Source organism: Moschus berezovskii, chromosome 20 (assembly GCF_049115385.1).
Source record: "Moschus berezovskii isolate FMDL1 chromosome 20, NW_MosBer_1.0, whole genome shotgun sequence".
Taxonomy (NCBI): domain Eukaryota; kingdom Metazoa; phylum Chordata; class Mammalia; order Artiodactyla; family Moschidae; genus Moschus; species Moschus berezovskii.
In genome coordinates, this window is record NC_142479.1 from 29790651 (window position 1) to 30026361 (window position 235711).

General features: G+C 43.2%; 5 protein-coding genes, 1 long non-coding RNA gene and 1 pseudogene across 30 annotated transcripts; 3 read left to right on the top strand and 4 right to left on the bottom strand.

Moving 5' to 3' along the window:
* Positions 1–1040: 1040 nt before the first annotated feature.
* On the bottom strand, positions 1041–25526 carry ZNF207 (zinc finger protein 207). Of its 8 annotated transcripts, none has more exons than XR_016035466.1 (13): positions 25340–25525; positions 23751–23877; positions 19618–19756; positions 18481–18651; positions 18283–18358; positions 17726–17773; positions 16562–16632; positions 15043–15200; positions 13801–13893; positions 12559–12801; positions 11809–11968; positions 8410–11667; positions 1041–4767 (listed from the first exon to the last, which is right to left on the bottom strand). XR_016035466.1 is itself a non-coding variant. In XM_055401269.2 (12 exons), the coding sequence occupies exons 1-12, from the start codon at positions 25378–25380 to the stop codon at positions 11507–11509; spliced, it is 1485 nt and encodes a 494-aa protein (XP_055257244.1). In that variant the 5' UTR covers positions 25381–25525; the 3' UTR covers positions 1041–11506. The 8 variants fall into 8 exon arrangements, 6 of the variants coding, with proteins under 6 accessions (XP_055257244.1, XP_055257234.1, XP_055257249.1 ...); XR_016035465.1 differs by having other exon boundaries at positions 1041–4770; XM_055401269.2 differs by having other exon boundaries at positions 1041–11667; positions 18481–18648.
* A 3053-nt stretch (positions 25527–28579) lies between these two features.
* C20H17orf75 (chromosome 20 C17orf75 homolog) lies at positions 28580–44867 on the top strand. 2 transcript variants are annotated; one of them, XM_055401278.2, is made up of 10 exons: positions 28580–28976; positions 29689–29769; positions 31952–32077; positions 34643–34786; positions 35172–35229; positions 36662–36781; positions 37529–37593; positions 37744–37880; positions 38681–38784; positions 42506–44867. In XM_055401278.2, exons 1-10 carry the CDS (start codon positions 28747–28749, stop codon positions 42719–42721), a joined length of 1281 nt encoding a protein of 426 aa, XP_055257253.2. In that variant the 5' UTR covers positions 28580–28746; the 3' UTR covers positions 42722–44867. The 2 variants fall into 2 exon arrangements, with proteins under 2 accessions (XP_055257253.2, XP_055257254.2); XM_055401279.2 differs by having other exon boundaries at positions 28612–28858.
* A 2217-nt stretch (positions 44868–47084) lies between these two features.
* RHBDL3 (rhomboid like 3) lies at positions 47085–102983 on the bottom strand. Of its 2 annotated transcripts, XM_055401280.2 has the most exons (9): positions 102563–102983; positions 101023–101046; positions 80983–81141; positions 76250–76474; positions 72355–72503; positions 70426–70538; positions 64598–64698; positions 54181–54241; positions 47085–50805 (listed from the first exon to the last, which is right to left on the bottom strand). In XM_055401280.2, the coding sequence occupies exons 1-9, from the start codon at positions 102665–102667 to the stop codon at positions 50534–50536; spliced, it is 1209 nt and encodes a 402-aa protein (XP_055257255.1). In that variant the 5' UTR covers positions 102668–102983; the 3' UTR covers positions 47085–50533. The 2 variants fall into 2 exon arrangements, with proteins under 2 accessions (XP_055257255.1, XP_055257256.1); XM_055401281.2 differs by lacking the exon at positions 101023–101046.
* Positions 83401–99938, top strand: LOC129540208 (uncharacterized). Its single transcript, XR_008682635.1, has 3 exons — positions 83401–83523; positions 83615–83810; positions 99689–99938. It is a non-coding gene; the product is annotated as an uncharacterized LOC129540208 (long non-coding RNA).
* Positions 102984–105719: 2736 nt separating the features above from the next.
* On the bottom strand, positions 105720–197549 carry RHOT1 (ras homolog family member T1). 15 transcript variants are annotated; one of them, XM_055401283.2, is made up of 23 exons: positions 197345–197549; positions 179504–179562; positions 177276–177357; positions 175701–175775; positions 175127–175170; positions 174792–174845; positions 174303–174355; positions 171622–171730; positions 171193–171294; positions 164728–164826; positions 164093–164201; positions 163218–163338; positions 160947–161031; positions 160214–160359; positions 158835–158935; positions 156359–156489; positions 155639–155722; positions 154506–154625; positions 153084–153286; positions 151926–152021; positions 150071–150193; positions 139119–139262; positions 128104–137695 (listed from the first exon to the last, which is right to left on the bottom strand). In XM_055401283.2, exons 1-23 carry the CDS (start codon positions 197418–197420, stop codon positions 137578–137580), a joined length of 2334 nt encoding a protein of 777 aa, XP_055257258.2. In that variant the 5' UTR covers positions 197421–197549; the 3' UTR covers positions 128104–137577. The 15 variants fall into 15 exon arrangements, 13 of the variants coding, with proteins under 13 accessions (XP_055257329.2, XP_055257258.2, XP_055257261.2 ...); XM_055401286.2 differs by having other exon boundaries at positions 179504–179558; positions 197345–197459; XR_008682656.2 differs by having other exon boundaries at positions 137573–137695; positions 139119–139192; positions 197345–197548.
* Positions 177832–178151, top strand: LOC148774660 (large ribosomal subunit protein eL31 pseudogene; annotated as a pseudogene).
* A 15278-nt stretch (positions 197550–212827) lies between the features above and the next one.
* Positions 212828–226256, bottom strand: RNF135 (ring finger protein 135). Of its 2 annotated transcripts, none has more exons than XM_055401376.2 (5): positions 225835–226256; positions 221622–221747; positions 218384–218543; positions 215342–215431; positions 212828–214391 (listed from the first exon to the last, which is right to left on the bottom strand). In XM_055401376.2, exons 1-5 carry the CDS (start codon positions 226189–226191, stop codon positions 213862–213864), a joined length of 1263 nt encoding a protein of 420 aa, XP_055257351.2. In that variant the 5' UTR covers positions 226192–226256; the 3' UTR covers positions 212828–213861. The 2 variants fall into 2 exon arrangements, with proteins under 2 accessions (XP_055257351.2, XP_055257348.2); XM_055401373.2 differs by having other exon boundaries at positions 221604–221747; positions 225835–226255.
* Between the last annotated feature and the right edge of the window lie 9455 nt (positions 226257–235711).

Sequence of the window (235711 nt, forward strand, 5' to 3'; positions counted from 1 at the left end):
AATGCCTTATAGATCCTCAGTATTTCCTAAATGAAAGGTCAGGTATGGGCTAAACCATGTTAACTATCCAACCTTAATTCTTCTGCTTAGGCTCGGCATCATTTAACTTCTTCAGTGATTATCCAGCCATAGCAATTCCTAACTTCAATCATCTTTAGAGTTCTGTTTAGAGCCAGGTTCTCGCCCTGTAATGCCGACCCCACCCCCCACCTTAGAATGGGCTTTTAAAAGTCACACATACTACTCACCAGCTCAAAGTCTTTCAATGACTTCCACCAGACTAAAATTCAAACCATCATCTGTGATTGGCCTACCTACTTCTCCAGTCTCCACAAACACCCTCCCAACCCACCACTCCCACTTCATTTTTTGTTTCTCCAAGAGGCTAAGTTTTCCCATCTGTTTCTGCACCTATTGTTCCTTCTGCCTGTAACACTCACCCAAAACTTTTTTCCAAGGGCTGGCTTCCTAAACCCTAAGCTCCAAGGTCCCTTTGGGGATTTATCTCCTGTCTACCTGTATATAGGAGAGTATCCAAGCATATAACAGGCATTCATAAGCCTTTATTGAAGTTTTAGGTTTTCAATAACTGCCTATACCAAGACCCTAACTCTGCCATTTCCACTGGTCTGGTAGACATGGCTAAGTTTTGTTACAGCAACTTTTGTCACAAGCCTAGGAAAATTATTACCATCACTTCTGAGAAGCTAACTTACTCAAGGTCAAGTTAGCTACTACTAAATGATGGAGATGGATGGTACTGTAAGGTTTAATTTTATGCTTACAGTCTAAACCACTATGCTACTTCTGGCTCCATCTACTTGTTCAACCTAACCACCACCAATTACTCCATACCCACAGTATTAAAATTTATTTACCATTTAAATACTTTCTTCCAATAAACATTCCATATTTAGTAACTGTGGATTCCATTTCCCAAGGCACACCAAAACCTGTTCAGGACAGCTGATGTGTATAATTCATTCTCAGTATAATCTGTTCTGGATAAAACTTAATAAATAGGGCTCAGACAAGTATCATTAATTAAGAAATGAAAAATTTTATTAATCTTTTAAACAACAGACACTCAAATGTTAATGGTCAGTCATTACCTTGGAATAAAGAGACTTGCTTTTAATAATGCAGAAGCAAAAATCCTTCCACCTTTAGATGAAGATCCAACCCAAAACTTGTTTCAGATATGAAAATAAAGCACCATTTTTCAAATAGTAGTTCTGGCTTTTTCAAAGCCTTGCAAACACTTCCAGACAAACTCAAGAGGGGAGGAAAAAAAAACACAAGGCTTTTTGTGAGCTCCAATTATATGGTTCCACACACGAACGAACATCTAGGAACATCTCTCCCATCCAAACCCTACTAGTAGGCTAAAATGTAATATAAACACTATAAATGTGGTCATCCATTTCATTTTTATTATGCTCTAGCTTCCAAGTGGTATGTCAAGATGACAAAACGCACTATTACTTACGCAAGAAAGCTTTAATTTAAAAATACCCACCCACCTCCCCCCGCCCTGCAAATCCCAGTGTTAATTGCTAGTGTCTTTCTTTTTTGATTAGTTTTAAAAGTCAGTAAAAATTCTAAGCTAGTATTTAATTACAACTTTTAAATCAGTAAGTTCATTTACTTACGTTAAAAATTATGCTACCAGTCAAAAGTTGTTTAGCTAGACCATTTAATCATATACCTGGACTAGCATTTATCCTCCTTTGTTTTGTTTAGGTTCTTACCATCACATCCCTTGTATGACTTGCTCTTCTTTACTTCCCTCCTTGCCAGTACAATGCTGGAGTGAAGCCTGGAGACAGAATGGAGGGAACCCACCTATTCTCCCCACCCCTCTGAGATCTTGTACCATATATCACAAAATGCTATATCACTTTGGAAAGAAGCATAGTGTTCAGATGTAAATCACCTTCCCTGCTATAGCAATTCAATGTTTTCACTTGAATCTCCATTTACCCTCTTTTTAGTAAGAGCAGTGGTGTACCAGGGAGGAGATTCCAAAATCTCACCACCTTTCTCTCTTAATTTAAAAAACACTACTTTCCTGAAAATCCACTGTTGCCTTAAGTAACATTTTACTATTATACAATGATTCCCACAATACTCCAGAAAGAGCACAAAGATTTCACTCCCATTTTTGATCAGTTGCCTATTATTTGTCAGATCTAACTGGAGCTAAAAGAACAGAAGCCTTAAAGTAAACAGGGTTTTAAGATGGGGACATTTAAATAATTCTTCCTTGAAGATATTCTTTACCCGCCACTTATTTCTACTCTGAAAAAAGTTTGAAATATGAAATTAGTAAAGCACCGTAAAAATAAAAACAAACGAGACAAAGGAGTAAGGTACCTTTCAATTTAATCAGTGTGCACACACATTTGTAAAAATGCTAGGTACATTAAGTCGCAAAGGATATTCAAGAATTCTTGTTCATGTCTAGATATTACCTTAAACCATGGAAATTTAGCTGTTTATTCAAATATTACATGCATTTAAAGTTACATACTTACCAAATTTTCAGCATCTGCTTTTCCTTGCTAGGAAAGGACAGAGTTCCTTAGAAATATACTTCACTTTAAATCTTAAAGACATCAATTGAGGGTGAACACTTTGTTTAGTGCTTATCTAGAACAATACATCACCATTATCACATACTCAGATATCAATTTTCAGGTTTTAGAAGACTATCACTCTTCATACTACACAGCAAGAGTTGCCTCTTTATTACTGACTTACAAAGATCACAGCAGGAAAAACAATTTGAAAACATCCTTAGCATATATTGACATTAGCTAGGATGTGACTAAAAGCTAAAGGGGAAAAAAAAAATCCATGTGTTACAATGATTAAACAGGGATCAAGTAATTAGAAATATACTCAGGCTAATTTCCACTGGTATTCACAGTCCCAGAAATCAGTATTCCAACCAAAGCTTTTCATGCAAGGTTAGAATGATTTACGAGTATATTTGAAATTTTCAAGCTTCACTCAGAGGCTTCTGTGTAAGCAATTAGTCTGCATGACCATTTTGGGCAAACTTTCCTTAACTCTACTCTCAGTTAACAGCTCAGGAATCGCTGGACAGACAGAAATTCTGGTCTTTAAACTTTATACCTATGTAAAATGGCAATCAAAACCACTGAGAAAAAAATTTTCTGTCAACTACAAAAAAATCTGTAAAAGACTTTTCTTAAATGTTGGTTTTGAGCAAAAATATTTTTCCTATCTCACCAAAAGGAAATAATTTACATGTTAAAAGTTTCTGCAGTTATAGTCTAGTAAGTGAAGGTCAGAAAAAAAGTGAGCCCCAATTATCAGGAACTGTGAGGAAGTCAAATAATCACCTTAACATTCTTGATTCAGATAATAGTTGAAGAACTCAGAAACTCAAAAACTGCCATCAGTGTCCAACTTTAGAAAAACAGTATTATATGGAAGTACAAAAATAGTAAGTACTCACCAGCAAAGCAGCTTTAAAGAGATGGTTTTAAGGAAAACCATTTCCACTGTATCTACACCATTTCTTATACAGATTAAACTGTGAAAGGCAATGAAACTTAAGCCCTTTGGCAATTTTATATATAAAAAACCAAGTGAATATCTTATAAAAAATATTATCAGTTGATAAATTAAGGTCATTAAAACACTTAACTGAAAACATGACTTCCATAGAAACATTGAGATGATCTGTTTTCAGTGGCTCATCACCACCCCAGTTTAATAAGAATAAAAGGTCAGCTAGTTTTATGAACAGACTGTCCCATATTATACAACTTTACACTTAAGGTGAAGAGGAAGCCATAGAGACTGGAGAATGGTTCAGGATTGGGTAAACTAAATTGTACACTTTCTTCTTCTCTCCTCAGTATTTAAAATTTTTATCAACATAAAAGCATAATATTTAAAGCTTAAAGGAAATCTTTGAAGGATGGTTCGACAGTGAATCCTGGTAGAACTAATGAAACTAACAAAAACTTTAATATAACTTTCGTAACAGATATGTCCTCACTGCCTCTCAAAAGGAACACACAAAGAAACCTGTCTAGATTTCTTGATAGTCAGTGTTCATTTGGTAATTAAAATATTACTTAGTTCAAAATAAAACGAACCCACAATGGTGGTGCATCAACAGGTTATAGTGTACAAAAAAGATGAACAAAATCAGTTCTTAATTACAGCAAAAGTTGCTAAAAACATGTAAGATCAAAAAAGGTATTAAAAAACGTTTTCTAGCTTATGATTGCACGCCATTTATCACTGCTAGAGGTGAGGAAACGTGACTTTTTGTCTGTTAATTCATACTGTAGAAAGTTAAAAAAGTATGAGTTCCACCACAGGAGTGGCTGAAGCAGGAGACCCTGAAGCCAAACACCTGCACTCTATATACCAACATGAGCATACAGCCAATTGAAACTTCCACTGTCTTCTTCCTACGTACAATTTATCTATTTAGGTTCAATCATAACCAGGTAATAAAGGAGCAGTATTACACCTTTATTACAACTAACGTGAGCAAACCTAGAGCTACTTTGGCCCAAATATTGTGTGTGAAAGTGTCCAATGGACCTCTATTAGTCATACTCACATTTAATAACTGCACAGCTTTCTTCCTTGTGTGGGTTATATGGATATGTTTGAAAAAAATAGGAACATCAGGTACTTACAGATTAAACTAACCTGTACTGGCAGGGCTGTGGGATTTTTCTTCTCTACCAGTAAGTAGCAAATGCTGAAATTCTGCTGCTAGTTAACAAAAACACAAATTGTATTAAACTGAGGAGTTCAATTCAGTTTAAAAAGTCAATGCGCATAAAATTTCCTCAGAGTCTGACATTAATACAGTTAAAATTTTTTTTTCCCTAAGTCTTAAAAAATTACCTTATGTTGGCTATTAAATTTAGAGTGATCTTATGAGAATGAGTTAGTAATACTGTATATCTCTTGGATACATCTCAATTTTAATAAACTATTTTGGTATGTGTACTATAAAAACACGGGTTACTCTAAAAGGGTAAACTTGAGTATTTTAAGATTCAACTTTTAAAATACTTGACTTCATTTCCTTATACTGAAGATTTTCAATTTTAAGAACCTGGGCAGAAAAGTAAATTCTACTGCTTCTCCTACAAGCTAATAACTAAAAGGGAAGGCTCTGTTCAACAACTAAAATGTCTCATTTTTCTAACTCAAACTTCCAGAAACTTTCGTAACTCTTTCCTTGGTCCACTTGTGTACTTAAGCAGCCCTGTTTTATTAATCGAAACTGGGAAATGATGCAGCAAATCGTTTATTTTCATCTTTGATCACAACTATTTATGAATAAAATGTTAACAAGCTACATTATAATAAATGATTTAGTGAAACCTTTCATAATGAATGTAAACCAAGGCCAGAATGCTGTCACTTTTCGTTACATTTATGGTTCTTAAAAAGTCTAACAACACTATACAATAGCTTCTCCCAAATAATCACTACTGGTCTGTGTGTAGTAAGCTGGGTAAACAACATTCTTCATTTTTATCCAACTTGGGCATCAGTGAATTTCATTGCCAGTTCCTTATACTTGAACAAAAACTGAACATACAATTAAACCAAAACAAAACATACAATTATTAACCATAATAATGGTTAAAAAACAAAACCCAGACACAGTAAGAATGCCAAAAGGCCTGGAAAATTCCAATAAAGGACTTCACCCTTTTTATACACAAAGCATTATAAAAACCCCTGACCCAATACAGCACATTACTGAAGCTGTGCTGTATCACAACTTTACATAGCACTACAATATTTGGAATTAATGGCTGGGATCCAAGTAATCAATTGTTAGAACAGTTTACTCACATGTATTTTCTCTACAGTTGACAAAAATTACAATACACAAACATATTTTCATAATAAAGCTGGTGATTATTTGCCTCCTGAAGAATCTAACTATGAATCAGTCTTCATTTACAATACTATGTTCAATTTGTGTCAAATAGAAATAAATAATTCAAACTAGCTTCAGTGAAGATTGACTTTGGGTCTCCAATTTCTACCTTAAAATGACTTCTATATCCTGACTAGTATAATTTCCCCTGAGAATACATGAGATTAATTAAGTTTAAAGAGAGAGGGTTCAATAATTTCAAACTAGTGAGAGTTTCAAACTATTCTTTTTTGAGTTCGGAAGAAAATGAAAGGCTTTTATGGCCAAATTACTGTGCAAAAGTGTATAAAACCTAGGTCAGGAAAAACAATGCCTATAAAAAGGCAATTCTTCTCCAAGCCTTACTGAAGTATCTAGTTTCTTTTAAAAACTGTATTTTCCAACACAAGTAAAAACATGAAAACACTTGGAAATATTGGAGATATTTTAACCACAAAATTGTGAATATCCAATATGTGCAGAACACTATAGGTAGCTTATTTTGCCAAGAAATCACACAGAAATGTTCGATGATTTATATGCTATAAAAACAAATGGTTATTTATTAAAATGATTCAGATAACAGAAAATAAAATATTGAGAAAAAAGGTTAAGAGGAGTAACCTACACTAATATTCAAATCATGAGGATTGCAAGCAGAAGTATAACTGGGATGTTTACTTACAAAACTCTGCCTTATAGTCAATAGTCTTATAATGAATCCTTTCTTTTAGAAGACTTCCATAAAAGAGTAAGAGAGAACCAGTTTCATTTTGGAATAACATACAAAAGTTATTCAATATGGTAGATAAATACCACCTTAAAAAAAAAGACATACCTGATTTACACAAATTTTAGGTTACATGTTTCCTACTTTGAAAAAAATCTCATAACCAACACAAGTGTCAGTTTAAACAAAATTTTATCTCAGAAAGTGACTTCAACATTTCCTTTCTGTAATTTACCAAGTTTTACCAGTGGACATGATAGACACCTGAAAGTTAAGTAATTCTTAAAATTGTTATTTGTCTGAATCACAGAACTACAGAGCTCAAAGAACGAACCTACATCTTACCACCTTCAATAAATTATGTCACCCTTAGAAAATCCCTCCCACCCCAGCACTCAAATATTTAAGAGTATATTTCAATTATAATTATTTCAATGATCACTATTAGAATTGGGACAAGCAACTTCACTCTTGAATATTTCAATATATTGGGGCAATGGTGGCTGTAACAGAAAGCACCTCCAACTAAGGAGTCTTAAAAGGTGCAATTATTGAGCAGGGAGTAAAATATTCCAACAGAATTTTTTTGTGGTGACACATTCTTTTTCCAAACATTGTTATCTTCTTTCCATGATTCAGTTACAGAGAAAAAGCATATGTTCTAGTTACAGACGTGAAAATTTGGAATTCATTGAATGTGTATTTCTTTACACTTCCAAGAATTAAAACCACATAGAAACACAAGCCTGAGTTTGCTAATACGTTAACTGTTATTGTTCAGAGGAAAATGCTATCTGCATTGAACGATGGCTTTAACACAGGAAGGAACAAAAGTAATCCAAGTTAAGGTTTGGGCCTCTCTTCCAGTTCCCCCTTTACTTGCCCCCTACAACATATACACATAAATACTTTTCTTAACCAAATAAAAGCAATTTTTGGTTGGAAACATACATAGATGCTTTTCCTGTGTGCATATTGCATCAAATATTGCTCAGTAAAGATAAAAATGAAACTCAAAATAATCATTCCAAAATCACACTTCAATATACTAACTTTACTATGTGATACAATTTCAGTTTGACTGCTTGAAAATAATCCACCCATACTGTAAGTCGTAATACTCAAACCTTTTTTATACCAAATGTGTAGTGTATACGCATACATACCACACATACAAACCATCTTCCCACTTTTCACAGGGCTCTACATTAACATTTGCTCTAATGTGGTGAGATTTATATATATTAAAAATCACAAGCATTTCCAGATGGCCTTTCAACCTTCAATGCATAACTTTGGTATTAAAAAAAGCAGATTTCACTATCCAGGGGCATGTCTAATGATTAAACTTATCCTTGAGGTTAAATTTAATAGTTTGAGGAGAAAATAACCAGTCAGATTTTCCTAAAAAGTGAAAGGAAAAATTTGAATGAAACATATCAGGCCTCCAAATCAAGAATGTCATATTTTGTCAATTTACTAAAGTTCAATATAAGTAATACCAGCTTTACTGAGGCTGTTAAGTATTATGTAACACAAATTACATATCAAATATATTATTAACACCACAGTCAAACGTGAATATTAATATAGAGCCTTCTCTGCCAAAAGAGTATAAAAACCCTAAATTTAATTAAATTTAGGGGCCTTCACCAAACTTGCTGCAAGTTTGGGGACATGAATATCCAACAGCCATAAAGCTGTGAAAGCCCCTATAAGGAATAAAATAAATCCCACTTGCCTCAGACTGAACAGGGCAACACTGAGACTCAGCCTCAGCCTGTCCTATGGCAGGGCTATAGGAAGAAGAAAATTTTAATTTTAGAAAAACATTACCCAATTAATTTAAAAGACATGCATTAAAAAAAAATCCCAATGATCAAGCAAGCATAGGAAAAAAGGAGTAGCTCTTTAAAAAAAAAATCTATTGTCCACTGTAATTCCATTCTGAGTCCATACTTTTATTGGGACTCTCCCCCACCCCCACAAATAACTAAATTTAATTAAACTGAGTTTAAGTTCAATTATGTAACTTGATCAGTGGAATAGGAGGGCTCAAAGAATATTTACCCCATTTCTAATTGGTAAATGTGTGAGAGATTGCTAAGACAGTAAGCATTCAAGTCAAATGATATTCCAGCAGTCACTCAAAAGTTGATCCTCACCTGCTGGCCTTGTTACTGTCATACAGCAGTAAAAGCTACATGATAGAAACTAGTGCCAGACAAAAATGGTGGTTCTTTTTTTATCAAGTGGTGACAATGGATGTATGCTAGAGGCCAAAGCTGGCGGTCTCATTAATCTCACAACCTCCTAAATTATGTTAATCACAATGCCTGCTTGTACATAACTGGGTCCCCAAAGCTGTCTTCTGTGAGGGCAGATGAAGTTTACTTAAACTGAACTCCATCCATTATTTAAGAAAGTTAAGTCAAAGAGTTAAAATTACTTCAACATAATTTGTTCCACTCATTACTGAACCATAATATGGACCCCAGAAGCAGTTAGGTAAAAGGTATGTTCTAGAAGCTTATTATGCTCTGATGCATGCACAAATTACACATTAAATATACCAAATGGGCACCATCTGAGCCATATACATAGAAACAAAGAGATGATGTGCCTAAGTGCTGTGCATAACATTCTAAAGTAACTTCTAATTAGAATTCTACCCCTTATTCAAAAGTAGTAGTGTTTTCTCCTTATGGATCTCAGAAAGCAACCTCAATTTATTGGTTCTCTTTGCATTAAATGCAAATGAAGCTTTGCAAAATTTTTGAAACATTACTAACTCATTTTTACCCTCTTCCTGCCTCCTCTGCCCCATTGCTATCATTCATTCCTGGTTTGTTGATAACTCTGTACATGAAATGCTTGGGAGACATTTGGTTTGGGAAAACATTTCCTATTTAATAATTCTAAATTTAAATTATGCCATCTTGACCTTAAAGATTCTCAACACAGGTCTTTCTTTGGCATTATGATATACGTACTGCCATATCTAAAAAGTATATGATAATTCCAAAGCTATCTAGGTAGAAGGTGCTTGTTAAGAAAAGGGGTAGAGAAAGAAATGCTTTCCTGGTGATAAATAGCACAGGAACTATACCACCACTGGAGCAAAACAAATGGCACTCAGCTTTGTAATACTTAGTGTTTTCTTTAAATCAATGACTTTACTTGTCACTTATATACAGACTCTTTTATGATAATTAAAACATCCTTTAGTATTTTGTTACATAGTTAAGCTTTTTTTCCTTAAACAGAACTTCAGATTCTGTCTGATACCTACACCTCCACATAAGGTTATAGAGAAACCTGATTTTCTTAGCTGTCTTAACTTTATATCGAGGAAAACTAAACTTGAGTTCATAATATTAATTAATTATACTTTGTACAGGTCATTTAATACTTAAATAATCATAAAAGTATTCTACAAAAGATTTAAAAATAGATGACAAAAAGTGGTCAACAAGCTATTATGAGACTTGCAACACAAGATACTGAATAACAGCAGTTATCTCTACAGAAAAGTTCTCCATAGAACAGTATTAACATGCAAATTTCCAAGGATGAAAAGGTTAACAGCAAAAAGCCATTTAGGCTTAATAACAGAAGGCAGCCATTTAATTAAAGAAATAATGAAATCTTCCAGGAACATAATAAAAAATTTCAAATTCATCTGTTAACCATCTTAACAGAGGCACATTTAGATTCTCAATAATTACACTTAGAATACATACCAGTCATTAACAGCACAAAAGGCTATAACTGCATGCACCTAAGCTTCTAGAATTTTGCACCTGAAAAGCTTCTGAGGTCCACTCAGTACCGCAGTTTCAAATATAATCAAAAGGAAATGAATGGGTCTGGCACTAGGCTCTAAACATCAGCAGCAGGAAGAAGGGAATATTAGGATTTACATTTTAAGTCTTTATGATATCTAACATGTACTGACACCAAGGGGGTAGAAAGGTGACACATATAAAGATTTCATACTCATATAATGACCCATATATATATATCTCTAAGTTTTCTGTCAACTGAAGGATTAACATACAATTCCACATATACTGTCCAGTTAAAAACATGCAACTAACGTACAACCTACAATTCAATGACAGAATCCAATGATATATCAAAATTGCATTGGTAACTACGAATTTTATTATGTGGACATCTACTCTGGCATGCATTTGTACAAACCTTTCAGGCAGTGGTCCACAGCTGGGTTATGAATAAAAAGGCATAAATTTTTCTCTCATTTTATTACAATGAAGTTTAACAGTACAGAAAAGTCACATGACCTTGGAGGGTCAGATTTCTTAAACCCTGCAACATGAGGAACTCTAAATACATTAAATATTGTTACACATTCAGACTTCCAATGTACAGGTACTTGGAGACAGTTACAGCCCTCACCAAGCTAGGTTGGGGACATGAAGTCCAACAGCATCTGAAATGCTGTGAAGGCATAACTTTACAAATAGCAATGTAAGCTTACAGAACTTGCCTTTATTAAGGTGGTATGTTCATGTAATTCCAGCGCCTTCACAATATAACGAACCAAATTTACTATACTTCACTTCTAAAAACCTAGATGAAACATGAAAAAGAAGCCATACAGTATAAATTGCAACTTCAGGAAAAGTTCCTGCTTTATTATTCCAAATAAATTTTCCCATGTAAAATAAATGTCCAATAGTTCCTGGTATGTGGGAAGATAATGTTTTTGTTAAAGTCACAATGACGCCTTATTGACGGAAGCTTGGCTATATAAACAGCACAAGTTGAGAAAAGGTTTAATCTCCAAACCTATTAGACTGGATGAAGTAACATCAGTAACGGCCACCTTGCGACATTACAGGAGGTCTCATTCCCATCGGAGGTCGAGGAGGCCCACCTTGGTAAGGGGGCACCATTGGAGGTCCTTGCCCATACGGTGGCATAGCACCAGGAAGGTAACCTGGCATGCCTTGATGATGACCACCATACTGACCTAAAAAAGACATTTAAAACACAAAAAAATAGATTCAGTCTGTGTACCGTACTTTTAAATGTAATGTATTTTGCATATAAATTTGTTTTATGTGTATACTCAGAAAAGCCACTAATAAAAAAACGTAAAAAAGAGGAATACCATGAGGTGGCATTGGGGGTCTCATTCCTTGTTGCTGTGGGATGCCTGGCTGCGGTGGCATCATACCTCCAATTGGTCCAACAGGTGGATTACCAATGGGAGCCTGTCCTGGTCGAGGAAGATTACGTTGATATTTAGGTAACTGTGCTCTTCTCTCTTCCTAGGAATAAAAACATGTGAGATGTGAAACACATGAACACAGAGAGTTGTTAAGCATAAAGGCAAGTATCTAAAGTCTCTATAGTCATTTTTAAATGTACTTTAACATTCCAATTACTTTCACAATACAAATCAATCCAACTACTTAAAACCTTGATGCCTTAAAAGAATATCACCTATTTTTTATATTTGAAGTATGTTATGTTTGAACAACTTTCCAGGAATTAGAAATTGCTTCAGCAAGAAACTGTGTAATGAAGGTGTATGTACAGTAAGCAATCTGCAGATTTTATCTCACACTTAAGTGCTTCTTCAATTCATTTACAAGTTGATGCCCAACTAAACTAATTTTTAAGAGTAAGAACCCAACTCACTACCTTCTTTTAGACATAGTGTAAGGGGAGGGGGAATGGGTCTAAGATCAAAATATGCAATATTTACTTTGTTTTGTGAAGTTAGAATGGTAAAATCACTTGGCATTCAATCAGATCGTAAGACCATTGGTACACAAATTAAAACTTTTTCAAATGAAAAAGTTGCTACAATAGTACTCATTCAAACTCTGCTAGTAAAAAACTGTAAACAACTTACCAGTGATATATCCTCATCTGGATGGATCAACTTACTGGTTGCACTGGTTGTGGTAAGTGTAGCAGGCTTACTTGTTATGGAAGCTGCTGGTTTAGCTGCAGTGCTATTTGTTGTACTAGTGGTTGAAGCTGTAGACTGTGTATATGCAGGGAATGTAGGCTTTGGTGGTTCTGTAGTTGTTGCAGGGGTACTATTTAAGGGCTTGAAATCTGTACCAACAGGTCCCTGGACAGCTGCCTGAGCCTGTAAAACAATCTTTCATCAATAAAACCTCAAAACTGAATGTATCTACTACCAATTTAACTTAAAAACAATACACTAACATTCAATAAGGAACAAAATTTTAAATGAAAACTAAGTTAACATCATGATTAATCCACAAAATTTAAGATAACATGTAATACTGAAAGATGCTGAATCAAAGCACATCTAAGAAACGGCAGGGGAAACAAGAAACAAGACTTCTTATGTAATTTCTCAGACAGCATGTCTCCTCACCAAAAATTACTTAATTTACGAAGCTTTGTATTGTTCCTAATTGATGAAATACTGTATTGTATCATGAAATAGCATATGTTCAATTTTCATTACTCTAAATTATTTTTTAAAAATTGATCTACCAAACAAAAAAATAAAAGTCAAATTATAGAATACAAAAAAATGTTTGCATAAATTTCAGTTACTAAGTCTACCATAAACAATTATCAATGGTGACACATTAAAGATATGGCCTTCAGAAGTACTCTTTATATAGTAATACAATGTCCGCTCAATTTAACGTCTGTATGATTATGATGGACAAAAGGGTTCAATAGAGCTTTTAAGTATAAAGTTACCAGTAATAAACTTGCTACTTTCTGTAACACTATGCATCTGAAACATGTAAACTAGGCCAATTTCTGGAACCAAATGCAGAGTACTAAATTTCCTTACGTTATATGTGATGCATTAAACAGCATAAAACAAAATAGCTTAATCATGCATCAAGCTAACCATTGGCCAGTATAATGCACTTACTGCTTACATGCTTTTAACCCTTTAGAGCCATAGGAGTTTGGGGTACATTTTTTTCTATTAGTATGTGGTTCAAATTTTCAAATACCATTGATTTATAAGTCATTAATTATATTTTAAAAAAATTAAATAATATATTTTTGGAAAAAGATTTAGTTTTAAAGTAGGGTCCAAAGGGTTAAGTTATAAAGCCATTTTAACAACTTTAAACTGCAACTTCCTGCGTACTTGTGCTGTGCTAGGAAACAGAGCTTTAGAAGATGCAGACAGACTTTCTGAATTGGATGAAGCTGTACTTGAGCTTGTTACAGGTGTCCCCATCTGTAGCATAAAAGAAAGGAAACAATGAAAAGTCTCCATACAAATGGGTGAAAATAAGCCACGTGGTAGACTTTTTTTTCCAGTATAGACTGCATTTCTGTAAATGCAAAATACAATGCAATCAAAACTGTTTTATATAGAGAGGTAGGCAGTTAATGCATTTACAATAAACAGAGTGACAGTATGAGCTTCAAAAAAACTTTAATTCTATATCAATAAATCTAATTAACCAGTTTTTTCTTCTACCTAAACCTAAGGTGTTCTGCACTATGGTATTTCAAAACTGATACCTTAAACTGAGAATTATGATACATTACTTCCATTCTCTCAGTAACAATATTGGCCAAAAGTTTAATAACATCTCTCAAAAAGATGATCACCCCCAACCTCAAAAACATAAGTTAATATACTTTAAAAGGCACTTAAAAAGTAATGCTTGTTAATTTAGCAACTACAAACAGGAAAAAGTTGAAAAAAGAAAACATCTAATGGATCATTTTAAGGTGAACAATAAAGAACGTAACATGCATCCTGATCTTTTGAATTCTGAATGAATTAAATACACCTGCCTAATTCAGAGTGAAACTGGGTTAACAACCATTACATACATACTACATATAATCTTTTGCTTCTGAGTTCTGGGGAGGGGTAAAAAAAGACAAGTAGGAAATACCAGTGTGACTAGGTCAAAATCCATTAAATGATGCCCTTCCTAGAACAGTGCAACATTGTTTAACAATTCTAGATTAAAGGAAGAGCCCAAATATAATTTGCCAGGGTTTTAGGATTTTACACTTTTGTCTTTGGTTTCATTCTACCCAGAGCTCATTATGTAAAAGAGTTCGGAACATTTTTATTTAAGCTCTCAGAAATTAAATTTTCATTTCTAATAAAATGAAGAGTAACCAGCATTAACTACTATGAAAAAACAACCATACAACACTATTCTCTGGTTTCACTTAATCTTTTATGAGAAAATCAATGTGTGCAAACACAGGAGAGAATAGGTCACTCCTTAGTACAGTTAATAAATTATACTAAAAAGATTAGGAAATACTTAAATAACCTATGACAAACTGAAGGATTTCAGTAAACTGCACTTTGCCTTTAAATATTAATGCACTCCTTTTTTCAAGAATTTCACCTTACCTGTCCCGCACTGGGGAAAAGAGGCTTAGTAACTGGAGGCTGCGGAGCTGGAACTGTTGCTGTTGGTGCAGGTGGTCTGTTAAGAATACCTGGAGCTGAAACAGCCTGTGCTTGAGTCATTGGAGGAATTCCAGGACGTGGAACAGGAGGGGGCATACCTGCAGAGAATTAAAAAAATTCGTAGCCAATTAAAAAAAAAACAAAACAAAACCCTATACTGTAAAATTACTAACTCTTGACTGCTGAACTCAAAGAGGCCCAGAGAACCTAGGCATTTGCCACTTGGAACAATTCTGCCTCCAACTTTCTATATGACTTTGTTTCTCTTTAAAATTTTTAGATGGTTAAGATACCACGAGAAAACCTGTATACGGGCAGAGCAACAATTAGGCCTATTGATATTACTAATGCAATAAAATTTTCAAACATATAGAAATTATTTCAATCATCTAATAGATGTTTCCACAACTCTAATGCAAACTGCAGTAAAAACTATTAATAGGTCATATACCCATAAAAATTATTCCACAAACGAAGTTACTCCTTTAAATACTTTAATACATATATTTTCCTAATGCACCGCTAGCTGTTCTTTCAAGTGCGTCAAAGTAACTCAAAACTTTTACTGACTTCCCATTAGCAAATGAATACAGGTTATTTTTCTTTATTCTTTTAAAGGTCTAAAGTTATCTCAGATCATAATGTAAGTGAAGTTGTTGCCTAAAAATTAATGGTTGTACTAGCTATGATTCAAATTTTGCTGCTGCTTTATTTTTCCTGTTCCTTTTATACTATCACTTGAGTACATGTGAATCTGTGACGTGACAGATTGCAAATCAAACATGCTAAGATTAAAAAACTAGGCAACAGATCGAGAGTCTCATGAAAACCTCTGGGGCACACTTATTTCCTGGGCTAACCAAATCCCATCCCCTCACATTATAGACTAAAAAGTCAAGATATTTTATTAATTTGCAGGATTCCTTGTAACCAGGGGGTCCATTAGACCTTTTCCTGGCAAATGATATCTAAGAGGCTAAAAGAGCTTCTAGGAAAGTTACTTTGCCATAAAGTAAAAGAAATAGAAGCATCCTTTCTTGCCTGAGTCATCTTGGAACTACTGAGTAACATGTCTGAGGAACAAAAGCTAAGGTTGACAAAACAGCAAATTTAAGAAAGTATGAGTTCTTGTTATCACCATAGTCACCAAATCTACCACTTAGGGTTGGATTTTTCTGTTACTTGCTAAGGGTCTCCATTACTTGTCTAAAATGTTCCTAATACATAACCACTCTTAAGTCACAAGCTCAGTGACTCATTCTGGTTGCTTTGATGACTACTATTTAAAAAACAAAACAAAAATAAAAAGCACATTTCTCACAGTAATTTTAAAAGGAGTTACTAACCTATAGAAAATTTAATTTCACATTGTACCAACACTCATAAATCTGTTACTCAAAATACTTAAGAATAAAACATGCCTATCATATTAAAAAGGAAATTGTCTAACATTTCATACCTGGTGGCATACCAGGCATCAGAGGTGGTATTCCCGGTCCAGGTGGCATCATTCCACCCATTGGCATCATTCTATTAGAAAGCAAATTTCAAGAGACAACTAAAGTTAATTAACAGCGTAAAACACTAGAAAATATTCTAGCAAAAAGCCTGAAACAACAATAAAGACTTGAATTTGACCTCTAATATTGAAATCTATCAAAGTGAAAGAAACAACACGCTAAAAACAATCCTATCAAAATAAATCCCCTAAAACCCAGCAAACTCTCTGGTTTACCAATAGAATGGGGGGAAAAAAATTCAGTGTCTGTTAAAAGAACATTTTAATACATTTAAAGTTATTGAGAACAAATATTTTACTCTTCTTAAAAACAAGAGGCCTTATCTAAAATGTGTAACTGGAAAACAAATCACTTTGTCTCACTTGGAATATATCCACAGAATATAAATTAAAAGACAAAAACAAAACCAAAATACCTTCCCCCTTAAAAAGAACCCTCCATTTTAGAGCTGTCAGATTTTTTTCAAAAAGAAAAAACACTAAGTGTATTCTGTGGAGTGAAGATTTCTTTTTCTGGGAATGCGCACACATAAACTACCATCAAAATGAAAGATAACCAAAACTAAACTCACAGTCTCTACTTTTTATGTAGAAAGTTCTTAATACTAAACCAGGACTTAAAAACATAACCCATATTTATTTTCCTTTCCTTAGAAGAGCTCACCTTCAAATATCAGTGTCCAATTCACTTAAAAAATTACAAGTTCTGTGAATTTTTGATTTAGGATTCTTAAAGAGAATAACTTCTATATATAGGTTTTATTAAAGAAAATTCAATTACTTTCCATAATAGAGCATGTAATTTCACATAAGAACATACTCTTTCTTAAATATCAACCCCCTCTACTAAGTCTCATAACTTTCAGCAGTTTGGGGAAAACAGCTGCACAATTAGAAAATGATTTATGTGGGTCTATTACTATTTCCTCAGATGTTTTTTAGTTCCCTCCTTTTAAGAGATCTGTGTCAGTTTGCAAATTTTAGAAGTTTTAGTGAGGAAGGTTAGAAAAGTTTTGAAGTCAACTGAATAGATACCATTAAACACACAAAAAAAATGACATTATGATTATACCTCCTGAATTACATTATGAATGAGATGCTTACATGTTTTCACCGCAAAATGACTGGGTGTATTTTCTCTGATGATGCAATCTGTGAAAATGTATGACAAAATCAAAATCTAACTGTGATTTTCAAAATACAGTGGGAAAGTGTATTGTATACCTTTCACATCCAACAATATTTTTAAGTAAAAGTGATGAGCACGGGCACCTCATATTCATTTTATTCTTGAAGATTTGACAAATCATTTACAGAGTTTGCTTCTGTCACAACTACAAAGTGTCATGGACAGTTCTGAATCTCAAAAACTCAAATCTACAACCAACTACTTTAATTACATCAGATGCAATTAAAGCAGATGGCTGCCTACATTTATCCTAAAACCCAAAAATATATCCTCTCCAGAAGTAAATTTATACTCCTTAAATTTATTAGTAGATTTCTTTATTAGATAAGTTTAATAATTAATAGAGCCCATACCTTTTAGAAGCAAAAAAACCAAAAAAATCCCACAAAGTAACATTTAATTGATGTAAACACCCAAGCGAAAGATCACTACTAGGTACCAGCTCACAAGTCAATTAAAAGAGTTTTCTTACCCAGGTGGCATTCCTGGCATAACTGGTGGCATTCCTGGCATCAGAGGAGGAACACCTGGCATTAATGGAGGTATGCCTATAAATAAGAATTTTCACCAAAAAGAAAACACAAAAAGTTAAGAGGGAAAAATTAAACACTTTTAGTCTGTATCAATGAAGACCTGAGAATGTTAAATTGTAAGAGGCCTTAGGTGCTACCTGGAGGCATTCCTGGTGCTCCTGGAACCGGTGGTAGTCCTGGTTGTGCCATTGGGGGGATATATCCTTGCTGAGGCTGAACAGGCTGTGGCTGAAATGAAGTCGAAGCCGCAGAGTCATCATCATCGTACTCATCAGAATCATCTTGCTGCTTCTTTTTTTGACTCTCTGCTAAGAAAGGTTCAATTAATTTTTCTCATAGAGTAAAAAAAAGAAAAAGAAAGCAAGTTTAAGACATTCAACATTTAAAAACTTTATTTCAGTGCAACTAGCTCTTGAGATTTTTTTGTGCAAAAAAAATTCGGCCAACAGTGTTCTTTACTCTTCGAATGGTTTTCGATCTGTATTAAGCAAGAAGGTTAACATCTTCTCCCTATTCTATGGCAGGCAAAAATCATTTTCCTAAATCAGCTATACTTTACAAAACAAGCTTCCTATTTCACTCCAAAAGGTAAATTATGACAAAGCAGTCTGACCTCCCTGTAACACTTCTCAAAATAAAACATTTCTTAGGTAATTAAGAAGATTCTATCATTTGGATAGGAAAGGGCTGCAAATACCAACTCAAATATAATACTAAAAATTTACAATTTTCAATTTACAAATTTATAAATTTATAAATTTACAATTTACAAATTTCATAAATCTAAACATGGTACCTTCATTTTTAAAGGCCTTAACACTTGCTAAATCTACCTGGAATTCAGTTATGAGCAAAAAAATAATGTATGAAATTATCCAAACAGTACTATGTATACAAAATAAAATCTATTAATTTCAAACATAAGAAAAAAAACCCTCAAAATTGTGGAATTCTGAATAGATCTAATGTGCTGTGCTATGCTTAGTCGCTATTTGCGACCCCATGGACTGTAGCCTGCTAGGCTCCTCTGTCCATGGGGATTCTCCACATAAGAATACTGGAGTGGTTGCCATGCCCTCCTCCAGGGGATCTTCCCAACCCAGGGACCAAACCCAGGTCTCCTGCATCGCAGGCAGATTCTTCGCTGTCTGAGCCACCAGGGAAGCCCAAATAGATCTAATACCAACCATTAAATTTATACTTGAAAATAGTAAAAATACTCCCATTAGTGAAGCTTTATTAAGAATTTATTAAGCATATATCTCAGTATTTACCTTGTGTTTTTTGTTCAAGAAGTCGTCTTCTTTCATCCATATCCTTTTCTGGAATACCTTCCATACCATATATTTCCAACTCTATGTCTGTTCTCCCAGGTATTGCATTTGGTACTGCATCTATTGTCTCTTTATGCACCTAAAATTAAAAAACAAACAAATCCACACAAACAAAACGCAAGCCTACCATTAGCCTCATGAAAGTCTTTTTTAAAAAGGAATTTTAAATTACTCATAGACCATTTAGTATAAAGGTTAAGAATAACTGGTTATACAGTGAGACTGAATTCAACCCCCCAGCTTTTGAGAGTTTGGGCAAATCATTCGACCTAAGCCTCAGTTTACTTCACCTAATTTAGTACCTAACTTCTCAGGTTATTTTTAAGATTTTAAAAAAAAAAAAAAACCTGTATATAAAAAACACTTGGCAATGTGTAGTTTATAATCTTGTTTGAATTATTAGTAATGAAGTAACAGTACTACTCAAATCAGGGAAGTTTTAAGTCTGACTTAAGTAATGCTTATGAAGCCTTATTAGACTATCAGAATAAAGTAAAATTTCCAATGATGTACTTGACAAGCTAGTAATTACAAACTATAAAAATGCCATTTACAATTAGTATTACCCACAACTAATGAGTCACCTAAGGAGCTTAACACTGCCACAGCAGAGAACCTATCACTGTCTCTAAATGTATTTGGTTGATCACAAAAAGAAGTTCTTAAGATGTGTTATTGCCTAACACTGAGAATTCAGGACGTTTTTTCACTGTATGGTCTTTGCTAGATCAAACATTTCTAACCCTCAGTGAGTAACTTCTGCCAATATGGTAAAACCCTGGTCAGTGGTTCCTTCAGCAAAATGTTCTAACTTAGGTTAAAGGAAGTCAAAGTAGTTTGCCTAGACCATTGGCTTCAACTGGAAGCTTATCAGAAATGCAAATTCTCAGGGCACATCTAAGTCCTACTGAATCAGAAGTACAACCATGAATCTAAGCCTTCAAGGTGATTCCTTTGCACGTTCAAGTTTGAGAACCACTTTTATAGGGTAAGGGTAATGACTTCGATACAGCTGTCCAAGTAACACATTTACACATTTTTATTTTCCTTTAAGACTCTTTTACAGACAGAAGAAAGGTAAAGAAAACTGTCTTTACTTCCTAGAGGAGTATCTCAAAGATTTTAAAAACTGAAATGCAAATCAAATTTAGAAGTTATCTTATTATGATTAAAAGATCCATGAATAAAGCTACTCAATAAATGATGTAATCATTTCCCCCCAAGTTTTTTAGAATGTTACTTTTCTTGATGATGAACATGAGGTCACCTCTATGTTCTTTAAAGAAATATAGCTACAACCACAGACACAGTAACTAGTTTTCATTACGCTTCTAAGTGATGAGGGGAAAAAGCATCTTTTATCTATAAAAACTGGAGCATGTGTCTGATTTAACTGCCATGCCTATGTCACAGGCTGCTACAAGAATATATAAATAGAAAATTTCAATTAAAGACATTACTAAAAGTTTATCAACTAATCTCCTTCCAGCTTTCATTACATTTCTTTGCTCTTCTCTTATGGTACAACTCCCTGAAACAGTGCCTCTCTCTTCCCTCTCATTTTCTCTTGCCAGCACTCCAATCAGCCTTTCATCTTGTTCATCCTAGAAAAGCACTCCTGGCAAGTAATCAATGACCTCTACTTTGATCAAACCAATCTTCGTCCTGTGCTTTCTTGACCTACCACTAGCTTTGCTTTAACTATTTCCTTAAAACACCTCAGTTGGCTTCCAGGGCACTAGTCTCTTGGTTTTCCTACCTTTTAAATCTTGACTGGTTTATTTTAATCATCTGACCTCTAAATGCTGGGAGACACCCAAAGTGGAGTCCTTGCACCTCTTTTCTGTCTATACTCCCTAAGGACATCTAGTATCATGGCTTAAAATAGCCATCCTTATAGTGTATCCTCCCATTCTTCTTTTTCAGCTCCAACTTCTCTAAACTGTAGACCTGTAGATTCAACTGTTTATATGCCATCTCCATCTGGATATTCAATAAGACCTTCTCAACACTAAAATACTCAAAATTAACATAAGATGATCTAGTATTCTCACCTCTAAGCCTATTCTTGCCACAGCTTTCTACACATCAGTGGTCATCCCTTGGTATTGAGGAGGAACTAGTTCCAGGACTATCCGCCTCATACCAAGGATGCTCAAGTCCCTTACATAAAATGGCACAGTACAGTCACCCTCCAGTATCCGTGGATTTCTGTATTCAAGGGTTCAATCAACAGACTCCCAACTGTGGTTGGCTGAATCCACAGTGCTACCAAAATACTAAGGACCAATTGACTACCACTGTATTCAACTCACTTTTCACACTGCTCAAGCCAAAAACCTTCAGATCATCCTCCACCCCCTCACTTTCTCCCGTTCCACATCTAACCCATCAACAAATTCTTATCTGTCCCCATCACCTCTTGCCTCCAATACTCCTAAAGCGGACTTACTGCACTCTACAGTCTACTCTCAACCTTACAGCGAAAATGACCCAAAGTACACCAAAGCATGTTACACTTTAATTAAAACCTCCCATTTCATTCAGACTTAAAGAAATACAGCAGCCAACAAGATCTCCTATATAAAGTAGCACATTGCTGCTCTTCCCTCAATATAGGATAATACTCCCCATGTAACAGTTTTTCATTTGCTGTTCCCTGCAATCTCTCCCTCACCCTCTTGGATCTCTGTTCAGATGTCAGCTTGTCATTCAGGCCTTTACTCTCTTATGGCCCTCCGCTACTCCCCTCTACCTAGTTTTAGTTCTCTATCATGTATCAGCATAAGACTAAGTAAACATTTATAGGTTGTTTTTTTCCTCCACAATGCTAATCTAAACTTCACAAAAATGACTATCTTATTCACTGCTATATATATGGGGTTTCAAACATTGTACAATGCTGTCTCACATAAATGGTAAAGTCCTACATCTGTACTATACAAGTCATCCACCAGTCACATGTGACTAAGCAATGGAAATGTGGCTATAATGCGACTGAGGATTTCAACTTTTCATTTTTTAATTTCTTTTTAAATTGTCACGGGTAACTAGTGACTGGGTTTCCCTCACGGCTCAGCAGCAAAGAATCTGCCTGCAATGAAGGTGGCAACCTACCCCAGCATTTCTGCCTGAGAAATTGCAAGGATGGAGGAGCCTGGCAGGCTACAGTCCACGGAGTCAAAGAGAGTCAGACAGGATTTAGCGACTAACAACCAGTGATTGCCACAATGGAAAACTGTGGATGTAGCAGGCGATTATATTTCTGAATGGATTTTAAATTACTGATTGGCTTGATAGAAGTGAGAAAGATCTACAAAACCTCATTTTTAAGCTTTGGGAAGCAATAATCTTGTTTTAATTTACCTCCCTGCCTCCTACCAACAGTAATTTCCAATGGGGATTCCTTCATCTCACGCCTCTCTAGGGTCCAATTACGCAAAAATCCAGGCAATTCTATGACTGGCAAAGTAGAAGAAATGTTGAATAAAACACATCTTCAAAAATAAAACTAGATCTTCAGCAGTATACATTATAAATGTAGTTTCATTTCATTAGAAATAAAAAAAACCTAAGTTTTAAATGAAACACAATGCTACCCTTCCATGGAATAAAGGGTGGAACTAAACTTAGCCCCAGGCAGGCAACAGATTTTAACAAATCCTTCAATGGCAGAGTAACGGCAGTTAATTACATACTAATTCTTACAGGAGTAGAACTGGTCAGATTGACTACAAAATTTAAATCAATGATCTTTGTTTTCTTGCCCAAGTATTGAGGAAATATTTTGTGATTTCAGCTTGTCATGTATCTAACCTAGGATTAAAATATCAATAACTTAAAAGGTAAACACTAATAAAAATTCTTTAAACATAGAAAATCAATCGTTTATCTTCTCCATGGCTAAACAACCTTTTTTTTTTTTTTTAAATTAACTGGTCATCTTATCCAATCATTTGAAATGAACAAAAACAAAAAAAACACCCTTGGGTTTCAAAAAGAAATTCAAGGTTTTCCCTCCATGTTGTTTCCAAACTACAAGAGAGTAAAATTAAGAGAAGAAAACTCCTTACCTGCATGCAATGAATAGCTAAGCCAGGTCCTGTATACAATTTCTTATGACATATATGGCATTTAAAATGCTTTGCTTTTTGGTGCTGTATAAGGATCTTCTCATCATCAAAATCTCTATTACAATACCTGGTCACTATTGTTAAGGTACAAAAATATAACACAATAACATTACTTATAGAAAACAAATATGCAATTCAAGAGAACACTATTTACCACCTAACATTAAAAATGGGGAACAGCTAAAATCAAAACTGCTGCTGCTGCTGCTGCTAAGTCACTTCAGTCGTGTCCGACTCTGTGTGACCCCATAGACAAAAACTACTTTGTATAAACTCTGCTTTTAGCATTATATAACTAGAAATAAACCTGCCACTAATTTTGTAATTTTCAATGTCCCGGAAGCCCACAATCTCTCTTCACCAACCCTAAACACATGTCCGTAGGCAATATAGTTTGGCAAATTTCAGCGTCTACCAGATTTATGCGCAATTAACTTTTGTTCAATCTCTCAACATTTACAAACGTACGTTGTTAATTGCAAGGGATCAATGTTTATTAAAAAAAAAGTTTATATCGACAGAATTTCAGGGATTAAGTAGAACATAAAAATAATCAGATTAAGAATTTACACTTATAATTTAACACTAATTTGGAATCTGAAAATAAGTTCACTGCGAGTAAAAGTAACCATTTCCTATAAAAATCGATAAAGTTCCCTGCAATTTCGAATTTATGTTGCCAAAGGTTTCAGTTAAACTCACAGAAGAGTTATGTTACCGAGAATTAACTAGATTTTCCTAAAAGCACTTTAACAAAACTTGTAACCATTTTTCAACTATTACAAAAATAAATTCAGTTCTGTAGCAAAGCCTTTTTAGGTATTTAAGACAATAAATAAAAACAACTAGAACGTAGTTTATAAACGTTTCCGGGGAAAAAAAAAAAAGACGCCACGTTTTATTCCTAAGATGCATTTTTTCACTCGTAGAAAGCTAGGTAGAAAGATAAGTAACCCCACCCTGTTACTTCTCGAAGATTAAGGCGCCAGAGGGCGAGACGCGCAGGCTAGCTCTCTCCCCTACCCCCGCAATAAAAAGGAGGGAAGTGGGGGGGGGGGTGTCGAAAGAAATCAGCGTTGACTAACAGAAGCCTTTACGAAACCACTGATTCTACCAAAAAAAAAGTGGGTGACAGACTCCGGAAGCTCTCTCCTAATCCTCCAGAGTCAATCAGCGTATTATACTCGTCCCTTTGTTGAATCGTCACCAAAACAACGGAGTGTGGCAGAAGAGTCTTCAGAGGACTCTGTCCTTGGTGATGGGGTCCAAGCCGCCTCAGGGGGTCAACGCTCGCACCAAAGCAAGAACCTCCTGAGTTACTAAGTCCCACGACCAACAATTGCCAGAGCCTCTCGCCCCAAGGCCCCTACTTTCTGACAAGTCTTCCCAAATTCAAGTCCAACCACCAAACCACCGACCTCGAGGCCTAGATCCCACTCTCCGCCATAGGCCGAAGCCAGGCCTCTCCTACCCAGTCACCACTAACCGGCGCCCCCGCTTGGCCCCGACTTCAAACCGACAAAGGATACCAGCACCACGGCTTCAGCTGCTTCTTCTTCTTGCGACCCATAACTGCGCTCTACCGACAAAAAGAGATGAAAACAAACAGGAAAAAACGACGTGAAGAATAGCTCACTCTTCCGACCCAACCGCCACCACCGCGTCCCACAGGAAACATCCACAAAATGGCCGACGCCTTCGCTCGCTGCTCTGTCTCCCGTTAGGCTCTGCGGCCGGAGGCGGTGCCAAGCAGGGCGGGTCACGTGACGCAGGCCTCCGCCCAAGTGGGTGGAGGCTCGCGGCCGCGCCGGGCTGCCGGCCATCTTGTCCGTGCTTGCCATCTCGGCTTTCGCGAGCGCGAGAGTTCCTCAGAGCTTATTTTTCTTTGTAAAGGACATGGTGACCTAGGTACGCCGAGACGCTTGCGAATTGGCGGGGTGCGCAGGGGGTGGAAAAGAGGAAAAGATTACCCAGCGTAATTCAGGGTAAATTGCAAATAAAGGATAACTGAGACAGCGGTCAGTTTTTCGTTTTGTTTCATTGCCCTGATTACTCTTTGAAGTAAGCGGTGGACGTTTTTCTACTACTGAATCAAAGAAGTCGTAGTCTCAGCCTTGTAACTCACGTTGGTGATGGGTGCGTAATCTACGCAGCGTGGGCACTGAGGTGATGGAAATAGGAGGTGTTGCGGGGTTTCTTGAGCCTTGGCGGTCATCAAGGTATCAAAGAAGGTTGCTGGAAGGGTGAATGGGAGCAAGCGAGGTGGAGGAGAGGGTATCTCCCTAAGACTGCAAAAAATGCAAGTCTTTGAGCCTGAGCACCTGAAAAAAAAGCTAGAGGTAGTAAGGTTGGAGCTGGTAATGAAGGGGCTGACGGCAAGAGATGATGCTGGGGAGGCTGGCAAAGATGACTTCTTGAGATTCTCGAGCAGTCTGAGAAGTTGCGTTTTATGCTGAAGTCCCTGGGTAGCAAACTTAAGAGTTTTGAGGACAGTTAGAGAATAACACAAATAGTATAGTTGCTTTAGAGGCAAGGTGCTTGGGATCGCTTTCTACCGCCTATTTGCATGACTTTGGGCAAGTCACTTACAGCACAGTTTGTCACAGAGAAATAACTAGTAATGTAAATTACATGTTCCTATTAAAATGAAAAAATAATAGCGGATATCCATGAAGCATTTTTGTGCCAGACAAGGTGTAAGTTTTACAGACTTATCTCAACAAACCTGTGATGTAGGTGCCATTGTTATCACCTGGTTAATACAGATGAAAAAAAAAAGCGCTTAAAGGAGTTGTAAGGAATTCCCTCGTCGTCCAGTGGTGAATGGACCCTTAAGATCCTACATGGCATAAATAAATAAATAGAATTATCTTATTTTTTGTTTTAGGAAGAATGAATAAAATGCTTTTCTGCAACTAATGTCCTACTTCAGATCAGTTTGATTTCTTATCCAGGTTACTGTCACGTTCTCTGACATGCTTCTCAGTCTCCAATCCACTGTTCTCACTATTGAGCCAAATTGTTTTATAAAACTCAACTCTAACTCAGCTCCATACTCTGTGACTGTAAATTACTTCAACTCCCCCACCCCACCCACATTTTTTTCTGGCTGCACCATGCCTCTTGGAGTGAAAGCATGGACTGCTAACCACAAAAAGGGAATTTTTTTGTAAGACTCAGAGTTAGGCATAGAAGAAAAACAATATGAAGAGATATAGAAGACCACCACCGTAAGTCAGGGAGAGAAACTTGGAACAGACTCTTTCCCCACAGCTCTCCAAAGGAACCAACCCAGCTGACAGCTTGACTTTGGACTTAAAACTCTAGAACTGTGGGACTATAAATTCTGTTGTTTAGGGAATTCCTTGGTGTTCCAGTGGTTATGGCTCAGCACTTTTACTGTCGGGACCCCAAGGTGTACAGCCCCCCAAAAAATAAATTTTGTTATTTAAACCACTCAGCCTTGGTACTTTAACTGGAACCCTAGAAAACTGAAACATATAGAAAATTCTAAGGAATACATTTTTAAAAAATCTAGAGCTAATAAGAGTTCAGCAAAGTTCACAATACAATATCAATATACAATATAATATTGTAAGGCAATTATCCTTCAATTAAAAAATAAAATTTTAAAACAAAGGTCAATATACAAGAATCAATTGTACTTCTATACACAAGCAACAGCAATCTGAAAATGAATTTAAGAAAATTCCATTTATAATAGCATCAAAAAGAACAAAAATTTAACAAAAGTTCAGAACTTATACTCCGAAAAACCAAAATATTGTTGTAAGAAATTAAAGAACTAAAGAAGTGAAAACAAAAAAATCCCCTGAGATTAACTGTCCAAATAAATGGCTTTAAGACATAATTTTAGGTCAAGTCATCTTCAATTTTGTGGTCTTGAGTTCTGGAGTCAGTGGGTTTGAAAGCCACTCTGCCACTTATTAGGGATTCCCAAGTGTCCAGTAGTAAAAAATCTGCCTGCCAGTATAGGAGATGCAAGAGATGTGAGTTCCATCCCTGGGTCAGGAAGATCCCCTGGAATAGAATATGACAACTATTCCAGTGTTCTTGCCTAGAAAAGTCCATGGACAGAGGAGCCTGGCGGGCAACAGTCCACAGGGTGGCAAAGCGTGGGACATGATTGAGCACTGCCACTTACAACCTTATTTTACAGTGGCCAAGTCAAGTAATTCTAGCCTTGGCTTACACTTCTGTCAAATGGGATAATAATAATATCTACCTCATGGGTTTGTGAGAATTAAATGAATAAATATTTGTAAAGCACTTAGAAAAGTCCTCACAGAAAATGCTCAATAAATGTTAGCTACCATTTTTCAATATAAAGTTATGGGGTGTAGGTGTACTTTATTATTTTTAATATGGTGATAAGGTAAAACGTGCAAGAAAAAGATGCCCAGGTGTTACAAAAATCTTTTCTTTTTTTCTGACGTGACAAAATCTTAAAACTAGTTCAGCAGTTTTTGAGCCGCGTAGGGCACGGGCTAGGACAGAGGATATAGCAGTGAACAAGATGACATTCTAGTAGGAGAGACAGGAAACAAATACATCTTGTGGGGTGATAATTGGGATGAAGAACCAAGCAATAGAAGGGGATAGGATAGAGACTGATGCGACAGCAGTGGAGGTGCCAGGGGGATGTCTTGCATAGGCAGTTAAGAAGTTGTCTCTGAGGAAGTGACGTTTCTGCACAGACCTGAATGATGTGAGAAAAAGAAGACAGAAAAATCAGAGGGCATTCCAGCTTTCTCGACTGAGAGCCCGGCAAACGAGCGGAACGCAGATGCGCGAGGGCCGGGAGCCGGACGAGCCCGGCCACAGAGGACTGTACGACACCGGGGGAGCGGTTTGGCGGGGACGCAGGGCCGCTCAGAGGCCGCCGTGATGCTCCCCTCTTTGCAGGAGTCGCTGGATGGGGATGAAAAGGAGCTGGAGAGCAGCGAAGAGGGCGGCTCCGCCGAGGAGCGGAGACTCGACCCGCCGCCCAGCAGCCACTACTGTCTCTACAGCTACCGCGGAAGCAGGTGCAGCGCCCGGCCGCCCTTGTGGCCCCGCCCCGGCCCCGCCGCCCGGCCCCGCAGCCCACTCCGGGCTCCGCAGCTTGGCGGCTCCCAAACGCCGTCTTCTCCCCTCCCAGCCAAGGTCTCTGGCCCTCAGGGCCCTCCTCGCCTCACGCCATACTTCCCGGCCCCCAGTCCTGGACGTTTGCGCCTGGTCTTCCCATGCCTCAGCGCTGTGTCCTTGACATCTTCTCAACCCCTTCCTGCCTGTCACCTCTGCCTTTTGTTTAGCGCAGTGCCTCGCACGCTCAATAAAGTCAATCCTCATCCCCCTGTCCTTCCTGTCATTGTCTCCCCGCTTTCCTCCGTCCCCGCCCCGCTTCCCTACCCCCACCCTCTGGTTACCGTCTGTCCTTGCTGCCTCTTTTCCCTCCGCCCCAGCCGACTTCCGCGGCTCTTTTGGCCCTGCAAAGTCTGTTTTTGTTTTTGTTTGGGCTGCTTGTGGGATCTTGGTTCCCCCCGCAGTGAAAGTGCCGAGTCCTATGTGGACCGCCCGGGAATTCCCTGTAAAGTGTGTATTTAAGAGAAAATTTCCTTGACATTTCTAGATATTTAATTTAGGCTTTCCCCTACCCATTAAGTGGCCTGGAGAGAGAAGGGCCTCCTGTCAGCGCTGTCTTGCGGGTTTTCCCTGTTATTGAAGCTAGGTGGAGGAGGATGGAGTTCAAGCATTTCTACTTTGCAGAGTTTTAGTGGTCTGTTTGCCCCCTTCCTTGCTTGCTGTGGGAGGGAGGGCATACTCCGCTTGACTTAGAGCCCATAGTTCATAACTGGATTGGTTTTGTGGCGAGCAGATTGGCACAGCAGCGAGCGGACAGCGATGATGGAAGCCCAGGTGGCACAAATACAGAAACTCCCTCTGGTGATGATTTCAGGTAAAAACCGTGTATGTGCTTTTCTCTTAAGAGCATCTCTGGCATGCAGATGTCAGTGGGTACCTTATCCGCCCTCAGCTTTCCCTGAATGAAACCATCAAGCCCCCTTCACCCCTAGGAACCTCATCTTATTTTCCTTTATTCATTTATTCAAGGCTGAAGCAGATTCACATATCCTGGTGATTAGCACCATATTGATTAGCCAGACAGTTATTCTGAGCTTCTTGATTGGAACTCCAGTAAATATTCAACATCATATGAGTATCAAAAAATTTAAAATCCTCCTCTCCCTACCTCCCCGCCATTGAATACCCTTTCATAGCTCTGCTGCTGCATACTGCAATGTAAACTCCAAGCCAGCAGTGATTGCTGTCTCTTTTGTTCATTGATGTCTCCGTACCTAGAACCTTGAGTGATAGGTACTTGGCATAGGGTCGTTGTTTAATATATATTTACTAAAGGAAGGAATGAATGAACCTCAACACTTGATGCAAAGTAGGGTATAGTACAAAAATATTATGTTCACCGAGAGGCTGGGTGATGGATGATTTAAGAAATTTTTCAAGTGCTGTAACAGTATTGTGGTTATAAATACATATATATATATTTTAAATCCTCATTTATTTAGGGATATGTAATGAGAAGTTTAGGGATGAAATAATATGATGCCTGGAACTTGCTTCAAAATAAGTCTGGGACTTGAGAACAAACTTATGTTTCGCCAGAGGAGAAGGATTGGGGGAAGGGATAATTAGGACATGTAATCACTGCTATATTTAACATGTTTAACCGACAAGGACCTACTGTAGAGCACGTGGAACTCTGTTTATGTGGCAGCCTGGACAGGAGGGGAGTTTGGGGGACAATGGATACATGTATGTGTATGGCTGAATCCCTTTGCTGTTAACCTGAAGCTGTCACAATGTTGTTTGTTAATTGGCTGTACCCCAATTCAAAATAAAAAGTTTAAAAACAAAAAAGTCCAAAATAAGTCTGGGAGGTGGAGGGTATGGACAACATGGGAGTACAGATGAAAACAAAATTTTTTATAATTTTTATTAGAATATAATTGACTTACAGTGTTGTGTTAGTTTCAGGTGTACAGCGAAGTTATGCATGTACATAAATCCACTCTTTTTTAGATTCTTTTCCCATATAGGCCGTTACAGAGTATTGAGTTCCCAGGGCTATATGTAGGTCCTGGTTAGTTATCTATTTTATATATAGTAGAGTGTATATATCAATCCCAGTCTCCCAGTTTATTCCTTCCTTCCCCCATAAGCTGATAATGGTCAAAACTGGGTGGTAGGTACATGCAGCTTCGTTACACTATTCTTTCTGCCTTACAGTGTTTGAAATTTTCCTTAATATGGAACCAAAGATGTGAGGCGTATTGGGTTCATATTCTCTGTTGGGAAGTTTGGTGATGGAAAATCTTCTTACATATTCAAATTATAGTTTCTGTTTGTATTCTAATCTCAACCAAACTGAAATGTGTGTGTTTGGGTCATAAATAATCACTGAGCTGGTGTGTTTATTCTTGGGCAGTGGGTAGTTGGAGGTTTGAGGAAAGAAGCGGAGGCATGACATAGTGATGCAGAAGAGTGAGTGAGCCAGGAAATGGTATGAGAGCTGGGCAACGGTAAGGGCCCGCTGCTGGCTGGTGGTCATTAATTGAAAATGAGACTAGCCACTGTGGTGGGGGGTTTGTCCAGCCACATTCAGCTGCATAGGTGCAGGTGCAGACTAGGGAGAGAACTGGACTAACGAGGGCTGAAGGTTTGCTAAGCAAATACCAGGAGGTGAAAACAAAGGGGTTGAATGAGAATGTATGTGGGGTGGTGATCGTAATGATTGACCATGGAATTTAAGCTGGGTTAGGAGAAGGGAGGTGAGGATGAGAAACTTGAGGTTACTGTGAAAAAGAGGTAAGGTCAGTGGGTTTGAGGGGGTCCCAGTGGAGTCATAATACTAAAGAGAAGGAGCTAGAATGGTAGGACTACTTTAAGCGGATGAGGCAGATCGTATTTGGTGACATACATCCCTAGAAGGCTCACCAACAGGAATCAAATAGAAAGCTCTGCCAAGTCCTTAGTGAGGGCTTTTAGCAGTGTCCTGCCTGACTTACAGAGTATAAACGCAGAGTCCACTGCTAAGGAATGTGTGTCTTTCATTTGTCAAGCCTCTCCTTGGTGGATACTAATCTACCGTCTGAAGAGGAGCCAGAGCTACGCAGTTTCATTGCAAAGCGTCTTTCTAAGGGAGCAGTCTTTGAAGGGCTGGGTAATGTTGCAGCTATAGAGCTGAGGTAAGTGTAAAATGTGCTGTGTCCTGAGATTTTATTTCTGAGCTAAATATGGGAAGCGATAAGAAACTCCAAAAGATTAACTCTGGCTAGACCTGCGAAGTTCATCTCTGTTTCCTGGCAGCTGAGCCCTGGGCCTCACACAAACACACACACACACACACACACACTTTTGGGGAATGGAATTAACTGAATGGTAGAGACCCTTCCAGAAGCAGAAGATATTAAAAAGAGGTGGCAAGAATACACAGAAGAACTGTACAAAAAAGATCTTCACGACCAAGATGGTCACGATAACGTGATCACTGACCTAGAGCCAGACATCTTGGAATGTGAAGTCAAGTGGGCCTTAGAAAGCATCACTACGAACAAAGCTAGTGGAGGTGATGGAATTCCAGTTGAGCTATTTCAAATCCTGAAAGATGATGCTGTGAAAGTGCTGCACTCAATATGCCAGCAAATTTGGAAAACTCAGCAGTGGCCACAGGACTGGAAAAGGTCAGTCTTCATTCTAATCCCAAAGAAAGGCAATGCCAAAGAATGCTCAAACTACCGCACAATTGCACTCATCTCACACGCTAGTAAAGTCATGCTCAAAATTCTCCAAGCCAGGCTTCAGCAACATGTGAACCGTGAACTCCCAGATGTTCAAGCAGGTTTGAGAAAAGGCAGAGGCACCAGAGATCAAATTGCCAACATCCGCTGGATCATGGAGAAAGCAAGAGAGTTCCAGAAAAACATCTATTTCTGCTTCATTGACTATGCCAAAGCTTTTGACTGTGTCGATCACAATAAACTGTGGAAAATTCTGAAAGAGATGGGCATACCAGACCACCTTACCTGCCTCTTGAGAAACCTGTATGCAGATCAGGAAACAACAGTCAGAACTGGACATGGAACAACAGACTGGTTCCAAATAGGAAAAGGAGTACGTCAAGGCTGTATATTGTCACCTTGCTTAGTTAACTTCTATGCAGAGTACATCATGAGGAACGCTGGGCTGGAAGAAGCACAAGCTGAAATCAAGATTGCTGGGAGAAATATCAATAACCTCAGATATGCAGATGACACCACCCTTATGGCAGAAAGTGAAGAGGAACTCAAAAGCCTCTTGATGAAAGGGAAAGAGGGGAGTGAAAAGGTTGGCTTGAAGCTCAACATTCAGAAAACAAAGATCATGGCATCTGGTCCCATCACTTCATGGGAAATAGATGGAAAAACAGTGGAAACAGTGTCAGACTTTGATTTTTTGGGCTCCAAAATCACCGCGGATGCTGATTGCAGCCATGAAATTAAAAGACGCCTACTCCTTGGAAGGAAAGTTATGACCAACCTTGATAGTATATTAAAAAGCAGAGACTTTGCCAACAAAGGTCCGTCTAGTCAAGGCTATGGTTTTTCCCATGGTCATCTATGGATGTGAGAGTTGGACTGTGAAGAAAGCTGATCGCTGAAGAATTGATGCTTTTGAACTGTGGTGTTGGAGAAGACTCTTGAGAGTCCCTTGGACTGCAAGGAGATCCAACCAGTCCATTCTAAGGGAGATCAATCCTGGGTGTTCATTGGAAGGACTGATGCTAAAGCTGAAACTGCAATACTTTGGCCACCTCATGCGACGAGTTGACTCACTGGAAAAGACTCTGATGCTGGGAAGGATTGGGGGCGGGAGGAGAAGGGGACGACAGAGAATGAGATGGCTGGATGGCATCACCGACTCGATGGACATGAGTTTGAGTGAACTCCGGGAGTTTGTGATGGATAGGGAGGCCTGGCGTGCTGTGATTCATGGGGTCGCGGAGAGTCGGACACGACTGAGTGACTGCATTGAACTGAAGAGACCCTTCCTCCTAAAGGTACATATGTAGTCTTGTACTTGGGAGAAATGAGCTCATTACCAAAACTGAAATTGTACACTGAACAGTTATAAAGGGCTTTCACAAGCTTCAAAGCCATTCTCCTTACAAACGGGTGATAAAGCAAATACTCTTACTTCCTATTTCAGATGAGGAAATAAACTCAGAGAAGTTAAGGTCCTAAAGCCAGTCACACTGATGGAATTCAGGCTTAAATATAGGTGTCCTTGGTTGAATTCCAGCCATCTTTCCATTACACCCCTTGATTGTAGTTCACTTCAGACCATGATATTAGCATCAAGTCCCTTCAGGAGTATGAGGCCACATCCCAAAGGTAAGACCACAGGGTCAACACTTCACATCTTCCTGGAGCTTCAGTGATTCATGTATTTATGGGAGGGAAAACACAGATAAACCATGTCAACATGGGTAAACTGTGAACAAAAGTGGAATTCGTATGAATTTTTCACATAAGACAGAAGAATTCAAAGAAATTCTGTGTTTGTTAGGTGCTGCTTTAGCTAAAGCCTGTTATGATGTATGTTCCCTTTCATTTGTTGTTATCAGTAAACCAAGGAGAAGTCTGGGAAGCTCTGAGCTACAGAGCAGTCTAACGATATTCCCAGATCAGGATGACAAGGGCCCAAAGGAGCCTACAAAACTACATGCATGAGTTATCAAAAGAATGTATTTTAGCTTTTTCTTTCTTTTCTAGAATTCCAGGTTACCGAGTCGGTTGTTATTACTGCCTTTTCCAACAAGAAAACTTGCTTCCCCACACAGCATCAACGGACTCTGAGCAGAAGTCTTCAGAGTATGTGGTCTGTTTTTTAGGAGGGTCTGAAAAAGGACTTGAGCTATATCCTTTCTTTGGTCTTTGAGGATATCAGGAAGGAAATGCTGGCAGGCAAGTAGAGGATCATCACTACCAACCTCCAAAAAGCCTTTCTACCTCTTATGCATTAACTTCAATTTCATACCTTCATATTACCAGTTTGTCTTCACTTGTTTTATCATGAATTTATCTATTTTTGTCCACTTGGCTTGTGTGATCTTGGTTCTCCAACCAGGGATTGAAACTTAGCACTCAGGTGGTAAGAGCATGGAGTACTAACCACTGGTCTGCCAAGAAATTCCCATATCGTGGCTTGTTTTAACCAACAGATATTTAAGATTTTCCTGTTATCCACTGAGAGATAAAACCCTGTCTTGATTCATCCTTTATCACTTCCTTAAGAACATACTTTCAGGCTTGAATTGGACAAATACATTCAAGGGCTGAAAAATAACATGAACTGTGAGGTAAGGCAATTGTATTAATATTTTTAAAGACCCAAATGACTAACATTATGTGACTGCTGTTCTTATCAAATCATCCAGGTGGGCACAGACACTTAAATTCTGAAAATGTGCTACTTTGTGGGCTAGTAGAAAGGTACTTGTTAAGAGGAGCAGGGGACACAGTCCTCTAAGTTTCACAAGACTGCTTGTGATGTTTTGTATCTATGAAAAATTCAGTCCATTAAATTCAAAGGTATATGGTAACATGCCAAGCGAGGAAGATCCTGCTTTCCTGATTTCTAGACATATAAGATTTATACTCTGGGCAGAACTAATGGCCTATGAAGCTGCTGGCACCAGAGACCTGCTGTACAACGGGATGACTGTCCTTGAACTCAACCTCAAAGATGTTTAGAAACATCCCTTTTTTCATTAATCGATCTTTTGTGAATTAGATACATCCATATCGATTCCTTTATCCCTACCTTTTAAATACTGTGCATTTGGTTTGTGGGAGTTAAGTCATAACTCATAAATTTTCTACCCATTACAGGTGGTAATAATTCCTTTTGCTTGTCGTGCCTGTGCTTACAAGGCAGTACAGAGGGGACTGATAGCATCAGAGTAAGCCAGGGATACAAGTGAGTCTAGGGTAGCTGCTCTCCCAGGATGGGGTGCTCCCACCAGTCCCTAGGGAGCAGCAGAGCCAAGGAAGCTGGATGAGCTCCTGGCAGTGTGTCTGACCACACTGGAGTGGGCTTGAGCACTTTGATGTGTTCACCTATGGCCTTCCCTGTTCACTTTCAAGTGTTAATGAGCTGTCTGCGTTCCTTCAGTCATTCAACAGGCACTTTATAAGCTCATCCATGGATGTTTCAGAAACTGTACCAGATGCTTGGGGAGATGAGGATTTTTTTTTCCTCCCCTTAAATGAAAGAAGTTTTATTCAGTACTTTTTGGAGATAAGGATTATTAAGAGAGTATCTCCAGGAGTTCACAGCACAGTGGGAGGAGATGGACATGTAAATGCCCTAACTCCTTTCAGTGAAGAAATAGCATAGAACACTATTAAGTCAGTTTCTTCATTTTATATGATGCATGTCTTGGTGTGTTTTTTTTTAATTCAGTACTGAATTAATCCCCTCTCAAGCCCAACAAAGTTATATCACAATTCCTTTTTTTGCTTTTTGGCTGTACCTCTCTGCTTGTGGGATCTTAGTTCCCGAACCAGGGATTGAACCCAGGTGCCTGGCAGTGAAGGGCAGAGTCCTAACCACTGAACTGCCAGGAAGTTCCTACAATTCCTTTTATTTTAATTGGTGACATTAGCTTAAAAAAGAAGGTGTTGGTTCCCATTTATTTTCACTGTCAAGAGTATCATGAAGAAAATGTTAAGTCCATCAATTAAGGTGAAGGCTTAGATCAAAGCAAATGACATTCTCTCTTAATCTAGGAAAGCGGTGGGGAGAACCACATCCAGTCTTACCTGAGCAGCTGGTTTGCAGATGTTGTTTGCCCCATCCAAAGGGTGGTCCATCTCTTTCAGGAGAAGCTCACCTTTCTGCTACATGCTGTAAGTATTGCCCAAATGAAAGTATTTCCTTCATTGAGGATCACTTTGGCAGAGTTTGGTTTATTTAAAGACATACTTATTTTCTCTGAACATTACTTATTGGTTCCACCTGCCCTCTGAATATTCATTCAGACTATGCTTGCAGTAAGGATACACTGCAGTCTATTTACACAGATTCAGAAAGTTACACTACGAAGGTAGAGTTGCAAATACTATCTTCTAATACAATAAAACATTTTAATATGTTTTTCTTTTTCATTTTGGCTGTGCCATACGACTTATAGAAACTTCCCTAACCAGGGATTGAACCCGGGCCACAGTGGTCAAAGTGTTGAATCCTAAACACTAGACTACCAGGGAATTCTCTGATATAATTACTTTTTAAAGTGATGAGGGAGAGATGTGATTTCTAAAACAATTTGAGAAGGAAAACAGAAATCCAAAGTAATTTTTAACTATATAAAAATGTCCAAATAAAATATTCACTAAAATATCTGGACAGTGGGGAAGGCTTGGGTAAGTGGCCAGGTTTTTCATTTTTCATGTGGTGGGTGGATGCAGCTGAGGCTGGACAGCCCCTCAAGCCCAGGTAGTAAGGCTAGGTTCCCAACCATCAGTGAGCAGCTGAACACAGTTCTGAAGAGCTCTGGGGCGGTGGTTATTGGGGGAGGCGACATTTAGTCACTAGCTGCTCTGCAAGGAAAATTGGCATACGTGTATCAACTGGGCGTTATTTTTCTCTCATAGGCTCTGAGTTATACTCCTGTTGAGGTTAAAGGATCAGATGAAAAAACAGAGAGAGACATTCACAGGTAAAGAACAGTTTTGCAAATAGAGCACCTTTTCCACAGCCAGTCTGATATTTCTGTTTTTAAATCCCCCACCACACAATGCAGAATGAATTTGCTTTCTCCCTCCCATCCTATAATATAGTTTGTGGAAAAAGATTGTGTGTGTGGCAGGTTTCTGAGCGTGGCTAGTCTCCAAGGCCTTATTCACGAAGGCACCATGACATCCTTGTGCATGGCCATGACGGAGGAGCAGCATAAGTCTGTGATCATCGACTGCAGCAGCTCCCAGCCTCAGTTCCACAATGCAGGTGAGCCACAACCCTGGGAACAGCCTTGTCAATCACTGTTTTCACACTGAGAACAAATGACGCAAAGTTATCCTCCCTGCCTTGTGCAGTTTTACATGTTTATCCCCAAATCGCCAAAAACAATAGGATTTCTAGAAACATGGAAATCATGACATGCCTAGCAATTCTCCTCCAAGGTATATAGAGAAACTCTTATGTATGTACACAAGGAGACAAATACAAGACGTTCATAAGGGCACTGTTTACAATAGTAAAGAACTGAAAGCAACTCAAGTGTCTGTCAACAGAATGGATAAGCTGGTTTACTCATACAATGGAATACTATACAGCCGTGACAATGAGTGAACTAGCATCCAAACATACTATATAGTGAAAGAGCCATTAAAGAAAAGTACAGTTTTAACATACGCAAGTTTTTTAATACTATATAGGGCTTAGAGATAAAGTATGTGGCAAAAGTTTAAAGAAAGACATGGGCATGATAATCCTTTCTGATGGGAAAATAGGGGGATGCAACTAGGAAGATGCATGTGGGAGCTTCGACCATTTTGGTATTTCTTAGCCAGGTGGTGAGTTGAGGTTTTTTCAGACCAATGTAGAAGTCTTAAATAATTCATTATGTGTTTTCATAAATGAGGAAAGAATATTGTGATGTATACAAATATTGAATCCTTGTGCTGTGCACTTGAAACTAGTATAATGTTATATGGTTCAATTATACCTCAATTTAAAAAAGAAAATAGAAAGGAATAAACGTCTTGTGATTTTACTTTTATTCATTTTTCTAAAATATTTTATAGGGAGCAACCGGTTTTGTGAGGATTGGATGCAGGCTTTTATGAATGGTGCTGAAGGAGGTAACCCTTTTCTTTTTCGACAAGTCCTGGAGAACTTTAAACTAAAGGTAACTAATTGGCTGTGTGCCAAGTGCCACATATAATCTTTGTCATAAAGTTTAGTTAGTACCAGTGACCAGGAAACAAATCTGCTTCACAGCTATGATGTCTGTTAACTAGGACACTTTCAAAACTATAATCCTCAATTTCCGTTTATACCAATAGCATTGAAAGTGCCAGTTTCCCCAAACCTAGACACCACTGGGTATCTAAACTTTTCGTCTTTGCTAGCCTGATAGGTGATAATGGTATATCACTATTTTTAGTTGTATATAAAAATTTCAATTTATTTCAACCAAAACCAAAACAGTTCACCCATTTCTCCCACTCCCTATCTGCTGCCTCTGTACTCTGAGTCCATGAGTTGTTTTTTATGTATTTATATAAAAATATGACTATATTTGGATTCCACATGTAAAAGAGATCATGTGGTATTTGTCTTTCTCTGTGAAATCTGTTTCACTTAGCATGAAGCCCTTATTGCAGATCTCATTCTTCTTTTTACTGGCTGACTGGTGTTTCCTTGTATGTATGTACCACAGTTTCTTTGTCCATTCACCCATGAATTGACACTTGGGTTGTTTCCATGTCTTGACTGTTGTTGGTGATGCTTCAGGAAACATGGCACTGCAGATATCTTTCTGAGTAGGTGCTTTGGTTTTCTTCAGAGATGCCCAAAAGGAGCATTGCTGGATGGTATTTTTTTCATTTGGATTATTACCTTAATGTATATTCCCAAAAGTGGGATTACCACGTCAAGGGTTTGAATGCTTTGGTTTCTATTACAAATTGCCAACTTGCACTTCAAAAAAATAGGAACAAATTACAGAATGTTCAGCAATGTGTATGGGTTTTCTATGCAGAACCTAATATAACAGTTTTTTATCAGTCTTATTTATTTTTATTACTTTAATATTGGCACTCCCTAGCTATTCAAATGTCTTTAATTATTATTCAGGCCGAACATTTTTTCATGTTCGTTTACTATTAGCAAATAAACAGAAAGACATTTGATGGAGCAAATGTATCCACTATGATATAGTGACATCATAAATTTTTGTAAAGGGAATACTAATGAAAGGTATCACCTGTCATTCTTTATGTATAAACAGTGTCTTTATATTTTTTGATGAATTGTCAAGAAAAGTCCAAGTCTTAACCATCAGTTCAGTTCAGTTCAGTTCAGTCGCTCAGTCGTGTCCGACTCTCCGCGACCCCATGAATCACAGCACGCCAGGCCTCCCTGTCCATCACCAACTCCCGGAGTTCACTCAAACTCATGTCCACAGAGTCGGTGATGCCATCCAGCCATCTCATTCTCCGTCGTCCCCTTCTCCTCCCGCCCCCAACCTTTCCCAGCATCAGAGTCTTTTCCAGTGAGTCAACTCGTTGCATGAGGTGGCCAAAGTATTGCAGTTTCAGCTTTAGCATCAGTCCCTCCAATGAACATCCAGGATTGATCTCCTTTAGAATGGACTGGTTGGATCTCCTTGCAGTCCAAGGGACTCTCAAGAGTCTTCTCCAACACCACAGTTCAAAAGCATCGATTCTTCGGCGATCAGCTTTCTTTACAGTCCAACTCTCACATCCATACATGACCACGGGAAAAACCATTGCCTTGACTAGACGGACCTTGGTTGGCAAAGTAATGTCTCTGCTTTTTAATATACTATCAAGGTTGGTCATAACTTGCCTTCCAAGGAGTAAGCGTCTTTTAATTTCATGGCTGCAATCAGCATCTGCAGTGATTTTGGAGCCCAAAAAAATAAAGTCTGACACTGTTTCCACTGTTTTTCCATTTATTTCCCATGAAGTGATGGGACCAGATGCCATGATCTTTGTTTTCTGAATGTTGAGCTTCAAGCCAACCTTTTCACTCTCCTCTTTCACTTTCATCAAGAGGCTTTTGAGTTCCTCTTCACTTTCTGCCATAAGGGTAGTGTCATCTGCATATCTGAGGTTATTGATATTTCTCCCAGCAATCTTGATTCCAACTTGTGCTTCTTCCAGCCCAGCATTCCTCATGATGTACTCTGCATAGAAGTTAAATAAGCAAGGTGACAATATACAACCTTGACGTACACCTTTTCCTATTTGGAACCAGTCTGTTGTTCCATGTCCAGTTCTAACTGTTGCTTCCTGACCTGCATACAGGTTTCTCAAGAGGCAGGTCAGGTGGTCTGGTATGCCCATCTCTTTCAGAATGTTCCACAGTTTATTGTGATCGACACAGTCAAAGGCTTTGGCATAGTCAATGAAGCAGAAATAGATATTTTTCTGGAACTCTCTTGCTTTCTCCATGATCCAGCGGATGTTGGCAATTTGATCTCTGGTGCCTCTGCCTTTTCTAAAACCTGCTTGAACATCTGGGAGTTCACGGTTTACATACTGCTGAAGCCTGGCTTAGAGAATTTTGAGCATGACTTTACTAGCGTGTGAGATGAGTGCAATTGTGCGGTAGTTTGAGCATTCTTTGGCATTGCCTTTCTTTGGGATTGGAATGAAGACTGACCTCTTCCAGTCCTGTGGCCACTGCTGAGTTTTCCAAATCTGCTGGCATATTGAGTGCAGCACTTTCACAGCATCATCTTTCAAGACTTGAAATAGCTGAACTGGAATTCCATCACCTCCACTAGCTTTGTTCGTAGTGATGCTTTCTAAGGCCCACTTGACTTCACATTCCAAGATGTCTGGCTCTAGGTCAGTGATCATGTTATTGTGACTATCTTGGTCGTGAAGATCTATTTTGTACAGTTCTTCTGTGTATTCCTGCCACCTCTTCTTAATATCTTCTGCTTCTGTTAGGTCCATACCATTTCTGTCCTTTATTGAGCCCATCTTTGCATGAAATGTTCCCTTGGGATCTCTAATTTTCTTGAAGAGGTCTCTTGTTTTTCCTATTCTGTTGTTTTCCTCTATTTCTTTGCATTGATCACTGAGGAAGTCTTTCTTATCTCTCCTTGCTATTCTTTGGAACTCTGCATTCATATGCTTATATCTTTCCTTTTCTCCTTCGCTTTTCGCCTCTCTTCTTTTCACAGCTATTTGTAAGGCCTCCTCAGACAGCCATTTCGCTCTTCTGCATTTCTTTTCCATGGGGTTGGTCTTGGTCTCTGTCTCCTGTACAATGTCACAAACCTCCGTCCAGAGTTCATCAGGCACTCTATCAATCAGATCTAGTCCCTTAAATCTATTTCTAACTTCCACTGTATAATCATAAGGGATTTGACTGAGGTCATATCTGAATGGTCGAGTGTGTTTTTGCACTGTAAGCCTTATTCATAATAATTAAAATAATGTTCTAATTTTTGAAAAACAAACAAGAGCTAGAATCTTCAGAAGGCATTCATTTATATTTTTCAGTGGCCTCTGTGTATGTATCATTACATTTCCAATAAACTGAATTGAATGCTTGCTTATATTTTAGGGACATCAGTTTTATAATTTATGGCATATCTTAGTTGGGAAGCACAAAAAATGTAGTTCCATACCTAAAGGTTCATAATTTTGTTGGGGAGGCATGTTGTCACCTTATTTAGGAGATTTGTATTTTTACTTTATGTAAAAGATTTTGTTCTATCAAGGGCAAAGCATATTAGCAATTAAAATATTTGAAATAAAAGGCAAACTTTTCATTAACATATAGTTGAGTTCTCAGCTGGATAGATCTTTTTCAAGCTTCATTATTATCTCAGTGAACACATACTTAACTGGGTAATCTTTTTCTAGGCCATACAGGACACAAATAATTTGAAGAGATTTATCCGGCAGGCAGAAATGAATCATTATGCTTTGTTTAAATGTTACATGTTCCTAAAAAATTGTGGTAGTGGAGATATCCTTTTGAAGATTGTTAAAGTGGAACACGAAGAAATGCCCGAAGCCAAAAATGTGGTAGCTGTCCTCGAGGAATTTATGAAAGAAGCTCCTGCCCAGAGTTTTTGATGACGTATTTGGAGATGATTGTATTGTGAAGTCATGGAAGCAGTGGTGTTTAAAACTGTGGTAGTTTTATAACTGTCATAGGATTGCTATTTCAGATTATTTGAAAACACATTCTAGATTTTTTCATTTTGTATTTTCAAGATTAAACCTAATTAGATGTATAAATCTGAGGGACGTCTTCACAGTCATAGACAGACATATGTTAGAACTGTGAAATTTTTACATTGCTGGTCCCATAAGTTCTAGCTTCAGGGAATTGTTGCTTAAAACCTTCAGAGGTGATTTTGCGGCTTCTCTGAGGAGTTTGCTGCAGTATTTAGCAACTTTCCCTCCCAGAAAAATCATACTACTTTTCAAGGTACTGTTGTTGTTGTTTAGTCACTAACTCACGTCTGACTCTTTTGGTGATGCCATGGACTGCAACCCGCCAGGCTCCTCTGTCCATGGGATTTCCCAGGCAAGGATACTGAAGTGGGTTGCCATTTCCTTCTCCAGGGGATCTTCTCAACCCAGGGATCGAACCCTCGTCTCCTGCTTTGGCAGGCAGATTCTTTACCACTGAGCCACAGGGAATCCCTCAATGTACTATAGCTTCTTTCAAAAAACTTATTCCTAGTTTTAGGACAGATTAACACCATGCCACCATTTCAAAGACAGATCTCTGCATCCTGTGGGTGCTTGATGGATTTTTTTTGTCCGATTGATAAAGGCATGGATGATGAAGGCAGCTTTTATGTCAATAAGCAAATAAATCATGAGTGTGTAAGGAATTAAGTGAACTTTAAAAATAGGTGCACTAGCTTCAACATAAGACATTATCTCTGATGGAAAGCTACTGCAGAAGTGGCTCCATCACTTTTCTTCATTCTTTTGTTCACAGGTATTTGCCAAGAGCCTATAATTTCTTTTTTTCTTTTATACGAAAATGCTGGAGATTTAAATGAAGTGTTAAAAAAGAAAGAAAGTACATCATTTTTACAAGCAAACGTAAAATAACTCACAGAGATTCTTCACATTGTTTTTAGTTTTCTGTACATGTGTTACAAGCCTTATATTGTTTTACTCTAAGTCAACTGAAAGAGGCCTGCATTAGAGCCATTTATAATTCCCATGGAAGCCAATTGTAGCTACACACACGACTGCAGTTTGTTCTGCATAGCTCTTTAATAAATCCATTTGATAATGGTTTTTGTTTGGAAGATCAGAAGTCTTCTGTTCTCACTGCTCTCAGGATGCTCAGAGGAACAGAAGCCCATAAAACTCCTCTCCTAAACTCATCTAAATTCACATTAAGTGCTGAGTTTTAACTTTCAAGATGACTGACAATGGCCTTCTGCTTTCTCTTCTACAGAAATCTAAAGACATGACTCACTGAGCCATTTCTTTTCTTAAATGAGAAATACAGTTCAGGATCCTCATAAAGGCTTTCATATAGTTTTAAACTTTAATAACTTGGATTGTAGTCAGTGTAGAAAAAAATCCAAGTACCATCTTTTTTATAGCATTCAGAATGACTATGGGAAACAAGCAATTTTATGGCACAACCCTTGAATCTGACTTTTTCTAAGGTAGGGTTGCCCACTTGGAAATCAGTTTTTTAAATAATTAGGACATCAGCATTTTGAGTCTGGAAAATATGTTTTTCATTTTCAAATTCACATATCATTCAAGAGTCCATGTTGTAAATAGCATTTAAAAGCAAATATATTACCTGCTTCAAGTCATTTATGGATAGAGTCAAGGCGTAATTACATATTCTTTATATGTACTTTTATATATATTTTTGGTAATGTAGGCTCATGACATCACAGTTATATACAATACAGTCTTATTTTAAAAGTGTGTGATAAACTGTATATCACTGCTGTAGACAAGAAAAATAGTGACATGGAGCTGACTGTCTTGTGGGCCATGAGAAGAAACTCAGCGCTCATGACCAAGAACATGTATTATATTCAAATTTTAATAAGCTAATATATTAACTTTCAAAGTTTTAAACAGCATTTGTTCAAGTGTGGAATACATTGTGTATTATTTGTGTGCTATACACACAGGAAATGTATATTTGTCATGGATCAAAAATGGTCTCAATTTACCTGTAATTATATTTATAATAATAATAATAAAACTTAGCTTCTCAGCAACACAGTCATTTTTATTCTATGAGCTCAATTCTCCAGCCTGACATTTTTATTAATTCACAACAAGTTTTGGGGGAAATTAAACTTGTTAGGCTAAGGAATTTGTTGAAAAAAATCAAATCGCCTGCAACCTGCAGGAGACATTAAGCAGAGTATATGAGCAATTTCCATCACAGTGTTTTATTCATCATCCAGTACGCTTACACCTGTCTAATTCAATGGCCCAAGTCAATTCTTTTCACTCTCATTCATTATTAACCATGACAGAATGCCTGTGCTTTACCAGAGGATTACTTACACCAAATGCCAGGAAAGCCTGCAAGCGTCTCAGAAATAAGATTCAGTTACCAGGACTACGTTTCTCCTAACCATGTGTCTTCTGTGTCATGGAAACCCCACTGGCTTCAACGAAGTCTTTCCACTTGGAGGCCTAAGAGGGCAGCTCCAGTCCTATACCCACTAAACTTCTTAAATGTGCCTCACAGACTTCATACCACTCTAAGTTGGCGTAAATGCTAGATTTCGGAAGTCAGGGCTGGTGGGGCGGTGATAGGGAGCTGCAATGACTGATAGCTGTGAGTTTTCTTATGAACTATCTCTGGGAGGGCTGACAAAGTGGAGATCCTGTTAAGTGAACACTAAGTAAATATGCCAAGGTTCGTGACTGCGATCAGATGGCCCCAGGTCCATGGCAACGCAACTGGATCTTTAAACAAACGTCCTGATGCTTCTACAAACTTAAGTGTCCTTAAAGTTCTATACAAACACTGAGGGCTGAGCACATGAACTTCGGAACCAGGCCGTCTTGGCTGTGATCCTGCTGGCAAGTTACTGAACTTCTCTAAGCCTACCCTTCATGTCTAGATATGGGTATACTTATACCCAGTTCAAGTAGCTGTGCAGTTAAATAAGACTGAAAGTGCCTCTCCCAGTGCCCTGGCACATAGTAGGTACCCACTAAGTGGTCTGTATAATTACCCTATTATCGGTAACTTTTAAGTATAGGAAGAATGAGAAGCTGGTGGAAGGGAGGAAGCAAGAGTGAAGAGCGGAGTGGTAGGAGGCCGGAGGCAAAGCTGGTTTAACGACTGCCGGCTGCCAGCGAGCTTACCTTTGGGAACTGAGTCCTGGGACCACGGCTGCTGACAGGACTCTGCTCCCCACACTCCAGATAGATCCTAGGTCTTGAGCCTGAACCATGCTCTAAAATTTGTTCTGGGATGACTTCTGCCATCCAGAAAGCATTTAGAAATATTTGTAAATGATACACAAGAAACTGATGTGAAAACATGATTGGAAACAACTCCCATACCCTGAATTTTAACAGGGTAGTTTAATCCTCCACTGAAAGCTGTGAATGGCGAAACTATATACACTGCCATTAGCTTAGAGAAACTGGTGAGAATGGTGTCTCAGGCTGCACCCACTCAAAGCCCACTTGATCATTAAACATACCAAGCACCAGACTACCTTTAACATTTGCACTCCTTTTGTTTTCCTCTTCTGTAAGTGAACTGTTCATGCTCTTTTACCCCAAGGACATTCCTATTCCTTTTTTAGGATCAGGGTGCTGACAGCCCTTAGAAAGACCTCGGGACTTGCTGGGTGGTCCAGTGGTTAAGACTCCATGCTTCCAAAGCAGAGGGCATGGGTTCAATCCCTAGTCGGGGAACTAAGATCCCACATGGCAAAAAAAAAAAAGACCTAAAGACTAAGCTACTAGGGTAATGAAGGAAGTATCTAGGATATTTTGAAGAAGATTCATCCAATAATAATAGAATATTAAGCTGTCATCGGGGTACAGTGCAAGAGTGGAAGGGGAAAGCCAGGCACCCACCAGGATGGCTGGCACAGAGGTTCATGACCTGAAACCCTAGATGAGTTTCCTTATTCACAGCTCTTTCCCTCTAAATTATACATAGAATCGTCCATCTGTGCATTTTATGGGAAGAAAAATCATAGCTTTCATCAACCACTCAAATTAACTGTATTCAAGAAAGGTTAAGAACTACCAAGCTAAAAAGACCAATGCCGAGCACGGATGCCCCATCCGTAGGGCATACATCATAGACCCACCCCCACCGTTGTCCATTCTCCCTGCCTCCCCAACCCAAACCCAGACCGAGATGAAACAGGCTCCAATGCCAGCCCTTCCCGAGTAACCAGTGAAACTGGTGAGAATAACTGTATAACCAATGACTTAAAGAAAAAAAAATCTTTAATGGAATCTGTGCTCAAATAATATGTTACAACAAAAATATACAGAATGTACACGATACAAAAATATTTGGAAACAAACACTGCAGCTTGTGGTTTGTTTTGTTTCCACCTACTCCAGTCCTGGGGGGGACGACAGGTGTTGGGCTGGGCAGTTTTTTAAGGCAGAGGAATATTGGAGCTTTCCGGCCAGCACTGGGAACATGAATGATGCCAGGAAAGGGTTTTCCACTGCACCCAGGTATCGGCATTATTTGCAAACGAAACTGAACGCTGCAGGGAGATCTGGGCTTGGTGAGCGCCGACTCCCCTAGTCCTCTGGGCAAGAATGGTTCTCATGGAAATTGAGAACCCTATGAGCTGGCAAAAGCGCCTCATCTGGGAGCTTTTCCTAATAAAAAGCTAATGATGAATGGTGTCATTAAAATGACATTTCTCCTTGGAAGGTCTGTTTTCCCTTCCCCAGTTTCTGTGATTTCTCTTGCATGTAAGGAGGGGGTGAGTGCAGGGCTGCTGTTTGGGGAACCTTCCGTTTTCAGTCTCTGAAGCCTGTGGATAAAAAGCTGACTGGCTTCCACAGCCTAAAGATTCTCTTCACCTTCTGCTTCTCAGCACCTGGTCAGGTGGCCATACTGGAGGAGGAGGGAACGTGGGAACAGAGGGGCCTGCCGGGGAGGAAGCCAGACCCCCAAAAGTAAACCTTTCTTACCAGACAGCTGTCTGCCAGCCCTGGGCTGGAGACCTGGGGCGTCTGAAGTGACTCCTTCCACCACTGCGTGGTCCTGCTCGGACGCAGGGGTCGGGAGAGGTGGCGGAGGTGGGCACTGAGCACAGCAAAGAACTTCAAGGTTGCTGCGGACCAGGAGCAGCTGGGGCTGGCGGCGCGGGGTGTAGAGAAAGAGCCCTTAGTGCATCCCAGGCCTCGCAGGGCAAGACTCCACACCTCCGCCTTATGCAGCCCTTCTCAGCAACAAGCTTCCATCTGAAGCCCTGAGGAACTGGGTGCTTCCCTGACGGGCTTTCTAGACTCCTCCGGTTCAGTCTTCCCACCTGAGAGAGGAAGCCCCGCCCAGACCACACCAGATAAAGGCAGAAGTGTCTCTGTTTCCTCCCCCACATCTCAGAGCGCTCAGGTGCCAGGGCAGAGGCAATGCCCTGCCTCCCAGCAGAGCACAAGTAGCCTCTGTTGCTCCCAGAAGGGACAGCATCACTCAGGGTTAGCAGCGGTGGCAGCCCACGACGGAGTCCCTCCCCGCCCGGCCTTGCCCACGTCTTCTCGGCCTCCTTTCCAGCTCAGAGTCTCCTCTCCTAAGAAGCTCACTCTTCTGACCACACCTGGCCCTCAGAAGGGTGGGGATGGCTGGCAGAGACAGACTGGCACGGCTCAGCCAAAGACCAGACCCAAGCCCCCAGGGTGTCCCTAGCACAGCCGTGACACAAGTACAGCATGATCTCAGAAGCCATACGTGGGGACCAGCACAATCGTTGGGCCAAGACAGTGAAGGGCTTGGTGTGGCCCGGGGGTGAGTAAGGGTGTCCCGGGAGAGGAAGATCCTGCCCATTTATAGGTGATCACAGTGGCCCAAGACCCCCAAACACCTGGCCTGGCTGACTCTGGACCTTAGCATATGTAAGGGCTCTGACAGGCTTGTGGCAGCCCCATTCCTGCAGGAACACAGCCCCCTGGGCTGTCAGTGTTGGGAATTCCCAGGGCAGCATAAAGAGACACAGTTCGTCAAAGGCCATCCTCCCCACACCCTCCCCTCGGGGTGGGCACCAGCTCCTGCAGGGGATGGCTGCCTCAGCCCTCTTCTGCCACTTGTTTTGGGGTAGGGGCGCAGATCTGACCATCTCCACAGCATCCAAGGGCAGTCCTCTTCGCCTGCGATATTCCCCCAAGCACCCACCGATTCTTCTCCAGGAAGTTTCCTGTCTGAATTGGAGTCCCTGTGCCCCCCAACTTCAAAAGGGCACTTGGCCCCAACATTCCTGCTCCAGCCTGTCCTACACCCCCAAAGCTCCCTCCCTCCTAAGGGAGACACAACAGAATCTTTTCAGACAGGAAGGCTCTTCTAGACAGGAGTCAGAGCAGAACATGGCAAAGAGGAGGGAAACTCAGCATCCTCAAGATCTCTGGAAGGGCCAGAGGTCTCCCTCCACCGCAGCACATCTCCCGCTGGTCAGGGATTCTCAGGGAGGCACCCGGGAGGAACGGGGATGGGGAAGAAGAGGGTGAGAGTTCCCTCTCTCCCAGTGCCCTCCTTCCTCTCAGGCGGACTCCCCCACAGCCCCCGCCCTGTGCAGGCTTCCTCTGCAGCCTCTAGCTGGCCTCGCATCGTCTTTCCCATCCCACGTGTATCTGCTCACCAAACCATGTATGTGCGCGCACACACATGCACACACACACATACATGTACACACGGACCAGAACACTGGCTCTGTAAGCAGAGGACAGGCACACTGGGGGCTGTGGGCAGTGGAAGGGGAGGAAAAGACCGTGAACAAAAGGGGATGGATGTCCGGACAGCGGTGTGAGACGTCAACACCTGGGAGAAGTCCGCAGCTGATCCCCTTCCCGTCCCCCCCGCCGCTGGTGGGGGGGGGGAGGGGCGATGAGGAGGGCAGTGAAAGTTGCTCAGTCCTGTAGCCCGCCAGGCTCCTCCGTCCATGGGATTCTCCAGGCAAGAATACTGGAGTGGGTTGCCATTCCCTTCTCCAGGGTATCTTCCAGACCCAGGGATCAAACCTGGGTCTCCCGCACGGCAGGCAGATTTTTTTAATCATCCGAGCCACTGGGGAAGCCCTGAACAAAGTTATTGCCTCCCTCTCAGGCTATGGGATCTCCCTCTGCTCTCTCCAGGCCTGAGAGTGAGCCTCACTGGTGGGCACCCCAGTGCCCACTGACAGGCATGGGAGGGCATCTTGGGTCCCCCCAGCCCAGACCAAAGCTGACCATCATCCACCACCAGGCCCGCTTCCACTCCAGAGCTCCATACCCAGTAGCTATGGAGGTAACACATCCTGGCCCACAGTGACCTCTGGGCTGGACAGGGCCTGCCTGGCTACTACAGCCGCGGGCCTTCCTTACACTCTTAGGTACCTCTGGGTTGTGGATGAAGGAGAAGGCTGCTGCCCAGTCTGTGATCCTGAACACATGGGACACGCCCAGCCTGAGGGGAGGGCCACTCTCACCTCACCCCATGCCTTCGCCCTGGCCCCAGGTCCTCAGAACAGTCTAGAAAAACTACAGAAGCCACATCCAATTCCTCCAACTGGTGCCTTCAGAAAAAGGCCTCCACTGTCTGTTCAGATCTGAACACCCATGTTACATCAGCCCAGCATCTCTTGGCCTCTACTCTCTGGCCTCACAGAGCTGGTGATGAGAAAAAGAATACAGCTGCTCCTGGCTGATGCTGCTTCTCCCTCCTCTCCTGGACAAAGGTCCTTCAGGCCTTTACGGGGGCGGCGGCAGCTTCAAGTCCAGCAGGGTGTAGGCAAAGATGTTCCAGAAGACAGCGAACAGCACAAAGACGGTGTACATGGCCACAAAAATCCACCACAGCGACTGGTCCTGCAGCCTCTGCTCGTAGTTCCTCAGGACCACCACACCCAGGGTGATGCCCACAGCCACGCCACCCAAGTGCGCCACGAAGCTCGGGTGAGGGCAGGGAGGGTAAGCTGACGGGTGGAACCGCAGCCACACGGCCCGTCCAAACTCCATGCTCACTGCAAGGGGAGGAAGCACAGACAGGTCACCGGAGGGCACGGGACGGGAGCTGAACGAGAGGTCTTGCACTCCAGCCAGCCACCCAGTCATCCAGCCACTAATCTTTCACTACCCAACAGGCCAAGCCCTGTTAGCTGTGCACACTGGAAATAGAATCATGAAGACGGCAGACACAGGACTGTTCTCCCAGGGCTTACAGAACCTGGCGATCAACCAGCATACAATTACATACGTAAAATAATCCGGTAAAAGGCCAGAGTACTGGAGTGGGTAGCCTTTCTCTTCTCCAGGGGATCTTCCCAACCCAGGAATCTAACTGGGGTCTCCTGCATTGCAGGCAGATGCTTTACCAACTGAGCTATCAGGGAAGCCCAAAAGAAACCTTATGGGAAGAAAAAAATTGGTGATTTAAAATCAAGGCTGTGTTTCAGGAAAGGGATTCTTTAGTTTGGAGAATCAGGCCAAATCTTCCGAAAGAAGGGACATTTGAATATCAAGAGAAGACCTAGAACTTCCCTGGTGGTCCAGTGGTTAAAACTTCACCTTTCAAGGAAGGGAGTTAAGAGCCCACAGGCCTCGTGGCCAAAAATTCAAAAACACAAAATACTGTAACAAATTCAATAAAGACTTTAGAAATAGTCTGTATCAAGAAAAAAATCTTAAAAAAAAAAGAGAGAGAAGACCTTAAGAAGAGTGCTTCAGGCCGAGGGGACAGCTCTGTGCAGAAGCCCAAAGGGCTTGCACCCCTGCAGGCATGAATCCTGGAGGCTCAGTCTCCCCATCTGTGTAACGTCTCAGACTCTACATACCAGGCTACACTGCTGGGACTCTCAGTATGTGCGAGCCCTTTACAGTCTCCTAAGTGTCTTCATGTACTATCTCTAAACCCTGGAGAACCCTCAGAACTGGTGCTTTTGTGGTTGAAAGGAAGCGATGAAGGGAGAGAAGGGCAAAGAAGGAACGGAAATAAATAATCTCAGCAAGGTGTTAGAATGTAATCTTAACAGAGTCTAAAATGCCCCCATCCCACTCTCCAATCCATCCTTCTTGTGCAAACTCGGCTTGGCCAATTCAACGGGGATGTACTCTCTTGAAGGGATAAGTGCCATTTTATTACCTATCACCCAAAAAACCTTGTTAGGTTACCATTTAATTAACCAGGGTGCCTCTCTCCACCCTAACCTCCCCAGAGATGCCAGCACCTCCAAGGATGTTCATTCCCCGGGGAATTGCCTAAGCTTCTAGGCCTGGACCCTGCAACCCCAGGGATGGCCAATAGATGGCGGAAAAGGAGTGGCGAGGGACACACATCCTTCCCTCCTCCTGCCTCCCCAGGTCCCAGGGCATCTTCCTGCCTTTGCCTTGCAGGCCCTGCACTCCACAAGTGAGGCTGGAGTGACATTGGTCTCAGTTCCAAAATAGCATTTTAGTTTTTATAACGCTTGTAGTTAGATTATTTTATTTAAAAAATTTTATTTTCTGTGGACCATCTTTTTAAGTCTTTATTGAGTTTGTTACAATTCTGTTTTATGTTCTGTTTTCTCTTTTTTTTTTCGCCAGGAGACATGGAGGATCTTAGCTCCCCAACCAGGGATGTAACCTGCAGCCCCTGCACTGGAAGGAGAAGTCTTAACCACTGGTCCACCAGGTAAGTCCCCAGGTTGTATTCTTTTAAACAGTAAGACTCATGACTCTGCTCCTTTTTTTACAAACAGAGAAATTCAGTCTAAGCAGATGAGGAAGCTATGCTCCCCCTAGCTCCTAGCCCACTGCCTCCCATAGCCTCCCCCCACCTCCCGCCGCCCCCAGACCCTGATTCAAAGATTCTGGAAGGTCCTTTCTGGGATTAGAAACCCTCCAACCCCATCCAGGAAACAGAGACCAGAAGACCCTGAAAACCATGGGGTACAAAGGATGTGGAAGTGGATTTAAGTGGAGCCCACCCGGGCCCCTTATCTGTTCCATATCTGTTCTGGCTCAGTTCTTCCTCTTCCCCACAAACCAAGTGGCTGACCCAGACAGAGATAGGCTCGGAGCTCCTGCCCAGCCTGGCGAAAGTGCAGGGCATTAAAGATGGCACAGGCTCACTCTGAATTCTGCCTCTACCATCTGTAGGGGGGTGACCTCCATGTTCTGAGCCTATAAATTAAGCCTAAAAACAATCCGCTCTTCATAGCCATGTTCTGGGGACTGAATGAGAGTTTGTGTGTCCCTCTTCTGTTCAGACTCATCTCTTTCCATCTCAGAATGAACCTCCTGGCCTCTGGTCTCAGCCCCCGCACATACCTCTCCCTCCACACTACAGTCTGATGAGTCACTGAAAACTCAAAACTGTCAACATCTCCCTCGTTTAAAGTCCCCCACTGGCCTCCCTGTGCATCCGAGGATGAAGCCCAATTTTTCTCTTTGCATTTAAATCCCTCCACGGTCTGACTCCAGTGATCTCTGACACAATCACACACAGTGCTAAGCCTCATGGGTCAGTTCTGTTAACCAGCTCGCCAGCCATTACACTTCACTCTTCTGCATCTTTGCTTCTGCTGCACCTGAAGTGGCCCCTTGCATCCTGTCTACCTGGTGAACACCTGTCTTGTCTTTCACACTCAAAATGCCCTTTGCAGGCAGACTGACTTCTCTCAACAAAGGCCCTCATCACACTTGTTCACAAGGGTTCGTGGATTCGCTATAGCTTGTGAACCTGCTGAACTGCAAGTTTTAGAGTGTGTGCAGGTATGCGTGTGTGCGTGCCCATGGGAGCTTGCTCACATGTGCCTTTTTCTGGAAAGCAATCTTGAGTTTCCAACAGGAGACCTCAAAGGATCGACTCCGTGACCCAAAAGGTTCAGAAATTACTTTTCTCACAAGGATAAAAATTTTTTTCAATTTCTTTAATTCTGCATCTATACGAGATGATGGATGTTCGCTAAGCTGATGGTACTAACCATTTCATGATGTATATAAGTCAAATCGTCAGGCTGTACACCTGAAACTCATGCAGGATTGTGTGTCAATTTTATCTCAATAAAACTGGAAGGAAAAACATTTTTAAATAAAAATACTGAAACCAGAAATTTTTTTAAACCAAAAGAAATAAAAGTCAAAAAAGGTTATTTTTCTTGATCTGACCATTGAGCTAGAGACTTATCCCACGTGGACTTTCCTCTCTGCACAGTCTCTGTCTATGGAAGTAGAAGGTCAGGGAGCAGCACTGTAGGTCAGACCCCCCTGTAACACCCCCATTTCCTTCCACATTGTGGACATGACTCCCTTCTCTTTTTGACCACAAGTCCCTAAAGAGCAGCGACTGTGCCATCTCTACATCCCCCAGGACTGGTAAAGGGCCCCCTTCCCCAGCCAGCCCTATTAGAACTTACTACAGATCAAGGCCACAGCCATCCGCAGCAGCTTGAATTGACACTTCATGCCTGACCAGTTCTAGGGGAAAAAAAAAAAGAGAGAGTTTCATTAGTTCCTGATCAGAACACTTCTCTGCAGAGGTAACCAGCCTAGGAAAAGCTGACATTTAAAAAAGTCATCTCTGGGAATTCCCTGGTGGTTCAGTGGTTAGGATTCCGCACTTTCACGGCCAAGGGCTTGGGTTTGTTCCCTGATCGGGAAACTAAGATCCCACAAGCTGTAGAGCAAGGCCAAAAATAAATTTAAAAATAAAATTGGTGGGGTTTTCCTGGTGGCCCAGTGGTTAAGAATCTATGCTCTCATTGCAGGGGGCCAGCGTTCACCCCCTGGTCAGGGAACTAGATCCCGCATGGTACAACTAAGAGTTTGCATGCCACAACTAAAGATCCCATATGCGGCAACTAAGACCCGGCACAGTCAAACAAATAAATGTAAAAATAAATAGTTTTAAAAATTAAAAAAAGAAAATTTTTAAGCAGAGGAAATGCTAAAAGAGTTGGAGTATAATAAAAATAAAGATGGAGTTTAAAAAGAAATCATCTCTATTAAATCCTGAATGAGGTGGTTGTGGTGCAGTCCCAGATCACACCAGCACGGCTTTGAGATTTCAGGGGTTGGTAGGTTTGTTACTGTCCTAAAAGCTCTGGAGCTGCGCCAACACAGGAAGAGAATCTAGATCCTGGGAGACGCGAGTCCCTGTCTCCACGACACAGACAGATATCTGAATGTTGCCCCAGCGGCTAGGTCTCGTGGTTACAAAGCGATGCAGGCCAGCAAAGCAAGCCAAGTCAAAACAGAACCATCAGGATGATAGGAGAACTCAAAATCCTGCACCTGAGAAACAATGAAGAGAAGACTTGGGGGAGGTCAAGTTCACTGCAGTCAGCTATCAAGTGAGTCAACACGAGCAAAAGGCATATTCACTGTAACCTGCAGGCAGAGACAACGGATAAAACTTCAGAGAGAGACTTTTCTCTTTAAGCTCAGGATAAGCTTCCATTTCCAATCAGCTGAGCTTTCCAAAGATGGAGAGATCCATGGGATGGTGAGTTTCCCATCACAGAGGGGTCCACATGGGGGCTTCGCATCACTCAGAGCGGGTGCTCGAGAGAATCAAGCATTGGAGACGGGGTGGGCCAGATGGCCTTCAGACAAATCCCTCTTTCCCCTGAGAATCTCTGAACACACTGAACCTCCAAAGCAGATAATCAGAGCACAATTATTCACCTTACAAAAGGACTGTTCACTTTACAAAAGACTTCGCCACAGGGTTCCTTTGAGGGGCACTCCTGCAGTGCTTTCAAAGCTCCATTCCATTTACCCAGAAGCAGAAAGGAGCCCGGAATCTCCCTGGAAAACATCAATCTTGGGGGAGGAGGCAAGTGGGGATGCCCCGGCTTCTGTTTCCTCCCACCCACCTCCCCTGCCTTTGCTTCCTGGCCCAGACCCAGCTCAAGGACACATCTTGAACTCCCCTGAAATAGGGGGACCCATGCATGAAATCTGACAGGGCTCCTGAACACTGGCACGGCCAGCAATGTCTATGGAAGCTTCAGTGGACCAAGTGGAATGGAGGGACACTGTCCCAAAGACAGAAATCCTGCCACATTCAGCTCTTTGCCCTCCGCCTCCCTCTTCCCCATTATTCCTCAGTGATCAACATGTCCTTCCTCACAAAAAGTAAGGTGACGGACTTCCCTAGTAGTCCAGTGGCTAAGACTCTGAGCTCCCAATGCAGGTGGCCCACATTTGATCCCTAGTCAGGGAACTAGATCCCACATGCCACAACTAAAGATCCCACATGCTGCAACCAAAAAAAAAAAAAAGGTGAGGTGAGTGATACATGGTCCTTCTTCAGGTGGGAAAGTCTGATCTCTGCTTGCTGACACGTTCTGTACTAAGAAGCAGATGGCAGGACAAGGCTGACTCCTGCTGGGGTTTGCCCACAGGGGACTCTCACTGGGGGACAGGGAACAGAACAGGAGTTGGTGCCTTCCATTGGATCTGGCAACCCAGTCCGAGCTGGCTCAGTTGGCTGAAGGTGGGTTGCCCCTCGGCTCCTCTCCAAGAGGAAGCCTTAGGATGGGAGGGACCTTGGGAATCACCTGATGGGCCATCTCCTCCCAAAGGGACACCCCTGCCAAGAAGGCCCTGTGACGGGGAGCTCCCCACCTCCTGGGGCAGCCCGGGGAAGGGGTCACAATCACAGCAAAGTTCTTCCTGCCACTGTCCAGCCAGGCTCTGCCTCCCTGTGATGTCCACCCACGGGTCTTCATTCTCTCTTAAAAGTGACACCCACATTCACAGCAGTGTAATTCACAACAGCCAAAAAAGTGGAAGCAAATCAAGGGTCCATGGAGAGATGAACACAGAAATAGAAGGTGGGCTAGCCACACAGTGGAATATTACTCAGCCTTCAAAAGGAAACAAGTGAAGACTCATGCCAAACTTGAATGAACCTTGAAGATATTATGCTGCTAAGTGAATGTACTTTTGGTCTGGCAGGATCACCACTGGGATTACTCAGAATTCCTTTTTTCTCGGGTCCCTGTTTATAAATTTGAGGTAACAGTACGTATCTCATTGCCCACCTCATGGTTTGTTACAAAGGGGAAATGCATTATGTGTGTAAAGAACACAGACTGGAGGGCGCTAAGAGCCATCTGTCTAAATATCTAGACCCGAGGCAAAGACAGTGAGTTTGCCTTGCAGAATGGTTTTAAAACTTCGGAATCTCTACTAAGTGAAATAAGTCACAGAAAGACCAATACTGTATGATATCATTTACACGTGGAATCTAAAAAACATAACAAACTAGTGAATAGAACATAAAAGAAGTAGACTCACAGATGTAGAAAACAAACTAGTGGTAACCAGCGGGAGGGGCAAGATTGGGGTAGGAGAGTGGAAGGTACAATCTACTGGGGGTAGGACAGGCTCAGGGATGTTTCGTTTAATACAGGCAATATAGGCAATATTTTGTAATAACTGTAAATGGAAAGTAACCTTTTAAAATTGTACAAAAATGGAATTCCCAGTCGTTAAGAAGTATGCAAGTCATGTCTATGTGCTGTCAAGTCTGACTCTTTGCAACTCCATGGACGTTCACCCACCAGGCTCCTCTGTCCATGGGATTCTCTAGGCAAGAATACTGGAGTGGGTTGCCACTCCCGCAGGCAGTGAGTCCATCTGACTCCAGGATCCTCCTCCAGGGGATCTTCCTGACCCAGGGATTGAAACTGCATCTCCTGCACTGGCAGGCAGATTCTTTACCACTGCGCTACCTGGGAAGACAAGGGTTAAGAATTCTCCTGCCAATGCAGTGGACACAAGTTCGATCCCTGGGTTGGGACTATCCCACATGGTACAGGGCAACTAAGCCCGTGTGCCGTTAACTACTGAAGCCTGTGCGCCTAAAGCCCAAGATCCACAGTAAGAGAAGCCACCACAATGGGAAGCCCTCGCACCACAACTAGAGAAAGCCTGTGTGCAGCAACAAAGACCCAGCACAGCACCAAACAAAATAAATGAATTAATTGTAAAAATTGTATTAAAAAAAAAATCTTTAAAGAAAAAAAAATCCTGCGGAATCTCAATGACCTTGGATGAGGCCAGGGAACTCCAGTCTTCCCACATGGGTGCCCTGCCCCCACCACCCCACCCCCAGGGCGGCCTTATCCACCAAACCTGCCTGGCCCCAGAAGATACTGGAGTCTGCCAAGCTGACCCAGTCACACCCTCTCATCTGCACTTGAGAGTCAAGGAGGGCTAGGGCAAGGTCACATAGTGAGCTAAGGTCAAGCTTGACAAGGTTCCCAGTCCAGGGTTCTGTTCGCTCACACTTCCGAGGCAAGGTTATGTTCTGTCTGTCTGTGCTGTCTGTCCCTACCGGCTGCCCCCAGCTGCCCCCCGAAGCTGAGTGAACAGTCAGTAAGTGACCAGCCTCCCAGCAGCTAAGGGGTTAAACTAGAAAGTCACTCCTTTGCACCAGCTGCCTCATCTCCCACCCCTTCCCCATTATTCTCTCCAATAAAATAAGCACAGTGAAACAACAGGAGAAGGGAAAAAAACCCTCACACAGCGCCAGCACTGCTGCTGCTATAAATGTTGAAAAGCCTGCAGGCACCTGGGGAATATAAACTTTTTTCAGGTCCTTTAATTTCATTCTCTCCCAGAGCCTTGCAGGGTGAGATGGTAACCCACCAACAGCAAACAAGATCGGAACCAGTCCTCTCAGCATCGTGCTCATCCAACCAGCTAAGAGCTCACAGGCTAAAACCCAGGCGGGAGGTTCTTTTCCCAGACTGCTTTACATATACCCAGTGGAAACAACTTCTTGTCAAATCACTTCACGAAAACCCAACACAGGAAACAAGAAAGCATGACACAGATAAAATTAGATGTCATTAAGTAAAAATCCTACAGCAGGCTTTTTATTTAATAAACTGAACCTTGTAACACAGCAACCTTCTGCAACTTTCAGACAACAATCTCTCCTGTGCTTTGACAGTATGGTTCAATTTGTGAAAATCTAGATCTCAAAACGTTCTAGAAAAACATCTATTGAATGGGGCAAAGTATAAGAAAATATCTTGTATACTTAAAAATGAAAGTCTGCTCTATGGACTGCAGCAAGAAGCAATTAATAAATTATTCAATTATGTGTGTCTTTAACTTCTAGAATTTCAAATAAGAAGTCCTGATTGCAGGTCTTTAATGCCATCCAGATCATTTGTTGAAATATTTTCTAGATTTAATCCCTTGATGTAAACAAGCTTTTTGAAACTCAAAGCTTTTTTTTTTTTTAATGAAAAATAGGACACGCTTTCATTTCAGGCAGACTCTTTCACTTAAGTACAGTCCTGAGAACAGAAGGGTTCGACATTTCTCTGTTATGTATCTGAAGCATAAAGTACACATTTTCAGATTATTCCCTGTGCAGACATCCAGTGGAATTTGTAAAGAATATGTATAAAAAATATATATAGGAATAAAACTATCATGTGACCCAACAATCCCACAACTGGGCAAACACCCTGAGAAAACCATAACTGAAAAAGACACATGTTACCCCCATGTTCATTGAAGTGCTATTTACAATAGCTAGGACATGGAAGCAACCTAGATATGCACTGACAAATGAGTGGACAAAGAAGCTGTGGTACGTACACACAATGGAATATTACTCACCCATAAAAAGGAACACATTTGAGTCAGTGCTAATGAGGTAGATGAACCTACAGCCTATCACACAGAGTAAAATAAGTCAGAAAGAGAAAAACAAATATCGCATATTAATGCATATACACAGAATCTAGCTCAGTTGGTGAAGAATCCACCTGCAAGGCAGGAGACCCAGGTTCCATTCCTGGGTCTGGAAGATTCCCTGGAGAAGGACATGGCAACCCATTCCAGTATTCTTGCCTGGAGAATTCCACGGACACAGCAGCCTAGCAGGCTCCAGTCTATGGTGTGGCAAGAGCCGGACATGACTGAGCGACTAAGCACACAACACACACACAGAACCTAGGAAGACGGTACTGATGAACCTATTTGCAGGGCAGCAATGGAGACGCAGACACAGAGAATAGATTTATGGACACCGGGGCAGGGCTGGGATGAATCGAGAGAGAAGCACGGAGACATATACACTACCATATGTCAAACAGACAGTGGGAATGTGCTGTGTGACTCAGGGAACTCAAGCCAGGGCTCTGTGACAACCTAGAGGGGTGGACAGTGGGAGGTGGTAGGGAGGTTCAAGAGGGAGGGGACATATGTATACTTATGGCTGATTCACGGTGACATATGGCAGGAATTAACACAATATTGTAAAGTAATTATCCTTCAATTAAAAAATAAAGAAAAATAATAAATTTAAATCAAAAGAGCTCAAATAAAACTATGATGATACTCATCCTCAAAATTATTTTTTACCTTTATAAAAAGTTTCAGGCTGAATAAAGGAACAAATTGTTAAAAAGAAAAAAAAATATAAACACTTTTGAACTGTGGTGTTGGAGAAGACTCTTGAGAGTCCCTTGGACTGCAAGGAGATCCAACCAGTCCATCCTAAAGGAGATCAGTCCTGGGTGTTCACTGGAAGGACTGATGTTGAAGCTGACACTCCAATACTTTGGCCACCTGATGCAAAGAGCGGACTCATTTGAAAAGACCCCGATGTTGGGAAAGATTGAGGGCAGGAGGACAAGGGGACGACAGAGGATGAGATGGTTGGATGGCATCACTGACTCAATGGACATGAGTTTGGGTGAACTCTGGGAGTTGGTGATGGACAGGGAGGCCTGGCGTGCTGCAGTTCATGGGGTCACAAAGAGTCGGACATGACTGAGCAACTGAACTAATATAAACACACATATACCTACAGGATCTCCCAGTATGATGATCTGCCACATAAACAACATTTTCACATGCATTTTTTTCATGTCTTTCTCACAACTACTTTGTGAAGAAAGGATGACAGATGAGAGAACAGAATCCCTAAGGAGTTAAGGAACTCACAGCATAATAGATGGTAATACCAGACCTCAAATCCACATTTCCTGACAGGTGCATGCTCTTTCTCCTGCTCCAGTGAGGTGCTTTATTGGGTATATACACACAGACCAAATCTTCATTTTGGAGTTAAAGATCAACAGTCTAAATGTATGTGCTCAGTCGCTCAGTCATGTCTGACTCTGCAGCCTCATTGACAGTAGCCCGCCAGACGACTCTGTCCATGGGACTCTCCAGGCAAGATTACTGGAGCAGGTTGCCATTTCCTACTCCAGGGGATCTTCCCGACCCAGGGATCAAACCCATGTCTCTTGAGTCTCCTGCATTGGCAGGCAGATTCTTTACCACTAGTGCCACCTGAGAAGCCCCCTAAACGTATATACACTGCTGCTGCTGCTAAATCACTTCAGTCGTGTCCGACTCTGTGTGACCCTATAGACGGAAGCCCACCAGGCTCCCCCGTCCCTGGGGTTCTCCAGGCAAGAACACTGGAGTGGATTGCCATTTCCTTCTCCAATGTGTGAAAGTGAAAAGTGAAAGTGAAGTCGCTCAGTCATGTCTGACCCTTAGCGACCCCACGGACTGCAGCCTACCAGGCTCCTCCATCCACGGGATTTTCCAGGCAAGAGTACTGGAGTGGCTTGCCATTGCCTTCTCCGGTATATACACTACTATATACAAAATAATCAACAAGGACCTAGCGTGCAGCACAGGGAACTCTACTCAGTATTCTGTAATAACCTATACAGGGAAAGAACTGAAGAATAGATATATGTATATGCATAAGCAAATCACTTTGCCAAACACCTGAAACTAACACAACGCGTAAATCAACTATTTGTTATTCAGCTGCTCAGTCGTGTCCGACTCTTTGCGACCCCGTGGACTGCAGCACGCCAGGCTTCCCTGTCCTTCACCGTCTCCCAGAGCTTGCTGAAACTCATGTCCATTGAGTCAGTGATGCCATCCACCATCTCATCCTCTGTCGTCTCCTTCTCCTGCCTTCTATCTTTCCCAGCATCAGGGTCTTTTCCAAGGAGTCGGCTCTTCGCATCAGGTGCCCAAAGTATCAGAGCTTCAGCTTTAGCATCAGTCCTTCCAATGAATATTCAGGGTTGATTTCCTTTACGATTGACTGGTTGGATCTCCTTTGCAGTCCAAGGGACTCTCAAGAGTCTTCAGCACCACAGTTTGAAAGCACCAGTATAAAATAAAAATAAAGAAAAAAAAAAGAACTCTCCTCTTACGTTTGCTAACATTCTGGGGAGAAAAAAATCCGTCATCTATTAGGCTTGAACCACATGAAACTGCCAAGGTTGAAATGCTTCTGACCCACAGAAATACCAATTTCACTTGGCTTGTCCTAATGCGTCTCCGAATTGCTGGGCGCTGAGCTAGTTTGCGTAAAGGTAGCCTCTTGATGACAAGAAACTGACCTTTCTAAGAAGGAAGCGAGTGAAACGAGCATTCTTCGCTGTCCCATAAGCAGCACACAGCTTTTTAAAGGAGGGCTACCAAATGTCACGCTCCAGGGGACCCCAAAGCTCCCCGTTGGCCAGAGAAAGCCATGTCCTTCTGGAAGAGCACTGGGCTCTTAGATGGGACGGCTCAGCTGCACCACCGCTGGCTACTTGCAGAAAGAAGTACAAACTGGAAGAAAAGTGCTCTCAAACACCCGCTCCTCAACCCCACGCCCCACCCTGGGCCCTGGGTCTGCTCTCACCGTGGGAACTTCTGGGAACACCAGAGCCACTTCCCAGGTGGTGGCGAGGGATGGAAACAGGGCATCGTTATGAAGTCCTGCTTGCCTCTCCTTTCTCAGCTGTGCTGGTTCATGTCCTTCCACACGGACACATCTTGGGGGGAACAGCTGGGGGAGGGCGGCATTTCCTCCCCCTGCAGAAAGGAATTGGGGCAGGGGGAGGGGGGCGTGGCGGAAGCAAAATTCAGAGGCAAAGCTGTGTCTGGGGAAAGCCCATTTAAAGGCGGCCCCGGGCTCCCAGGTGCTCGGCAGACCGCGGCACGCACCCTGTGTGTAAACACACTTACCGCCCCCAACCCCCCCACACCCTCACATGGGCTTCCCAGCCTCTGCGGCAGTTCTCTTCCTCTCTCAGCGTACGCATGGGACTTCGGTGCAAAGAGAGGGAATGGTGTTGAGGAACGGGACAGATGACAGCAGCAATGATAAGCAAGAAGTGGAGGAGAGCTCCCGGTGGTCCAGTGGTTAAGACTCCATTGCAGGGGGCGTGGATTTGATTCCTGATCCAGGAACCCAGATCCCACATGCCCGGCAGCGCGGGCAAAATAAAGAAGACCTGGGGGAATTGAGGAACTTTACGAACATCTGCCATGTGGGTGAAGACAGTGATGGGGGAGGGAACTGAGAACAAGAGGATCCCAAAGAAAAGACATTCCTTTCCTGGACACAGTCCCTGCTCCCCTAACCCCGGGTTCTTCCTTCCTTCCTGCCCCCAGATTCAGTGGGTACCCTCTGCCATGCATCCAGCCCTATTCCAGGCACTGGGGAAAAGGTAGGTAAGACCTGGGCTGTGCCTGTACGGGGGGCATCAGGCAGAGTGAACCAAGCACTGCCAACGACTCCTCTTTCAGCCTCCAAACTTCAGACCGCTTCCCAAACAAGGAAGCTGTCTTCCCTGGCCTCCTCTAAGACTATCAGATGGCTTTCAATTTCTTGCCTTGAAGGTCCTGTCTCTACTCTGAGTCCACCCCAGCCTCTTCCGTGAGGGGTCAGGAATGAAGCTAACACTTACACCAAGTGGTTATTTTCACTGTCTCTCATTCGTCCCACCCCATCCCATTTCACAGATGTAGAAACTGAGGCACAAAGCACTGAAATCATTTGCTCAAGGTCACTCTTCAGGAAGTAGACAGCTGCCATTCAGATCTAAGCTGAATAACAGCCCCTGCTGTTAGCTAGTTCACTAGATTGCCTTTTAGGAAAAGGCGAGGAAGAACATGAGAAACGGGATGATGGTGTCCAGACACTGTGACGGGCTGGTGGAGGAGAGTGACACTTAAATGGTTGCCAGGAGATGTGGGTTAAAGACCCCATTTTTGTCACCAATTTGATTGTGACTTTGGACAAATCACTTAACCTGTCAGGGCCTTCTTTCCTATTTGAGAATTTTGGTGAGATCATCTCTAAGGTCCCTTTACTTCTTTTTTTATAATTTTATTTATTTTTGGCTGTGCGGGGTCGTCACTGCTTCAAGGGCTTGTCTCTGGCTGTGGTGAGAAGAGGTTACTCTGTAACTGCGGTGTGACGGTTTCTCATTGTGGTGGCTCCTCCTGTTGCAGAGCGGGGGCTCCAGGGTATGAGGGCTTCAGGAGCACGGCACATGGGCTCAGTAGTTGAGGCACACGGGCTCAGTTGCTCCGTGACATCTGGGATCTTCCCAGATCAGAGATCAAACCTGTGTCTCCTGCACTGGCAGGCAGATTCTTTACCCACTGAGCCACCAGGGCCTCTAAGGCCCTTTACTTTTACCAAACTATGGGAAACAAGTTACAATGTTGATGGGTGCTAGTGGTCAAGAATTTTCACTTTTTAAAGCCACCAAATAGCAAAGAGTTGGAATAGGGAGACAGGCAAAGCCAGGCTGGATAAAACTGGAATCATATACAGAAGGGACCCACTGGAAGTGGTCCAGCAGAGGGTGAGGAAGTGTCCTTGAATTTGGCTACTGGCCAAGGCCACCTGGGGCTTTCCAAGCCCAGGCTGGAGCCCAGAAGAGAATCTAAAACCCAGCTCTGGTAGATTAACATCCAGGCCCAGTGACGGTGGGGGAAGGGTGGGGTGGGCCAAGAAAGGACTTTGGGGACAGGGGTGCTCACCATGACGATGTTGGCCAGATGGGCAGAGACGAGCGCATACACCCCTCCAGAGGAGCCCACCACTGGTGCGGTCATGTCAGCCACAGACACCGCCAAGGACCCTGGTGCAGAGAGAGAGACAGAGAATTCAAGGATGCTGGAGTCGCTCCCCAACCCCAGTCCCAGGCACTGGGATGCTACAGCCTCAGGGCTGAGACTCCAGAGTGAAAGCTCCATCGCCCTGGAGCTTCCTGAAAGATTTAGCTACTACGGAAAGGACCATTTGGTTCAAACTTCTTTTACAACTGGGAAGCAAAGCCTCAAGGAGAGAAGTGACTTGTCCATAGTAGAGCTCCAACCCAGATCATCTGCCTGGCGATCTGGCCTCAACTGGGTGCTATCTCAGGGTTCTGAGCTATGACAAGAAAATGGTAGCAGTAGTTTTGCAGAAACTGCCACCCTTATGGGGCGCTATGTGTCAGACACCTGCCAAACATTTTGTGTGACCCTCAAGCCCACTCACTGAGGCAGATGCTAATAGCCTCATTGCAGAGGTGAGGAGGCTGAGGCCCCAGTCACCTAGTAGGAATAGCTGGAGCCAGGACATGAGTCCAGGTCTGCCTGACACAAAACCCATGTACTCTTGGCCCCTCCAGCAGCCAGCCACTCCCTAAACTGTCAACCTCCACCCTCTACCCTCACTCTTTCTCCTCAACAGCACCCAGAACCCTGCCATGCATCACCTCCAACTGAGGGAAACTACAACAGGCCAGCAGGATCTCTAGAAATGGGCATCTTTGGAGGAAAAATGTTCTTGAGAAGTCCCGGGGAAAAGAGAAAGATGATGTCATACCCCCTGGGGGAAAGGAACCATACAGACTCTTGGTCTGGAAGAGAGAAACTTTGGTCCTGGGAGGGAAGCTGGGCAGAGAAGAGATGGGCAATGCATTGTTCTGGTCTCATTTAAGTGTGATCAATGCTTTGGCTTCCAGGGAAGGACACAGGAGACTAAAAATAACTGGGAGTTAGAACCCAGGGCTCAGAGGATGAGAGGTGGCTGGCGGGGTGAGTGTGCAGAAATCACCACTGGAAAATGCCCGCAGGCTCCTGAGCCAATTAGTCCTTGCCTGGGTGGAGAAAGGAGGGCGAGGCAGAAGGCCAAGTTCTGCAGGCCCTACGGGGTGGAGGGTCCAGCTCCTAAGGAAGAGGCTGGGGCCTGCCTGGGAACCAGGGTACCTGACACCCTGGGCCTGGAGGGGTAGCAGCAACGTCATCTGCCTTCTCCCATCGCTTGCCGCCCCCACCCGAGATCACTCTCTAGGCTCCGGGCTCACTGAGATCCTACCAGGAAGAGATTCCCCACAACAGATTCTTTGTCTCCAGGGGGATGTCATCTCTCAAGGAAAACACAAACTGTCATGAACTAAGAACACCCGAGTCCTTCTCCCCTCCCAGAGCAACTATAAATCTTTCCTCTCCCCTTTCATGCTTCCCCTTCGGCTTTAATTAGGTATTGATCTATTGTCAGATAACTTTTTTTTTTTTTTAACTGCTGAGCCAGGGGGTCAACCCTATATAACAGGAGGGGGAAAAAAAATCCCAGGGTGGCCTGCAGGCAGGCAGAGATCTGCATGACAAAGGATTCCCACGCTCCCAGCTGGGGCTGGTGGAGAAGGCTGCCTTGCAGGGCTGGGCAGGGCTGGCGGCCCAAGCCGCTTCTCGTTAATTACTGTCTGGACAGAGGAAGCTCCCAGGCTGGCCTCTTTCCTCCGCGTGAGTCCCTACAGACAGACCCAGCTTCTGTTCCTTCAGCCTCCCGGGTGGGATCCACCAGGGCAGGGAGGCGGCAGGGTCCAGCCTTCATGCACCGACCTTTCCCTCACTCTATTCAAGGACGGGAGTCCTGACCCCAGGCAGGGCCACAGGTTAGTCTGGATGGTAGCAGGATGGTCAACTGGGGGCGGGACTGGCTACGTGTGTGACCTTGGACACAGTCCCTGAATTCTTTGGGCTTCAGTTTTCATATCTGTGAAATGAGGAGGTTAGTTCTAAGGCTGTCCAATGTTTGAGCAGTGAGACTCTCTTTTCAAAGAAACCTGACCCACACCCCTATCCCACGGAGCAGAAGGCAGACAGTCACTCAGGCTGAATGGGGGTGAGACATGGGCAGTAAAGTTTGCCGTTCACTGGAGGGGACCTCCAGGGTTCCTTCCAGATCTGAAATACAATAATCCAAGCCTTGGCCTAAGATCCAGGGTCTGGGGTTTGAATGCTGATTTTAGAATCTAGAAGGTAATGATCTGGACCCACTTGCCCTCCATTTGTGGCAGAAAGACTTTCCCTAAATGACTGCGAATTAGTCCTAGATTATGGGCTTCCCTGGTGGCTCAGATGGTAAAGAATCTGCTTACAATGCAGGAGGCCTGGGTTCGATCCCTGGGTCAGGAAGATCCCTTGGAGAAGGGAATAGCTACCCACTCCAGTATTCCTGCCTGGAGAGAATTCCATGGTCAGAGAAGTCTGGTGGAAGAGAATTCTATGGACGGAGGAGTCTGGTGGGCTACAGTCCATTGGGGTCACAAAGAGTCACACTGGACTGCGTGTCTAACACTTTCATTTTCAGAGGGACTGGGAGAAGTCAAGTAGAAATGTGGGCTGGTATGCATATCAACAGAGTAAAGCAATTCCAGGGCAGGAAGCCAGTGCCAGGGAGGATTCCTGACAAACCTAAGGGATGACAGTTCAATAAATGTCCAGAGTGAACCCACAGAGGTCAGGAAGGCAGAAGACAGAGAAGCAAGCCACAGTGACAAGCCACACCTCTGCACAGCAGCAAACCAAAGGACCAGTGCTAGTCAGGGCTATGAATTTCCACCCCCCGAAACCCTGGGTCCGTGCCAGCACAGTGATGAATTGGCGACTTTGCCATAACGCACAGCTGTGATAATTTTAGCCTGGAAAATTTAAAGCAGGTGTCCTCCAGCATCCCCCTTGGTTGCTAAAGTAAAGCAAATCCAAATAAAAATTGCCAGAACACCTACCCTTAAGCAGTATAACTTTATTTATGTATGCACTCTTTTATTTAGTGCTTGCCATGTGCCAAACCCTGTGCTAGGCTCTGAGGGTGCACCCATGGCTTCCGATCTACAGAATTTATAATCAAAGTTGGGCTATTTTGATTTTTTTGGCTGAACCACATGGCTTGCGGGATCTTAGTTCTCTGAGCAGGGATTCATCCCATGTCCCCTGCAGTGGAAGCTAAGAGTCCTAACCACTGGATTGCCGAGGGAGCCCCAAGACTGGGTGTTAAAGTATTTAAATTCAGCCCTATAATCATTAGCGGAAGTGAGATACATCTTGGCTTCAAGCATTGGCTAGAGGCACAGGTCTGGGGACATTTCTACTCCAGTTCTAGGATTTCTTGGCTGAGCAAATAGGGTGATTCCACTTCTTTGAACTGCCTATAAAATGGGGGTGTCAGTAGCCACTTCAGAGGAATGTGATGAGGAGATAACACACGTGAACCCTTTATCACATGCCTGGACCATCAGACATGCTGAGCCGAGATTAGTTATAATTGTTACAAAATGCAATGGCCTTGGATTTGGAATATTTTTATTGGGCAGGAATTAGAGAACAGGGCTTAGTATCTATGAAGACTGCCCCTCCTTGGAGGACTTCCCTGGTGGTCCAGTGGTTGAGACTTCGCCTTCCAGGTGTGGGCTCAATCCCTGGTCTGGGAGCTACGATCCCATATGCCTCACAGCCAAAACACCAAAACCCAGAACAGAAGCAATACTGCAACAAATTCAATGAAGACTTTAAAAATGGTCCACGTCAAGAAATCTTTAAAATGAAAAAAAATGACCTCCCTTGGTTTCCGATAAATTCCATGCACGAAGGATAAATCTTGCCTCTGGTTCTCGTAACGCTAAGGTCATGTTAGAGCATAGCCTTTGGGGTCAGACAGTCTGATTGGAGCCCAGCTCCACCACTTATAACTGTATCTTCTTAAGCAAATCACTTTGCTTCGCCAACCCTTGGCTTCTGTATCTGTAACAGGTGAAGAGTAATAGTACCTGCCTCAGGGGGTTGTTGCGGGGATTAAATACAGCCTGCACAGGACAGGCACTTGGCTATCTGGTCAGAGCCAGCTTGTCTGAACAGGTACCCCCCTCTGAAGAGGGATGCATACACAGACCAGAGGAGGAGGACAGGATGCAGGCAGATCAATCAGCTCAACCCTGGAGATCAATGACATGACATGTGGTGACCAGAATGCTCTCTGCTCTGAATCAATGACTCAAATAGGACAGTGCATGTCCTTTGCTTTGCAGTACAGCCCCACACCCTCAGGTTCAGCTGGCAAGCCCCCTTCTGCACTGGTGTCCCTGGGAAGTAATACCTGCACTGCCTCCCCGCTGGGCGTCACCTGGTTTGGACGAGGCCTGAGTCATCTTGAATCTGTGTTGTCTTCTGGGTTACTCCGACACGCCCACTTAATTGACTACTAACTGCGAGTGTTACGAGCACTTCCCTGTTCCTCGCCATTAACCATCTGGGTCTCTGAGTAGGTAGGTTTGGAAAACGTGGCTCTGAATCCCCAGATGTCGACACTCAGGGGTGTGTGGGTGGCTGAGGAAGTCTGGCATACAGAGATGCTCATCAGACCTTTGTTCAAGGATGCAGAAGGTGCTGGATTCTGGGAGAGGCTGGCGTGGGCGCTGTCCAAGGTGGCCAAGTTTTCAACCTCAGCCCAGCAGTGAAGGAGAACAGCGCTGGGCCAACCTCCCAGGCTGAGGGTTTACAAACTAGCAGACCAGCCTCTCCTGGGATGGACGGGTGGGTGGGTGGGGTGGGAGCCTTCCCTCTTTGATTCCGGAAGCCCTCCCACTCACTCCCGGGGTCCCTGCCTGCCCACTGTTTACAAGGCCGACGCTGCCCTGCTCTCCTGATGACAGCTTTAACGCCACTCAGAAAGGATTAAGATCTTACTTAAACACACACGCAAAGCTCCCTTGGGCACCGCTGTCAAGGTGAACAGCTGAAGCAGCAAACCTTGTAAAGAAAAAAGCCAGCAATAAAGTTGGAGACACCACCTGGGAGATTCCTCTGTTCAAAAGCCCAGTTGGTGCAGACTTCTGCAGAAATCTCCTCACCTCACCCCAGTCGATCTCCCCTCCTACTGCGGCAGGGGACCAGGACCTGGGACACTGTCCTCAAGGCCACAGTGAGTCAGCCAGGGCCCAGACTCCTCCAGCTGGCACAAGTGCTCACCACCTCTTGGGCCAGACTCTCTCCTGCTTGCAGTGGGTCAATCAAGGGCCAGCCCAGGCAGAGGCAAGACCGCCCTTTGGGTTCAGGTGGCCCCCCGCACTCTGGGATCTCACTACCCTTGCTTTATTTCATTCTTCACCTCGCCCCGCCCTCCTCACATCCGGCAGGCAGATCTCATTTTTTGTTGTTCAGTCACTAAGTCGTGTTCGACCCTCTGCGGCAGATCTCATTAGCTCCCTCTTAAAGCTGAACGGGCGCCAAGAGAAGGTAAGGAATTTCCCCAGGTCCACACAGCTACGACATGGTAGTGAAAGACTGAAACCTCGGTCAGTCTGCCGGCTCCAAATCACATACCCTCCACCCGCTTTGCCATCACATACCTCCCTCTCTGGGTGGCATCCCCGTCCAGTCTCCCTGGGGAGGTGGGGAGAGGTACCCGGAGGAGAACCCTAGCAGTCGGGAGCCTGGGTGATGAGCGTCCGCTGGAAGCCTGGGGCCTGCCTGATGGCATAGGGTCTCATCAGCCACCCTGGGGAGGTTCACCCCTATGGACTCTGGGCCCACCTGCCTACCTGCCACGACACCGGCCACGTAGACAAGCCCGATGCGGGCTGCTCCATGCACCATCTCCAGAGGTACCCCCACCAGGAGCTGGAGCACCACGTTGAGCCCCAGGTGTTCTATCCTGTACAGAGAGAGCAGTCATCCACTCAGCACGTCAAGAGGCTGGGGATCCAGCAGCGGACAAGACCCTATGGCTGGGAGCGCCCTGCTGGCCTAGTAGCTAAGAATCCACCAGTCAGTGCAGGGGACATGGGCTTGATCCCTGGTCTGGGAAGATCCCCACATGCTGCCGGGCAGCTAAGCCCATGTGTCATAACTACTGAAGCCTGTGCTCCTAAAGCCCACACTCCATCCCAAGAGAAGCCACTGTAGTGAGAAGTCCACATGCAGCAATGAAGACCCAGTGCAGCAATAAATGCTTTTTTGAAAATAACTTAGTAAGTCAAAGTTATTCCCCCATCTACCTCTTGGCTCATGAGGATACCCAAGCATGAAGGGCCTCCCTCACTCTCCTCCTCAGCCCTGAAGTCAAAACCGGGACATGGCAGGCCAGGCTGCCACCCCCTTAGACTCAGAGTAGAGACATTCATCAGCGACCATCAGAGAAGTCTCTTCACCCCAAAGCAGCCTCCCCAGCAGGTGCAGCCAGTTAGGGGAGGCTCTGTGGCCCCTTTAGAAGCTCAGCAGGAGCAGAGGTTCACAGTGGAGCTTCCTTGTGGCCACTGTGGGTCATTCTCCCAAGGAAAGAACCATGAGGGGCCCGGGTGATCTTCTTCCTATTGGCATCCCCATTGCCTGACGGACAGGCACCCTCAGGGCTTTTCCACACTTTCCCTCCACTTCTCTAGAGTCTGTAGAAGACACTGCAAAGGTCTGGGGTCCGGGGACTCTGACTTTCCAACTCCACGTTTCCACTATGTACAAACTGTCTCCAGCCAAGATTGTGAATTCAAGAGACTTGGACCTGGGTGGTCACCTGGTCAGCTAGGAGGTCTTTATCATGGGGTAAGATGCACCCATGAGAACTGGTGGCACTACAGGTCCCAAAAGAGGTCACATGGTTCTGTAAACAGAAACTGTAATATTTCCAGAGTTCCTTAAGAAGACTCATGTCACCACATAGGTAGACCTCCTTTCAACACATTGGTGCTTTATTTCACTTATAGGGGCACTCACACATAGTTTACAGACAATGAACCTGGTGGCTGACCACATTTCCCTCTTTGCTTTGGCCACCAGGAAGCTCAGAATAAATTTGTAACCTGCTTACAGGAAATATATAGAATCACAGGCTGTGTATGTGTGTGCTGATCTCACTTTGCTTTCCCTTTCCCATACACTTTTTTTTTAAACCGTACAATTTATATATATATATAATATATATATATAATTTTATTTATTTTTGGCTGCACTGGGTCCTCATTGCTTTGCACAGGTTTTCTCTATTTTCAGCAAGAGGGAGCTACTCTTTGTTGACGTGCGCAGGCTTCTCATTGCAGTAGCTTCTCTTGTGGCAAAGCACAGGCTCTAGGTACATGGGCTTCAGTAGCTGCAGCATGCAGGGCTCAGTAGGTGTGGTGCATGGGCTTAGTTGCTTCATGGCATGTGGAATCTTCCCCACAGGAGATAAAACTCCCTGCACTGGCAGGTGGATTCATACCCACTGAGCCTCCAGGGAAGTCCCCTAAACTGTATAGTTTTAATGGCGTGTTCATGGATATGCACAAACATCACCACCACCAACTAAAACATTTTCATCTCCCATACACTCCTAATAATTTACACATACAGTTTGGTATCAGATAAGTTTTAAGAAGCCATCTCAAATCCTGTGTCCAGGTAGACAAAAATAAAAAAATAAACTTTAATCCAGGCTCTCTGGACCAGTTATTTTTCTGCAAGGATTCTTGAGAGAGTGAAAGAACACCAGTACTTACCCCGCATGCATGAATATGTATGTCAGGTAACGCCAAGCCTGTGCTCGGAGCTGTGGATGGTAAACCAGTGAGTTCTTCAGGTATCGTGGGTGGGTTACCTGCAGTACAAATTGGCCCAGCGACACCCCATTATAAAGGAAAAAGGCAACCTGGAGGAGAGCAGAGAGTACAGAGAGGCTGTTACTAGGCAGGAAACTGCCCAGGAAGCCCTCCTGTGCTTATCACTATGTGGAATCCCCAGGGAAGCTGCCATCTGTCCTTCTCACAGCCCTGGACGAGCACCCAAGCTAGCCCTCCACCTCCCTCTCCACTTCTGCTCATTTTGTGTTCAGTGTTCACAAAATGGTCTCAAGGTCTCTGCCCACATTTCCTCGGTGCTAAGCAGAAAGGGTTTGGAGGATTTTAAACTTTAATTCCAGTAATAACTCACATACCCACTTGGGGGCTGAGGCAATGCCATGTAAGTTGATTTAAAAAAAAAAAAACTGTGGCAAAAGCCATGTAACATAAAATTTACCGTCTTAACCATTTTAAGTGTAGAGTTCAGGGGTATTAAATACATTCATAATGGGCAACCATCACCACTATCCATTCACAGGATTCTTTTCATCTTGTAAAAGTGATGAAAGAAACTCTATATCCATGAAACATTAATTTCCATTCCCTGCCCCCCAGACCCTGGTAACCACCATTCCGCTTTCCATCTCTATGAATGGGACTACTCCAGGGACTGTGTGGAAGTGGAATTACACAGCCCTTGTCTTTTGTGACTGGTTTATTTCACTCAGCATAATGTCATCAAGACACATCCGTGTTGTAACATATGTCAAAATCTCCTTCCCAATATTCTACTGTATGGAGCTACCAAATTTTGTTTATCCATTCATCTGTCGATGGATGCTTGGGTTGCTTTCACCTTTTAGCTTTCGTGAACAATGCTGCTATGAACGTGGGTGTGTAAATATCTGAGTCCCTACTTTCAGTTCTCCTGGGTATACACCCAGAAGTGGAGCTGCACGATCGTATGATAATTCTGATTTAATTTTCTGAGGAACTGCCATACTGTTTCCCACAATGGCTATACCACTTTACATTCCCCCCAACAGTACACAACACTTTCAATTTCTCTGAATTCTCAGCAACACCTCACATAAGTTAATTTGTGAAGATGACTGAAGCATACTTGTTTAAGCCCTAAAAGAGTGTTTAACTATTTCTCCCTGGAACTCTTTCTACAATGCATAATTCATGTCCCTAGGTTCTTAATTTTAAGGATGCCTCAGGTATTGATCTGGGCTATATAGGAGCAATGTCTTCTCCAGCAATGGATGGGGGTTTCACTCCTGTACTAAATGATCCCAAATTCTTGTGTTTCTTTGTGACTCAGGTTTGCTTGCACATTTTCTTTTGTCCTCTCTTGTCACGCCTAGGGTGTCGGCAAGTTGTTAACCAGTTGCCACAACCAGGTTCTTACTTCCTCTTGTTGTCAGGGAGGAGGCCCTCTTCCAGTAGCTTCCCATTATGTTCACTGTTATGGAACCAGAAAGTTAGGTTACTGGAAGTAGATGTAAAACAAAAGGCTTGGGCTTTGGTATAAGGACTCTGAAACAGTTATTTCATCATCTTCCAGTTTCTTCTAGATTGGCGGTTCGAGTTTACACAGCTGAGGTTTTGGAAAATCAGAAACCAGTCTGGACAAAAGATCTGGCTCCTCTGAATGACCTTGGGCAAATTATTTTAATTCACTGGTCGTCCGTTTCTCTGGGGCTTCCCAGGTGGCACAGCGGGAAAGGATCCCCCTGTAATGCAGGGGATGTGGGTTTGATCCCTGGGTTGGGAAGATCCCCTGAAGTAGGAAATGGCAACCCACTCCAGTATTCTTGCCTGGAAAATTCCATGGATGGAGGAGCCTGGCAGGCTACAGTCCATGGGGTTGCAAAGAGTCAGACTGAGCACACTCGAGGTTTTCCCACTTGGAAATGGGAATACTCACGTCTACATTTCCATGGTGACTGTGAGGTTTAAAAATGATAAACCATAAAATATTTTTTTAAAAGGTGGGCTTCCCTGGTGGTCCAGTGGTTAAGAATCCACCATGCAATGGAGGGGACCTGGTTCTATCCCGGTCGGGGAATTAAGATCCCACACGCCGTGGGCAACTAAGCCTGTGACTGCAACTGAGACCCAGTCTCTCTCTGCATGCTCAGTCGTGTCCAACTCCCTGCGACCCCGTGGACTGTGTAGCCTGCCAGGCTCCTCTGTCCACGGGATTCAGCATGGATTCCCCAAGCTAGAATGGGATGCTCCAAGCTGAACACTACTGTGGGTTGCCATTTCCTACTCCAGGGGAGCTTTCTGTTCAGGGATCGAACCCACGTCTCATGTTTCCTGCATAGGCAGGCACGTTCTTTACCACTAGTGCAACCTGGGAAGCCCTAAGACCCGACATGGCCAAAATAAATAAATGTTCTGGTTTTTTTAAAAAGATAAAGTACACGAAGAGCCAGCCCTGTGAGCAGCATCAGCTGAGGGAAGGCAGCTGTAATTAGCTTGGGGTTAAGCCCTCTTGGGCTGAGCCTGGGAATGGCTCAGGGCTCCAGGCAGCTGGACTCCCTGGGAGCCGAATCTGTTCACCTAACACCATGCGTGCGGATGGCCTGGCAGCAAACACAGCTTGCAAGCCAACTTGTTATTATTGGTCCTCAAATAGAAGTTAATAAATAGACCAACACAGTAAGCACTTGGAGAATAAGTCCAAGAATATCTCGGAAAAATCGCAACTTCAACATGTACTTGGAGGAAGCCAGAACAACAAACCAGGGAGCTCTGGTCTGCAGTCCAGATATTCTGATTTAAGAAAGGAAGAAGCAGGACGCCATGAGGCTTAATGATCCTGCAGTTTGATTCGGCAGGAATTTTACAAGAACATACGCAGGGGTGGTAATTAGGCCCCTAGATCTGGAAGAGAAATGGTGGAGATTATAAAATGCCAAAAGGAAGTCAAGCATCAGTTTGAGAGCTGGCGCTGGCCGGGGGGCGGCGGGGGTGGGGGGCCGCAGGTTCTGGGGCTGAAGAGCCGGAAGAATTCAGAGTCCCTCATACAGGAGTGCTGTTTCAGAAAGTGGTACTTTGGATCGTGCTGCATAAGATGAGGCTTTTAGAATTACAATAGGTAAGGATGATTCCCTAAGGGGAGAATGTTCCTGCAAAATATGTGAAGCCCACATTTACTTGTTCATAAACACCCCTTCCCACATATACTGATGTAATGCTTTTGTGTTCAGAAAGCACCACCACCAATTCTCTGGCTCTAAACAGAGGAGTCGCGTGGGAGAAGGAGGGCAAGTCTGGTTATTCCTACTTTCCAGGTGGAAGATGGAGTCCAGGGGGAACAAATGACCCATCCACGAGGCTCACTCCAACTAACAGAAGTTGCTTTAATGAGTTCGCCTGGTGAAATGCCCCCAATCAAAGACCTTCTGACACTGTTCTTGTTGCTGTTGATTTGGGCGGGCGGGGGGGACGGTCATACAGGGGTTTTGCTGCAGTGCATATGACTTCAAGTCATGATCTTTGTAATACCTCTGTGGCCGAGGGGTTATAACAACACTTGCACGGCCTGTACCAGGGCCTGACCTGCCGTGACAACTGCCATTTGATCCTCAACCATCACTTTTCAGTGGTGAAGGTGCTGCCCTTCCCCTTGTGATCTCACATATCCTCCTGGAACTTCCCTGGTGGGTCTAATTGCTAGGATTCTATGCTTCCACTGCAGGGGGTGCGGGTTCGATCCTTGCTTGGGGAACTAAGATCCCACATGTCACACGGTGCAGGGGGAAAAAAAAATTATACCCTTTTGACCCTCCAGCAGCCCCTTTGCCACCCCCATCCTTGCCTCTAGCAGTGTGACCGTGATCATGAACCAGGGCGGGGGGCAGCAGGTATAACTGTCGTAGTACCACTTCCGGTCAATTTCCCGGGGCAGGGTCTCGTAGGCCACGTGACGGATGAGTCTCTGGGAGAGGTTCAGCCCCTTCTCCTCCAGCAGGGCCTTGCTGCAGAGCCTGCGGTTCCCCTGCAGGATGGCCTGGCGAAAACTGTTGGACCGCTTGTTGCTCATCTACATGGGAAACAGGGTGGGGGAGGGGGTCAGAACCAGGGTCTCAGGGGAGCCCCATCCCATTTCCCAGCCAGCCAGTTCCTTATACCACCCAGGCCTGAGGCCACCTTCCTCTTTCTTCTGTAATAGTTTGCAAGGACTTAAATGTAAGTTAACAAGAAGCAATGTTCACCAAGCTCTTCTCTGTCAGGGGCTGTTCTAAGCACATCACAGCTCAGCTCATTTGATGCAACTAGTCTACCTGCTAGATCAAGACCATGAATATACCCATCCCACCAGATGAGGAGCCCAAAGCGTAGAGAGTTCTAAGAATCCATCAAGTCCAAACCCAGTAAGGCTTTAGAGCCTGGATTCGTACCTACAATATCTCCTCCCACCCACCAGCCTGTCATACCTCACAATTTCCTGAACAACTATTAAGCATCAGGTGTTGCCAGACACAGGAATACAGAGGTGTCGAAGGCTGATAAATGAAAGTGAAGAAAGTGTGCAGGTGTTAGTCACTCAGTCGTGTCCAATTTTTTGGGGCTGCGTGAACTGGAGCCCACCAGGCTCCTCTGTCCATGGGATTCTCCAGGCAAGAATACTGGAGTGGGTAGCCATTCCCTTCTCCAGGAGATCTTCCCAACCAGGGATGGAACCCGGATCTCCTGCATTGCAGGCAGATTCTTTATTGTCTGAGCCACCTAAGTAACCAGCAATCATGGTTCATAGTGAAGCCTGCTGTGGGAGCACACAGGAGGGAGGCCCAACCTGGTCCCAAGGTGGTCAGGGAGGACTTCCTGGAGGAGGTGGTATGAGTGAGAACTACAGGACAAATAGGAGTCAGCATCCCTGGCCCCTGGAACCAGAACCCAAAGCTGTGCTTGTGGAAGGTCATCAGTCCTGAGTGACCCCAAGGAAACTGTGATACTCAGGGAGTCCCAGGACAGGCTCCTCCCCCACAGAGCCCTGGCAACCTGACTCCCAGAGGCAGACCTGCTGATTTTCAGCCTCCCAGACCTCCACTACCTCTCACACACTCTCCCCGACCACACTCTAGACCCTCCATACAGGGAAACATTCTAGAGACACAAATCTCCCAACCAGAGTCCACAGTGCTGCCCAGGGGCTGCTCCATGGTCACTGGGTAGGGATTATCAATGTATTTATGGGACTGTGGGCCCAGCAGTGGACATCAGGCTAAACCCGAAGGCAGGAGTCCAGACAGGGCTGCAGAGGGGAACCGCCAGACAAAGGCATAGGGGTCTGAAGCCCCGTAGGGGGCAGGGTGGGAAGGGTCTGGGTTCAGACCAGGCCAGGACAAATGAGTCTCCATCAGCAGTGCCCATCCCCTCTCCTGGGTTCCGCACACACCTTCTGCAAAATCTGGCTGAAGGCTCCCCTCTCTAGCAGGCCTTCCTGGATGAACCCCTTCCAACGATTCCCTATTCCCATCCCCTCCAGGCCTGCAAAGCTTGGGCCTGATTCTCAGTGGTTTGGCAGCTCTATAAATTCAGGCAGGGCTTAGGGCTCTGCGTTCGCTGAAAGCCCAAGACAAGACCATGTGACCAGGTTAGTTTGTAGCCATCCTCTCCCCCTCTTCAGGTGTGTACATGCACTCACAAACACATAGCTGCAAGACTCATGGTGGGAAGGCGCTCAGCATGAGCACGGGAGAAGCAGTGTGTGCACACACACATACTCCCCGTTCGCCTTTGCCCTGATGTGCTTAGAACTGTGCTGGGCACAGCAGCAGCCATGGCCTCTGACCTCACAGAGCTTACAGGAGAGACAGAGGTGCAAACAGCAGCAAAAGATGACGTCTCCTTTGTTATCGGTGCACTGTGTTATCCCTGTGATATAAAGGTGGAGATGGGAGCTTGGAGAGCAATTTTCCTTGCAAAGTAATTTTCTCAAGGACCCATAGTTAGTAAATCATGGAGTCAGGATTCAGATTCAGATCCGCCTGACTCTGGGGCCCATGCTGCCCCATATGGTGCTTTTATGCCAGTTAGATAAGGGAGCCTCTTCTTCCAGGTGGATGCACCCTTTCCAGGCCTTGCTGAACAAAGCCCAGGCCACATTTCAGTCCTCATTCATCTCTCTGACTGGCATCCTCATACAGTCCACAACCTGTACACCCATACATGACAACCCTGACCACTCAAGCTGTAATGCAATGTGGTCTGTGTTAGAAGAGAGGCTTGCGCGAAGCACTGTGAGGGCTCAGGATAAGGTTAGTTCATTCTGCCTGGGTTGGCGTGGGAAAAGGCTCACAAAGGATGCCAAGGAGTTAACCTGGTGGAAGAACATTAAGAGGCAACAAAAACTTTCAAACATTTCATCTTATTTAATCCTTGCCACCACCCTGAAGAGTTTTCCAGGTGGCTTGGTGGTAAAGAACCTGCCTGCCAAGGCAGGAGATGCAGGTTTGATCCCTGAGTCAAGAAGATCAACTGGAAAAGGAAATGGCAACCCACTCCAGTATTCTTGCCTGGGGAATCCCATGGACAGAGAAGCCTGGCGGACTACAGTCCATGGGGTCGCAAAGAATCGGACGTGACTTAGCGACTAAACATCACCACCACCCTGAAAAAGGTATCCCTTGGCTTCATTTTACAAATGGGCTCAGAGAATCTTTCCCACTGAGTGGCAAAGGCAGAGCATTAAGCAGGACCCAGGTCCGCCTGACTCCAGCCCCCAAGCTCTCTGCCCTTCCCGGAACCTCCCTCCCGGTGAGCCCCTTTAGGGGCTCCTCCCCTTCAGCCCTCCAGGGCAGCCTTGCTCACAGGAATCCAGGCTCTGGCTAGCCATTCCAGCTCAGAACTCGAACAGAGAAATCTTGATGGCAACAAGCAACCTGCTGTTGCAAATTCACACAAAAGATTTCCTGAACCCCCAGCTGGAGAGAAGCCACTCACTGGCCCTGCCATGCCCTCACTCTGCCCCAGGCTGAGCAGAGCATGCGCCGAACATGCTAGTGCTGGGGCTGCTGAGTAGCCATGAGCTCGAACCTGTGGCCTGATCTTTGCTGGCTCTGCTGGGTTCCCAGCCATGTAACTCACCTCCATGACCCATCCTGTGAACCCCAAATGTCCCCAACTTCCCTGCTTAATTGAGCTCTGCCTCCCACCCTCTGAAAGGTCTGCTCCCTGGGTCCAGTCTGAATAGCAGATTACTTCATCCCTAAAAGCCTTTCAGCTAACCGCTGCCATCTGCTAATCTCTGGATGAAGGAAGGTCCTCAATCAAAACACCACCAAAGCCCACGCATCAGAGAGCGGACATTGCACGACGGCAGGTCCTGACTCCCCCATCACTGATGCCTCTGAATTCCAGAAGCCTGGTGTTCATGAACTGACTATTCCAACCAGTCATTTAGTTCATGGGTGACAAGAAGAGAGGCGACCATTCCACCAAAGGGAAACCGCGTGGAATCTCCCAGTCTTGTGTTCATCCTGCTAGTTCATGCAGCTTCTGCTCATATCCCATCCACCCACGGTGGGGTACTTCCTGCTCAACCCCACTGAACCCCATTTCAATCCTGTCACTGTAGCCCCAAAACAGCCTCAGTGAGGAGGAAGTCCTGACTCCAAGACACCAGACCACTGGACAGCATTCGTGGGCCTCCTGTCTCCAGCCCCTCCAATCACCCAGGACCACTGCCAGCAGGTCTGAAGAGCTTCAGCCTTCACCCACGTGCCCCGTTGCTCCTGAAAGGCCTGGCCTGATCCTCCCAACATCCACTCCCCAGCTCTTCTCCTGCCAACGATGACTTCCCACTTCCAGCCCTTCATTTCCATGGAAGTGATTCTCCTCCGAGCCCCCAGGGTGGGCACTGATTGGTTTGAGTCAATCACCACATCCCACTGATTCAATCTAGGCCAATGGGAGGAAGGAAATCCCAGGCCTCATGCAGGAGCTCCCATAAAAAGAGCTCCTCTGCTCTCCTTCGGGGTGAGATCTGAGGGTGTGAGGGCTAGAACAGCTGCAGCCACTTTGCTGCTGCCATAGTCGGGTCTGGAATGGCCAGGGGGTCTTTTGAGAAGTGCTGATGCTATGGAAGAAGAGAAGGCAATGGCAACCCATTCCAGTACTCTTGCCTGGAAAATCCCATGGACGGAGGAGCCTGGCAGGCTGCAGTCCATGGGGTCACGAAGAGTCGGACACGACTGAGCGACTTCACTTTCATTTTTCACTTTCATGCTTTGGAGAAGGAAATGGCAACCCACTCCAGTGTTCTTGCCTGGAGAGTCCCAGGGACGGGGGAGCCTGGTTGGCTGCCATCTATGGGGTCGCACAGAGTCGGACACGACTGAAGTGACTTAGCAGTAGCAGATGCTATGGAAAACAGAACCCAGAGATAAACAGAAACCTGGTTCTTGGTGACTTTCTTTCATCTGCTGAAGCCTGGAGTTTTTCAATGCTGAAGACCCACCAATCCCAGTCATTAATTATCCAAAAGAGCCCTCTAAGCCACACCCCCAAACAGGCCACTCCCAGTGGTGAGGGACCCAGAGTGCTCACCAGGTTGACAAAATCCTGGTAGCATATCTGCCCGCTGGCATGGCTGTCGGCAAGAGCCAGGAGTACTTCCCTCTTGTGTGGGTCCAGCTTGGAACTGTGGCTGTCCAGGAGGCTCCGGAACTTGCCTGTACTGATGAAGCCTGTGTTCCCAGGGTCAAACTGAGGGAGAAGCACACAGGGCAGTAGGGTCAGCAGGGCTCCATCCCCCGCTCTGCAGGCCCCAGGTGCTTCATCACTGCCACCGTTCGTGGCTTCCGTCCTCAACCCGCTGCTGACAGAGGACCAGAGGGCATCTGGACTTTTCTCAAGGCCCCCAGGGGAAACATCCAAATAGGGCAGACAACCACAAACAACCTCAGAAGGCCCTGGAGACCTCTGAGATCGCCCAGTCCAACCACCTGGTGCATGGAAACAGGGCACGGAGGCTCAGAGAGGTGACTCTCTGCCCCACTTCTGACCCAGGACAAGTGGAAAGTGGGAACGAAAAGGTGATGCGCAGAGGAGGAAATCTGGAGCCCGGGTTGGAGGCGCTGAGCGGGTGAAGGCGAGAGGCCCTGGGCAGAGGGGAGCACAGTCTGGAAGGCCCCTCCGCATCTGCCTGCCAGCCCCTCTCAAGCCAGACCACGTGCACCCCACACCCGACACACAGGGCACCCCAAAGACCCCGTGCTCCGAACATCTCGTTGGATTTTTAATGCTGCCCTTTTGCCCCTTGTCTCCCTGGGAGACTCGGATTCACCCTTCCAACTCCTCAGATGTCCTGTGTCCAGCCAGCCTTCCCCCAACACACGATCTGCTTCCCTGGAACCTCCAACAGCCCTCCAGCCTCCACCCCACTATCTATTTTCAACTCCTCTCTGGATACTGGTTCCTTGAAGGTTGGCATCACAACTTATCCCCAGGGCTCAGCACAGAGGCTGGCATAGTTCCACACTCACTGAAGATCTGTTGGGTGAATAAGTGGATGTTTGGGTAAAAAGATGGGTAGTCATTTTCCAAGGAACAGCTCAGGGGTTCTATTAGAAAAGGGACTGGGACTTCCCTGGCGGACCAGTGGTTTAAGACTCTGTGCTTACACTGCAGGGGGTGCAGGTTCAATCCCTGGTAGGGGAACTAATATCCAGCGTGCCACTCAGAGTGGCCAAGAGAGAAGAAAAGGAAAAGAGAAGGGGCTTATTCGTCTCCCCCAGAGAAGCCCGTGACCTTCAGGTCCCCCTTTCACTATCCCTTCTCTTTCCCCACAGAACGCTCCCAGTGTCCCCAGTCAGCACACACTCACTGGCTTTACAGACACCCAGAGCAGTTCCTGATCACAAACTGCCTCCCCACATGAACTTACTGCACTTGGAGGTGCTGCTGCGGGTTGCTTCGATTTTAACAGGCAAACAGGGACTTCACCGGTGGTCCAGTGGCTAAGACTGTGCTCCCAATATAGGGGACCCCAGGTTCAACCCCTGACCAGGGAACTAGATGCTACAGGCTGCAACTAAAGAACCCACAGAATGCAACTTAGACCCAGCAGAGCCAAATAAATAAATGAAATACATATATTTTTAAAAAGGCATTTAAAAAATGAGCAAACAGACATTTCGGACATCTGCACGTGCACCACAGGGAGCCCGGCAAAGCAAACCCACTTTTCCGCCTTTCCTGGATAAGGTCAGCGAAGACTATTTTTGGAAAGGCTGATTCTGTGTGCAGCCGCCCTAAGACAACCCAGGAGATGTGACTCCTTCAATCCTCCCCAGAACTCAATGAGGGGGCACATCTCGAAGGAGGCCTATTGAAAAGTCTGCACTTGTTCCCCACCCTCCACCCAAAATAACGGATTTCAGGGATGACACCTCTTTGGGTCCCATCAAGGAGTGCTGCAGGAAACTCACCTCCACCCTGCTCCAGAAAGATCTCTAGGAGTAAAAACACCTACTATTTGCTGAGTGTTTTTATGGGGCTAAATACCATTCCAAGCATCTCATGGATGACTTATTTAACCTCCTACCACAACCTTATGAGTACGTCATATAATTATATTCATATTGAAACAAGAGGGAAGGGGACAGGGCACAGCCTTTAAGAGAATGACATAGCCGAACGACATGACATAAATTTATCAGAACTAAATGACTGTGAGATGGTCGACATTCAGCCTTGAGCCTTGACCTCGACCTCGAGCCTCAGTATATGCTGAGCAAGCTAAGTGACACGCCCACAGGCACCATGACAGCTCCAAGGCTGACTATCAAAGACCAAAAAGTGGATGGTGGCCCAGTTCCCAGCAATCTCCACCGCTTCCCCCAAATAGTTGGACTAATCCTCCCACGCGTTAGCCTGTGAAATTAGCCATCCCATAAAAAGTAACCCCGCCCTATTTCGAGGCCACTCTTGCCTTCTGAGATGGCCCGCACTCTGCCTGTGGATCATGTTTCTCTCTAAATAAATCCACTTCTTACCTATCAGTTGGTCTCTCACTGAATTCTTTCTGTGATGAGACATCAAGAGCCTGAGCTTCATGAAGTCCTGAAACCAGGTGTGGGATCTCAGGTAAAAGCCTGGGTGGGTTCGAGTCCAGGGAGGTAGGTTTGAGTCCCCTAGGACCTGGGCTCGAGTCCCAGTCTGAGTTACATGGTTTCAGTCCCACAGATGAGGAAGTGAAGACTCAGGAAGATGAGTGCTGAGGGGTTAAGTGACATGCCTGCAAGCCACAGAGCCCAAGACCCCAGAATTCCAGGCCCGGACAGCCCGGCACTTCCATCACCACTGGCTGCCGCCACCCGTCAGCCTTCAGAGTCTACTCTGCTGCTCAGAAGCCAAATGTAAGGATCAAAGAGGTGAGTGCAAAGCCCAGAAAGGAGGGGCTCCAGGAGCCTCCAGGGTCCACTCTAAACAGATTTTTAAAGCAGGAAAGCGCTCACACAGCAACAGCTCTGATTTCCTTACAGCTCAGACAGGGAATGATGCCTGTGGTGGCAAAGTGGCAATGGCAGCAGCTGGGGTGGGGTCTCCCGCTCCACCTGGGCCCCACAGGCTGGCACAGGGCGACAGGGACTCACAGCCTGGCCCTGCCTGGTTCCCTGTGGCCCTCGTCCTGGATGGGCTGATAAGGGTTGGGGGGGTTCCAAGCAGGGAGTGTTCAGAAGCAGCCCGGAATCCTGGGAACATTCACCCTTCCCCGCCCCTCCCCTGGTGAGCACAGCAGAGGGCGTCTCCTGCATCAGCCTAGGGTGGGGACGGGGGAGAGACAATCCCTCCCCGGGGGCCCATCCAAGGCTCTCCGGAGGGATGGGGTAAAGGGGCTGGGATCAGGCAAGGGCCCCTCTCCTTCATTCCGGCTGCAGACAAAGAACCACCTGCTCCCCTGGTCTCCCACCCCCCCATCCCGGGGCTCCCTGCTGTCGCCTAGTGACAGGGGCTGCCCTGTGGCTCCTGCCCCCAGCCCCCAACCCCGCCCCCGCCAGTCCTGCCCCCAGCACACTACAGTGAAGGAGCTGGAAGCTGGCCGAGCTTCCCCTTCTCTGCCAAAACTCTACCTTTCATGCCAGGGCCAGACAGGCCAGACAATGCGAGGTCATGGCTACCCTAATAACGAGGCCTCAGGGATGAAGGAGGGTGACTGGGGGGAGGCAGAGGCAGGGAGGGGGCCAGCTGCCTGGGCCCCACGGGAATGGACACAGGACACCTTCCAACCACCACCCCCGACACCTCGGAAGAGGAGGGCAAGAGCACAGGCTGACAGAGGGCACGGATAGGGGCAGGGGGAGCCGGGGAACAAAGGGGGCGAGTGAGGGGAGACAGAAGGAAGCAGAGAGGGCTCATGCAGAAGGCGGAGAAGGTGGGCACCACTGCCCGGGAGGACGCCGAGAGCTTCGAAAGGAGGCTGCAATGAACAAGGCAAAATCCCATTCCTGCCTAGGCCACGGAGCAGTTTGCATAATTTCAGTAATCATCTCGACCCATAATTGCCTCGGCCTCACTTATCAAGCAGAGCGAGCCTCCCCGCAGGGGCAGTGGGCTGAAGCAAACGCAGGGCTGGGCTCTCCAGCGTCCAGGGTCGTCCAGACTGTGTCCAGCTCCACTTGCCTCATTCAAAGGAAGGGAGGGCAGCTGTGTTACGGAGGCTTGGCCGACCCTCCTGGACACGACTCCCACCCAGGGCCTCCTCAAGGGCAGCAATGGGGACAGGATCACACGCGCACCGTGGTTTGGAGCTTCGGGCAAGACAAACCCTATACATGTAGTTTCCAGGACTTCCTTGGCGGTCCAGCGGTTATGACTCCTCGCAGCCAATGCAAGGGGCGGGATCCCTGGTCGGGGAACTAAGATCCCAAGAAGGCATGGCCAAACAAAACACAGCAACAAACGGAGGCAATTTCATTTCCTCATCAGTAATGTTGGAGAAGGAAATGGCAACCCACTCCAGTACACCTGCCTAGAAAATACCATGGACGGAGGAGCCTGGTGTCCATGGGGTTGCGAAGAGTTGGACACGACTGAGCGACTTCACTTTCACTTTTTCATCAATAATGTACCGAACAGGGCTCCCTGGTGGCTCAATGGTAAAGAATCCGCCTGCCAGTGTAGGAGAGGCAGGTTCAAACCCAGGGTCGGGAAGATACCCTGGAGGAAGAAATGGTAACCCACCCCAGTGTTCTTGCTTCATTCAAATTCTGGGAAATCCCATGGACAGAGGAGCATGAGGGGCTACGGTCCATGGGGTCACAAAAGAGTCAGACATGCCAGAGTGACTGAGCACACACGCAATGTACTGAAGGCCCCAAAACTGCGGGTCCTGGGTGCTCCAAGCCCAGATTCACCCGCTTTGGACCGGGCGGGGCGCTCTCAGGGTGAGGTCCAGGCTGGGTGGGTTTGAGACAGCCTGTCTGGGGCTGGTCTGAGGGTGGCAGGGCTGTGAACAGGCCCCACCCTGGGAGTCAGAAGCCGGGAGCAAACTCGCGGCTGCCTCCTGGATAGGTCCAGCTCTGGAGGTGGGTGAAGGGGAAGCCAAACCCACATTCGGCCTGTGTGGGAGCTGCTGGGGCAGAAAGAGAGGAAAACAGAATGAGGAGTGATCCTCCAGCAGCTCCCGCCCACCTGCCTGGGCCTTGAAAAGAGCTGCGAGACTAGGGTGGTGGGGCGCTTAATCCCAGAATGCCCAGGCCCCTGGCCCCTTAATCCTCTGGGTTGCCGGTTTCTCCCCCACCTGGGGCCCCACGCATGCTCGGCCGTATGTACATATATATCCCTGTCTCCTGCCCTGGGCCCTCTCCTGGCTTACTTACAACCTCAGCTGTGAAAAATGTTAGTGGCTCAGTCATGTCCGACTCTTTGCGACCCCATGGGCTGTAGCACGCCAGGCTCCTCTGTCCATGGAATTTTCCAGGCAAGAATACTGGAGTGGGTTGCCATAGGGGATCTTCCTGACCCAGGGATTGAACCTGCGTCTCCCGTATTGTGGGCCGATTCTTTACCATCTCAGCCACCGTGGAAGCCAACTGTGGAAAGGACCCACCATATTCTCTCTGAATCATCACCACCTAGGCCTCCTCCCCTCCTCTGGGGCGAGGAGCTGGGGAAGAGTTCTGGAAAGAACCCCACCCTCAGCTGCTGTGCCTTCTTGGGCAGAGCATTAGCCACACTGCCTGGATTTTTCTATCCATCATGTGGCAGGAACTCTCCCCTCTTGGAGGGAAGTAAGGGGTCTGTCCCCAGTCCTGCACACATAATCACACCATATGCAGATGACGGCCGGGGAAAGAAAAATTCACAACCCATTCAGTGCGTGGAGCAGCTGATCTACAGTTCTGCATCCTTGCTCGGTCAAAGGGTTGATGGTAAATTTGGACTCAGGATGAGGCAGCTACATGGTAGAGGCGGGGGTGGGAGGGCGGGGGTTGAGGTCTGTGCTGCACAAGGGACCTGGTGATACTAGGGAGACAGGCAGCAGATCAGGAGATTGTTAGCTCACGGTCCAGGGGAGCTGAAAGGAACCTCAGTGGTTTTCAAGCTGCTCTGCAGAGTTCTAGGAGTTGGGGGGATCTCTGAGGTCCAGAGAGGTTGGGGAAGGGTTTGCTGAACAGCTCCCTCTGCCTCCTCAGCCAGAGAGGCCCCATCTGAGTTTGTTTCCAGTTTTTTGTTTCTTTTTATTAGTTGCACTGTGCAGCTTGCCGGATCTTAGTTCCCCAGCCAGGGATCAAACCCATGCCCTCTGCCTCGGGAACTTGGAGTCTTAACCACTAGACCACCAGGGAAGTTCCTGAGTTGTTTTCTCTGTTGGTCTCCTGCAGACTCCCTGGTCGCACAGCAAAGCAGTAGTAGCTGCACATGCAGTGCCTGACAAGTATCAGGCGCTACCACGTGGAAACCTCAGGTCATCCCATGTCCTGGTTTGTCTGCGACAGTCCTGGTTTACGCCTATTGTCTCAGCATGTTCCAGAAAGAACTGTGTGAGCAGGAAATGGAGATGACAAAATGATTTATTTACTTATTACAGCTTATTCATTTGGCCGCGTCACGTCTTCGTTATGGCACATAGGAAACTCACTGCTGTCTGCTGGCTCTCCAGCTGTAGGGGTGCACACGGGGTTAGTTGCCCCAAGGCCTGTGGGATCTTAGTTCCTTGACCAGGGATCAAACCTGCATCCCCTGCATTGGCAGGTGGATTCTTAACCACTGGACCACCAGGGAAGTCCCTCAGCATGTTTATTAACAGTGCCCCTTTCACTCTCAAAATGGTCCCAGGTTGGATAATAAATTATGTGGTTCCCCCCATTTAAACCTTACAACAGTCCTACGAAGGAGGTGCTATTTTATACAGGAGAAAAATGAGGCATCCAGAACAGAGCTGCCCAGGTTTGAAGAGCTGGTAACTGGGCAGGTGGACTCACATCCAGGTGGAGGGGCCAGAGCCTACACTCTCCCAGTTTCAGATGCTGTGGCACCCTGAAGGGTTTGAGAGACCCCAATTCAGTCTTCTTATTCATTCATTCAACAAATACTTGCCAAGGATCAACTGTGCGTAGAGTATCATGCTTGTATTATGGGAAACAGGTGCAGAGAGCAAAAGGAACTAGTTCAAGGTCACAGAGCAAGTCAGTGGTCAAGATGGAAATAGTTCAGGGTTCCTTCATGGGGGCTGGCTGGTGCAGCTTTGCTCTTCCTTGTTTTTCTCTGTCCTGTTCTGTCATTTGAAATATAACTGGCTCAGTGTTTCCCAGTGTGTGTTTCATGAAACACCAGGCCCAAGATGGTGCATATAATAAGAGTGTTGTGGTCCTATAAGTTTGGGAAACGCTTGGGACTTCCCTGGCGGTCCAATGGTTAAGACTCCATGCTTTCAAAGTAGGGGCAGGGAGTGGGCACAGGTTTGCTCCTAGTCAGGGAACTAAGGAGCTTCCCAGGTGGCGTTAGTGGTAAAGAACTTGCCTCCCAAGGCAGGAGATGGAAGAGACGCAGGCTGATCTCTGGGTTGGGAAGATCCCTGAAGGAGGGCACAGCAACCCACTCCAGTACTTTTGCCTGGAGAATCCCATGGACAGAGGAGCCTGGCAGGCTACAGTCCACAGGGTCGTAAAGAGTTGATCACGACTGAAGCCACTTAGCATGCCACACACACACAGGGAACTAAGAGGCCACATGCCGTGCAAGGGTGGCCAAAAAATAAAATAAAAAAATTATGGGAAACCCTTTTGGAAGGGCACAATGCATGAAACCATATAAACAGTTTTTCAAGATCTTATAAGTGGGGAAATCTGTCTGAATTGTTCAGCCCAGCATTTTCTAAACTTATTGGATCTTTGATCATAATATTTTTTCACAGCAACACTCCATGCAACACATTTTGGGGAAAATGCATGAATCCATAATAGAGTTGGTTTTCCCTTCTATGAAACCAGGCCCCTTTGTCGGTGGTTTCGAACCAGTCTTTTACCCCACCTCATGAATGGCAGGCCCTCGAGGCAGTTGTCCGGTGTCCTCCAGGAAAGTTAGAAATCTCCCAGATCCTGGCCCCAGGCAGAGGGCTGAGGAGGGTGCCAGACCCTGGGAGAGAGAGGAGGAAGTGATGGGCCTGATGGGCCGCTGAGCTGAGATCTGCCTGCTCAGCACCCAGGACAGCGGCGCCACTGCCTGCCCTGCCGCAGGCCCGAGAGCCCGGCCAAGCTTCAGCAGCAGCAAGGCATAGGAGAGAGGAAGGAATATGTCTACTGGATGGCTCATTTTTATGTGTGATACAGGCTCCTCTGTCCATGGGATTCTCCAGGCAAGAATGCCAGAGAAGGCTGCCATGCCCTCCTCCAGGGAATCTTCCCGACCCAGGGATGGAACACTTGTCTCTAACGTCTCTTGCACTGGCAGGCGGGCTCTTTACCACTAGCATCACCTGGGAAGCCCCACTTGGAGAGCCATCCTGGTACAGACCTCTCAGACACAGAAGGTTAGGACCTAGAATCTAAGGAAGGCTTCCATCTCGGGCCCCACTGTCCCCTGTTTACCGAGACAAAAGGATCCCTGGGAAAGGACCACACAGAGTGGACTGGGGCAGGGGAGGGTGCAGACAGCCACCCCTCCCCGCTCAGGGGGTTATCACAGCTCCTCTACTGGCTCCTTGCACCATTACCCGGCTTCTGGGCTGAGCAGAATTAACGAGGCTGCCCTGGGGTTTTGGGCTCAGCAGAGTTGTCCCCACTCAGCAGCTACAGCCCACCAGGGAACTCTGGTCCATTCATGGATATTTACAGCTCCATAAATTAGGTCCAGGCCTGCAGCTGCCAAGGTCAGGAGGCGAGGTTATGGGAGTAGCAGCTTTCCCTAGCACTTCTGCCTTGCAAATGAGGATGCTAATTCGCCCCATAGAGAAAACCACCTCACACCATCCCCTCTGTCTTTCCCCCGCCCCTGGACCTGAAATACTTATTTTCACAATAATTTCATGGTTTTGTTTTTTACCTGGGTGCCCCATACAGCTTGTGGGATTTTAGTTCCCCGACTAGGGACTGAACCTGGGCCCTAGGCGGTGAAAGAGGAGTCCTAACCACGCTAACCATTCCTAATCAGGGAATTCCTCTGATCACTTTTATTCTCACATCAATCCTAGAGTATAAGTGTGATTAGTCCCATTTAACAGATATGGAAACTGAGGCACACCAAGATGAACGATATGCCCAGAGGCACTTCAGTGAGTAGAACAGGGTATCCCTCCTGCCTGCTTTAAAGCAGCTGAAGCTAGGAGTGGATTTATGAAGACCTCAAGTCTCCCTGGGAAGGAGAGACCAGTTTTTAAAAGCCTGGTTCTGACCTCTCTTGCCCTCCAGTCTCCCCACCTGGAGGCATGAGGGGCCCTTGTGCTCCCCTGGGGTCTGGCCAGGCATCTGACAGCTAGTGAACCTTCCACAATTCTAGAATTCCCAGTTTTATTATTTCTGTTCTTCCAGCTGCCAGCCCAGGGCTCCATCCCTCCCAAGGGGCTTCTCCCAGAAGCTCTAGGCCAGACTCCTGAACATCACCCCCCATTAGTCAAAGAGCTGATCCCCTAGATCTGAGGCTGGCAGGCTGATTAGGAGGCTGGAACACCATTCCCTCAAGCAGAGAAGCTGAGGATGTCCTGGCCTGGATCCAGGCTGAGCTGCTGGGCAGTTGGTCTATTTCCAGAAAACTGCCTGGCTCTCTCTCTCAGTACCTGGGCCATGAGGGGAAGACGAGCTCTCAGACCTCCCCCGGGGTGCAGAAAGCTGGGGTCAGGTGGGCGCCTAGGCGTGGGGGCCACCTCTTCCCTCCAGGCCCTGCCCATCTCCACCCTGAAAGAGAGCCTCCTGGAGGACCCTGCTTCTCCCCTTCAGGAGCCCCCTCCCCACAGAAGGCCTTGAAGGTGAACAGGCCCTGAGGGGGCAGCTGGGGACTGGGACTCAGGCTGGCCCCTTGGGTCCCAGAAGCAGACATAATGCCTGTGCTGACTCATCGAGGCCTGGCTGTCACGGCTGCCAGGGGACTGAGGCCAAGTCACAGCCGTAAACGCAGGGGGGCTGCTGGCAGAGAGAGGTGGGAGTGAGTTCGGGTGGGGAGGGGGGTCTTATATTTTCCCCACCCCACCCGCTTCAGCCTAAACCCACTTCCTCCTGCTGTTTCTCTTGGAAACCACCAAGCAGTCCTGGTGGATGCAGGGAGGAGGGAAGTGGGATGCAGACCTCTGACCAGGAGCAGGGTGGGCAGGATGCAGGGTCACCAGGCTCCTTCACCTTCTGTGGCCCTCAGCCCTGATTCTGAAGCCACCCAGGAGCCGTGTGTACACACACACAAACCCCTCTGCAGAGGGTACTCATTTGCTTTGTGTCTTGGGCCCCGCCCCCCCGCCCCCACCCCGGGCCTCAGCTTCCTCCTCTGTAAAGAGGGGATTGCACCACTCACCTTCCAGGGTTATTAAGAGAGCAAAATGAGATGGCCTGTGTGAACACAGCAGATGCTCAGTGTTTGCTCTCTCAAAGAAATACTTTCCAACTCAAACCTGTACCGTCCTTTTAAAAAAGGTGATGGGAGACTTCCCTGGTGGTCCAGGGGTTAAGACCATGCTTCTTACTGCAGGGCACTTGTGTTTGATCCCTGGTTGGGGAACTAAGATTTTGCCTGCCATGTGGCGTGGCCAAAAAAAATAAAAAGATGTAAATAAAAAAAGCTGGTGGAGGACTTCCCTGGTGGTCCAGGGGTTGAGAATCCACCTGCCAATGCAGGGGACATGGATTGGATCCCTGGTCTGAGAAGATTCCACATGCCAAGATGCAACTAAGCCCACGTGCCGCAACTATTGAGACCGCTCTAGAGTCCGTGTTCTGCAACAAGAGAATCTCTTGCAATGAGAAGCCCGAGCACCACGACTAGAGAAAGCCCGCGCACAGCAACGAAGACCTGGTGCAGTCATGAATAAATAAAGTTTCAAAATAAATAAATGAAAAAGCCAGTGGAACAAGGCTGGCCAAGTTGTCCACATCTCGAGACGCTCATCAGCTCATTTCTGTAACACAAAGCAGAGCCCTGTGCCCAGGCTCACCAGGAACTGTCAAATGGGAACCCTGGGGAGAGGAGGCCTGCCCTGGGCTCTGATCACCTGGTACCTAAAGCCTCGCCCTCGCCATGGACTATCCCACAGCCAGTGAGAGGAGGGAAAATGTTTGGACGTCCACCCCCTCACCCCCACCCCCGGCAGTCTCTATCCAAAACCTTCTCTCCTCTCTGTGGAAGGTTCAGAGGGAACACGGTTTCCCAGCTCCTGCCCTGAAGAAGAAGTCAGCTTGATAAGCTGGAAGGAACCCCTGAATGGGGATCTGGACACTTTGATCCAAGACCCTAGAACTATTACCCAGACGTCATTTTGAAAATGGTGTCAATTTCTTCAAATTCCAGTAACACGGTAACAACCACGTGTGTTTATCAGGGGCTCACTAATACCGCCACGTGCTGTGCACCCAGCATCTCATCAGGCTGTGAAAGAGCCCTGAGGGCAGGCAGCTGACAGATGAGAAAACTGAGGCTTGGAGACGTCATCCAGCTGGCCCCCTGTCACGTAGCAAGCAAGGAGGAGCAGAACTGGGACTCAAGCCAGACTCCGTGTCCTCGCCTGTCACTTGGGGTGCTGAGGAAGCGGCCGGCAATCTGCACGGCCCGGTGGCAAGAACACAGGTCAGAGAGACAGAAAGCAGAGCTGGGCTCTGTCTCAGTCTGATACTCCAGCACCAAGTGACCTCCGAAGGTCACAGACTTCTGTTTCCTCACTTGCAAAATGAGCAGACTGGACAAGATGCTTCCATCGACCTCCTGATAAACCGAGGTCCTCGAGGTGGCCACAGCCCCAGAGGGGCCGACCGGGGCGAGGTGGCCCATAGCCAGGGCCGGCGCCTGGAGAGGACATCAGAGCCAGAGACGGCATGGGCAGGGATGTAGCTGGACCTGTTCACTCCCACGTGTGTGTGCCTGTTCCGTGTCAGGCAGGCAGCCGGGCAGCACACCACCTCAGCTCCCTCAGCCTCACTGCTCAACTGCTATCCGGTGCCTTTCTGGGAGTCAGGGACAAAAGGGTTAACGCAGCATGCCCGCTGGGCTCCCTGGGGACAGGGGAGGGGAGCAGCCTTTGTGATGGAGCAGAGTCCACAGACTCTAGGGACCTGGGCACCACCTGATAAGGAGCTGGAGGTACAGAGCCCAGGCAAGGCAACCCCTCTCTGCTGGCTAATCCTGTGTCCCCGGGGCGCCACTAAGGCCCCCGAGTCTGGGGCACGTGTTTTCTCCGCGGCTCCTCACTAATCCATACAGCAGTCTCATCTGCACCTCTTTTCAGCTCCCAGAACTATCTTAAGCCAGCCAGCAGGACTGTAAATGAGGTAGGCTTTAGGGTCTGGCTCAGGGAAGACCCCAGGCTGGGGGCAAGGGGACTGGGGAGAGGAGATACTTGGGGAAAGCAAGCAGAAAACTCCTCTGAGCACACAAGTGTCTCTGTCTCCAGGAGTTGGAGCTGGGAAGGAGGTGGTCTAGAGGCAGAGACCTTCCCTTATGGAGGCATGGATCTCAGAAATGACCCCGGGCTTAGTCTAGCAAATTCTGATTCCCCATCAAAATACAGCTGTCAAAGGTATACTAGGGCTTAAGACTTCAGGTTTCCACCGCAGGGGGCGTGGGTTCAATCGCTGGTCAGGGAACTAAGATCGTGCATGCCACTCAGCATAGCCAAAAACAAAACAGGAAAACCCAAACAAACAAAAACACCAACCAAAAATGTCCACTGGGTATCAGACATTATTAAGAGAGTTTCCACTTCCATTTAACTGCCACAATCGTCCCTGGACCTAAAGATTATCCTCTCCATTTTAGAGATAAAGAAATTGAGGCTCAGAGAGCTAATGTCACTTGACCCCAATCAGAGTCAGTAGGGTGTGAACCCAGGACTATCTGTCCCACATACAGGGGGGCAGCCCACCCAAGCAGCCTCCTGTTGTGGTTGTAACATGTTTATAATTTTGGAGGGAGAGTCAAGATTTGTCTGCTTCCCTTCTGGGAGATTAGCAAAGTTAGAGGTCTCTTCTTGGAGACTGAAAAATGCATGCTCCCAGTGTGAAGGGGAAAACGGGAAACATGATCAAGTTCCTTCTAATTCTCCCTTTTCCTTCTCACGTGCTTGAGCATGGAAAGCAACTGTCCTCTGTTGACTTAACAGAACTCTGCTCCAAACCGTTTTGCTCATTAAACATTTGGAGATCTTGGAGGCACTGTACGTGTGAATGTGGCAATGGTTTTCCAACCCCAGAACCTTTTATGAGTTAGCAGACTCCAGTCCGATGTCTGCCACGGACCTGCTGCTTGACCTGGGGTCCTTGAGGGTACCTCCCTGGAGTCCAGGAAGGACTGGGAGACAATCAAAGCATAACCTGAAAAAGAGACGCTTGGAGGAAACCTATGGAAGAAATGTAAAGCGATAACTAATGGGTACTTTACCTGGGCAAAACTGTAAATATCAGGGGAATAGATCAGAAATAAAAAATAAACCCTACCACATATATTAATAAAAACTTACCAAATGATAAAATTTATCAATATATAAAGGAAGGTTTTCTTAATAAGTGATGCTGGTGTAATTGGATAGGAATTAGATCTGGAGGGAGTAAAGGGTTACAGGATTTTTTTTTAATCAGAGAAAAAGTAGGAAATAGAAGCACCTATTTATGAGATCCTAAGAATACACAGAAGAACTGTACAAAAAAGATCTTCACGACCAAGATAGTCACGATAATGTGATCACTGATCTAGAGCCAGATATCTTGGAATGTGAAGTCAAGTGGGCCTTAGAAAGCATCACTACGAACAAAGCTAGTGGAGGTGATGGAATTCCAGTTCAGCTATTTCAAATCTTGAAAGACGATCCTGTGAAAGTGCTGCACTCAATATGCCAGCAGATTTGGAAAACTCAGCAGTGGCCACAGGACTGGAAAAGGTCAGTCTTCTTTCCAATCCCAAAGAAAGGCAATGCCAAAGAATGCTCAAACTACCGCACAATTGCACTCATCTCACACGCTAGTAAAGTCATGCTCAAAATTCTCCAAGCCAGGCTTCAGCAATATGTGAACCGTGAACTTCCAGATGTTCAAGCTGGGTTTAGAAAAGGCAGAGGCACCAGAGATCAAATCATCAACATCCGCTGGATCATGGAGAAAGCAAGAGAGTTTCAGAAAAACATCTATTTCTGCTTCATTGACTATGCCAAAGCCTTTGACTGTGTGGATCACAATAAACTATGGAAAATTCTGAAAGAGATGGGAATACCAGACCACCTGACCTGTCTCTTGAGAAACCTATATGCAGATCAGGAAGCAACAGTCAGAACTGTACATGGAACAACCGACTGGTTCCAAATTGGAAAAGGAGTGCGTCAAGGCTGTATATTGTCACCTTGATTATTTAACTTCTATGCAGAGTACATCATGAGGAACGCTGGGCTGGAAGAAGCAGAAGCTGGAATCAAGATTGCCGGGAGAAATATCAATAACCTCAGATATGCAGATGACACTACCCTTATGGCAGAAAGTGAAGAGGAACTCAAAAGTCTCTTGAGGAAAGAGGAGAGTGAAAAGGTTGGCTTGAAGCTCAACATTCAGAAAACAAAGATCATGGCATCTGATCCCATCACTTCATGGGAAATAGATGGAAAAACACTGGAAACAGTGTCAGACTTTAATTTTTTGGGCTCCAAAATCACTGCGGATGCTGATTGCAGCCATGAAATTAAAAGATGCTTACTCCTTGGAAGGAAAGTTATGACCAACCTTGATAATATATTAAAAAGCAGAGACATTACTTTGCCAACAAAGGTCCATCTAGTCAAGGCTATGGTTTTTCCCGTGGTCATGTATGGATGTGAGAGTTGGACTGTGAAGAAAGCTGATCGCCGAAGATTTGATGCTTTTGAGCTGTGGTGTTGGAGAAGACTCTTGAGAGTCCCTTGTACTGCAAGGAGATCCAACCAGTCCATTCTAAAGGAGATCAATCCTGGGTGTTCATTGGAAGGACTGATGCTAAAGCTGAAACTGCAATACTTTGGCCACCTCATGCGACGAGTTGACTCACTGGAAAAGACTCTGATGCTGGGAAAGGTTGGGGGTGGGAGGAGAAGGGGACGGCAGAGAATGGCTGGATGGCATCACCGACTCTGTGGACATGAGTTTGAGTGAACTCCGGGAGTTGGTGATGGACAGGGAGGCTTGGCGTGCTATAATTCGTGGGGTCGCAGAGAGTCGGACACGACTGAGCGACTGAACTGAACTGAAGTGAATGGCAGAAAGCAAAGAGGAACTAAAGAGCCTCTTAATGAAGGTGAAAGAGGAGAGTGAAAAAGCTGCCTTAAAACTCAACAGTCAAAAAACTAAGATCATGGTATCCAATCCCATCACTTCATGGCAAATAGATGGGGAAAAATAGAAATAGTAAGAGACTTTATTTTCTTGGGCTCCAAAATCACTGCCGATGGTGACCGCAGCCATGAAATTAAAAGACGCTTCCTCCTTGGAAGAAAAGCTACAACAAACCTAGACAGCATATTAAAAAGCAGAGACGTCACTTTGCCGACAAAGGTCCATATAGTCAAAGCTACGGCTTTTCCAGTAGTCATGTATGGGTGTGAAAGCTGAACCATAATGAAGGCTGAGCAACAAAGAACTGATGCTTTCAAACTGTGGTGCTATTTGAATCAGTTCTAATGAGGTGGATGAAACTGGAGCCTGTTATACAGAGTGAAGTAAGTCAGAAAGAAAAACACCAACACAGTATATTAACGCATATATATGGAATTTAGAAAGATGGTAACGATGACCCTATATGCGAGACAGCAAATGTAAAGAACAGACTACTGGAATCTGGGAGAAGGCAAGGGTGGGATGATCTGAGAGAATAGCACTGAAACATGTATATTATCATATGTGAAACAGATCGCCAGTCCAGGTTTGATGCATGAGACAGGGTGCTCAGGGCTGGTGCACTGGGATGATCTTGAGGGGTGGGATGGGGAGGTGGTTCAGGATAGGGGGCACATGTACACCCATGGCTGATTAATGTCAATGTATGGCAAAGACCACTACAATACTGTAAAGTAATTAGCCTCCAATTAAAACAAATTAATTAAAAAAAAAAAACTGTAGTGCTGGAGAAGACTCTGAGAGTCCCTTGGAGAGCAAGGAGATCAAACCAGTCATCCTAAAGGAAATCAACCCTGAATATTCATTGGAAGGACTGATGCTGAAGGTAAAGCTCCAATACTTTGGCCACCTGATGTGAAGAGCCAACTCACTGGAAAAGACCCTGATGCTGGGAAAGACAGAAGGCAGGAGGAAAAGGGGACGACAGAGGATGAGATGGTTGGATGGCATCACCAACTCAATGGATGTGAGTTTGAGCAAACTCCAGGAGATAGTGAAGGACAGGGAAGCCTGGTGTGCTGCAGTCCATGGAGTTGCAAAGAGTCAGACACAACTGAGCAACAGAAATAATTTATGAGACCTGAAGAGGGATGGAAAGTGTCTCAGCTCTGAGGCAACGTAAGGAATCATGAAGGAAAAGCCCAACAGAGTGAACTGCAGAAAAAGAAGACTTTTTTACCATTATTTTACACCATAACATCAGGTTAATATTTAAACTTTAAGATCCAGTATTTGGGAAAACCACTCCGATTCCAAGGCTATGAAAAGATCATTTCCTCAATGAGAAGTTCAAACAGGAAACAAACACCTGGAATATCTGGGGGTTGAAGTGATGATCTTCAGGCTTCCTACCTGTTATAACTTCTGGGATCCACAGGGAAATATAGGGAAGGGGATGAAGTTGGGTGGCATGTTGCACTCCTGCTTGAACAGACCAGACAAACACCCAGGATGCCAGTGGGGTCCATCTGGGTAAACTTCCATGGGGCTGGGGTCACCTGTTTTCTTCACCTCCAACTCCCAGAAGGCATTCTGGTGGAGGGGTGTCCCGATAGGCTCAAAAGGCCAAGGTCATGGTATAGCCCTCAGCTCCAATCAGCACCATGTTGGGTCAAAGTCACCAGCTCCAATCAGCACCATGTTGGGTCAAAGTCACTCTACATGCTGAAGAACCAAACAGCACAGAAAGACCGCTCCAAAGCCATCCCTAACACTGGAAAAAGGTCCCAGCAGATCCCAGTTTGAAACCAGGTGATCGCTGGTATCCCCATGACCCAGGAAAGGAAGGTGGACTGACTGGGGCCAGCCTCCCCATCCCATGACCTCAGAAAGGTGAATTCCAGGCCCATATTAGCCGGCAGGGATTCTGACAAGTGCCAGGAGAATCCCAACCCATTCAGCACAGGTTGACCCATCAGGGCTATTCCTGTAAGAAATTGTGGGGAGGCTGCCTATAACCCCCAGCCAAATATTCCTTCCTGAGTGCACCAAGTTCACCATCACCAAATCCTGCCTTTAAGTAGGCCCAGAAGAAGAGTCAAAAAGGATAAGACACCCCCCCCCCCCGCCCCAGCTCTCCTGGGGCCCTTCTGAAGTTGTACAACCATTTATGAAGCCTCACACCTGCTCTGCATTCAGCCCTATCAGGGGGATGGTCTAAGGGGAGCTGCACAAAGGAGGGGGAACAGACACAGAGGGATGGGTCTCTGCCAGAGGTCAGGGGGCCCCCTGCTCACGGGCAGCTCTCCTCAAACACAAAGCACCAATAGGAAGGAAGACAACAGAAACGGGCTTCCAAAGCCGTGTGAGGGCTGGGGAGTGAACATAAGGTAGAACTTATAGCGAGTAAAAAAACTGTCCAGCGTAATAAGCTTGGGGAGTTTCCTTCCTAGAAGTGTGTCTGTCCAGAGTGGTTTCTGGGTGGGCCTTCCCAGAAATGGGGGGATGAGCTCATGACACTAGGGATCTCCCTCCAGTGGGAAAAATTGGATTTCGTAGACCACCCACTGGTATCAGGTGCGATGCATTTTCTCTGCTCCCTCAAGTTCCAAATCCTTCCTCCTAAAAATTTCCCTCCATTCGGCCAAATCGTTTGTTTCACAGTGTAAAAACACAGGCAGGGACTGGCAAAGGAAATTAATCAAATGAGAAAGACACAGACAGAGGGGAAAGAAGAAAGATACACTTTGTTCTAGGTTTCGATTCTAAATCTGGCAGGAGGTGTGAAGGGTTGGCAGCCTGCTGGTCGTGGCATTGGTGGCAGCAGGCGGCTCCCTCCTGCCTCAGGCGTCAGGCCAGCAGTTGCTGTGCTCTTAGGAGCCCGAAGGGGAGTCAGTCTACCCCAGTGGGACCGGAGCGGTGGGAAGCTCCCTACGTCACAGTCAGGCCTTGTGTTAAGATGACAGCCCCAAATCTCCACTCCAGGCCCACCCTGTCTTTCAAGCTGAATTCCATGTTTTTTCTTTTTAAAGATTTTTTTGATGTAGACCATTTTTAAAGTCTGTATTGAATTGGTTACAATGTTGCTTCTGTTTTATGTTTTGATTTTTTTGGGCGCGGAGGCATGTGGGATCTTCGCTCCCTCATCAGGAATAGAACCTCCCCCCAACAATGGAAGGCGAAGTCTTAACCACTGGACCGCCGGGGAAGTCCCCTGAATTCCATGTTTTCAGTCCCACTCGGCATCTGCATTTAGCTGACTCAAATTGAACTGGTCTGAAATCAAAGTTGTCAGTTTTATAAACCCTTACTTTTCCTTCTCCTCTCAGGTTCGGAACCTCGATGCTGTACATGTGGTCTGCCTCATCTATTTGGATCTATCTTTGATCTTCATTGCAGCATGCAGGATCTTTAGTTGCAGCATGGACCTCTTAGTTGTGGCATGTGGGACCTAGTTTCCCAACTAGGGATCAAACCCAGGTCCCTTCCATCGGGAGGGCAGAGTCCTAGCCACTGGACCACCAGGGAAGTCCCAAATCTACATTTAGAAGCTCAAAGTAATACATGTGGTTCACCTCATCTATTCCAGTCTAATAAGATCTTCCAGTTCTCCCATCACCGTATGCTTCTTCCTTTGCATTCCCACTTTTCCAAGTCAAGGTGCTTGTCTTCACGCATTACTGCAGGCTCCTAGCCAGCTTCCCATCTCTACCCCACTCTCACACAGCATCTTCCCAAAGTACGCCCTGGATCTTGTAACAAACTTGTTAAAAATACTTTGAAAGGCTTCCCCTGCATTCAACAGGATGAGGTCTGGTGCAGGCTACTTTTTCAGCTTTATCTGCCTCTCTAACCTAACACCTTCCCTCTGACCCAACCAGACTGGTGTCTTAAAGTCACACACACTTCATGGCATAATCGTCTTCAGCCCAGGGCACCACGCTCACTGTTCCCGCACACCTGGGCAGCTTGTGAAACAGGGAGGAAGAAGGAAACACACAACAGAATGCAAAAGCAGTTCCCAGCAAAGAAGAGAACCACTTCCCTGCTGAACGTCAAGTGTCGGTCTCCCTGTTTCAAAGCCAATGCGGGGCACTTCCAACTCCACCTCCCACACTTCGACTTGAGGTGTTGCAAACAATCACATCCTGTTTTCCGTCTATAGCTTCCCCATCCCTGAGGCAAAATCAAGAGTGGTCAGCTTTCAAACAGGGCTCATATTTGAGTCACCCACCAAGGATGGCAGAGATCTGACCTCAGAGGCGGCCGTGGATCTGTGATGGTGGAGGGAAAAAAATAAGGGGGGGATGTTCACCTAAGCCTTTCCCCCACCTCCCCAGCCCAAACAGGCAATCCCCTGGCACACAGAGAACATACATCTAGGGCTTTCAATGCGTATTGTCGGATTTCTCCCTGGTATAAAGCTGGTTCCCGTGAAGTGGCGTTGGGAGGAGGAGGCAGGGAAGGATCTCTTAAGGGAGCCCCCCCCCAACTTCCTCCTGAAACCTGGAGAGCAGTACCATTCAGACCCAGAGCTGCCTTAGGCCACACCCCCACCTCCACGTCACCGTCTCAGGAGTGCGGAGCTGGGGAAGCCCGCGCAGGCAAGGAGACTGCGGGGAGGGCTGGCAGGAAGGGAGGGGGCATTTAACTGCTCACCTACCTGATCAAACAGGACTTTCCAGTGCTGGTAGAGAAGGAGCCACGCAGGAGAGGAAGAAGGGGAGAGAAAGAAAGAAACACACTTATCACCAAGGCCTCTGCAGCCCCCTGCTGTTTCTGACCTCGCCTCCCAGCTGCCAGCCCAGGCTCAGGGACCCGAGGCCAGGGACCCCTGGGAAGAGTTTCCCAAATGAGTTTACTCCTAGCAAAGGTGGGAGAACTCGGACTGGGGAGGGAGAGCATCCCTCATTCTGGGACACGAGCAGAGCGAGGGTGATTCTCAACATTTCCTAAAAAAAAAAAGCGTGCCATTCTGTCCAAGGGCCTCTAATAACTTCTGCCGCTTAGCTCCTATCTCGGTGGTACTCCTAGGCTGGGAATGCATGCCCGGATGCAGCTCCTGCAATTCCATCAGACCGGCTGCAGCAGTCTCCACCTGCTGGGGGTCAAGGACCCCCTATCCGGAAAACACATCCGGGCATAAGCACTAAGGTTTGGCCGCGACTTTGGGAGGAGGGGATTCCCGCATGCTCGGAAACCCACCCCTGCCTCTTTGCAGGCTGAGCCTAAGTGAGGAGCCCCTAAGAGTCAGCCAAAGCGATGGGACCAGAAGCAACAGAGGGGGTTTAAGCACAAGAGCCAGAGGGGATACAACCCAATTCAGACTTCCCCGCTGAGGCTGGGTAGACTGGCGGGTGGCGGAGGGGGGAGGTGCCGGGCTTCACTTCCCGGTCCCCACCCTGAGAGGTCAGGTGCAGGGCGGAACGTCTGCCCAGTTTTTCACCTCTGCGGAGCAGGTTAACCTGGGGAGGGAGAAGCTTAAGAAACTCCAGTTCCCAGGACTCCCCGGTGCCGGCTTTGCCCATGGCTCCCAGGACCGGAGGGAGGGGGGGAGACTCCGGCAGCAGATGGCAGGGAAGCCCTGTGGGGCAGCCCCTCCCTATCCTCGCCCAGGGACCGTCGCTGGCACCGACTTGGTCTGGGACTCCTAAGCCCCCCTCTGGGAGCGAAAGCACTCCTCCTGTCCGTCCTCCAGCCGGGCTCGGGGCCAGGGGCCAGCTAGAATTTCGATCAGGGTCTTGGACTGGGCAGGTGCCAGGCCGGGGCTCATCAGCGAGAGGAGAAGGGGTCGCCAGGGCGGTTGCGCCGCCGGCTTCCGGGGACTCTGCGGCGCCCGCTCCTTCCCCGGCTCCGAGAGCCCGCAGGTCGCGAGTGGGAGGGGAGGGGAGCCACTGCTGTGACGCGGCCGCCTCTGCGGGAAAACGCCGTGTCCCGGGCACTGCACCAGCCGCGGGGAGGGGGCTCGGCGGCCGGCGGATCCCCGGCGCTGCGCTCCGCCGGGAAGCCCCGGGAGCCCGAGCAGGGGATGGCGCGCGCGCGTTTTGGGGAGACCGCTTCCCTCCGCCCCCTCCAGCCCTTGGGGACCCGGCCAATCCGGGGCGCTCCCGCGTCACCTTGAAACCTCCCAGTTACCCCGCGGGGGGCGAGTCGGGGCCCCCGCCCCCCAGAAAGTTTGCCCGGGCGGGGGAGGGGGCACTCACGTCCTCAGCGGGCGGCCGCTCCTCGGCCTCGGGTTCCAGCTCCTCGATGCGCTCCGCCTCGGCGCAGGCGGCCACCGCGGGGCCCGGGCTGGGGTGCTCGCCCATGCCGGGGCGGCGTCCGGGGCCCGGCGCGGCTGCGGGGCTCGTCCCGGGGCGCCTGGCTAACTTTGCGCCGCGGCGGCCGCGCCGCTCTGGGCTGCCTGTGCGCGCCGCGCCGCCTCCGCCTCCGCCCCCATGGTCCCGGCCCCCGCGCCGCCGCCTCGCGACCCCGGGACGCCAGGCCCTCCGCCGCAAACTTCTAGGCGCCCGCGGCCCCGCCGGCCTCCACCTCCACCCCGGCCCCAACGCCCGACTCCGAGGCGAGGGCGCCCTTGGGCCGGCCCCGGCCCCGCGGCTCCCCGCGCGCTCCCTCCTCGCTTCCCGCGGCCCCCGCTCTGCGCCCGAGTCTCCTCCTCCCCGCGGACTCCTCGGGGGCGGTGCGCAGGCGGGGGCGGGGCTGCTCCCGGGACCGCCGCCCCCCACCCGCCACCCCCGGGCGCCGCCGCCCGGGCCAAGTCGGTCAGAGCGCCGCGGCCCGGGGAGAAGGAGGGCTGCGGCGGGCTTGGCGGGGAAGTGGCTGCACGGCCCGGGCGGGGGTGGGGCTGCTCGGGCCCGGGCCCCATCACCAGCTGCCTCCAGCCCGGCTCCCTGCGGGACCGGGTGGGGTGAGGGATGGGGCGTGCAGTGTCTACTTGCCGAGATCCACCGGGCTAACTTGACTTGGAGGCAGCAGACGCGTGAAGGTGGCAGGGGCGAGGTTCTCACTAAGTTGGCAATGTCGGGGTTAACTGGGAGTGAAATGGGGGCAGGATGCTAGGAAGACAGGATCCCCGCCCCCACCGCCACCCTTCCCTCACTTCGGACCCGGATCCTGGGAGGTCCAGGTAGGCTCCGGTAGGGAGAAATCAGGGGAATCCCGGACCCCAAACCCTGAAATCTTGCCCTCCACACACCCAGAGCTATGGGACAGTGTCCTGGCTTCACGGAACCAGGTTGATGAAGGTAGGACCAGACAAGATGGGAGGTAAAGAAACTACAGCAAGTAGGAATCAAGTTAGAGCCAGAGGAGTAAGGGATCTTCTAAAGAAAAAAATTGGTGCTGTTTGCTTGCAGGAAAGACCTCCCAGGAGAGGCAGTCTCCCTTAAGCAGAGGCTCTGTCTCTGAACGGTGCCAGTGGCCGGCTGGGACAGGTGCCCTGCTCTCCCAGGGCCTCAGGGAGTCGTTTCTGGTAATCCCCAGTCAGCCCCCAGCCCACACCAGAGGTGCCTCCTTCCACTCCTCTTCTCCACCCACTCACCCACTGGCCTTTACTCCTCTCTCTCCCTCTCGGAAATGGATGCTCTTTTCCAGCACTACAAGTTGCAATTAATGTGCTCATCTTCATAAAGCAAACACATAACCCCAGGATCCAACCTGTGACCATCTCAGCCGCCAGTAACTGCTCCCCCTAAACCCAGAGAAGGAAATTAACTCCATTCTAATTAGGTGAGTTTGCTACAGACACCGATTTTCATCTCTGGTTTCAGAAAGTGTGATCGTTCCAACTATTTTTGTTTCTCACCACCCTCCCCCCATCCCTACTCTACTAACAAGTCAAGATCCTGCCAAGATTTCCTTGTAAATAAAACTGTCTGCATAGGATGTGATTTTGGAAACAGCTTTCAGGGGACAGGAGAGAGGCCGATGGACTCCTTTGTGGAAAGAAGCCCAAAGGACAAAGGGCAGCTGGGGGCCCTGAGGTCAGTGGCACTGCCCCCACCGCCCCCACTGCTATCATTTACAGGATCTGCCTGGGTGCTGGCTGTCTTACACTTAGATCTCCCGGGCTGGAGAAGTGGCCAGGAAATGGGCAGTTCCAGGGAAGAGTGGACGCGAAGAGCTCAGAGAGGGCTTGGTTTCTGGGCAGCCTCTGACCTCAGCTGCCCTTTGGATTCTGCCTTTTCTTCAGCCCAGCTCTTATCAACCCATCCAATTCTGTCATCCCCTCCAGCAGAAGGGACCTCAGCAGGCTCCATTCAGTTCCCTGAACCTTTGTTGGGCCGGAGACAGAACTAAGTGCCGGAGACAGAACTTTGGGAAGAGAGGTAGATAGGATCCAGACCCAGACCTCCAGAAGCTGTTTAATTGGGTGTGACAGCCAGGGAAGACCAAGGGGTACAGAAACCCAAACAAAGGAGGGGGTTCCTGTGGGTCCAAGAGGGCTTCCCAAAGGATATGCCCCAAAACGGAGCAAAGTGGGAAAGCTGGAGGGGAGACCTTCCAGGTGGAGGGAATGGCATGGACAGAGGCTGGGCTTGAGCAGCAGTATGGTTTGGAAAAGAAACTACAATCAATTTGGCATGGCTGGAAATTAGAGCAAGGAACTCAACGTAGAGAACCCAGACTGGGAGACTTCCTTGGTGGTTCAGTGGTTAAGATTTTGCCTCCCAATGCAAGGGGTAGGAGGTGCAATCCCTGATGGGGAGTTGAAGATCCCACAAGCCTCAAGGCCAAAAGGAAAAAGACCATAAAACAGAAGCAATATTGTAACAAATTCAAGAAAGACTTTTAAAATGGTCCACATCAAAAAAAAAAAAGTCTTAAAAAAAAAAAAAGAACCCAGCCTGGAGCAGAGGGTTTGAAGGTTTAAAGGGCTGTGAGGAGTTTCCTGAGAAAGGGACTTGGACTTTGCCCTAAGGGCAATGGGGGTGGCCAGCAAAGGATTGTGAGCAGGGAAGTAATACTTGAAAAGATCCCTCCAGGGAATTCCCTGGTGGTCCAGTGGTTAGGACTCCACACTTTGACTGCCTTTGGATCCCTGGTCCAAAAAAAAAAAAAAAAAATGTGTCCAGGAGGCTGGCCTCCCTAACCCTAAGCATAGGGAGATGGGAGGTGACATCCAAGGACTCAATGGACATGAGTTTGAGTAAACCTCTGGGAGTTGATGAAGGACAGGGAATCCTGGTGTGCTGCAGTCCATGGGCTTGCAAAGAGTCGGCCACAGATGAGCAACTGAACAACGATCCAAGGAAGCAGTCATGAGGGCAGCACCACGTAAAGTGGAGAAGGGCACTCCAGGAAGTATTGAGAAGGGGATGCTGTTCCTCCGTCAGGCTTAGGGACATCGCACCCCACTCTGGCAGTGTTCCCAAGTCTCCTAGGGAAGAATTCCTGAACTCCACCAGGACTCTCGCTTCAGGAGACCGCTCCCCTGTCCCTGCCCGGTCCCCGCTGGAAGGAGCGCCACCATCTGGACTTGGAGACCAGCTGTGACATCTGGCAGCTCCTATGAACCTGAGGCCACACGCACCTTTTGCTCTCAGCATTGCCTCTGCCTCACCAGCCAGCCCGTGGCACTCCTCAGCCCCAGGGGAATGTGCAGCTGGGGCCAGCCCACCCCCCAGCAGACAGTGGGACGTGGACCTTGGGTCCCAAGGCCTAGAACTCCTGGGGGATAGGAGTGGCCAGGCTCTCTGATAGCCCTTGTCCCACTCTGAGATGACCTGAGGACCAGCACATTCTGAGCCCTAATGGGGACAGAGGAGAGAAAGGGCACGGTGACCACCCACTTTCACTGGATGCTGCAAGGCCAGGCACTCAGGTTCATGGGCCCTGCTCAAGGGCCCTGAGTCTGCCTGGAGATGACAGTCAGTAGAGGTTGACTGGCATTTACACTCTGCTCTTCACTGTTTAAGACCTCAATACCCGTGACCTCCTCTGAAGTTCCCCAATGGCTCAGTGGGTAAAGAATCTGCCTGCAACGCAGGAGACACAGGAGGCGCAGGTTCGATCCCTGGGATGGGAAGATTCCCCTGAAGAAGAAAATGGCAGCCTACTCCAGTATTCTGGCCTGGAAAATCCCATGGACAGAGGAGCCTGGTGGACTGCAGTCCGTGGGGTCGCGAAGAGTCGGGCACGACTGAGGGACTAAGCACACAACAGCCAGACACTAAGTCAGTGCTGAACAGGATAAGAGCCTGGGAGAGAGCGGTTCAAACCCTGAAGCGTCAAACTCAACTCAGAGGGGCAGGATGAGCTATGGAGGTGAAACTTGACAGAGGGGGCAGCTTTGCAGTAGAGTGTGGAAGGGTTTGGAAGGGTTTCTCGGGGGACAGAACCAAAGCAGTAAAAGCAGAGAGACAGGAAAGCCCCTGACTGACTTGGGAACAACTCAGTGGGTAAGCACAAACTGGGTATGACCAGATGGGTGAGAAGTCGTGTCGAGAAAGTCTTTGAGTGCCAGTCTGAGGAGCCTGGACCTTGCTTAATGGGCGATGGAAGAAGTAAGTGGTGGCGGCTTCTAACTGGAGCGGCATTTTAGGAAGATTAAGTTGGCAGCAGCCCAGGAGAGCAATTCAACTAACACATTGCAAGTGTCCATTCTTTGCCAGACCCTGGCCGAGGTGCTGAGAATACAAAGAGAATAAGACCCAGACCCTGGCCTCCTGGGAGAAAATTAGATAATCCTCTAATTACAGCCCAGTGGGATAAGGGAGGAAGAGCTGTCTGGGGGACTGAGGGTGTAAGATGTACCCCGCCCCAGAGAGGGAGAGGCGGTTCTTTAAGGAACTGATGTTCTGACGGGCGGGGAGCACCCGCACACTGGGCCTGCTACTGGAGAAGCAGGAAAGCCGGGGAGAGGGAAGGAGGGTGGTGAGGGGGGCCCAGGGGTTTGTCTGTGGACACCGTGAGCTAATGAGAAGACAGGGAAGAAACATTCAGGGCTGTAATTACCGCTCAAAACAAATGGCAGCGCCGAGGAGGGTAAACGGAGGTGACGACTTCTCCAGAACCTCGCAGCTTAGACCTCCTCTGCAATAGCAGTTTCCTATCCTGATGTCTCCCTCAGTCAGGCCCACACCCCTCAAGGCACTTTTTCTCCCCAAAGCAAACCTAAAACTGACCCTCACGGTCCCCGTTGCATGCATCCAGCTCCATCTTCTGAGAAACCTGCAAACAGCCCGGAGCTGCTTGAGATGAAGACATGAGTTATTTTTGACTGAGATCCAAGCCCCGGCCCTGAATTCTTTTGTCTTCCCGGAATCCCCCAGTCACGTTTGAAGTCTGCAAGTCCGAACAGCGGGTGCGGCTCAGGGAGGAGACCGACACTTGGAATCCAACCCTCCTCCGTCCGTCCCCAGTTCCAACATTCTTCCATTATTGCCCGCTGTCTCCGAGATCAAACGCAACAAGGCTGCTAAACGGACTTTTTTTTCCTTCTCGCCTTTGTCTCTTCCCCTCTCACTCCAGGGCCCCCAATTTTCCAGGGAACTTAAATCACTGAGAGACGTCTAGGTCCATAGACACCAGATCCTTTCAAAGAGAGGTGTGGGCACCCAAAAGGGAAAAGCTCAGAAAAGCACAGGGGATACTTGCCCAGTTCCAAGATTTAGCCAATTGCACGTGCAGGGAAGGGCTTCCCAGGTGGCTCAGTGATAAAGAATCTGCAATACAGGAGCGGCAGGAGATGTGGATTTGATCCCTGGGTCGGGAAGATCTCCTGGAGGAGGGCATGGCAACCCACTCCAGTATTCTTGTCTGGAGAATCCCATGGACAGAGGAGCCTGGCGAGCTACAGTCTGGGGGTTGCAAAGAGTTGGACTTGACTGAAATGGCTTAGCATGCACGTACATGCAGGGAAACTCTCCGCTGCTCTTCTGAGTCTCCTCTTCCTTCTCTGCCATTTCCTTGGGGGTAGGCTGTCCCCAGGGTCCCATTTCTGGGTTCTCTTTGGGCCGTCAATGCTCCGTGTGACCTCTGGTTACGCCACAGGTAGGCCCTGTGTCCTCAGCAAACAGCACCTTCAAGTTCAGTCGTGTGCTCTCTGATGGATGCTTTCTCCTTCAGAATTCTTTACTCAACCCTCCAAGCCCAGGTGAAAGCACTGCTTCCTCTGGATCACTTGCATTACATTATCTAAGTTTTGCCTTCCTTGTACCCAAATACATATTCCTTGAAGGAGAGATTATGGCTTATTCCAGGTCACACCCATCACAATACACAACACTGCACACGGTAGGAGCCGAACACATGTCTCTTTAATGAAAAACAGAGCATGTCTCTTGATGTGACATGGGGTCTAATTACACAGTTACTAGTCTCAGCCCTTGATAAGAAACAAGTTTTATGTTTTACAGAAAAGATTTCTCTGCATAATAAAAATACAATTGTATCTCTGCTGCCTTTATTTCAAAGCACTTACATATTCGTCATTTCATTTCATCCTCAAAAAGCCGGCCTTTTTGAGGTGGCAGAACAGATACAAAGCAGGGACAGTTAAGATTCCCTGGACCCAGAGGGGGTTTGATTCTCCATTCCTCTCATCACATTTCTTTTTCTTTTTTTAAATGAACATGAGGCTTTCTGGGGTTCTCTGTTGCTGCGTGGGCTCTTCTCTAGTTGTGGCGAGAAGGGGCTACTCTCCAGTTGCGGTGTGAAGGCTTCTCATTGTGGTGGCTTCCCTTGATGCGGAGCACGGGCTCTAGGGCACGCCGGCTTCAGCAGCTGCAGCATGTGGGCTCAGCGGCTGTGGCTCCCGGGCTCTAGAGCATGGGTTCAGTAGTTGTGGTGCATGCGCTCAGCTGCTCCATGGCATGTGTAATCTTCCCAGACAAGGGATCGAACCCATGTCTCCTGCATTAGCAGGTGGATTCTTTACCACCGAGCCACCAGGGAAGCCCCCAGATTTCTGATTTTAAGAGTGAAAGATGGACTTTCCTGGCAATCCAGTGGCTAATACTCCATGCTCCCATTGCAAGGGGCTGGGGTTTGATTCTTGGTCAGGGAACTAAGATCCTGCGAGCTGCACCACATGGCCAAAAAAAAAAGAGTTAAATGCACAAGTCCTGAAAACAACCTGCAGTGACCTTCTCCCAGGGCAAGTAGGTGGGGCTTGTCCAGCTGTAGGCTGGTAGAAATCAGAACATTGGGAGGGTCTCTGGCTGTGAAGCAAAAGCCATTGGACTGTTTTCTGCTTTGTTGCTGTTAAGCTGTGTGTGTGGTGTGCCCAGGAGGGGGAATGGTTTGCTGTCACTCTACGTTGCACAGAGCCAGATGGGAGCTCGTGCAGAGTGAAAGGGACAGAGTCTGGAGGCAATCTGCCACAAAGCCTGTGGTAAATTTCCTGCTTGAGCATCTACTCCATGAGGACAAGCACTTGGTTCTGTTTGCTGACAGCAGAATCTTTGACTTCTAAAATGATTCCTGGCACCTGGAAGGTTCACAGCAAGCACCTGCTCAAATAGATGGGGGGAAAGTGGAAGGAGTGACAGATTTAATTTTCTTGGGCTCCAAAATCACTGGGGACAGTGATGGCAGCCATGAAATTAAAAGACGCTTGCTCCTTGGAAGAAAAGCTATGACAAACCTAGACAGCATATTAAAAAGCAAAGACATCACTTTGCCGACAAAGGTCAGTCTAGTGAAAACTATGACTATTTCCAGTCGTCATATATGGATGTGAGAACTGGACTATAAAGAAGGCTGAGCGCTGAAGAATTGATGCTTTCCAACTGTGATGCTGGAGAAGACTCTTTGAGAGTCTCTTGGACAGCAAAGAGATCAAACCAGTCAATCCTAAAGGAACTCAACCCTGAATATTCACTGGAAGGACTGATGCTGAAGCTGAAGCTCCAATCCTTGGGCCACCTGATGAGAAGAGCCGACTCGTTGGAAAAGACCCTGATGCTGGGAAAGATTGAGGGCAGGAGGAGAAGGGGGCGAGGCTGGATGGCATCACTGACTCAGTGGACATGAATTTAGGCAAACTGCGGGAGACAGTGAAGGACAGGGAAGCCTGGTGCGCTGCAGTCCATGGGGTTGCAGAGTCCGACACGACTGAGTGACTGAACGACAACAACCTGTTCAATGAACAAACCTCTCCCTATTTCTCCTTCTGCGGGCCTGGGGAGGGTTCCCAGATGTCAGAATTCCTAGGAATGCAGCCCAGGGTTTGGCCTCAGAAGACTTCCTCAGCCTCCTTCAGGGAGAACGTCGGTGAGTCCAGCATCTGCTCTGGTGAAGGATGCCTTGGGGTCCTTTCTGATGATGAGGATGCAGCAGCAGCAGCCGACCATCCTGGAGCTCCAGATCCAGGATGGCCAGGGGCAACCAGCGCAAGGGAGACTGAACAGAAACATGGCAGCGGTGGCAACAGCAGCAGCAGCAGGAATGCCAAGCACAGGAGTGAGACAGTGGGCACGCAAATCTGCTTCCTCCATCTCTCAGCCACTCCGCCCAAGTGAGGCTGTGTGAGAACTTCTCAGTACACATTGTAAATACCATCTGTCACACTGCCTGCCCAGACGCGGCCTTCCTCCCTGGAAGGGAGTCATGCTTTATTATTTATGCAGCATGCACCCTACTTAAGTGCCGTGTCACTGAGAGAGGGGAAAGAAAAGCCCAAAAGAGTCCAGGACTCCGGGGATCCGTCCCTCAGATAGCAGCTGGTCAGGGGGGCTTGGCCATTATTTTTCTGGAGTGCGAGGTTCGCTCCAGGTCTCCTGGGGATTAAGAGGTCTGCGTCCTCGCCCTAGTTCTGCCACCGGCTTGCTGTGCGACCTTGGGCAAAGCAGCTCAACCCCATGGGCCTCCGTCTTCTCATCTGTAAATGCAGAGGTCAGACTAGATGACTTGTGACATCTCCTCTGGCTCTGAAATTCAATTGTTTTCATTCTAATCCTTCATCCTCCTGCTGCTGGCTCAGAAGCCTGATCATTTCTGGTCAGCCCTTCTACCCAGTCTGGAGAGGACAAATGCACATCAGGATGGGACTCCTCAGCACCTGCGAGCGGGCCCAGGAGTCCGCAGGCCTGGGTTCATGTCCAAGCTCTGCCCACTATGTAGACAGGTGACCCTGGGGAAGGCACAGGTTCCTAACCTCAGTTCTGTCTTTTGCAAACCATGTGGGTGGGACTAGGGGATTTCAGTAGGAAAATCTTGCAATTCTGCAATGTCTGGTCTTCCCCTCCAAAACACTGCCAATGAGCATTTTTACAGGCTGAGGCTCCAGACACAGAGATGAATTAGACCCTCACTGAGGTCTAAGTCAGGTGGAGGAGACATGCTAAAAAGCTAGAGAAAAAAAAAAAAACAGTACAACACAATGGGTACTGGGTAGAGATGTATGCAAAGCATGTGGCGGCAGAAAGGAGGTCCTAGTAAGTGATGCCAGAGCTGAATCTTAAGAGACCACCAAGTAGGAGTTGGCCAGGTGGATGAAGCTTGATGCGTTCAAGACAGAGGGAACTGCATGTACTGAGGCAGGAAGGTGTGAATCTGCATAGAAACTGCCCGCTCGTTGTTAGGGTGATGGAGACATTCTGGGAGTTTCTGCACTGACTGCTTCCTCTCCCACCCCTTTGGAACAATCCAGCACTCCCCGAATGAGGCTGAGGGGGGCTTATGGTTGATGACTCCGCTTGGCCCCCCTGTCCATAAAGCATCGTCACCAAGGAGATGAGAGACTCACAAGGCTCCCCTTCCATCTCCTGCCTTTCTCTATTCTCTAAATTAGAATCGGGAAAGCAGGCTGGAAATAGGGGGCTGGCTTGCGAGTGGCTCCAAGGTGACCCATAATTCTCCAGCCTTGTACACCATCAGGCTGGGTCAGGGGAGGGACATGGCTTTGTGCAAAATGGGGACCCAGCGGCTGGCTGGTGCGGGCAGTCTGTCTGGGTTTGCTGGGCAGCCTCCCACGTGCGGCCGGAGCACGTGATCTGTCCTACAGCTGTGGCGGCCTGTTGTGGCTCCTCAGGGAGTGGGCCGAGTCCTCTGCAGAGAGATGGAGTTAACCTGTCCCTTCTCCGTGAAGGACGTCCTACAACGGAAATGTGCTTGTCCTCTCAGCTGCTCAAGCTGGTGGCTGCGGCGGAGGCAGCTCCGGTCTGCAGCTTGTATGCCGCAGCTTGTATGCCTGCTCTGCATACTCCCAAATACACAAGAACAGCAGAGAGGAGACACGCAGGCGTCCGAGACATCCGTTAGCTGTGAACAGCCTCATAGGCTGCGAGCCATGGGGTTAACCAGGCTCGGGAAAAGCCAGTGAAGCGCCAACAAGCATTCTACTGGCGTGGTTCACTGCAACAATTTATATCCAAGAGGAAGGGGCTGCAAGCCAGGGAAATACCAGAACCGCTGAAGGAGCGGGCACATTTGCCAGATGGTTCCTGGGGCACAGTTGTATCTGCAGAGGAACGGTCTGCGGTGGGAGGTCCTTTCACGGGAGAGCAGAGGCGCAGGCTGATGGCTCATTCATTATCCCAGGGCTCCTCTGGAGGAGGCTGGTGGTTGGAGCACACCCACGCTCGTCCTCGCTTCCCAGAACCTTGAGGCTCTGACTGCCTGAGGTTGAGGTGGCCAGGGGAATCGGGCCTCTCCAAGCACTCCAAGCTCTGTGTCTTTAGATGCCCGCCACCTGTATCTTCCTTCCCAGTTTAAGCCCGTCAGTCCATCTTCCCAACTGCCAGCTGTCACTCTCTCCTTAATGTAACTGCATTTAGTCAATTACACAGCTGGGGCTCCTATGCTGTGAGTTTGGCTGTGCCTCCAGGACTGAACTGTGAGGTAATGGGGAAGAGGCTGGGAGTGGGTTTGAAATTATTTGCTACATTAGCACCGAATTTGCCAGAGCTTGTTGTTTTCCCCTGATAACACATGTGTCTCCTTTGTCCTCCTCCGTGGAACTAGATTGCAAAAAGTAGGGGCTATGTCTGTCTTGGCTTTGCTACATATTCCAAGTGGATGGATGGGTCAAAGCCTGAATCCCAAAGATACCCCTGAGGGCCTTGGTTGCAGGGTAGCAGGGGGAGGGTGAGTGGGCAATCCATACAAAGGCATCCTGACAGCGAAGCCCAGTGGTACCTTTTGACTAGTGGTCTGTGACCTGCCCCTGCATAAGGACAGCAGCAGAGTCTGTGTGTCATGAGGCTGACCACTTATCAGGGTACCTATAAGAGTCCATGCTACAGCAGGACCTCCACAAGGAAAGGATGCCTTTAGAATCACCTCATTTTCTCTACCTCTGAGAACGATGCCCTTTGACATGGCATCCAGGGGGTTAGTGGAAAACACATCTTTATTCATACAGACTTCCATTTGCATCTAGCAAGATAACCTCCAGCAGGTTAGTTCATTTAGGCTCAATGAGCCTTAGTTTCTGTGGATTTGAATGAGGCTAATATGATGCAGGGCTTCCTTCCCAGGAGGTGCTAGTGGTAAAGAATCCACCTGCCAACGCAGGAGACTCAAGAGATGTGGGTTTGATCCGTGGGTTGGGAAGATCCCATGGAGTAGGAAATGGCAACCCACTCCAGTATTCTTGCATGGGAAATCCCCTGGACAGAGGAGCCCGACAGGCTCCATGGGGTCGCAAGAAGTTGGAAATGACTGACTGAGCACACACACACATACACACATGACACAACTTGCCACATGTAGTAAGAAGGAAGAGACAGTGCCTGGCACAGAGTACCTCTCAACTGGCACCCTCTTTCTCCTGGATACTTAATACAAGGTGTTGAATACATGAATAATTATTTCAGAGATTAATACACTTTAACATCTTTCCTGATCCCTTCACATTCTGAAAAGCCCATATATTGCCTTTTTTTTTCCCCAAACCAAGGAAACAAATTTGCAGTTTACAGCACTGGGGTCTAAAGTGTTATCCAAAAGATGGAGAAGTATCTGAGTTTATTTTTAAAAGAAAATACAAAGAAACTAGCTTGGGAAACAGTGCCACAAGATTTTATGTTTGACCTCTTTCTCCCCTCGACCCAGGAGGCACACAGTTGGTGCCTAATAATTGCACACCAAAGGCTTGGCCTTCTGAGGCTTGGGAGTTGCAAGACTGGCTGGGAACCACATGAAGTCCTAGAGCCACAGTGTCCTCTAGTGGGGAAAAGTAGCCACAGCACCCCACAGAGCCAACAGAGCTGCACAAAGTCCCAGGCTGGCAGTTCCCTAAAGGGCTCTGGGATAGGCTCCAGGGTGCAGCCACCAAGACTTGCAGGGCTGTCTTCATGACTGGGAAATACAAACAAATGAACAACGCATATTCCAGGAAATGCTTTTCTGATTGTATTACTCAGAGACAGCCATACTCGTTCCTTAAAATGACTAGGCATTAGTCAGTGAGTGGGGTCTAGACAATGATTCCAGGCTGCTAGCAACACAAAAAGAAACCAGTCACTGGCTTCCTCGGATGGAAGCACATGGTACCTCCTCTGAAGGATGTTTCCAATAGAACTAAACCTGAGTCTGACCTAGTCTCTAGATCTAACCACCAATTCACAGGAAACATATTGATAGTTAACAAATAAACTTACAGAGGAATATGTTGAAACCACCACAGGGATGTGGTTAGAAGAAATTCAGACCATGGAAAACTCTCCAGGACAAATGACCTCGTTTCTTCAGCAATAAATTGCAAAGCAGAGAGGGAAAGGGCTGAATCTTTTTTTGGATCCCGATTTAAACAGAATGGGGAGAAAAACTTCTTTAAACAACTGGGGAAATCTGAACTCTGCATTTTAATCTTGAAAAGTTGTTTATTTTTTTAAAGTGTGAAAATGGTATTATGTTTTTTTTTAAAGATTCCCTATCATTGAGAGGTACACACCAAAACATTTTCAGATGAAATGATGCACTGTCGGAGATTTGTTCAAAAGAATTTCAGAGTGGGTGGGGGAACAGATGAAATAACACTGGTTGAGCTGATGATTGTTGAAGGTGGCTGATGGGTTCGTGAGGGTTCATTATGCTGTCTGCTTTGTTTCTGTTTTTATTTGAACATTTTCATAATTAAAGGTAAAAAAAAAATGCCTACTGGAAATTCTACTTAATTCTCAAGAGAACCTGCCCATGGCTCCTTTAAAGCTTTATTCTCTGACTCTACGAGAAAACACAGACTTCCCTGGTGGCTCAGATGGTAGAGTCCGCTTGCAATGCGGGAGACCTGGTTTCAGTCCCTGGGTCGGGAAGAGCCCCTGGAGGAGGAAGTGGCAACCCACTCCAGTATTCTTGCCTGGAGAATCCCATGGATATAGGAACCTGGCGGGCTCCAGTCCATGGGGTCGCAGAGTCGGACACAACTGAAGACTAAGCATAGCACATGAGAAAACCAGAGCCCACTGTTTGACAACTTCTATAGGATAGGGTGTTAGGGATTTCTTTCACCTGGAACACTTGAGAAATACCATCAGAATCAGATGAACTGCTGTGCTTTACAGCTGTACCATTTGAAAGAGCTTCTGTTATTTTTTTTTAATAATTTTATGTATTTGTTTTTGGTTGTGCTGGCTTTCTCTAGTTGCAGCGAGCAGGGACTGCTCCTTGTTACGGTGCATGGGCCTCTCTTGTGCTGGGGGGCATGGGCTCCAGGCGCACGGGCTTCAGCAGATGCGGCATGTGGGCTCAGCAGTTGCAGCACGTGCACATGGCTTAGCTGTTCTGCGCCATGTGGGAACTTCCTGGACCAGGGATTGAACCCATGCCCCCTGCACTAGCAGGCAGATTCTTATCCACTGAGCCACAAGGGCAGTCCTGTTCTTTTATTTACTCCTGGATAACAGGGTGGGAAGAGGCCGAGAACCAGTGGATACATCTTCTAAGGGACTGCTGACAGCGCTCTGATACGGGGGTAGGGGTTGGTCCCATGCCCTCTACAGTCTCTAGATGACCTGCACAACCCTCTCTCCTCACCGATAACTCTTGGCCCAAAACTCCCCCCAAGAAGGCAGTGGGCATCAGAGCACTGGTGAGTGGACAGGTGGACTCAGCAAACTCCGGCCTCCTTCTTAACCCTCACGCTCTCCTCTGCCGCTGGCTTACATAAACACAGCTGTATCAGCAGCCCGCCAGCTGCCAACTCTCCTAGAAGATATTCGGCATTTTTCCTCTTCTGGCTAAAAATAAGTGCCAGGCTCTCCTGAGCATCTGCAGGTGCTGTGCTCACTCTGTCATGCTGGGGTTTTCTTAAGGTGCTCTAATTCAGAAATGTGGAGCTGCCTGTGCCAAGCCCAAGCCAGAAACTCTGTTCCTTCTTTTGGGATGTGGTCCTAAGCAAAAATTAGAGCGGAAAGGCGCTTAAGAGGGCTTCCCTGGTGACTCAGATGGTAAAGAATCTGCCTGCAATGCAGAAGACCCAGATTTGATTCCTGGGTTGGGAAGATCCCCTGGAGAAGGGAATGGCAACCCGCTCCAGTATTCTTGCCTGGAGAATCCCATGGACAGAGGAGCCTGGTGGGCTACAGTCCATGGGGTCACAAAGAGTTGGACATGACTGAGCGACTAACACACACACATGAAGCCACTGCCAATGGGTAGTAACCTCAATCAAGGCATCTGACAGGGGACACTGGTTCAAGCCCCAGTCTTGCTACTCAGCTGGATCCATAACAGGTTACCCACATTCCTTTAGCTGAAGCTCTGTTGTATTTTTAATGAGGATGATGATAATACTATATATACCTCTTGGATATGAGAACTAAATATGTGAAAAGGACTTTGGAAACAGCTCTATAAAATGTGCTAATTTCCCCTCCTTTTTATTATACTCTCCCACCCACCCCTTTGCGCTAACAGGCTTTCTTTATGTATTCACTAAACAAATATCTGAGTGTTTGCTATGTGCCAGGCACTGTGCAAGAAGCTGAGGATAAAGCCGTGAACAAAACAGAAAACAAATGCTGCCCTCACAGAGTTTACAGTGTTGGGGAAACAACTAACAAAATTAATTATATTAAAAAAGTATAGTATGAAGAGTGGTGATAAGCGTAATAGAGAAAGATAAAGCAAGAATTCAGGATAGAACTACCATATGATCAAGCAGTCCCCCTCCTGGGCACATATCCAGAAAAAATAAAAACTTTAATTCTAAAAGATACATGCATCTCAGCACTCACAGCAGCAATATTTACAATGGAACCAAGACATGGAAACAACCTAAGTGTCCATTGATAGATGAATGTATAAGGAAGTTGTGGTATTTATATATGCAATGGACTATTACTCAGTCATAAAAAGAATGAACAATTGCCATTTGCAGCAACATGGGTGGAACTAGAGAAGACTGTTCAATAGGAAAAGGATAGTGTTTCCAACAAATGGTGCTGAAATAACTGAATATCCACATGCAAAGCAGATATTCAGTGTATATCAACTCACATAACATAAAAATTAACTCAAAATGGACCAAAGGTTTGAATGTATATAAGAGCTAAAACTCTTAGAAGAAAACATAGGTATAAATATTGGTCACTTTGGGTTAGGCAACAGTTTCTTTGATATGTTACCAAAAGCACAAACACAACAAACACATAAGTAAATTAGACTTCTTCAAAATTAAAAACTTATGTGTTTCAAAGGTCTCTACTAAGAAAATGAAAAGACAGAATGAGAAAATAAACACTTACAACTTAATAATAAAAAGATAACAATTTTTAAATAGGCAAAGAACTAAGACATTTTTCTAAAAAGGACATACTAATAACCGATAAGCCCATGAAAAGATGCTCAGCATCACTAGTCATTAGAGAAATGCAAATCAAAACCACAGTGACATACCAGAAGACATGGGAGAAACTTTCAGGCAATGCTATTATAAAGGGAACAGAAGGTGGGGGATGAGAAGATAATTTTTTTAAATGGCAGAAGTAACAATATATTTGTATAAGAACATCCAGGGGAAGGTGACTCTCTAACACCCAGAGAACATCCAATGGTTAGAGCTCTGAGTTCTTACTGCGGAGGGCCTGGGTTCAGTCCCTGGTTAGGGAACTAAGATCCATGAGCCAAAACAAACAAATCCAGAAGAAAGGAAAAAAAAAAAAGTTGATGATGGTGGGGGGTGGGGAGAGAGAGACAAAGAGAGAAAAAGAATTGCTGGAGGATGCAGGTGAGAGGAGCTGGAAGCTAGTGCTGAAGTAATGGGGCTGCCGTGTGGACAGTTTACCTGTAGTAACAGCCGAGAAAGGACAACGGACACATACAAAATGCTGACATATATGGTGTGGGAGCTACGGAGGTTCTCTTCCAAGTGCCTTCCTTCAGAGAACTCAGTCTGTTTTCCTTGACCATCGTGCTTATAGCCTCCTATCTCAACTCACACCTTCAATGAAAGCAAACTAGCTTCAAAGAAAATTAGCAAGCCAACAAGCAAACCAATCCCCAGAAATTATCTGCCCTGGTACCGTTCATGCCACTCAAACTGGTCATTCTTTTACCCTGAATTCTTGCAACAATGTTATTTATTTCTGTTATTTTAATCTATTTTTAAATTAAATTTTATTATTGAAGAGTAATAGTTGCACAAAAGAAAATCCAAAAGTTCAGAAGCCAATCTCTCTTACCTCAAGGACAGTTTATTGTATATCTTCTAAGAGATAATCTACATATGTGAGACCATATGTGTGTATATTTGCATATGTCTCCCTCACTGCTTTTTTAAACCACAAATGGTAACTAGACTTTCTGTTCTGCATCTTGCTGTTTTCACTGAATATGCATCTTGGAGATTGCCTCATATCAGTAGAGACAGCATTGCCTCATTCTTTTACATAACTACTATGATGTGATGGTTTTAAAAAATGTTCACACGTCTTTGATAGTCCTACTTTCAAGAAGTGGAGCTTCAGGAACTTCGCTGGTGGTCCAGTGGCTAAAACTCTGCACTCCCAATGCAGGGGGATTGAATTCAACCCCTAGTCAGGGAATTAGATCCCACAGGCTGCAAGGAAAAAGATCCTGCACACCACAGTGCAGACTGAAGAGCCCGTATGCCATAACTAAGACCTGGTGCAGCCAAATAAACAATCAAATATTTTTCAAAAAACAAGAATTCGAGCTTCTACTGTAAGGGCATGCACGCATGATCAGTTGCTTCAGTCGTGTCTGACTCTTTGCAACCTATGGACTGTAGCCGTCAGACTTTTCTGTCCATGGGAATTGTTCAGGCAAGAATACTAGAATAGGTTGCCATGCCCTTCTCCAAGGGATCTTCCCGACCCAGGGATCAAACCTAAGTCTCCTGCATCAAAGGCAGATTCTTTACCACTGAGCCACCAGGGAAGCCCCTATTGCAAGGGACTCAGGTTCAATCTCCGGTTGGGGAATTAAGATCCCACATATTTTTCAGTGAGGCCAAACAAAACAAAACAAAATAAAAGGTGGGGTTTGAATCTCTTCCCCTTAAGTTTGGGCTGGACTGAGTAACTCCTAATAAACAGAATATGGCAGAAGCAATGTGCAACTTCCAAGACAAGGTCATGAAAGAGTGCAGGTTCCCCCTTGCTCTCTAGTTCCTGACTCACTTGCTCCGTGGTGAAGCGAGCTGCCTGCGGTGTCACTCAAGCAGCCCTATGGGAAGAGGCCCGAGTGGTAAGGAACTGAGCCTTCCAGCCAATAGCCCTGTGAGCCAGCCATCTTGGAAAGGGGTCCTCAGGCCCGAGTCAAGCCTTCAGATGACAGCAACCTAATTACAGACTCTGAACCACAAGCGCCTGACTAAACCGCTCCTAAATGTCTGACCCACAAAAACAGTGAGGTAACGAATATACTAATTTAAGACAAGCAGGTCCTGTCTCTTCCATCAACATATTTCAATCTGAAAATCCCTTGTTGGCCATAAAGCCTGTCATGAATGTAAAGTTACTGAATATAATCCTCTCTTGTCCCGTTGGCTGTCCCTGCCTCCCTAACGACCATCAGCATGTACACCTGAACTTGATCAAACCAGGCTGCTCTGCGGTAAATCAGTGTGGCAGGTGGGACTTTGGACTAAGTCTGTGCTGGCCGCTCTCATGTGTTCTCAGGTGATGATTTTCCCCAGAGAAGCTGGTATTTTCATCAGGGCTCCTACCAGCAATTTTCTGGGTTAGTGTGAGAGCCATATAATTTTAAGTTTTTTGAAATGTTTCCACTTAGTTCAGAAAGTGAAGTCTAAGAAACAGATCTGACTTTCTGGGCTTTCCAGTCTCTGCTCCTGCCCTGGGCAGACCTCCCTGCAGTGTAGAGAGAATCTGTCAACTGTACTCTGAAGAGGAGGAAGAAAAAAAAAAAAAAGGATCTAGTCTTTTCCCCGGAGTGGGAAAGCAGCTAATAGCATTCAGATATTTTGAGATGAAACTGTTACCATGGGAATGTTTCCATATCTCTCCCTTAATAATGATGGGTAGAAACAATGAACAGAACAGCTCTCAGAATTCTAGAAATAAAGGAAACAAGGAAAGGAAAATGAAGCTAGAAGAACAGATTCCCAAGAAAAGATTGATGAGTTCAGTCAAAACTCTGCCCTGGGTGCATTCGAGGAGAATGGGGGATGGGGAGTTCACAGTTCAGCCTTTTTTCTCCCAGTATCACGGTTCCCATATAGGCTGGAGAGGTGTAATCTGGAGGTGGATGGGGGTGATTCTTCAGTACTGCTGGTAAGGGGGCTAAGTTGCTCTTTCCTTCTAGGGCTTTGTAGGCGGGGGAGGGGGAGGGAGTGGGGAAGGAAAACGAGACCTAACAAATCCTGATGCTTCTAACGTCTCCATTTCTGATCTGGCAAGAGGTCAAAGGGCTTTGATGATCCCCCCCATCCCCAGGGCCTCAGACTGGACCCTGAAGGCAGAAGCATGCTCGTGCACGGACGTTCTCAACTTGCAACCCAGAATGTCCTATGCTGTACTGCCCTCTACAAGGAATCAGAAGTTATTTCTCAACCAAGAAGGGCCCACTACCCTTGCCCTCCACCTCAAATTACCCACTGCTCGAAGCACATATAGGGGTGCTGCCAGCTGGGCTCCTCTCTCTCCAGGACCTTGAGAAATCAAAGGACAGATGACTCACTGATGAGCAAGAGAGGTTATCTTCGGGGACAGGCATTTTACCCTTGTCTGCTAGAACCCCATACCCTCTCTCAGAAGGATTTGTTGCCCTTTGTTGTTTCTGTTTTTTGAGAAGAGGCACCCTAACAGACCCATCCTATCAACGAGATGAATGAGAACCCAACCCGTGAGCTGGGGAATTTAGGAATTCATATTGATAAGTGCATAAAGATACATGCAGGCTTCCCAAGTAGCTCAGATGGTAAAGAATCTGCCTGCAATGAGGGAGACCTGGGTTCGAGAAGATCCCTGAAGAAGGAAATGGCTACACACTCCAGTATTCTTGCCTGGAGAAATCCACGGACAGCAGAGCCTGGTGGGCTACAGTCCAAGGGGTCGCAAAGAGTCAGACACGACTGAGTGACTGACAGACACACACAAAGATAAATGCAGATTGGGTGCCTTCTTTTTTTAAAAAAAATTATTTTTACTTATTTACTTGGCTGTGTGGTCAGGTCTTATCTGTGGCATGCAAGATCTTCACTGCAGTATGTGGGATCTTTTGTTGTGGCAAGTCGGCTTAGTTGTCCCATGGCATGTGGGATCAAACCCGGACCCCTGTGGAAGCTCACAGTCTTAACCACTGGACCGCTGGGGAAGTCCCTGGATGTCCTCTTAATGTAAGCACATTTAAAACATCACACAAAGAGGAAAGAAATAGATACTGCCTCACCAAGTACTCCGACACATGCGGACTGACCTAAGGTCAGGAGGAATGATGATCTGTCAATTCTCCCAGGCCAATGTTTGTTTGAAATATCGAAATCTGGATTGTCCTTTTCTCTTTTGGCTGTGTGGCTTGTGGGATCTTATTTTTCTGGCCAGGGATTCAACCTGCACCCTCGGCAGCAAAAGCTCAAAGTCCTAACCACTGGACAGCGAGGGAATTCCCTCCATTTTGTTCTTGAGAGCTTTAGATCAAATATACCGTAAGCAGCACTTGAGTTGTCCCTTGGAGGCAGTAGGAGCTGGTCAATCCTTATTGGAATGCAGTGTAAAGACCAGATGCCTTATTGGGCTGGGTCCTCCCTCTCCAAACCACCACCCCATGAAGCAACACATACCATTCTCCCTGTTTTGCACACCTTCCAGAACTACATGTTTTCTGTTCCAGAATGTATGATTCACAAAGAGAAAATCCGTTGAAAAATTCGATTTAGCAAAAATATAAGCTCAGCAGAGTGGAGCAGGGAGCTCTAAAAGCAGGTAGCTCCACTGGCACAGAGAAGTCAGCCAGGAGACCTTCCGACAAGTTCCCTTGCCCACTCCCACCTTTTGTGGCCTTGGGAGCTCCACCGTCCTGGCCACGTGAGGGGCTTTTCCTGGCAGATGGCATGCCTCTCTTAATTCTTTTTCACTGACTGCTGGGCAGGCAGAGCTTCTTTATTTTGGTTTTAAAGGCCATTTTTCATAAATAATAACTCACTCCTCAAACGTGGGTCCTAAAATGTGGTAGAATCTTGAGTGCAATGTTAAGATGATACAACTGCACCAGGCTTAAAACTTGGTCCATGTTTCGGCTGACACTGACACTTAACAGGTAACTACAGCTTTCCTGTTGTTTGAGATGAACACCTATTCTGTTTCAAGTACATTATTATTTTTTAAATATTTATTTATTTGGCTGTATCGGGTCTTAGTTATGGCATGAGAGCTCAGTTGCCCTGTAGTATGTGGGATCTTAGTTCCCCAACCAGGAATCGAACCCATGTCCCCTGTATTGGAAGGTGGGTTTTTAACTACTGAATCACCAGGGACATCTCAAGTGCATTATCACACAGGGTATTTTTCAACTCAGCTGCTACCTTGGTATTTTTTAATAGAAGTATGTGTCAAAAATGCTTTACATACCATACTGAAAGGAAATTCTTTCAAAGAGGTGATTGCTGATCTCCAGGCCCAGAAGTAGGAGACACACAGGAACTTGAATTCCTTTAGCCCAAGTGAAACTAACTAAATACTTATGTGTGAACTGTTCAAGGTCCACATTGAACATGGCCTCCATAAAGCTGCTTGGGAGCTCCTCAACTTGAGAAAATTCCCCCTTTGCTTGAATCCCCATTGAACTCGATTTTATCTCTTACAGTTATTATTTTTCTATGCGTAAATGCAGACATTTACATATTAACTCTTGGAAGATAAAAATTTATCTCACCATATTTTATCTTTAGTTCTCACAATACCCAGCCCAGCACTTTATACACAGAAGCCTCCAGATATACATTTCTGAATGAATGAATGGAATCCCTCCTGACAGTGCAGCAGTAGGAGGGAAATCATTGAGTTCATGCTAAGGACAGCTGACCAGATGGCTTGAAGGAAAGCCCCCCCACACACACATCCCATGCTCAACTTTGAAGCCTATGACCACTGGACCTGAATTACCTGAATCTCTGCTGCTCAGTGTCTGATTCTGCTAAGGCCCCTCCCCACAGTGTCTCAGCTATCAGAGCCGTCTCAGCAGAAAATATTTGGCTTTCCCTTTAGTTTGATTCCCTCACTCAGTCCAATAAGCTGCACTGACTTCCACAGAGTTTTAAGGCAAGTAGCCTGCAATTCATTTGTTCGTCTGCTCATTCAAACAAAATATTTATTAAAATACTTAGGGCAACTGTGCCAAGTATTGTTAGAGGCTCTGAGTATACAAATGGTGATTAAAACATCTTGGCATCAATCCTGCTGATGAGCTTTTGGATCTGACTCCAAAAGCAAAGGCAAAATGAACAAGTGGAACTACATCAAGCTAAAAGGCTTCTGCACAGTAGAGGAAATTATCAACAAGATGAAAAGGCAACCTACTGAACAGGAGAAAATATCTGCAAGTCACATATTTGATAAGGAATTAATAACCAAAATACATAAAGAGCTCATGAAACTCAACTGCAAAACAACAATCTGAAAAGGATTAAAAATGGGCAGAAGATCTACATAGACATTTTTCCAAGGAAGACATACAGGTGGCCAACAGGTAACCTGGGAAGATGCTCAACATCACTAATCAGTTCAGTTCAGTTCAGTCGCTCAGTCGTGTCCGACTCTCCGTGACCCGATGAATCACAGCACACCAGGCCTCCCTGTCCATCACCAACTCCCGGAGTACACTCAAATAGGGAAATAAAAATAAAAATCACAATGTGCTATCATTTCACACCTGTTGGAATATAAAAAACACAAGAAATAAATGTTGGCAAGGATATAGCAAAAAGAGAATCCTTGTGCACTGTTGGTGGAAATATAAACTGGTGCAGCCACTACAGAAAACAGTAAGGAGGGTCCCCAAAAAATTAAAAATAGAATTACCTACAATCCAGCAATTCAACTTCTGGATATTTATCTGAAGAAAACAAAAGCACTAACTTGAAAAGAATATGAACCCCCATGTTCATTACATCGTTACTTAACAATAGTCAGATATGGAAACAATCCAAGTGTCCATCAATGGATGAATGGATAAAGACGATGTGGTATATATATACACACAATGGAATATTATTCAGCAATAAAAAAAGGATGAACTCTTGCCATTTGTGACAAACATGGATAGACCTTGAGGGAATTAAGCTAAGCAAAAATAAGTCAAGAGAAAGACAAATATCATACAATTTTACTTTTATGTGGACTCTCAAAATCTGCCCCCACCCAAGCTCAGACTGGTACTGGGGGCTGAGGGTGGGTGAAATGAGTGAAGGCGTCAGAAGGTATAAACATCCAGTTATAAAATAAACAAGTCACGGGGAAGGTCCAGCACAGTGACTATAGTTAGTGATACTGTGCTGCACAATTGAAAGTTGCTAAGTAAACAGATCTTAAAAGTCCTCATTACAAGAAAAATAATTTGTCTCTATGTATAAGATGGATGTTAACTAGACTTATTGTAATGATCATTTCACAATATAGGCAGATAGTGAATCATGCTGCGCACCTGAAACTAATATAACGTCAGTTATATCTCAACTTTAAAACAGACAGACATGGCCCTACACTCACAAAGTTTATACGCAAGCACGGGAAGATATTCAACAAATGAAGGAATACACATGAGGCAAAAAAAGGATGAAACACAGATGGTGAGGTGCTAAGAATTCGGGGTGATGTTTCTGTGAATTTTTTTTTTAAGATTAGATGGTCTGGAAAGATTCCTCTCTGGGGAGGTGACATTTCAACTGAGATGTGAATGACAAAGAATGAGGCAGCTTGGCAAAAATCAGAGAAGAGCATTCCAGGCAGAGAACAGTCAGTGTCCAGGCTCTGAAGCAGGTACACAATAGGTTGAGAAACAAAAGGGAAGGCCAGGAAGCAGGCAAGGAGCACCTCAGGTAGACTTTATAAGGGCAAGGAGTCTAGGCTTTATTTAAGTGTGATGAGGAGACCCTGAAAGATAGTCATGGCAACATGAGAGAACAGATTTTAAAAGGGAAGGATGGGAGTGGGAGACCAATAGTTAACTTGCATTTAGTCCAAGTGGGAAGTCACGGAGGCCCAGACTTAGGTGGTCGTAGTGGAACTGGAGATAAGTGGACACTTACGTAGTTTGGAAGTAGAGCCCACGGGACTTGGTGATGGATTGCAGGGGTGGGGAGAGCAGAAGATAACTTCCAGAGCTTTGCCCTGAGAAACAGTGTAGATGGCAGTGTACTCTGGTAAAATGGGAAAACTGGGAAGGGAATGGTGAGTGCTGGATATCTAGGGCTCTATTTAAGGAGACATCCAAGAGGAAACAATAGGCATCAAACAAAATAGAAGTGTGGATTTCTGGAATGAGGTCAAGGCTGATAAAACTGATTTGGGAGTTACCAGAGGACTGGATTTAAAGCCAAGGTGCTGCTGGTAGCAATGAGCTATACCTACTTCCAGGATCTTGGTTTCTAATAAAATAATAAAAGGACCAGTGTTTCTTAGAGAAATAGTTGAGTCAGGACTAGGACAGGGAAAGGACAGAGGATGCCTGGGAAGTCCATAAGTACAAAAGCTGCCTGGAGCCTCTCTTGTGGAGCCAGAAAGACTGGAGGGCTCAGAAAATAATGGGCACGTGCTGAACCGGCACATGAACCAAGATGAAGGCACCGCTGTTGGCCAAACCTGAGGTAAGAACAACAAGCAGCACTGAGCAACCAAGTAAATGACAGCAATGGATTATGATCCAAGAACAGAGTAAATATACACTAGCCCATAAATCACTGAATAAAGGTACTGTTTCCCCTTACGTAACAATTCCCATTAGTAAATGTAGAAGAAATGACAGAAGTGAAAAATTTGGCAAAAATCACAGTAGTAGCCATTCTCGGCAAAATCGGTAATAGTCAAAATCACAATGAAGGCACCACTTCACTCTCACTAGAATGGTTACAACAACAATCAGTTCAGTTCAGTTCAGTTCAGTCGCTCAGTCGTGTCCGACTCTCCGCGACCCCATGAACCACAGCACGCCAGGCCTCCCTGTCCATCACCAACTCCCGGAGTTCACTCAAACTCATGTCCATCGAGTCGGTGATGCCATCCAGCCACCTCATTCTCTGTCGTCCCCATCTCCTCTTACCCCCAATCGCTCCCAGCATCAGAGTCTTTTCCAGTGAGTCAACTCATCGCATGAGGTGGCCAAAGTATTGGAGTTTCAGCTTTAGCATCAGTCCTTCCAACGAACACCCAGGATTGATCTCCTCTAGAATGGACTGGTTGGATCTCCTTGCAGTCCAAGGGACTCTCAAGAGTCTTCTCCAACACCACAGTTCAAAAGCATCAATTCCTCGGCGATCAGCTTTCTTCACAGTCCAACTCTCACATCCATACATGACCACAGGAAAAACCATAGCCTTGACTATACGGACCTTGGTTGGCAAAGTAATATCTCTGCTCTTTAATATGCTATCTAGGCTGGTCATAACTTTCCTTCCAAGGAGCAAGCGTCTTTTAATTTCATGGCTGCAATCAGCATCCGCAGTGATTTTGGAGCCCCCCAAAATAAAGTCTGACACTGTTTCCACTGTTTTTCCATCTATTCCCCAAGAAGTGATGGGACCAGATGCCATGATCTTCGTTTTCTGAATGTTGAGCTTCAAGCCAACCTTTTCACTCTCCTCTTTCACTTTCATCAAGAGGCACTTTGAGTTCCTCTTCACTTTCTGCCATAAGGGTGGTGTCATCTGCATATCTGAGGTTATTGATATTTCTCAAGGCAATCTTGATTCCAGCTTGTGCTTCTTCCAGCCCAGCATTCCTCATGATGTACTCTGCATATAAGTTATATAAGCAGGGTGACAATATACAACCTTGACGTACTCCTTTTCCTATTATAGCAAAGAGATAATAACAAGGGTCTCAGCAAGGATGTGGAGAAGCAAGAACCCTCACACTGCTGCTACATGTAAAACGGTGTAGCCACTTTGGAAAAAAGTTTGGCAGTTCCTCAAAGACAGAGTTACCAAATGGTCCTGCAATTCCACTCCCGGGTATACACCCAACGGAAATCAAAGCATATGTCCACACAAAAACTTGTATGCAAATCTTCATAGAAGCATCATTCATACTAGTCACAAACTAGAAACAATGAAAATGACCATGAACTGATGAATAAACAAAATGTGGTACAGGCATATCTTGTTTTACTGCACTTCACAGACCACTGTGGTTTTTACTGTGTTGTTTTTTTTTTTAACAAATTGAAGGTTCGTGATACCCCAGTGTTGAGAAGCTCTATTGGTGCTAGTTTTCCCAAAACCATTTGCTTTACTACGTGTTTGTGTGTCCCATTCGGGTAATTCCTGCAGTATTTCAAACTTCATTATCATCGTATTTGTTATAGTGATCTGTGACCAGTGATCTTAGATGTTACTATTTTAATTGTTTTGGGGCACAATGAACCGCATCCCTGCAAGACAGCAAACATAATCGAAAAATGTTGTGTACGTTCCACCTGTTCCACTGAACAACTGCCCCCACCTCTCCCTCTCTTCAGGCCTCGCAACTCCCCAAGACACTACTATAGTGAAATAAGGCCAATTAATAACCCTACCTTGACCTCTAGGAAAAGTCACACGTCTCTCACTTTAAATCAAAAGCTAGACATGATTAAACTTAACAGGGAAGGCATGTCAAAAGCTGAGAGAGATTGAAAGCTAGGCCTTTCTCGCCAGTTAGCCAAGCTGTGAGCGCAGAGAAGTTCTTGAAGGAAATGAAAAGCGCTACTCCGGTGAACACATGAGTGGTAAGAAAGCAAAACCATCTTATTGCTGCTGTGGAGGAAGTTTAAGTGGTCTGGGTAGAAGATCAAACCAGCCAAACATTCCCTTAAGCCGAAGCCCAATCCACAGCAAGGCCCTTGCTGCTGGTGCGTCACTTCAGTCGTTTCCGACTCTGTGTGACCCCATAGACGGAAGCCCACCAGGCTCCCCCGTCCCTGGGATTCTCCAGGCAAGAACACTGGAGTGGGTTGCCATTTCCTTCTCCAATGTGTGAAAGTGAAAAGTGAAAGTGAAGTCACTCAGTCGTGTCCGACCCTTAGCGACCCCACGGACTGCAGCCCACCAGGCTCCTCCATCCATGGGATTTTCCAGGCAAGAGTACTGGAGTGGCTTGCCATTGCCCTTACTCTCTTCAATTCTATGAAGGCTAAGAGAGGTATGGAAGCTACAGAAGAAAAATTTGAAGCCAGCAGAAGTTGGCTCATGAGGTTTAAGGAAAGAAGTCCTCTCCATAACATAAAGGTGCAAGATGAAGCAGCAAGTGCTGATGTAGAAGCTGGGCAGAAGATCTACCTCAGATAATTAATGGAGGTGGCTACACAGAACAACAGGTGTTTAATGTCAGCTAAACAGTATTTTGGAAGATGCCATCTAGGACTTTCCTAGTAGAGAGTAATCAATGCCTGGCTTCAAAGCATCAAAAGGGCAAGTTAACTCTCACTAGGGCCTAATGCAGCTGGTGACTCAGAATGAGACTCATGTTTTCATGCCTGCTAACGCAACATGGTGGCTCAGAGGTTAAAGCATCTGCCTCCAATGCGGGAGACCCGGGTTCGATCCCTGGGTCGGGAAGATCCCCTGGAGAAGGAAACGGTAACCCACTCCAGTATTCTTGCCTGGAGAATCCCATGGACGGAGAAGCCTGGTAGGCTACAGTCCACGGGGTCGCAAAGAGTCGGACACAACTGAGCGATGGGACGGGACGGAACACAACATCCACTCTGCAGCCCATGGATCAACGAGTATCTCAACTTTCAAGGCTTAATACTTAAGAAATCCATTTTGTAAGGTGATAGCTGCCATTGAGAGTGATTCCTCTGATGGATCTGGGCAAATAAATTGAAAATCTTCTGGAAATAATTCAACATTCTAAGAACATTCATGATAAATGGGGAAGGGTCAAATATCAACATTAAAAGAAATTTAGAAGTTTATTCCAATTCACGGGTGACTTTGAGGGTTCAAGACTTCAGTGGAGGAAGTAACCGCAGATGTGGTGGAAACATCAAGAGAATTAGAGTTAGAAGTGGAGCCTGAATATGTGCCTGAATTGCTGCAATCCCATGATATAACTTTCATGGGTGAGAAGGTGCCTCTCATGGATGAGCAAAGAAAGTGGTTTCTTGAGACGATGCTATGAAGACTTGATGTGATGACAAAGGATTCAGAATATTACATAAACTTGGTTGATAAAGTAGTAACAGGGTTTAAGAGAATTGACTCCATTTTGAAAAAAGTCCTACAGTGGGTAAAGTGCTGTTAAACAGTATCCCGTATTATCAAGAAATCACTTGTGAAAGGAAGAGTCAACTGATGTTGCAAACTTCATTGTTATCTTGTTAAGAAATTGCCACAGCCACCCCAACCTTCAGCAACCACCACCCTACTCAGTCTGCCACCGTCAGCACTGAGGCAAGAAGGCTCAGAGGGTGGTGAGAAATTAAGGTATGCACACTGTTCTTTTAAGACATAATGCTATTACACATTTAATAAACTACAATATAGTGTAAACAGAACTTTTTACATGCACTGGGAAAACAAAAAGTAAAGTGACTCACTTTACTGCAACATTTGCTTTACTTGGGGGTTTGATACCAGACTTGCAATACTGCTGAGGCCAATATGGCTAAGGAATATTACTGCATAGCCATACAATGAAATATGATCCCGCTTCCACTCCAGAGAAGGCAGCAATGACACATGGCGCAATGTGGATAACCTTGAAAGCATGCTACAGGAAAAGAAGCCGGACTTCCCTGATGGCGCAACGGATAAGAATCTGCCCGCCAATGCAGGGGACACGCGTTCAATCGCTCGTCCCAGGAAGACCTCAGACACTGTGAGGAGCAACGAAGACCGCGGGCCACAACTGCTGAGCCCACACTCTAGAGCCCTCGAGCCACAGCTACTGAGCCGACGGACTACAACTACGGAAGCCCACGCGCTATGAGCCTGCACCTGTGGTCTGCCAGAAGAGAAGCCACTGCAATGAGAAGCCCAAACACTGCAACGAAGAGTAGGCCCCACTTGCCACAACTAGAGAAAAGCCTGATTTAGACAAAAGCAATGAAGACCCAGCTCAGCCAAAAAAAAAAGCCAGGCACAAAAAGACCACATATTGTAGACTCTATTTATATGAAATGCTCAGAATAGGCAAACCCTATTATCATTTTTGCAACTTTTAACGTTTCAAATTACTTCAAAATAAAAAGTTAAAAAATAAAATAAAATCAGGGATCTTGATGAGATCACCGAGAGACAGCAGAGATAGAAAGGATGAGGAAACTCAGGACAGAACCTTGGGGTGTGCTAACACTTTTAAAAGGGTGAACACAGGTTGAACAGCAAGAGACTGAGAAAGCCGTCAGCCAAATAGGAAAATCAGCTATTTGCACCACCTGCCAAGACAATAGGGGTGAGGGACATATTACTGGCCCCAATACCCCAGACAGCTTAATCAAGACATTTGTCAGATACATGTAGCAAAAAAATCTGGCTGCCACCCAAGCCTCGGCAGCTCACCCAGATGCAATGGCAGCCCTGCTCAAGTGCAGGGGGCGGGGCAGAAGCTTGCCCCCAGGTGCTGTCTGCTATGGGGACAAAGATCTATTTTCCGGGGGAGGAAGAAGGTGAAATGCCACCAGGGATGGAGCTCAGTGAATGTGCGCAATGACCCTAATCTTCATTTTAGAGACAGGAGAGAGGACCAGAAAAGTCAAGGGGTTTGCACGATTAATGAGGCAGAGCTGGCATTCCAACTCTTAGCTCTTCAGTCCATGCTTTTCTATTCCTCTTCCAGCAACCTAGTGAACTGTCAGTAGCACTAAGAGATTAGTCTCTGGGGCTGCTAGTCAAGTGTATCCACAAGGGCTGCAGTGACTGAGTAAAGCTGTTTCTCAAGAAAAGGTTGAATAAATCAAGAAAATTAGACACAAGCAGATTGGCATGTATCCCCCTGGGTACTTTAAGGTTAGGCAGGAGCAGTGGTAAATAATCTGCCTTCCAATATAGGAGGCACAAGAGACGCAGGTTCCACTCCTAGGTTGGGAAGAGCCCCTGGCATAGGAAATGGCAACCCACTCCAGTATTCTAGACTGGGAAAGCCCATGGACAGAGGAGTCTGGCAGGCTATGGTCCATGGGGTCGCAGAGTCAGATACGACTTTGCGACTATAACCACCACCACCAGGAAATGAAGACACACACAGTCCCTGATGCTCTTCTAGATGGCATACAGAACAAGCTGGGATAAAAGACGCTGGAATTACAGAAATCCCAGACGCAGACTGGAGAAGCAGAGATAGAAACAGTTAATGACAAAACTTCTGTTTCCCCTCAATTAAAGTCCCTGTTCCAAGGTACTTTTCCATTAATAAATAAAAAGCAAAACAGTAATTTTTTCAACATTAACAATTTTAGAACAATTAAACAAAAACCATAAAGACTGCTTTTAAAAGAGCAGTTACATCCTTACCTTCCCTCAATTATCTACACCTGAAATAAACCTAACCACCAAGCCTGCACTCCTCTAAACAGACATCATCAATTACCTGGTGACAGCTACCAGAAGGGAAGGCAAAATGCCTCCGAGGAACTGAAAAGCGTCCAGAAAATTTCCTTTGCCAACTTTAACCCTTCTTGGTGATAGAAATGTCAAACTCCTTATTGGTTTCCTTGCTTTCTTTCTCTGTCTCTTTTTGCTGTGTTGGCCTGTCTTTTTAAACTGAACATACAGCCTATTTACTAAATGTACAAAGTCAGGGCAAGTGTTAAGGCTGGTTCCTCCAGTGGAAGGAGGGCTGAACTGGGAGTCAGGACATCTGGGTTCCAGCCCTGCTCAAGTATACACTAATAGTGCGGCTTTGTGCTTAGTTTATGCAATGAAAGTATGGAGTTGGACAGATGATCTTTGTGGTCTATTTAAGCACTGAAATTCTGACTTTACAATCTAAAGCAGTACGAAGCATTATGACACTGTCACGCATACAAGGGATAATCCCAGATAACTAGAGGTAAAACTAAACATTCTTGTGGGACTCTTTCAGCTTCAACATACGTCAATAAGGTAACTGGACAAAGGGAAAGCACACACTGATATAGTACCAAGAGAACAGCTCCAGGTGTGCTTACAGGAGGTGGATACTCCATTTACGAGCACAATGCTGCCCTCTGAGGTTGGTGCCAGCTCATCCCGGGTACCATGTCCGAGTGAACAGTATCTTCAGTAAGAAGGGAACCAAACACTTAAAACATGACTAAAGTCATTTTAAGCCCTTCCGAGTACTGTACCTTTCTGAACTCCAAAACAATCAGATAAATTTTTTTAACCTGCTATGTGTTTACTACTAGTATCTTCATCAATCACACCAAGGAGTTGGTCATATCTGGCCCACAGCATGTTTTTCTACAGCCTGGGAGCTAAGAATAGTTTCTACATTTTTAAGTGGTTACAATAATCAAAGTAAGAATGCTTTCTGACAAATGAAAATTATAAAAAATTCAAATTTCAGGGCCTATAAATAAAGTTTTATTGGAACACAGTCATGCTCATTTACGCTATTTTCTACGGGTGCTTTTTTGCTATGACATAGTTGAGCAGCCGCAAATATTTATTCTCTGACCTTTTACAGAAAAAGTTTGTGACCCCTAAATTACACCACATCCTACATACCAATATCATTTGAATAACAGATACTTCCAAGGGTTATTTGATTATAAAAGACCTATATGTGAAGAATGAGCAGGAAATACTGAACGAGGAAAAGTGTTTTCATAGAACTTGGATTTTTCAATGTATGAGGATGATACTAGCAATGCCTCCTTGTGTGTGTGCACCCGACAGGCAGCTTTCAGCCGCTTAGTTCCACTGTCCGGGTTTCTGCAGCTCCCTATGTTACAGGAGAAAGGAAAATCCACAGAGCAGAGCACCATCACTGGAAAATACACCCAGGAACCAGAATGGCACCACGAACTTAGGAAATGTTTCCAAATGAATCAAAATCTCACTTTCCAGTAAGGTGTTCGTACCTTCTCAAACAAAAATAACTGGGACAAAGGGTGTGGCAAGTGTGAGCATGCCACAGGAGGCCAGTGAACACAGTTTTTGAATGTGGGATGCACTAGAGAGATCTGAAACACATTAGCTGTGATACTCACAGATCAGAGACTTCCACAGAGCTGACTGCCAAACAGGTTAACAGACATTCGCTCTCACTGATGGAGCCTTTTGATAAACAGGGTTTAAAAAATAAGTATCACTTGCAAGATGAGAGGTTTTAACAAATGGGTTACTGGGACTATGAAACTGGGGATCAAGGTTTTTGGTTCAGACTACCAGCATGGTGCATTCTCGTATTATTAATAGAAACATTAAATAAATTTAGAGTCTTGCCATAGGGTGTTTCTTAAAAAGCATGTAGTCCAGAATCAGCTTCCTAAGAACACATGGACTCAAAAATGTGACGACGATGCCAAATAGATAAATGTGCTAATGAAAATTAGGTCACGTACCCATTTTTAAGATGTGCACATATATCTTAAAGGCACTTTTCACAGGAAGCTCGGTTTGGTGCCCTGTGATGACCTGGATAGGGGGCATGGGGGGTGGGGATGGGAGGTGGGTCCAAGAGGGAGGGGATGTATGTATAGTATAGACATAACTGATTCACTTCATTTTACAGAAGGAACAAAGACAAACTGTAAGGCAATTATACTCCAATAAAACAAAATAAGAGCTTCCCAAGTAGCGTTAGTGGTAAAGAGCCCATCTGCCAATGCAGGAGACGAAAGAGACACAGGTTTGATCATTGGGTCGGGAAGATACCCTGGAGAAGGGCATGGCAACCCACTCTAGGGTTCTTGCCTAGAGAACCCCACAGACAGAAGAGCCTGGTGAGCTACAGTCCACGGGGTCGCAAGGAGTCAAACATGACAGAAGTGACTTAGCATGCAGGCATGCAAAAGAAAAGAAAATAAAGACACCTTTACATGGACATTTACTAGTACAGTTCAGACAGAAGAAGCATCAAAATTAACACCAGTTGCATTCTGAGGGTCTGTTTAGGAAAGGTTTCCACTCTGTATCATTTGAGCACTTACCTCTGTTTCCCCTCTGCTAGTCACTATCCAGTTGCCTCCTCTCCCTAGGACCGGCTCAGCAGGATGCCTCCTCTGCGGTGCCTTCCCCTACAGGTGATGGGCCGATCTGCACAAATACCTACAGCCTTCCTATCTCTTCTTTCACAGACCACTTCAGAATGGTGACATGCTCCCCAAACTCCTAACATCAGGGCCCACTCCCACCATAGCACTGGGAGCTGTAACAATGTGGGACATGGCCCATTTTTTTGGTCAAATGAGAAAGAGAAAGAACAGATGGATGGCAAGAAGCAACAGAACGGGATGTGCTCATTAAGGCTAAGTTACTACATCACGACAGGGACTACAAACCTTCAAAGTGACGTTCCTTCACAGGACTGCCTCAAAAATTCATTAAAACGCTGTAGCAAACAGTTTCAGAACTGTCCTTTTAAAAGAGAATGCCATTGGCACAAAGTGAAAGATTTCCTTTCAACCCTCAAATTCCTATAGCGATCATCTGAGTATACTGCAAAAGCCAGAAGAAGCCTTTTGCTGTATTCATTCACACATTTTCCTACATTAACTAGTCCCTAACATGGATATGAAAGAAGGAAAAAGATCCGCATGAGCCTGGAAGTTAAAGAGAAGGCAGTGTTTCCTTTGCAAACCAACCCACCCCCACCTGAACTGAGAGGAGAGGAAGGCTGCTGTCAAGAGCAGGTAAAGAAACAGGGCAGCTGCCAATCTGCCTTCTTGACAACCAGACACTTCAAACGAAAAGACTGAGAGAAAAATCTCAACATATAAATACACTACTTTTCACCTTTTTGGCAAACTACCTTCTTTCCTCTGTTTCTCACAAACACAACAATCTACAAAGCATATTCATGTAAAATAACATTTCAGTTGGAACAAGGAAGAACTTGGAAGGAAAGAATTAATCGAATTGGAAGCTGTATAACTGAAATTTATTTGGTAAAGGAGGAATTCTCAGGAAATAATGAAAATTAGGAGTCACCAGACTTTTCTTTGTTCAATTCTCCTTTTCCTCAGATTCAGAATGAAAATGTGAGGGAGGGAGATGGGGAAGTGTGCAGGTGAGCATGGCACATAATATTTTACAGACTTATAACTAGTAAATTATATTGCTACTAGCTGCTCAAGGAATGTGATCTTTGTAGAAAACACTCCTCAGAATGCCAAAGGGGGAAAAAAATCCATGTCTAAAGGAGAAAATAAACACGTAAATCATAGTAGTAAAACTACATCAGTTAGTTATGTGTAGGGAAAAACAACTGCCCTTTCCTAAGAATAGATTTTCCACAACTTTAAAATAGATTTCCTCCTAATAAGTCTTCTTTCCCAATAAGTATTGTCTTTCTGTATAAAAAATAATTTGCAAGATAAGAAAAACAGAAACCAGAAGAATTTCATTTTATCTGTACAGAAATAATTACTTTTTTTTTTCTCCCTTTTTTGGCCATACTGTGTGGTTTGTGGGATCTTATTTCCCTGGCCAGGAATTGAACCCCAGGCCACAACAGTGATAGTGCCGAGTCCGAACCACTGGACCACTGGGGAAATTCCCAGAAATATTTACTTTCATGAGACAAAAAACTCAAGAGCACAGTACACAGCAGTTATTTATTTAAATACTTGAAAAGGTCAATGATGGAAAAAATAGGTTTATCATGAGAGTTTATATTCATCAGAGTTATTTTACCATTTAAAAAAGTGCTGCTTCTAGGTTATCCTAGCCAGATATAGAACAATTCATGACACATGCAGCTACTGTAATATACTATAATAGACACAGCCATTATAGAACAATTTACACTTTGGGAGGAAATTCAGTAGTAGTACTGGTGACCGTTTATTTAAACTAAAAACATTGATAATATACAAATCTGTTTTCTCTTTTGATTGAAAGGGCTATAAAATTCAACATACTGACAAAGGAAGCGATATAATCACACGAGTGACACCTCTGCTAAGTGCCTTTAGCTTTCTCCTTCCTTAGAGGAGAGCCTCACATTCAACTACACAATTTTCAGACTGCACGATGACTTCAAGGCTGGCCTACCATAAGGGACAGGACTGAAAGAAAGTCATGTTTTTTAAAAATGGAGAGAAAATGGCAAATTGTGCCTTGTGTACTCAAAGTACCCAAAGATCATTCTGAGTAAATGTGAAATAAATAAATGATTGATTAGTAAAATACAATCTCAGAGCTGACTTAAATCCAGGAGAGTGAGCCAGCTAAGCACTAACAATACCATGTCAAAATGTCCAGAAACATCTTTTCTAAAACTCAGTCTGGGAGACCGTATCTTGCCTGAATATGTACATTATTTACAAAATATTCCCTTTTGGCCTCTGAAAGTTAGCCATTTTAGTTTGGCTGTTAAGCTGTTTCTTTACATATGCTAGCCAATACTGCAGTTATAACTATCATTAAAATACTCTTATGCATGAATTACAAATATTAATAAAGTAACTCTGCAATGTATAAATATCTCAATATTTCTAGCGGAATTTAAAGCATTCAGAATGTACATTTGTTTTTGGTAGGGCCAGTATTTTTTTTTTTAAATCATCGCTGTTTCAGTAATGCTTTGTACATGGCAAAGCCCAAAACTGCAAAAACAGTAGCACCAAAGCTTGCTCGAAGCCAAAACGTGGAGCTCTTGAGGTCAGCTTGTGTCACGTGCCTGTAGTCAAAAAATATAATTAATGTTTAAAACACGATTAGTATGAAAAAAACAGTTATGTGGACAGTCTATTTTTATGGAAGTATTAGCACACTTGTCAGACTAATTGCATACAGTAATGGTCACCAAAAGCATTTGTCAATAAGGCCGTATGTACACTGCTTAGGTAGTCACTGTCTTTAGACATACTGTAGACATTTGGGAGTAAACAACATCTAAAATGGTACAAATTTTCTTCACAAGAGAAATGGAGAACTTAAACAAATCAATCTGCCACTTTTTAATACCAGCATGGTCCTTCAAAATGAGAGGTAAGACTGAAACCACACAATTTTGAGAGTCAATTTCATGAAATCTCCTGTCCCCAGGAACCAAAAGCTATCTTGTAAGCAGTTAAGTGACAAGTGACAATACTTTTCTAATAGCAATGCTTAAAATCAACTTGAGAAACACTGAGTCCCATAAAAATTTACCAAAAAAAATCCCAAAAGGGAAGGGGGAAGATTTACCAGTTTGCATTAATTTGGTTACTGCTGATTAAAGAAAGAAGAAAAAACAAACAAACCAAACTCTGGTATTAGTCAGACAGGCAGTGACAATGGTACCAACCAAACGACATAATGTAACATGATGGACTGAAAGGTAAATGACACAAAAGAAGCCATATTATGCATGACAAGAACAGGGACAGCCTGTACCACAAACTGAGTTTGTGAGCATGCTCAGTTAATAACACTGCCAAGCACCCTCAAGGGTCTCAAGTATGACAGCTTACCATAAAGAAGATTAAGCTTTAAAGAAAAAGTTGGAACATTTCATTCAAGTGTCACTGAAGGTTTAGTTAAGTGAACACAATTGAGGTGATATAGAAAACTTACAGGATTAAGAGTTCAGAGAAAACTGTCTAGGTTATTTTACAACTGAACTAATAAACAAACAGATTTGAAGCAAGAGTCAGACATCATTAAAAGACCAAGACACTGACACAAGCAAAAGAGTTAAGAGCCAAGAATATATAAACTGTACAAAACTACTTTGCCTCAGTAATAGTCAAGAGTGAACAATCAGATTAGTTTTCACACGATGCAATCTGTACACCCCTAAGAAGCAAGGCTGTAATACAAGCAGAGTGCTCCATGCCTTATCACCACAGAGAAACAACACATAGCACTCCAACTCCTTATCCTCCCCAGTTTCTATTGGAAAAAAATCACTCCTTACATAATTATCATTTTACAAAGCAAAGTGATAACACAGATTCATGCCACCTTGCAAGTTAGTTCTTCCAACAGGCAGTGTTTTATTAAAAAGAAAAAAAAAAAAGAGTTAGGGAAGAAAATACTTAGGTTTTTTAGTTTTTTCTCATTTTTCCAATAGGAAAAACTCCAACAGAGCCAACCCCACTGGTTGTGGGAAATGTTACCTGGCTTCAAGAAAAAGTGGACCGTGAGATGACTCCATGAAGATGGAATCTTCTACAGAGCTGACGGCGTGCACCTGGTGAGTAATACTGCCTTCGTCGTCTGCTAACAGCATGGCACCCCACTCAGCTACCTGGGCTCTTAACCTTTTATACACATGCACACAGTTTGCAGTTCACAGCACAGCTCACAAAAGAAGGGGACTGAAAGCAATGTCTCTTGATTAAACATCCCACACATAAACTGAGTTGACACCCTATTATATGAAGCATCTCACGATTTCTATATTTAAAATGAATTTATCCTCTAGAATACTGCCAAACTTGAAAAAAAATCTAGCTATATATACTCTTTTAAAACACTCATATACCATGCAGGGAAACCTAAGGCTGTTATATACCTTCTCTATGTATCCCTCAGAGGCTGGTCTTGGTATATCTGAAAGACTTAAGAGAAGCCCTTGAAACTAATATTACAAACAGTACTTGACAATATTCAGTGACTAGAAGTACTTACTCAAAATGAGGCTAACAACTATTAGTCATGAAGTTGAGAGATGCTTCTAATTTCTGATTACTAAAAACTACAAACATATATCTGTAAAAAAAAAAAAAACAAAATAGTAAAACATCCCAAACTCTGACTGTCATGGTCCTATGACGAGAGTTTCAAAGTCTACAACTCCAAGTCAGCAGAGACAGAGAGGACTGAAAATGAGAACACGGGCTCACAGCGTATCAGAGCTCTGCCCTGGCTTTGGTCTCTCTGTGATCTGCATGCGTCTTCACTAACAGAAAATATTTTTACACTTACTTTTTTTTTTTACACTTAATTATCAAGTAAGTGTAAAACGGGGTTAGGATTAATGTTAGCTATAGTGACAGTAAAATCAGTGAAAATAATTTCTTATAAATATTCTTCAAGTATGGAATCTGTTAACACAGCTTAACTCTCTTTGCTGTTGCTGTGATTGTGTGGTTTTTTTTTTCCCCCTACACTGCGTGGCATATGGGATCTTAGTTCCCCAACCAGGGATCGAACCCACAACCCCTGCAGTGGAAGCAAAGGAATCTTTTTTTTTTCCTATGGATAGGGCAAGGGAGTCTTAACCACTGAACCAATCCTTTTGTTGTATTTTGAGAAGTAGTACCATTCATGAAATAATATACTCTGCCTGACTTTATTGCTTAGCTTTCTGCTGCATTTCCAGATAGTAATTATTACTTTTCCCTAAGCTATAGTATAGCCTTCAATAGGCAAAACAGTGCTTCATATTTATAGATGAGAAACAATACAGATACATGTTCAATATACAGCTTGTTTAAATCTCAAGGCAACCATTAACTCATAAAGTGTATTTCAATGATTCCACTGATGTTTCAGTAGTCGTTTAAGATACTTTTAGACATGGAAAACTACTTTTTAGACAGAAAGCTACTTAGAGAATTATTTTACGCTTTTAGTATATGCATTTAAAAGCTACATTAACCAGGCTCTATAAGGAAAACACATTTATAATGGATGGCACATTTGCATTGCCTGCCTAACGACACCTGAATAGACAAGAGTGTGATCTTAATTGTACCCCATAAGTGTGAAGAACTGAGCCATGCTTGTCATTTCAGGTCTCAAGCAGAAGCAGAGTAATAGTTTCAAAAAGCTGCTTCCTAATTCATGTCTAAACTCAAGCAAAAAGCAATTCTTTCACAATTCTTTCCAAATGACTCATATAAAATAGAATAAATTATAATGTCTTATTGTATATTTTTTCTTAAGTTTTTCAGGCTATTAAAAAAGTAATATAAGCACATTATATGAGAAAATGAAAGTAGGAAGGAAAAAATCACTTAGAGTCACCTAAGGCAACTAATTAAAATTTGTGGTATTTCCTTTTAGACGTTTTTTAATGTATTTCTTACATAGCTGCAAACACAATGCGTATAATTTCTATATTTTATATCCTTTAAATATATTACATAAGGTCTTTTCCATGAATTATAGAAACATCCTTTTAAATAGCTGCATTATATTTTTATTGGTGGTTATCTCCATTTACAGATACCTGTAACTAAAGTGATAAACACTACTTTACATAACATTTTTCACTACATTTAAAAGTTTCCTTAACACAGACTTCCCCAAAATGAAAATTACAGGGTCAAAAATGTGTGTGTGTAAAAAGGTTCTTTTTTTCCAATCTACTGATATACCAGAATCACACATTTCCCTATTGTATGTGGAATAAAATAATTTAGGTTCAGCAGTATCTCTTTTTACAACATAAGAAATAATGACTAAGTGGTAAAATATAACCTTAATCAATCATATAAAGCTTGCTAGAACTTTTGAGTTCTTAGGCAGAGAATCCCTGTGTCCTGAATGCTGGCTTTCTGGCTTAAAATTGCTCTGGGCCCATACATCAATCAGATAACAAGCGCTCTTTGACCCAAGTGTGGGAGCAAACCAACAAGTTTGGACCTGGGTATTATTAAGGCTGCTACTTAATAAGGCAGAAAGAAGGAAATGTTTCCAAAATTCAGGCAATAAAGAGGTAAATTAAAAACTGTGTGAAGGTTGCAGAAGGTGCGTAACAACGGACCAAAATTCCTATGTACCTATACACAGAATGCCTTAAAGAAGGCATACAACATGCTCTGATTAACTCTGCAATTTACAGTAAATATAAGAACATTAACTAAAATCTTTATGGGGTTCAGTGTATTTAACCAATAATAAAGGGAATGTTATCAATTGCAATGTTCAGAATCATAAAATAATCAAATCCTTTATAAAGGGCTCAACAGAACTAAACCTATTCCAGCTATTCCCAAATAGGTATTTTTAATTTTGTTCTCTATAATGTGTTACAAGACTTTATATATGAGGTATAAAAACTATACAGGCATACCTCAGAGGTATTATGAGTTCAGTTCCAGAACACTGTAATAAAGTGAATATTGCAATAAAGTGAGTCAGATGAACTGTTTGGTTTCCCAGTGGATAGAAAAATTATGTCTATGCTATACTGTGGTCTATTAAGTGTGCAATTGCATTATTACTAAAAAAACAACCATACACATACGTAATTTAAAAATACTATAAATACCGCTAAAAAATGCTAACGATCACCTGAAAATGTAGTTACCACAAACCTTCAATTTGTAAAAACCACAATATCTTTGAAGCACAATAAAATAACGTATGCCTGTACTGCAGAAACCTAAATGTCTGCAAAAATTAGAATTTGAGGGAGGTGGAGAATTCAGAAAGGTCCAGCTATCAATTAATCTAGCCTTAGATTACAGGTTATTATGCAGAGGAAAGCAAAGCTCAATAGTACATACTCAAAAGCAGTGAAGTTAAGAGACTTTGGAAGAGTAGCTTCTGCCCAGTCACTTTTAACAGTCCTCCCATACAACTTCTCAGAAATAAATTTGAATTTCCTATTTTTTATTCTTCTATCTCACCACTTCACCCTTCTCAAACACAACTCCGAGGTGTGCAAAGGCACTAAAAATGAATGGTCTCCTAGTTTTATAATTCTTTCCATACATGTATCTCAGGTATGAATTTTTAAGTTAATACTCTGAAACAGTCTATGCAACTGTAATGCATGTAACCTAAAGTTAACTAGGGTTCACAGATATCATACATAGCTTTTTCCTATTTGTAATTACATATCTCAAATTGAAAATTATACTGAGGTCATCGAAACTATAGTTAAATCTTTTGTTTTTAAACTTAAAAAAAATATATATCTCTGGATCTTCCTGCTTTTCCTCCTCTCCCTGCTTTATGTTTCTTCCTGGTGAAGTATTTTTTTATATTTATCTCTAACAATAATGCCATTATTGATAATTATAGTTTTAATAATGACAATTCTCCTAATTGAACAATTCATACCTAGTAGGTATGAAATATTTTAATATTTCTCAAAATAGGTTAAGAAATCAAAATATAGTGTTCAACGAAGATAAACCGCAACACAAATCATAAGGAAGCTGTTAACTGAGCATGCCTAAACAGTAACAAACTTAGGAAAAGGACACAGGTGTGCAATGTTAAGAAACGCTTCACCAAGCATTAGAGGAATAAAAACTCACAGATGACTGTAAATACATGGGAAATAAATAATGTTTATATGTTAACTACTGATAAAGGTCGGAATAAGCAAACTCCACTCTGTCGTGTCCTTTAAAATACTAATCAAATGGCAAAAAAAATTTTAAATTATAAGCGGCAGCAGCTTATGTGGCAAGAATCTATAACACAACTCTGGTGCAATTTTAAATGTATGACCATGTATATGTATTCAAATTCAAAGAAAAGCCTTGTAAGGACCTTTCATATAAATATAAAAGTTTCATATGAAATTAAAACACAGGATGCACCTCCTTAAAATACAGTATTTTACTGTAACATAGTATCTTATGGACTCTTTATGTTCCCAGTGGAATTTCTGTAACATTAAGATTTCTAGGAAACCATCCTCTTTATAAGGCAATCCTGTGAAAGGCAGCTCATTTTGGTGTGACAACTGTAAAACACCTTTCTTCAAAAATAGAGTTCCTATATTAAGTAACATGACTTTAAGCAATGTGGCGGAACTTAGGTGATTAGCAAAGTAATAAGGGCAAATGAAGTAAGTCATTAATGAATTGATTAAAATAAATGTCTCATGTATCCAATTTTTAAAAATACATTAAAAAGCAGAGTAAAAAAATACATGGGTATGACCGTCCATCATACTCAGTGTGGAGCTACACACTTGGTTGTTAAAGTAATATACTGTTACCAAACTTAGGAAGTAATAGGAACAATTAATCTCTACAAAGAAATAAGAGAACCAAAATATGTATCAAAGAAAACTATACCAAAATGATAAACTGTAAAATAAGCAATATGATTAAACTACAGGTTAGGAAAAATGGGAGGACTAGACACTGAAACACAGCTGGGAAAAGGATCAAGAGGAGTTAAAAAATGACTAGGTGGCACAGACAAACAAATCAAAGTGAACATCTAAAGAAAGGGACAAACTAAAGTGCTGGCTAGAGTACCCTGGTGCACTAGAGTACCCTGCGCACTAGAGTACCCTACACACTAGAGTATCCTGGTACACTAGAGCACACTGCATACTAGAGTACCCTGCACACTAGAGTACCCTGGTACACTACAGTACCCTGCACACTAGAGTATCCTGGTACACTGGAGTACACTGCACACTAGAGTGCCCTGGTGCACTAGAGTACCCTGCACACTAGAGTAGAGTACCCTGGTACACTAGAGTACACTGCACACTAGAGTATCCTGGTACACTGGAGTACACTGCGCACTAGAGTACCCTGGTGAACTAGAGTAGAGTAGAGTACCCTGGTACACTAGAGCACACTGAGTACTAGAGTACCCTGGTACACTAGAGTACCTTGGGCACTAGAGTATCCTGGTACACTGGAGTACACTGCACACTAGGGTACCCTGCACACTAGAGTACCCTGGTACACTAGAATACAGTGCGCACTAGAGTACCCTGGTACACTAGAGTACCCTGCGCACTAGAGTATCCTGGTACACTGAAGTACTCTGCACATCAGAGTACCCTGGCACACTGGAGTACACTGCACACTAGAGTACCCTGGTGAACTAGAGTAGAGTACCCTGCACACTAGAGTAGAGTACCCTGGTACACTAGAGTACACTGTGCACTAGAGTACCCTGGTGCACTAGAGTACCCTGCGTACTAGAGCACCCTGTTACACTAGAGTACCCTGCGCACTAGAGTATCCTGGTACACTGGAGTACACTGCGCACTAGAGTACCCTGGTGAACCAGAGTAGAGTACCCTGCGCACTAAAGTACCCTGGTACACTAGAGTACCCTGCGCACTAGAATATCCTGTTACACTAGAGTACCCTGCACACTAGAGTAGAGTACCCTGGTACACTAGAGTACACTGTGCACTAAAGTACCCTGGTGCACTAGAGTACACTGCGTACTAGAGTATCCTGGTACAGTGGAGTACACTGCGCACTAGAGTACCCTGGTACACTAGAGTACCCTGCACACTAAAGTACCCTGGTACATTAGAGTACACTGCACACTAGAGTACCCCAGTACACTAGAGTACCCTGCACACTAGAGTATCCTGGTACACTAGAGTACAGAGCACTAGAGTACACTGTGTACTAGAGTACCCTGCACACTACAGTACACTGCGCACTAAAGTACCCTGGTATACTAGAGTACCCTGCGCACTAGAATATCCTGTTACACTAGAGTACCCTGCACACTAGAGTACACTGGTGCACTAGAGTACGCTGCACACTAGAGTACACTGGTACACTAGAGTACACTGCGCACTAGAGTACACTGGGGCACTAGAGTAGAGCAACATCCTCATGCAAAGCAAAAGTGTGCTGAAATTAGAACAATAAATGCTTAATAGACTAAAACCCTGGGGAGTTCAAACCAATAAGCCAGTCCACTCCTATATAGTTCATTTTAATACCTTTAGATTTAAGAGGTATTTATAACTAAAATATAATCACAAGGTATTTTTCTCCAATAACGTGATTTGCACGGCTTGATATGAAAGCATTGCCAAAGACTGAAATCATCTGGTCACATATGAATCACCCTCCAAATGTATTTAAATTCAAACAATTCCAGCTATTGATAAATTGTTCTCAAGAAAAACATAAACCTATCCAGACCTAAAGGCTGAGACCATAATTATCCAAAAACAAAGTCACAAATCAGATATGTAGTTAAACACTCCTCATACATGTTGAAACCAATGTTCATTCAATTAAAGTTGAAAGAAAAAAACTTTGTATTACTACATTCTACTTGAAATATGTCGTGATAATTAGCTTAAAAAAAACAAAAACAAAAAAAGACAATTTTTTCTGGTCAAGGACTGGGGAAACACTGACAATTTCACAAATGTTGGAACTGCTAAAACTGCCTAAGTGTAAATTAATTAATTTGACATAGATCCTCTCAGATCAGGTTTTGTTAGCATAAGGCACTAAGGTCACTGAAAATACGATCAGAGTTTAAAAAATTTTAACATAATATTTGGAAAGGTATTTAAATACATGCCTAGATCTTCATATTTGTATGATATTTTGCCCCAGCTCACAGCAGGATCCTATCTAATGCAGGTACTTAAGCACTTGAATGAATAAATCAAAGTGGTCGGAGAATGACATAAGGGGAGAATGTGGGCCCAAACACGTATTATCTGGAAATAATTTCTATTTTGGTGATCAACATTTTTATGAGCACATTAAAACAATGTACTAACTTGAGAACAGCATGCATATACCAATATTTGTCTATTAATTTCTTTGCAGACATTTAACAAAATTTTTGGCTTAAAGGAAAAATTTTAAATTGCTCATTTACACTTCTAAATCAAATGCTAGGCACAAAAGATTTCTAAAACCAAAGACCTAAGACTTATGGGGTAAGAAATCCTCCCTATTGAATGAAAGTAAAAAATTCTTATATGACTTTTATTCAATTACTAAATCTCTATTTCCATTTATGTAATATTAAGATATATCTGGCACAGCAAACCAATGGTGAAAAAAGTGGTTCCACAGAAAGTGGTTCCATTCTCACTCCACCAATAAGATTACTTTTTCAAGTTTTTAAAGAGAAAGGAGTAAAACTGTATGTGGGGGGTGTTTGTAAAAGACATTTTCATTCCTTAGGTGTACATATTTTTTTTTGGCCTGCATTTTCACAACTCTAGGCTTTGTCTTAAGACTGAAGTTACAAACTGGTGGCTGGCAAACATGTCTTCTTTGTTCTGATTAATACTTTCAATTTTTAAAATTTCATTGCTTTCATTTAAACAGCAGGAATTTTCACATAAAAATCCTTACACCTGATGTCAGAGAATCAGAACTCCTGGCAACACCACACTTGGACAATGACCAAGAGCTGGAGCTGAGACAAGGCTGCCTCTTTCAGACAGGACCTTTCATTGTCCCCACCTCTCTGACTTTTCCTTGGCCACCTTCTTTCATTAACATTATCCATCCAGGCCCTGTAGGCATTTCCATTTTTGGCTTTCACCCTCGCCTACCTCATCTAACAATCCTTTTGTGAATTAGAAGAAACTTCAATAAGGAACTCATAAATTTCCACTGGACTTCTAGAAAATAAATTAGTAAAATACCTACCAGGGAAGAGGAAGGAGTTCTTTGAAAAGTACATGGGTTCCCCTCCTCATCTTTTTCAATCTTTCCCTTCTTGATTACCAGATGTCAGTGATGTATGCTGACATTACCATTAAATTATTTCTAGTTTATAAGTAGGCATGACAAAATGTACTGATTCTTCTTCAAGGATCACTATACAGAGCAATTTATGATGAGCAATTTCATCCATTAATGCATACCCAACCTCTTTCACTGGAAAGCTGACTAAACCAACCTAAAACTAAAATTGTCACTGAAGATGCAGACAACAAATCAACCTGCAATTATGTATGATCGAGAGCTTCTAGAAGGAAATAGATGGGTTAATGATCAGCAATTATTAGGAGCCAGGGTAAGTTCATCAAGAATAAGACACCAAATAGATGTCACTTTCTATTTATAAAATTAACACATTGGTAGATCAGAGGAATGTGGTAGAAATTATAATGATTTCAAAAGAGTTCTCCATGAAATTTCCTGTAAGATAACAAAGTAAAACATGGGCTGGAAAATAAAATATTTTTAATTGGCAGAATAATCTTTCCCCCAAAATTCTGAATCTGTGTCACTGGGAAGAGTTCTCTAGTAGAGCACTAAAGGGTTTGCTTGCTTGAGCAACCTCACTCTCTAACCACTGGGTATTCAATATTACTTTTTATCACTAACTTGAAAGATAAAAAACATAGCTACCAAATTTGCAAATAACACAATGCTGAGAAAGATATATAATGGGACAAATGACAGAAACAATGTCTGAAATGACTGAGCTAGAACAAATGGACCGAAAAGAATATGACATTTAATAAAGATATATGTGTATCTGCAGTTAGATTCAGAGAGCCAACTAAAAATGTCAAAGACACAATTAGAGGGAGGGGACACTGCTTTAATAGGACTTCACATGAAAAAAATCTGATTTCAATTAACCCCAAGATTAATACACATCCACAGTGGGTTGGGGCTTCTACACAGTTTGTTCATGCAGTAAACATGACTGCCCACCGTTATGGAAAGTCAGATTACATTTGAAGCACCATTCTCCATTCTCAGGGGCACTTGTTAAGAGGTACTCTGAACACCTAAGGGGCTTTGAGATGAGGGAAACGAGAAATGATGAAGTCACTAAACCGACTAAGAAACAGCTTAAAGAAATGGGGATGTTCTACCTGGAGAAGAGAAAATTAGGGGAGACATGATGGCCGTCTTCAAATGTCTGAAGGATTGCTATGTTGAAGAGGGAGTAGAATAGTCGTATGTTGTTCTAAAGGGCAGAACTAAAACTAAAGGAGAGAAAGTTAAAGGGCAATCATTTTAGTCAAAAAAAAAAAAGCAAAAGCAAAAACCTTCTCCAATGAGGAAAGCCATCAGCAGATAAACAATACTCTCTCAAGAAGGCTCTCAGGAAGTCAGTCTAAGGGGAGGTTAGGCCAGAAGAATCCAAGAATCTCTTCCAACTCTACTATTTTTGACTCCACAGCTCCTGAATGTTGTTTGGTTTGAACTAGCCTTGCCTTTTCTCAGATAGCCATCATGAGAGAATCTGTGTTACTCTTTATAAGGTGCCATTCAAAAGACAAGAGACAGAACTTCACCACCGAATGAGAGTGGTGATCCCTTCAAAGCAATCACCTGAGACAGCTGCATTCTTATTCCAGAGCTGACAGTGCTCACTTAAACTCTTGTAAGATGCCTGCAGAGTCTGTTTCTGACTCATACAAGATACAGCCTGTTTAGTAGCCACTGCTGGTGAACACAAACCAGCCTACTCATTTGGTACAGTTCTGGCCCTCAGTGGGAGTCCAACAGTAACTCAAACAAGATTCATTTCTAACCAAAATCTACTTAGCGTGATCATCTGTCTTAATTAAGCCCTGTTCCCAATGACATCTGGATGATTTCAAAAACCTAATTCATCCATGGATACATAAAAATTTGATATTAGATACAAATTAATATTACATTCATTAGGCTCTTAAATGCTCACAAAATGTAAAATCAATTTGAACAAAGGCAGCATGACCGGAATAAGAACAAAACTTCCAAGTTTATTGCTTTGACGGAATGTATACAACCTATTTTGTTGTTGTTGTTGCTCTTTTTTAAAAGCGTATTATGTTCTAGGCAAACTTCATGTGTTGGGTTCAGTTATAAAGACCTCAAAAACTAGCACTATAGATCTTTTTCCTTTTCCATATTCCTTTGAATCCTTAAAGGTGGCTATTGTCTTCTTTTCAAATAAATATCCAAGGTACTTAAAAAGTAAAAAAAAAAAACAACTATAATTTAAACAACAGAAAAGTTTTTCAAACCCAAGACACTGTTCACATTAGTAGGTTTTATAAGTCATACTATTTGAATGCAAGCTGAATACATTATAACATTTGGGATCAATGTCTCCTTTCCTCACTAAAGTCCTAATCTATTTCTACAACTCTCAGCCAAAAGATTTTCAATCTCCCTATACATTTATATCCTCTAATTTAAAAAATACTTTAACTTTCTGAATTAAAAAGGCTAAAACCTTACTTTATAGTCCCTTAAATATATCTATTAATTTTTAAACATTGAGGATGATTCCAGAACTAAACATTGTCACCACAGTGAGAATTTTAGTGGAAGTTAGTTGGGCATCAGTTGGCTTGTTGTCTCGGTAGTGAGTATCTATGTAATAAATAGTCATCCACTTTTCTCCTTTTGTATTTTAACAGAATGCCTGGTACCCAGTAAATAAAGTTAAGAACCTGTTAAGAACTGCAGTGAAGATTTTGTTCTTTACAGATTGCAGCAAGTCTGAGTTGAGGAAGCTCTGACAGATGCAAAAGGTGCACCTGTTGCAGGTGCACATACAGCGTAACCGGGCATGGCTGCGAAAACACACAGAAGGACAGCAGTTGAGTTCTTACTCACAAACACGGCACAAGTCAGAGTGTGCCAACCTTAAAAAAAAAAAGACTTAGGCATAAGCAACACTAAGGAAAAGGACAGTGTGGGGCATGCTAAAGTTGTGCAGAATTCCACATTTACAAAAAAATATCATCAACAGCAATAGCTCCCTCCTCCCTCCCTATAGAAAATCTGAGGAAAATCAGCTAACACGTTTGCTTTTTTTTGGAGGGGGGATAGAATTATTAGTACAAGGGTTTTAGTGGAATAAATATGCACAGCAATAGATGACACCCTCATCTAAATCAATAAAAGAAAAACTGAATAAGCCATAGCATCCACCGAAAGGTCAGAGTTGGCTAGCATTGAAATAACCACCCCCTCCTCCTCCCTCAGGATACACACATGCCTGAAAACCAGGAAGGAGAATAGTGATAAATACACAAAAGAGTCAAAAGACGAGTATGTATATTCAACCTGAGGAGATAATGAACATCGTCTTTAATCCATCAAGCACCATAGCTCCCCAAGGAAATCAAAGTGCTTCATGTATTTCTACTTGAACCCAAAATATGGGGTTAATTTTCATCTGCTACCAGCAGCTAAGTATCTGCTAACATAGCAGCTAAGTATGATAACATGAAACTCTGGGTAAAGGTGTAAAAATCAACAATTAGATATGAAATTTAGATACGAAATTTAGGGAGGCTTTCTGACTCCTTTCTGGTTGAGTGAGTTGCACTAATTGGTACAGGCACATGGAGCCATTTCACCTCCACTTTAAAAACCAAAGTAGGGGGTCTCCAATGACTGCTCAGTGGTCAGAGCCACTCAGACATACAAGGCCATCACACCACCCCTCAAGAGGTACTGGCACAGAACCCACTCAGAAGAGCGCCACCTGGTGAATCCATTACATCCTTTTCTGTAACACCTGAACATTTTTTAGAGGCTTCTCTAAAGGAGAAGTCCTTCTCAAAGGACTGGCCCAAACTGACTTGGCTTAGCTTGTGAGATCTGATGAGACCACAGCACACGGTGGCATGGTTGTGGAGATTAGCAGCATCCCAATAATGCCTAATTCTCAACATGAAGAAAAACAAGAATTAATTTTTCAAAAGACTCTTATAGGCTCGAGATACTCCATTTTAAAATCTGACTTGTGATGATGAACATAGCACTGGTACTAAGTCACTGCCAGCTGTCATACTGGAATCCATCTGTTATTTTATAATTGAAATCTGACTCTTCAACATACACAGGCTCCGTCCACCAAAAAGGAGGGATGCAAAGTATGCTTAGCAACAGGGAGATGCTTCATGAGAAGTAGTTTCAGATTAACCATATAAACAAGGGTCCATGTATGTACATTTATCATATACACACGTGCACACACACACACACACACTCTCACAAACACTGCAGTAAAATTTTAAATATGCAGATCTAAAAACAAAGCTGCAATTATTTACAAGATTAAGATAGTGCATTTACATAGTAAAAAAAAAAAGACGCCATAGTATACAGTTAGGCAGTAAGACTGACCAAGCAGTGCGTTTCTGGATAATTACTAATTATGGTGAAAGAGATCTGGTCATCTGCAAGAAAATGTCAACAAAATCCCACATAAGCCATAAAGAAAAAGTAACTTACAAAGGAAGCCATAAAGAAAAAGTAACTTACAAAGGAAGCCATAAAGAAAAAGTAACTTACAAAGCAGTTTTTAGAAAGACCCAGATTTTTCTCAAATTCTCTATTCTATCAGTGTTGCCCATGTCTCGGCAGAGTCTGTCTTTGTAATGATCCTCTCTGTAGATAACATACATTAGAGTTTTAAAGCAAAGGTAAAACAGAAATAAGGTTTTGCTTATCTAATAGTAATAGGAATGACTTCTCTTCCAATACAAATAGAATTTCAAGGGTTTGCTGCATTTTTTTAAAGTATTAGTTAATGGAATACCAATAAAGTTAACTCTGCTTTGAAAAATTTGTACAAATTAACACTCTTTTTGAAAAACCTCAGCTTCTAGCAATTTTTGAGTATTACTCTGTTATACTGCATTTTTCATAAGAAAAAATAACTTGGAGAGTAACATAATAATAAATAAAATCAACTATGAAGTTCTGAGAAACGCACTGCCTGAAAAACTACCTTGTCACAGAACGGAATTTATACGAACACAGTACTTGAGGAGAACGCCATTAAGAGCCATGCAATTTTAAGGCAGTTAGTAAACTACAAAGATGACCACAGTTATGTGCTTGTGCATATGCATGTATAGATATACAATAAATGTACATAAAATTTGTGGCTCATAACACTTAATGTGAAACATTTATATACAGGTTATTCCAACTACAACTGCTTTTAACAGCACTAAAAAAAGATGTTATATCTTGAATTCAAACATACCCATAATTTAAACAAAGATTCATAAATGATTTCAGAATCCTTCACATACTCAAAGTCAACTGATCAGCAGAAAAAAATATATAAAAATGAAATTTTTGTTCATATGAAAATGCTTTATTAGCATGATGTCAATCCCACTTTATGGCAGTAACACTAATTTTTTTAATGCTGGGGAGGGGCTGAGTTTTTACTGTACTATCCTATTAAGATAGTTACAGCCTGCTCAAAAATATTCAAATATTGTCAGATTATATATACTTTATATAATTATATTTATACAATTTTATTCTGTTATTCAAACTAAACTTGCATTTACTCAAACCTGTCCCTTCTCATTACAAAGTCTCTGTTGCTGAACAACTTCTATGTGACAGAGATTCCACCCTCATGGCTAACAACGACATGCAATGTTACCACGAACCATGCAACAGGAAAATGACGGCAGAGCAAGTACTTACGGGTACATGGCCATCGTTGTCAATTTAACAAAGATATCTTTACTGGGTGCATCAGCAGTATTGCAAGTGAAGGCTTGTGGTGGAGGCATTTTGTGTTTCCTGCAGAAATCAGTAGGTGAAATACTATACTCCTGTTTAACTTCATGCAGGTCTGACTTTGCAGCTATGATTAAGCAAGGTATTCTGCTGTCCATAAAGTGTTGCTATAGAATAAAAAGTGAAATCAAAATCTGATGACAAGCTCAAAAATTACTAAATTTCATTCAACAGGCACTGAAATTTTCCTCTAGATAGGCAAATCATCAACAGTTTCAGGGAGAAAGTGAATGAAGAGGCAAGGACTGGCAGTTGTCTAGGTCAGTGACATAAGACGACCAGGGCCACTTTTCTAATGCAGATAACAATACACACCTATAACAATTCTTCAAATTCACTATAATTAAAAAAAAACTTTTTTAAGATCTAATACTTTGAAATAGAAAGAAATCCATCTAAATTCTTCTATCCTAAAACACACTATTTTCATTTTTTTTTATATTACCTCTAGTACTTAGGGCTTTCCTGGTAGCCCAGGACAGTAAAGAATTTGCCTGCAATGCAGGAAACCTGGGTTCGATTCTTAGACTGGGAAGATTCCCTGGAGAAGGGCATGGCTACCCACTCCAGTATTCTTGCCTGGAGAATTCTATGGATAGAGGAGCCTGTTGGGCTACAGTCCATGGGGTCACAAACAGGCACGACTAAACAATTAACACTTTCACTTTCTAGTCCTTAAGCACATGCATACACACACACACACACACACACAGACACAGATATTTACATAGTGGCAGTCATGCTGGATATTACTATTGGAAAATACTGAATTTTCCATGTTTTCAGAATTCAAAACCATTATTTTTAATGACTATACAAAGTTCACAGGATCATTTTATCTCAATTTGGTAAACTACCCTCCTATTGTTAGATATGTGGATTATTTCCAGGTTTTTGCTATTAAAAATAATCATAGAGGAAATTCCTTTGTACATATAGTTTTTTTACTCTTATTGAATCTTGTTGACAATCTCAAAGTAACTTACAACTTTTGAAGCCTCATGTTTATCTCCTTGCTCTATTAGTCTTCTTGGTATAATTGGCAATATGTATACCGCGTGCATTCCTAAGAACTTTCACTAACGCAGAGGTTCTTAACCAAGGACGTACATCAGAATCACTCGTGGAAAAAAGTATTTTTTAAAATACAGATGTCTGGGACTGTACCACCTCAGAATGAAACCAGAACCTTTAGGGACAGGATGTATGTATCTTTAAAAGCTCCACAGATAATTTTCTTGCATTTCCTTGGTTAGAAAACACATTACAATTCCATTAAACTCCTTACAAAGTTAAACTTAGTTATGGGCCAAAATTGAAACAAACCTTAAAAATCCTGGCACAGTATTCAAAGGATTTAGGGTTACTGACATCATATACCAGGCACACAACATCACAAAGGATCTCAGCCTCAGTCAAAAATTCCGATTCTGAGATATCATGCAACTTGGAAAAAGAAAAAGACAATGAGAAACATAAGTACCATAACACTGATGCAAAATTAAAGTCATGACGTTTTATTACTTGCTTAACTTGACTTCTTAATTTAAGAATACTAGTTAAGCATAATTTTTCAGACTCATTAGAAGTAAGACACAGAGATAAACAAGTAGCTTTCTGATTTTTGTAGATGAAAAATGGTGATTAAGGTCCTACAGAAACTAACATTTAGTGAGTGACTAAAGTGTGCTGGACAGGCCCTTTACATGCATTCTCTTCCTACTAAAGATAACAAACAGGTTACAGAGATTAGGTCAACTTCCAAAGATAACTCAAACCAAAATCTGAATTCAGATGATTCCCAAAGGGAAGCCCAGGTGGCGCAGTGGTAAAGAATCAGCCTGCCAAGCAGGAGACCTGGGTTCACCCCTGGGTTGGGAAGATGCCCTGGAGAAGGAAATGATAACCCACTCCAGTATTCTTGCCTGGAAATTCCATGGACAGAGAAGCCTGATGGGCTACAGTCCATGGGGTGGCAGAGTTGGATATGACTGGGCACATACATACGATTCCCAAGTCTTTTTTCTTTCTACCACACTACTCTTCCTCCCCACCAATCAAAAACACAAAGCAAAGGATGGTACATTAAGGTTATCACTGACCACAGATAAACTACCACACACCTGCACTAAAGTCTTCAAACTAATTTCTAGTCAACAGTAAAGGATGTAATTTTTAAAAATATAAATGAAAGAAAGAGCGAAGTGCATTGAATTTTTTTTTTTTTTACTTTTTTATGGTGGTATTAAGCACACAAGTAGATAAATTTTTACTTGTATCTACACCCATGTAATCACCACACAGATTTAAGAGAATTAAAATTAAATCTAATGACTAAGTCAGGTAGAAAAATAAAATCACACGAAAGCCATTAAATTAAATTCAGTTATGTTCTCAAAGAGTCATTTTAAAAATGTACCCAATAATTAATCATCTTTATATGCCAGAAAATTTCTTACCAACAAATATTTCTCTTGTCCATAGACATAAACAGTGTTAATCGCATAGTACGATTTATGATCATCACGAATATTCTTCTGCCTCTGAAAACAACCAAAAATCTCAGTATTTACAGTAAGAAATCACAGTAACTAGTTTTCATCAGCACATGTACTTTGTGTATACGTGTGGGTGTGTTACCAAAAAAAGGACATTCTTCCCTATGCTATATATTATTTATCAGTACAAAGAGCATATTGATTTTGTTTCTTAGTTCTTAGACTCTAAAATAAGAGATGCTTTTGTTCTGCAGAAAGGGAAAGCAGTAGCTGACAAGGAAGTAAACTGTATTCACTGAGCCACCTGCTGGCAATTCTCATTACACTATGATTTGGCCTGCTATTTCACCTGAAAATATGTCAACCTCTTTACTCAAGGCAGTAGTCACAATCAGATATCAGCAATGTAGAATGCTACATTTACTTCATACCAAGCCCTGTGTCTGATACTTTCATATGTGTATTTATTTAATCTCCATCTAAATGTTAAAAAAAAAACCACCAAATGATGGCTAACACCAGTGAAGCAAAGATAAAGCTAGTTCAAAGAGATTACTGTTACATTTTAGTTGTACTTTACTATTATACATCATCTAAAAAGGTTAATGGTTATGAAAAAATTATGTAAACACATGACTATAAAAATCTACTGAGTAAAGTTCTAACTTTCTGAGCTCTCACCATTAAGTTTCTTCCAAGAAGAGCCTGAAGAACTCCACTTTTCCCACAGTTTTTCATCCCAATTACATTACATCGGAACACGTTTCTTTGAGTTTGTTTTTTCTGAAGGTCTATCTTTTTATCTCTTGTTACTAAAAAGGAAAATAAAAAGCTAATTATGTACCATGTACACTCACTGAGCCTTCACTTCACCTTCTGCAAAATATGATACTGCTATTTATTATTTTTATGAAATTTTATTTATAAAATGATCAATAAACAAGCTATATGATAGCCAACTTCTATGTAAAATGAAGTACAGAAGATAATACAGAAGGGCCTCTTTAGTGAAAAAGGTGCATTTCTGAAAGTCAGTTGTAAATTTTTAGTAACCACATACTTATTTTATCATAAAATAAGTAGTACCTTTACATAAGAAAACAATATCCCAAAAATGAACGAAAATTACAATGAATGTAGCACACACTACATCCCATTTTTTTTTCTATTACTGTCGTAACAAATCATAAACTGAAAGACGCCACCTCAAAACTTTACTCTCTTGGGTCTATAAAGAGAAAGGTGATAGGCACTCTAGATTTCCAAGGTAAATCTGTAGAAGAGGCAGTGCTGAAAACAATCCTGTATCAGCAGAGCAACAGGCATCCTTCTTGAGGGAAAGAGACCTCTTTAAGCTGCATCCAAAGATTTGATTACAGAAAAGCTCACCAGACACTATTTATAGTAGCAAAAAACTGAAAATGATAAAAAACACAAAATTATGGAATAGTTCAGTAAGTTATAGACTATCCATATGATGATACGTTATATAATATTAAAGATATATAAAGGACACTTATCGATAATAGAAATATGTCCACAATATTTTGTTGAGTGAAAGAACCTCTTGTTGGCTAATTAGTTCCTTATTTTTTGGTGCTGAAGTTCAGTTCAGTTCAGTTCAGTCGCTCAGTCGTGTCTGACTCTGCGCGACCCCATGAATCACAGCACGCCAGGCCTCCCTGTCCATCACCAACTCCCGGAGTTCACTCAAACTCATGTCCACAGAGTCGGTGATGACATCCAGCCATCTCATTCTCTGTCGTCCCCGTCTCCTCCCGCCCCCAACCTTTCCCAGCATCAGAGTCTTTTCCAGTGAGTCAACTCGTCGCATGAGGTGGCCAAAGTATTGGAGTTTCAGCTTTGGCATCAGTCCTTCCAATGAACACCCAGGATTGATATCCTTTAGAATTGTGCTGAAGTAAATACTGTCTAATTGGTTAAGTATTTTAAAGGGTACTAGCTCTGTCAATTTCACATAGGCTGTCTTCTTGTAACAGGGCTTCCTGTAAGATACGTGCTATTTTATCCCACCAATCAGGATATAAAAACTTCTTGAAATGATCAGTTCCTTAATTTATTATTTCATATTCAGTTCAGTCACTCAGTCATGTCTGACTCTTTGCGACCCCACAAATCACAGCACGCCAGGCCTCCCTGTCCATCACCAACTCCCGGAGTTCACTCAAACTCATGTCCATAGAGCCGGTGATGCCATCCAGCCATCTCATTCTCTGTCGTCCCCTTCTCCTCCTGCCCCCACAATCCCTCCCAGCATCAGAGTCTTTTCCAGTGAGTCAACTCTTCACATGAGTATTGGAGTTTCAGCTTTAGCATCAGTCCTTCCAATGAACACCCAGGACTGATCTCCTTTAGAATGGACTGGTTGGATCTCCCTACAGTCCAAAGGACTCTCAAGAGTCTTCTCCAACACCACCGTTCAAAAGCATCAACTCTTCGGCGATCAGCTTTCTTCACAGTCCAACTCTCACATCCATACGTGACCACGGGAAAAACCAAAGCCTTGACTAGATGGACCTTTGTTGACAAAGTAATATCTTTGTTTTTAATATGCTATCTAGGTTGGTCACAACTTTCCTTCCAAGGAGTAAGTGTCTTTTAATTTCATGGCTGCAATCAGCATCCGCAGTGATTTTGGAGCCCAAAAAAATAAAAGTCCGACACTGTTTCCACATCTATTTCCCATGTCTATATATTTTTTTAAGTGGAGCACACTGTTTGGCAAGAATGCCTGTTTGACATTACAAGATCGGTAAAAGATTTATTAATGTGGTAAAAGGTTATAAAACTGAGATGTACAATCAGTTCAATATCAGGATCATGCATTAATACCCATTGTTTTTAATGTTTAAAGAAAATTAAATCACAAGATGGACTGTAAATACTTTTAATGTCTTCCCCAATTTTCATCCATGAAGTACCCTCAGCGGTAGACTAGAAGTAAAACCTTTACAAGATCTTTCTTTCTTGATAAATAAGAAATCAAGCATTTCAATTCAAAAGAGATTATCAAATCATGGGCAAGCAAGAGTATAAACAGGGAGATTAATGAAGATACATTTACTTTCACTCTTTTTACATATGAAACTGGAACCCTGGAAAAAAACAACTAATTAAAGAGTCTTTACACACTTACCTGTGATGGCTGAAGCCTGAGATTCTTGTTCAGTCAATATTGAATAACCTAGATAACCCAAATACTCCAGGCACCGCTGTACATCTAAATAGGTCGTGAGCCTAGGAAAAAGTTGAAAATGCGAGAAGTTTCTAAAAGAATATCTATTTTAAAAAATCACAACAGCTCAAATAGCTTGTTTAACACCAGACCCAGATAATTTTTGTCAGACTGCTTTAATTTCCCATGTGCCCAACCATGGCTCTTCCTATAGTGACATTCTTAGGGCAGAGGAGAAAGAGGAGAATGCAACGGAAGGGGTGGAGGAGGCTCCTGTATCCACCCCATCGGCCTGGAAAGAGCAAAGCCACACAGATGAGCCGTGAGCACCAAGAGCGCCCAGTGCTTTAGGCGAGATCAATGGCACAGACACTGTATGTGATCTGCTTCCCAAGTTACACACTGTACTGCAAATACTGGCTACTTAAGGATTTAATTTTGAAAGGGTTTGTAGAGGGTGCAAAACTAAAAGGTTGAAAGGCGCTTGAAATTTAGTTAGCCTTTCTTATGAGTTGAAAAAAAAGAACAGATCCTGTGTTGAGAAAGTTATTCTCACCAAGGTTAAAGTATTAAATCATTATGCACAAGCAGAGGTTTTTCCTATCGCTCCTAGACAATATAGGTCAACTTTGCTGTATCTAGACTGTAGACACCCTCACTAAGCCAAAGAGTGCATTCAAAGCAAACAACAATCCCTTAAAGTGTCTTCCACGTCAAGTAAAATATGCTCTCCCGCCATTCCAAAAAATATGAGTTTCCCAGGTGGTGCTAATGGTTAAGAACCCACCTGCCAATGCAGGAGATATAAGTGACTCAGGTTTGATCAGGAAGATTCCCTAAAGGAAGGCATGGCAACCCACTCCAGTATTCTTGCCTGGAGAAGCCCATGAACAGAGGAGCCTGGCAGGCTACAGTCCATAGGGTCACAAAGAGAAGGACATGACTAAAGTGACTTAGCACACACATATTCCAAAAATAAAATTGTGCAATAACAGTGATGATTCCTATTCCCTTAATCAAAAAAGTATTAAAACACAGCATGGCAAATCAACTATACTCCAATAAAATTGTTTTTAAAGTATTAATGTTTAGTTCCATTTTGATATTACTATTTCCCTGTACATAATCCAAAAGCAAGCACATCCCTTCCTGATAAACTTATAAACATCTATAGTTCATCTCAGAGATAGCAGGGGCACCATATTAAAAAATTTTGGTCACAGGCAGCTAAGATTGAAGCATTTCATAAGATCTGACAAAGTCACAAAAGAACACATGTAATGCACCACAATTTCAAAGCAGCTGTAACTCTAGAGGAAAGAAGTGAGCTCTATACTCACGTCCACTGGGAAAGGAATCCCTGGTAGGTTATCCAGCCTTTTTCATTTGTACAAACTGTGTTATTCACATCTGGCCCCCAAGGTATGTAAGGGAAAACTTTAAACAAATCTTTAAGCTCATCAGGTGACAAAGCACAGTCTCTATCCTGAAGATACACAAGGAAGTATACATAATGTTTAGATATCTAAGAGAATAATTCCCAAACACAAGAGCCTCCTAATCTTGTAAAGCTATGCTTCCAAAAACTAACCCATAAAAATAAATTTTACATTTTATCAAGAAAACTCCTTGCATGTATGTACAGAAACCTATGCAAGAATCTATCAGAAACTAGACTTTTTCATCTTGAGAAAATAATAAAGTAAATAAGAAAAAGTATTTTTGCTAGTTTTAAGAGCTTTTGAATAATTTTTGGCTATGTGACATGAGTGGGGCTAGTGGTAAAGAATACATCTGCCGATGCAGGAGGCATAAGAGTCGTGAGTTTGATCCCTAGGTCAGGAAGATCCCCTGGAGAAGGAAACGGCAAACCATTCCTGTATTCTTGCCTAGAGAACCCCTTGGACAGAGAAGTCTAGTGGGCTAGAGTCCATAGGGTGGCAAAAAGCCGCACATGACTGAAGCGACTTAGCACACATGACGTGAGCACCCAATACCTCAGGGAATAGAGCTATGTTATTCACAGGAAAACATTTTATCATATATCACAGAAAACTGCAGCTGAAAGCTTACCAAATCATGCTTATCAAAAGTACTTTGGAGAAACAAATATGCGTGATGATTTAATTCAGTAGTGCAATCAGGAGGTATTTTTAGCCTGTTGATGAATAAAATAGTAAAATAAATCATTAATCAAATATTAAAATTTAATTTGAGAAATGAATATGAAATTGCAACAAGTTCTTTTTGTAAGATGAAAGCACTTACAGATTATGTTTGCTGCAGCCATTTAGACTTTCCCAGGGGAAGTCACTGCATTGCTATGGGAATCCTCAGAAGAGCCATAACAGTGCTCCTTCCAAGGTGACATATACACTTTCTTAACTGTCTGAAGGGCAGGTTGTATTAAAAAATGTACAGACAATACTGATTAAACTGTAATCAGTTTCTAGTAGTTTCTCCTACAAACCAACTGTAAGTCAAAACTATGAGCTTTATACAGTATCAACATTATAATGAGCTAAAAATGATGTGAAGAGATGTTATTTCTGCCTGACTTGATTTTTGACCCACCCTAAATTTGAATCAATAAACATTTATCAAATGCATCGAGATACTGGGGACATGAAAACATGACAGGCTCCCTACCTCTAAGGAACCACATTTCTAGCTGGAGACAGAACACAAGTAGATAATCTCACTATCTCAACAGAAAGAGGCAACCGCTGAGTGGGCAAACTACAGATGCTAGGGGAGTTCTTGAGAAAGCAGACACCTTGATCTGGGGATGGGAAGGTGTCAGCACTGCTGAGAGACACTGTCACTGAACTGAGACTTGAAGGATAACAGACATGAATTGGGTTGGAGGGAGAAGGAGGAAGAGTAAAAATACAATGGGCAGAAGCCCAGGGTGGGAAATAATATCTGATTTGCGGACTAGAAGTAGTTTAGTATTCACTTCTGGAGTGAAGGCAGCGAGTGAGTTGGAGCAGAACAGATCAGGAATGACTTTCTATAACCCGGTTAAGAAGCCTGGGCTTCATCCTGTCTTGAAGGCAAAGTGACAAGGCAAAATCTGTGTTATGTATCTATCATGATTAATTCTCGCCACAATGTGAAGGACAGGAGTAGAGTTTAATAAGGAGACTCAAGATGTGGCCCTAAAGGGGCTATTTTACAAAAAATTAAAGGTAGAGCGCACAAAGAAATTAAAGGAGATTTTAGTGTAAGTCACAAAGCCATAAAAGATGGGAGTTTCCTTACTGTCGTACTTTACCAAGCAATAAGCAACTTTCTATGTTCTGTAGAATTTATCTACCCACATAAATGGCACAGAAAAGAAAGCTTGATAAAAAGGTCTTGAGACAAATGCATTCATTCCATACATATTTATTGAAAAATCTGGGAAATTACTTGAGCCAAGTTTGAATAACTTTGACAAGGGAAGTTTCTAGTTAGAACTGATTAATGGACCAGGAATCCAACCAGAAAGTATTCTGCTTCCTCAGTGATGGGGAAGGAAAAAATAACAGTTTTCCTGAACCCTTACATGGAGAGCTAGCAGTACCATGCTAAAATTTTAAAAAAGGAGAACATGAAGATACTGTGCTATTGAAAGAATGAAGAAAAAAAAGCAAAAGGCTCAAAGGCCTGATCCTGGGAAGTCACCTCCCTGAGAAGCCTACTTCCCTTAGCTACAGGAGACATCCTACAGTAAGACAGTCTCCTATTTCAGGATGATGCTAGGTTCACTGCTAAACAAACAGAACTTAAACACACCACTATTTAAAGGAAAATAACCACAGAGAGACTGGTTACTGAGAAAAAGTACTTTATCCTGAACTGAGAACAGGCTATAAAACTCAGGGAGGACAAAGATTGAAGAAAAGAAAAATGCTAACCAATGTATTTTTGACTCCTTTGATTCTAAAAACAAGTTCATCAAGCTTCTCTTATCTCCTTCCTCAATAAAACAAATTTTAAAAGATAACTTTATTCTCCATAAGAAGAAGAGCAAGAGGCTGAGCCATGCTATAAATCAGTGGCTCTTAAGTGGGGATCATCTCACTCCCACGGGCACATTTCTGGCTGTCACGACTAGGGGAAGAGGTGTTGTTGGCATCTAAGGATGTGCTAATAAACATCCTGTAACGCACAGAACAGGCTCTACAATAATGAATTATATGGTCCAAAATATCAACAGTGCTGAGGTTTAGAAACTTTGCTATAAACGGCTCTGTAAATCTAAATCATCCCCAAGTAGCTCAAAGCCTACTACCTAGGTACTAAATAAAACTTTAAAATACTGGCAAGTGAAATCAATTAGAAGCCAAAGGTACATACAAGGGGAATAAATATTCGGGTGTCAAATCCAGATCGTCATCATAACCAAATCGTCGAAGCACAGTCCAAGTAGTTTCATGTCTCCCTCTCTGAATAAAAAGTGTGTGTAAAAAAAGAAAACCTGAAATAAAATAAATTAGTAAATACAGCTGATATGAAAATGGGTACAGGGTCACATGGGAGACAAGCATGTAACACACAATGGCAAGAGCTAGACTCACGAATATATGTGTACTAGCTGTGCATACTGAAGGTCAGATCAAACCAAGTTCACGAGTATCTCAAAGAGCTGATTTCAGAATCATTTCACATATACACCCAGGTCAGCAAAAGGTGGTACTGGATGAAAGGGCCAAAAACACATCCCAAGGTGTATACTGACATTCACCAACTTATACGATAAAAAACAAATGAAATCACTTTCGACATCTGTGTGCTTATTTCTATAACGAGAAAATTGGTTTCTGATTTCACTGTGGCTCTATAACATATTTACTTGGTACTTGGAACATTCAGTACTTGGTAAATTTGATTGGGAGACAAAATGTCTTCCTTAAAAATAATTTCTATTTAGAGGAGGCTTATGAGTAATAAGAATTTTAAGATAAATTTGTTTCAGAATTCTTTTATCTCCAGAGGGAACTCTGCACCCTTAAAATCCAATAAATTTCCCTACCTCTAATTTATACTGACAGTGGAGGCAATTATCCCCACCGACGGCCTGCCTCTTCCAACTCTGAAATACCCAGGTTAGATTTTTAGTCACACCAGTAAAGACAGACATTTCCCTAAACATATAGACAGCACTATAGACTGTTGCCTGCCACCCAATTTTTTAAAACTTTGAAAGGGGGAAAAAAGCACCTTCCACCCACCTTTCAGTGTCAATCCACTGTCAGCCACACCATCACTTATATGTTTTCTGACCACATTTTTGACATCTTCCAGAGCTTGAGGGGCTAAGGGAGTGTTGAAACAAATTCTCTGGCAAAAGACATAAAAATAAAGTTAAAAACAAATCAGCATTAAAGTCACAAATAATACAAATATTAATCCACAGTGCAACATTAAATCAAAGAGTTGCAACCAAAGCAAACAAATTCTGAATTAGGACAGCCTCTACTTTATATTAAGTAAAGCATGTCAGACCAAGAAGGGCATGTTTTCCCTACCTTCCCCATCGGGTTCCTAAAACACAGAGCTCTTTGTGTAACTATGTTATACAAAACCGAGAAGGAAAAATAATTCAGAATTCAGACTTCAAGTCATTCTTAATACACCCATTGTACACTGTGAAATGACACTCTCTCAGAGTCCCCTCAACTCCTAAGCAAAAGAGATTTTTTCCCCATAGGTAAAGATTAAATAGCCTAATGTGAAAGAGAGATTTTACATGAAAGAGATGCATGTTTATCAAAATACGATTGGTCATGCCAATAAATTTTTTATAGCTTTTCTCAGGAAAAAAAAAAATCAAGATATACAAATATCTGAAATAAGAGAAAGCTACCTGAAAGAAGTTGAGTTCAGCATCATTGAGTGTACCATCGTTATCTTGATCGGATATTTTGAATATACGAGTAAGGGCTTTTATACAGGCTGGTTTCATCTGTAAATCATTGAGGAAAAATAAATTGTTTTAATGCAAATAGTTGGGATTTTAAAATATGATTGTCATAAATATACTGAGAATTCTGAATGTTTTCACTGTCAAACACATAACATCAAATATAAACGACATGAAAAATTAACTAAAGCAAAGCCATTTTTATCCTCAAGCCACTGTAAGTAAATGAGACAATATTTACTTGGACCAATATCTGGAATAGTTAAACTCTCCCTTCATGATCACATACCTCTGAAGATGAGCAAAAGAGAGATCCATCTTTAGAAAAAGTCATTCTTCCAGTCATTTAGAAGAAATGCCCTCTCTCATTCCATGAGCTGACTTATAAAACTATAACAAAGGCTTTTCTCTCTCAACTTCTCTGATTTTTGACCTTCTGGCAGCAAAATGGCAAGCCACTCCAGTACTCTTGCCTAGAAAATCCCATGGATGGAGGAGCCTGGTAGGCTGCAGTCCGTGGGGTCGCTAAGGGTCGGACACGACTGAGCGACTTCACTTTCACTTTTCACTTTCACACATTGGAGAAGGAAATGGCAACCCACTCCAGTGTTCTTGCCTGCAGAATCCCAGGGACGGGGGAGCCTGGTGGGCTGCCGTCTATGGGGTCACACAGAGTCGGACACGACTGAAGTGACTTAGCAGCAGCAGCAGTAAAATAGGACTAAATGTTTCAATCTGTAACTTGTGTTTATGTGTGTATGTACTGAAGATGGGATATAAAATGTACTTCTTACCAAGAAGATGACAAAACAGCACTGGTTGATGTGCAAAAGTTCTTTTTTTTTAACTACTTGCCTATTGTAAGAATTATATTTTTTAAAAAAAGAACCTTGCCTTTTGTGACTCTGTAAAACTTTTATAAGAAAAGCTGCTGGAAATATATTTTGACAATTTTTATTTTAGGATATATAATGGATAGAACAAATATTTGACTAGTTAAAATAAGGCCAACGTGCTTCTAATTTGTATAATTGCTATAGGAAAATCATGGTCAACAATTCTGAGAAAAGAAAACTTTTAGGGAGATTTTTGAACACTGCAAATGTGGAGGGAGATATCTGATGGACATCTGAGTGAGAGAAATGAGATGGTGAGGTGAGAAAATGAACACTTGTTGGTTTATTTACTCCTATGATACGGCTATCCAAAGCAAGCAGTAATGATGAGTTTTGGTCACACTATCACAACAAACCTAAATGCATAAAATAATTTCTTTTAGAAATAGTAAGGAACAGTTATCTTCCAAAATATGCACAATTCCTCCTTCTTTTTTTTTTTGGTTTAAACAGGGGCTCTAGGAGAGCAATCTGATAGAGTAATAAAGAGCTGAAATCTAAGATATAAAGAGATTAGAAAGAACTAAGAAAAAGAAGTCAAACATTTAGGGAGCATGGTTAGGGATGTCTTTATAAAAAAGTGCTAAATGGACTATAACCTATCACATCCATAATCATGAATAACGTTTTTTTAACATTTTAATTTTGTATTGGGGTATAGCCAATTAACAATTTTGCTGTTGTTTCAGGAGAACAGCAAAGGAACTAAGCCATACACATACATGTAGTGGATAACTCTTTAAGTAAAAAAAGTTATTGCTTCTGTAAATATGATCCTAATATTAGATATTCAAGATTACTAAGGATGACATTATATTTTATTTTCTCTTCTTTTAAAAATCTGTTGCATAATAATCTAGATGTTTCAAAAAGGAGCAATAGGTAGAATGATGCAAAAACCAGAATCTAAAAATAACTTTTTATTTGCAAGTGTTTTTCCCTTGTATCATAAAATGCTATGCTAAAAAAAATAACTGAAGAAAAATAAACAGTGATGCATTTTTCATTAAAGCTTGAAATCCATCAGAAGCTAAAGTGCTCTAAGGTACTGGCTCAATATGATATTTAAATATTAACCATCTTAAAATACAACACAAAAAAATGACTACTTCTTAAACACATTAAAAATTCAGTTCAGTTCAGTTCAGTTCAGTCGCTCAGTCGTGTCCGACTCTCCGCGACCCCATGAATCACAGCACGTCAGGTCTCAATAAAACTTAAAAATGTGTTGTTTAGTTGCTAAGTCACGTCCAACTCTTTTGTGACCCCATGGACGGTAGCCCACCAGGTTCCTCTGTTCGTGAGATTTTCCAGGCAAGAATACTGGGTATCTTCCTGACCCAGGGATTGACCCATGTCTCTTTAATTGACAGGAGGATTCTTTACCATGGAGCCACAAGGCAAGTCCCATCCCTCTTCAAAAGAGACAAATTTCACAGTAATAAAAACAAACTCACTTTGCATGTAAGTAATCTAATCCTCACACAGATCTGTTTCATTATTAGGTAAGCAGAGGACTCCATGGGTCATAGAGAGTCCATCAACCACTGGAAACATATTTCCAGTTCAGGCTTTAATTATCTTGATTTGACCTACCTACCTCAAATCTATGTTAAAAGCTTATGAATGTTATCTAAATAAAAGATTCTATTGTAAGTTTAGACTCAAGGCTTCTACTTGTATAAATCAAGGCATATAGTCTCTAAAAGTTACAGATTCTACCTTAGGCAGGTCTGCCCAAGAAATGACTAACAGATGGTAGTTAAGTGTTTATTAAGGAAGGGAGGATTAGCAGATTAGCAGAACTAATAATAGGCCTAAGAAAAAAGGAGCAATTAGAGAACTGAGAAGAAACTAACAGAGGGGATTCAATGTACTGCCAGGCTAAGCTCAGAGGTAAATCTCTATAGAATGAGACTGCCTACTGGACCGCTAGGAAAGTTCCAGAATCTGTATTTTTAACAAGTATTTTAACCTAGTGACTATTATGAGGTGAATTTCGGAAACACTGAATTAAGGGCAAGTTAGAAAGAAACATTTCAATTAAGAATATAAACTAGGATTAAGGAAGACTAAATCAGGGTCAGATTAAGGGATAACTCAGATTAGTATTTATACCAGAGGTCAGCACTTTTATGGTAAAGCAACTAATAAAGACATAATAATAATGTCTAACAATAAATAAAGACATAACAAATAAAAACACAGCAAATACGTTAGGCACTGGGGGCCAATAGGCAAAATCAAGGATATCATGTAGGTACTCATACAGCAAGAGATAACCAAATTTCCACAAAGTTTTTATTAATTTAAAATATAATAATAACTGAGTATACCTTTGCTCTATAGGTCTACTAATATTACAGAGGATAGAGTTCTTCTTGGAGGGATAACAATTGGCTTAGTTGGGGTTCAAAGTCAGTGTTCCCTAACTTGTAATAAACTATAATGGAATATCAGTTCAGTTCAGTCGCTCAGTCGTCTGACTCTTTGCAACCCCATGGATTATATAATGGAATATAATCTGCAAAAAATCCTACAAAAACAAAAATGACCACTATGATACACACCCAAAACTAACCCAGCATTGCAAATCAACTATACTTTAATTAAAAAGAAAAAGCTAGCTTTCCCTATCATGAAAATCAATTGCAGATAGTCAGCTATTAATCCTGATCTGTAATGAGATTTCACGTATTTCATCTCTGAAAATGTCTTTTTGCTCAAATAAACAATCCCAATAATGACACTGATCCATAAACATATAACTTTCTTTGAGCACATTCATCACTTGGAAGGCATTTATAGAACTCTATTTGATTCTTTTTGTGATATTTGCCTGTTAACATGTCATTACACTGCAGATTAATCAGTTCCAAATGAAGGTTGGGTGGAAGCTCCTCAACTGCATGGTCAAACGGATTAGGAAATAAAAAAACTTCCTTTGCGTGTGCATCGAGGTCCAAAAAAAACTGATGCTGGAATTATAGCTCAAAAAATATATCTGTTTTGCCATCTGAAGATCCACTTTTTTTCTCGTCTTGTTTTGGCATATGTATGTACTGGTAATAAAAAAATAAAATGCTACTCTACAGGGGTACATGTGGCACATGAGATGCTGCTGCCAAGTCTGAAGTATGTCAGTGCAGTTCGCAGGGCGTCGAGCAGTGGTGTGTTGACAGTTACCACAGACAAGCTCTGCTGCAACCACATGACTGCCTTCACAGCAGCAAAGCACAGACAGATGTCAGAGAAAACGTGGCTGTGCTGCAATAAAACTTACCTATGAATGATGAAATCTGAAGGCCATATAAATTTTCCCATATCTCAAAACATTATTCATTTTGAATTTTTCCCCAATCATTAAAAAATGAAAAATGTATCTTAGCTCACAGGCTATATAAAAGCAGGTGGCAGTGGAGAGATGAATGGAAAAAGTAGCTGTGGTACACATATATAACGGAATATTACTCAGCCATAAAAAGCAACGCTAATGACTGACTCATTAGAGTCAGTTCTAATGAGGTGGATAAACCTAGAGTCTATCATATAGAGTAAAGGAAGTCAGAAAGAGAAAAACAAGGATCATATACTAACACATATATATGTAATCTAGAAAGATGGTACTGATGAAATTATTTGCAGAGCAGCAATGGAGACACAGACATACAGAACAGACTTATGGACATGGTGGCAGGGAGGAAAGGGTGGGATGTATGAAGAGAATACAATGGAAACGTACATTACCATATGTAAAATAGATAGCCAATGGGAATTTGCTGTATGACTCAGGGAACTCAAACCGGGGCTCTGTAGCAACCTAGAGGGGTGGGATGGGGCGGGAGGTTCAAAAGGAAGGGGACATATATACATCTATGGCTGATTCATGCTGATGCTTGGCAGAAACCAACATAATTCTGTAAATCAATTATACTTCAATTAAAAAATAAAAAAAAAAAGCAGGTGGCAGGCCAAATGTGGCCCATGGGTCAGTTCTCCAACCATTCACCTATACTATAAATTTTTCCTGAAAAGATTTTTTTCAGCTTTTTTCCCCCAGCAAACTTCTATTCCTTAAAAACTCAACAACAAAAGAAACAAATAACTCAATTAAAAGATGGATAAAATACTTAAATAGACCTTTCTCCAAAGGAGATACACAAATGGCCAATAAACACATGAAATGATGTTCAATATCATTAGCCATCACGGAAATGCAATTCAAACAACGTAAGATACCACTCACATCTACCAGGATGACTACAAACAAACAAAGGCCAGGGGGAGGATAATAGGTGCCGGCAAAGATGTGGAGAAATTGGGACTTTAATTTTAGTGGTTCCTCAATATGAGTAAAACATAGAATTACCATGTGACCGAGCAATTGCACTGCTAAACAGACATTCAAAACAGGGGTTCAAACTTGTGTGTGAACGTTCTTAGCAGTATTCACAACAGCCAAAAGGTGGAAGCAACCCAATTCTCTACCAACAGTTGAATGGATAAACAAAATATGCTATATCCATACAATGAAGTGTCATTTGACCATAAAAGGGAATGAAGTACTAGTGATACTACAACATGGATGTATCTTCAAAACATTACACTTCGTGAAAGAAGCCAGACACAGAAGACCACACGTTGTAGGATTCCACTCATATGAAATGCCCAGAGAGGCAAATTCAGAGAGACAGAGAGTAGACTAGTGGTTGCCAAAAACTAGGGGAAGGGGCAGGAGGGAATGGGAGCTATTGCGAATGGGTACAGGGTTTCTCTGGGGGTGATGAAATGCTCTGAAATCAGACAGTGATGATGAACACACAACTTTGTGAGTACACTAAAAATCACTGAAAAGAACAAAAAAGTGAACTTCATGATATGTGAGTTATATTCCAATTTAAAATTTAATTTTAAAAGTCTATGGTGATTGGCAGTGAAAAGAACCAGAACATGTGAAATTCCTTAAGTTTATTGACTTAAATAATTTTGCCTGTTACACATAATTACAAAAAAAAAACCTTTACACTTTGGAAGAAAACAAGTCTATGGTAAAAATATCCTTACATTTTAGATATTTCATTAAGGAATTACTGTGTTTCTAAGCTATGGAACAAAAGGGAGTATTCCAATTGTATTATATATCGTATCCATGTCAAATAGTTATACAAGTTTTTCACTTGTATGTTACTAAGTTTGTGGATTTTACAGTAGCAAAGCAAACAGACCATTAGTTAAGTCTTTGGACTTTTTGTTGTTACAGTTTCCAATTCTTCTGTTTGCTTTAATTACATTTCTTAAAGTAGTATTTGACTTGGCATATTATTCTGAGCATTAAATGTGATTGTCTTTGAAGAAAAGTACCTAGGAAATATAACAGTTTAGTAAGTAATAAATTTAAATTTCAGCAGTTTAGATGAATACGTAAGAGTTACTAACAGTCAGTATACTAATGGAGTTGCTACCTACACATCCCAATCCTTACTAACACGGTCTGAAGGGATGGAGGATTTACCTCTTTCTCCTCTGGGCAGTACAGGGGCCCTGTAGGATGAAGAACTGCTTTCTGTGCATAATAGAAGAGCTCTGATATGTTCTTCAGATTTTTTGCTGAACACTGAAAAGAAAATTTTAAATGTTTCACTTGGAAAGCAATTCAGAGAGAGAGCTAAAACATTAAAAATTTAAAAAAAAATTTTTTTAATCATCAAGATTCCTTGAAGAAACTTAAAAAAATCCATTTTTTTTTTTTAGTGGATATCACCATATGATAGACTACAAAGAGCCCAGAGGCCAATTCCAAGTTCTCTGTTTTATTTGGTTTATGTGACTTCCCAAACAGGAAATTTATTCCACCCCACAGCTTCCCCCATCTCCTATTCTGAACCTCAATTTAGTTAGAATTCACCAACCGTAAATTTCAAAATAAAATGAGAAGGCATACCTCCACACAGGTTTCTATTTCTGTGTACTGGTTCATAATAGGAAGGATGGTCTCCATACTACTATATTCCACCAGGTCAGATTTGTTCCCAACCAATATCAAAGGCAGCCTGAAATAAACAGGGTACACAGTAATAAGGAAGGCAAAAGGCATGAGATTTTATTTTAATGTACACTGTAACCTGGTAAAGGACAATGATAAAGTAATTGAAGAGGGCGAACTATACACGGTAATCAGGGAACAATTCCTCTGACAAAGTGGCATTTGAGGCAAGGAGTGAAGGATGAGGTGGAACCTGTCAGGTGAAAAGCCTGGAAAGAGCTGGCTGGGATGAAGCGACAGCATGTGGAAAAGCCCCAAACTGAAGAAACATCCCCATGAGTCCAGGTAACAGAATAATGCCAGAGCGGCCGAGGAGTACTGGTCAAAGGGGAAGACATACGAAGCGGAGCTGGAGAGAAGAGCAAAGGCCAGATGCCAAAGGACTTTACAGCTAGAGAAAAGAGAGTGTGTTTTAAGTGTTAAATGACATGATCTGATAGACATTTTTAAATGCAGTCATTTGTTATCTTTTAGAGATACATATTGAAATAGTTAAGAGTATGATATGATATCTGATTTGTTCAAAATGATCCCAAAGGAAGGGGTAATAAATGAAACAACACTAGCCATGAGTTGTTATCGTTGAAGCTGGATGATACAGAGGGATTCATTATACTATTCTCTCTACTTTTCAATATATTTGATTTTTTTTCAATAATAAAAAAGTTCTTTTAATGTGGTATCCTGGATTAGGGTAGTGAACACAGAGAAGAAATTTTCAGATTTGAGATATATTTTTGAAGTAGAACAGATAGGAGCAATGGTAAATTAGATATGGAGACTGAAGGAAAATAGAAATCAAGAAAAGTACAAAGATTTTTTATGGCTGGACAAAAGGAGTAATTTTTTTTCCCATTTTTAAAGTTTTAATTGAATTTGTTACAATACATTGCTTCTGTTTTGTTTTGGTCCTTTGGCCCAGAGGCAGGTGGGATCCCTGTTCCCCGTACTAGAAGGCAAAGTCCCAACCACTGGGCTGCCAGGGAAGTCCCCAAAATGAACAGATCTTTTGAGACAGAAAAGATTGAGAAATCTGGGGGGGGGGGGGGGGGCAGCGGGGAATAGGCAAGAAATAAGGAATTTTATTTTCAATAAATTAAATCTGAAAGGCCTATCAGAAATCTGAATGGGGATTACCAAGGAGAACTAGCCCAGTGGAGAACAATTATTTGTACAACCCACAAGAGAGCTTAAAGAGAAGGCAAACCATCTAGCTGGGACTCTAGATTGTAAAAGAAACACTTGCAGGCATTTATTTAACCACCTAGTGTGGTTATTACATGTAAAAGGACTGGCCCACTACATAACCCAAACATAGATTGTTAATAGAGCCAGGAGAGTTCCCAAAAATGCACTGCTTTACAACCAAAGGTGTGCTCAGAATAATTTATGGATCTTAAAAAAAGAAAACATACAAGTCCAAGCCCTACTCCAAACGTACTAATCCTAAAACTCAAACAGTAGAGCAAAGGCATCTATATTGTTGTAAGGTACCTCAGGTGACAGTGATGGGCACATCTGACTAAGGACCACTGTGATAATGGTCCACAGAAGTCCTAGATACGAACGTATGTGTGACAAATATAAACTTAAGGTATGAGGCCCAGGAAAGAAGGTACTGGGAAAATGTGAAGTCCATACATTAATGAAATAGACCACCTTGGAACAAATCAACCATAAGAGAAATAAATATGCTCCTACGATTCAGGGAAGGGTAAAGGTACACCCACACCTGAGAAAGCTCAATTAGCTCTCCCAAACACTGAAGGCCACTTTCAGATGGTACACTAAAAGGGGCATGAGACTAGCCAGCTAGTTTCTAGAGAGCAGTTTAGGAAGCTGTCACGGTAGAGTCAATTTTAAAAATTCAGTTGTTCAAGCTAGTGCTTCATAGATCCTGGCAAAACTGACTTCTCGGAAGAGTCCTCCAAACAGTTCAAGAAATAAGCAAGAAAATCAAGTGTCAGGAGCATAGAGGCATTGTTTCCTCCAAGGCAGTCCAATCCAATACAACCTCTGTGATGACAAAAATGAACTTTATTTGTACTTTCCATTACCCTAACCTCTAGCCACAAGTGCCTATCAAGCACTTGAAATGTGGCTGCATCCAAGGCACCAATTTTTTAGTTTTATTTTACTTAAATTGCCACAACTGACTAGAAGCTACTTCACTGGACAGTATAGCTCTAGAGAGCTCCTTTCAGCTCAGTCAGGAAGTCATTACAAAGTGACTTTAAAACAGTGATAATGACTGTGTTCTTACATATTTCACATGGTTAACATTCAATGATTGCGGTTAATGCCAGTCCTCAAAAGGGCATCTCAAGAAAGAGGGCACATTACAGTTTCAGAGCTCTATTTCCTGCTTTGCTCTCAAATATGTATGCAACCTCAAGTAATTCCTCTCTGATAAAGGTGTGTGTGTGTACAAACAGACCTATCAGATAAAGCACGTATGGCAAACCGTTAACTAGTAGATCTAAGTGAATAGTTTACAGATGTTCATTGCACTATTTCTTGTGACTTATCTCTAAGTTTGTAATTTTTCAATATACAAAGTTTCAGAGAGAAAAAAGTACCTGCTGTCTTTGTCTGTTCTTTCATTTATGAGAGGAATCCATCGACTTGTTACCTAAAATGAAAATTAACAGGTGTTAAGGCCTAATGGCGGAGAAGGCAATGGCAAGCCACTCCAGTACTATTGCCTGGAAAATCCCATGGATGGAGGAGCCTGGTAGGCTGCAGTCCATGGGGTCGCTAAGGGTCGGACACGACTGAGCGACTTCACTTTCACTTTTCACTTTCACACATTGGAGAAGGGAATGGCAACCCACTCCAGTGTTCTTGCATGGAGAATCCCAGGAACAGGGGAGCCTGGTGGGCTTCTGTCTATGGGGTCACACAGAGTCGGACACGACTGAAGTGACTTAGCAGCAGCAAGGCCTAATGGGGATCTCCCTTGAAAAATACTCCACCCTAGGACTCCTAAAATTCTAAATTGAGGATCAATTTTAAAAGTGCCCCCACTGAAATTTAACAAAGTATAGTGAAAATTCACATATTCATACCTTATCAATGGAATGCTTGTTGTTAACAGCATAAACTATGCAGATGACATTAGCCTATAAGAAAAATTAACAAATTGATGGTATTTTAAAATAATACAAATGTAGCATTTAATTACCAGCTAGCTAATATATTTCAGTCAAACAAAGAAAAAAATTTGAAAATTAAAAAACTTAGCATGCCTCTAAAAGCAAAAGGATTTACAGCAAAAATACATACTGAAAGTCAGCAGTGACAATAAAGAACTGAAAAAGCCCTCTCTGTGAGAGAAGGAAATGCCAGACACAGGATCGTCATTGTTCTCCCACAAACAAACCTAGAATTATTTTTAACTCACCTGTGATATTTCTTGATGAAGCTGTTCATCACTCTGTTCTGCTTCTACAAATGACAAAGTCAATTTTTTATCATATTTTAAACACTTTCATAAAAATGAATGAACAACCAAGCTAAAATCCATCTGACATCCACCTAACATCCCTCAAAACCTCCCTCACCTCTGTCATTTACAAGATGTACTGCCAGACAAGTGGCAAAGAAAAGGGAAAGCCAGAGAAAGGAAAGAGTGGAACTATGATAAGGAAGCTGGCTGGCACTGAGAGACAAGTCTACAAGAAGATAAGTCAGGCAGGGAAGAGCAGAAGGCATTGTGCGATAAATCTGGGCCAGCATCTGATCCAAAGCTGAGAAGGGACTGGCAAAAGAGATCAGAAACTCAAGCTAGAAGACTGGGTACTAAAGAGTCAGAAGCCCAGACAAAAAGCCTATACACACAGGGTCAAAAAGCCAGGTGAGAGTCTGGGAAATACAAGCTTAAGATCTAGAAAGCCGATAGAAGTAATCTTAACCAGGCCACAGAGGCAAAACCAGATCATGATAATGAAAAGTCAAGAATTCCCTCACTCGCCCACCTCTCTGGCTAGAACTGGTCTCATGGAAGGATATGCCTATGATCCCACAGGTGAAGGGGACGGTATGATACATAGCTAGGAGAGAGATAGGAGAGGGAAGTAAACAAACAGCAAAACAATTACTGATATATGAGATCACTTTAGGTAACTGCTTCCCCTCAAAATGTTATTTCTGGCACATAAACTAATGTTACGAATGAGTATGATGGTATCTCAATTAATGCTAAATAACTGGCCGTATTTCAAATATCTTCTCATAAGCTGAATAATCAAGCAGTTAAAGCTTCAATTGTAATACTGAAGTCAATCTAAACATGTAGCTACACACATTGAAAAAGAATAATTCTATACACAGAGCTAGTTATGAGACTGTAGCAGGGAGCATCCATTCCCCTCAGCTTCTAGTACTGTCCAATAGAAATGTGATATAAACCATACATGGAATTTTAAATTTTCTGGTAGTCACCTTAAACAAAGTAAAAAGAAAACAGGTAAAATGACTTTTTAATTTAACCCAAAGTATCAAAAGTACTAAAATTTCAACATGTAATCAACAGAAAATTTATGAGATACTGAACTTTATTTCATACTGTCTGCTAAGTCCACTAATATTTTATACTTAGAGCACATTTCAATTTAGACTAGACACATTTCAAGTGTTCAACAGTCACATGTACTAGACTGTACAGTTCTGGTGTTTCGTTTTTAGAATGGATGGGATACCAGCTCAGCAAAACAAAACATTACCAATGTGGTTATACACATTTTTAAAAATAGATATCATTTTTCAGAGCAGTTTTAGGTTCACAGCAAAACTGAGTAGAAGGCACCGAGTTTTCCCATATACCTCCTGATTTCATATACAGTTTCCCCCATTATCAACAGCCTGCATCGGTGACACGTTACAACTGACCCTTCCTTTCCAAAAGAAGTTCCAGAACAAAGCAAAATAATTTAATGATTAAAAAGTAAGTAGTATTGTGCAGAAAAACTTTACATTATTAAAAACAATATAATGTGCTTCCATTATCATTTAATGTAAGCAATCTGTTTTAACATTTTTTTTTTAGGACAAACTCTGACAAAAACAAACTTAAACTCAACAAATTTTCACATGAGAACTCTTTCTACATCACCATGCCTGAATGCCTGATAACAAAATAACACAGAACTCTCTGCAAATATGCTAATTCAAGGAGAGTTACAATTTATCTGGTCATTTGCCATCCCCCTTTCCCTTTCATTATTATGGAATCCAACTTAGTAAATTAGGGACAGAGAACTGCAAGGTGGAGACTTTTTGTGGGATGTGGGGTGAGACAAGAGTAAATAATCATTTACTGTGAGAGAAAAAGACACCCCTTCTAAAACATTTTTTAAGGCTTAGGGCATCATCGACTCGATGGACATGAGTTTGAGTGAACTCCGGGAGTTGGTGATGGACAGGGAGGCCTGGCGTGCTGTGATTCATGGGGTCGCAAAGAGACGGACACGACTGAGCGACTGAACTGAACTGAAGTATCTTTTTAAGGACTTTGAAATTTACAGCTTCACCTGCAAGAAGACATTTACTACCTGAGTAATCTACAATGTGCGTTGGAACTCTCTCAGGGGTAACATCAGCTGGAATGGTGATTTCTTCTGCCCGGGGAGGAACCTTCATTTGCAAACAAATATAAAAGAAGGAAAAACCTTTGAATATCAGCAATCAAACTTTTTAGTAGATTATGTAAATTCAAGCATAATTAGCCCTTTCACCCATGCTTACCTTTACAGGTATTTATTATAATTTTAAATGTTTATTTTTGTGCTTTACCATAGATGCAAATACATACTAAAGCTATATGATAAAACACTAAAAAAAATAAAATAAAAGCACATTTATACCTGTGTGGGCACAGGACATATTAAGGACACTTCAGCTCCCAAAACAATAAATTAATTTAGTGTTTCAAAATTAGATTTCTAAAATGTAGTTTTCATTCTATTTTGTTGAAGGCTTAAGATATTCTGCAAGTGAAGACCTATCCTCAAGGGACTGCCCTGGCGGTTCAGTGGTTAAGATTCTGGGCCGCTGTCCTTTCCAAATATGATCCGGCAGGCTGGTACCCGCACAAAGAAAGATAGCTAGAAGAAGGGCTGATCCACCATCATTGAGGTGGTGACCAGGAGAATACACTATCAACATTCACAAGTGCATCCATGGAGTGGGTTTCAAGAAGTGTGCCGTTCAGGCACTCAAAGAAATCCAGGAATTGGCCATGAAGGAGATGAGAACCCCAGATGTTCGCACTGACACGGCTCAACAGAGCTGTCTGGGCCAAAGGGATAAGGAATGTCCCATACTGGTATGCAGCTGTCCAGAAAATGATGAGACTCACCAAACTTGGGCTACCTATGTGCCTGTCACAACTTTCAAAAATCTAGACACTTAATGTGGATGAGAACTAACTGCTGATTGTCCAATAAAGTTAATGAACCGAAAAAAAAAAAAAAAAAAAAGATTCTGCACTCCCAATGTAGGAGGTACGGGTTTCATCCCTGGTCAGGGAACTAAGATTCTGCATGCCACTCAGCGCAGCCAAAAAAAAAAAAAGAAATATTCAAATAAATTAATAAACTATCAAAATTTTAGAAGATAACTGTTTGGCTATATAAACCTTAAGTATAATAACTCCATTATTTAAAAAAACTCCTTATCCACACCCAAAAGGACTATGATAAAATAACAATTCTAAACTAAGTTAAAATATCACAAAGACTTTTCAGGTATTATACTCTAAGTGATCATAATTAATGTTGCTGATTTCACAAACCACATATGAAAATACACTCCATTTTACAAATTATGATTTATTTAACTATCTTATTTAAGAGAAAAAAAGTGAAAGAAACAATGGTCACATGACAATTGTAATTACTGAAATAACTACTATATAATACATTAAATTGCTCTCTGAACCATGAAATTGCACAGATATTCCTAATTAAACAATAGTAAATAAATGATAAATGCAAACCATGGCGCTAGTAATACCTATTATATGAAGAAAGAAAATAAAATGAAATAATCTTTATCTCATTTGCATTGATCCCATTCCTCATAACAATATCTTTACATAATGCTTTAGGCAACTGTTCACCATACTGGATCTTCCAACATGTAAATAAATACATTGCCAGCAATAACAAAACCACCATGCTTTTGGTGGTATTTTAGTAAGTTTATCTTACTTGAGACACACAACAATTCTTCAAGGTGGACAAAGGTGGAATGAATTAGATTTTTTATTTGTAAAATGATGTAGGTAGATAATTTTTGAGATTTTCAAACATGTGTATCAGTATCCTAGTGGCTCTAATGATGTCTCAAAGATTGGGGAGAGTTAGACAGAAGGCAAGTGGGGAGCCAGACATTTCATCCTTACTTCAATTAAAGGAATATTCATCTGTTGTATATTTGGGGCTTATAAAAACATTTTATTTTTAAGACAGAATTACACAGCTTAGATGATCCCTAATATCCCTTTCAACTCCCATTTTACAGATGAGACAATTAAGGCAGAGAGATGACAAACGTCCTAGCCAAGGTCAAAAGTAAGAAACACAAAGGCCTTATGTGAACTCAGAACTGGTTTGACTCTTTCTCCTATATTTCAGAGATGTCTTGTAAAAACATGAGCCTTTCTAAAAGTCATTAACTATCAGAAAGGAAACACATGCCAAAAAAACCCTAAAATGTATTTCATTTAACTCAATTTTGACAAAAATTTTAAATGTAGGAAAGAAATCACAATACCTACCTCTTCTGGGAATTCTTCACTGACTAGAGACATAATCAGTGACGTCTTCCCAACTCTAGCTGTGAAAAGGAAAAAGTATTACTTTAATAAAGTATTCAGATTCTAGAAAGCTCAAATTTAGCAACCACACAGCAAAGTACTGTTATTTGTTACCTAAAATCAGAGGATCAGAGGCATCTAAATTACCAATTTTCAGTACATCTTTTTTTTTTCTGCTTAGAAAAGTTACACAGGTTCACTGTTTAGAACAAAAAAATTACTAAAATATATACTATGAACGTAAAAATCTACCACAGTATCCCCCATAAACTGTTTAATATGTGTAGTCTCCCAGATCTTCCCACACTCGTATTAACATATTATAATAATTTACCACAGTAGAATCAGAGTATTTATACTATTTTACAACTTTTATCACTTAATTATGTATTGGGGCAGTATTCCATGACAATATTTAAAAATCTCCCGGAAGAGGGAAGAGAAAGTTATTATTTAATAAATACAGTTTTTGTTGGTAATGAAGAAGAAGTTTTAAATGTAGAAAGTGGTGATGGTTACACAACATTGCAAACATATTTAATGCCCTTGAACAGAATATTTACTAAATGTAAAAATGTTATGTTTTTTGTATACTTTATCACAATTTTTAAAAGAAGTAATAATAAATGCATTTTATATTAACATTTAAAAAGCTTCCTACATTATTTTTTGATAAGTGTATAAGAATCCAGTGTGAGATGTGTCATTATTTATTAATGTAATCTCCTAATGATGAACAGTGCTGCAATGTTAATTTCTACAGGATAAGCTCCTAGAAGTGGAACTCAAGTTAGCACACATGATCTTTTTGTTTTTAATAGACATTGTTATATTACTTATATTGTTATGTCAAAAAAGAATAATTTACATCCTTACCAATAGAAGATCAGAGTGTCTATTTCTTCATATCTTTACATCCTTTCTGTTTTAGGGTATCATATTTAAAGGGTTAGTAAGAGCAAAGAAACTTTCCTGTTACATGTTCTAACCTAGCAGGTTTTTTAATGTACAAACTTAAATTCTTAATTTTCTTTGTGAAACCTGACTTTCATTCCCATCATTTTCTGATCATGTGATTACTATTATTAGACATTCAAATACTTATCAACTAAAATCTTTTTGTGATTCTAGAGGAAAACAGTCCACCTGCCTGTTGATCTCTGCTGTGATAGCAAACTATAGTTTTCAAAAGTCTAAATATAAAAGAGCCAGAAAATGTTAAAGTCAAGGAAAGTCACATTCCTTTGCTAAATAAGTGACTAAAAGAAAGTGTGACTAAAATTACAAGTCAAGTCTGTGGAAAAATGATGACTGGCTGGAAGGGAGAGTACTGGTCAAAACAAATCAGAGGGCGTGCTGCAAGCAAGCGGCTGCAGCTGATAGAGGGCAGTCCAGATGCTTAACAGGCATCCTCTGGCTCTGACTCTTCAATCCTTTCAATCTGCACCTGTGAGAAGGCTTGGGCCTTCTTCAAGGGGCTGACAATAAGGTAACATTTCCCTGAGTCAGAGAATCTGGAGTCCATCATCAGAGAACTGCTACGAGCCAGGTACTGAAGTCAACTTATCCAGCTCCCCACAGCAATTTCAGATGAAGAGCCTGGGACCCAGCCATAGTGATTTTCTCATGGTCTCACTAGAAGACTAGTTACAGACCTAGGAAAATAACCCATTTTAACGTGTTAGTAACACAGAAAATCGGTGAAGGCAATGGCAAGCCACTCCATGGAAAATCCCATGGATGGAGAAGCCTGGTAGGCTGCAGTCCATGCGGTCACTCAGTCGGACACAACTGAGCAACCTCACTTTCACTTTTCACTTTCACGCATTGGAGAAGGAAATGGCAACCCACTCCAGTGTTCTTGCCTGGAGAATCCCAGGGACGGGGTAGCCTGGTGGGCCGCCGTCTATGGGATCGCACAGAGTCGGAAACGACTGAAGCGACTTAGCAGCAGCAGCAGCAGCAACACAGAAAATGCATGACGATCCCAAAAGTCAGCGAGCACCGCATACACAACTACTACTTAAGTTAATTAAAATAATTCACTGATTCACTGGTGACTAATCCAGCAGCTCTGGCTCTTTTTATTTTTAGAAAATTCCAGATGTACAGAAAAATTGCAAAAATAATTAAAAGGAGTCATGTCTATCCTTTAACCAAATTCCCCACATATTAGCATTTAACCATGTTTGCATCATTATTCTCTCTATATAATTTTTTAAAAAACATTTGATGGAGAAGGAAATGACAACCCACTCCAGTGTTCTTGCCTGGAGAATCCCAGGGATCGGGGCGCCTGGTGGGCTGCTGTCTCTGGGGTTGCAGAGTTGGACACAACTGAAGTGACTTAACAGCAGCAGCAGCAGCAGTAGTCAAAATATTGTTCATCTTTTTTATTGTAAGTCTGTTTTTTATTTCCAAATGTATGGATATTTTCTGGCTGCCTTTCTTATTATTTTCTTGTTTTTATTATGATAAGGAACCATATGTTATATCAACTCTCTGAAATTTATTTTGACTTGCTTTAGGTCAATTTTTATGAATATGTTGCTTTGAGAAGAATGTGAATTTTCTATTTCTTATTAGTACAGTGTTCTATACTATTCATTCAGTGACATGTTCACTTCAATAAAATGAATGTTCATTCAGTGAAAAAAAAAAAAACATTTGAGAGTAAATCACAAACATGATGCCCCTTTATCCTGAAGCACTCTAGTATGTATTTCCTAGAAACAGTATCATTGGAGTGGGGTGCCATTTCCTTCTCCAGGAGATCTTCCCGACCCAGGGATCGAACCCGGGTCTCCCACATTGTAGACAGACGCTTTACCATCTGAGCCACCAGTGAAGTCTTATTCTCTTACATAACCACAGTTAAATCAAGTCATGTCAAGATCAGGAAATTAACACCCCAAAGAGTGCTATTCTGTAAACTATAAACCTTATTCATGTCTCACTATTATCCGTTACAGAAAAGAAAAATCTTTTCTGTCCAGAATCAAATATTCCATTTGATTTGGTTGTCATATCTCTTTAGTCTCCTTTAATCTGGACGCTTTCCTCCATCTTTAGCTTTCATGACCTTCACATTTCTGAAGACTGCAAGTCATTTATTCTGTAATACCTCTCTCATCTGGGTCTGTGTGATGCTATCCCACGATTGATTTCAGGCTCCGCTTTTTGGCAGAACATGAGAGAAGTGTTGTGCCCTTCTTGGTGTGCCGTAACAGAAAGGAGATAATGTCAATTTATCCCATTACTGTGATGTTCACTGTCATCACTTGGAGGAGGTGGTGTTAGGTTTCTTCAGTAAAGTTATTTTTTTCTAATTAAAAAATATCTTATGAGGAGGTACTTTGAGACTATGTAAATTTTCTGGTTCTCATCAAACTTTTGCCTATGAGGTTTAGCAGCAATTCAAGTTTCTTGCCTAAAACAAGTATTGCTATCGTGATGGTGATTTTTTATTTCTATCTATTCTCCTATATTACTTTGCATTCTCCTGTAAGAAAAAACTTTCCCTTCTGTTTCTTATGAGTGTGGTCTCATGGATTATTTATTATATTATTCTATGGGTTATAATCCATTACAGTCATTATCTGGAGGCTCAAATTGTTTCATTTTAAAACATGGCAGTTAGGCCAGTATATATCACCATGAACAGTATTATTTTTTCTTTCCTTTTTTTATTATTAAAAAATGGAAACATTTCAGAATTAGTGACAACAGTGTAATCGGGTGTATGAACCCATCACCCAACCTCATCTCCTTTCCATACTGTCTTGTCCTTTCCCATGAATTATTTTGAAGCAAGTCTCAAATACATATCATATTCACCATGTACAATATGATTTTATAAATATGTATAACTTGGGGTACTAGAAAAAGTCAACACTTTCAGGGAGATAATAATACCATCTCTTCAAGGTTCCAGTAAGAATTAAACAACATCATATATGTGAAAGTGCTTAGCAAAGCACCTGACCTATCACCGTCTCTCAATAAATAAAGGTTTTAACTTTCCTTCTTAAAAAACAAAAGTCACTTTGGCGCTAAAAACTGTCACATTCTAAATTTACAGATGGCAACTGAAATTAACTTTGACATGTTAAATGCATTCCTGCATCCCTTCTATGCATTTCTTGAGCACTTCTACACTCGAGGCACTATTCCAAGTCAGGGGGATACTACTGATCAAGGCATTACATTTTCCCTACCTTCATATTCTTGGAGATTATATTCCAATGGATTTATGAGATTTTTTCACCAACAAGGAAGACTCTTTCTACACATCAGGATAAAAAGCTAAAAGAAAAAAAAAGCGTAACCATCTTTGCCTAACCCTTTCTCTGTACTGATCATTCAAGTTCTGTCAAACTTCCTCTGACATTTTTAATATTCATTCCTTCCTCTCTGTTCCCAGTTTCCCCTAAATATAGCACTTTTACCAAAACACTTCCTAGTTCACAACTTTCTACCCCCTTCTCCAGTCCTCTCATTAATATATCAGTAATGCAAATAAGTCCATCCTTTTTGCATATTCTTTACATCTCCTAACTCACCTGATCAAAAGCCATTCCTGACTCTCAATTACCTACCTCATCAAAGTGTTGCTATTCTACTGGCCTTTGAAAATCATACATAATTTAACCCCAGATCATCTATCTGTCTTTCCTGCTAGTGCTCATACATGATTTACTCAAATAAGGCCATTCTGTTCTGTGTAAGCACAAACAAGCCATGATAAATCCTGGCCCCCCTCACATGGTTTTCATCTAAAAATACCAACAACAGTTAGAACTGGACATGGAACAACAGACTGGTTCCAAATAGGAAAAGAAGTACGTCAAGGCTGTATACTGTCACCCTGCTTACTTAATGTATATGCAGAGTACATCATGAGGAACACTGGGCTGGAAGAAGCACAAGCTGGAATCAAGACTGCCGGGAGAAATATCAATAACCTCAGATATGCAGATGACACCACCCTTATGGCAGAAAGCGAAGAACTAAAGAGCCTCTTGATGAAAGTGAAAGAGGAGAGTGAAAAAGTTGGCTTAAAGCTCAACATTCAGAAAACTAAGATCATGGCATCCGGTCCCATCACTTCATGGCAAATAGATGGGGAAACAATGGAAACAGTGGCAGACTTTATTTTGGGGGGCTCCAAAATCCTGCAGATAGTGACTGCGGCCATGAAATTAAAAGACACTTACTCCTTGGAAGGAAAGTTATGACCAACCCAGACAGCATATTAAAAAGCAGAGACATTACTTTGCCAACAAAGGTCTGTCTAGTCAAGGCTATGGTTTTTCCAGTGGTCACGTATGGAGTTGGACTATAAGGAAAGCTGAGCACCGAAGAATTGATGCTTTTGAACTATGGTGTTAGAGAAGACTCTTGAGAGTCCCTTGGACTGCAAGGAGATCAAACCAGTCCATCCTAAAGGAGATCAGTCCTGGATGTTCATGGGAAGGACTGATGCTGAAGCTGAAACTCTAATACTTTGGCCATCTGAGTGAAGAACTGACTCATTTGAAAAGACCCTAATGCTGGGAAAGATTGAAGGCAGGAGAAGGGGACGACAGAGGATGAGATGGTTGGATGGCATCACCAACTCAATGGACATGGGTTTGGGCAAACTGGGAGTTGGTGATGGACAGGGAGGCCTGGCATACTGCAGTCCAAGGGGTCGCAGAGTCGGGCACAACTGAGCAACTAAACTGAACTGAAAGACACCTCAAATTCTACCTCACAATTTGTGGGATCTGACATCCCGGTGCTAGTGAAGCATTCCCCCTCCTCCTCTGAACTACTCCTAACCCAATTCACAGACTGTTATGAATAGAAAGTATTAATACACACTTAACATCTATGAGCCTGCATTAACACAGTAACCAGATATTTGAAAACAATGAATGGAATTTTCTAATTTTATACTGAAAAGGAGAGAAGAACCTGTAGCACATCAACCAGACTGAGGTACATAACTTGATTTCACCTTGCCCCAAACACAATGGTATTGCTGTAGCTTCAGCATTGCTATACGGGAAATCAGGCCTACCCTTGGGAGCTCTTGGAACTCTCCCATTCAAAGCTTTTCTTAAGAGTAACTGAAGAGTTGTGAATAGGAAACTGCTGAGGCAATAAGAAAATAATTCTAAAGTTACTTTGCTCAACTTGTTTTTAGTAAAAAAAAATAATGTTGAAATTATAACTATTTTTCATCCATTTATTTTTGGCTGCATTGGGTCTTCACTGCGGCACATGGGCTTTCTCTAGTTGCATTGTGTGGACTTCTCTGCAGTGGTTTCTCGTGTTGCGAAGCACAGGCTCTAGGGCTTCAGCAGTTGTGGCTCCCAGGTTCCAGAGCACAGGCTCAGCAATTGTGGTGCACGGGCTTAGCTGCCCCACAACGTATGGAATCTTCCCAGACCAGGGATCGAACCCATGTCTCCTGCATTGGCAGGTGGTTCTTAACCATTGGCCCACCAGCAAAATTCCAAAATCACAACTAGCAAAGGAGGATGTGATACAATAAAGAATACATCTGCTCTTTATGCCTAGTTCCTGGCACAGCTTCAAAATCCCTTGGAATTTCCTGAGTGAAAGGAGTGTCCTTTGTTATAGTCTCTTTCAACCATGCTTCAATTTATCTTAATGAGGTGACTTATTAAAAGGGGAAGGGAGGGCCTAGACAGCTTTCAGCATAGGGGTCAGCTGCCAGAAAAAACCACCATGTGATGTGTGATGAGGGGGCTGGAACTTTCAGCCCCACCCCAGAACCTCTGGGGAAGTGGGGGTGGGGTGCTGGAGACTGAGTTCAATGAAGGGGCTTCCTAATGAAGCCCTATATGAAAACTCTGGACATATCAAAGCTCTGAGGATCTTCCTGGCTGGCGAACACACTGATGGACCATGAAGGTGGCACACCCTGACTCCATAGCAACAGAAGTTCCTGAGCTTAGGACCCTTCCAGACCTTCCCCCAGGGACCTCTTCATCTGGCTGTTCATCTGTGTAATCTTAAGCACTGCACTCTCCTGAGTTCTGTGAGTCATTCTAGTGAATTACTGAACCCAAGGGGTTGTGGGAAGCCCCTAATTGTAGTCAGCCAGAAAGAAGTGTGGATAGTCTGGGACCCCACTGGCAGATAGAAACTAAAAAGTACAGGATCTTGTTGGGATCTTGCCCCTTAATTTGTAGGATCTGACGCTAATCCAGGGTAGTTAGTGTCAAAATTGAATTCAACTGTAGGACACCCAGGTAGTTTCAGAAAATTGTCAGAATGTCAACAGCATGATGGTTTTGTATTTCTAAAAAAAAGGATGGCTCAAAAAACTGAGAAACACTGTTAACAGAATTTCTATCCAAGAGGACAAGTTCCACTCAGATTTAGCTGTGCCCTGCCTGAACCAAAATAGGAAAAACACTAGAAGAACACAGAGTATTATGCTTCTAATGACCCATCTTTCTTCTGCAGACTCCTAACCAGTTTATTTGATAAGTATTTACCTAGTTGTCTTCTAAGAAGGTTTAGTCTTAGATACTGTGGGGGATAATATGGAAAATGTATGAAACAACAGATAAAACTGCCATAAAATAAGTATGGATCGAGTGCTATGTTCAATCATTCTGTTTTAAAAAGGGAAGGGGAGATAAGGAAGAGCAGGAAGAAAAGTGAGTATTTTCTCCTCCCAGAAGTCTCTCTAAATGTAGCAGGAAATCAAAAAGCTCATAAAAGAAGCTCCCTAGAAGGGAAAAAAAAAAAAAAGAATCAGTAAAGACATCTAAGCAACCTTCCAGCACATCACCTGTGGTCTCCGGAAGGATCTCCTAGACCTCCTTGGCAAAAACCTGACGTGTCCTACCAGCTAATGAGTACCTCCAGAAAGACTAAGAAACAAGTGTTGCACTATCACCCACAGGAAACTCCACAAGGGCAGGGAACATGTTTTCTTTGCTCACTGGTGAATCTGTAGCTCCTAGCAAACGCACTTAGTAAAATGGAGCATAGTGGCTAAGAGCACATATTTGAATTTCAAGAAAGTGGTTGGTTACCTTTGAGGGAAAGGGAGGGAAACACAACGAGGAGGGGGCTTCAACTGATCGGTAATGTTTTATTTATTAAGCCAGGTGATGGGTATTTGTTATATGAATCTTTTTACATTTTATACAAACATTTCACCAAAAAAAGAAAAAAAGAATATAGGCTTTGGAATGAGATAGAATTGGACTGCAATCTCGGTGTCAGCGCTTATAAGCTGTGTTTCCTCAGGCGAGCCACGAAGCCTCACTTTGTTCGTCTATACTGAACAGCTTTACAGAAGTAGTTAATTAAGATGACAGATGCACAATGCTTGGAACAATACCTGCACACATTAAATACGCAAAACGGTAGTAGTTGTGTTGAGGAGGAGTTTGAATTAAAGGAGTTAAGCAAGCACTGGAGCAGGATTTTGGAACCGTTTTGCCATTAACAGCATGACCCTGAGTTGTCACTGACTCTCTCTGGGCCTCCATTTTCCCATCAGTTAAAAAAAAAATGGATTAGAGGCTATTAATGTTGTAGCACAGCCAGAAAACAGGCCTATAACATACAAAAGTGCACATTACATTAATGGTAACTTATCGTGCAGTATCCTCAAAATGGCAGGCAGATCCCCAAACTGCATCTGTTACCTGTTTTAACTGTGTATGGGACAGTGATCTGACAAAAACATTCATCTATCTGTAAGAACACAGAGGGACGCATGAAGCCAATATGCGGTCCAAGAATTTCTAGTACTTGATGACTTACATTCAGCATCTCATAACTTAAATGACTCCTTTCATCACGACCTTGTTTAGGTTCCAGCAACTCCAAACCTTCAGCCAGCTCAAGTTAGTACTCATCTCCACATTTACAGTATCCAACCTAATTCCACATGATTATTCACAATGGAGGTAAAATCGAGCTGACCCTTGAACAACACAGGTATGAACTGTGCGGATCCACCTTGATAGACTTTTCAATAGCAAATACCACAGTATTATACAATCTGCAGATTTGCGATCTGGAATCACAGACTCAGAGGAACACAGTAAACAGAGGGCTGGTTACATGCAGATTTTCAACTGCACAGAGGGTCGGTGCCCCTAACCCCTGTATTGTTCAAAGGTCAACTGGATACCACTTAGCGACTAAACAACAACAAAAGGTTATCTTAAAATGAGCCAAGCCACCCTCTTCTTACTCCAGATATTTACAATACCTGTGACCTTTGAACTTCGGGCCCTCTCTGGCCCCAAGAGAGATGCCTGCTTTTTCCCTGGTTTCCTAAACCCCACAACTACTGCCAGCACAGAGGTCCCCAGAAACTCTTCCATTCTGAAGAACTCTCCTGGGTATCGTAGACAGATGACGCTTGAACAACTGGGGTTAAGAGATGCTGACACATGCACAGCTGAAAATCCTAGTATAACTTAGAGTCGACCTTCTGCATCAGCAATTCTTCTGTATCCTCATCCCTGGATTCAACCAGCTATGGACTGTGGAGTACTGTAGCCTCTACTATTGAAAAAGATCCTCAGATAAGTGCATCTGTGCAGTTCCAACCTGCGCTGTTCAAAGGTCAGCTGTACAGGTCTATAATGTTATCCTTGATCTACTATGTTAGGAATGGGAAAAAAATGAATCAGATCCTCAATAACTCAGATACTCCTTGGTCACGAAAACAAGTGCCACTCTTGGGTCTTCAGAAGTCTGCCTACGTCCTGATTCTTTTCATAATCCCCTTTTTAGAATTATTGGGTTGGCCAAAAAGTTGGTTTGGATTTTCCCATAAGGTTGTACAGAAAAACCCAAATGAACTTTTTTGGCCAACTCATTATCTTTAAAAAATTTTATTTGTATCCTACCATTCTAAGGCCCTCACCAGTTTCAGAAGAAACCTACCCTTGAATCCTCAACTCAAAATGTTAAACAAAATGTTCAAAATTATGTCGATTAACAATATCAAAATGCCTAGTAGTTTATAAAACAGCTAAGGGCTCATTTCTCCTTAATCACCATCACTCAGGTTCCCTAAGCAAAATGCAGGTCTTCACAGGTGTTCCGTGTTACCTTTAAAGTTCCCCTCAATCATAACCTTTAAAGTGCATCCATTCTTGTCATTCTTCTTAGAACAACCCTTTAGTCATAGTCCCTTTCTGCTTTCCCCAAGGACCCTTTGTATCTCCAGTGATATTTTCAGAAGAGAAAGATCACTATTTTGAAGAAAATCAGAATTTTTCACAGCTCAGCTCTTCAGGGCAGTTCTGGCTCTCTGCTGCGACTCCTGTCAAAGCACAGACCTGCCACCATGTCTGTTCCAACAGGGCAGGCCTCAGAGGCAGGAAAGGAAACAGCTTGAGGGAGAGGAGGCCTTGGAAAGACAGCAACAATTTAAAAACTTTACTTATGCTTGATCATACAGACTTAGGAGAGCAGTACCAGAGAGTAGGAATAAATTTCCGATACCAAAGCAGGAATAAATTTGTATCGATACTATCTTTCAGACTGTGATATTCTGTTTACTCATTCATATTCTGCCTCATCTGTTGAGGAATCCGAGGCACTATAGCACTCACTACAGTAAAACAATCCTATCTAGTTCCTGAAGTAATTGTCTAATAAAAGATCTTTACAAAAAAAAATCAAAGAACATGAATCTCTTCCACATAAAAATCCAAGGGTGAGTTCCTTTTTTAAAACAAGTTCAAAATAACAGCGAGAGAGAGAGTACACTGAATTGGGAAGACAATAAGCAGGCATGTTTTCACTAGTGTCATTTTGGGTTTCCATTTGGAGGAGCAGTGAGATGATAGCTGCTTTAACTAATGAAGGGTTACACAGATATGATTTAGTTTCAGAATGCTTTGGAGAATCTAAACTAGGGCTGTTTTGGTTCTCTTAAGGTCTTCCCACCTAACCTTGAGTGAAACTATCAAAGAAATAATAAAGCAGCAGGTTTAAAGTTAAAACAGGCCACTTTCAAGCTAATTTTAATTGAGAAATAAATGAATGCCTTGAAGAGAAGGGAAAATATTTTAGATTATTAGAAATTTAAAGCTATTTAAACAAGCCTATGATCAAAAAAGTCCCTTATGGGAATTCCCTGGGGGGTCCAGTGGTTAGGACTCCATGCTTTCACTGCTAAGGGTGCCGGTTCAATCCCTGGTCAAGGCCAAAAAAACACAAAGTCCCTATGACAATGTCAGATGAGTATAAGCACTATGTAGTTTTAACTACTCCGAAAAATAAAAATTATTTCCATAAAGGAACAATATCCCAAGCTCTTCTCTGTTACTGTATCAATTAAAATTTATATTTACTATAAATACAATATATAATAAATATTTTATATAGTACAATTTTATAACAATAACTATAATTAAATTTAATAATTATATACAATATAAGTATTGATATGGAGGACAAAAAATTATCCTTTGTTAGCCAGACATCTGACGGTCTCTACTTCCTCTATTTTGCCTGACAAATATTAAAGTGATCTACGAAAATTACAAGCATGGCCACAATTATTCCCAAGGACAGAAGGCCTTCTGATTCAGTTCAACACAACATGCTACAGTTCAGCCTGAAACTCCATGCTTCTAAGTAGGTCATCCATGGGAAGCATAATTCATCACTACAGAGTAAATTATCTAGATTTATCCAGGCTAAAAATTTCTTTGTCTTTTCATCAAAGCTTTTGAACATCCAGTTCTAAATGACAGCAAATTCTTAATATTCATGAAGCGGAAATAACATTCTCTGGTTCCAATTATCATCCTATCAGCCATTTTGGGAAATTTTTCTTGATAACAAACACCCCATGCTTCAAGTACCAAAGGGATCTACTCATTTTTATCTGCTTCTTTATTAAGAAGCCTTGTTGGCTCTTCCTAAGTTATTGTAATAGAATACAAAGGGAGGAGAGTGACGATGAAGTTGTATTTTAAACTGCAAAATGTTAGCATTTGGGGAAATAGCTGAGCACTGTTCCAAAAGAAAATTTCATCGACCATATGCAGACAATGTCAGCTGCAGAAGGACAAATGCTGTGGTCTATCCCTCTCTTTCAAACTCCACCAACACTAGTGCCCAACTGGCACCAGGAGAGCAGAAAAGACAGCAGAAAACAAGTCTCAGTACACGAATAAGAAGGATATAGAAGAGACTCTATATATAAACAAAACAGATGATGTATTCGGTTGGTGCAAAAGTAATTGCGGTTTTGCACTGTAGAATTCTGCCATTTGATACTGGAATATATTCTTAAATGTGGTTATGTTATACACCATTTTAATGCACATTTCTCGCTTTATGAGTTCCTGCTAATGACTAATTACTTGCTGTTTATTTTATATTTATTTTAGACTAGGGAAATAATGTTAGACAAAAAGCGATTTCCTTATTCAAGTTCAAAATGGGTCGTAAAACAGTGGAGACAACTCACAACATCAACACATTTGGCCCAGAAGCTGATAACGAACATACAGCGCAGTGGTGGTTCAAGAAGATTTGCAAAAGAAATGAGAGCCTTGAAGATGAGAGCAGTGGCCAGCCATCAAAAGTTGACAACAACCAACTGAGAACACCATCAAAGCAGATCCTTTTACGACTACATGAGAAGCTGCTGAAGAACTCAACATGGACCAATCTATGGTCATTCTGCATTTGAAGCAAATTGGAAAGGCGAAAAAACTCAGTAAGTGGGTACCCCATGAGCTGACCACAAATCAAAAAAATTGTCATTTTGAAGTGTTATCTTCTCTTATTCTACACAACAAACCATTTCTTAATCAGATTGTGACATGCAACAAAAAGTGGATTGTATATAACAACCTGCGATGACCAGCTCAGTGGCTGGACCAAGCAGCAGCTCCAAAGCATTCCACAAAGCCAAAGTTGCACCAAGAAAAGGTCACAGTCACTGTTTGGTGGTCAGCTGCCCATCTGATCCACTATAGCTTTCTGGATCCCTGCAAAACCATTACAATGGAGAAGTATGCTCAGCAAACCAATGAGATGCACCGAAAACTGCAACACCTGCAACCAGCACTGGTCAACTGAAAGGGTCCAATTCTTCATGACAACACCTGACTGCATGTCGCACAACCAATGCTTTAAAAGTTGAACGAACTGGGCTATGAAGTTTTGCCTTCTCTACTATATTCACCTGACCTCTCGCCAATCTACTACCTCTTTTTCAAGGACAACTTTTTGCAGGGAAAACACTTTCACAACCAGCAGGAGGCAGAAAATGCTTTCCAAGAGTTTGTTGAATCCCGAATCATGGATTTTTATGCTTCAGGAATAAATCAACTTATTTCTCATTGGCAAAAATGTGTTGATTGTAATGGTTCCTATTTTGATTAATAAAGATGTGGTTGAGCCTAGCTATAATGATTTAAAATTCACTGTCTGAAACCCCAATTACATTTGCACCAACCTAGTAGACTGGACTTTCTGTGACCAATCACCCAAATGAAAGTAGGTACCATACTGCGTTGAGTATCTATCACCCAGACACAGTATAATTAAAACTGGAGCAGTTTAATCTTTAAATGTCATTCTAACAATGAACAGAATGAAGAGCAATGTGGTTTTAAAAAGGATCACTGAAAGTCTTTCTCTAAAATAAATACTAGCTTATTCCTGAAGTATCTTTGACTCTTAAATCTAAAGAATCTTTCTCTAACTCCTTCAAACCTCTAAATGGCCTCTGCTGGCTCAAGGAGAAGCTGACCTCTTTTGGCAAGAACTACAATTCCTGGCAGCCAAGACATGAACTAGACATGGCATTGCCAGAACACAGGAATCTCTCCCAATAAAATAAAGCTAAGAACATGGAACAAGAGACTGGATGAATGCTGCCCATTCAAATGCTAACAATAACCACAGCAGATATGATTTTAAGAAAGGAGAATGATCACATTTTTGTGACTAAAAGGAGTGGTTTAGGAAACAAAGTCTAAATAAACTAGCTTGAACTCTTTCATTCTTTCAACAACTGAGTGCTACTTTTTGCCAGGCCTATTCTAGACCCCAGGGAAATGGCAATAAACAAGACAAATCCATGGTCTTTATGAAGCTTACCTTCCAGCCCAAGCAACAACAGCAACAACAAAAAGTGAACACTTATGCAAGGGAAAAGGGTTAACGCCTGGGTCAGAGCCTTCCTGTAGAGAAAGCAAACTGAAGGAGAGAGTGGTACAAGAGCAAAGCAAGGGCCAGATTGTGAAAGACTCCGTTAGGCCTGCTTTAAAAAGTTTAATGGCCTTCACTCTAAGTAGAAATCATCAGAGAATTTTTAACCTGGGTAACAGGATCTGAGATATTTTTTAAAGATGACTCTTGTCTGCTACACGAAGAATGGACGAAATTAGAAGCAGGGACACCAGTTAAGGAGATGTTACAAAAGCCTAGACCAGAGCCAACCAAAGTGTGAGCTAGTCTGGCAGAGGTTTTGATGATAAACTAAGCAGTTAGACAAGAAAGAGCTACCAGATATATTTAAAAAGAGGACAACAGTTCCACTTTCTTAATTAATTTGACCAGAAGACCAATATATCTCAGTTTAATTTAAAACAAGGCCACTAAAACTAAGACTATCCTGTGTACTTTTAATGAAGATACATGATTTGGATAAAAGGTTAATAAGGCTCATTCCTCATACTATAACAAGGACATTTGTTAAGCATACTAATGCAAATCTACCTAAATGCAAATTCTGGCCAATGAAATTGATTATGAAAAGTTAGAACATGAAAAACTAAGCTTTGTGTGGTTGCATTTTTAAAGGCTGTTTAAAGAATGGTATTTGACTTTTAATTTGGCCTGAACAGTATTCAATATGCTCAATAATTAAGGTAAACAAGATACTTAAAAATATTTTGGCTTTCTTTGCAAATGAACACTTTAATATTTATAGACAGACTAGCTTTTCTGATCTAAGCAGTCAATAGGCATTAAGCAACTAGTTAGTGTTAAAACCTTGTTGGCTCAGAGTCCAAATTCTGGATGAGCCAAGAAAAGATCCATTTCACCTCCAGAGTACAGTACAGGTTAAGCCAACTGACTGCTGAAACCACTCACAAGTATTTAGGAGCCTCAGTGAATGACACTGCTGTGTGGTGCAGGGACTGACACTAACAGCAATAAAATGTACTCAAGTGATAGAGAAACAATAACCAGAGAGACAATGTTCCTTTTTCTTATCCTAGTTCCCTTAGTTAACCATCTTAAATACAATACTTTGGCCACCTGATGCGAAGAAATGACTCATTGGAAAAGACCCTGATGCTGGGAAAGACTGAAGGCAGGAGGAGAAGGGGACAACAGAGGATGAGATGGCTGGACGGAATCTCTGATTCAATGGGCATGAGTTTGAGCAAGCTCCGGGAGTTGGTGATGGACAGGGAAGCCTGGCATGCTGCAGTCCATGGGGTCGCAAAGAGTAGAACACAACTGAGTGACTGAACTGAACCATCTTAAAAATACAACAGAATTATTATTTCTGATAAATCTGTGTATCGAACCAGTGTTAAAACAGTCCTGGGACTTCCCTCGTGGTCCAGTGGCTAAGACACCATACTTCCAATGCAGGGGGCATGGGCTTGATCCCTGATCAGGGAACTAAGATCCCACATGCTGCACAGTGGGGCCAAAAAATAAAATAGACTTGGTCACACTGTTTATCTAACATTTACAGCTAGGCTAAGCAGTTGTCAAGTTACATTAAATCTCAAAAAGCAATGTTTCAATCATTTCCCCCCAGGATACAAGCCTTTAATGTAACTAACTGAAATTACATATTTCAAATAAGCATAACTCTTTCTAGTATTCTTAAATGTGGGGGAAAATCATGTATATATGATATCTGGTCTAAAGCTTTTGGTACTATTCTCTTTAAGAAAAATATCTTCCTCAGAAATGAAGGCTTTATTCTTGCCTGGTAAATCCCATGGATAGAGGAGCCTGGCGGGCTACAGTCGGGTTGCAAAAGTCGGACACAATTTAGTAACTAAATCACTGCCATAACATAACACTGTTAACATCTTAACTTAAATGTCCTAAGGCTGACCATGTATCTTACATAGCATTTCCATTTAGATACTTTACAGACTAAGAATTACATGTAATTGCTAAATTCAATACTAAAACCAAAAGAGAAATTTCTGCTTTAAAAAAAAAAAAATTCTTTCAAGCAGCAGTTTTTTTCAGCCCATCATCTACTCACTCCTTTCCCTATCTTGCTCCAAATGCATCAGCATGAATCATCCTCCTGAACTTTGTCAAGGAAGTCCATGCAAAACACAGACTGAGATACATATGTGGTTTAAATTAAAACTAAAATTCACAGCTGCAAACCAAAAAGTAAACTGTGTCTGGCTAAGCTTACTTCTAAATTTTGATTCTAAAGGAAAATTTCTATTGATTCAATAGCAAGTGAACAAGGATTTTAATGAACAGCAAAGAACACTGCAGAAGAGAGTAAAAGTATGTTAGTTTTCTTCCTTAGAGAGCATCACAGTGACCTGGAGGAGCTACTCTAGAATGGAACAGGAGTTTAGAAAAGAAAGTTTCAAAGCAAGCAATGGTAGAGCCTTAACTGGTTTTTTCACTGTTGTGTGTGACTCTTTGTGACCCCATGGACTATAGCCTGCTAGGCTCCTCTGTCCATGGGATTTCCCAGGCAAGAATACTGGAGTGGGTTGCCATTTCCTAGGGATTGAACCCGTGTCTCCTGCTTGGCAGGTGTATTCTTTACCACTGAGACACCTGGGAAAACCAAAGCATTACCAAATGTACTTCAAAACAAACAATTCAATCCTCCCCAGCCCGCTTTTTTATTTTAGTCCTACCAATTGAGTCAAGTACCTTGCACAACAGATATCAAGCAGCCCCTGCTGTTCTATCCCCAAGTCAGTGAACAGACATGCTTCCTTTACTACATCTTCAAAAGTGAAATCTATGAATCTCAGGGTTGGGGGGGGTGTCACGTATGTTGGTCTATTTGGGTCTCATGTGTGCCCGTCATTTTAAAATTAACTACCAAGTTTGATTCTATTGTATTCTATTACAATAATGTTTTAAAAGATGAGGGCAACTAGACTTCAGGGTTACAATAATTCTCTCCACAGATGGACCCTCCTCAGATAAGCATGCCTTGAACACTTGCATAACTTGAACCTGAGAGTACGTTTTTGAGGAAAATAAACGGTGATTCCAATGCAAAGAGCAAAGATCGTTTTAAAAAATGCTCCGCGTCTTACAATGTCTAGAGGGAGGGAGACCGCGAGCGCAAAAGCAGGCAGAGACACCTGACCTTGCCCACAAGTCGCCCAGTCCTGCAGCCCTCCCCTGGCTTCCCCGGGAGAGCCGGTTCATGCCTTTCCAACTGGCCGCCGGTCTGCCTGCCTGTCCAGCACCTGCCTGGCGGGGACAGAGGAATCTCCGCGGACGACGAGAGGGCTTGAGAGGAGGCGGCCTCGGAAACGGGGAGGCCCGGGAGGAAAGGATTCCAAGTGGGAAAGGAGGCGAGGACCTTCGGACGAATGAGGCCGGGTGGTCAGGGCTAAGGGAGACGCGGCTGGGGGGTGGAACACGACGGTGGGACCGGGGAGGGAGGTCTCAGGAGGGCCCGGGGGAGGCGAGAGGTCGAGGGCCGCAGCCCAAAGAGAAGAGCCGAGGAGCTGCGAGGCACAGGGCGCGGAGGGGAGGGCAGCGGGGCGGCAGGGGCCGCGGCCAGCCCCCCGGCGCGCGCGGACTCACGTTCTCCCACCAGCAGGATCCGCACGTCTTTCTTCATGTCGGCGGCTCGCAGGGGCCGGCCTCGGCCCGCAGGCATGGAGCGGACTCCTCTCGCCGGGAGCGCCCAGCCCGCCGCGCCGCTCTCCCCGCCCCGCCGGCGCCGCCTGCCAGCCTCCCCCCGCAGCCCCTCCCGAGCCTCGGCTGCCCGGGCCGGCCGCGCCGCCTCCTCAGCAGCCTCCCCGCTCGAGAGCCGGGCAGGCGCCGGCTCCGCCTCCTCCGGCTCCGCCGCGGCGGCGGGGAGGACGGGGCGCCGCGAGGGACAAGCGGTTTCGGAACGCGAACGCTCTCCGTCCCGCAGCGGCACCCGAGCTGTGCCGTGCGCCGCAGCGCATCGCCCGGGAGTCTCACCCACCCTCATCGGGGAACACCGGTCGGGATAAGCTTTGGACCCGGAATCTGAGTGTCAGAGTCGCTAGTCTTGACCCCATTTCTTTTGCCGAACAGGGGCAGAATTCCTCGCTCAAGGTCAGATAGCTAGAACTTGGCAGTGTGACTCGGGGCGGGAATATTCTCACCAGAATAACTATAAGCTCCAGGTGAGCAGCGACCTGTCTACCTGGTTTTCAGCAGTATTCCCCCACCTTACTGGCCAAAGCCCTCAGAAAGTGCTTGATTGACTCCCAGGATCGAGCCCTTTCCATTACCCAAAGTCCACCATCCTAGCTGCTTTTTACCTGTGATGTTTATAAAATATGATTCTAAATAATGAGGTTAGTTTCTACGCTTTCAGTGTAAACAGCTTCATTTCTTTGTAACCAAACTAAATGTTTTTCCTCTCTGTGTATGGTTTACTTTCGGCAGGGTCTTCTGATACTTCTCTTTACATAGGTTTGCCCAGCACCGTACTGGGCATATAGGTGGCACTGAATAATAAACTCTTACTGATTTGTCTAACATTGCCTTAATTTCTTCTGACTTTCTCCATCCGGAGGAATTTGTTGCCATATGTCTAATCCTTAAACAAAGCTTGGAATACAATGGGAGATGAGCTAGAGAGGTGTCTAGAATAAATGAAGAAACACTAAGGCATGATATTCCTTTTTTTCCTATGGTAAATATTACAAAATGATTTTTTGTTTTTTTTGGCCATGGTATGCTGGCATGCAGGATTGTAATTCCCGGATCAGTGATCAAACCCATGCCCCCTACAGTGGAAGAGTGGAATCTTAACCATTGGACGGCCAGGGAAGTCCCTGAAAATGAATTTTTTAAAGGAAATGACGTGTACATTATACCAACCCTCTTTTCTCCTGAGAGAAGCCTTGTGGTCTGGTGCAGCAGTTAAGACCATGCTGGCAAACTGCATGGGTTTGTACCCAGAGCCCATCACCTGATAGTTATGTGATCTTGAGTAAGTTCTTTTACTTCTCCAAGACTGCCCCTTCTTCTATAACATGTCAATAATGATAATAGTACCTACTTCCTTGGGTGGTTGTGAAGAATAAAGATAATACATGTCAAGTGTTTACCAGACTCACAGTACTTGCTCTGTAATCTCGAGATCATTACTGTCATAAAGCTCACTGAAAAGTTGAAATCCGTAGGTTTTGAGGCAAATTCATTGTTATGTTTACAACAATATTTCACTGTCTTATTTATATGATATCCCTAAGGAGCATAGGGGTGGGAGCCCTTCCAAAAATCACTCTGTGATTTAAGGAGGAAGACAGGAAAGACACAATCTCTGCTCACTGGGAGGTAATAAGTCATATTCCAGGATGGAGGCAAATAAGATGAACTTCACAAGGCCTGATGGCCTGCTGTTTCAGAGGAAAGTATTCCTCAGAATTTTTAGTACAGTAAGTCCTCTACATGTGAACCTTCAAGTTGAGAACTTTCAAAGATGGGAACAAGTGTTCACACTGAATAGAGTCCCAACGCAGTAAATGACAGGGGGACTTTTCTTTATTTAAGTAGGCACTGTTAGTTTCTGAGTCACTGGACCCAAAAGTAGAACAGTACACAAATGTTACAACATCCATTCAGAATGCAATCCAGTGCTACCGTGTCATCTAAGATGAAAAATAAAAGACCTACTACCCAGATGTCACTGGATCGTATTTTTCAAGAGGGTACATGCAATTGCATCCAGCAAAGAACCAGAACCTGTGCCATCAAGGTCAGGCGTGAGTGAAATTGCAGCTTGCCCTCCATCTCCTATTGCTGATGGTCCTTCAGCTCTACCATCTCCCATCTCCTCTCTGTCCTCCAGTCCTTAACTCATCTTGCCTATTCACTGGCAAGGACTAATGGTTTGGTATAAAAGAATAACAACAGTCCCTAATTAGTGGGAGTGGGGAGTCTGACAAGCCAGAGTGTACCTCTCAAGCAATGTAAGTTTCCTTTTTACCATCCCTTCCCATCTCCCAATCAGCTATACTTCTGAAGCTTTGGCCTCCTGCCTTGCCTTGAACTTTATGCCCTTCTCCTATGTTAACAGACATTCATCAGGGGCCACTCAGAAGTTCTCTTGCAAACAGCATAGCTCAGTGATTAAAATCAGGGACTCTGGAATCTGCCTGCCTAAGTCTGAACCTCAGCTTTACCAATTCCTAGCTGTGCATTGTCAGGCAAATTGCTTAAGCTCCTCTAAGCCTCATCTGCCAGATGGAAATAACACTTCATGAGATTGTTACAAAGATTAAATGAGTGAATATAATAGGAAAATGCTTCAAAGAATGTCTGGAACATGGTCTGTAATTTACACAAATGCTGAATAAATAAAATAACTCGTGAGAGAAATGACTTCTATAAAACTTTCTGAGCCTGAGGACTGAGCCACACCATGACACACACTGCAGCAAAATAGAAGTCAGAGAATGGAGTTGTTGGCAGTGGAATTTACAGCTGGGATATTATAGATTGATGACTGGATATTAAGCAGATTGGATAAAGCCAAGAGGACAGATTGGTATCTAGAAGGCACTGGTGGAATTTTCCTGTGGAATGCTGGGAAGCAGTTCTACCTTCACAAGACAAACTTCTTGGCTCCTCAACTGTGAAGGGGACACTGGAAAGTCTGAACAAAGTACTTACCCCAAGAGATAAGAGGCTCCATCTTTCATACCTATCAAAGAAGGAACTTGCAACATAGCCTTTCTCTGAGATTCAGGACAGTGGAACGCCCCAGGGCTACTGGGCAGGCCTGCTGGATAGAAGATAAAGTGTGTGTTAAATGACGGACACTGGGTGGAACAAGAGGCTGGTCTCTGATGGGTGAGTTAGACACAGTCCTGGGCAGGAAGCCAAATAAGGTGGGTTGGCATTGGTCCCACTCTTCAGATCCATCTATCTTTGGTCTCTCAAATTAAACCCAAAGTGGCATCCGTCTTCACTCTCGTCTCCTGTCTCTTCCAGGAAGACTTCCTCTTTTCCTGCCAAGTTGCTTTGGCAGAGCAGAAAACTCTAATGACTCGATAACAGAGTAAATTTTTTATCTTACCTTTGAATGCACTTGTTCTTGACTCACTGGTCAAACATCTATGTCCTCTGCATAGTCACATGGATTGGTCTCCAGAGGACGTGGATTCTATTTGTTTAATTTGGCCAAAAGAGACATCATTCAGCACCATTACTTTAAAAAGATATTTGATTATAATTAACCATACTAAGGGGACATTTTTCCAGACAAGAGCCTCATCTGGTAATGAGGCTGCATCCAGTTTTCTTTTGAATTTTCTCAAGCTTTCAGATAATATTGTAAAAACACTCTTGATTAAGAGATAATTGATATTGAGAAGACTCTCAGACCTTCTTGCCCCCAGGTGGCCTGACTTCCCTCATGTCAAGGTTAAGAGCATGAGCTCTGGAGTCTACATTTCATCTCCAGTACTTGGCTACCTGTGCAATATTAGACAAGCTACATAACCTCTCTGAAAAACCCCATCAGCAAAATTAGTTCATAGAGCTCTTTGAGAATTAAATAATGCAATAAAACATTTATCACATTACTTAATATATGGAACATGTTCATATATCATCCTTAACAACTGCATTTTTAAATATTTACTTATTTTTTTAGAGTACAGGGATTTTTAAAATAATTTTACATATGTGTTTATTTTTGGCTGTGCTGGGTGTGTGTTGCTGCTCGGGCTTTTCTCTAGTTGCAGTGAGCAGTGGCTACTCTTCATTGCATTGTGAAGGCTTCTTACTACAGTGGCTTTTCTTTTTGCAGAGCACGGGCTTGAGGGCATGCGAGTATGTGGGCTCAATGGTTAGGGTTCCTGGGCTCTAGAGCACAGGCCCAACAGTTATGGTGCTTGGGCTGAGTTGCTCTGCTGACTGTGGGATCTTCCCGGACCAGGGATTGAACCCATGTCTACTGCATTGGCAGGTGGATTCTTTACCACTAAGCTACCAAGGAAGCTCAGCAACTGCATTTTTAAATTTGGGATTCATTTGCTGATTTGCCTTATCTTTCCAAGGGCAAATTGATTAGCCTGACTGCCCAAATCGTAAACTCTGAATGACAAAAATGCACTTAATATAGTTTTTAATTACTGCAGAGACATTAAAGTTTGTGCTGACTTGTTATCTGTGCCAACCAGAGATTCTCAAAAAAAATTTAGGCCACAAGCCATTTCCACAAAACAAAAAATTCTGTACAATAGTAAAATTATAATTTGCTCATCTCTGCAAAGAAATTACCACAAGTAAATATGTTCCAAGCAAATAATCTAAAAGAAGAAATATATATCTACATATTATGCATGCACACTAAGTCACTTCAGTCATGTCCGACTCTTTGAGGTCCTCTGTCTGTGGGATTCTCCAGGCAAGAATATTGAACCGGGTTGCCATTTCCTCCTCTAGGTGATTTTTCCGATCCGGGGACTGAACCCCCATCTCTTGCGTCTCCTGCATTGGCAGGCAGATTCTTTACCACTGCGCCACCTGGGAAGTCATCGTTTGGTGTGTGTGTGGCTGTGTTAGTCGCTCAATCATGTCTGAGTCTTTGCGACCCCGTGGACTGTAGCCTCCGTCCATGGGATCCTCCAGTGGGTTGCCATGCCCTCCTCCAGGGCATCTTCCTGACTCAGGGATGGAAACCGCATCTCATATCTCCTGCATTGGCTGGTCGGTTCTTTACCACTAGCTCCACCTGGGAAGCCCATCTACACATACCTATTCTATTTATAGCATCATAACACAATAGTAGAAAGTGGAAAATATACAATTGTGAAGAATAGCTAAATTAAGTATGATATAAAATTACTAGGGCTTCCCTGGTGGCTCAGAGGTTAGAGCGTCTGCTTCTAATATGGGAGACCTGGGTTCAATCCCTGGGTTGGGAAGATCCCCTGGAGAAGGAAATGGTAACCCACTCCAGTATTCTTGCCTGGAGAATCCCATGGACGGAGAAGCCTGGTAGGCTACTGTCCACGGGGTTGCAAAGAGTCGGACACGACTGAGCGACTTTATAAAATTACTGGAAATTTTGCAGTCATTAAAACTAATAGCATCTTAATTCATCGACTTAAAAAATAATGGTAATATATAGTGGGACTATATGTAACTTTGCTCTATATTTTTCAAGTCTCCTGTAAATGTGTTATCATATTTTCATATTTAAGAAAAAATTTTTAATGGCAAAAAAGGAAAAACTAATGTCTATCAAAGACATGGAAAAGTATTCACAAAATAAGTTAAAAAATAGGAATACAAAACCGTTTATACAATTACAACTATTTAAAAACTAAGTATAACATGTATTTCTGTAACCTTTACCCTCCACACCTTCGAACTTTTGCAGGCATGCACAGGTATTATTGGGTAATTAAAAACTAATCGATGGAACTTCCCTGGTGGCACAGTAAATAAGAATCTGCCTGCCACTGCAGAGCACACGGGCTCATTCCATGTTCCGGGAAGACCCCACATGCTGTAGAGCAACTAGCCCAGTGCTTTTCTGAGCCTGCGCCCTATAGCCACAACTGCTGAGCCCGTGTGCCACAATTACTAAAGCCTGCATGCTCTGGACGGAGAAGGCAATGGCACCCTCCAGTCTTCTTGCCTGGAAAATCCCATGGACGGAGGAGCCTGGTAGGCTGCAGTCCATGGGGTCGCTAAGAGTCAGACATGATTGAGGGACTTCCCTTTCACATTTCACTTTCATGCATTGGAGAAGGAAATGGCAACCCACTCCAGTGTTCTTGCCTGGAGAATCCCAGGGACGGGGGAGCCTGTTGGCTGCCGTCTATGGGGTCGCACAGAGTCGGACACGACTGAAGCGACTTAGCAGCAGCAGCATGCTCTGGAGCCACACACTGAAACTACTGAGTGCCCGTGCTGCAGCTGCTGAAGCCAGGGCGCCTATAGCCCATGTTCCGCAGCAAGAGAAGCCACCGCAATGAGAAGCCCATGCACCACAACAAAGAACAGTCGCTGCTCACTGCAGCCAGAGAAAGTCCACGTACAGCAGTGAAGACCTAGTGCAACTACAAAAAAAAAAAAAAAAAATGATGTACACAAAAGATGAGAGTACAAAGGAAAGAGAAAACGTGCTAAAGATTAGGAATTCATTTTTAGTACAATCGTCTCTTGTAAAATGTCAACATTAATAACATCTTTTATATAAAAGTAATAGAAATATTTGGAAAAATAGCAGTGCTTTAAGGTGAAACATTATTGTAGGATATCAGGGCTTCCCAGGTGACGCTAGTGGTATAGACCCTGCTTGTCAATGCAGAAGACATTCTGTTCTGTTCTGTTCAGTCACTCAGTCGTGTCCGACTCTTTGCGACCCCATGGACTGTAGCCTACCAGGCTTCTCCGTCCATGGGATTCTCCAGGCAAGAATACTGGAGTGGGTTACCATTTCCTTCTCCAGGGGATCTTCCCGACCCAGGGATCGAACCCGGGTCTCCCGCATTGGAGGCAGACGCTTTAACCTCTGAGCCACCAGGGAAGCCCCGCAGAAGACATTAAGAGACGCAAGTTGGATCCCTAGGTCGGGAAGATCCCCTGAAGAAAGAAATGATAATCCACTCCATCATTCTTGCCTGGAGAATCCTATGAACAGAGGAGTCTGGCAGGCTATGGTCCATAGATTCTTAAAAAGTCAGACGCAACTTAGCATGCACAAAATGTAGGATATCATGTTTATAAAATGATTTAACAAATGTTTATTGCTTCCACCATGTGCACTGCTCTATACTAGGTTCTAAGGAAGCAGTAATGTGGTGGGCAAGTTGTGGATGAGAAGTCTGGGCATTCATCTTTCTCTTCTTTCTCATCATCTCTCCTCCAAATCATTTTCCCATCAGCCCAAACTGCCTTTTTGAAAACTTTTCATGACAGGTAGCATCTCCTAATCTAAGTCTCTTTCTACCTCCTCTCTCCCCATCCCACCCCTAGCCAAAACCAGCACTACTTGTGTGACTGTCCCACTTCTAGTAATCCACTCCCCCTGCCTGGCTGTGTTCACAGACAGCCTCCAAGGCAACATAATGCGATAACCCAGAAAAACTGCAAATATCCGCATAAAACTCCTAGGAAAATGACCATGATTTTAACCTGAGTGGCCTTCCTGTACCTTTGTCTATAATTAGTGCGTCAGTTTTGATCTGAGCTAAATTCGGTATACACGCACACATCACCATGTTAGACACAGTGACAGTGAGAGACTCCAGTCCCTTTGGTTGAAACCAGATCCACTCTGGGTAAACAGTTTTCAACTCTGGCCAAGGGGATGAGAGAGAGACTCCAGGCCAAGAAAACTGCAATTGCAAAAGTATATGATGTGACACAGAGGAGGAAGCTGGGCAGGAGGTTGTATCTGGCGAGATAACAGGAAATGGGGGCTACAGGTAGGTGAGAGCAGAGACAGGAAGCAGAACTTTCTATTTTAGGACCCTTTTGTGAAGAAACTGATCACCGAAGAATTGTTGCTTTTGAACTGTGATGCTGGAGAAGACTCTTGAGAGTCCCTTGGACTGCAAGGAGATCCAACCAGTCCATTCTAAAGGAGATCTGTCCTGGGTGTTCATTGGAAGGACTGATGCTAAAGCTGAAACTCCAATACTTTGGCCACCTCATGTGAAGAGTTGACTCATTGGAAAAGACTCTGATGGTGGGAGGGATTGGGGGCAGGAGGAGAAGGGGATGACAGAGAATGAGATGGCTGGATGGCATCACCGACTCGATGGACATGAGTGTGAGTGAACTCCGAGAGCTGGTGATGGACAGGGAGGTCTGGCGTGCTGTGATTCATGGGGTCGCAAAGAGTCAGACACGACTGAGCGACTGAACTGAACTGAAGAAGCACCCAGGAGTTTTAAGCAGGGGAGTGATATGATCTAACTTGCATTTCAGAAAGTTCACATTAGAATGAGAATAGATGGGGAGAGGGCTCCTGACTAGAGATGTAGCAACTCGAATTAAAATAATCTCGGAGAGAAGGGATGAGAGTCTGAACCAGAGCGCAGATGCAGAGGGAAGAGTTGGGGGGCAGAGAGTTGAGATGCCTTGAGAAGGCAAAAGCTAAGGTCAGAACTTGGTGACTAATTGTAGGGAAGGTACTAATTGTACCAGGAAAATCTCCCGTGGCAACGCCCAGACATTGAGTCCTGGAGATGTCACTGACCAAAGCCATAAGTTTTCTGCCCCCGTGGTTAAAGGTGAAAATTTTCACTAAGCACAGTCTTCCATATTATATGCACCAGGCCAATCTCAGAATCACCTGGTAGAATAAGAGGTGAATAAGGGGTGCAGGGACAGCAGAAACTGTAAGTCTTGTGGGCAGAAACCTTTCTTTTCTCTATTATCTTTCCATCCTGATTAAGTCAAGATGAAAATCTCAGTAAATCTGTAATACCTGATAATCTCCTCTTGAGCCAGAGAGAAAGAGAGAGAACACTTCAGTTCAGAAACTTGAGACAAAGGTTCCAAGCTAGTTATAGCATTTTGTTTTCCTTGAAACATACATTTACGCTTATCTCTGTTTCAAACATATGATTCTGCTTTCCGTTTATATCAACTCTTTAAAGCTTCCTTTTGAAACCCATGTACCTGAAGAGGGAAAAATGAATTGGTTTAGGAAAGATATTAAGTAAAAATGGTACAGGAGATTTGAAGATGTAACAAAAATCATGGCATTTGAAAGGCTGAACCTTAAGAAACCTTGTCCTTAAAAAGCCTATGGCTGGTTAGGAAGAAAAAATTCACAAATCTTCAGCATAACCTAAGTATTTATAATTAAGGAAGAAAACTTCAGTCGTCTGGAAGGAATCAGTGTTTAGGGTTTTGAGCAATTATGAATAAGGATGAATTTGGGGCTAACGGGTCAGCAAAGTAGGGGTGATGGAGCTGAGCAGACACCAGGGAAGATTCTCTCTTTCCTGTCAAAATCCCCAGGTGCCCCCGAGGAAGGGACTTCTCCCTCCAGCAGAGCAGAGGAGCCTGAGAGGTCTCCCAAAGAGCAGCATTGTTTCAGTTTGTGATTTGTCTCTATAACCTGTTGGAAATAAAGTCTTCAAATTAAACTTTCCTGGGGCTTCCACAGTGGTTTAGTGGTAAAGAATCCACCTGCCAATGCTGGAGACACAGGTTTGATCCCTGATACGAAAAGATCCCACATGCCCCAGGGCAGCTAAGTCCCTGAGCCACTGTCAGGCGAGTGTATGTTCCCCGGTTCTTTGTCTCGTCACAGCAAAGATTTGGAGTGACGGACATTAAAGCCCCCTCGGCGTGTCACAGCTCTCGGGTCTTGGACAGACCGTGTTATAGCTCTCAGGTCTTGAATGGACCGTGTTATAGCTCTTAGACAAATCAGTGTTACAGCTCAGTGTTACAGCTCTATTTTATTTAGAAGATAGCAGGAAAATCCATCTTCAAGGCGTGAGGGCACTTCGATCCAAAGACGTGAACAGAAGAGCGACCCATTGTGAGGGAGAGAGAGAGAGCTAGCTTTGGCTCCTCTTTTTATATGCTTTTTTCCCCCCTGGGCCTGCCCTATGTAAATTGGGCCAGCCAGGAGTGTTGTTTGTTTTACCTGAGGTCCTCACTCCGGTCCTCGGACCTTCCTTTGTTCTATTTTTGCGGGCTTTTCCCTTCCTTGTCTTTTGGCCACCGCCATTTTGGACTCCTTTTCCCTATTCTACCTACCTAACAGCCACAAATACTGAACCTGTGCTCTAGAGCCCGGGAGCCTCAACTCCTGAACCCACGTGCCACAACTACTGAAGCCCGCATGCTCTACAGCCTGTGCTCAGCAACAAGAGAAGGGATTGCAATGAGCAGCCGCACACCACAGCTAGAGAGTCTTCCCCACCCCTGCTTGTGGCAACTAGAGAAAAGCCCATGCAGCAATAAAGACCCAGCACAGTCAAAAATAAATAAATTTTTTTTAAGAATTAAACTTTTCCAGAAAAAAAGAAAAGTACCCGAGGGAGGAAAAACAAGAGACAGATAGATATAACTGTATTAGGAGCTGTCGTGAGCCTTAAGAAGGTGGTGCCTTCCTCCTTAGTAAATGGTTCTTCCAGGAACCGGAAATTCTGCTGTGCTCTGCTTTGTCGCTCAGTCGTCAGTCTTGTCTGACTCTTTGTGACCCCCTAGACTGCAGTCCTCCAGTCTCCTCTGCCCATGGGGATTCTCCAGGCAGGAATACTGGAATGGGTTGCCATGCCCTCCTCCAGAGGATCTTCCCAACCCAGGGATCGAACCCAGGTCTCCTTCATTCCAGGCAGATCCTTTACTGTCTGAGCCACCATGTCAACAACCACTTAGATGTTTGAGAGAAACATCTCCAGATGGGGTGAGCGGCTGCCTTCAGAGCCCCTGACGGGAAGTCTTTCCGGCTTGGTCCTTGGGGGGAGGCTCCCCCACATGGTGCAGACCCGAGTGAGAGGTCCTTCATCCACTGGCATTTCAACTCCAGTTCTTCTTCTGGGTAGGATTTTCAGTTTTGTTTGAGAAAATGGTGCTGTTGATATTTTTCACACTGCATGGGAAAGGATATGCTGACAGAAAACTCGAGGCAAGGGACTTCCCTGGTGATCCAGTGACCAGGATTCGGAGCTCCCAATGCAGAGGGTCCTGGGTTTGATCCCTGGTCAGGAAACTGGGAGCTTCCCTGATAGCTCAATGGTAAAGAATCTGCCTGCAATGCAGCAGCCTCAGGAAACATGGGTTTGATCCCCTGGAGGAGGGCATGGCAATCCACTCCAGCATTCTTGCCGGAGAATCCCATGGATAGAGGAACCTGGTGTGCTACAGTCCATGGGGTTGCAAAGAGTCAGACAAGACCGAATCTACTGAACACACACACGAGGAACTGGATCTCTCATGCTGCAACTAAGAACTCACACAGCCAAATAAATATTTAAAAAGAAAGAAAGCTTGAAAGAAAAGCAAAGAATCAAAAAATGATAACCTTCATTTCCACCTTTATAATTCTTGTGCTCTGGCTGCAGTTTAGGGAAGTCATGTGACCAAAGAATTAAACCCCACTCTAACAAAGGCCCCATTGTCCATACCACCTGAGAGGATGGTATTTAACCAAACGACTTCAATAGGCTAAAATCCTGGCCTTTAGATTCTAAGTTTTAAAAGGCAAACATCAGGGACTTCCCTGGTGGTCCAGTGGCTTGGACTCCATGCTCCCAACACAGGGGCCTGGGTTCCTAGTCAGGGAACTGGGTCCCTCATGCTGCAAGTAGAACATCCCACACACCACAACTAAGACCCAGCACGGCCAAATAAAAATAATAAAGTAAAATAAAATACTGTTTTTAAAAAATGAAAGGCAAACATCAAGGTGACTCTGGGTGAGCCGATAAAGGCTCCACAAAGCAGGAAGTGAGAACAGAGAGGCTTTTAATGGTCATCTGGCACAAAGAGAGAGGCCCTGGCCCTGCTTAGGAGCTCAAGGCCACTACACTGAGACCTGACACCAACGACCAGGGAAGAAAGGGCATCTCGTGGCTTCAGTGCTGTATCTTATCAAAGTGGACAGCCAGGTCTGGGTCTCAGCCAGGATCTTATCAAAGGATGTTAAGCTTTGAGACTTGGAGAGTGGGAACACTGGCCCGGCTCTCAGATCTGCCATGCTCAGCTGACTGATCCTGCCCAAACCCCTAAGTTGATCCAGGCCCCCACTCCCCTCTCTCAAGTGTTATCAAAAAGTGATAATACTCATGACACAGGGTAGTTTATGAGGCTCAGAGAGCAAATGAGTAGATCATGGGGGAAGAATTCTGGTGCTCCTGTTTCCAAGAACATGTGAGGAAATGAGGTGTGAATCTAAAGATGCTGGAGACCAAGGTGCTCTGCAGTGCTTAGTCGCTCAGTCGTGTCCGACTCTTTGCGACCCCATGGACTGTAGCCTGCCAGACTCCTCTGTCCATGGAGATTCTCCAAGAATACTGGAGTGGGTTGGCATGCCTTCCTCCAGGGTATCTTCCCAACCCAGGGACTGAACCAAGGTCTCCCACATTGCAGGAGAATTCTTTACCATCTGAGCCACCAGCGAAGCCCAAGAATACTGGAGTGGGTAGCCTGTCCCTTCTCCAGGGGATCTTCCTGACCCAGGAATCAAACTGGGCTCTCCTGCATCAGGCAGATTCTTTACCAGTTGAGCTACCAGAGAAGCCCGAGACCAACATAGGTGATGTGAAAGTACAGTTCTGAGACTTCCCTAGCAGTCCAATGGCTAAGACTCTGCACTTCCAATGCAGGGGGCACAGGTTCAGTCCCAGGTCAGAGAACTAAGGTCCCGCATGGTGTGACCAAAAAAAGAGAAAGAAAATATAGTTCTGTCATTGTTGCCGTGTTTATAACTACCCTGGCATTCTTCCAACGTCTTCACCTGTAACTTTAATTCTTTTGCAACCTTTGAGGAACAGAAGGAAGGGCCAATAATAATGAGTTCCATTTTACAGGGGAAAGACGAAGAGGCGAAATGCACTGTCAAAGGTCGCCTGGCTGGTTTGTGTGGCAAGACTTTCTGTTCAACCCAGTCCAACAGAGCTGGATTCCACCTCTCCAGCAGGTGCTTATGCAACCTGGGGGCCTACAGATGGATTGTAAGGCGAAGGAAGGGAGGGGAAGGCTGTAGATCAGGTGACTTCAAAGACATAGCGACCATTAATAGGTATGAGGGTTCTCTAGATGGGGAGTGATGAAAATGTTCTAAAATTAGATTATGGTAATGGTTTCACAACTCTAAATATACTAAAACACATTGATTTGTACACTTTAAATGGTGAATTTTATAGTACATAAATTATATCTCAACAAAGCTGTTAAGATATATCAGGGTTTTTGTTTTTGTTTTTCTTTTGAGTTTATGCTAAAGATGCATGTTTGGGTGCTAAAACTCTAAAGAAGTGCAAGCAAGTGATTACTGTAAAAGTCAAGATGCCTTTCAGGTGGAGAGAGGGTTTTGTACCTGGAATGGGGAAAGAGCCTCTAGGGTCAGTAGCAGGGTTTTATGTCTTGACCTGAAGTGTAAAGGCTGCTTAATAATAATAATAATGATTATTCCTTATGCTGCACATGTGTTTTGTGTAGTTTTCTCTATCCATTCTGTTATGGGATAAAATGATTCTAAAAAAATGGGGGAAATCAAGTATGAGATGATACCATGTGCTGGCCAGACTGTAAGGACTGCCCCCACTTCCTGGTATTCGTGTTCTTCTGAATCCTCACCCCTAAATGTGGGCAGGGCCCGTGACTTGCTTCTAATCAACAGAATAAGGCAAAGGAGAAGGGATGTGTTGGTTATATGTCCATGTGGTTACATTCAGTTCAGTTCAGTCACTCAGTCGTGTCTGACTCTCTGCAATCCCATGAATCACAGCACGCCAGGCCTCCCTGTCCATCACCAACTCCCGGAGTTCACTCAAACTCATATCCATAGAGTCGGTGATGCCATCCAGCCATCTCATTCTCTGTCGTCCCCTTCTCCTCCCGCCCCCAACCTTTCCCAGCATCAGAGTCTTTTCCAGTGAGTCATAAGATTTAATGTCGGGACTGACCTGGTGGTCCTAAGGTTAAGAATTCACCTGCCAACTCGGACACTGGTTCGATCCCTGGCCGGGAAGATCCCACAATTCATGAGGCAACTCAGCCCATGAACCACAACTACTGAGCCTGTGCTGGAGAGCCCGTGCTCCACAATCAGAGAAGCCACTGCATGAGCAGCCTGTGGACCGCAACTAGAGAAGACCACACGCGGCAATGAAGACCCAGCGCAGCCAAAACTAAATAAATTAAAAAACGTTTTTACCACACATCAACAAGAATTAGCCACAGGTATAGAGATTGCAGCCATGAAATTAAAAGACGCTTGCTCCTTGGAAGGAAAGTTATGACTGACCTAGATAGTATATTGAAGAGCAGAGACATTACTTTGCCAACAAAGGTCCGTCTAGTCAAGGCTATGGTTTTTCCAGTGGTCACGTATGGATGTGAGAGTTGGACTGTGAAGAAAGCTGAGCGCCGAAGAATTGATGCTTTTGAACTGTGGTGCTGGAGAAGACTCTCGAGAGTCCCTTGGACCGCAAGGAGATCCAACCAGTCCATTATGAAGGAGATCGATCCTGGGTGTTCATTGGAAGGACTGATGCTAAAGCTGAAACTGCAATACTTTGGCCACCTCATGTGACGAGTTGACTCACTGGAAAAGACTCTGATGCTGGCAAGGATTGGGGGCGTGAGGAGAAGGGGACGATAGAGAATGAGATGGCTGGATGGCATCACCGACTTGATGGACATGAGTTTGGGTGAACTCCGGGAGTTGGTGATGGACAGGGAGGCCTGGCGTGCTGTGATTCATGGGGTCGCAAAGAGTCGGTCATGACTGAGCGACTGAACTGACTGAACTGATAGAGATGCCCCTCCCTCTTGAAGGTATGGCAGAAACCGAACCAAAGCAGTTACTCTTCCATTAAAAATGAACAACTTTTTTTTTTCATCGTTTTTAAGAATTTATTTTTTAATTGAAGGATAATTGCTTTATAGAATTTTGTTGTTAAAAATGAACAATTTTTTAAAAAATTAAAGATAAAGTTTTTAAAAGAGTGAATGTCCATCTTTTGGGAGACTTGATCTCCCTCGTTGGCTTTGATGAAGTAAGCAGCTATGTTGCAGAGGCCCACTGGGTAAGAAACTGGAGTCCTCAGTCTGACAGCCCACAAGGTACTGAATGCTGCTGACAACCACATGATCTTGGAAGCAAGTCTTTCCCCAGGGGAGCCTCCAGGTCACCGGCCCCAGTTCACACTCTGACTGCAACTTTCAAGACTCCAGAACAGAAGCCTCGGCTAAGCCGTACCCTGACCCTGGCCCACAGAAGCTTTGAGGTTATAGATGTGTGTTGTTTGAAGCCACTGAGTGTGTGCTTGGTAGCATGCCCCTTGCGGGTGGGGAGGAGGTCCCCTAAATCAATATCACTGTCAGTGATGCACTAGAAGGACTCACAGGATTCAGCAAAGCTGCTATGCTTGTGATTACAGTTTATTACAACGAAAGGACACAGGTTAAAACCAGGAACAGAAAAAGGCACATAAGAGAGGGGTTGGGAGACCCCACCCTCCTCTCAGTGGAGTTACAGGGCCATTGCTTAATTCTCCCAGCATGATGCGCGACAATGCACATGGAATACTGCCAACGAGGGAAGCACATCCCAGACTCGGTGTCCAAGGCCTTGATCGGCCCACGGCAGGCAGAGTCCCCGGTGGCTCAGACGATCAAGAGTCTGCCTGCGATGAGGGAGATCTGGGTTCAATCCCTAGGTAGGGAAGATTCCCTGGAGAAGGAAATGGCAACCCACTCCAGCATTCTTGCCTGGAAAATCCCATGGATGGAGGAGCCTGACAGGCTACAGTCCATGGGGTCGCAAAGAGTCAGACACGACTGAGTCGCTTTATTTTGTAGGCAGAATCACTGCTCATATGGCTGATCTTAGTTTCCAGCTCCTCCACAGATCAAGCTGATACTGTGTGGCCCAAGGGCCTCAGATAAAGACAATCTTATCAGGCAGGATATTCCAAGGGCTTAGATGTTATCTCCTACTCAAGAGCCTGTCCTTTCGCAAATTAGCCAAGAACAGTTACATTGCATCCCTCAACTTTGAAAGTTCATTCCTTTTTTGTTTGCAATTTCTTTATTTTTAAAAATTATTTTTGGCCGGGCAGCGTCTTGGTTGCTGTGTGCAGGCTTTCTCTAGTTGCGGTGAGCGGGAGTTACTCTTCCTTGGGGTGTGTGGGCTTCTCCCTGTGGTGGCTTCTCTTGTTGCCAAGCATGGGCTCCACGGCTCCAGGCTCAGTAGATGTGGCGCACTGGCTTAGTTGCTCTGTGGCATGCGGGATTTTTCAGAACCAGGGATTGAACCCGTGTCCCCTGCATTGGCAGGTGTGATTCCTAACCGTCTGAACCACCAGGGAAGTGCTGGAAGTGGGATTCTTAAGTTGCCACCCTGCTAAAAGTCAGAGAAACCAGGAAATTGATGTGTTTTAACACCCAGGGAATGTTTACACATTGACTTGCCTTATAGTCAGAGAATTTCCAGGGTATAAGCCATACAGCCAGAAGGCAGGGTGTAGAGGGAAAGAGACAGAGACCCAGCACTCAAACAGAGGCTTCGCCTGATCTGCCTTGGAATAGAAGGCAAGTTTTCCCTCCTCAAGGTCCAGCCAGATGCCCACCACACTAGGTCTGTCTGAGCCAAGGACAGTTTCCTTGACCATACACCACGCAGAGAGCTCGCTGGTCCCTTTCCACTCTACACACCAGGAGTCCATGGTCCTTCCCAGGATCTGGTCACGCTTCATCCCCCGCGAAGCCACCCCGACTGCCCAGTGGCTACAACGCTGAGTGTCCACTTCCCAGTAATGCTGCCCAGAAGAGAGGGCCTGGGAACATAAGGCCTGGCTGGAGGCAAACCTCTCAGGACTCCAGGGATACAGCATTGGGAAGTCGGACACAGTCACTGTCCGGCGATCCATGGACACCTTTAGATTACAGGAGAGGCTCCCAAGCTCAAAGGTTGGACTGATGGCCCCTGGGGGAAAAAACCAGAACACGACCAGTCAGCTCTGATGGTTCATGCTACGAGGTCCTCAAATAGCGAAAAGCAGCTGTGTATCTTTGAATGCAATACAGTTTTTCTTCTACTAGCATTACGGTTGGAAAGTCAACTTACAGTGGAACCTTGTTATGCATACCCCTGATGCTGTTCTAGTGACAATACTCCCCTCTCCCACCTTCATTTCTACTTACCCATTAGCCTTCTTTCAGGAAGCTGTCTGTGAAGCCCACCCCACAACAGTCACCTCTTGTTTTTCCCCTAATGCTTTACCTGATTGCTAGTGATACTTAGTATTTTCTACCTGTAGTAGAGTGATGGATGACCATGGCTATTTACATCTCTCTGGTCACTAAGCTTCCTGATTAAGGCTCATGTCTTATTCCATACTGTTTTCCACTAAGGGAGTAGTAAATAGTTGCTAATGCTCGGCATTCCTACTGAAACTCATATTTACACAGGTTTCTTCACTTACCCTGATGACAGTCCCACAAGGAAGTAACTACTACTATCTGCATCTTACAGATGAGGGAACTGAGGCTCTGAGAGGTCACATGACTTCTCCAAGATCAGACAGCTAGTGAGTGGAGCAGTTGGCTCCTGGATCCGTGCCCTCAAGGATTATTCCAGACTGGGGCAGTGATGGTAGTTTAGCCCAGGTTGGGGTATTGGCAGTTGGCTGTAAGTGGTGGCTCTGGCATGGATGCCCAAAGGTTGCCAGGGTTCTGAAAGCTCACAGGTCTGGCTCAGCCTGGAATTTGGGAGTCTTCAACCCCTTTTGCCTTTGTCATCAGCTCCCCATGGGAAGGGGCCAAGTGTAGAGGAACTAGCCAAGGGTCTCACAGCAGAGAGATGGACACAACATGCTCTTACAGCTCCTTGCTCCACCAAGTCAAACCCAAGTTGTAGGCAGATCATATACTTACATCGAGCAAACGAGGAAGCCTTCTTGGGTGCAAAGCGGCTCTGGTCAGGCAGTGGGCATGAGGAAGAAGATGGAACTTCTGGGAGTTCAACTATGGAATCAAAAATATTAGGAGAGGGAAACAGTCCCATCAAAAAAAAAAAATGCACATAGAAGATATCCAAACATCATGATCAACAGACACAGCTTGTCTTTCTCATTGTCAGCATTTGATCAGGCAGTACATCCAGCTTAGGCGTATCGGGTCCCATGTTCTTACTGTGGACTTTTTTCCCCCACTGAGTCCTAAGCTTGTTGCTGGCAGCGATTTTATTCATCTTTGCATTCTAAGCATATGCCCAGTGACAGGTACATAAGAAGTATTTCATGCGTATTTATCAAATAAATTAACTAATATGGTTCCAGGAGATCACAGCACCCTCACCCCCAGAATCTCCATGACCTCAGGTCAATGCTTTAAACCGTTATTAAACTGGGAAACATGAATTGATGTGAGACTCATCACAACTGCTGATACCTATTTCCTCTCAATATAGTGAAGTTTTGTTTTCATTTTATTGAAGTATAGTTGATTGAGTGTTGTGTTAATTTCTACTATACAACAAAGTGGTTCATGTATGCATATATATATTCTTCATATTCTTTCCATTATGATTCATCACTGGCTACTGAATATAATTCCCTGCACTATACAGCAGGGCCTTGTTGTTTATCCATCCTGTATATAATAGTTATACCTGCTAATCCCAAGGCTTGTCAGGTGGCTCAGTGGTAAAGAATCCACCTGCCAATGCAGGAGCCTCAGGAGATGAGGCTTCAATCCCTGGATTAGGAAGATCACCTAGAGGAGGAAATGGCAACCCCTTTCAGTATTCTTGCCAGGTCAATCCCATGGACAGAGGAACCTGGCAGGGTACAATCCATGGGGTTGCAAAGAGCCAGACATGACTGAGTGACTGAGCATGAGCTAACCCCAAACTGTACTGAATTTTATTATTACCTTAAAGCTACTGTGTGCTTACAATGACCATAGTAAGTGGCAGAAGGGAAAGTAAGGGAAATACTAGGATATGGACTATGAAGGTGAAATCTTCCCCGTTTGTATCCTGAAGTGACAGCAGCATAAACTGAACCTCAGAGTCGGATGATGTAAACTTATGGTGTAGACAGACACAGTACAGTCCTGTAAATGTATTTTCTCTTCTTTATGCTTTTCTTAATAACATTTTCTTTTATTCTAACCGACTTTACTGTAAGAATATAGTGCATAGTACACAAAACATACGAAGTATGTGTTAATCAACTGTTCATGCTGTAGTATGGCTTCCAGTCAATAGTAGGCTACTGGTAGTTAAGTTTTGGGGCAGTGGAAAGTTACATTCAGATTTTCGGCTTTATGGTGTTTGGTGCCCCTAATCTTCACGGGTTCAAGGGGCAACCGCACTCCTCAATAATTAAATTTGTATTACAAATAATCACCCATACTGGGTAAGCCCAAAATGGTTATCAAAATTGTAGTGTGCATTAAAATTTCCTGCAAAGTTGGTAAAAATACAAATCCTTGGTACTTAGTCCCAGAGATGCTAGCTCAATAGTTTGGCAATGGGGAATGGATTCTGAATTTTCATTTTTTAAGGGTGAGAAGATTTTTAATTAATACTATGAAGTGAGCATAATATTGATATCAAAATCAGAAAAAAACACATAAGAAAAAAAACAGCAACAATATAGGCTAACAAACTGGAGATTATCTGCATTCTCTCTAGTGTTATAGAGAGTCCTGGGCCATGCCTCGAGAAACACTGTGCTGTTTAGGCTGCGTGATTTCCATGGCAGTTCATGGTCTATTTACATAGGGTCAAAGGAAATCATTGTGAGGAGGCAGCCACATTGCTTAGCAGCTGTTAACATGCTGACTTGAACAACAGCTAATCTATTGTCTTAAAAACAATCTTGTGAGAACTTCAGGGAATGATGTTTCAGGAAATATTCAGATCCTATGTTTTAAAGCTGCCCTGGACTGGCCCAAACAATCAAAATCAAAACACCTGAAACAGGGACTTCCCTGGAGGTCCACAACGACAACTGGCAGTCCCATGGTTAAAACTCTGAGTTTCCAGTGCAGGGATTGCAAGTTCTATCCCAGGTCAGGGAAACTAAGACTCCATGTGCCTTGAACCCAAAATAATAATAAAAAAAAAGACTCTTTTTTCCCCTACAGCGGAATGAGCTTTAAAAAAAAACCAAAAACTGCCAAGATAATAAAAATTGTACTCGCTAAGACATACTTCAGTTTTCTAAGTTAAATTTTTTTAAAAACTATTTTATTTCGGAAGTTGCAGTGAATGGGGGCTACTCCCTCACTGCGGTCCCAAGGCTTCTCATCGTGGTGACTTCTCCTGTTGCACAGCATGGGTTCCAGGGCGTGCGGGCATCGCTTGTTATGGTTCTCAGGCTCTAAAGCAGAAGCTAAGTAGTTGAATTGCACAGGCTTAGTTGCTTTTCAGCATGTGGGATCTTAGTTCCCCGACCTGGGATTGAACCAGTCTCCCCTGCACTGGCAGGTGGATTCTTACCCACTGCGCCACCAGCAAAGTTCTGTTATAATCTACACTGTTACTACTTAACATGTTAACACACCCACCAGAGATTATAGTTGAATAGAATTTATCAAGAACTGTATACAAAGTTGCATTCTTCATTAATAAGAGATTTACTAGTGAAAAATTAAAAAGCCGCCTATGTCTGAATCTCAAGTAGAATAACACAAGTGTGCAGTGACCTAGCAAAATCAGGTCTAGGTTCTGGATTTGTAAGTCTTAGAAAATGAGTTTCTGTCTATTAAGAGGCTGTGTTACATCACACCTCCAGTCAGGTCCAAAAACACATCCAGCCACAAAAATAGCTCAGCCCACTCCTTCCTCATTCACATCCCAGGGAACACGCAGCTGGGCTCAGAGATCCTGTTCCCTCAAAAAGAAGCCACGGGACACGGGCCCAGCTTCCATAATCAAACCTCCTCTACCAGAGAACACCAACTCACCCTGGATTTGTTCTTCAAGGGTCCCTTTCTGCGTGAAGTTTTCTCGTAATTTTTCTTGGATCTCTTCTAGGTCATGGAGAATCTCTTTCATTTTTCGCTCAGGTGAGCTGGAACTCAGTTTGGGAGAAGCCAAGGAAAGGTCCACCCCTTCCAACAAATTCTATTAATGAATAAGAACAGAATGAAAGAAAAGGGAGGGAAAAGGAGGGGGAAGGGAGAGGGAAGGAAGGAAGAAAACCTAAGGAAGGCATCAAATATATCCCAGTCCTGCCAACCATCATAGTTTTCTACTTACCTCCCAACAGGTTTTTCAAAATATAATTAGGCCCTCAAAATACGTTTGAAAACAATCTGGAATACATTATTACGGCAATAATATTAGAGAATAGCAATTTCTGGGCGATGGGGTTATGGATGGGTTGTGGTTCTTAAACTGCTATGTATTTTCTAGTATTCTGTACAACAGATACAGAATTCTTAGCTCATACCCCAAAAACGTTTTAAAATTTTAGGCCCATCTTATAGGGGCTTTACAAAATAAATAATACAGGTAGCCACTAAGATAAGCCACAGAGGCTGAAATAGCCTTCCCCCGACTGCTATCATCTTATCGTAATAGCTCTTCCCCTGGGCCAAGACAGTCATGTTGCCTGCATCCAGTCTCTGGGGCCTCCAACACACACTCTCTGATTTTCTTCACCTTCAGGCCCTGTTTTTCCCCAGCACAGCCTCTCATCTGCTCACCACCTTCCTACCTCCAGCACTTGACTTTCCTTCCCAACTTAGGAAAATCCATTTCCCATTTTTTTCATCAGTCATAAGAGGAGTAGGTACCACCTCTTGCGTATTTTCCATTGCTCACCTCTAACTGCATAACAACATTCCAAGATAGGTTTATTACCCCCATCTTGCAAAAGAAGGTTAGGGCTGTGTGTGTGTGTGTTTGTGCTCAGTCGTGTCCGACCCCATGGACTGTAACCCATCAGCCTCCTCTATCCATGGAATTTTCTAGGAAAGAATACTGGAGTTGGTCACCATTTCCAGGGTTAGGGTTAGTTAACTAAATTGCCACAGTTAATTTGATTGTCCCACATTTTCACATTGCTTAAGCACATTTTCAAACAAGATATTTAAAAAACACTCTCCCCATTAAACCAATGAGGAGCAGGCCACAGATCATTTGTTGTTGTTTTACAGATAGGAGCCTGAGACTCAGAAAGATGCAATGACTGGCCCAAGGTCATAACACTAGTGAGTAACCACATCAGAACTGGCAGACTCTCAGACTCTCCACCCCACCACGCCGCATCCCTGAGGATCCATCATCCACTCATTCTAATACTCTGGGCATTTACTGAGCACTTACTATGTCCCCAGCACTGTGCCGGGCCTGGGAAAACAAAAGCGAACAAAAGAACAAACGTCATCAAGGTCTCTGCCCTCCTAGAGCTTAGAGTCCAGTGCCAGCAAGAGGAATGAAGGACACTAATAACTTATGGTATCCATCACTAGCAAGTCACAAGTGTGACGACTGCTGCAAATGAAAGGTACATGGAATCACATACATGAGAGCCTCTAGTAAGGGGACTTGACTTGTTCAAGGAAATCAGTGAAGGCTTCTTCAAGGAAGTGATAATCTAGTTGAGGGCTGAAGGATGAGCAGGCATGACCTACGTGACAGGGGAAAAGAAGAACATTCCATGGTATGGGTCCCGTGATGAGAAGTGTGACACTATAGTGGGGACAGAACGGAGTGATTTAGGAGGCTTTGGTAGAAATCCAGATCAGAGATGGTCATAGGGTTAAGTAAATAGGTTCAAGAGATGTTTAGCCAGATGATGGAGGAGGGCAACATGATCCTCAGGTTTCTGACTTGGACACTTGGAATGGTTACAGGGTCAGCTGCTCAGATGGGGTACCCAGAGGAGAGACAGCTCAGGACGGATTAAGTGTGATGTGCCTCTGAGATGCCAACAGGAAAAGATGAGAAGGAAGACACTAGATCAGAGGAGGGTCCAGGCTGAAGCTACGTTTGTGCACGGGGTGGGTAATGAAAGCCACAGGTGTGGACAGGGCCATCTGAGGGAAAGAGACAGTGACCTAAACTCAGCCCTGAGGAATCCCAGCATTTCACTGCTTAGCAGAGGAGAGTAAACCTGCGAAACAGACAGAAAAGGAGCAGCCAGAGAGACATGGGAAAAAACTGGAAGACTCGTATCTCAGAGCTAAGGGGAAAGAAAGCTTCAAGAATGAAGTTGTGAAAAGAAGCAGACTCACTCATATATAGAAAACAAATCTGTGGTGAGCAATAGCTAGTGGAATTTGCACAGGGAGCTCAGCTCGGTGCTCTCTAATGACCTAGAGGGGTGGGATGGGAGTGGGATGAGAGGGAGGCTCAGGAGAGAGGGGGGAATATATGTATTCGTGTAGCTGACTCACTGTGTGGTACAGCAGAAACTAACACAACACTGTAAAGCAATTGTACTCCAATAATAAAATTTTTTAAAAAAGAAAAAAGGGGGAAGAAAAAGATCTTTTATCTCTGGTCGTGGCAGAACAGGTTTCAAAAAAACATTTTCCTTTAAATATATTAGTTATTACACAGTGCTTTGTAAAGGTATACATATATACTAAATATATATAAATATTAAAAAAAAACAAATTAGCGGGGAGAGAGGTGAGAGAGGCAACATGGGGGCACAGGAGTGAGCGGTAAAAACTACTGGGTGTGAGACAGGCTACAACGATGTGTTGTACAACACTGGGAACATAGCTGATATTTTCTAACAACTGTAAATGAAGTGTAACTTTTATTTATTTTTTATTTTTGAAGTGTAACTTTTAAAAATCATACAGAACTTTTTAAAAATTACAAAAAAAAATGATGTTGTGTTCAACTATGTCATAGGTGGCTGAAAGGCCAGTGAGAATAAAAGCTAGAAGTTCTGCAGGATTTGCATAGAGGTCACTGGTGATCTTTGGAGAGTAAGCTGGTTACGTGGAGTGATAAGGATGAATGCAAGCCTACTTGAAGCCTTCATACCTCACCTCAAACATTCCAAAGTCCCAATTGTCTACCAATTGTGAAGAGCAAGGTGAAAGACTGGGATATAGCACATCCTTCAAGGGCACACATATTCATCTTGCTTCCCAGCGGTTCCAGGGAGTTGTCCCTAGCTCCACCCCCTGGCACATCCTTTCTTCTCGCAGATGAGCCTACCATAGCCAGAATGCTCACTTCTTTATCTGGTCCAGATTCTGGGAGGTGTCTCGGACTCTGAAGGTTTCTGACAGTATCTATAAGCCGTTCCACCAGCTTTGCCAGCTCCCGGTCAACTTCTGTGATGCTGTTCGGTGCCTCCACCTTAAAAGAGCAAAGCAGAACACAAAGCTGGACCCAGGAACCAGCTCTAGACAGAGGGAGCCATAAACAGGGGATAAAGGAAGCGGGCAAGGAAGTGACAAAAATGTCCAGAGGAAAAGGAGGTAAAGTCCTCGGACTTCCCGCATTCCCGCCCCCCTACTGATCGTCCGGTGGCCCTAACAGGGAAGCAGAGTTCATCCATGGGATGGGGCCAGGGGAGTGGGGGCTGGGAGTGAGGCATGAAGGGAAGACCGGGGTCATTTTGAACTGGGGAAGTCAGCGGGGAAGCCGGGTGGGAGCCTGGAGATTTGGTGCAGGTGGCAGCTGGTAAGCTGAGTGGAAGGCATTTGGCTCAGGCTTCAGCTCCACGCTCACCTGACTCATCCTGTGTCTTCACCACTCCTTTCAAAAATTAAAGCAACCACCCGAGTTCCCTTTAACAGTGAAAAGCATCTGCTATGAAAGCATCGTGGAGATTCTAGATTGCTGTACAGATGCAAGCTCTTTTTGTTTACTGGTGTCCTTCACGTTTAAAGAAACATTCAGATGAGAATGCTAAACAACTCTGCTTCCAGAGCTTCATCTGGGCAGCTGCCTGGCTGAGAGTGGGAGGAAGTTTGGCCACCAACATATTCTGGCAACAACCTCAAGACCTGGTGACCGTCATCAGAGGCCAGCGGGGCCCAGAACTCACTGGAGAAATCTGAATTACCTCCCAAAGGGGTCCTACATAGAACCACGGAAATACAAGATTTTCATCATTCTACTCTAAATAAATCAGAGTTTTTAATAACTTTGGGGGGACAGCTTTCACTTTTTAAATTATTCTGGAACCTCAAAAACCGGAACTAACTTTTCATCTCTAAGAAGCACTGATGTCCCTCAAAATAGCATGTTTTAGAAGCCATATGCAGACTAATTTGCAGAGGAAGGTGGCTGACCACTGGTAACATTGTTTGCTCTTGTATGTCCAGGTCTCACTCCTAAACATTCTGGCAGCTGGAATTCTGGAGCGGAGGAGCCCTTATCTAGACACCTGAGCAAATTAAAAACTTTTATAAATAACTGTTGGTGCTTTTTCTATCCATAAAACTGCACACTTATTGTGATGAATTTAGAAAATGCACAGAATTGAAAGAAGAAACATTTTAAATCATCCAATATCCTACCATCCATAGACAATTGTAATCTGAAAGCCAATGCAAAGTATATTCAGTCACTATACTAACAAATAGTTTTAAGGACCTGAGGGATAATGCTGTATTTATTCATCTGTGGCCACACCGCTTGGCTTATAGGGTCTCAGTTCCCTGACCAGGGATAGAATCCGGGCCATGGCAGTGAAAGCGCTGAATCCTAACCACTAGACCACCAGGGAACTTCCAATGCTGTATTTATTACCAAAATGAAGAAAACAGCTTTAATTATAAGGGGAAAAAAAAGGAAGCAACTAATGTGTCCATTAAAAGGTGAATAGACAAACTGTGGGACATGTATGCAATGGAATATTATTTGGCAATAAAAAGAAATGAGCAGTCAAGCCACAAACGTTAATTACGTTTAGTGAAAGAAACTAGTCTGAGAAAGCTGGATACAGCATGATTCCAATGGTATGACATTCTGGAAAAGCCAAAGAGATAGCAAAAAATCAGTCGTTGCCAGGGGTTGGCGGGGGGTGAGGGGATACACAAAGGTGGGGTTTAGGGGGTTTTCAAGGCAGTGCAACTGCAGATACCTGACTTCGTGCATTTGTCAAAATCCATAGAATGGTACAAACAGGGAGCGAACTGCAACTATGGATTTTAGTAAATGACAATTTATCAATATTGGTTCACAGGACTCCCCTGGTGGTGCAGTGGTTAAGAATCCGCCTGCCAATGCAGGGGATTGACCCCTGGTCCGGGAAGATTCCACATGCCACGGGGCAAGCAAGCCTGTGCACCACAGCCCCCGAGCCCCCGAGCCCCCGAGCCCCCGAGCCCCAGAGCCCCTGCTCCACAGCAAGAGAAGCCACTACAACGAGAAGCCCACGCACCGAAACTAGAGCGTAGCCCCCACTCAACACAACTAGAGAAAGCCCATGGGCAGCAAGGAAGACCCAGTGCAGCCAAAAAATAAAGAAAAATTTAAAATACTGGTTCAAAAATTGTAACAAAGGAACCAAACTAATGCAAGAGAGTAATAATAAGGAAAACTTTGAGGGGAATAAGGGAACTTTCTGCAACATCTGCTCAATTTTCTACAAATCTAGAACTGCTCTAAAAAGTTAAGTCTACTAATTATTTGTGGGGGAAAAAAAAAAGAGGAGTACATAGCTCCAAGCTTTCTGACCCTCCATCACTCCCTAGCCTGCCCCAACACATCACACAGAGAAGGATCACAAAACAAGCAGGAACTGTCAGAACCAACTTTTTGAGGCAGAACTCTGGCAATCACTGACCCAAAAAACACAACCTGGCAGTAGGAAGCTTCGTGACATTCTGACCTGCACTCACCTCATCCCCTTCCTGGCTCAGTGGCAGTACTGAAAATTTCCAGCATGAAACTCTGGTCCTGGTTCCCAAAGGCACAAAAGAGATCTTATTCACAAACCATTGCATATGTCTGTTCTAACCAGGCTCGGGGCTGTCTGAAGGAATGACACAGGGTGCTCACTCATCTTTGTTTCACCTAACTTGGAGCTCAGCCCAGAGAGGTGGTGGGCATTAGTCAGAAATGCCGCAAGAGGAGTCAAACTTGCAGGTGTCTGGGGCAAAAGATCATGGTGTAAACTGACAATATCCTAAATCCTGGTGGCTAACAGACTAGGAGCAAATAAACCTAAGTCCCTGGAGCAAAAGTTGAGGAAAATTGGAACCCTTCTACTTTGTTAATAGGAATGCAAAACATTGTTGTTATGTGGAATGCAGTTTGGCTGTTCCTCAGTTAGCTAAACACAGAATTGTCATGTGAGCCAACAATTCTGCTCCTACCTGAAAGAACTGAAAATAGGAACTCGGATATCTGTACACCAATGTTCACGGCAATGTTACTTATGATAACCAAAAGGTGGAAACAATCCAAATGTCCATCAATGTTTGAATGGATTTTAAAAAAAAGTGATATAATCAAATAAGGGAATTATTATTCAGCCACAAAAAAGGGAATGAAGTTCGGACTTCCCTGGTGACCCAGTGGATATGAATCCGCCGGCCAATTTAGGGGACAGGGGTTCGATCCCTGGTCTGGGAAGATTCCCCCTACCTCAAAGCAACTAAGCTCCTGCCCAACAACTTCTGGGCCTGAGAGCCGCAACTACTGAAGCCTGCATGCCCTAGAGCCAGTGCTCAGCAACAAGAAAGCCACCGCAATGAGAAGCCTTCACACCACATATAGACAGTAGCCCCCACTCACAACTAGAAAGCCTGAGAATAGCAATGAAGATCCAATGCAACCGAAAATAAACAAACGAATGAATAGTTAAAAAAAAAAAGGAATGAATTTCAGATATATGCTACAACACAAATGAATCTTGAAAATGGTATAGCAACTCAAAGAAGCCAAGGCTAGAAACAAAGCGGCAAATACTACCTGATTCCACTTGTATGAAATATATAGAGCAGGCCAAGTCATAGAGACAGAAAGTAGATGAGAAGGTAGCACGGGCTGGAGGGAAGGGAGAAGTCATTGCTTCATGGGTACAGAATTACTGTTTGTGGTGATGAAAAAGTTTCGGAACTAGCTAGTGTTGATCACTGCATAGCAATGTAAACATAATGCCACTGAACTGTACATTTAAAAATGGTTAAATGGCAAAGTTTATGTTATATAATGTAAACATATTTTAGCACAATTAAAAATTGTCAGAGAGATAGGCTGCAGAAAGACTGGAAATAAGTGGAAACAGTCCAGGGTAGATAGCACTTAAGCAGATCTGGATGCTTTTCTCCTGCTTCTTCATATTTCTCTGAACTTTCCAAAGAACGGGCTCTGTGTACAGCCTGAGAAAACTAAAGAGAAAGTAGAAACAATCCGGAAGAGAGGAAGCGCCCTGAGGGTACCGGGGTGAGCGGAGGGCAGGGGGCAGCCGCGGGTCCCGCCGCCCTACCCGCAGCTGCGCCGTGGGGCGCGCGGCCCCGGGCGCTGGGCGAGGTGCCGCGCCCGGCTCCGGGCCGGGGTGCGGGCTCGCGGCCTCCAGCTCTCGCGCCGCCCGCCTGTACTTGTCGGCCAGGTCCTCCAGCACCGTGTTCTTCCGCAGCTGCGGCGGCCCGGGGGCGCCCTCGCGGCAGGTGGGGCAGAACCGGCCGCGGCTCGCGTTCCACAGGTCCACCAGGCAGTCGCGGCAGAAGGTGTGGCCGCAGGGCAGCGTGGCGGGCCAGGCCAGCAGATCGTGACAGATGATGCAGCCCAAGTCGTCCTCCGCCAGCCACACGGGAATGGCCCGGCCCGCGGCCAGGCCCGCCATGGTCCCCAGGCCGCCCCCGCTCGCCGGCGCGGGCGCGGAAGTCGGGGCCACGTGGGGACCGCCCGGCCCGGGCTGGGCCTTCGCCGGCTCCTCCCTCGCTCTCTGCCTGTCCGCTCCTCCTTCGCTGCCGCACAGGCTCACCTTCCTTTCCTTCTTCCAGCCCTACTGCGAGCTCACTGGGAAATCAGCCAGCCCCAAGCCGCTAGAAACATGCCGATGCCATAAACAGAAAGGAATTTGAGTCCGGCTGTAGTGACCCAAAGCCTGTTGTACAGAGTGATGTAAGTCAGAAAGAGAAAAACAAATATTGTATATTAGCGCACACGCCAGCCAATCCTAAAGGAAATCGACCCTGAATTTTCATTGGAAGTACTGAAGCTGAAGCTCCAATACTTTGGCCACCTGATGCGAAGAGCTGACTCATTGGAAAAGACCCTAATGCTGGGAAAGAGTGAAGGCAGGCGGAGAAGGGGACGACAGAGGATGGTTGGATGGTTTCATGGACTCAATGGACATGAGTTTGAACAAACTCCGGGAGATGGTGAAGGACCAGGAGGCCTGGCCTGCTGCAGTCCATGGGATCACAAAGAGTTGGACACAACTGAACAACAAAAAACAACAGCACACACACACACACATATATAGAATCTAAAAAAAAAAAAATGGTACCGTTGAACCTATTTTCAGGGCAGGAATAGAGACACGGGCATAAAGAATGGACTTGTGGACACAGCGAGAGGAGATGAAGGGGAAATTGAGAGAGTAGCGTTGACATATATACATTCATGCTAGTGCTCAGTGACTTGAGTCATTTCCGACTGTTTGTGACTCCATGAACTGTAAGCCACAAGGCTCCTCTGTCCATGCGCTTTTTTTAGGCAATGCTACTGGAGTGGGTTGCCATGTCCTCCTTCAGGGGATCTTCCCCACCCAGGGATGGAACCTGCTGTCTCCTGCATTGCAGGCGGATTCTTTACTGCTGAACCACCAAGGAAGCCCCATATATACACTACTATGTGTGAAGCATATAGCTAGTGGAAGCTGCTGTATAGCACAGGGAGCTTGGCCCAGTGCTCTGTGATGTGAGGGAGGCTCAAGAGGGAGGGGAATATATGTATACTTTAAAGCTGATTCTTGTTGCACAGCGGAAAGCAACACAGTATTGTAAAGCAACTATCCTCCAATTAAAATCGAGAGAAAAGCCAGCTCAACTATAAAATTTTTTGAAAAGAAAGGAAGAAATGTGCTGATATCCCCAAATTTTCTTTAGTTTTTATGTTCTCCAACCCCCATTAAATTGCGACCTGGACAACTCTCTGGAAAAGAAAAAGGAGAGGATCCAAGAACTGTTTTCTGAGATGCGCCCACTAGGTGTCATTCAGCTACTCCATCAAGCAGTGAGGGATTGAAGAATACTGGGTGCAGGTAGCTGGCAAGTGCTTTAAAGTCTGATTTCTTTGTCTAGGGTGGAAACCTGGCATGGGTAGATTTTAAAACCTAACCCAGATGATTCTGGGGCTTCTCAGGTGGCACTAGTGGTAAAGAATTCACCTGCCAATACAGGAGATGCAAGAGACACTGGTTTGATCCTGTATTCTTGCCTGGAACACTCCCATGGGACAGAGGAACCTGGTGGACTACAGGCCATGGGGCTGCAAAGAGTTGGACACAACTGAGCACACACACACAGATGATTCTAACCTGTAGCCAAAGTTAAGTGACCCTTAGATTTTTTAAATTGTTATTGCAATGCAGAATTGTGCCACTCTTTCCTTACTGCTCCCTGCTGGCTGAAAGGACATTACCTGCTAGACTTCAGGATGAAAATAACTAAAGTCTGTTTTCTTGAGGGAGCACACCTGGCCCTGGTGGGGCTTTCTCTCCCTCCTCTCTTATTCTAGTCCTATTTGCATGACAAACCCATAACATATAAGAGTTGGAAGACAAAGTCCCCAAGAGGCAAATGAACTTACAGGCTTACACAGTAATACCTGAATGGCAGAGACCAGGACCTTTATCTCTGTTTTCTGTTGAAATGAACTAAAATTGTCCCATATTTTATTTCACCCCATATTGCCTGGGATCAAAATAGGTACCAGATAATATAAATTTGTGGCTACTTCCAATACTGGAAATGACAAGAAATACTCTTTAGCACTGCTTATCAAAGTCTGCACTATCTATATGTGAAAAAAATAGCATAGTGATCCACCACCAGACATTATTTTTAATAACCTCCAGCTGACAACTTGATTAGATTTTCCTTTATTTATTTTGTTGAAAGCAAAGAATTTGAAACCACCTGTGTTGCAAAAGTTATTGGAATTAGCCACTTCCTCATTTTCTGGGAGGTAGGCTAAAAAGACTTTGAAAAAAGTGTGAAAGTCGCTGAGTTGTGTCCAGCTCTTTGCAATCCCATGGACTGTAGCCCACCAAGCTTCTCTGTCCACGGAATTCTCCAGGCAAGACTAGTGGAGTGGGTTGCCATTCCCTTCTCCAGGGGATCTTCCTGATCCAGGAATTGAACCCAGATCAGACACTATCAGATCAGACACTATCAATTATACCAGTTACTCTTTTACTTAGAGGCACTTTGTTTAACTTGATATACTCAGAAACGCCTAGGAGAATTAGAATATTGTTCATTATATAGGCCTTTGTTAATCTAATTTTTTGGAAAGATACTTGTATCTTAAATGCTTTAAATATATTTCCTTTGAAAGTCTGGAGCTGCGAATTTAGCTCATTCAGTACAGGTAAAATATATGCCACACAATCTAATTGGCTGTGCCGGTTCTCATAGTTAAACCAGTTGGTCAAGTCAAACTCATCTTCTATCAGAGAGTCTGACATCATTGTTAAATTCAAGTGGATATGTTAATATACATCCCTGTGATGCTGAGCTCTAATGCTAAGTCAGATGGAAAAGGACAAGGGTCTTGAGTTTGTATGCAACTGCCATTAATATATTCTATCAGGGCTCCTTTCTTTGTTTTGTTGTCACTTCAGGGACAAAGCATATTTTGTCAGGGGAAACGTCAGTAAACTGCTAACCTAAAATAATAAAACATCCAGTTATTTTACCAGCAAAAGGGGTTTATTTGGGAGCAGCAAAGAATTGCAATTCAGGACAGGGAACTATGGTGAACCACGTACAACTCCAGTTATGCAAAGGACAGGAAATTCTTTTATTATAGAGAAGGAGGGGAAGTTGGGATAGACTTCTAGAAACAAAAGATCCATTGGAGGAGTTTGAAGTACAGTGGCTTTTTATTGGCTGAGCTGTTGCCAGGCAAGGGAAAAAATCTTTCTGCCCCCTGCTGGCAGAAATAAAGCAGTGTCATTTCTTGCTGGCGATGCAAGGTACATCTCTTCCTATACCGGTCTGTATTGATGTGGAGTTGTATGTACCTGGAAAGCTTCCCGCTTCTGGCCTCCTGACTCCAGGTTAGTTTTCCCTTAATTAATTTTCACCAAACATACATCACTCATATTTCCACTCTATATGAATGCAAAATACCCAAATATTAGCCAAATACCCTATTTTTAATGCCAAACTTTGTCACCAACAAAAATCTGCATTAATTGAAGGAAATCACAAACCCTGACTTCGATGCCTTGATTTAAAGACTTCACTGGCACTGTTAAAAGAATGAAAAGCTACGGACTGGAGGAAAATATTTGCAAATCCTATATCTCTAAGGACTTGTATCCAGAATCCAGAAAAAAAAATATCAAAATAATAAGAAAATGAACCATTTAATATCACATTTGCATTGACAAAACTATTTCATCTTCTGAGGATAATTGCTTTAACTTTAAAGAAAAGCATATTAGTTTGAAAACTGTCTTTTCAAGTTGAATAAATTTGCGAACTCTAGTGTAAACTAGTATTATTTTAAAGGGAGACTAACCAGTCCATTCTGAAGGAGATCAATCCTGGGTGTTCATTGGAAGGACTGATGCCAAAGCTGAAACTCCAATACTTTGGCCACCTCATGCAATGAGTTGACTCACTGGAAAAGACTCTGATGCTGGGAAAAGTTGGGGGCGGGAGGAGAAGGGGATGACAGAGAATGAGATGGCTGGATGGCATCACCAACTCTGTGGACATGAGTTTGAGTGAACTCCGGGAGTTGGTGATGGACAGGGAGGCCTGGCGTGCTGTGATTCATGGGGTCGTGGAGAGTCGGATACGACTGAGCGACTGAACTGAACTGAACTGAACATAAATTTAAGAGCAAGTTGAGTATGAGTAAATTGTCCTGCAAATTCCTCTTTCAGCTTTTTTGGACAATTTACCTTACTACCGGTTATAATTAAAGTGTTCTGTATATTGATTCATGTTAGAAAAGTGTATAAAATTGTTATTACTACCAACATTGTTATTACTACCAAATTGTTATTGCTACCTACTGAATAGCACATGAAACTCGGCTTGATGTTATGGGGTAACATGGATGTAAGGGGAGTTTGGGGGAGAAGGAAACATGTATATGTGTAGCTGAGGCCCTTTGCTGTTCACCTGAAACTATCACAATATTGTTAATTGGCTATGCCCCAATACAAAACAGAAAGTGTTTTTAAAATTGTTATTACTGATTTGTATTATTAAATGTTTTCATCTCAACATAAATTCTTGTAACTGCTTAGCTAAGTCACATATTAACCTTTTCTTAGAGCTTCAAAATGCTCATTCATATGCAGTGTGACATCAGTGAGAAAACATAATCACACTGCCTTAGGCCTTTGATTATTGCCTATTTTGCAAGCACTCGTTTAGCTTCAAAAAAATCTTGAGTTGAAATGAACAGTTCATTAAATAATTGTAAAACTTGTTCAAAACTCAACTAAAAAAATATGAGCTCACTGAATTGTCTTCCATATCTTTCAACAGTTCTATAAATTGGCAGTGCTTCATAGCATTTTCATGTACATGCTGAGCAATTTTAACAACTGTATCCATGACAGTTTTCATAGTCTGTTTCAGAAAACTGAACATAAATATTTTTACTTTGTGTCATACAATGGAACAAAGTCATGAGAATCATCAGACCCTTATTTAAAATTTCAGTATTTGAATTTTTGACCTAACATAGCTAAAGGAACCATCTGTCACAATAAAGATTGGGTTTTCCATATCTACCTGAAATTCTTTTCTTACAGATGTAAAAGATTCAAAAATATCTACAACATGAGTTTGACTTTTTAGGCAGTGGATTGACATTTCCTCATAAATGTAAAAGTCCTTTGAAACAAAACTTACCCATACTATTCATTGTTAGTCTAGTATCACGTAACTCACTCAAAACTAAAACAAACAAAAAAAAAAGTCTGCAGTTTTTTCAAATTTTGAATCAGTTGATCTCTGACATTATTAGAAAAAAACTCTCATATACTACAGGTAATCATTTGGCAGCTTAATTGAAGATACTTCACTTTTTATAAAATTTAGTTCTTACTTTTTTCCATATCATTAAATTTTTTCCCACAACTAAAATAATAGATATCTTATGCAACGCAATGGCCAAATTAAAATATGTCTTACCAAAGCTACTGAGATATGTCTGAAGTAACGATATTTTACACTGCTCCAGTTTCTTATTTTAAATTTAAATTAAACTTAGGGACTCCCCTGGTAGTCCAGTGGTTAAGATTCCATGCTTCCACACCCAAGGGATGTGGGCTTGATTCTTGGTTGGGGAACTAAGATCCTTCATACCAGGTGGCACAGCAAAAAATAAATTTTCTTTAATGATAAAATTAGATAAAATGAAGTAAAATTAAAAATTCATTTCCTCAGTTACGTTAATCACATTTTAATGCTCAATGAAAACATGTGGCTATTGTCACCATATTGGGCAGTACAGCTGTAGGTCATTGATTCTTTTTTTCCAATTTAAGTGTAATTTACAATACTGTGTTAATTTCTGCTGTACAGCAAAGTGACTCAGTCATATATACATTCTTTTTTATATTCTTCTCCATTATGGCTTGTCCCAGGATAATGAATATAGCTCCCTGTGCTATACTTACTGTAGGATCTGTTGTCCGTGTGTGTGCTCATTCGCTCAGTCATTTCTGGCTCTCTGTGACCCCATGGACTGTAGCCTGCCAGGATCCTCTGTCCATGGAACGTTCCAAGCAAGCAAACTGGAGTGGGTTGCCGTGCCCTCCCTCGAGGGAATCTTCCTGACCCAGGGATTGAACCTGCATCTCTTTCGTCTCCTGCATTGGCAGGCGGATTCTTTACCACTGCACCACCTGGGAAGGCCAAATATGAGTTGTCTGTGTAGGTCACTGATTCTTATGTATTTCCCTTTAGTTAATGCTTTCAGTTCAGTTCAGTCGCTCAGTCGTGTCCAACTCTTTGTGACCCCATGAATCACAGCACGCCAGGCTGTCCATCACTAACTCCCGGAGTTCACTCAAACTCATGTCCATCGAGTCGGTGATGCCATCCAGCCATCTCATTCTCTGTCGTCCCCTTCTCCTCCTGCCCCCAATCCCTCCCAGCATCAGAGTCTTTTCCAGTGAGTCAACTCGTCGCATGAGGTGGCCAAAGTATTGGAGTTTCAGCTTTAGCATCAGTCCTTCCAATGAACACCCAGGATTGATCTCCTTTAGAAGGGACTGGTTGGATCTCCTTGCAGTCCAAGGGACTCTCAAGAGTCTCCTCCAGCACCACAGTTCAAAAGCATCTATTATTTGGCGATCAGCTTTCTTCACAGTCCAACTCTCACATCCATACATGACCACGGGAAAAACCATAGCCTTGACTAGACGGACCTTTGTTGGCAAAGTAATGTCTCTGCTTTTTAATATACTATCAAGGTTGGTCATAACTTTCCTTCCAAGGAGTAAGCGTCTTTTAATTTCATGGCTGCGGCTGCATCATTTCAATTTTGAAACTTTTATTATCATTCAGTTATAAATCTTTCTAATTTCCCATGTGACTTCTTTTTTTTGATCCATGATTATATTGATGTGTCTATTTTTCCTTTAAATTTTGCCCATTTTTGCTGCATGTACTTTGCGGCTGTATTTTTAGGCACACGACACATCTATGATCCATTATGTCTTTTAATGAATTATACCTTTTATAGTTATGAAACATTACTCTTTATTTCTGGGGTTACTCCTTATCTTGAAAAAAGTACTTTATCTGATCTCAGTATAGCCTCTCCAGCCATTTTATTGTTACTGTCTTCATGGTGTATATTTTTCCATACTTGTTACTTCAACTTACCTATGTCTTAGAATGTCATTTTATGGGGGAGGAGTCAGACCTTGTGGCATGCAGGATCTTCTCCTGCCCAGGGATTGAACCTGTGCCCCCCTGTAGTAGAGGGGCAGAGTCCTAAGCACTGGGTCACCAGGGATGTCCCCTAAAATGTCTTTTTAACAGCATGCAATTGGGTCATGCTTCCTTATCTTCTCTGACAATTGTGTACTTTAATGTAAATGTTTAATCCACTAATACTGAATGCATTAATTATTGATATGACCAGGTCTCCCTTTTGCTTTTTATTTTCAATTCGTCCCATCTATTTTTTATTCATTTTGTCCTTCCTGTCCTGTCTTCTTCTGGGTTAATCAAATGCTTTTAAAAATTCTGTTTTAATTTCCTTGTTAGCTTTTTAGCTATACCTCTTTGCACTACACGTTAGTGATTCATTAAGAATTACAGTATACATCCCTGACTTATCACAATCTACTTAGACTTCATTTTATATCACTTCATGTAAAATATAAGAAGCTTGAAGTGTATAGTTCCATTTACTTCCCCTCCAGGCCTCCATGAGGTAGTTGTCATATACATTACCTCTATAGATGCTATAAACCATAACACATGTAATTCTTGCTTTACATAGGCAGCCTTTTATTTACTTATATCTTTACCATTTCTATTATGCTTTACAGATCAGATCAGAGTTTCTGTTTGGTATCATTTCCTTCTACCTCAAAGAACTTTCTTTAGGATTTCTTATACTGCAATTCTGTCAGAAATCTATACTTATCTTTATGGGAAATAGTTTTTATTTGCCTTTTAAAAATAAAAATCTATCTTTATGCATTTTTATTGTGATAAAATATAATCAACAGGAAGTTTACCATTTTAATCATTTTTAGGTGTTCAATTCAGTCATATTTCGCATTCTTTTCTAAAGATTTTTTGGTTTGTTATCTATATAGAATTCCTATCTGGAATTCTCCAGGCAAGAATACTGGAGTGGGTAGCCATTCCTTTCTCCAGGGAATCTTCTCGACCCAGGGACTGAATCCAGGACTCCTACATTGCAGGCAGATTCTTTGCCATCTGAGCCACTAGGGAAGCCCCAATATCTATCTACATATCCTTTATACTTGAAAGATGTTTTCTCTAGCGTTCTAATTTGATTTTTTTCCTTAGAAATTAATTTCTTTTCTAATCTTATTTTTAAAATTCATTTATTTTTAATTGAAGGATAATTGCTTTACAGTATTGTGTTGGGTTTCTGCCAAACATCAACATGAATCACCATAGGTACACATATGTCCCCTCCCTGATTTTTTTTTTTCTTTTAGAGCTTTAAAGATTTATTTTCACTGTCTTCTGGCCTCCTTTGTTGCTGATAAGAAACAGTATTTCCTTGTATGTAATGTATCATTTTTCACTGGCTGCTTTCAAAATCTTTATCTTTGGTTTTCAGCAGATTGGCAGTAATGTACCTGAGTGTGACTTTCTTTGTATTTATTCTAAAGTTTGCCAAGCTTCTTCTCTTCAATAAAGTATTCTCTTTCTTTAAAAAAAATTATTTATTTTAATTGGAGGCTAATTACTTTACAATATTGTGGTGGTTTTTGCCATACATCGACATGAATCAGTCATGGGTGTACCTGTGTCCCACCATCTTGAATAAAGTGTTCTTTTTTAAATATTTATTTAGTTGGCTGCATCAGGTCTTAGTTGCGGCAAGTGGGCTTAGTTGCCCAATGGCATGTGGAGTCTTCCCAGACCAGAGATCGAACCATGTCCTCTGCACCGGCAGGCGATTCTTAACCACTGGACCACCAAGGAAGTCTCCATCTCTCATATCTATTCTCGGCCCTCTGAGGGGCTCCTAAGAATCCCAGATTGCTCCTTCAAGTAGTTTTGTTATTGCCTGTTTCCTTCTCTTTCTTCCTCTCTGGACCACAAGTTCCTTTATTGATTCTCTCATTCTCAGAACTTAGCAGAGTACAGCCAACAGAGTGTAACAGAGTGGTTAGAAAAAAAAAAAAAAGGCAAGTAACATGACCCTTAATATACATACAGCCCAGAAGGTGCTGAAACAGACATTTTCAAGGTGCTTTAGGAGCCAGAAGAGGAAGCAAGCATGTCTTCATCTGGGTAGTCAGGAAGCTTCAGGAAATACAGCTTGATGATGTTGCTTGTCCTCTGATCGGTGGATCAAAGGAAAATCCCATGAAAAAGCAGAGACTCTCTTAAAGACCCTCCCAACCCTCTGGGTCTCCACTGAAATGAAAACAATGTCTT

What these genes read in the sequence shown, in the direction of transcription:
- ZNF207 (XM_055401259.2), bottom strand. Translation starts at nt 25,380, where the DNA reads ATGGGTCGCAAGAAGAAGAAGCAGCTGAAGCCGTGGTGCTG. An exon ending in CAGCTGAAGCCGTGGTGCTG is followed by an intron (nt 23,878 to 25,339) that starts GTATCCTTTGTC and finishes AATAGTGACCAG; the next exon opens with GTATTGTAATAGAGATTTTG. An exon ending in TCATTTTGCGGTGAAAACAT is followed by an intron (nt 16,633 to 17,725) that starts GTAAGCATCTCA and finishes GCTTTCTAATAG; the next exon opens with AATGATGCCAATGGGTGGAA.
- C20H17orf75 (XM_055401278.2), top strand. Translation starts at nt 28,747, where the DNA reads ATGGGGATGAAAAGGAGCTGGAGAGCAGCGAAGAGGGCGGCTCCGCCG. An exon ending in CCCTCTGGTGATGATTTCAG is followed by an intron (nt 29,770 to 31,951) that starts GTAAAAACCGTG and finishes TCATTTGTCAAG; the next exon opens with CCTCTCCTTGGTGGATACTA. An exon ending in TCACCTTTCTGCTACATGCT is followed by an intron (nt 36,782 to 37,528) that starts GTAAGTATTGCC and finishes TTTCTCTCATAG; the next exon opens with GCTCTGAGTTATACTCCTGT.
- RHBDL3 (XM_055401280.2), bottom strand. Translation starts at nt 102,667, where the DNA reads ATGGGCGAGCACCCCAGCCCGGGCCCCGCGGTGGCCGCCTGCGCCGAG. An exon ending in TCACGGTCACACTGCTAGAG is followed by an intron (nt 72,504 to 76,249) that starts GCAAGGATGGGG and finishes GCTCTCCTCCAG; the next exon opens with GTTGCCTTTTTCCTTTATAA. An exon ending in GGCTGTGGCCTTGATCTGTA is followed by an intron (nt 50,806 to 54,180) that starts GTAAGTTCTAAT and finishes CTCCCCTTGCAG; the next exon opens with TGAGCATGGAGTTTGGACGG.
- RHOT1 (XM_055401283.2), bottom strand. Translation starts at nt 197,420, where the DNA reads ATGCCTGCGGGCCGAGGCCGGCCCCTGCGAGCCGCCGACATGAAGAAA. An exon ending in GACCAGTTCTAGCCAGAGAG is followed by an intron (nt 175,171 to 175,700) that starts GTGGGCGAGTGA and finishes TGTCATTTGTAG; the next exon opens with AAGCAGAACAGAGTGATGAA. An exon ending in AAATAGAAACCTGTGTGGAG is followed by an intron (nt 171,295 to 171,621) that starts GTATGCCTTCTC and finishes TTTTCTTTTCAG; the next exon opens with TGTTCAGCAAAAAATCTGAA.
- RNF135 (XM_055401373.2), bottom strand. Translation starts at nt 226,191, where the DNA reads ATGGCGGGCCTGGCCGCGGGCCGGGCCATTCCCGTGTGGCTGGCGGAG. An exon ending in GCCCCACGGCGCAGCTGCGG is followed by an intron (nt 221,748 to 225,834) that starts GTAGGGCGGCGG and finishes TGCTCTTTTAAG; the next exon opens with GTGGAGGCACCGAACAGCAT. An exon ending in CCTTGAAGAACAAATCCAGG is followed by an intron (nt 215,432 to 218,383) that starts GTGAGTTGGTGT and finishes TTGATTCCATAG; the next exon opens with TTGAACTCCCAGAAGTTCCA.